The sequence below is a fragment of the Balearica regulorum genome, chromosome 1, assembly GCF_011004875.1.
Source record: "Balearica regulorum gibbericeps isolate bBalReg1 chromosome 1, bBalReg1.pri, whole genome shotgun sequence".
NCBI lineage: Eukaryota > Metazoa > Chordata > Aves > Gruiformes > Gruidae > Balearica > Balearica regulorum.
The window spans coordinates 173,011,988-173,300,345 of NC_046184.1; the positions used below are offsets into that span (position 1 = coordinate 173,011,988).

A 288,358-nucleotide genomic window follows, 5' to 3' on the forward strand; every position below is an offset into this window, starting at 1 on the left:
AGAAAACAGACTCTTCTTGTTAGTGGACTCTCCAGGTGACATGTTTTAGACAGACACTCCGACTTTTTCTTTAGAGTGCAAAAGATGCTCTTAAGTGATAAGACTCCCAGGTCTCTTTCTTTTCTATAAAGGAGGAAAACTCAGCCAAATTGCTTCTGGCATAACCCCATTCATTTCTCCTGCAATGACAATTGAGAGAGAATGAAAGCACCCTCTGAGACACAGAGGGTTCACTTTCCTTTGACAGCGGTCTTGATTGGAAGCAAACCGGAATTATTTCACTTCAAAGCAACAGAGTATTTTTCTAGAATGTCAAAACCACACACATTAACCAAAACTAACCTTCACAAGAATCCTAAAGCATAAGATTGCTTAGCCAAAAAAACCAAACCACCCCAACCCCCAATACGACCAAGTTGTTACTAATTCAAGTGTAGAAGTTGGTCAACAGTACCTTAAGGTCCAGTGAGTGGGGTGGGAAGGATGGCACAGGGGAAGGGTATCACATAGCATTCAGTAATGCCACCTGACAAACTTACAATAGTTACTCCTAAAGGGAAAAAAAAAAAAAAATGACCGTCATGGCTATCTTAAAATCTGTAGTCTGGTCCTGTTCTTGTTACACAAAACTTCATTACAGCAATCATTACTTTTCTATCATTTATTTCAGTTAGGTGAGATACTTCACATTGCTGTGTTCACTGGTGTGTTCCCTCCACAGTCCTACTGTTTGAACTAGCATTAATTACTAGTGTGGCTTTTCTGGGGCAAAAATCCATGTTGTTTTCCCACATATACAAATAGCAAACACTGGTTTAACTAAAGCTTTTTGACAATTTATTAACATTATTATGCTTGCGAAACAAAAGTAAGTTTTATGCAAAAGGTAAAGATTAACATAATTTTAAAATGTTAGTGCTCACCAAGTAAGAAGAAACAGTCCTTTTTCTGTCTTTTTTTCCCCCATATATTTATTTATAAATAATGCACTTTGTCTTTCGAGTCACCTGCAAAAGTTCTTATAATATTCTTGTATCACTATAATTAAAAGATGGAGATAGCCTCATATTTCAAAATTTTTATCCACTAACATACCACATCACTCAAAACATTATCTGTGAATGATACAAATGTTAATCCTGCTCTGAACTAACTCACCATTATTATGATGAAATATCACAGACAGTAATTTCCAAAACTTTTAAAGGGGTGGAAAGGAAAAAACCCACCACGTAGTAAGTCTTGCACAAAATGCATGCGTGTATATAATACCCAAAGTTGCTTTAGGAACAAGCAGGAAGATATCGCAAGGACAAATGCAAAGTTTATTCCATGTATGCTACAATTAATCAACATGTTAGGGAAGTATCAAAATTTGTATTATTAACATATGGCAACAGTTTTATTGTTACAATACATTGCAATAGATTAACCCCACTGGAAAAGGCTTTTAAGCTGCAGACAGTGCAATTGCATTAAATCTTAATTCTTCTGGGTCACGTTCCATGAATTTCTTGCAAACTTCTATTGCATCCTAGGGAAAAAAGTAAAAAAACAAACAAAAAAAACAAAACGAAAAACACTATAAATCATACTTATTTAAAAAACCACAACTGAAATATGAAGATATGCTTTATACGAACTATGCTCAAAATGGATTTTTCCATAAAGGATTACTAAATAGTGTGACATATCTATGTTAACTGTATTTCTGATCTGAGTTACCACTATTCAAGACTATTTACAGTGCTCATAAGGCAACATAAGAGCGCAAAAGTTGTATGTAGAACCTTAGCAACAATGAATTTGTGACTGAATACTACTTTGTGCAACAGATGTGTTGCTTGTGTGACTTTCTAAATGCATCTCTGAAGTTTGCCTTTACTAGTACTGCTGTATTCAGAAATTTTTCCTTTGTCTCAAGATGACTAAGCTGTGTGGGGTAAGTGAAAGATTACAAGTAATTCCTTCATCTAGCTTCAGGGAGCAATCTGGAGAACACATGTTATCAGTAAAACAGAAAAAAGCCACATATGAAAAAAGGAAAGCTTTATCCAACTTCTCCCCCTGCCCAAACAAGCACAAATTGTATGCAGTCTTTACAGACATTAGTCTATGCTACTAAAGCATAAAAGGTTTTTGTCTGGTTGGGTTTTAGTTTCTCTGGTTTCCTCCATTTGTAAAGCTAATCCAGTCTGGATACCATAAAAGTCAGATCTATGTATTGCTCTCTCTCAGCTTTAACTTCACACCATTCTGTGGGGATAAGAGTTTATCCTCTCAATTCAGTGTATTCCTTTCCAATTCATTTCTCAGCTCAAACAGTCCTGACACAAAGCAGCACCCAAAACAAGCCACAGAACTGGAGAAGAATGATATGCAGCAAGTGTCAGAAAGGAAATGAACTTCTGTCTAGCATGGCACCTATCAAACTATAACTAAACCAAAGGAAAGAGAATGAAAAATTATCCCAAGTTTTCAATCCAATGACTTCATCTCATATACAATTTGAAAGGAGCGGAGGTATATGAAAATCTCAGCACAGAAGAAAAGTCAGTCTGATCTTCTGTTATCGTCAACCCTTCTGACATTTCTTGTTATCATGTTATGATATTCTGTCATCAAGATTCACAATACGAGCGTTCTGAAATACCAGTTTTAAAACTGAGTAAACCTAATTTTGTCCGACCATCCCACTCACCCTATTCCTCATCCAGCCATAAATACAGCAAGACTTTTGTATACATATTTTTACAAATATTTTTTTATAGATTTTATGGAAATATAGCAAGAATTTTGTATAACACCATTTAAGAAGGTTTTCTGTTCCTACCTCTAAAAAAGAATCGTCACTAGTTTCCCCATGGTTTATTGGAAATGGCTTGCGCCCATCTGTAGAAACACAAAGCAGGATTGAACACCACATTTATAATAGTGGAAAAGCTTCATTTTTCCAGTTAAAACTATATAAATGGATTTTTTTTCTCTTCACTTACAAAAATACTACCTCATTTTTCATAAACGAATCACACATGCAGCTAGCTATTCCCTGGTCTCTCCTCTACTACTGACTGCTTCAACAGCTATCATTATGTACAGTCTGTTACATTAAAAAAAAAAAAGAATCCAATGAAAACAATGAAATGCTTTTTAATATTTTATTTGAACACTTTAAGGCTACAAGTTGCGATTGCTTTAGTGCTGGTATAGTACATCAGTTTTTCAAGTAGAGAAGAACAATTTCAACTACACTTAATGGATTTACTCAGACAGACAGCTGTACATCTGTGGTCTCTGACAGCTGCGATCAGGGACTCCACGACAGAACAGAATACCAAACCCACCAGTTTAAAGAGTCTGGCATAACTGAAATGTTACTCTCATCGAAAATAAATAAGCAAACAAACCAAATAACTTTAAGCATTGAGTACTTTCATAGCATTTAAAAATGGCTGCTATAGCTATTTTTTTCTTCCCATTTGCAATATAATAATGCTATCATTCTCAGCATTTTAAAAAATAATTTCATTCATAGAAATATGTTTCAGGTTACTTGTGAAGAGTTAACAGTATGAGAACATATGTCAGGATATCCTAAGTATTTGCTAGGCCAAATTCCCTTTTGGCTCTGCCCTCCCTTTTGAAGACTTTTCCCTCCCTAAAGATTCCATCGAAGTTGACAATACTTCCAAACTACATTTTCTACTAAAAATAGATTCGACGTTAAGCGAACTTTTGGATTTACATGAGCAAGAGGTTGTTCATTATTGTAACAACCACGATTGAAGATATAACAATGCAAAAACCTCAGAAGGTGCCAGTGAAACAGAACTGAACAGTACTGCAAGCTAAGTTTGATTCAATTTTTTTATTTTTTTTTTACATACATCTTGGCAGAACAGCATTTTAATTCCATGTGCCTATAAATAACTTGTTTTCTATGGCAAAAACATCATAAGCATTTAATATCCATGTGCAGGCATTTTCTGCCTGCCAAAGCCCACATGCTGGCCACCATGACTGAAGCCAGGGAATCAATTGAAAAACCTTCTCCCATCTTCCTACTTTTAAGTATTTTTTGCTTTCTTCCGCTGGTACAGAGAGAAGTTATTTTAAGAACAAAGGAAAGAGTAGTATTGGCATTCCATTCCACTATACAGTGGAGCTAAATGCCTCTTTCTTTTTTTATTTTAAATTTAAGAAAGAATTCAAGTGGGTTTTATCTTGCATCATACTTATGGAAAATAGCTAAACATAGTAATCATGGTCTGTGGTGTGCTTTTTAAATGCGCAATTAAAAGGTAACACGGCAATAGTAGCACACAACTAAAAGAAGAGTGAGCCATCCATCATGCCTTTAAATTTAGAGTCATTAAATATTTATATTGCATCCTACAGTAGTTGCCTCACTATTTGATCTAGTTCACTGACAGACATACAGTATCATTAAAAATACAGATATGCGTGCCTATTGTTCATGACTTACCACTGATAACAGTCCTTAGATCACCTTAACATAAGCACTTCTTATATAGCGCTTATGCCCCAGGTTATGCTTAGTTGTCACCTGTTAAAGGCATTGCTTAATTACATGTTGATTTTCAAAAGATGAAAATGTTCTCACCATAAAATACTGCAAAAATGTTAGGAAAGACCAGTGACTTGCAGTTTTTAAATCCTGATCTACTTGCTAGTTTTCTGAAGCACCTGCAGCAAAACCTAGTTGCCCAGCAACATGTTTAAGATTGGAGTCATTAGAGACTATCTGAGCAGAACTTGGTGCTACACAATCTGAAGAGGGAAAAAAAATAGCTGTAGTTCAGAAAATAGAGATGACTGTTTTACAGTTAACTGTCCCTTGACCACAAAAAGGTAGAAGAAAAAATAACTAGCCTATAACAAATGAGTTGCAGAATATTAGTATCTGCTAGTATCCTGACTACATAATTTCAGTTTAAACTGTATCACACTATTTAATAATATAGCTAACACTTCTAAAGTGGAAAATAGTTCATTTATTAATTCCACAAGCAATTCAAGGACATAACAGTACTTTCCCCTCTGAAATTTTCATTGTTCATCAATTCTTTCTTGCTTCCTGTCCTTGTAAATCATAAAGGAAGTTTAGAGGCAGTCTAGTATTCTGTACCATTTTATCTTAATAGAAGGTAGTTGAGGGAAGGAGAATTAAAAAAAAAAAAGGGAAGAAGGCTGCAATTGTTTGACAGACATCCCCCCCAGACCTTATGATGCAGTTGAAAACAATCTAAGCCCTACATTACATCAAGTAATTTCTCTCAAACTTTTATAGTTAACGTTATTACTTCTATTTGTTGCAAACAAATGGAGAGAGTGGATAAAAAGCATTCTTACCCAATTCATAGAGGTGACCACCTACATTAACTAATGCAATAAAGTGAAGATCTACTTTTTCATCTATACTTGGTGCCTGCAAGACAAAACAAAACAAAAAGAAATCGTGTTCACTAAAACACTTATCACAATATAATTAATGAGAACATATCATCATAATATGCAAAACACCTGGCCAAGGGAAATCACAAGTGAGAAGCACATTCTGGATCTATACAGAATGGCAGAAGTCACACTGCAGAACATTTTGGTATACAAAGAAGCTTTCTGCAATGTACAGATTGGTAAGAATCGTTTCAGTAAATTATATGGAAGTACTTCCAATCATAGCTCTTCATAAAAGCTTTATTTTTCATTACTGAGTTAGAGGTAGTATCAGCTCAAATACATTAACATTAAAAATAGATATTCATATGAATAGCAACTCCTTCACTAACCCTTGTCCCATAACAAAGTGATGCAGGGCTGAACTCTGAACCTGTCGTATTTTAAAACCAAAAATATTCACTTGGTCAAAGTAATTTTTTCCTTTTAAGCCACGCATAGTACAGTTAACCTGTTCCCTCTTCACAGGCAGTGGAAAGAAACAGTTCACCCATCTCAGGTGGGGAGGAAGGAAAATAACTGGAGGTGCCCAGACTGCAATTTCAAAGTGGCATCAAACCAAGAAAAGGATTGAAGTGCAGTGACAGCATCAAGTGATATGACATAAAAAGTGGTTACAGCTGGTAAAGATTTATCTTGCTCAGTTCTGTGTTGCCAACTACAGCAAGCAAAAGATATTTCAGAAGAAAACAGGGGATGCAGAGCATGGTACTCTGCCAGCACACATTCCAATCATCCACTAAGCAGTGGGTTTTGAACTTCGGAGCCAAAAGGTGCATCATCACTGTTGTGTTCAATAGCAATTGATGGTCTTATGTCCTCATCAATCTGTCCAGTCCGCGTCTGAGCCTCAATCCACAATTTAAGAAGATATTGCGTAAGGGAATGGGGAAAAGCACTTCAGTTTTTCCTAAATTAGCAAGAATCTGACTTCTGTGAAAATATATTTCATGCAATTTTCTTCCATTTTGTAATTACTGTTAGCCTTACGTGAAGTTCTTGAAACACCCCAAAAATCCAAGAATTTGCCAGAAACAGATTAGAGCATAAAACAAGCTGTAGAACCTTACAGTCGCATCCTGTTTTCAAGACTGGGTTAAAAGTTTCCTTCTTCCTGATGGTCATGAAAAAAGACTTTAAAAGATGATTTAAATTGAAGAAATGTAGCAAACAACCAGAATAATAAAGCAAAGGACTAGAAGTCAGCATAAGTCCTTCAATACATCGAGAATGCCAAAGAACACAGCATTACAGGGGAACTGCCAACAGCTTACAGAAATTCTAGGTAGCAAGCTCAAAAATGAGAGAGAGAAAAATAAAACAAAAAGCCACACAACCTCCCCTCACCCTCATTTGAGATTCATCTCCATGACCAGTTAAAGTATGAAAGGCATGAATAACCTGTTTCATCTGTTTCAGAGGGCCTAGAATGGAGAAAGAGCACATCTGCTGCTGAAGATGAGGCAGCTATCAGAGGGACGTAAGGACTTTTCCACCAGTCTTTTTTCCCTATGGCATAAGTGAATTGCCTTTGAGAATTTTGCTTTACACAAGGCCAAACAGAGCCAAGGCTTAGGAAACAAAACCCAAAAGAAACAAACAAACTCCCCCTCAAAAAAAAAAAACCCAAAACCAAATCCCAAGCAAAACAAGCAGCCTCTAGAGTTTGGCTACCCCAATTGTAAACTTCTGAGGACCACAGGTTTACCATAACTTCCTGAAAACCAGTAGCTGACAAGCAACGGGAATAACGATGTGCCATCGATCACCCAACAGTTTAGAGGCATCTAAACTGTGCTGCTACAAAAGTGTGCAGGCAGGCAAGGCTGAGAGTCCTTGCCAAATCCCACACTGCCACCTCATCCCCATGTAGAGACAGAACTTCATGGCTGTTCACTTACCAATTAAAGCTACCAACTGGGAAATCTGGGCTTAAGGAATTTCACGGTTAAGGGAAAGACTACTGCCAGTTAGTCGCACTTTAGGAAGGAAAGCATTTAAAACCTTGCATCTGAACATGTGCTACCTGGGCTCAAATTGACATTAACAAGAAGAGCTCAAAGTATCACTATTTCAGAGGACTTTGAGATGTTCAAGATTTGCTTTTGATCACATTTAGAACAAAAAACAGTGCTCCTTTTGACCATTTTGAGGGTTGTGTTCTTTGCCAGCTTCTAATAAACACCTTTTCTATAGAGGGACACTTGTCATGCTTGGAATGCTGAGCTAGAAGATGGATAGGGAAGCCATCAAAAAAGCATAATTAACTTTTCATCGAGTTTACTTGAAGACAGCGCTGCTCCTATAGAATCCTGCTGAGATTTTGTACATGCCTAATCTAAATAATGTGCTGCCATTAAGCGCTATTGCCACAACCCGTGAGAAACGTTGGTTTTACATTAATTCTACAACCTCATAGAAAGAATGTAAGTGCCACACCATTATTAAAGTTTCTACCACGTTTTCTAATGTAGACAGTCTCCTTCCTTTGTGATTTCTCTTCATCTAATGTAGATAGTAGTAAATTTACTACCAAGTAGATTTATTACATTTCTTGAAAAATTAGGATTTCAATCATTTTTGACAGGCAATCATTTGTATAGTCATAAACACAGAGAAACAACAGGATCTGAGTAGTCAAGATCACCTAAAACTTTCTATTATAAAAATCTGTTGCTTATGCCTTAGGCAAACAAGTAATTGGATTAAACTCTCCCAATGTGATGAATCTGATTCAAAATCCCCCCACCCCACCTTAGGGACAAAAAAAAAGACGTCTGTTGTATATGCGTGCATACATGTGCACACACAGACACACACACAAAAAGAAGCCCAGTCAGGCCAATTTCTACTTCACTGGGAAGCTCTAGAAATTCTAACTCTTGAACCAGAAGATTTTAAATTTCAAAGGAATGGAAAGAAGAAGGAATGTCAGCTTCAGGGAGATGTCTTTTGTGGTCTCCTTGAAAAGCTACACCTTTGGCCAAGTTTTCAGCTTTTGATGAACAATCTGTGTGAATGATTAAAAGAACAAGAGAACCTAGTTCTAAGGAGGCTGCCTGCATATTCATCACTAGGGAAAGTTTTCAGAGCAATTACAGAGGATTTTCTCTTGATTACTCTTCTTGTCAAAGACCACTGTAACATCAACATCAGTCAAAAGTGTTGGGATGACCTGTTCCTTAGATTATTTTTTTCCCCCACTTAGAAGCCCACTCAGTGTGCAAAAGGAGACAGCAAATTCAAATGACTTTATGAATGAACCACAAAGAAGGAGAAAGACACAAGAGTCTAAACAAGATGACTGTCTAACCACGATTTGGAACTAACCTCTGGGACTCAAGATTGATTTTTCAAGTTTTCCAAAGAGTTGTAGCATTCAGTGAAAGAAAATTTGTATTTCTTTCACATCCAGAAAAGACAAAAAGACGACGAATATCAGTATCTTGGGTCACTTAGCATAAGCTTATGCTATGGTTTCAACCTTAGTATAAGAAATAAGTTTCGGTAGCATGGGTTAGTGGAAATCACTTTTCCAATTTATCTCTTCAAAAGAAAACAAAAAAAACAACCCCAACAACAGAAAAATAATGACCAGTGGACTTGAAACTGATTTGAAGAGGAAAAACGCAGTAAGTTCAGCACTCAAAGTGATGGCTCTGAGAACATCTTCTCAGCTGTAATTTGTTCTCAAGGTATTGAGATAATGCTCAATGATAATATAGCATGTCTTCATGAATACCCAGTGTCATATACAAAAGTGACAGTCAAGGTTGTCGTGCCCTCTAACCTTGGATACCACATTAAAAGCACCTAGATAGAATCATAGAATCATTTAGGTTGGAAAAGACCTTTAAGATCATTGAGTCCTGATTTTTCAGAGGATTTGACTGCCTTCTCTGCTAACGTAGACATTCAAATTAAATAATAAACAATTGCTGACTGCAATAATAAACAGCTGACTGCTGTGAGAAGTCAATTTTAATTGACTTCTCTCAGTCCGACACCCATTAGTTCGTGTTATTGAAACAGCACCTCTACATTTCTTCTATGCTTCACTAGCAGATTTCCAATCAGTAATTTTTAAAATAGCACTTCTGAAAGTTTTTATTGTACACACGGTAACCCTTACGACTCCCTCTTGTTGTACTGAGAAATTCCTTGATTATACTTTTCAGCACTGCATGCTGCCCTCTCCTCATGAACTACAGTCTTCTTTGTTGCACTAGCCTTCAGAAACTCAGTCGTACACCCCTATATCACTGTTTGCCCAATCATATCAGCTAGTCTAATAAAGTATATTTCATCACCTACACAATTTATCTTGCTAATGCACTTAGGCCATTATCCCAATCTAAAAGTCAGTACTCAAATTTCATGCCTTTGAAATCTTTTGATCTTCAAGTGTTGCTAACTTAGAACAAAACTGTTCATCAAATTTGATGTGCAATTGGTTTCTTTTCCCCGAAACTGCACTTCTAGGAGAAACACACAATTGGGGGAGGGGAAAAAAAAAAGTCTCTGTCTCATGGACATACTGAACAAGTCCTTACCTTATCCTGCTTTAAATTTATTAAATGCATTATAAAAACAGGTTCAATGTTACATGACAGATTTCAGGCAACTCCTTCCAACTAAAATTGTATTTTTATTATTTCCTTACACTTGCTCTTGAGAGAATGGAGTGAAGCAAGAAGTCTCACAAACCAGTTTAGTAAATGCTTTTGCATTACAGGTAGTGACTGGGAAAGAAAATAAAACACCACTTGTGTTAAGTCAAGAGATTGGCATCAAGAGTCTATCAGGTTCTGGAATGAGAGCGGTAAAGACTGATAAAGAAGAGACAATGTTGCAGAACCTTGAGGAATAAAAAAGTTTCAGATGCATCCAACTGAAAGATCATGACAGCAGTACCTGAAGTCTAAGAGAAGAAAAAAAAAAAACAAACCAAAAACTTAGGGGTTTAACCATACAATTTCAGTCACAAGGAGTCACAAGAAATCAAAGAAAAACATATTAAAAATGAAGTTACACAACAGAACATTAGGTATGGTTTGGATTCAGTAAATTTTGAAGTAAAGGGGAAAAAGTGATGCAATTGCTATTGGGTAGATTAGGCGCCTGTAATTTCCATTTCGAAGCATGGAACATGCTTGGGCAAACGTACTGTGTAGGCCTGTAAAAAGCATTTGAATCCTGGTTAAAATACTGCAATTAAAACAAAGACCACTGGAATGATGATCACAAGTTTCAGCAAGATAATTTCTGCCTCATTCTCACAGAACAGTGACATCTGTATTCATGTTCAATATCCTGCAGGGTGTTTACGGTATTTGAAATGCTCTGGAGTTTCATAGTTGAACATATATAGCTAGTTTAGATTAAGGTATCCCTTGTCCAGAAAAATGAAGAAGAATTTCTATAAGAAAGATGCTGAGGCACTATCTAGAGTGCTGACCCAAGAACAGACAAGAAGTTCCTTTGTTAAGCACTGCCTTATGTATTTTTTTACCATGCTGTCATGGTAGAGAAGCTGTCTCAAGCTTATTAACAATATGTCCCCAACTATAGCTAGAACATGCACACGTCAGGTGAGGTGCAATTCCAAGCTGTAGGACAGCAGCATCTGATTTTGAACAGGAGAATGTTGAGCAAAAAAGTGAAATTCAGAGACAGGCTCTATCAATGACCAGAGTATCTGGATAAAGAATGTTTATACAAACAACAAGTCTCCCTTTAGATCCACAAACAAGAGGGATTATTCAGCAGTATGCTGCTCTAAATAGGTATTTCTTGCTTTTTTTAAAGAACGAGAACTTTAGTCTGACACAGAAAGTAAATGGAAGAAAAAAAAAAAAGAACATGTTTTCCAACTTGAGAAGTGTAGGAAAGAAAAAAAGAATTAGGAGATTAGTTTGATATATAAAAGGCAGCAAAATGATCCTAAGGCAAAGAGAGACACTAAACTGAAAGAACAGATGAGCTGGAAGAATAAGAGAATCGTTACAAGGGTCGAAGAAAAGTCAACATGACTAATGAAGCATGTTGTTACCTATAGCTTAAAAATTTGCCACATCTGCTGCAATTTATCAGGTTTGCATAGAACATTTCAGGACAATATTTTCAATTATTTTTTTCTATTATATGTTCTTAACTCATCTGGAGTTTCCTTATCTAAAAAGTCAAGGAAAACTTTCAAGTAGGGAAAGTGGTTTTATTTAAGGAGCACAAATACAGTCTCCCATCATTAAGACTTTTGCTCTTAATTTTGAAACAATCTATTTTCTGTCAATGTTTAAGTAGTAGAAATGTACTTACAACTACAAGAAAGTTCAACTGTATTTTAAACACAATATACAGGATGTTTCCTTCCCTCCCTTAAATTTAAGTGCATAGGTTTCTTAACAAAAGCAATACTAGAACATTTTCATACAATGCTGAGACTAATTCAGCCTCTTTCTACATCTAGCAGAATGATCAGAGCTACACTTATTGAAGGGCATTGACAGGACAAAACTTAAAGAACAAGGTAGTATTTATTATCAAGGCAACTGAGGCAGCTTCAATCCCCAAATGCTGTTTTTTTGCATATTAAACTAATTTACATATAGTTTGCATGTTCTTGAATCTTCTTGGAAAGGTATGTTATACAAAAGTGTACAGACAAGAACAGCATTTTAGTGATCAATAAATAATAGACTAAATCATATTCAGTGATAAGTCTTTGCATGTAGGACTCAATTTATTTTCTTTAATTTTAATCTGTCAGATGGAGACAGTCAGGATCTCAGTAGAGTTAATGAGTAAAATTTTAAAACTATTTTTAGTGGCAAGCTTCTGTTTTGCCAGATACAGTTGTGTTGAAGGCCACATTTTTTGAATGAAGTTTTTGAACATTTTCAAAGCAAATGCTCACTGCTAATGGATGAGAAGTTGGTTTTAGAAATTTTCTGAAGTAAACAAGATTCTCAACTTGCCAACAGCAGTTTTCTAGTATAATCACAACAGATTACAATGTAATGTCCATCCTTGGATAAGTCATGGTTTATTTAGTGTTGAAGTAAACTCATGGTCAATTAATGTTTTTGTTCTAGGCAGGCACACTCAAGCTCAAGTCTTCCTCAGTAAGTCTTTTGTTAACAACAAGCTTATATAGGTCAAATTCATACAAGATCCCAGTTTCAAATTACAGAAATATGATGTAGAATTTTCCAAGTTTTCCTAAACAAACAAAAAAGTCCCCAGGTAAAATGTCAAAGGTTTGCCAATGTTAATAGCATAAATGTTAAAAGGGGGGAGGAAGCATGAATTGGGGAGAATATAACTCTGTGCTTAACTCCATGCCTCCTCAAATCCCAAGGTATTTAACTCGCTCCAAATGCAAACATCAAGAATGTTCCGTAGTTCTGAAGATTACAAGAGAGTTAGATATTTAAAAACAGCAGTTATTATTCACATAAAGAGAAAGGAGTCTGGAAAAAGGTCTCATTTTGAGATTCTTATCAGGATAAGAATATAAAGTTGTAAAGAAATGGAAGCATTCTGACACTAATTTTTAATAGCAATAATACATTAAGAAGGATTTCCACATCTGGAAAGACAGATCTGTGTGAAAAAGAAAATATTTGGACCAGAGTCAGAATACTTATTTCACCTCAGTAAAAAATCCACATACCTCAAATAAGAATTTCTAGTAACATAGATGAAACATGGTCATTACCAAAGAATGATAGAAACAAAATCACTGTCCCAATTTTGCTTTTAAGATCATTCACTTCTACATATTAAGATTTTTTTCATGTGTACTAAAAGCGTGATCATTCCTTAAAAGCAAGATGAAATGCCACTAAACCATTCTTTCAGTTTAGTGTTTCTGATGGTGGTCATAGCACAGGTTAGAAATACTAGCTATTCTGTGCATGTAATTTTTTTCTACATTTTCAAGATATGTTTGTGCCCTGTGAGTGAAGAAGGAAAAAAGTGTAAGTATGGTATTTGATGACAAGCTTTTACGTATTAGAATGTCTTCACCTTCAATGAGAATGTCTACAAACAGGATAAAGAAACAGATGTCAAGTGCGAAAGGAAGCCAGCCCCTTAGGATTACTGGAAACATTTCATCTTTACTGAAATACCCAGGGACCATTAAGCAAGACTTGGAATGAAAGAGAAGGAGACTAGGTTAAGGATATGAGAACATAAACCAGGTCTCAAACACAGAAGAAATAATATAATGTGACAAAGAATTAGAAACCCCTTGGTTTAGCACATCCAAATGAAAGATCGTGAAGATGAGGTGAAAAGAAGAGGCTGGATGTGGAGCCTATGGCAAAAACAAAAGCCACTTTGTGAAGGGCAAACTTCATCTATGCTTTGGAAATGATTTCACATGTGTATTGAATCAAAAATACCTGGACAGCAAAGCATGGAGTGATGTACTTTAGCTGTCCGACATGGGAGGAAAAAAAAAAGAAAAAATAAAAACACAAAAAAAGGAAGAAAGAAATCCTAAGAATGGTTGAGAAAAGGCCCCAACAAAAAATGATGCCTTGAAGACTGGAGTTACATGGCAGAAGGCCAGTCATGTCAGAGTAAGAAAAGACTGAAGATGGACTACACTTACAACAGAATGAAGCCCAACAGATGGAAGGCGTATCAAGGGCCGCCAACGACGAAGACGGATTGACGGACTGGTAGCCTTTGCAGGACCTACATGATTACGTTTGGCCCAGGAGAGGGATGCAGAGTGACACAATGGTGAAGCCTTCGTTCTGCTGTGGCTAACCTGAGGCTGCGATGAGGATGGTGGTGAAGACAGCGAGGACGATGACGACTACATAAACATTAAAAAAGAACATACTTAGCCCACTTAAACTTGAAGTAACATACCTAAAAAGGCAACTGCAAAGATGTTCACTATTTATTATACTGTCCTTTAACTGATCAAATCTACACAGGTAATAATCAAGAACACGTTGAGTTTGAATGAGAAGACAAAAGAACAATGAAAATAAGCAAAGACAAGGTCCAAATTTGAAGTTTATCACCAGATAAGCTAGAGGTTATTCACACCCAGTGAACTTCATAATATGAACACAAGTTAACTGACTCATTCAAGAGACAGACTGTTGGAAAGTGAGGAGTGAGAGGATTTAAGTATTGTCTCATGGAAGAAATTGCTGAGAACAGAAAGTGATCAGTTTTGTCTACAGCTACAAAAACTGTAAGCAACAGTTCTTTGGTAATTTGGGAAAGCTAGGTTGTGCTACTCTGGGATTTAAAATTAATCAAGTAACTACTGTAACAGAACCCAGAGGTTTTTTTTACTGTTCCATGTCTAACATAAAAGGAAAGCAAAGAAAAAGGGAAGCTTACCGTGGTGAGGTATGCAACTTCCTAAGTTTTTCACCTATTCTTCTAAAATAGCAGGCCAGTGGCAGTATTGCCATTAACACTCAGGATCCCTTTAGTATCCGTGGAAGCAGTAGGACTATGTTAAACCATTCAAATTGTTACTATTAGAAGAAAGACCACAGAAGTATTAAAAATGACTCTCAGCTGCAACTGACAAAGTTACAGTAAATATATTAAGACCAGAAAGGACCATTGTGATGATTTAGTTTTGATCTTCTGTCCCACACAGGCCACAGGACCAATCAAGTTCATGTTTTGTTTGGATCAGAACATGTTCACAAAACAATACCAAACTGTGAAGCTTAATAATTGTTTTTACTACTGAAATAAATCAGAACAAGTTATATATAGCTACAGAGACAGTAAGTAACATTTTCAGATGGTTTACTAAATACATTAGTGCTTAATGAAAAGGCCACCTTTCTTCTCCCATTTATTGACGATATGAACATGGAATAATGGATTACATTAGTTCATGTGGCCATGACGTCAAACCGGGGGCTCACCTTCAGCTTACATCCACCGTTACTTTTCCCTCTCAGCTCATATAAAAATCTCCAATGTCATCTTCAGTCTTTCAGAGAATCCCTCACCTTCTGCCAGGAAATAAAGTTTATCTTTTGTGCTAATTACATAGCTTTTATTTGGCCTCAGAAAAATACTCTTCTGTCTGAAGCTAACCTAAAGGACAATCCAGATTGTCCTGTGTTGATGTCTTGTGCTTTACTCTCTCTTGATTTTACACTGCCTGTAGTTTTTGAGGTGTATTTTTATGTTGTCTTCCACGTCACTGATAGAAATTTTTTTAACATTACAGGTCTTAGAACCAAACCGTGCAGAGTCCCACTAGCAAACAAAACTTACTCATCGATAATACCCCACTTAGCTGCACTGAGACTTGCCAGCTGCTTGTGAATCCATTAAAGTTTTGCAAGCAGAATAGAAACTGCAGTTCCTTAAGATACGTCCCAAATTATGCACTCAATGGAACAATTCTAGTAGACTTCAAAACCTGAGCATTGGATAGCTTCTCTGAAAAAAAATGATATTAACTCTTTTTCATCAATGCATAAGTGCCATTCAAAACCATTTACTTTCTTTGTATTATTTTTGAAGCAATTATTCTTCTTTCCCATTGAATTTTATTTTTTTTCCTTTTCCTACCAAGAGTGGGACAATGAATTGGTTCTTTCTGCTCCCATATTGCTGACCTTAAAGAACAAAGACAGGGATAGGATTTCTTCATGAAGAAAAAGCATCAAGTACAGTAGAAACTGTAGAGTTCAGAGATAAGCATGGAGTGTTAATCAAGTCTCATAACTGATCCAGAGAATAGAGTTTTCCACAGTTTTGTCACAAATGTTTGTGGTTGGTTTTTTTAATTAACTTCTGTTTTTCAAGCATTCTGATGCACCCCTAGATCTCAGCCGCTCCACACAAGAGGACAAAACCAGAAAACCTCCAGCCCAAAAAATGTAACTGTATGAAGAAAGAGGAATTTAGCAACGACAATACTTCTACGAGTCAGAGAAGCTTACAGGAGTTTAATGGCTATTATAGTTTATCTGTACTAAACAAATTCTTCCTTGAAGAACTGATTTTAAATGAGACATTTTACATTTAGATAATATATCAGATATCTTTAAAAACAATTTATTCTCAGCTTGCCTAAAACAATTCTAAAAGACAACTGATAAAACACTGCTCCTAGATGTCCTCACAGTCCACAGACCTCCTTAGGGAGGGAGGAGCCTGTAAGATTAGAACCTGCTGTGGGGCAGAAATTTAAGAGCTTTGCTGACTAGACAGTTCACGATAAAAGGCAAGACACATTACAGAATGTTTTACAATTTTGTAAGCTGCTGCTATCAAAACAGACAAGATTGTTTGTCTTCCTGGAATCTGCAATATAGTAACTGTTTACTTAGAAATAGTTAAAAAAAAACCCAACAAACTGAAAAACTTGTTGAGAGTAGGAATTTACTCTGGCTTCGATACATTCCATTGACTGGAAGCTGTTACACTGTATACTTTTGCTCTGGAAAAAACCCTCTATCTTTTAACACTCCTAGAGTAATTACTATGAAATCATTAATAAGACTTTGAACAATACCAAATTTAAGAGTTGTTTAACAGTACAGGGATGGCCAGAATGTTGAAAGACGTTATAAAGCCTATTTTACTGTTGTTACCATTTTTACAATTCCTCACTTTTACCATTCTTAATAATTGCACTTATTTCTTTGTTTTCTGGCTAATATTGCTAAAATAATGAGAATATATTAAAAACACCCCTCGCCTGAATGTAATAAGACCAGAAAAGACTTTTAAGTTCTCAAAACTGAATTTATAACCTGGAATGCAGTTTAAGGCATTAATATTTCAAGCTCAGTATTTGTCTTCATTTTAAATTCCACTCACTGAATTTTTTCATCCTTTATTTCCTGTACTAATGGGTCCCATAGTGAGATCAACTGAGATAAAGAAAAACTTCCTCCCCACTGAAAATATACTTTTGCATTTGTAAGAGTGAAATTTTGACACAGAGTGTATAGGAATTTTGGAAAAGCAAAGGTAATACTGGATTATGTCTAATTAACAAGGCTGCAATAGCCATAAACTTCCATGTATTTCTTTAATAATAAGTACAGATTAAGCTGTGTCAACTGAAGTTGTTTGCAACTGAATATAAAAAATAGAATTACATGTCAATATTAATACGAAATTAATGTTAAATACACATCTCCAAATAAAGGATACAAAATCATACATTTCACATTTAATTTAAAATGAGCAAGACAAATCATAACTTGAGAAATTCTATTCAAACAAGACTTATTAACAGCTAGAAACTGCAAAGAAGAGAGAATTAGACTAACTTCACAAGGTGAAAAGATCACAGGCGCATATTTCTGTACTGAAAATTATAGCAGGTCAAATATCTGAAGTGGCAAAATAAAACCCCTGAAATAGAATTGAATGTTATTATCATATAAACTAGTAAGTACATTAGGCTTATGGTTTGTAACGCAAAAAATATATTATAAGCTAGTTAAAAGCTTCATGGAATAGATCCAAAAAAACCACCAAGAACACTCGACACGTTCAGGCAATTATCGTCTGCCCCAATCCAAAACTTGTTCCTATATATAGCTGTTAGTAAAGCCCAGAGCCATTTAAATCTAAGAGCTAAAGGAAACGCCTATAAAGTTTGTCAGGCACCAAGAGCTGTGCTTTTGCACATACCTAAAAGTGCAGAGGTTTGATAGCATTGACGCCCAAACCTGTCAGGTTCTAGAAACAGGGATGTGTCTGCTCATCTTGTTTGGGGAACCCAATCCAGCAAAGTGTCTCATCCCACATCTAACGCATTGAAGACCTGACAGGACAAAGCTGCATCTGGTATTGCATGACGATTTCTAAGAAGAAATATTTATTACTGATTAATTTGCTAGATGAATTTTTGTAACCACTATCTGGAAGCTCAGGTTCAGGGCATCCTCTCAGCGGAAAGTTCAAGCCCATGCCACCTTCCTCTAAGGGGCTTCCCTGTCTATCAGCTGACAAATTACAGGGGGACCAGGGCCGCCGCCTTTCCTCCATTTTGAGGTTGTGTCACTGAGTAGAAAGAAATGCTAATTGCACTGGGACAGAGATGAAACGAGCTTTAACTGCATACCAACATCACTGGAAACTTGGGAAGCAGAAGGAGATATAATACTTATAGTCCTGGTCTTTGTTTCATATGCACAACTCTGGCATCAGAGGCCCTGCCACATGTTCTGCATCTGCTCAGTTGAGTCGGTCCATGAGCGTGCAGTAACTCCTCCCAACAGTTTGTGGCCTCCTTACACAGTTCCCGTACAGTAAGCCCTGTAGTAGAGATGGGGGAAGGTTGAAGTGACAATAAAAAGTGCAACTTTTCCAGCCAAAGGGGCAATAGAAGAGTCATTATAGTTTTAATACCATATTCAGAGAGGACGTACTTAATATCTATAATTTTTCCCCACCACCTTTTGAGGCTTTTTTCATTTTGCTTAAGTAATTGCTCATTATTGAATTAAACTCAATGTTTTAAAGGATCTGTATTACAGTTTGAAGCATAATAGTGTTTTTCTTCCTTAGAAGTCATTATCCTTAGTGGGTTTTTTACATGCAAATTAAATCTATGCATCACACTGTCTGAAAAAATCCTCTTCCCCCTCCTTCCTTCACAAGTGTTTTTAATCTTTTAACAGCATTTCTAGCCTGTTTTGGTGGTGGTGGTGGTGAAATCTTGAGAGACATTAAGTTCCTTCAAGCTTTTAAGATAAGCAGCCACACAGAGAAGAGGAGCCTGACAAAGGAAGTATTCCACAGAGGCAGAAGCTGCTTCATGAGCTCATCTCCAACAGCGCACCACAGAATTCACACGAACAAGAGACATTATGAATATTTCAACTGCAAGAAAAGCCTCGTTCCTAACTAGAACTTCCTTACATGCAACAAAAGCTTATACAACATGCAAATTTTTAGGAAGTCAAGTTTCATAAACTCCACTCCTCATAGACCCACTTGTTTTGTCAACATTACGATGATCAGCATCACGATGTATCGAAACTGAGACTACCGTTTATAAACTGAATTGGGCTACACCTGCTAGCTGATCAACTTCTGCACCAGTAAGTTTAATTGGTGTTTCTGCAGCTGTTTAAAAGAAAAACTTTACAGTATTCTTCATGTCAGTTTAATCATGATTAAGAATGGAAAGTATCCCAAGAGTATTACTTTGCTAGACATATGGGTAAAGACAGAGCTTAAAGACGAGAATAATGGTGAGATCAGAGCACCCAGAAAAATCTTTCCAAAATTAGTGATAATTTATCTCTCTCTGAAGACCTAAATTTAAGTTCTATGGCCTATGTTAGGCAAAAGTCAAGCTAGATTATCACAATGGTGGCTTCTGTGATCAAAAATTAGTGGGATTACAAAAAAAAAAAAGATTCCAAAGGTTAGGGAGCTCTGCAAAACCTAAACAAACTAGATTTTTTCCAATAGTTTTTTCCTCCATAAGATTTTATTTCTTAAATAAATTGAACAGCATTGTTGCACACCCAATTATCATATTTTTAGAGGGCTTCCTTGAGCAAAGTCGGCTGATGAAACATCAATTCTCTGAGTAGTTTTAGCCCACTGTCTAGCTTCAGCCATATTGGTAAAATCTTGGCAGTCTTAAGGATTGTAAGTTCTGAGAATTTTTTTCCCCCAAATTAGTGGTTGGATAAAGAAAAAATAAAAATAAAAAAAGAGCGATAAATTGGTTTCTGTTCTGCCTGAGGGAAAGAGGTTGAGTGTGAACTCAACCATCACCTGTCATGATCAGCCTGCTAAAATGCCAGTGAGCAAACACATGGCTAGAGCCTGCTGCTTACTGTCTCTTACACAGATAGTGCAAGAACAGCACTGGAAGCATTATGGATTGGAGAGATGCAAAAGAAAAAAAAAACAAAACACTCACCCCCCAAAAAAACCCACCCCAAAAACCAAACACAAAAAAACTTAATGGCAGTTGGTAGATGTTGGATGCAAAACCGTAGAAACATTTTGTTACTTTCACTTGTTATTTATTTCTTATATACTTGTTAATTAAATTCACGGGCTGCTTTATGGGTGCGAATATCCTCTATGTTTCATCCTATGAATCAGAGTTCCTTTGTACAGATTTTTATGGTTAAGCATAAGACCCAGAATAACAACTCAGAGCAATGCTGTATTAATACCATATTAGTTATTTGCTCAGTAGGGTATAGAAATCAGATTGATGCATGTTCCAAATACTGACACATTAAATAACAGGGCAACGCAATGAGTCAAAAGACTAACCAAGTATAATTTCCAAAACATTTCACATGATTCTAGTAAGCTGATTTTTTGCTTTTTACTGCATAGGCTGTAAAAGAGAAAAACCTATAGCTAACATTTTTAGGCAACTTCGTTGCCTTTAGAGGAGAGCTTACGTGCTTCTGTAATGCTAAGCTAAACAAAAATCATCTTAGAAACAGTTATATAATTGATTTTATATTCTCCCGAGATGCAAATGTTTCTTTACAAGACTAAGGATTATCCAGAAGAAACACAGAGGAATATGGGCTATTTAAGAAAAAAAAATCTCACCATATGTTCTTGGCAGGAGCAAAAGGGAAGCTCCTTTATGTTTCTTCTCTAACAATAAATTGTAATGCCCCAGGGAGCCCGAGATCTTTGAAAGTTCAAGTTTTATAGCAGTTGAGAACAGAGTGCATTGACTCTACTTAGTTCTTGCCAATGTTAACGACTGTTACTGTGATCAAAGTCTAACTTAGCGCATTCCAAGCAAGATTATAGTTCTCGAGGCACACTAAACAAGTTTACAGACTACAGTTTGCAGTTATGGTTTGAGTTAAGGAAGAAATCAAGCTGTGGTAGCTTTTTTAGTGGCTGCCAACTTCAATCCTTGTTAAAAATATTCCTGATTCTACTTGTGAACAAAAAGTATATCTAAGTATACATTCTGATGTGCACAAGTATTTCAGCTTTTTGTGAATATCCGAGATCAGTGTTTGTGACTTTTATACAGATAGAGTCAAACACCAATTTTGATTTTCAAAGGCTAATTTTTCCACCATCAATATTTTTAATAGAGGCCTAATGAGGTGCAAGAATGTTGTTTTCATTTGAAGTGGCAGCTCAGATGCAGCACCTCAGTCTGCTCAGTTCTGAGCCTCATTTAGCCCAACATATAGTTCTAGTAGGTAAATAGATGTATGAAGCTTACCAAAAAAAACCCCAACCAAACAACAAACAGGACAAGTTACAGAACCAAAGACAGTATTTTCGGTGCTCCCAGAAATAGTTGATACATTTTATACTTCAGTTCTGTTTTCTTCTCCCTTTCATAAAAACTAGTCCTGAAACACTAAGTTAAACTTAAGGAAGAGGACAGAAAAAAGGAATTTGAGAGCTCCTAATTTTCTCCTATGAATTTAGGCCATGAACAAAATCAAAAGCCCTTGTTATTCTCTAACCAATATCTAACACAGGTATTTCAAGTGGCCATTTCACTTGTATTTGATTGAAACATTATTTTGAACTATGCTGTAATAACATTTAAAGAAGTAAACTTCCCAAAGACCATAAATCACATTCTGCTAAGCAGTAATGCATAAACCATGCTAAAACTCCCCTCTCCAAAAAAATTTCAACCTCAAACACAGAAGTGGTTCCATATGCCACAAGTACCGCAGGACATACTAAAAAGTTCAGTCTATCATTTGAACCTTATAACAAAAAAAAGTGATATGGAAAGCCATGTGTCAGCAGTTAGCGATACCTTGATGTTGCACAAACAGCCTGCCAATTAACACCACAACTATTTCAGTATTTGCTGTCCACAGCAGCAAAAGCTCGTCTAAGCCTAGTCTGCTAAGCCTTCCCTCTCGTCCCAGGAGTGTGCTTCTAACACCTCTGTGCCAGCATTAGCTCCTACAAGGCTGTAAGGACAAGTTGTTTCAGGAAGCTGTTTGGGAAGCTGATGGAAGACAAAAAATATTGTAGGTAATCTGACAATCCAGAATGATTTCAGCAGCCACAGAAACACACAGATGGCTAAAACTTCAGATGCTATTACCAGAATAGTATTTGAACAAGAGTTAAGCATGTCAAAGCCTTTAGAAATGCAGAAATTGAATACAGATTATTCTCTGGACCTAATTCCTTGACTAAAGGCCAAATAATCTTTTTAAAACTACTTTATATGGTATAGCTTGCTATTTTCCTTACTGTAGAATTGAGGTGTAATGAAGCATAGTTGCAAATGAGGGATATGGATGTCGGTAACACGAGAGGAGGACAAAAATATCTTGCTACTCCCATTATTATATTCAAATATTTAAAAGGTCATTTATTTCAAGAATCAGTACAGATAATATTTTCTCCCTAGAATAACTTCCTTCAAGCTATCATAGCATATCACTGTTGAGTTAAACAATTTCTACTGGTTTATTTCTATAACGAGCATGCCTTTGCATTTTCCTCCTTTCCTACTCTCTCAGAAAACTATACAGTAACTTTTTTATTATTAATGGAAATTAGTAGGTAGCATACAAAATACATTTCTTCTCCAACTCCAAATTCAAAAGGGCTATTTGTTCTGCAAAAGACTGTAGACCTGGAAAGTCTTTCATGTAATGACATGTTTTCCAGTTTTCAAAAAACTCTCCCCTCAAATTCTCTGATCTGTTACTTGAAAATAGTTACTACGATTGTTTTGAAAGAAAGCAATCTAAAGTAGTAATACAAAAAAAGTCAGATATGAACCCAACCCTCATCAGTGCTATTAACTGCTACTTTTCCTCCGTCAGATTTTGCCATAACTTCCTCATTAATGATCACTGTAGATCAGACGGCTAACATGGATGCTCTAGCATCCACAAACTATATTGTCTTTTAAATATTTTTGAAGGTTTGTTTATGTCTTTTGCTGTGGTTTGTTTTTTGGTTTTTTTTGTTTGGTTGCTGGTTGTTTTTTTTTTTATAAGAGAGTATCAGAAATGTTAAAATGTGTGGTAGTACAGCGTATCAGCAGTTCATGAACTGCCAAAGGAGGCACAGGAAGAACAAAAAGAAAAAAAAATAGGCAAAACAAACTCAAACACTAAACGCTGCTCAGTACGAAGCAACAATATGAGAACCACCTTAAAAGCATGTGCAGTTCTGCAAAGAAGCAAGTTATACTATCTAGGATGTCTGAAGATGCGGAAAATATAAACAAAACTATATGCTTAGCAGAAGACTCATGAAAGAATAAAGAGTACCTAGCAACTGTTGTAGTCTCAGCAATAGCTGCCTTCCAGGAGCCATCACATAGAAAGGAGAGCGAGCTGAATCCATGGAGCTGTATCAAAAGGACCTAGATCTCTTTTTTGGCAGCTTTCTATATGAAATACCTGTCACTTAAAGCATAAGCTTCAGCAGCATAAAGTTTAACAGAAAGACTGTTACAAGAGTCTTTCTTACATTAATTGCCCTCATTATGGTACTAGAACACGGAACCAGAATCAAACCACCCTTGAAACCCCTGAAACCAACAACACACTTCTCCTGTGGAATTATTCCCAGATCTTACTGCTTGCTACTAAGATAATTTTAAACAGACCTACATTTTTTACACATAGGAATACCCATAGGACTGCTTTATCTATTTGCTCTACTGTAGCAAAAAAGTGACCCATGGAGCCACAGAATCTGGCAGTCTTAGCACAGAACTTGAATCAAACCCAGTCCAAAACATGGCCTGAAGGATAAGCTCAAATTTACAATCCTTTTAATTTGCAAACCTCAAATGAATTAGCGAAATGAAAACTGCTTAACTGTTCTTAACATTTAAACTCTTTGAAAGAGCAAAAAAACCTTCTCTATTTTTAAGTAAAATATTTAAGTCATTTAATAAAAATTCAGTAAACTTCATTAAAAACCTCACATTTTAATACAAAAAACCTCCCCAAAACACAGAGTTCTAATCCAGTCTATAGCTGGCCTGTAAAAGTTTTGAACGCAATACCAAAAGCTATATTAAACAGCTTGGAATACAGCTTTTTTTTTTTTTTTTTTTTGAAACTAGATGAATTAATCACCACTATCAAACTTGGGAAGCCTGTTAAAGCACCCATCAAGGCACAACACTCTCAGCTTCAATCCATTTGCTTAGCAATTCATCTTAATACTTCATCTAAATGAATCACACATGAATGATAAATCCCAGAAGCAAACTAACCACTGTAATTCTTCTCTTCCAGCAATCACGAACTGGAATGTAAAATCTAGCAGTCCACTAATATTAAAGTTATACAAGTAATATCTTGTCACATAGGGTTTTTTTTTTTTTTTTCCCCAAATACAACTTTTCTTAAAAACATAAGAAATTAAAAGTAATCTGATTATAGATTGTTCTAAACGAGAATTAAATCTTACCCACTGGACAAGTTGAATAGATGAAATAAATACACAGATACTAGAAATACAGCATTGCTTCACTCTATTACTGCTAATGTTTTATCTCTAGATAGACTTCCTTTATTTCAAGGTTTGAAATACCCACATAGAACAGAAACAAAAGCAGAAAATCCACTTGTGTATTGTAAAAATGAAGTAGCCACTGACATGGCTTAGCAAGACTGTCAAGGAGTGATCAAGAAATAAAGGCTTCATTTAGAAGCAGTAAAAGGTTGAATCCTCAAAGATCTGAGAAATCAGAGCTCAAAAAAAAAATATTATCAGAAGAAAACCTGTCTGTATTCTTTGTTATTTTTAAACCTGCCACATCTCAAGATTCCAGAAAATTTTACTTTTATGTCAGAATACTGATCTATGGTGTGGTGGTGTGTTTTGCTTGGGGGCGGGAAAGAACAGCATCTGAAAGCAGTTACATAGTTTCTTAACAAAATCAGCAAGGCCAACTTCCAAAAGTGGGAGGTATGGCAGTTATTCTCTCTAACAGACACAGTTGAGCTTGCACAACATTTTCAGAAGAATTTGAGTGGACAGTAGTATGCAATACCTACATACCCAAGGGATAAAACCTCCCACAGAGCAGGCTGTTCTTAGGAAGCACTCAATCCAAGTTAATCACCCTAAAATACTAGGCCTCCACGTTTTCTTAATCTTTAATTCTGCAGGAGATCTGGAAAGGTTGCAAAATTACAGCGCTTACTATAAATAAACAACTACATAAGCCATTTTTATTCAACGGAAACATTTCTGTGCAAAATGCCCTTGTTCTTCTATGGGGAGAAAGAACAAAAACCCAACAGAGACATAGGAAAGCAAACCTGTTCCTTTCCAGTGCTCCAGAAATTCTCAGGAAAGTAATCATAACAATACCAGATATGCAGGAGGAATGGGATTCTCTTCTGTCTTGCTCCAAGGTGCTAGAAACTATCAATTTTACCTGCAGGACAAGTCAACATCCTTGTATGACCTGCGTATGACTTCAGCATCTTCCAGGGCATGCTATTCATCAGCCCCTTCACCGCTACACGACGGGGTATACAGCAACATTTGAAATGTACCATTGGAAGGAAAAAGACTAGGAGATTGACTCGCTCCAACCCTCAATTGCGCTTCTCAGCATATTTGCATTTCGGATTTTAGTTTCTTTAAAAAGTATTGTACTTTAAAGCAATTCCTCCTGTACAGATGAAAGGTGAAGCCTTGCTGGCAACTTAACTATGCTATGGTAGGGCAGGATCTTCAGGCAATTAGTTTTTCCAGTATGATAACTTGTTTATTTCTTCCCTCTTTGGTTGATTGATCTGTACTATTCTGAAAAACGGCCCTAGGACATGTATTCAGCCATTGTACTAGTTCAACTTCAGAAAGAGGAGGACAGGAAAAAGTTACTTGACCAGTCTAAGGAATATCTAGATTGAATTACTTTTGGATTCAGTTATGCAAAATGGAATAATAAATATTTGGCAAGGAAACTACCTATTCAATATTTGTGTTTATACATGGTTGTTAAGACAATCTTGTAAATTTTTATTATGAAAAAACCCTCTTCATCTTTCCACACAATTTTTAATCTTTTGTATTGTGGTTATCTTGATCAGGAAACAAATTAATTTGTGGAAGTTCAAGAAGTTAACTGTCCCTTATTAGGAGATTCCATCATCGCTCAGACACTTCCTGAATCCTTACAAAGACTCTTGAGACCTGTACAGCCCTTGTTTTTGTATTCCATCACTTCTGACGGAAGAATGCATAGACAAACCATTCCCTGGATGAATGTCACAGTACATCAAAACAACTAAGAAATTTTTCTTGCACAAGGATCTTACGAAAAGATTCGGTCTTCAACAATTTGTGGAATTAATCTCCAATAGCCTCCCTCTTACTGAGCTTACCAGGAATACCTAGAAAAGGATACTCTCACTTGTAAAATAAGAGACCAGAATTTGTTTTGAGTCCCTCATTTAGAAAAGGAAAGGAAAGCTGAAGTTTTTACATGTTTCTTCTTGAAATATGGAACATTCCTTGATTAATTTACAGAAAGAGATAGGAAGAAAGAGTGTTGGGTTTGGTTTTTTTGTTGTTTTTTTTTTAAAAGAAGAAAACATCACAAAGGAAGTTGAATATCTAGAATAGAAATAGTTAAAACAGTTCTCAAGTTCCATCCACCCTTCACTTGAATAAGTAGAGTTCCCAGATGGTGGGGTGAGGGGGAAGCAGAAAGAATTGCTTTGGTTTCTCCTGCAGTGTGTAGAAGACTCTGCATACGCCATAATAAGAAAGAAAACCTTACCTACTGTACTTCAAAAACAAAAGAAAAAGAAAGTGGATGAGCCACTGGAATCCCAGCTAAACAAAGGAGGGTTCCTCTCTTGTCAAACAAAGCAGTGCTAGCAACAACGTAATCAATTTTGGTTTTGTGGAACAGATACTGAAATCTAAACTGGAAAGGTAGAAAGCTGCCTTAGAATGATTGAAGCAGAAAAATGTTGAATGTTAAGTTTATTTTATTTTAAGATTTTTTTGTTGGTTATGGTTTTGTGGTTGATTTTTTTATTACCCAATCTGTTGGGGGATAAAAGCTTATAAATATATGTATTAGTGAGAATTTATCTTAATTAGTATTTGTATACAAACAGCATATACACAATAGCAAATGAAGTATTGTACTATTTCTTTTCCTGAAGTAAAACTTTTCAGACTTTCATAAAATGTTTGTTCCACTTGTGTGATTACTATGGATCTTACAGTCTCAGCTACAAATCTGCAACATTAAAACCTCAACTTTTATTAAAAATATTATTACTGGCTCTTTTACTCTGAAATGAAGCTTGAAAAGTTCATCCATGTTATACAAAAGCTTAAAAAACAAAAACCAAGCAACCTAAAAAGCTTCAAGTTTGGTTCCCATCCCAACAATGCCACTTGATTTTGTGCCCTGATTTTTGACGAATGACACAATACTGCAAACCAAGCTGTAATCTCCATTTCACTATAAACCTTTTATAGATGATTGCTTTCATTTAAGTTATATTCAACTCAAAGTACTTATTAACAAAAATTTTTTTAAAAAAATGAATACCTCAGTCTGACCTTCATGCGCACTGGATTCATGAGTGACACGAATAGCCTAAAATTAAAACATATTTCAATCAGACTTTATATGAGACTTTCGGTGTTTTAAGAATTGCTGTACACACTTCATTTTAGCAATTGCCATAGCTATAGTTATTTTTTGCTCAGTGCTTGTAATAAATAAATAAATAAATAATAAACAAATAATCTCTACTTCCAAGTATCTTGGGAGACCAATATTTCAGTTTCATCACAGTCAATTCAAATGAAATACCTAACAGTTTGTAACACTTTTACACACAGAAAACACTATTGTCAGGTGTTTTTGTTATATATTGGTTCCTGAGCAGACAAAATACTTTAGATAGAAGCTCTGATCAGACATCTTGTGTCCAACTTTTCCACAGAAAATGTCATTGAACCTTCTTCTGTTTTTTACTACTTCCCTCATCACATATTAACACTCTTATTCCTGAGCATTTCACAATAAGCTTAAATTGAACTCAGACTTGGAAATCATCAAAACTTTCATTTTGAGAGAGGATCATCGTTACTATCAGGAGCAACAGCACTGTTATTCCCTTCCACTGGCCAGATATTTCTACCGCATCCTTTGAAACAGCACAGATGATCTGGCTAACCACACTATCAGCTAGCTCATCTAATTGTTCAGGGTAGTGGGGGAAAGGGATTACATTTCAGCTAAATCAGCTCTTTGTGTGCCCGGAAGTGCTAGCGCCAAAGAGAGATGACTAGAAGGCAGAAATGAAAGGAGGCAGCAGAAGGACCATCCGTTCAGCAATAGCCCCAGATCAGCTTAAATTGACCATTAAACTGCATCCTGAACCCTCCAAAAAGATTATGCATACATTTCTTATCCATTTCAAAGTAATTTTAAACTAAGCCAGTGAATTAATATGCATGAAGAACATTGACAAAATCCATTCTGCTGACTGAGCTATGGGCGGGCAGGAATACTTTAACAAAGCAGGTTTTTTTGTAGCAACTGGCTGATCACAAGCTCATATATAAAATCGAGTTAAGTGCTTCACTGGATCAAGTCCTAAGGACAGTATCTGCTCATGCAAATAATTCTTATACCATTTCAAATAAAAGTAAAAAGCCATGATACTAACTTCGTAAGTTTCTAGATATTTGGCCCTCTCTTCAGGAGTCATAGATAACGAATCTTCTAGGAACTTCTTCAGTGAAGAATTAGTTTCTTTAAAAAAAAAAAAAAAAGACATAACATTAACAAATTTTGAATCATGCTTTAACTCCAACACCATTCAAAGCTTACAGAATGCTTATAACCAACAAAAGATTTAAAGATATAATTACATTGTTATCTTTAAGACACTGAAGGCTGATACAAGAGGAATTGCCACCTGCTGCAGTTTGAATGTTTTGAGTGCTTTAGTTCTTGGATTACTATGAAATACTGTTTTTATAATTATAGATAGAAATGCTCTTTGAGTAGAGATTGTCCTTTATAAATGGTTATATTCACAGAAAATAGTACAAACCCTGTCCTTACAGAATCATAGAATAGTTTGGGTTGGCATGAGCAGGGCCATCTTCAACTAGACCAGATTGCTCAGAGCCCCATCCAACCTGACCCTTGAATGTTTCCAGGGCTGGGGCATCTACCACATCTCTGAGCAATCTGTTCCAGTGTTTCACAACCCTCATCACAAAAAAAATTCTTCCTTATATCTAGCCTAAATCTACCCTCTTTTAGTTTAAAACCATTACCCCTTGGCCTATTGCAACAGGCCCTACTAAAAAGTTTGTCCCCATCTTTCTTGTAAGCCCTCTTTAAGTATTGAAAGGCTGCAATAAGGTCTCCCCAGAGCCTTCTCTTCTCCAGGCTGAACAATCCCAGCTCTCTCAACCTGTCCTCATAGGAGAGGTGCTCCAGCCCTCTGATCATCTTTGTGGCCCTCCTCTGGACCCTCTCTAACAGGTCCATGTCTTTCTTACACTGAGGACCCCAAGGCTGGATACAGTACTCCCTCCAAGCCTTCCCACAGTTAAGGAAAAAAGGGAAAAGCCAACAAAAAAAACCCCAACCATCAAAAAAAACCCCAAACCCAAAACCACTTACCAAAGTTCATTTTATCTCTGTTGTTTGCAATAGCATGAATTAGCCCAATTGTTCCACAAGCATTGTTAATGGTCTGCTTCATGAAATAGACTGATGATTTGACATCTTGTCCCTTAGCTTTTATTCTCTCTTCTTCTTCTGTTCTGAAGGTTTCATACTAGAAGGAAAGTTACAGACATTTCACAAACAGTACAAATAGATACTGATTACATTATTCAAGCAAAAATAATTTTTAAAAGCAACAGCTTCCTAATAAAAACCAAAACACAACTTGTAATTGGAAACAACACATGTGGTCCAACGAGTATATATAAACTTACTCAACTGAATAGCTCTATCATTTCTTAAACCAATGCCTTTTCACTAGTCAAAAACCAGGCACACTTAAAACATGATTTTGAAATATGGGGTGTCTAACAGAATTTCAAAAATGTTCAAAATATTTCTTTGATCCAAGCACTGTCTCACTTCAACAAAAAGCTTTTAAGGACACAGATCTCAAAGCTCTATCAAGCAAACCATAGTACTTTAGGTGTTTAATCAGCATGAAGCATTCTTACAAGTTCCACGTTTACATTTCATCTTTTCCAGGAATATAAAATAAGATTTGTATAATGTTCACGGCCTCAAAACAGGCCCTTCAAAAGACATAAACTGAATATTTGTTCAAACTAAATTGTTTCTATTACTACAGAAAATAATCTAAAGTACTTTTTTGTAAAAATGATAATTGACTAAAATCTGGTACACTGTGCAACAGTGTGCTGGTTTTGTGGGTTTTGTTGGTTGTGGTTTCTTGGTTCTTTTGGGGTGAGGTTGTTTTTTGTTGGGTTTTTGTTTGTTTGCTTTTCTCTGAAGGATGAAAGAAAACTGCAAATGTTCCAGACAATGCTGTTCTTTCTTCCTCCTTTGCCTCTTTTACTAGGTACTTTTGCAGACAAAAAAAATATTGAAGTAGATGGGCTTTTTATACAAGTATGACAGAAGTAAAGTTTGAATGTAGAATGTTATCAAGGAACTCTTCCTGAAAACCGATGAGAAACTTCTCTCAGAGTTTATGTACCATTCGTGACAGAGAAACAAGAAATTTTTCCAGCATCATGATTCCACATTTGCAACTTCTCTGAATGTTCTGAATGTTCTAAGTAATAGCAAGAGCATTTATATAGCATTTTAATTTGACACAATATCTACAAGTTAACGAAAACAGCCTTAATTGAGAAAAAATTGTTAGAGAGCATATTGGACAAAAGTTCATATTAGAGAAGGTAAACAATATAGCTGCCATTCACTCCCTGCCAACCAAAATAAATGCTATGGCAAAAATAAATATATTAAGTGTTGAGAACACTGAATATGATTTTGAGCAAGGGTTAGAGTAGATCACCTCAAGAGGTCCCTCCAAACCTGAGCAATCCCATGATAGGCATTCATGGGGCCATGCCCAAAATGTCCAATGCTCCCAGTAGTCACTCTGTCTAGAGTCTACAATGCAGGCTAAGAAAGTCATTGACCTTTACACTGGACAATAACTCTCAGATTATCTATATGCAAACAAGAATATCTTGCCCTAAAAGCAAGTTCAAGCAAATCAATATATAGGAAACACAAAAGAAAGGAACTTCTAGACAGAAGCACAAAGACATGATAGAAAGCAGTTTACAAAGGCAGCAAAGTTGTTTAAGAGGTACACTTTCATAAACATAGATGCAGCCAAGAAACATAAATAAATAATAAATTAAATAAAAGCAGAATATAACAGGCAGTATTGAAAGGGAGACTGAGAAGAAGAAAAGTACTCTAGAAATACAAAATAATGCTCAAGAGTCTTGTGGAGTTCATGCTGAACAACAAAAGCTTCAGAACATTGGGACTTCACATGAAAAATTCAGCCTGCACACACTCAGGCTAAACAGTTAGTAGAAACAGGTGTGTCCCTTATATTACTGAAAGATTAACATGCTGGAGAAAACTGCAAATATTTGGCTGGTGGTCAAATTTGATTGATTGATGCAACAGAGCGTATGCTTTTTCTCTGGTTCTGTTTGTCATATGCTTCTTCAGGATGAAATAGGATATACCTAGAACAAGAAGAAGGTTGTTCTTTGTCATAGGATGACGCTCCCATAGCACAATCCAAGAAAGGAAGTTTGCACAGGCAGGAAGCAAAAGAAAGTGACAGTCATAGAAAGAGCCAGATCTGTAGCTCAAGCAGCCAGACAGAAACCACAGCATACAGAATACAATGCCGCAAAGGTGACGGAAAGGAAATTTTCTGAAGACAGGTGAAGACAGTTAAGAGTTTGCTTAAATTCAGAACTGTCAAGGTGGCTGAAATCAAGCCTGAAAAGGATTGCCTGCCTAGATGTTTTGGAAAAACTGAGAATGCAAAAGTTTAGAGGACCTAATGAGCAAGAGGACTGACCTAGTCACTCTTCTGTTTAAACAGGTTTTGTTTCAGAAGCTAAGCTTTAAGAACTAACTGTTTTGTCCTTATAAACCACATGTTCTTTTTGAGAAACACATTAAAAGGCAGAAGTTTGGGCAGATTCACCTGAAACTTTTTGGCTGACTATCACAATCACGTAAGATTTTCATAAATTGAAATATCAATATGAATCACACATTTCAACCTACATAACATTCGACTGAGAGATGCAAGATGATGTCTTCTCCATATAGAAGCATATGATGACACAAAATAAGCAGACTTGAAGATTTAACCAAATCAAGTATTTCGAAGTCTAACATGGAGGTAGAAGTAGGGGGAATTCTCTTTCATCTTAGAGATATGCCCCATCTGTTCAAGAAACAAAAGCCATATTGGTCCTGATGACTGAAAGTGGATTGAAGTTTGGTAAGTACAACAGTACAAAACCTCAAAAAGTAGTTGCATTTGATATAGTTCTACATCCAATCTCTTATTTTGCTTATGCTATTGTAGCTTTCTACTACAAGTAGCAAAACTGTGCCATTTCACAGTGCATATTTAAAAAATAAGCCTTAAATTGTCTGCAGTAGAAAAATGTGAGGTGCATTTCTCTGTGCTTCCACATAAGCTTTTCCTAAACTTGAAAAGAAATTGGAAATACACAAGTAAGGTTATCAAAAGAAGGTTCTGAAGGAAGCATTTTGTTGTTTATAATTAAGAAGTCTCTTTTGATTAGGAAGTCTCTTCAATAAGGGTTGAGTCTCATCTTGATTCTATTATGACACCAAAGTACAAGATTCGAACTGTTCATTCTCATTTCATTTACAACAAAAGTGATTTGCTGATCATTAAACAAACATTTACCTTTTCGGTTATTGGAAAGAGAAGTAGCACTGCACAGACAGGTCTTGGCACCATGCTAAGCAGTTCTGGTTCCATACCATAAACATCTACAAATTGCCAGTCAGGATGTATACCTAACTGTTTAAGAAACTGAAAAAGGAAAAAAAAAAAATAAATGAATATGCTCATATATCTATACTTTTAGATGCATAACAGAGTATTTACAGTGTGAAATACATTGCAAAAACCCATACTTACCAAAATTTAAGGAAAATAAAGGACATTCAAGTTTTGATAAATAAGGTGGAATAAATCATAGTGCTAACAAAGACACACAAAATCCCCATGTTTTATCTATTTAAATAGCTTTGTGAAAGGGAAGTGAAAACACTCCCAGCACTATTCACTAAAGCATTACAGAATTTCAGCCATTTTGAAAGTGTTTTGTCACAAAATAGAAAACCACTGAATATTCACTTTAACTAGAAATCATGGGTCAGAGCACACATGAATAAACTTATGATATTATTTGACTCCATGAGTACTTCAGAATACCTGACACCGGTGCTCGTATTGGAGCTGCTGGGTTTCAGCAACCCCAAAAAATAATGGGATCTTTGATGGCCTTTTGAGCAAAGAAACACAAAGAGTACATATTTTAGTAGGTGTACATTTTAAGGTGTTCTTTTACATGAAAAAATCTTTTCAAACTACAATAGAGTAACATATTTTGAAGCAGACAAAGATTAAGTGCCAGACAATAATCATTAATCTCCAAGTAATTCTCAGTTACTTCTTTAGAACTTTTGAGCAAAGTCTAAGCCAAAGGCTTTCTGATAATTTTTCCTATGCTACAGCTATGTGTCACAATACAAAAAGTAATTTTTACATCTTTTACCTAACATTAAGCCACTTAGGAAGGACAGAGAGACTGTAGCACTTACTAAGCTTTGATAACCTTAACCTACAATTGGGTGCTCACTTTTTAATCAGATATTCCTATTTTACTCTGGTAAGTTACCACAGCAACAATTGCAGGACTAATAACTCTACATGATCTAAAACAATTTTAAATGTTTGTGTTATCAGAGTCTAAAAGAACCTAACTGAATTCAGAAACTAGTGTTACTGTACACACACTGACCATTCATAGATATAAGAAAAAATTAACTGTACACTGTGGCATACACAGATCCTATTTTGAAACACCACTTCTGCTAGGAAAAGAAATACATTTTGGACAAAAATTTAAAGATATGGGAACCCCATGTATTTTCCAAAAAGTTAACATTTCACAATTTACTGTATTTCTGCTAGCAAAACCATATTCTATAGGAAAATCTTATCCAGTCACCTGGCGCTCTCGAGTTTAAAGTAAGGAAAGTCTGCTGATAAATAGCTGCAAAGTTAAATGCCTGAAAAAACATGCAGCAAATAATATTCCTCTACTCTCCCTAAAGAGAAAATGAACTCTTGAACAATGAACTCTTACAACATTTCGTTAGCCAGCTTTCAACAAAACTCAACTCTGCAGTTGCTAATACTGGTCCCAAAAGTGATACTGTAGAAGACCAGAGTAATTTGCCCATAATCTTTCTTAGAGGGGAAAGATTACTTTAAAAGCTTGATCGTACTTCCTGCCCAATGCTATTTGAGGAAATCTATTTATTGATACATTTGCAGTAAAGATGCTTAAGAATCACATAAGATAAGCCACAATGAAAGGCATAGATGACTCTCTCCTTTCCATAATCCACCTAGTGAGCAGGCTTACACATACGCACAAGAATTCAGTAATAGTTATGCCATATTTGAGTAGATTCATACCTACATAGATATAACTGTGAGAAATACCCAAAATGAATATTTTATTAAAACATAACACAAGAACATACAACAAAATACAAGTGTCTTTGTCTAACATGAGATCCCTTCAAATACCAGTTTCAACTTGTATTGAACAAGAGGCAAGGTGGTTGTCTCCCAGGAATTGTAGCCAAGGGGCTGAATCTCAATATTTAGAAATATAAAGGAGACAGCTTCTACAAATGCTGAATGTTTGGACAACAAGTGTTTATAAAAAGAGTAAGGAAGATTTTTATCAACAACACTTAGGAATATCTTCTACAAGGGGACAAAACAATAGCAAATATACATGCCCTTAAGCTTATTAAGAGAACGAAGCTGCAGTTTGCAGCCAGTGTTTTGAGGGAAAAAACAAAACCAAAAACCACTTCACCATTTTAAATGCATTATTCTCTTCCCATTTTACACTGCAAGACACGGAAACAAAACCAAGGGCAAGTAAAGGCGATTTAAGTTTGAAAAAAGTTTGAAGAGTATCTTGGAAAAATTAATATGGCTTACTATGTAGCTACACTAATAACCTATACAGTTCACAGAGCTATTTCAGTATTTGATTCCGGCTGCATTGCAAAATATGGAGATTTTCTTTTCATAAGACCATGTAAACACTTTTCCCCATGTTTCTCTTTTTTTCTTATACAACCTACTAATAATTAAAAACATGAATTGACCATAAATTCAAAGAGGAAAAGAGGGATGAAGGGGAAGATACAAGTTTCTTTATCAAGCATTTAATCAAATTTTGTTCTCTTATGTAGAGGTTTGTGGGACTGGGCACAAGTCTTAATTAAGGCTTTGTGGAACCTACCCTTTCTTACTAGTTTAAAAAACAAGGTAGTTTTGAAGCATAATAAGAAAATTCACTCAGAAGATTGCTTATGTAATACACCAAGCTCTTTTGGGTCTGTACCACCTTTAAATCTGGCCAAGATTGAGAAGGCCAAATTATTATCTTTTAATGAAAATGGGGAAAAGGAGAAGTGTTAAGTATTTACCAGCTAATGAAACAGAAGACAGTATATTTTGAACTCCTAGTCTAACCCTCTAGGTTGTAAGGATAATTACCACTTTGTGAACAACAAGGAAAAAAAAAATCTGAAGGGGAAGGGACTATGTGATTTGGTGCATTAAAATATTATTTGTACTTCTAGTACTTTTCTTATGAAGAAAATGATTAATCTTTCCATCATTTTTACTGCTGTTATTCAGAACTGTGGGGAAAGTAATGCAATTGAAAAAATACCAATTATTATTTTGCACAATTACATGAAATAAGGGTACAAAACCCCAACAAAATAAAAACATTTACCTAGAAAAAGACCCCACAACCAGAAGAGGCAATGCTAGACAGATCACATTAAGCTACTGGACAGGTTCTCCTGTCCAGTTTTTCCACCACTGTGGAAAAAGCCCCAAACACACACCCCCACCACCCCCCTCCAACCCCAAATCAATAAAATGCTCCCTAAATCCAGGAATAGCTACTCAAACTCCTGAATGAAATATTAGACATAATTAAAATTCCACAGATATAGGGTGCCTATGATGACTCACGTTACCATACTGTCTAAGAAATTACAGGTTTCAGTATAGAATGAGAGTGATGCCTCAAGGCAATGGTCAGCACTACAGAGAAACAGCAAAAGCATAAGCTTAGCATGACAGGAAGTGATCTTAACACACAGCCAGCCTAACAATCATTAAAAATAAAATTATAAAAAAATATTAAGGAGATGCAAAATAGGCAAATGAGATATCTCTGTGTATCAAGAGGCTTTCATTCAGGCCTGGGGGAAAATGACAGAGATATCCACCTGAAAATTTAGTAAGTAGATGATAAAAACTGGCGTCATGAGCCCCTGTGTAAGAGGGACTGCCAGATAGTTAACAGAGAAACAATAGATGGCATGATGAGAAGAACCCTTAAAGCAAATATATATAGCTTATTTTTAATTTGGAGACATGGGGGGGGGGGGGGGGGGCGGGAAGAGAGTTCAGTCAATGACACAGCCAGATAATCTTTTGCAACTGTGTTCTGAATAGATAAAAGCAAGGCAAGATTGTATTTAGCAAGGTCAGGGAGAAGAATTTTTTTACAGGAATAAAACCAAGTTGTTAGGAATCAGGGAAAGTTCTTTAGAGGGACAAAAATCCCTATCAGATATGACACGGGAAGATCAGAAAATAGATGTCACAAGCAACAGCTTCAATTTTGGCAAGTTACCCAAATACCTTAGTAATAACTAAATTAAACTTTTTTTTTTCCTCCCTCAGTCTTTTTCTAGCTCTTTCCCAGGCCAGACAAAGATGTTGGTACAAAAAGGAGTCACTTATTCACCAGGAGGTGAAGCAACCCCCTTCCTCACTGACAAAAGCATTCCTGGTTTAGGACAGCAGGCAGTTCTGTAAGCTTTTTAGATGGTGTCATTCATAGGGAGGGACCTCTGCTGATTTGCATTCCAATTATTTGGCAATTACCCAAGCAATTTTATTCCACAGATACCTACTGGATGGAGCAGTTACACTGCATCTGACAGCTCACTTTCAGCTGCTTATTGTCTCTTAGCTTATTGATACTACATGCTCAGGTTAACATAAACTAGCAGCTTTATATTTCTCTAGATCTGCACAAGACGTTATTAGATATTCTTTTTTAGTCACTGCTTGTCACATTGCTGACTATTCTTAATTTATATGTCTTCAAGCATTTACCTTAGAAAGGAAAAAAAAAAAAAGAGATACTTGGCTGCATTACAAAAGTCATACAGGGGCTCAGGAAGAACACCACCAGCAAGAACAAAACACACCACACATGCCTGTATCTAGTTTATTAACTTTTTCAGAACTTTATTTTTACTGATTGTTGTCATATTTGCAGTTTCCTCTTTTCCTGTTGTATTAAAATACCTTCCTGAAAAACACTTTTTGGTTTTTCACTAGTTCAACTAACCATTAGACAAAAAGTCACTTTTGAAATTACTTTGCTGTGGCAGGTTGACCCTGGCTGGAGGCCAGGTGCCCCCCAGAGCCGCTCTATCACTCCCCTCCTTCATTAGACAGGGGAGAAAAGGTATAAAGAAAAGCTTATGGGTCGAGATAAGGACAGGGAGAGATCACTCACTAATTATCATCACGAGCAAAACAGACTGAACTTACAGAGGGAATTCATCTAATTTATTACTAAGCAAAACAGAGTAGAGCAATGAGAAATAAAATCAAATCTTAAAAACACCTCCCCCCACCCCTCCCATCTTCCCGGGCTCAACTTCACTCCTGGCTTCAACCTCTGCCCCCCTCAGCGGCACAGGAGGACGGGGAATGGGGGTTACAGTCAGTTCATCGCATGGTGTTTCTGCTGCTTCTTCATCCTCAGGGGGAGGACTCCTCTCATCGTTCCCCTGCTCCAGTGTGGGGTCCCTCTCACGGGAGACAGTCCTTCACAAACTTCTCCAATGTGAGTCTCTCCCACGGGCTACAGTCCTTCACAAACTGCTCTAGCGTGGGTCTCTTCCATGGGGTGCAGACCTTCAGGAACAGACTGCTCCAGCATGGGTCCCCCACGGGGTCACAAGTCCTGCCAGCAAACCTGCTCTGGCGTGGGCTCCTCTCTCCACGGATCCACAGGTCCTGCCAGGAGCTTGCTCCAGCCTGGGCTTCCCACAGGCCACAGCCTCCTTCAGGTGCCTCCACCTGCTCCGGCATGGGGTCCTCCATGGGCTGCAGGTGGAATCTTCACACCCCCTCATCCTCCCTCCATGGGCTGCAGGGGGACAGCCTGCTTCACCATGGTCTTCACCACGGGCTGCAGGGGGATCTCTGCTCTGGTGCCTGGAGCACCTCCTGCCCCCTCCTCCTCCTGCACTGACCTTGGTGTCTGCAGATGTTCTTACATCTTCTCACTCCTCTCTCCAGCTGCAAGAGCTCTCTCTAACTGTTTTTCTCCTTCTTAAATATGTTATCACAGAGGCGCTGATTGGCTTGGCCTTGGCCAGCGGCGGGTCTGTCTTGGAGCCGGCTGGCATTGGCTCTGTCAGACACAGGGGAAGCTTCTAGCAGCTTCTCACAGAAGCCACCCCTGTAGCCCCCCCGGCTACCAAAACCTTGCCACGCAAACCCAACACATTTACAAACACCTACGCCTTATCAGCACTTCTCATGAATTTCTCCTTTTTTCTCCCAGTATTCCAGAAGGTGCTTCTTTCTCACTCGATTATTGCTGTTTTCAACTAGTTAAGAGAGAGTGCAGAGAAGATGGAGACAGCCTCATCTCAGCAATGCACAACAGAACAATGGGAAACAACAGACAGGAACACAGGAAATTTGAACTTGATAAGGGAAGCATTTAAAAATAAATTTAAAAAATAATGATCATGGTCAAACACTTGCACAGGCTGCCCAGGAGGCTGTAGAGTCTTCATCCTTTGAAAAATTCAGAACTTGACCAGTTCCCAAGCAACCTGTTTTGAACAGAACATGGTTGGACTACAGAACTCTAGAGGTCCCTTCCAGCCTACCTGATTCTATTCTAAATCACCACAAACTGTAAATCTGTATGTCTAAATATTAGTTAATAGCAAAGACATTACAATAAGCACATTTAGGCATGTTACCTATGTGGTATAACCTATGCTGTTTTCATTGTTGGTACCGCTACTTTAACCTGCTAACTGATAGGCACTGAAAGAAGCACACAGCAATTATCTTTAATACATGATTCTGCTCTGAGGCACACTGGCTACCTTTAAGGTCCATGAAATTTATTTAATTTAAAAAGTTCATGCTTATTTATTTATTTTTTAAAGAGCCTCGGAAGTAGAATGGAAACCCAGTGGACAAAGGAAACCTAGCAACATCTTGACCCAGGCAACTTGACTTCAGCAGTTTAAAATAGTACTTCTGCCAACACGGTTGTGCAGCTGGTACGAAGATTTGATTTACGGGGCTGATAGGTTGTGGAAAGGGTAGACTGGGGTAAGAAAAAGTAAGGGTGCAATTTATTTTAACAGAAAACTTCTGAAGTAGTTAATGCACAATTTAAATATTGTCTGAAGTAGCGATGCCCTTTCCCACTTTGTCACTTGCATGTATAAACAAAGTGAGGACAAACACTGAAACAAAATGGAGTTGAAATTTAGGTGCAATTAAAAGTTGGGCAGCATTTGCAAATATTTCAAGAACGCCACATTCTAAATACAAAGACATTATACTCAGGACTTTGAGTTTTCCACATTTTACTGTGGTATTTGTATACAAGTTCAAGCAATGAAGACAGAAAACTGGCAAAATGCACAAACATTTCCAGACACTCAGATGCAAAAGTCAAAAAGCTTTTGTGGGAAGAACCAACTGTTGTAATTCCCTTCTAAATGCAAACTAAGACACCAACAGAGTCTAGATTTTATTGTACTTCTGCTTAGTGGATTAAAGCATCGCTGTATCACAACAAAAAACACAGTTAAGACTTTCTTCTGCAAAAGCAAAACATGCCTATGGCTTTAGGAAACTGGAAGGACTACATCTAAATAAACCAAGTAAGACAATCAATATTTTGTAACTTTTTCATTCAAGCATAAGAATTTTTGACATTTTGTTAAATTGAAGCTAATCTTTTTCCCTAGAAAATAGTAAGACACTGCATAAAATATGCCCGATGGAATTATCACCAAGAAGACACAGAAAAACATTTACATAACAATTTCTATAAATCCACAAATAGATGGTTGTATTCAGCCCTTTAAGTATCGAATTCTTATTAAACTTATCCATATTACAAATATAGATGTGCAATATTTTGCTTTCAAATCTTTATACATAATTTCTAGAGGCATATTACAAAAAACTGTTTGTTTCACAAGTGAAATTCCTTTATAGAAATAAGGAAACCATTCAAACAATATTTTATTGTTTTGGCATTATAAGGATATCATAATGAAAGAATTAAGAAATATATTTATGAAATTAAAATGAAGGGATCATTTTTAATACATTGTAGAGAAGGCATCTTTCAGACCATTAATCAAAATGACTGATGTGACAAGATGGCAGCAGCTGCAGAAACTTTAGTTCTACACAGCAGGTCAAAAGGCATACCAGAAGCAAATATATGGCTGTATCCTACATGAGGTGCATTAATGTTCTTTACCAACCACTCCTCACTTAGAGTGGCCAGAATATGGTCTTGCTTGAACAAGACATGCTCCATTATAATAAACTTAGGAAATTCAAGATTTATTACAAATTCTTTAATATCTTCAAGTGCTGTATTTCAGGACCTCATAATAAAGTTCAAGGAATACACCCCATTTATCATCACAATTTTTTAATTTTTTTTTTTAATTTGCAGTGAAGGAGGAAAAAAGAAAAACAGAAAGAAAAAAAAAAGAAAAACACTTGCAACTTCATCAAAAATGTGAGATATTGTACACCCACAAAATTCTTAACCTTCCAATTGTGTTAGTTTCTTCAGGGTGTCCAAAAGAGCAGCGATGACTTACAGTTAGTGCTCCTGATCTTCACAATCAGAGGTATATATTTTTAACATACCCATCAAGCAGTTTCAAAACTTAATATTTAGTATGCCCAGGCACTGCCGTAAATATTGAACCAGGACATCACACAGGCAGCAATGCGAAGCACGCAGAAAGCCAGGCTAACCAGCTGGCCCAGGCTTCCTCCGAAACTGCTCCAGTGAACGAGAGCTTAAGAATGCTCGGAACAGAGTCCTGAGCTGCAGCTACTGAGCCATGGGTTCAAAACAGGGCACCACAATCTAAACAATTATTCATAATGGGCACAAGCCAGATCAATCCTCTCTTCCAAATACGTTGTTATACATGTTATTTTTTACAGTGTACTAAAACAATCGGATTCTACTGATTCTGCTGGTTCTTTAAGCCAAGGAAAAGTGGGAAGCGAGGAACAGCATCTTCAGTGCAACAAGATAACCCATCACATGAACCACTATCACTTGTTTTCCACTCTGTAGCACAACATTCACTTAAACAGTGTTTGAGACAGTAAGGGTTTCCTTGTTACAATGTTTAGTTTATACCATTGAAACAGAAATAAGAAACTAAGAAAAAAAAAAAAAAAAAGAGCACAATACAAGGTCAGAAGTGGCAAGTACAAATACGGGAATGAAATACATGGTTTCCTTAGCTTTCAATTACTGGATAACATACAAAGACAGGTCTAAGTCAATCTTTCAGCTATTCATATGAATAACGCTTTAAACCCCAAAACAAGTTGCAATTTTCCCTTTGTAATGTATCTACCTATTTAAACTCAATCAGAGGCCTATATAGCTTGAGATATTTTAAACTAGAAGCAGCCATTCAACAACTGATCTAGCAGTGGATGCCTACAATCCCTTCATATTCGTCCTTGGGCTTATTCTTTGGTATGCTGTGCCACAACTTCCCCTTTGTTGGCTCTGTGGTAGGCTTTCTGGGGTATTCTCTTTACAGAAAGACACAGAGTCCTGGTCTTCCACTTTCTGAGGCTACACTCATAGTATGTGTGCTTTGAAAATGGCCTGTTATTATCTCCCCTACCTCCACTTTCCTTACAACAGAAGAGTTAAACTCCACTCTCCCACCCCCCAACTGAAAAAAAGTAAGCTTAGCTAAGCATTTTCAGAAGGACATCTTTGTTTCTTCACATCCAACTTGCTTTCACTTCAACACAGTAGCTCATCTATGGTACTACCACCCAACACACTTCAGGAACTGTGGGCACTGCGTTTTTAATGACTTTGATCAGTAGGGTTTTCTTTCGTGAAAATTGTGTGATAGTGTTGCAGAGTTCATAAAATGGAAAGACCTTTCAGGAAGAGTAAAGCTTGTTTCCTTGAGATAATTAATCTCTGCATTTGCCTGACACTTGTGTTTCATAATTGTGTGAAGACTAGTTGTATCCAGTTTCTGCCATTTGTTCTGTTTTGTGATTTTCATTGCCCTTGTGACTTTAAAGCCACAGCTGTCAAGGGCATCCCTGGACTAAAATTATTATTTTTTTTTTTTTTTTTACATAGCTGATTCTCAGTACCTTAATGGCTTTAAAAAAAAAAAAAAAAAAAGAAAAGTAGGATCAAAGGCCTGAAAATAACGCTGGAAGGTAACTAAGAACCAGTAAGTAAGCCCTATATGACAAAAGAAACCCAAGCCACAGCCAACTCTCAATAGCTTAACTCTGAACTACCTGAAGCCACTGCTTGAGCTTCATAATCAGATGCAGTCAATTACCCTCATCTGGATATAAGGAAGGCATGAGTTGACATGATACCTCATCTAGGAAGTAAGGATATTTCTTATAAATGCGTGAGATGAAGAAAGGTAAGAGAGATCAAAATATCCACCAATATTGCTTTTTTTGTTTATCTATGCTTGCTAGAGAATCAATCATGGGTTGCAAGCCAGACTGAAGCGATGTCATGATGAACAATCGGCGTGTGTCCAATCTTTTCACTCCAAAAATTTGTATGCAGTCTGACTTTTTTATCGTGGTGGAAGAAATTGAGAACAAGATACACAGCCACACATCATCTGGTAAACAGTGGGCAGATAAACCCCATTTTCTCACTTTCTCTCTCTCATTAGTGGGGAAAGTCTTCTAAGAGATTCAGGAAAAAGGGTAGCACTGGTCACATCAGCCCCCTGAGCTGAAGGTCAAGGAGAAGAAACCATCTCCTGTCACCACTGTACACAAAGAAACCATCTCCTGTCACCACTGTACACAAAGTGGAGCTTTGTAAATGCTGAATCATCAACTCTTTCTGTATCAGAGGTGGACTAACAATTCATTCTTTCAGACTGTAGAAGGGGGGGGACGACCCTATTGTGACAATTAAATCAGCACTGTATGGTACATTTAACTACACTGACTTCTCTCTTAAAAAGATCACCACAGGTATGTGGCTGTGGTATTCCAAGTGAGTCACTGCGATTGGAAATTAAGAAAAAATATTCCTGTTCGTCCTCATCAGCCCGTTTCTGAACTTTAAATAATTCTAACACATACGCATAGAGATCCTATATACACTAAGGATTTAGAAACGCCAAGACTTGTATTATAACATAAATGCTTTCGGATAGAGAAAAACTTCCAAGATATTCCAAACATTTCACATACCCACAACTGAGAAATATCAGTTCTTCTCCATTATCGTCTGAATTTCTACCACAAAGATTGAAAGAGTCTCAAATTTGCAACTTACATTTCAAAACTAGAGAGCACACAGTACGGTAAGATAACATTAAAAGCAAATGAACCTGCATTCAGTGCATTTCCTTTCTAATTGCTATTAAAAAAGGGAATGAAATGATTGGTACAGCAATCAAGATAGGTTAAATTGTAATAACAGTTCTGACTACAACCTAATACTTAAGCATCCATGCATCTTACATGTGACTGGAATTTTTCAGGGTTTTAAGAGTTTACTACCACACCTAGCAATAACATTAATACTAACGGAAGTTGTATGTTCCAAGGATAATCTAACACTCAAGTAAAAAAAAAAAAAACTAAAAAAGTAAAAAAAACCACCAAGAAACACATGGCTAGATGTCTGCGTCAAGAAATACATGTATTCAACTACTACGAGACATGTATATTACAGCTATGAAGAGCACATCATTGGTTTTTGTTTGGTGGGTTTTTTAAATCCTGAAGAATTCTAGAATATTTCACAGAGCACAGCACAGAGCGCCACATAAAGAGTCTGTCATTGCAATTAACAGGATTTTTTAAAAAATGTTGTCACAGCTTGACTTGAATCTCAAATTACTATTATTGTTTTAAGCAGGATATGAATAACTGGTGACTAACAGCCCTGTTGTACCTGTTGTAATACAGTTGTACCTGTTGTAATACACCAGTGCACTGATGAAATTAGAAGAACAATGACTAATAATGCAAGATGTATTCACATTCAACACTGAATACTGACCATTCCCCCCCGCTTTTTTTTTTAATATACGCCTCTAAGTCTAGATAACAACAATCACTGTTCAGTTAAGACTGGCAAAATATAGTGAAGGAGGCATTCTAACTGGTCTAAAGTGGCCTTTTCTGTACAGAAATATTAACAAGAAAATTCTTTCAGAGTGAAGGTTCCTATAATCCACGATCACCCACAATTCACAGATATCATCTATCATCAACACAAAGCCAGTGGGCAAGAGGCAGGTTTTGAACACACTTAGAATTGTTCATCTAATGTTCTTCTAGGATTTTCTCCATATAATATAAACATGCAGTGATGTAAGATAATTAAAATATCTGGAAAAAGTCACTGGTTTTCCTCCCCAATTTCTACTTTACTACTGACAGGACTTTATTCATACCATAACAAACCCATCTCAACATCTGGAAAGTGATAAGAAGTTGGAAAATTTGAAATTCTGCTAGTCATTTATTCACATTTATTTTCTTCCAAACTGCAACTTAGTCTCTAAATTTCAAAAATTTAAAAAAATAAATTTAAAACATGAGGAAATTATAGCATATATTCAAGAAAAGCTCCCAGGAAATGTTGTTAAATTTTAACTCAGGAGTGGGATTAAAAACTTCTCAAACTGCTCCACAACACCAGTACTGTAAGAACTGTAAAATTATTTGTCCTAGGAAACTATAAAGTCACATACAAAATGACCCAGTATGAAATAACCCTTCAGTCTCCTGCAGACTCAGTATATTATAGCAACAACAAAAATAATACATTCTTTGCACACAAAAATTCCTAATTTCCAAAATATTTCAACAAAATAGTTTTAAGAATATCATCTTGCTGCTGGAAGCTTCAGAGTCTTTTGGCTTAAACAGCATCCTTAACATTCTCAATAGGCCCAATGGGATCAACATCTGACCTCTAATGCTTGCTAAAGGTACTCGAATTATCACTGAGAACATGATGCAGGGTTGGAGTATGTGTGATTTCCTTTCACCTAGTTTATCTAGTGCTTACACTGTTTTGTGGATTAGAACAAGCTTCCTTTCTCAATTGTGCATTCCACTACACTAACAACAACAGATCGTGCAGATACTATCATCAAAAAGCAGTAAAGTGCAAATATGATAAAATGACATTATTTCTTATGGTCAGCCAAGGAAGAAAAATACTGTGACACAGTGATGTAAGTTGATCTATACAAGTGCACAAGCCATCATGTACAGGTCCAGAACTAGCACACATTATACATAAATATATAATAATGTTTTAATCCTTAATTAATGAATTTAAACCCACCTTGAAACACATCAATACCCAGACCACATCTACTCTCTTTTCCTTTACTGCTTTTTTTCTTTCATATAGTATCTTTACATGACACTATGTACTCGGAGGTTTCAGGAGGCGACGGTAAGGTCCAATATTAGAAGACACAGCGCAGACACCCGTGGGAGAGAAGGGGTTACTCCCATTGGAGAAGCAGGTGTCTTTACTACATGAAAATGACATGAAATGGGCCTAAAGCTACAGAGAAACTAAAGGTTACCTCAAATAAAAGCTGCTTACCTGGTTCGTGACCTGAAAAGCAAGCAGAAAACAGAGGAGAGTTAAGACCCCTGTTAGATCCGCAGGTTAAGACCTCCCCCGCTCCCTGCCCCCACTAGCCATCCCTCAGCCCGCGATGCTGAGCCCGGAGCGGCCCCAAGCCCTCTCCTCTCCGCCATCCTTCCTCTCCCTGCCTCCTTCCCTCCCTCCCTCCAGCAGCCGGCAGCCCGCCCGCCCGCGCACCCGGCGGCTCTCCACCCACCCCCCGAGCCGGGCACTCACGTCGGGGTTGGCCTCCAGAGGCAGCCAGCGATGGGGCTCCATGGCGATGGCGGTGGGGCGGCTCCCGGTTACCGGCACTGGGCTGAACCTCGCAGCACGGCACTGACAGTACCTCACACCGCCTCGCCTTAGACCTGACCCGGAACCGCACCACCGAGCTGTGCGGGAAAGGGGGGAACAGCGACGAAGAAGCCAACCCTCCCGCGCCCCCACGCACAGCTCTGCCCCGCTCCGGAGCGGCCGGCCGAGGCGACGTACGTAGCGATGAACGCCTCCCCCCCCGACTGCTGGAGGCAACGACGGCCCGAAGACTTCCCGCTTTCTACCCTCTTGGCTCCCCCCGGCAATGGACTCTCCCAGCGGGGCAAGGGGTGGTGCCTCGGCCGCCCCGCCCCGGGCTTGCTCCCAACCGCCGTGGTGCACAGGAGCCGCCAGGGGGCGCCCCCCTCCCCCCCGGCCGTTCGTTCGCGGGGAACACCGGAGCCCGGGGCAACCGGAGGTGGATGGGAGGCAGGGACCAACCGCTTCCAGAGCCGGACCCCTCCCAAACGGCCGGAACCATAGCCCTTCACCGACGGTGAGGTACAGATTGCGTTCAGGAAAATACACCCGTGGGAACGGGACAGACCACGGAGCGAGACGGGACCAAGGGATTCAGACGGAACCGTAAAGCAGGGGCAGTGAGCCACCTCCGTATCGCCCGGGAAGACTTCAGTGCGTGTAGCAGTAAGGACACAGGTGGTGGGGTCCCCTTATGATCTGCTGAAAATTACTGCAAAATGTGTTAAACCCGATTAAAAAAAAACGTATTTCTCTTCTAAAGCCTCAAATCCCCTCGTGCTTTCCCATCTCAGGAGCACAAACGTACCATTTCTTGGCCTTTTGGCTGAGAACAAGCACAGCATAATATATCCATATCCCATACAGTGTAATACACATTTTATATCTATACATACCAGATTTAGCATTAAGCCTTCTTTCAAGCTAACTCAGAAAGGCTAAAAATGAAGGAACGCACCCTTGGCCCCAACCCTCCCCTCGCCTGGGGCCTTGTGTTTTTCAGAAGTAGACATTTGGACAAGGTCTTTTGGTGGAAGCCCATGAGCTTGACCTTCAGGCCTGGCCAGAAAGACCTTGGGCAGTAGGAAGCAGGTGGCTGGACACTTGTGTAAAGTCTAGGGTGAGCAGAGGCTGCAGGGAAGATTGTATCAGTTCACAGGCAAATCAGAGTGCAGTGAGACAGGCAAGCAGTATAATATGAGCAAATAGTCTTTCTAGGTGCTGTAAAGACGGGAGTATGGAAGTGCCAGGCAGCCAGAAAGGCAGGGTGTTGGGGATGCTGCTCAGCTCGGGGCACAGGCACTGGACACACCCAGTTAACCTACATACTTTCTCCTAAATTCTTTTTGAAGAACTTGGTGAAGTTCCTTGGAGTGTTGATGCAAATTACACCCTGTTCTGTAAATGTTAAGTTTGTGAAATGGAGTAAATTACCAAATTATGTTTTTATTTTATTTTACCCCCTGTAATCACTTAGCAGGACTACGGTGATGCTACATGCCTGTGCCTGAAGCTTCTGTATTGACCTATTGACAATACTGCAGCGTATCTCTTCAGCGATCCAGTCTACTTGTAGCTCATGAGATTTGTCTTCAAGTTTCTATACCACGTGTCTCCTCACATTAAGTTCTCGGTCCTTGTCTAGCTAAAAGATGAGCCTGTGCTGTCAGATCACCATCACAGTCTGTATCTATCATCCCCTGCCATGAAAAGCTTCACAGAGCACACTTAGAGAAGGCAGAATTTTCTAAAGATACACAGTTTAATTCTGTGGATGGGCAGACAAGCCAAAATCGTGACATACTTCACCACCCTCTATTCCAGATTCAAAGAACTAAGAGCATGTTTACCCGTTGATGAAAATAACCCGAAAATAACTCCAAATTTCAGCAAATGATTCTGTAATTACCAAACCGACGAGATATTCAACTTCCAATCTATCTCCGCATCTTGGAGAAAGAATGAAAAGTAACATAACAAATATTAGTCATAGTGCTAAAGGCATTACTAAGAGACTTGATGAAATTGTAATATAAAATAATATGTAAAGTTCTCTAGATAACAAAGTATGTAATCGTTACCTAAGTTAAGAACAAAGAGATTGTTAAGTCAAGTCCTTGCTATCACAGACAGATCTTACCAGTACGTACATTGCTAGTGTTTTGACAATCATGAGGTCATAAAAACACATACTACTCAAAAACATTTGCACACTTAATTAGATACTTTAAAAGGGAGAGGCCAGGATCAGACAGACCATAAATGTATAAAGCTCATAAACACACACCATGTTCCATAATAATACTCTTTTCCTGAAATATCTTCTGAATTCTTTCATTAACATTTACTGAAATACATAATTTTAAACTAGCAAGCCCTACTGCGTGCAAGTTATGTTTTACCATTCTGTCAGAGTCTTACAATAGATCTACTGAGATTTTAGTGTTACAATATAGAAAAAAAGCTAAAAGCAAATGTAAAACTGTTTACTAAAGAAATCTGAGAATAGTTGCTATTTTTAAAAGTTGAAACTGGTGAAGGATTAGTATTGGTTTAGGGCTCCAGACACACCCCAAACAGTTCAGTATGCAAAGCTTACTGAACATGATTTTAGCTGTGGTTTTACAATAAATGGCCATTTTCCCATTAAACTGAATACACAGTTTATCTACACAAATCATTCATGAATTGCAAAGTTTATTCCAGGTGTACAGACCGATTCCACAATACACCTGTACAAAATACTGTCTGTGTATCTGTACTAAGTTCAGTACTCCACACGTGCTGCAGGCACACAGAACAGTGCATGATTTACGTACCTAAGACTGTACAAAGAGCACCAAGAAAACCCTGACACCAGTTAACAATAAACCGAACCAAGTAAACAACTTGTTGCGCAAACCAGGTGTGACTTGAACTGGCATTTCCAAAGCACTCCCCAAATTATTCTCACACCAACACGATTTCCCAAGCCATCGCTAGCGTAAGCACCAGCACAGGCCGGCAGTGGGAGAGCAGGGCCGGCCTGAGGCGAAGCACGGGTAGGCCACAGCCTGCAATGCCCTGAGCCATCATCCCCTGGTGACCTTTTCCGCCTGCTGCCTGCAGACTCAAAAGTCTCATAAAACACAGTCTCAGTTTTACTTGCAACTATTTAAGAAACGAGTTACTTGGAGAAATCGCCCCGGCGAGACTCACACCCGCTCAACGTCCAGGCAGGATAAACGAGGTGGAGGACGGACGCCCGCGCGCAGGCAGGCTCCGCCCTCCCCGGGGACAATTGCGCATGCGCCCTGCCGGCAGCCAATAAGCGCGAGGCCGCTGGCTCTGCCTCGCTCTGGTATTGCATGGAGCCAATCAGGGCAGCGAGGGTTGTGTGGCGGAAGTTGGGCCTCGACGGGTGCGCGGCGCCATGGCCTCCGGTTCGGCTATGGTGCTTGCGCGGGCGCTGGAGGCGCTGGGTGAGGCGGCGGGGAGGGGATCCCGGTGTGGGGGCGGAGGGGGAGAGATCCCGGGGAGGGGAGGGGATCCCGGTGTGGGGGCGGAGGGGGAGAGATCCCGGGGAGGGGAGGGGATCCCTGTGTGGGGGCGGAGGGGGAGAGATCCCGGGGAGGGGAGGGGATCCCGGTGTGGGGGCGGAGGGGCGTTGAGGGGGAGCTGGGCCCACCCAGGCCCGCAGGGTAGGGTGTGGAAGGGTGCGCGGCCGGCCGCGGGTGTTCCCCTCTCCTGAGGGCTTAGCCAGGGGGCCGCCCCGCGCAGCCACTTCACACAGGGCCCGGGGGGGGCCGTTCCCGCTAGGTCTTAGCGACGGCTTCTGGTGGGCCAGCGGGGGCCTTCCCGGGCTGTCCGCGGGTCGCCTGGGGCCGCTGGGAGGCCTGGATGTAGCAGCGTGGCCTTAGGAAGAGGAGCGGTCCTGTGGTGCCGGTGCCAGGGGACAGCCCTGGGTATGCCCGGCTTCCCGGTGAGCTGAGGGCCTTGGTGCGGATACTGCCCTTCGGGGTCGGGGGGCAGTTATTCGGGGCTGTCAAACTGCAGTTGCATAGACTCAGTCTGGGGTTCTGAGGCCTTGTGGAATCCCTTCTATTAGAGTCGGGATGCTGAGCAGGTTATGTTAATGCAATTCAGGACAAACTCCTTTAAAGAAAGCCTTGTTTTTAAGGTAAATGCATGATGACCTGGGAATTATTCAGAGAGAGATTAGATTTATTACTATGACACTTTAAGGATTTGCTTCTGATCACTGCTGCTTGTGTTTTGCAGATGCTGGTGGTGCAGCAGATAAGATTAATTTAATACCTCAAGACTTTTTTGCAGAACTTGTAAGTAGGGCAATAAATGGGATGTGGAAGGGTTTCTGGCACTCTTTGATTCTAGGAAACCTTTTTGTTCAAGCTCTTTGGTTTTTGTCTGTTGCAAGGGGAATCTTATATATGTGGTAGCTTAGATTTACATGACTGATAAAATGGATCAATCTTGCTAAGAGCAATGGGATTGCTTTAAATTTCTGTTTTTATAACGGAAGATTTTTAAAAGCTTTTTTTTTTTGCCTTTCATCTAAATGAGACATCAAGCTAGCTTGTCTAGAAAACATTCAGCTTGTTTGCTTAGTGTGAACTAAAACAGGATGACTGTTCAGTTAGTATGAAAATGATGTGTTAAATAGGAATAGCTAGTGAGGTAGTAACTACAAGTCTTGAGTGAGTTTATTTGCTTTTCTTGGATTTTATGTAATTTTAAAAACCATCATTTCAATGACTTTATTTTTCAATCTGTATTTAAAGCATCTTCCTGTTGTCCATTTCTGCATTAACTATTTTTTTGGTTTGTAATCTCCAACTACTCAAATTAGCTTTGTCTTGCATAGTAAAATACACATTAAGAATGTCTTCAAATTTACTTTCTTCACAGTGTGAACAAATAATTCAACATCTGAACCATAAGATCCCAGGTGTAGATACAGCTGAACTATGTCAGGTAGGTTTGGATACTAGCAGTTAAAAGCAAGTATATTAGCTGTATATGCTGTACAGGATGGATTCCCCAAGTCAATTTTTTTGAATGTGTATATATACAAAGAGGTTTTTACTGATGCATAATTTATTATTATTTGTAACTGTTTGAACATTCTGTTTCCAGAGAATTCAAACATCTGGGATTGAGATTAATGTTGGTGACCTGGCAAAAATAGCTGATGTTGTTTCCTTTCTGTTTAGGTAAGCCCAAAATAATTTACTTTACCTCATGCCTTTTTTTCCCTCTACCCCAACTTAATAGTGGTATTAAAAAGTGACATCAAATGTGGGTATAAAATGAGCTGATGTGGGAAAAGGGCGAAAGTTTTTAACTCTTAGTACACAAAAAAGAACTTTTGGGTTTAGTTCATGTTTTTAAATGTGTTTTGTTACCTCATATATAGACTTACTTCTTGTAATTAAAAAAAATGAGAAGAGGAAATTGTTCTAAGATTCTGTCTGCAAGCTTTAGAACTACTGGAAAAATAAAAGAGGAAGCTAAGTCAGCTAGACTGTTGTCTGAAAAAAGCATGTTCTAAAAATCTTCTTGTTTCTTAGAGATTAGAAACAGGCATTTGTGCCTGTTTGAAGGGCACAGTTTCATAATGTTGAAGTCTGCTGTGGAAAAGGCAGAGTTTTTAGGTAGTATGTTCAGCTGTTGTTTTGCTGTAAGTTTTTCTATTTTCAGAAAGATAAAATTTTCAAGATCTTGGTTGTTCTCTTAATATCTGGTATTTAAACAATTTATGTAACATTAATATGACTGAAGAAAACATACCAGTAGAAATTTAACATTCTACTCTTTCATCTATAAAATACAAAGCCTTAAATTATATTAGACCATGCTACTTGGAGGACCAATTCTTTTTCTCTTTTATTAATGGCTCTTTAAGAGGAGTGGATCTGCATGAACAAACCTAGGGTGGGAATTTTTTTTTACCTATTTCTGTAGAGGAAATGGAGTGGCAATTTTCCTCTAGACTTGCTGCCTTTTCATTTGAGGGTTTATTGCATCATTTGACTCCTGTTAGTACCAATTATAACATTACCTAGAGGTCCTTACTTGCCTTTTGGTGATGCTTAAATTACCTCTCCTAAATGTTTAATTGAACAACTGCCTTGTTTCTAAAGTAATAATATTAACTGCTCTATGCACACATATTTCACTGAATTAAGCCTTTTTTCAGTTGCAACAGCACTTGGAGGCTGTGATTATTTTTGTTTTAATTTAATTGTTGTGCAAAGCTTGGTCTCTGCCTATTAAGACACATTAAAAGTCAAGTCATGTTGGTTTTTGCATGTGGATACAAAAGATCAGTAAAATATTCTGGAAAAAAAATCACAGGCTGCCTGGTTATTGTAAAGTATATAGACACATAAAGCAGAAATAAAAAATTGCCTATTTGGGGTGAAGTAAGAAATTTTATTAAATTCATGGAGAATGAAATTTATGTGGTGTTCTTTGGATATACCTATAGCACAGCAGCCAGAAACAGTCTCTCTACGGAAGAACTCGTCACCACCTTGGGCAATGCAGTCACTGCACTGCCAAAGCATGCAGTTCAAGTTATTCGTCATGTATGGAATGAGCATGGTAAATCCATTAGTGTGTCAGAAGATGCAAGAAATATGGCCACACTGGGGCAGGTAACTAAATGAGAAGGTGCAGTTGAGCTAACTATTAACTCTTGAGAAATGTCAGTGCTTCACTGTGTATGTTGTATTGTCAAGCGCATGGTGGTTTCTTGACTGCTGAAAGCTTTCCTACACACATATATATGTTGCCAAATGTCCAACCAGATAAAGAAGCATATACAATAAAGGTTGTCTAAATGCTGAACAGTTTTCTAATATTATTGTTTGGATGATAAAGTCACATTTTATACCTTCAAAAAATTTAGTGCTGCATAGTACTATTAGGGAAGGTGAGTGGCAGTCAGCGTGGCAGATAATTGTATTAGCTGTTTATGTAAATCTGTTTTAAATGTAATTTGAATTGTTCTTTAGAGTTGATAACACCAGCAATTGATTGTTTTATTCTTTGTCTCCCTTATCCTTAAAAAAAAGTTCAAACTTTCTGTCAATTTTCATCATTTGTTTTTTTGGTTTTTGAAAAAATAACACAGAGCATATTTGCATTTTAAGTTTTTTTTTTTTCCTAACAGTTTAAAAGAATATAGAATTAGAAAAAAACATCTTTGAGGCTGGATAGTAAGCTTCTACAGGCTCTCTTCACTTTATTCAACAGTTCTGTCTATCATAAAAGGTTAAAAATAACTTACCTGTCTGAAATGTATTTATGATATACTCTGATTTAGCTGTAATACAGTTATGAAATGCCTTAATTTTATTGCCATTATTGCTATTATAAAATTTTTGTGCAGTCTGAGGTTTTTCTCATGTTTCCACTTGATTTAGAAACTTCTAAAAAAGAAAAGAAAACAAACAAACAAAACCCACATAACAAAAGCATGAATGATACACCAGCCAGGTGAACTCTGTGACTCAGGCCCCTCTTACTAGAGCTTTAAATAGACTGTACTTGACTATTTGCAGTACTTGAATAAGGAAAACAGATTAAGTGAAGTAACTTACTAAATTGCTTATTTTTTCACTATTAAAAGGTGATTTTGTATTCACAGTAACATCTGAATGCGTATGTTTGTTTTCCATTTGGAGCTCTAGATGTCTTACGTTGTCCGTAAAACATCCATCAAAGAGAATAGCAGTGGTATTCTAGATCTTTCTTTAACACCGTTTCCAATTATTTTCTTCTTTGTAGTTTGTAGATATTAAATGGAAACTGGGAGTTGCGATGAGCTCTGACACCTGCAGATCTCTGAAGTATCCTTATGTTACAGTGATGTTAAAAGTGGCAGATCCTTCAGGACAAATAACAGACAAATCTTTTGAAATGACGATCCCACAGTTCAAGGTCTGTAATCCATGTTACTTGATTCAGTCTCTTTAAAACAACAGTGACATTGTTGTGAAGGAGCAACTGTATACCTTGATGCATACGTTTGTGTTGCTTATTTACTAACAGAGTCATTCAGAGATGAAGCATTAAATAAGTATTTAGTGTCAGTGTTTTAAATCATTATTTCATAGCATTTAGTTCTATATCACTCATCTGAAATTGTTAATTTAGCAGTAATTAATCTGTTCTCTTACAAATAAGCTAACAACTGAAGACGTAAAGACTTCTGGATCTTATCAACTGTCACTCTGCCTTATTAAAAATGGATAGAATATTCTAAATCTATGGAATGGGTCCCCAGCCTCAAAATGTGAAACTTGGGTTAAGCCTCACATTTCCTAATGATTAGTAATGGAGGTCAGTCTGCTTTGTCACCACTGGCTCTTAGATGCTATGCCTTAATCAATGAACTTACATAACTTTGTTTAATTTTGCATAAATGTGGCACTTGCGTTGGCTTTCCTATTTAAAGTGGGAATACAACACTTAGAGTATCATACAAGCTTACAAATAAATCCTTGGAGTTGGACTAGCAGGAATTTGAGAAGAATATTCGGAATCCTTAGGTGTTGTGAAATGTTGTATTAATTCTAACTGAAATCTATTTAATAATTTGCTGTTCAACTACTGTAAGAAATGGATGCTATACTTGAGAAGCCTGGATTGTTTCAGTTGGGAATAGAAACATTTGTGTGAGAAGGTTTTTGGGGGGTTTTTGTGAGAGCTACTTTGTATTTTTCTTTCAGAGCATCTTCTATTAATAGGCAAACCCATGCAAATAAGGCATCACCTCTGTAGATTTAATAGTGAATATGCCCAAATGCCAACCAGTCCACAGAAGGAAAAGCAGAAACTTTCAGTTCTGGAGGAAGGAGGGAATGTGAGAAACATGGGTTGTGATTTTTGTCTAATGTGCTAGTCTGAACTACAGTTCGAGCTTTTCTTCAAGCAACTGAAATTTATCTTAACTCTTGCTTTTTAGAACTTCTTCAGACAGTTCAAGGAAATGGCGGCTGTTCTTGAAACAGTTTGAAGAGAACTCTTTTATTTACAGTGAAATTTTGGACAGACTTAGATCAAGTAAATTTCCCAGTTCTACACAGGGAATAAAATGCCATTTTTCAGCAAGGTATGTATCCTTGTCTTTTTGACAGGTATTTGTCATCATCATCCTTGCATTGCTGTGAAGATTTCTTCGCTTTTGAATACTTGAAGCCAACTCTGCAGTGCTTGTGAAAATGTATTCAGCTTTGTTCATCCTGGTAGACAAAAGATCAGGATGTGTATGGAGAAGCATCACTGTAGACTTTCTAATATCCAAGAGTGAGAAACTACATGTAAGAAACTACACATTTAACTCTGGGATGCAGAAAGACACCTGAAAATGTTGGCTGGGAAGATACCAAGGGAAGTGTAAATCCCACGTTAACACTTTTGTCTGTAAAATTGAGATGCGCTTGGACTTAACAATACTACTAAGTATAAGGAGTACGTGAAGTTACACATAACAAGTACACAGTTATTCTTGAAGAATAGCAATGCCAAGTAATTAGTTGCAGGTATTTGCAGACCTGGCTTCCAGTCTTTTAATAACTGGACAATGTACTTGTCCTAACAGCTTGTTTATTTCAAATAGTTACTTCCCACCACCTAGGCTTATAAAATCTGAGTTAACGCATTAAGCTTTTCTGGCGACCCAAAATTTATTCTCTGAAATGAAGCCCAGAGGCTAATTTTAAATAAAGCATTTAATTTAAAAGCATTCTAATATATTTTTGCCTTTGCATTTAATCCAAGTCTAATCTGTGGCACTCTGATGTTTTGATCAGCAGTCTGCTTTCTAATTGAATTAGAATATTGGTTAGTTGCCTGTCTCCAAGCTCTGAACTAGACAAGTCAAGAGGAAACTTGAAAATTCAGGCTGGAGTGTTAGCCAAGCACATCAGAGAAAGAACCACAATAAAAGTACAAGCAGCAAAGAAATCTTGCTGATTGTGTGGTAGGAGTCCACTGGACTGTGTTGCGCACGCTCGCTCCTGGAGAATGTCCTAACCAGCAAAATTTTGACTTTGATTCTGAAGAAAATGGTGGTGGGGGGTGGCATTTCCAAATGAGGAGTGGTAAATCCAGTGTGCTTGCCTTGCTCTCTTCTTGGTTTTGTTTTAGTTTTTTTCTTGTTTTCCATAACCAAAACACAAACTGCAAATATAGTGGGATGTAATAAAAATACTGTTGCATTTCAAGATCTGCTGGTGGTAAATCTGAAGAGAAATTCATACTGATAAGCAGACTGAAGTTTATGCTGCGACTTCAGAATGGTAGAGACTGAGAACCAGTTTTACTGGGGCAGAACCTCAAGTGATTTTTAGGCCCTCGTAAGTGAGAAAAATCTACCTTTCTAATACACTTACATTTTTTAATTAACTTTTTTAGAAGCTGGCTGAAAGTCATTGATACAGGTTGTGCTTGCCTTTTTGTGTCATGAAAATAAGCTGCAGCACACTGCACGTGCTGCATACTGCAATCCTTTCAATAGAGATACACCCCCAGTATTTGGGCATTATGCATGGTGCATAAGAACAGTACTTGGAGTTGCTTAGAAGCCCAAATAAGTGAAACAGCATTGGCTTTAACAAAAGATAGTAAAAGTTTTGGGCCGTGGCCATTGATCTGGATCTTTGTGCTGCTGAAGTCCGAGGTGTTTGCTTTGTGGCTGGGGAGAGCAGTTTGCTCTTTTCTGGGACCCTCTCAATGGAATGTCACAAAATGATCTCGGGACCAGACTCCCTGTTTGCTTTTTCCCTTGTCTGTCTGCAAGGGCTTGGGGCTGAACATAGTGCAAAAAACCCCGCAAACCTCTCTGTGTGTGGAAAAGTGATAGGAGCAGCTGACTTTATTATTCTTTTTTAAATTTGCAGAAGTTGAAGTGTAAGGGCTGCTATAACTGGAAAACATTACCATGCTTTGGCCTAGTGAATTAATTGGTTTACATCAAAGCAAGAGTTCCAGGAAAGGAATACTTTTTTAGTAAAGCTGGAGCCTTACAAATACTTCCCATTTATTCTAATGCACTTAAGTTCTTCATATAGCTGGAAATAGTTGTGCCTTCTTTGGAACTGGATGGAAAAGAAAATGTAATCGTGTCTTAAATTCTAGAAACAGTAATTTAGTAGATGCTAGAAGGTAATGAAAACTTTCAGTTGCCATTTTTGCTTGGTCCATCACGAAGAGGAGAAAGTTGGCAGCCTTTGAAAAGTATAACTTATGTTTTGTCAAGTCAAATATTCTAGAAATATTCATATTTTTTAAATGTCCTTGAACTCCAGCATGTTATAATTCTAGCTGGAAGATGCCTAGACATGTGTGCTGTACCAGTTTACTGTCTGAGAATTTTCAGAGGTGTTCATGGACATCTAGGAGATGTGATTAAAAGTTGGCTATGTACTCAAACTTCTGAGATTTGTCCTGATCACTATCAGTATGAATTCCTATACTGAGTAATGGAAGAATCAAGTACTTCATTAAAAAAAACCCAACAAACTGAAAACCTATGCAGGGTAGCAATGTTAACATGTTCAAACAAGCTGTTGAATTGTTTGTCTTTATGTGCAGAAACCAGATCTTTTCAAAAAGAATCAGGAGTCCTTGTGGGTTCCTAATTCTACTTGTTGATTGATATGAAATTGTATAACATGAATATTTTTGTAAGCCCACAGTCATTAAACATATAGGTAACAAAGATGAAGATGGTTTGTATTTTGTTTTAAGTCTACCACATGAAAGTCTCTCATAAGTACTTTAATGGGTAAAGTTCAGGACTAGACTATGACTAAACTTCTTTCCTTATTAAATTAGGATGGGGTTCAGACTTTCTCTGTGGTGGGGTACCAAGCAGCTGAGGGATAACTGCAGTCTGCAAGGAATCTTTGTATTAATTACTTACAGCTAGACAAAATGTTGTATTGCACCAGGAGAAGACAGAGGACAATAGAGATGAGTGAAATTTTGCAACAAATTGCACTCAAGTGGTTTTCTTTCCTTAACTGTATCTAGGAGACAAGTAAACAATTTTTCTTGTCAACATTTGCCTGGACAGAGCAAGGGGAAGGAATGGGAGGGGGGGAAAGGGTCTTACAAGGTAAGCAATCCCAAGGGAGGGAATAATGAAGGAGTCTCCTGGCAATGACTGTCTGTGAGCTTCATCACATTACTTTTTTTTTTTTGTATTACTTTCAAACACACCAGCCCACTAGCAAAAAGCTATTTTGTAGAAAAATGGAGAAAGGCCCACAGAAGCAGTGCACAAATGGCTCTAGTCATGTCTGTGCAGTCGTGTTACCTATCTAGCTTCTGCGCAGTCTGGCCTAGTCGTGGCCAATGTAAAAGCATGTCTCTGCTCCTGCTTCCACAAAATTGTACTGTGTTTCTTTAACCATGTTTTAAAGGTATATAACCTTGTTGCTCACTGTGAGCCCATTGCCCTTTAATTTTTACCTTCCCATTTTCAAGCCTTTGCTCTCTCTTTGAACACCTGAAGATACATTAGCTTGGACTAATTAAAAAACAAAGGTAGGTAGATGATAAATTTGGGGGAGAGGAAGAATGTTGTTTCTTCTTCCTGCTTACCTTCTTACCTATCGTATTTGAATGTTTTATTACCCTCTTAATTGTGGGTATAATGAGAGGGTAATTTCCAGTCCTTTGCAGAGGCATGCAGGGCTCTTCTGTTTAGCCCTCAGCACAAAAGTGCCTGAGTCATTTAATCTACCTGCAGCAAAAAAAACCTGCTCCATTTCTGAAGAATCTTTGCAACAAGAGGAGGAACTTAAAATTCAGCAGCCTCTATTTTCTCCAGTACCCTGCGGTTGATGATCAGAGTGCTTGTTTCCCAGACAGATGTTTAGTAAAATGTAATATGACTGTTGTTTGGACTGGTAGCTTACTGGGCATTCACTCGATGAGGAAGTTGGATCTGTGCAGATCAGTACGTGACATGAGTGCCTTGACCTGGGTTGAGTTTGCATGGTATGCTGCTGCAGTCCTCCCTTCCTGAGGCTCGGTCACATCACAGCAAGTGGATGTGCTTGTCACTGTGCAATTTTGGCCAAATGTTTCCTTTACTTTTACTTCTACGTGTTGTCTATACGTACTCATCTAGTTCCACTTCCAGTCCTGGATGCTTTGAAAGACTTCCTGACTCGTTTTCGAGGCTTTACTGAGGGAAGGTGGAGAAATGACCCACCATTTGCACAGAGTTACTGGGATATGTCTGTTAATTATTTATGACTTTGTGTCATTGAGAAAGTAAGGAAGCTGAGATTGATCTTCTCTGTGAAGGCTAATGTTAGCGTTTCTGGGTTTCCCCCTCCCTATACTGCATTCTTCTCCTCTGGCTAATTACAGTCTAGCTTGAGAACCATTTCTGTTCAAAATATGTAGGTGCCATAGTTTCCACACACACTGTTAGTATTTACATTACAAATACTGTGATATTTATAAATTCAAAATTTCAGCATTTGTTTTGTACTCCACATATCGGGCTTTGGAACAGTAAGCTTTAATATGCATATTAAAAAAGGAAAATTCTATTATTTCATACAATAAATTTCTGTGCTGTATAGTATTTTAAGAGGAATTTGTCATAGCATTGGTCACCAGGTGGCACTGCTACATATTGTCTTGGTACATGGTAATCCTCTGAGAGCATGTCTGATGATGGAATAAGGACTTCTGGGTTTCTCCCCTGTGCAGTTTAAATCTGGAACTGCACACCGTCATGTCGCCATAACTTCCATCCTACTTATTACATTGTAGGAAAATACTCTAACTTCTCTGGTAATTATTGAAAAGATGAGTGTAAAGATTTCCAGTGACATAACATTCAGCATTGTAATGATAACAGAATATATATACCCTGCATTGTGTATTTGCAGTAACTTAAACCAGTAACTATACTAACACTTTTGCATTATGACTTGCTCTTTAAATAGTATCATGTTACATTTCTACTGATGCCTATTCTCATTTTACATTTTTTTCCCTGTTTATACATCTCTCAAATAGATTTTTTTTTTTTTCTAGATCTTGTTCATAGAATAAGCATTTCCATTTCTCTACCCAAGGTTTTCATGCAGCTTAACCACTGTAAAATCCTTCTTCCATATTTTGTTACACAGCCTAGTTTTCAGTGTCTGTGCCACACTTAGGAATACACCTCTCCGCCACTGAAAGTGGCCCTGTTGCTTAACTCCCCTGAGAACTACATCTGAATCTGAAAAATAATGTTCCGATGTTCTTGGTGCTACTGAAGCTCCAAAGAATTCTTCTGTTCCCCATTAATGGGGTGAGAATGTCGTCACTACTGTGTCTTAGGCAGGTTACAGGTGTTTTTCAAAGAAATATCATCTGAGAGCTTTGCCAAATTAAAGCAAGACGGGCTTCCTTCCCAGTGCTGCTTCTGAACCAGCAAGTACTAGATGCTGCAAGCATGCATGAAGCTTGGGAGGGGTGTTAAAGTGTACATTTAACGTGAGTAGAGGAACATCAGTGTGTGTCTTGCGTGAATCACGGGTGTGCTGTGAAGCGCTGCTTCTCGCAGTTGGGAACGTGGGCAGATGAGAGGTGCTCAGCAGTTGAGAGAGTCAAGACAACAGATGTCGATTTACCTAGGAGAGAGTCAAGGACGATGAGAAAGAGGATTAAGAGGTTCCCATCTGTTTGTTGGTTCCTTTTTTTTTTTTTTTTTTTGGCAGCTATGCTGGCACCGTTCTTGGTATTCTGTTGGGACTACTAGTGCCCTCTTGTTCAAGGTAAGATGTACCTTCCCTTACCAGGCATACAGTACTGACTTGTGAAGTTGCAATAACATTTTTAATAATGATACACTGTTGAAGTCTTAATAGTATTTACATTTTCTTCTTGAAGAGACAGAATTTGTGACATTTGAAGTACTTTTGCCTTCAAAATGCATCTCTATTCCATGTTGTTTCTGCACTCTACTATAGATCTGCTAACCTTTCTAGCCTGTGGGTTATCCTTTGTAATAATTTATTTGTGGAATAATATAAAGATGTTCCTTTTAGCTTTGGCAATGGCAAGAAATCCTGTCTTAGTTTCCATTTCTGGAGAGCTGGAGGGGACCAGGATCCCTTCCAAATCACAAAATGAGGTAGTGGGCACTGTCAGGTAGAGAAGTAGACTCCAGCAGCTGCAGTGCTCTCTCCTTCCTAATTTTTTATTCTTCTTTGTACATTACTGCAGTGGTCGGGGAATAGTAGGGAAGTAAATGTCTCCTTTATATAAAAGCAGAAATAATTAGGAATGTGGAAGTTCTTGTTGCAGAAGTTGCTCTATCTCCTGTAATAACCAGCTTTGCAACCAGCCTGAGCTGCTAACGGCCACCAAATTTTGTTTTACCTCAACAACAGGGATTTTAGTAAGCTGATCTGATACCCTTTTTTTTGGGGGGGGGGGAAACCTTAAAAAAAAAAAATTAAAAATGCAGATATCACCTGGAAAGATGCTATGATCACATCTAAGTACACAGGACTTGAGATTAAAATTTAGTTTTAAACAAAAAGCATTGTTGTTCACTGGATTCAAAGTCTGCTGTGCCAGAAAGTTTCATGGGATGACTGTTACATGAAAAAGTGATAAAAGCAAGAATTTGCTCCACAGTCAAATGCTTCTTTGAATAGAAATATAATAATTCAATGCATTGTCTCTCTTAATCAGTGCTCCATTAAACTGAATAACGATACACTGAACACAGACATAAAATGTGGTGGGTCACCTTAAGTTCTGGAGATGTTTATGAAATTTCTAGCTAGGGATTATTCTCTTACGAACTTTGCTCATTTCAGTTCCTCTAAATCTGTTTTGGAGTGGTTCTTATTGGCAGAACAAATTATAATCTGTCATTACTATCAAAAAAGATTAGTGTCATTTGAGAAGGAGGGAAAAAAACCACCCAACCCCCTATCAGATCAATTTTTCATCATTTTTATTGTGTACAAATTGCAGTGAGTATCTCCTGCTACTGACATGTCTCTACAAGACTGATATGTCTTATTCAAACCTTTGGCGTTACATTTTAAGTTATAGTAACCTCTACCTCCTGCAAAATACACAATTTTTATTATTTCTAGCGATGTTTTTACACACTTAATAGAGGAGGTGCCAGAGTTTCCCTAGCAGCTAAAGTTTAAAGTCTTGGTAATACGCCCAGTCTACTGAACTTTTTAATACTTCAATTATATTTCCAAAAGTTAATTCATTAGAGTCTTCAAATAAGACTGGGTAGTTTAAATCAATAAAATATTTTCTAAAGTACAAATGTCTATATCTCAGATCTTACTAAAAGGTGATCTGAGAGTAAAATAAAATTTGACTAGTTAAAAATAATGCAAATACAGTAGTGGACCTTGAAATCCCAGAGAGTTAAGTGACAGTGTTCTTAGAAGAGCAACAGGATGAGAAGCAAGTCCAGCTACAGGGCATATTACTGAAATAAAATACTCTAGTCCAAGGTGGTTTAAGTTATGCATAAATTATGGAATTGTAAAGTCAAGTCTACAGCTCCTCTAATAACTTAGTATTTTTTTCTGCAATTAAAATTGTAGCTAGAAGGCTTAAGGGGATGGATAATTACTAGCAATTAACAGTCTGATCATGTGAGACGCTGAGGTTTTTCTGCTCCTGAAGAAATTACTGAGAACTGTGGTTGCTTACCATTTTGCAGGTTTAAATTCTTTAACACTGAAGATGAACTGATGATCCAGATGTGATACATGAAATGGCTGCTGTGGTGTCATACGCAGAAACAGTATACATTATCTAGGTATTGTCTTAATGAACAAAACATGCTTCCTTTAATAAACAGAAGGAGAATATATTTACCCATTTTATTTGGAAAAATAATCTTTACATGTAGTGCTCCACTGACAGGCATATTGAATCCAAAATGTTCAGAGGCAGTTATTTACATTTAGTTTACTGTATCCATGGTCCCTTCAATAGCATACCTTATTTTGAAAGATTTTTGTATCTAATGTCTGTTTAGTCAACAGAAATCAATGGCAGGTTACCAACAATTCAAGAAAGTCGACTGGGTATGTGGTCAGTTTATATTTGACCAACTGAACATGTATTTGCAGCACATGATATGGCAATTGAGCATAGTACTTTATGTACTTTAGATCTTCCGATCTAATTTTTACTTTGAATTTTACAATTTGTTTCAAGAAAATTGGCAAATAATAATAATTAAAAAATTGTGGCCTCTCATCAGAGGCTTTGTCTGTCATGTCTCTGCATAGGTGCTGCATTTACACTTCTTTCCCTTTGGGTGACCTGGAGAAAGCTGCTCTTTCATCAAGAACAGACATGTATTTTCAAAGCTCTGTGGGTAAAGGCTATGGAAAGTTGCTTTCTTCTCTATCCCAAAGTTTCTGATGCCCATTAACTGAGCTATAAGGATTATATAGTTTAGGCTAATTCCTAACTATATTGTGCAAAGAATTACAGGATGATGCTTTTGTTGCCATTATAGTTTATTTATATTTTTGTTGCCATTATAGTTTTTGATTATAGTTTTAAATGCTAGGGGAGAAATTACATGAGAAGCATGTCCAAAGTCATTGGCAAAAGAATACTGTGCTCAATATGAGAGAAATTAGGAAGTTTTAACTAAAAGGTGCATGAAATCTTACAGTCAAAAAGAAATGAGAAAAGGGGATCAACATCAAGAAGAAAAGTTGTGTAACTAAGGGACTGAGTTTCTAATGAAACACTATTAATGAGATGGGGGGATATAAAGTGGTAGGCAGATTAAAGGATAAGAAAGAAATTATGAAGTAAATGGATAAAGGTAATGGACAGCTAAGAGGGATTACTATGAAGAATCGATTCAGAGACATAAAAAGCTGAAGCGAGAAGAAAGCATGAAAACTTTGGATTAACATCTGAGAATTTGATTTCGAAGGTAGTTAAAATATTAGTGGTAGAGTCTATATAGATTAGTTTTGTCTTAAAAGGGATTGGTATAAAAAATTCAATAATAAAAATTAGGTCAAAATAACCAGTTCTTGTATCATATTAATCAAATCACCCAACTGGAGGAGAAACCAAACAGCTTTATGTAACTGGCGCAATGGTGACAATTTAAGAATTTCAGATTAATTTTCCACATTTCATTCCTCACAGTTCTACCTGATGATTTGTACAAACTGAAGTATGTTTGTACTGAACTGTCCTTAGCAGCTGAAACCCCAGCTCTGTAGCGTCTTCAAGTGAAGGCTTCTTGTTCCTTTTGAACAATGTGAGAGCATCAATGGATCTGTGATTGCTTAAAAGAATTTCAGCCTCTTTTTGCTGGTTTTTTTAATGTATTCACATGATTGTCTTCACATTTCCTGATTATTATTAATAATTTGTATCACCCAGCACCTAAAAGCCTAGGTCATTGTCTCAAACCTGGTTTTGGTAGGTTGTATGGAAATATAATACAAAGGGATCTAATCGCCTTGGAGACGGTGTTTGTAAGCAGCTTGTAAGCAAGTTTGTAAGCATTCAGTATGTTGTAGCCTCCCCCTTAGGTTGCTTCATTAGAGCCATTTCATGATTATCCCATCTAAAATCATTGCAACAGAATGCATGAGGGGGTTTTGCCACTCTTTTAGTGCAAACCAAGCGTTCAGTTCACTACACCTGGTAATTTACATCAGTCTTTGCGCTCAAGTGACTGAATTGCCACTTCACGCTCCGGATGAATCATCTAACCAACCGTTCCCCAAAGGACTGAGTAGTCTTACTGCCCTCTTCACCCCCCCAGCAGCTATTCCCGCTTCCTTTGTGCCAACAGCGGCGTCTGTATGAGCGCTGTCACTTAAATTAGAGGTGGCTGACAGAACTGAACTGGCAGAAAACGAGCAGTTCATCGCAGCATCAAACCAGTGCCAGTGCTGCTGCCAGGAAGTGAATGGGTCTTCTCCCAGGTGCGCCGTTAGAGGATCCCAGCCGCTCCCAAACTGTCATCCCGCAATGCTGGAGCATAAAATCTCAAGTGGCATAAAATCTCAAGTAATGTTCTCAGTTTAATGCTAACGAGATTTTTTTTTTTTGGATGGGGGGGTTTGTGATCCAAAAAATTTGGCCATTATTATTCTAATGCAGTTCAGATGTTAACGTGCGTGAAAATAGCTTGGGAAAGCAATTCCATTCTGGCTTTGACTTGTACCATTACAGCAAATATTAAAGCTGGTGTCCAGCCTACATAAGAAATTTTGTATTAGCTGCCTTGTTCTAAGGAAAGCTCATTTTAGGATGCTGTGGGAGGAGGTATATTTGAGGTCTTTCCAAGTCAGAATGTTACAACTGAAAATTACAACCGATAAACCAAAATGCATAAACCAGATGATTAAATGACAAAAAGAAGAGCAAAATACTTTGCTCAGGAAATGAGCGAAGTAGCTTGTAAGGCTATTAAAATATTGCTAATGTGACAGTTTTTGTGTCGGTTCAGACTGTTGTGACCTGCTGTGCTGCATGACCCCTCTCTGCCCAAGTAATCTACCCCCAAGCCTCAAATTACACAGAGTAAGTAGCTCTTCAGCTCAAGCTACAGAATTATTTTTCCTAGACAGGGTTAAAACGGTTTTCATAATAGCATGTTACTGGAATTATCGCCGCTGTTGCTACAGATGTAAACACAAGGACAGTGACTACAATTGACAATTACAAAATGGATACGGATGCTGTATGACTGGAAAAGCTTTGTCCAGCTACTTTCTCAGGTAGAGGAGACTAGTTACTAACATTTACAGTAGGTGGCAGATATTTCGTTGACAAAAGATATGTTATCGCGATAGCGAGGGGAAAAAAAAAACCAACCCACAACTAAAAGCTCAAGCAGGAAAAAGAAACCTAGAAAACATATTTGAGAATCAGCCTTAATTAAAGTCTGACTTGACAGTGACTCGGCAGGGAGACACTGCTGTAATACAGCCGTGGAAGTACCTCCGCACGCTTGCGACAAGGCTGATTTTCCCTGCGTGGGGGAGAAGCCGGAGGGGAAGCAGCGGTGGGAGCAGAGCCGCTGCGGCGCCTGGCCGGGGGTGCCCCGGGCCCCCGCTGGCTCTGGGGAGGCTTCTCCCCCTGCCGCCCCCCCCCGGCTCGCCAAAAGCAAAACCAACTCGGAAGAAAGCTTCGGAGCTTCTGCTAAACGGGGCGGGGGACGGCCCCGGCGGCCTGCCCGGCTCCTTCCCTCCGCCGCTCGGCCACCTTCCTCCCGTTGCGCTCCTCCTCCTCCCGCGCCCGGTCACGTTGCGGGGCCGCAGGGAGAGGCCGGTACCCCCCGGGAGCGGCGGGGGCGGGCAGCACCTGGCGAGGCGGGACGCGGTGCGGAGGCCACGTTGTATTATTGTTTGGAGGCCGGGCCGCGCAGCCCGCTCGGGGCGTAGCTTCTCCGCTCCTCCCCGGGGCGTTGAGGAGGAGGAGGAGGAGGAGGGTGACTCGGCCGTCCTTCGCGTCCCCGCGGGCTGACCCCGCGCGGGTAGAGAGGGAGGCGCCGCGGCTCCGCAGACGCGCCCGGGGGGATGTGCGCTTAGCGGCGGCCCCGGCCAAGCGCAGGCCCCGCCGGCTGCACCTGGCGCCGGGGGGAAGCGGCCGCGGAGCGCCGCGCTCTCCGCCCGGGCACTCGCCATGGAGAAGCGAGGGGAGGGCGAGCCGTTCTCCCATCCCTTGGAGCCGGAGCCCGAGCCCGAGCCGCAGCCGGCGCCGCCAGGAGAGAAGCGCTTCAGGCTGTGGTATGTGGGCTCGTCGTGCCTGGACAGGCGGACCACGCTGCCCATGCTGCCATGGCTGATGGCTGAGATCCGCCGCCGCGGGCAGCGGCAGGAGCCCGGCGGCGCCCTGGGCAGCGGGGTGCCGGCCCGCGAGGTGCTGCTGCTGCTGGGCTCGCCCACGCTGCGCTGCGTGCCCGCCGGACCCGCCAGCCCCGGACGTCCCGCCGGACCCGGTACCGCGCCCGCCGCCGGCCCCGGCCGCCCCGCCAGCCCCGCGCCCGCCGTCTTCATCTTCGAGCACAAGGCGCAGCACATCGCCCGCTTCATCCACAACAGCCACGACCTCACCTACTTCGCCTACCTGATCAAGGCGCAGCCCGACAACCCCGACTCCCCCATGGCCTGCCACGTCTTCCGGGCCACCGACCCCAACCAGGCGAGTGGCGGCGGGGGCAGAGGGAGGGGGCGCTGCCCGGGACCCCCCCGCTTTGCTTCTCTTCCCCCCCTCGCCTGACGGGACCCCAGGCGCTGCTCTCCGCAACCGCGGAGGGGATCGATGTGCTCGGACGGGGCGGGGCAGCGCTTGCAGGGCGCTGCGAGACCTTAATCCCTCCACATACCCACCCGCGGAGAGGGGGAAGCCTGCCCGGGGCCGGCCGTGCCCGCTGGGCCCTCACCCGGCAGCAGCCATCCCGGGGCTGCACCTGCGCTGCACCGCGCCGAGGTGCTGGGGCTGCAGCGCCCTCGGGGGCCGCGGAAGGGGAGGGGCGGGGCGCACAGTCCCGCGTGGCCGTGGGGTGCTGTGCCACCCCTGCACGGCGCACCCGCCTACCGGGCCGGGGGTGCCACCCTCTGCAAAACGCGGGTGTGCTGGGAGATGGAGCCCCTTCCTTTCTCCCCGGTCCCTCTTCTGTGGGGCCGCCTTCTGTCCCGCAGGAGCTCGGTGGCAAGTGCACGATTTGCTCTGTGAGCAAAACGCAGAATTGGCGTTAAACCGTCCTTACGGTGGCGTAAGCGTTGGAATCGAGTAGCCGGGATGGCGCTTTCAGGGTGCGGACCCCCAGTGGTGTGGAAACCATCCTTTACGACCAGTGGGCCCCGTTTTGCTCACGGGTCACGGTAAGGACACCTGGCCGTGCTCAGCCACACTCAGTAGTGCTACAAACAACCCTAGGTTTGGGTGGAGACATTGTTGATAAAGTGCCAAATGGAAAAAAAGACCTAACAGTAAGACTGTATTTTCCTGACTCTTTAACAGGCTTTGGCACCCTCATCAAATGTGCGGCAGACTTCTTTCTCCTCCCTGTTCAGGGTATGTGGGGGATGGCGATTTGATGAGTAGGTTTAATCATTGATTTAGCGTGGTGACAGCAAGAAAAAGGCCTTTCAATAAGAATCCTTTGGTTGAGTAAGTGAAGACACCACTGCACGAGTTTTCACAGACATGTACGGAGGAAAAACACATGCGATTAGAAATGCTGAATTTTACTGAAACCGCTTAGCTGACTTACTAGATCTGCTGAGCAATTGCTTGGGTTTCTTTTGGTTTTGGGTTTTGGTTTTGTTTTGTGGTTGTTTTTTTAAGTGAAGAAGGTAGGAAGTATTAAGAAACAACTGAAAAGTTCTCAGTATATTACTTTTTATTTGAGCCAACATACTCCCAGAGATTATAACATTGGAGGGATTTAGATTGCGTACATAGCTGTGGCTTGAGCCATCATCAAAGATAGGACAGGAGGCATCCCAAATGGAGGTAACTACGCTTAATTTGTTGGCAACTGCTGCCACCGTTGTGCTCTGCCAGGAGAAGGGAATTCAGGGTGAGGAGAGAGCACGCAGAAGGAGCGTGAAATGGAGGGGATCATGTCTGGCAAGGAAGGAGCCAAAATGTCCTTTTAGGAGTCTGCCCACGTGGACTGAAGGGAACCAAGGTTCCTGCTGTTGGCAGAAGATGCTGAATCAGATTGATTTCTGGGGTAGGTCTGCTCTGGTACCGTGACTTGTAGGACAACCTCATGCTGTAAGATAGTAGATCCCTGTTACTCTTGTGAACGTGCAAAATACTACGTACATTTACATTTGGGAGGCTGTTTCTGACTAAACGTTTTATCCCTATGTCTTCCCTTCTTCCGTCTTGGAGGAGAATGTCCTTATGTGCATGGAATTGAATTGATACTATAGGTAAAGCCCTCCTATTGAAAGAAGTTAGTAGTATGAACAAGTTCTCTTTTATAAACTCCTGACTTGTTCTGACAATATAGTCTAAATTTTATCTGGCAAGATTTTTTTTTTTTTGCCTTGTTATCATTAATAAAGAATAAGTCCCTCACATGAGGGTTACTCAGCATGTGATTTCCAAAGAACTACAATAAGGGTAGTAGATGCACAGCCAGCCATGTGATTCACAACTATCTGACTAACAGGCACGTTTTTTTAAGGTATCAAAAGGAAGAGAAGGTGGAATTTTTTTTCCCCTCCTGAGTTTTGTTACTAATCGTTGAGGCTTGGTTGTCTAAGCCTGTGCAGGTCTCTAGCTGTTGATCTGTGCTTAAGCCTAGTCCTGAGCAGATGAAATCAGGCTGCAGGTTGCTAGTTCTGAAAAATCTTCTTTTGAAGCTCTTAATTGTGTATTATAAATAGATGTTGTTCTTGCACGTTTTCAGGATCTTTAAGTACGTGCTTCTGTTTCATATTGGTTATGTGAGCTTTCTGGTGCGTATTAGCTTAGAAAGTATTTTTCACAGCGGTTATTTTAAGACGACCTCATTTTCTATCTTAGTTCATAGTTACTTCTAGCCAATGTAAGGTGGCACCACTACTGACAGAAGCGATGCTGACCTCTTCAAGCTTCCACCCCTCACTCCTTCCTCTTGGCTTTGTCCTCATGGCCGCACAACTGTTTGTGCAGCTGCACGGCGAACGGGACCAGGGAATTAACTGGCGTTAAACTTGCTTTTCCTTCACCTTTGTTGGATTAGTTCTAAACCGCTTCCCTTGTTTGCTTTACTATGCAACCCCAATACTGTTTATGTCAAGACAGGTAGGTTGGAGGCACAAGGTAGCAATGAGTGGCCAATAAAAGAAAGGGTGGGATAGCCTTTTCAGCGGTTATACTGACTTCAGGCTAGCAGGAGATGACCACAAAGCCATGGTGTTTATCCATCTTGGCGTCATTACGTTCAGCAGCACGCTAAGTCACTCTGGAATGGAGGAAGGGTGCGGAAGATGTCGTGTCATCTTTCAGTTAGAAGACAGCTAGCTGTACTTTTTCATGGTGTGTGTAAATGAGGAAAGTGAGAGGATAATGATGCACTCCCAAGAGATCAGTGCTAGTGCAGTGGTTCAAAAAACAATGTAGTTGAGAATGACAATTTTGGCTTCTAGCCCATTGCTTTGTCCACCAGTGGTATTGCACAGTGTCTAGGATGCACGTGCATTCACTGTGACCATAGAAAGGACTGTTATTCGCAGGAAAAAAAGCAATACTTTTTGCCAGTCCCTCCAAATTTCTTTAGCACATGACCAATAAAAAGCCAATGTAATATATGCTCCAGTAATATCAGGTGGGGAGATAACAACTTCTAATGTTATTTGCCATGATGAAGAAAAATGAGAGTGTGAGGTGATATGAAACATCTTTACATTTTATTTGAAGGCCTGCAAATTGTAGGCAGAGCTGAAAAGTAGGAGCTGGTGGGTCGACTCCTGTTCTGGAGTAGTTCTTTGGCACAGTGTCCAACCCAGAGCTCAGCTGTCGGTATGGGGCTGGATGCTCAGATGCTTTTATTAGAGGGGTCTCTTTCTTTTGCCCTTTAATTACAAGAGGAGGGAATACTTGTGGAGCCATCTGACTGCTGAGGATGAGAACAGAAGTTTTTGACTTCTTTTTTTTCCCTCAGAATTATTATGGTGTTTGCCACTCCTCATAACTTTTCAAAGCAGCAGCCAGCTGAAGCGGATGCGGGTAGCTGTCTGTTTTAGTGCTGGCTAGTAGCTTCTGAATAGCAGCCAGAGATTTATTAGTCTTGTATTGCTGTCATTTGAGAATTATCTAGGATGCATGGAGCCTGTCTGTACACACATTAGATGACAGCATTGTCTCATTTTATATTTGGCAGATTTTCTTTACAACCCCAGAAACAGATTATTTTTTATTTTTTTTTAAACCAAAAGTTAGAGTTTATAAATATAGCAGGCATACCCTTTATCCAAGCCACCAAGAAAAGCCCTTTTGATAAGTGTTTTCAAGCTCAACTTCAACACATTTTTACCATGAAATACTGATTTTATTCTATAAACCAGATTTTAATTGTGTGAAACGAATCAATGCTGTTTGACAATTGCCTTGAGTTCCCTGTTCTCTAGGGGAAAGGCTTATGGTCTGATCTCTTTCTGCATTTTTTTTTTAATTACTATGCTGATCTAGAGTGTGCATTTTCTTCTTGAAACATGAATAAGTCTGGGGTTTGGGATTTTTTTTTTTTTTTTCCTGAACAGGCATCCTAAATCTAATGATACTGTAATTGATTCTTATTATTTGAATATAGTTGTCTCCTCCAGTTAAGCAAGAACTTACTTGATGCTTTTTATATTTCTTTTAGAAACCTTATAAGCAATGATCCAAATATATTGTTACGGGGTTTCAGAACTAATCCAAGCTGGCTGTGAAAGAAAAATGTTCTGGTGCACAGACCTCAGTAGGGTTTATCTCTTTTGTATATAATCTGTAGCTGCGGCGTTCTGCTGTAACCATGTGTTAGGGGGAACTAGCCTGTCTCAAGGCGAAGCAAAAATAATGGAGCGTTTTGCTAACGAAGTAAAGCTGCGATAAGAGCTGGAGAGGTTGAGGGCCAGAGATGAGAGCTGGAGGCAGCTTGCTTGTAACCCAGATCCCTGCTCTGTCATCGCTGCACGGGCTAAAAGTCAAAAATGTTTGTCTGTTCCAAGAGTGTGTTAATTGTCAGTTAGATAATGTGTTTCAGTAAAGCAAGGCCGTTAGTTTATTCTGAAAAACAAGGCATCAGTACAAAGTCTTTCATTTTGGCTATTCAAAGGAGGCTTTTGTGCTGTACTAATACAACGTTCTGTAAGGCTGTTTATTGAAGAATGTAAGTTAGAAACGTTTGAGGAGGAAAGTTCATGAACTTTACATTCATATTTCTTTTGTGCTTTGATTTTTTTTTTTTTATGTGGCATAGGAGCATGGTCTCAATGGTAGGAAATTCTTGGCATATTAAGTACGTACGTACAGCATTGTTGCAGTTCATATTCAAACATTGCACAGTTTGAGCCATCTGATAAGCTATGTTTTGCATGGGTATAAGGGACATGATAAAAAAGATGGGCTCTGGGTTTGGAGGATTCTGCAGGAAATGGGAGAGATGCAGAGTTTGGTTGCTAGGTCGACTCGAGGGCACTTTGACTGCAGAGGAAAGAGGTAATGCTGCTTTCCATGAGGAAGCTAGGTTGTCCCGGTTTTATCAAGAAAACAAGTCTTAGAGAGACCAAAAAAAAATCTTCCCTAAGTTTGTGTGGGCCAGAATTTCATTCATGGAGTGAGAAACCGAAAAGCGATGACTCAAAACAAAGTGCGGATGCTAAAGGCTTGCAATGAATGCAGAATTGTTTGGTGAGCGGCCTCATTATCTCCAGCCTACAGCCTCAAATGAAAAAGTCTTGTGCTCCCTTTTTTGGGGGTTTGGTTTTGTTTTGTTTAAACAGTGTCTAACTTAAGATTTGGGAAGTGGAGCTGTAAGTTGAGAGCTCAGGGTTTCATTTTTGTTTTCCTTAATGATAGATTCGGCACTTTTTTCCTGAAAATGAGAGTGCTTCTCGTTCTAGGCTTGTAAAGCTATCTTCTTAAGTTCCAGTTTTGATCATCTTGTCCATGATAATTTTCTGCCACGTTCCAAACAGAAGAAATAATAAAAACATTAAAATTTTAAATTGTTTCTAAATGCTGATATGTAGCCTTTTTATCCCAGATTAATGTTTAGGAGAGAGGAAAGAGGGAATGGTTTTAAATACTATCGTATCTGCTGTGTTTGTAGAAAGAATTAATTAATTTTTCCTTTTGTAGTTCCTGAAAACCAGCCCATTATTTGGGCAGTAGAGGTGACGTTACGGAGGATTGTATTTTCAGAAAGTCAAAATGAAATATAGAATGATAAATACATGAAATGATGTGAGCTCACTGAGAGTGGCTGTAGGTAATACAGTGGCCAGGTAATAAGGCTATTATATTTAAAGAAAGGAGCTTGTATGCAACTGTGCACACCAAATCAAGGCTCCTCTTCTGAACTATCTGTTTCTATGTTTTTCTGTCCTGTTTTTCAACTGTAGAGGCAGTTCCTTTTAAAAATAATTAAATAAAATAAATAGAAAACTGACTAGCCAAAAGGTTTGGCTAGCTTCTGTATGTCTTGGCAACAGGGAGAGTCTGATTTTTAGGGATGGTAAAAAATCTCAGACCAAAATGCTCGAAATTAGTGTTTATAAAAAAGAATGCTAAAAAAAATTTCAATTTAAATGGTCATTGCAGAATAGTAGCATGACTTACTCGTACCCATCTCTACTCTTTGCTAGAGTTTGGTATAACATTTGATGTGCACAGCTCATCTTTCCTTCTGTCTCTTCCATTCGTCTTCCCCATTTGACTGGAACTCCCTGAGCGTCTTGAGTTTCTCTGAAGTATCGTGGTGAAAACTGTGATGAATTTTGGAGGCTGATCAGAGATTGCTATCTAGGCTGTAGGTCGTGCAGAATTTTCAGCAGCATTGGCACGGTCCCCTCATGGCACCAGCTGTCCTCTGTCACCTGGTTCTGTTTCCTTTGTGGTTTCAGATACTATTTCAAGTTCAGAGACAAGAGAAAGAATTTATTTCTGTGTAGCTTTTATCATTTGTCCCATGTGTAAGTTGTGGTATCGTCTACCTTCACGTTCTGCACTGTTCTGAGGCACCTTTAGAGACCACAGGGAGACGACTGGGTTAAAAGAGTAGACCTACTGGAAGTTTTGTATAGGTCATTAAATAATGTGGTGTTTGAGGGCAGCTGGTAAGCAAACGTAAGGCAGCAAAGTGACTCAATTCGTAAACAGGATCTGTGCTTTTCTATTCTGTATAGACTGTAATAGAATATCTATCACCTCATCTTCTGACACAAATAGGTACATCAAGGCCATGTGGAATAACGTGGATTCCAAAATAAATTGGAGCATCGATAATGGAGGATAGTGTGTGATCATGTTGTGAACAACTATAACCGCCCTGAAGAAGTCTTCAAAGCGTAAAAAGACAATACTGAATGTCAGAGGGCAGGGTGAAAGCACCAAGTGTGGAAGTGCTTACCCCAGGGAAGCATGAAGTATATGTCCTCCCATTTATGTGATCTGTTTTGGGTACCAGAGAACGTGCATCAGTTTTGGAAATGCGTGTTTTTATCGATGAACATGGTGGGTTTTGGTTTTGTTTGGTGAGGTGTTTTTTTCCCTTTCCAGGTGTATTAGGTGACAACTGGTAGATCAGTGAGGTGGGCAAAATAGACATCCTTGGCAGCCCTGTAGATCTGAAAGGGCTCTGATAATTCAATCTTCCTCTCAGCGTTGGTCAGAGGTAAGCCTGTTTGTGCTGTAGGGGATTAGTTCTAGTAGTCTATTTAGGACTACAGGGAAAAGGATGTAAAAAACCCAGCCAAGCAAACAAAAACACATGCGTTCGCCCCAAAGGGCTCATTGTAGCCCATATTAGAGTCTTAAATTTAATATTTTTAAGAAGGTTAACTGTATACCTTGAAAAATCCAGTCAGTCTTCATTTCAAGCACAGCCGTACTTCACCAGCACAAAACCTACCATCACCTGAAGCTGTGCTCCCTCGCCTCTGCCTCTCTGCGGCAGCCATACCGCTTCAAACAAACATTACGTCCCGCTGTTCCAAGTGATACTAGCTTATAGCCATCCCTCTCCTAACTGAAGTCGGCTGCTTAGTTCTCCCCCTCCCTGCTGCAGGGAATTAGGACTTCCAATGAGAAGTTAATTACTTGGTCCTCTTCTGGAGAGGATGGTGCTGATGGGATTTCCGCCGCTTCCCGAGCAGACCCTGTCTGTGCAAAAAAAAAAAGAATAACCATGGCAGCGGCGAGGCCTCTAGGTATCGTTTCATCTTCCTGAGGTGAAATGTTGTGTGTTGGCTTCAGCTGCAGTGCTTAGCCATGGCTTTTCTGTCCTTCTACGTGGTTTTAGTTACTTAAGTCAACCGAACAAAAACCTGGGCAGTGCACTTCAAAGGCTGTCATACCATGAAGACTGTTCAGGCAGGATAGATGGCATCTAGTAAGTACATGTATAACTTGTCTTAAATTTTATTTTTCTGTTCAGAGCCTCTAAAAAAATGTCATGAACTAATAAGCAGTTACCTAGATGCATCATGATTCTCTTCAGTTTGGATCATTTGTAAGAGAAGCAAAATACTTCAGTTGAACCACTGCAAAAACTTCTTTATATTTTTTTAAATGGGCTCCCAATACCATTTAGAAACTCTGCTTAGTACTTTGGAGGAGTTGTATCCACTAAACGATGTTTCCTGACTTTCTAAGTTACCTGTAATAGTGCGTTGTCTTCATCTCCGCTTAAATCTGCTTGCTTTCTCATATAATACATAATTTCTTTTTTTTATCGTTTTATCTCGTCAGAATTAGATAGGCCTTTAAAAATGATCTTTTTTGGAAATTTGGAAGGGAAATATGGTAAGTTTTTTCTTGTTCTGCATCTCTGAAACCACTGAAGATAAGTAGGATTCTACAGTATTGGGCACATGGCACTTTTCTGAAGAATTAAATTAATTTAAAATGCAAACATGAGAGAGATCCTTGTTCAAAGCCTGTGTGAAAGACTTGTAAGGGCTATTAGATAAGATAAAACCAATACCATAGAAGCGTGACATTTTCCTAACTCTACTGTCTCTGGTTTTGTGGTTTTCCCCTTCCCATTACGACTTTATTTAAAGTGTATTTCAGTCATGCAGCTCATTTCTGCACGTTGATAAACCTTAACAAGCAGCTTGCTCCATTAAAATGACTGAGGTTATGTTTTATTTCATTAGTCCTTTTGGCAAGAACGTGTAGATCTGCACAGTGCTGTTTAGAGTTCCTTGATGCATCGAAAAACATGTTGTAGGAAGTCAGAATATTATCCTCTGGGGCATAGCAATGACTGCCTTCCAGACTGTTCAGTTTTGTTTTTCCTAGCAAGATTAAGAAATATTTATTTTTTAGGATGCTAATGTTAAATGTATTTCATGTACTATGTGACGCCGATATGGGTTTCCTGTTATGTTCATTTAAAAAAAAAAAGAAAAAGAGCAATGTCCCAGGAACTTTGGGAGCAGTCAGTGGTCTGTGGGTTCTTGAGTATTTCTGAAGTCGAGTAAATATTCAGTAACAGAGCAATGACTCGGGCTAGGGCATGCAATGCTAACTTGTTGAAATGTATTTTTATATACCTTCTCGTATTTTCTTGCTTTGGCATGATAATTCTTAACAACTTGGTCTCAAGTCACAGTAGGATTTCTAAATAAAAATAGAAGTATGGTAGTATGTATTTAACAGAGCCGTATTTGCCAGAGAGGAACCAGTTGCTGTCTTATGACCGCTGGAAGTGCAGAAACGAAGCAGCACATAAACTCCAGCTAAACCCTGCGTTGAAAGCTGATGTATGACCTTTGGGTTGATGTCCACGGCGGACTGCAGTACACACGCAAAACTCTGTGACTCCTGCCTGCCCCAGCTCTGTCACAGCGTGCAAAATTATGGCTTCCATAGTCTGAGGTGAAAAAAATTAATTCCTGCTAGTCTGCGGATTAGAAAGGGAAGGGGTACAACCTGCTGCCATACTTGGCAATGGAAATAAATAGCAGATTGCCCTCAGTGTCGTGGTACTTTTGTGGCCATCTAAGCAGTTTAGGATACAAAGTCCCAAACAAGCTATTGTAACTATATTTAAAAAAAAATAATCAGAAAAACATAATTTAAGATGCTGAAGTGTTGCTCTAATGTGCAGATCCTGAGGATCTGGTAGGAGAACTTTCTGTGGAAAATATACTCCTTTTCCTGTAACATTTGGTTTAGGCTTGTGTACAAGACTGTTTTTTTATTGGGAAAGATTTTTAAACAAGTGTCCCTTTTGTGGAGAATACTTCTGGCCTGACTTTGTGGTCATACTCAATGAGAATCCCTTAATTTTCTGTGCAGCAGGACTGCAAGCTTGAACAGTACAAAACAGTTTGTAGAAGATCCACTTTTTTTGTAAACCAGCTACATTATAAATAGAGGCAAGATGTTGGCTGTTCTTCAGCAGCACGTTTTTGGGCGAACCTTGCCAAAAGGGAAAATCAAGCGAGCCTTTCAGTAAGAGTAGCACATCGTACTTTTATCTGAATTATTCATGAAGAAACACACCCAGATTATCCATGGCATATGTGTGCATGTATTCAGATTTAGCCTTGAGGAAATTTGCTGACCTAAACATGGGAGAGGAGCGGGAGCAACATGATTAAAGCCAGCTTGGGAGGAGTGGGTTTACATCCTGGCACTGCGCCTCGGATTCCCTGTCTGCTTAGTGCTCGGGAGAACTAAAAATAATATCTGCAGTTCAGTGGCGTGGCGTGGAGTTTACAAAGCAAATACGTTTCCTCCATAGTGACCTTCTGTCTGCAAAATCACCACAGAAGAAGGCAATGTAAAAGAATTACATAGAACACATCAATTGATCTGTATGAATGCTGGGTTGTTTTGTTTTTGTTTTTGTTTTTTTTTTTCTTTGCTCAATATGCAGGTTGTCCTTAAAATATACAGCATCACAGTTAAGGAGTGCGAGAAATGTGGAGACCAGCTCAGACTACTAGATTAATGAGCTTGATGTTTCTTTATGTAACCAAATGTTTTGTTTCGCCCTGTGTTCTGCACTTCATCTGTTATACTTAGTATCATACGCTTGCTCGTTGTTATTGTTCTATAGGAATTTGAAAAGGAACTTTTATTTTAGTGAAAATTACAAGTTAAAACTTCAGCAATTCCTTTCAACCATACCATCAATAGTAAGCTGATCAGAAGCTTATCCATAATGCCTTTTTATTTCTTAGATAAGTCTAAATTTTTCAGATTTGACAACCTGTTTGATATGCTTCTGCTCTGAGTTCTCACATGACCACCATAAAAAGGTCTGATTTTGAGAAGACAATTAATACTTGATTTCTGCAGCACAACGGTGATGCTTCAGCTGAATTCTGTTACTTCTGGAAACATCAGCTGCAGGCAAGCCAGGGATGTATACGTGTAAGTTTCTGTTTATTACCTATCAGATAATGCATCACTTTATAAACTGGAATATCATTAGCATAATAGGAAAGTTTAACTTGAAGTTTCATTCTGATACTTTTCTTCAACATGGCAGTGCTAATTCTTTCTTTGCCAATCCAGCCTATAATATTGGATGTCTTTTAGCTATTTAGTCTTGCTGTTATGCTTTGCAATTGTACTATTAGCTTCTATACACATAGTATACCACCACCTGAAAAAACTCCCACAGAGTTCCACTGGCTTTCACGCTCATTTTGCAGATTTTAAAATTCTTGCTGTAGCTCTGTGGGAAGCTCAAAATACTCTGCGGAGTCCCACGGATTGTTGCCATCCTTGTAGAAGCACAGCACCCAGCTCGTGCATGCCTACACAGCTATGTACATAATAGTTAACACCTAATGAGATAAAAACATACTGATAAAATGCTCAAGTCTGCTATATATTTTAGCTTTTTATGTAATTATTTGAAACACGGTCTCATCTATATCGTGCTTTTGAGTGGGATTACTGATTTCACGTAATACTAGGTAAGTTGTAATGTTTAAACTCAGGATCTCCTGAGTTTCTTTACAGAAAGTTCAGGCTTTATTTCTGTGTCATATTGTTCTTTCCATCAGTTATAAAGTATTTTAAGTCTGTTACCCATGTAACACACAGAAAATGCTTCCTTTCAACCCTGTACTAGGCCAGTTTGTTGGGAGTAAAGAGCAGGCTTTGCGGTATCCTGCGGCAGAGGTCAACTCATTCACTTGAGCACGCTGGTGCCACGTGGGCTCCCCAGCCACGTTAGAGCGAGCGGCGTACATAAATTGTAATGGATCACTGCTCCTGGAAGGGCTCTTGTTATGTACCCACAAGAGCCCTGCGTGAAACTATGCAGGTCTGCTTCGTGCTTTCATCCCTGGTTTAATTGCTTTGGGTTGCTTTGGAGGACTCTTCAGTGAACAGCTTAAAACTCTGTCCAGAGAGCCCTGCTCTTAGATAAGAACCAAGTCACACAAGTCGTTCTGCCCAAATTGCATAATGTTTTCCTATAGGATCACCAGCTGCTAGGAGGTCGTACTGCTTTACTGGTCTGTAGCATGTTTTGGTTTTTATACTGCTTTAAGAATCATCCTACCATCAAATATAGCAGTCTCTTCCTATTACTATGTCATAAAAATAATAGTCTTGAAGTTTCTTGTTTCTACTACTACTGTTCCTATTAAAATGTCAAAATATCGTTCAGCTCGATTGAATAAGCAGGTGGATAAGGATGTGGCAGGTTTCTAATTCAGATTCAGTACATGGTGCTACTGTCATTTGGAGCCTTGCAGAGACCTAAGAACACATAACAATTTTTGTTGGCACATAGATTTGCTGTCCTTGTTGTATGCACTGGGAGCGTTCATCTAGAGGAACACATTTCTTAAAGGGACGTTTTATCTAGTTGATGCCAGTGAATGACCCCAATGAAGTCAGGATTAGGAACGGTGACATGCAGATAATGGGGAATCTGGTACAGAAATCAGAGCTGCCCACAAACCAGTAAAGAACACAGATTACTGCGAGATCCCTTACTGCTTGTCCACAGATGCATTAGTTTTCAAATTTGCAGGCTTTTCTAGTCTTTTTACCATATGTGTTTACAAGGCTACTGCTTATTATTTTCTCGTGTCATGTCTCTTGCTCTTCCATTTTTCTCAGCTCCTTGAAATTTCTCAGCATTATAATCTGTTTTTTTGCAGGAGTTGTCTGTACTGCATGCAGTACTGTTGGCCATGAAAAAGTGGTGATTCTGACCATAGGAGAAAAAAAAAAAATTCCCTTTTCCCCCCACTGTTTCCCACAAACCTGCTATCCCCAAATTAAAACTTGAAAGAAAAAAAGCCATTCATTCTTTTGATTGCATGTTGCCAGGAGCTCAGTTTTTCAGATATAGCTATCAGGATTATAAACACTTTATTTCTTTTCATATTGCTAGTTCCAAGTTTCACATTTTAGAAATATCACCAAGACTAACTCCTATATATATATATATTTCCCATTAACTTTTTATATTTTTTTAATATATGTTCTGGTAAAAGCTGTTTATTGAATAAAAACTTGAACAAAAAAATTTATGTAAAAATAAGCATGCATGACAATAATTTCAATTTTAATAGAGCTATTCTAATGTTTTTACTTTCTCAGAGTTCCTTTGCCCTTAAAGTTTGTTTTCACCTTCACGCCCTTTTTTAAAACACACGACCTGGCACATGTTTATTTTTAAGTCAAGACTGCGTATGGCCGACGGGAAGTGAAAGTTAGCTTCCTTGGTGATCCAGGCAGTCATATCATCTTTTAGAAAGAAGATATAAGTAATAAAAAAAACCCAAACAACCAAACAAAAAAAACCCCCAACCCCTTCTACAGAGGGAAAGGATGCTGTGCTGCATGGTAAAAGGTTGTATTATTAGCAAAGTAACTCCTGGAGCATGACATGAAGAGCTGAGTCATTTATAGCCGGTACTGAGATAAATTGCTGCTGAAGGATTCTTGTTACTGCATGGCTGCTGCTACAGCTGGTAGATTGCCTGGTTAAGAGCAAAGTAAACCTAAGCCTCGTAAGGACTGCTGTGAAAAGTACACTTCAGATAAGCGTACTTTAATCTCTGGAACATTTAATTGGTTCAGCAGCATTTTCTAGTGCCTGAAGTTTTCAAACATGCAAATGTGTTCAGGGCATTGCTATAATCACCAATTTCTAGTTTATTCTTCTGCATGAATCCACTAGAAACGGTAGCAGAGGACACTTTCTGTTTTACTACTAATACAGGTATAGTTCATGTATCAAATTATAAAGCTAATATCCATCCTCGAAGTTGTCCTGACTTACTTCTCTGCATCTTAATGTAGTACGAGGCTGCTGTTGTAGGTCTGATCTTGTATGTATCTAATGAGGTTTGAATGTGTTTAATAGGGGACTCAGAATATGGTGTCTCTGCAACTATGTGAAATTAATCCTTTCAAAAATTTATATTCAGTTTGTGGTCTTTGAAAACTATTGGAAAATTGTTTTGACAGATTAGTTGTGGATAATAGATTTTTTTTTTTTAAAAGTATGTTTAACTCCTTATGATAGACATTCTGGTAATTATCAATCACATATTTTCATATATAAGATACTGTTTGAAGTTTGATTTGAAGACGAAGAGGGCTTCTACCTTCCTTAGTAATGCCTTTGCCTCCCTGCTCCCAAATGCATTTTTCTGAGCAAGCAGACTCAAAACTGAGCATCGAGAATAACTCGCAAGCCCCTGCCCTGGCGAGGGTGGGAAGGTAGAATTTCTAACGAGCCCTCGGTTCTTTCACTGGCCTTAACGAAGTTGGGAAGTTCACGGGGACTTGAAACCATATATCACAAAAATTCAGAGCGCCGTTTCTGAGATGATATGGCATCGTACATTAAAGTTAAGAGGAAAAGAGGGAGCAATTCCCCTTCTCCACTAGGGAATTGTAACAGTTCCATGGGAGTGCTTGCAGTGTGCTGGAGGAACGATTAATGGCAGCGTGGAGGAAAGGGACGCTTCTAGTGTACTGCATAATAATCAGGCTCCTGAGTAATTAACCAGCGACTCTGACAAATATATTCCTTCCACTTCTTGAATCACATTATTTGTGACACCAAGCATGGTTAGTTGCCAGTTTGCTTACAGATGTGGCACTACAACTTTACAGGCTAAATACCCTATCTCAATCCTTCTTGGGTGTTATACCCCCCCCCCCCCATTAGCCATGTAACCTCTTGTCTCTTTTCCTTTTGGTGCTTTTTTTCCTCTTGGCTCGGTTTTTTTATCCGTCTCAGATGGCAGTTGATCAGAAGGGTTTAATGTCATGGTTATCCCTTTGTTTGTCTGCTTTACTGAAATCTGCATAGTTTGAATATAGTAACATGAAGGAAAGAAAAACCCAACACACAGTAGTAATTTATTCAAGTAAATTACTTCTAGGCCCTCATGAATTCAAGTACCATAGAGAACCAGACCCTCGTCCATGTCTGTTAACCAGGGAGCTCAGAATGCTATGATGGGTCTTCATCAACCATTTCATCCAGTTGCTTCTTTCTGTCAACCTGGATGGTCTCAGTCTGTCGCAGCAGCATATATGACAGTATATATCAGTGCATACCTCTTGCTCCAGCCCATGGAGTATAAACTAACAGATGGCACCAGCTAAGGAAAGAGAAGATAGTAACTACATTAAAAAAAAAAAAAAGTTAAGGGTGCTGTTGCATGAAAATATGTTTGAATTGCTCAAGCATGGAGATTCCATTCATAAAACTATTATTTCTCTGTGCCACTGTGGGGTTTTTTTGGGTTTTTTTTTGTAGGTTGGAAATAAATTTATGTAATTAGACTAGATACAATCTTTTAGAGATGAGTAAATTTAAAAGAAAGTACTGATTGTGTGGGGGTTTTTGACTTTATGTGCAGAATGCTTATTAGGACTGTAACAAAAGATCAAATATCTTCAGGAATAGATTGAGTCACTAGCAATGTTTAATAGTCCAGATTAACAAAAATGCCTCTTTCAAGTCTTTGGGGAGTTCTAATGCTTGTGTATTTCTCCAGCTTTTCTGTGAAGGATGATTTTTCTCTCGGCAAAATTTCCCTGCAGCTTCTACCATTGCTACGTTTTCTCAAGCATGAGTGACTTTCACTTTGCTATTTCAGATTCTGAATATCTAACGTTTATATACGAGAATTGCCTCTTTCGCTGTGTGCACCTGAAGAATTCCCCAACTCAGTGATATAAAACAGAAACATCCATGCCACACAAAAACTACATGGGAACATCTAGACCTTGTAAAGTAATTTGGAGGTGATCAAGCATAACTGAATTTTTCTAGCTAGTTCTGCAGTTTCACATAAAGGAATCTGCAAATATGATACTCATGGCTGCTTTGAACATGAGCCTTGTTTCAACAAATGTCGACCTCCTGTTTGTGGGACTGATCCTCTTAAAATTTCCAGCTCTCTATATATTATATATATAATTTCCTTTCCTTCTAGATCCCTTGCTAAGAACATGCAGCAGGGATCATGTATATAACTTCTAATAACGTGCCTTACTTCAGGTAATTTCCCAGCTTGCAAACAACGTTTTCTTATGACCTTGCAGTCATGCTGCCTTCTTGGAAGCTGCAGTTCCTGGTTGAACTCGGGACACCATTGCCCAGTGTTACAGCCGGGCTGGCACAAACACACACCACTTATTGCACAGAACTACATTATTCTGCTAATATCTATGTGCTTAAATACTTAGAAGTGATGATTCTTTCCAAGCTTATTTCTAAAAATCTTTCAGGGGTTTTTTGGACAAGTCTAGCTGACTTCAGGGAGTTGGCTCACATGTATGAATTTTCCAGAGATTGGCTGCAAGCCCAAAATTTGACTGGGAGGGTTAATCTGAAGAGCACCGTAGTTGGGGCTTGTTTCCACGTTCACTGAAGGCTTTTTGTAAAATCTGATTTTTACCAAGACCTTTACCAATGTTATTTTAGTTATTTGTTAGCTGCTTTGAAATGTGCTTTAATAGCAATGTATCTAGGATGTCACTTATCCTTTTCCAGCAGGCCTACTTCACTTTACTATCAAGTATCAGCTTTAGAATATTTTGTAATTATTTAAAAAGAAGCTTTTACTTCATTTACCACAAACTCAGTAATCTGCTATTGAATCTTTCTTCCAAGTACTTTTTTCAGTAAATTGCAATTTTATGTGACAGCTTATAAGTGAAGCAAGTGGACTGTTTCCCACTGCAGTCCTGGTTCTTTCCAAGATCTTGTCCATTTTTTGATGTGTATGAGCTGGAGGTCTTGCGGTGAAAAAAGCATCAGTCTTGAACCACTGATCGCAATTATAATCTGTATACACGAAGTCCACAACAGTTGCACAATCACTGCTGCGTCTTGAATGTTGACTTTGTAAGCTGGGTAGTTCTACAGTGTTTTTACATGCATTGCCAGCCTCTCAGGAAAAGCAAATTAGAAAAAAAGCATCATAAGAGAAAAAGCTGATACCCACAAAAATTGTAAAAAAACCTCACTACATCCACTGCCCTTTTGAGCTAATTGGAGAACTGACAGCAGTGGAAGACTCTCATTCCCCCATTGCTAACGACAAGAAAAAGGCATTGTTAATTTTTCCCAGACCTGAGAGAAAACATTTCAGATGCTGGAGTGAGAATTGTAATGGGTACTAAATTCTGCGTTCTGCTTCCAGCTCATCTTTGCTTAATCCCGTCGCTTTGCCATCCCAGCTCCTCCCCAGTTCGCCGCCTGCTGCCGCTGCGCTCCTTTGCACTCAGCGTGACTCTGACTTCTTGGGTCTTTTTCTGAGCTCTGTGGTTTTGTCAGTCCTTTTCTATTGGCGGTCCCGGGTCTGACACAGGTCCTCACCAATCTCTTTTGCTTGCTTTTACCTTGTTCCTTCTGTCGTGTGTTTGGCTGCAGTCCGTTACTCTTTCAGTTCCCCCCTGCAGTTCTCTTTCTTCACTTGTTCCTCTCTGGTCCCTGTCTTTCCTTCTTTCCGCTCCCTAGCTTGTTAGCCAAACTCAGTCTTTCCTTCCCACTCCTGAATTTGTGGACTCAGGCATATTGCAAACCCACTGTGAGCTGTATTTGCAGGCAGAAATTGCTAAAGGTTGGATGAAAGCACTGTCAGGGTCTGGTTAGCATCCAGGGAATGTGACTGCTTATATATATTTATTATGGAAAACCTGTTAGCCAACATTTTGCAGAGATTTATAATTCGGATAGATTTTGGTGGAGACAACAATTGCATGTTATACACAAAGACCAAACAGAAGAGTTTGCGTGTTCAAATGCCTTGGAAGAGTTGCTTGCGATGATTTTTTTGTTTGTTTGTTTGTTTTTGTAAATAGGAGCAAAAACCCAAGGAAAAGTATATTTCTTTCATAGCAGTGACCGAACTACTTTGAAGATGTCAGTCCAGAAAGCTTGGCAAAGTTGTGATCTAAAACCAGAGCCCGGTAGCATGCACTACTGGCTCACCTGAGCATCTTTTCATTCCAGGAGCCACATGTAATTCTTATTTTAAAACTATTGATTGGTGAAAAACAATCCAAGATGATGCTCTTCCATGGAGGAATGGACGTTATTGCAAATTGTTGAATGTGTTGTTGAGTTTTTCCATACAGATTTTCTGGGGTAGGGGTGTCTCTTTCTGTAAGACATTTTCAGCTCAAAAGTGATGAGAATTTTACCAGAAATGTGGGGAAAAAAGGAATGAAGCTGAAAGTGTTATGAATTTAAATTAATCTCAGACATGGGTATGCGGAAATGAGCAATTGTGTATGTTAAAAACACATTCAGATTTAACATAATGAATGTTTTCATTTTGTGCTTGAGGTTATAACAGAAGAGACAACATTTTGAAAGGGATTAGGAGAAATTAAAGGCCTACTAGTTCCTGTTATTACTTTGAACTTTAGGTGAAAATTTCCATCTCTAACACCAAACTTGTACTCACTAGTAAAGCGCCCCATCTTTCCCTGGCTGGTGCTTACAAGTCTTTATTATAGAACGATAAATCAGTATTTGAAATTCTGCTGATCAGTAAAATCAGTTGAAAGCTCGACCGCCTTCACAGAAGAACGTCCATCCCACGGACACGAGTTAAATCGGGTCAGAATTTCACCTCATTCTAAAATACGAATGCTAGATGTGAAGTGGGGTCTCCAGAAAGAGTTGAACAGATGAGAAGATGGGTAAGTTGCCTTTTTGGCCTCTCGTCGGAGCTTAGGTTTCTGATGCTGGCTCTCTGAGTACAGCAGCAGCTTACCCTCATCCACACCAAGATGAGGTATGTTTTCTCAGATGTGGGAAAGAAGCACGCACTCACACCTTATTGACTGTTGCTAGATATGGCAGGGTTACTCTGTGTGAAAAGAAAGGGGTGGAAAATCCACTACCCTGCTTTTTTTTTTCTTCACTTAAAAGACAATTTTTTTTAATACTGAAATGCACAGATGCCTTTTGTATTTTGAAAATACAAACCACACAAGTTATTCTTAAATGCAGTGGAGAGAGGACCTTGTCCTTTGAACTCACCAGGGCATCGGACCTTTGTGACCTAACAGCCGCAAATTTGGTGGGCAGCCGGTTTTGCTGTGGGAGTGTTAGCGCCTGACTTCTCAAACACTCAGTTTTCTGCAAGCAGCACAGTTCTACTGCTGCTGAAATTCGCCTGTTCAGAAGAATTGTTTCTGTTCATGTTTTACCAGAATGTTGTGTTTTCTGATGTATTTTAAGTGCCGGAGCACTGTAGTTTCCCTCCAGATGGACTGACAGACCAGCAAGAGGAGCTAGAGAGGAACCATAGTCTTTGGGGGTAGGAGAGGCTCTAAAAATGGAGATTTCTTTTTGAGATCATCTTCAGGAAGGTCTGAAGATGGTGATGCTATTATCCAATCCTTTTCCTGCTGTCTCCTGTTCTTATTTCTGAACAAACACCAGGGGACAGAGTATCTTTCTGGCATAGCAGTATTAGGATTATGAAGAAGTAAACCTCAGCAGACCTCTTGGTCATCCCTTGTAACTTAAGAGTAGACAGTAAAGGCAGCGTCGAGCCTGCTGCCGAAACAAGAGAGCCCTAAAGAGATGCTGTTCAGGCCAGAGTAAAACTAGGAGGTAATTGCACAGCTTAGCCATAAGCATCTCAAGCCAGGAGCGTGATATATGCTCCCCTGATATTATGGAAAAGGTCGATGAAAATACAATCTATTTCCATAATATTTCAGAACAGCAAACCTGGTAAATTAGAGGTGCTAGGAAACACTAGAGTTAATGAATCCCTTCCACAGTTCAGTAAAAGTAATTTCATTTTAAAGAGAAAGGCCTTCCAATAGCATTAAAAGTAATTTCACAGCTTAAATGAATTCAGTCATGCCTCTGTAGTAAAGAGCGCGTTACCCTTTTAATGCCGTCTATGAAAATTGCTCTTAGACACGATGGTTAGACTGGTCTGTGCGTAGTTGAAAGCGCCTGATGTCATTTTTGAGAAGATATTTCCTAATAATTCCATTTGATAAACAGATGTATTTTCAGAAGGGAAATGATTACTCATTTACTGAATTTAAATATAAAGGGCAGCTTTTTACAGCCTAACTTTTAGTATTCGCTCTAAACATACAGCAGCTATTTTTTAGAATATGTTAACGTGTTAAGGGCAGATATGACTTTCTTTGAGAGGAAGAAGACTGTCAGCTGTTAAAAGATCTCAGTTTATCTAAAACTCAATGTAAAATTCCCTGATATCACTTTGAGACAGAAATTGAATATTTTAAAAGAAATTTTTATCATTTCTTGATGTTTTCAGTGGTTGTAGCAGCTAGATGACCTGTAAAGACCGGTAACCTGTCTGCACATACTTCAGTTTCCCTTTGAAGTTTCCAGCTGTATTTATTGGTAATAGCTGCTTGGTGTCTTTTCATTCTCATTATAGAGTAGACAAACTAACAGGTTTTAACCACTATCAGGTATTTCTGAGTTTGAAACAGTTTGGAGAGGCTGAATTTGAGGCAGAAGCAAATTTGGTGCCCTGTATCCACTCACTAGTCAAACTAGTTTAATAGGTTTAACATAGAGCCCGCAGAGCAGGAGGAGAGCTGCACTGCACCCCAGAAGACGCCTCAGTCTGAAGACCAAGTCTACCTCATTGTTGAAAGGGCATCATGGAACAAACACACCTAACACTGCCATATTGGAGCCGTTTGTTGCCAGCTACGGAAAAAGGGTCAGAATCTGTCTTTGGAACCCAGGCATACCAAAATAAATCCCTTTTTCTCCGAAATTAGAATTGCTTTCTTATCAGAAGATTTTTTTTTTCTTCTGCTTTCTGCCTGTTTTTGAAAACAGATGTTTGGCAACCAGCTGCTCCCAGATTCTCAGCGTGGAAAGATCCAAGCTACATCCCAGATCTGTTGGTTAGCTGGAGCTGACGCTGGTCCCCCAAGCACTGGTCCTGTCCTCTGAGCAATGAGTCAGAACATCAGAATTCCTGACGTGCGTTTCCTTAGGCTATCACTCATGTTACAACTGATTTTAGGAAAAAGTTACATATATTCTCAATTTACAGTTGTTCAAGGTTGACTGTGCAGCACCTTCTGTTTTAGGGTTCCTAATCTAAATACGGTACTTTAAGCCTTTATTGGGAACACCAGAATACTTTAACGGAACATAACCTCCAGGCACCATGGGCAAGTTTTGTGTTATGCAAGAGCTATTTCTAATGTATTAAAGATTAAGGTTTATGTAGAAAGTTAATCAAGAATAAGCATCCTGTGCTGGTAAGATAAAAATCATTCTCCATTTAATAATCACTCCTATTTTTAAGAGTTCCCAAATTAGATCTAAAGCATAGTTTTTTAGCCAGACATTGGTCCATGGAGTAGTTAGTCAGGAATATAATTATTTTTTTTAAAGAATTGTGTTGTTTACAGTCACCGACCTTTTTCCTTTGACTTTTCATCTTCATTATTAAATAAAAAAGGTAGATCTTTTACTTTACTTTTCCATCATTGCACTTTTAGTTGTAAGCACAAGTAATTATTCAGGCTGATGAAAACACTGATTAATCTCAAAAAATATTAAGTTAATTGAACTTGCAAATATTTATTAAAGGAAGCATAAATTTGCCTCAGATCTCCTTGTTAAAAAACAGTTACTGATGCTTTTAGTTTTGAAGTCAATGCCTTGAAGTATGAGCTGTGCACCCCTGTGGTTTTTTAACGTATATAGCATACTTTATTTTAGGTTAGACATTTATTTTAAGCTAAAGCACAAGTTTAGATAATAAGTTTCAATACAAACACAGGTAACTCACTATGATAGTAACTGTAGTAATAATGGTCTAGAATAAAAAAAAACTCAGAAGATTACATATACAGAGTAGTTTGTTCTATCAGTAACGTCAAAAAAGGTGACATTGGTGCTTGGACTGTGAAAATGTCAATTTTTTTCAAAAATTGAAAAAGATTAAATGGAGAAAAATTGGACTAAGAAAAAAAATAAATAGTAGTATATTACACCCAATTATTACAGAGAAAAGAACCCAGAATCTAAGGAAGCACTGACTGTAATAAATGTTCTTTGACATCTGTAGCATGTGTGTAGGCTGAGAAACAAAGTCATTATTCATTTTGGAACATTAATTTTCATTTTGCAGTTCCAACTAATTTGGGTTCCTAACTGAAGTTTACATTTGACTTAAAATACAATAAAAGCTCGTAAACCAATAAGGAAATGATGAGGAGGTGAATAAGAATGCCAGTGATGCATTCAGAAGGGTTTTCTGTAAACACAACTTGAAAGCTTGATCATAAAATTTCCATATGTTTTTGCAAGTGTCAAAGCTCTGAGATTCCCCACAGTTCATAACCAAAAGAGAAAGGTCACATATAATTAGGAGAAGCATGGTGCAAGACAGCTTGAGTCTGCTGAACCTTTCTTGGACCGGGCCTAGCATTTGACAGTACAGAAGTAATAGGTTGTGCTTATTTCTCGAGCATCTTGGCTTTATGATGAGCTATTTCAAGTTCTCTCATAGTCAAAATAAGCTTCTAACTCTCAGAAGTGGAATAGGAGATTGTCAGTTGTACTCCTGAGGTGTCCTGGAAGAAATTAAACGTAACCCTGCTCCTTAGCGTACGTTAGAGAGGCTTTAGCATTGGACCAGAAGGGTAGGACTTGCTTTCTGTTCTGTGCTTGTGTTACGTTGCTTACTACCCCCACCTATATCTAAATCTTTTCCTGTCACGAGCCACATGCTGCTTCTCCTTTGGAGGCGCTTGAAGTGTTGGTAAGGATTTTATGAGGAAAATGCCTTTGGAGAGGCGCTACATCTTCGCTGGGGGAAGGGGAAGAAAAGGGTCAAATGTGGCATCGTTGGACTCGCCTCCCTTCAGTGTCTTGTGCCGTGCAAAGGCAGTCTGCAAGGCTGCCCTTCTGTTTTGAATTTGCTCGTATTTCTAGCGGTCAGCACACTGCTGGTTGGGGTGTCTCGGTTTGTGTGTGATTTAAGCTATCGCTTTGATTGAATGGGAAGGATGTAAATTATCTAAGATTTTTAAGGTTTTCAGAAATTAAACCTGCTTTAACAGTCATGTTAACGGCACAGGTAAAACACTGCACCTCAGCAAAAGCCTTAGCTAGTTATTTTGGATATATTTCTTGGACAATTTCTCTCAGCTGCTTAACTCTTATTTTACTTGTTCAAGGGCTGTCAGAAAGGTTCCCAAACTGGCTGAAGACATCACATCAGCTAAATACATTGGAAGGTGGCTTGAAATTTTTAAAACTGAAATCCTACAAGATGGAGATAAATGGTGAAGATATTTCTGCTGCAGTCATTCAGTTGGAGTTATTTATACTTCATCTGCTTCTATATTTAATTATGTCGCAATTTAAGTTCCAGTTGGAATACAGCTACAAGATGACATATAATGCTTTTAAGCAATAACATTGTGCTGCTCTTTCCTGGAAAAATTAGTGTATTGGGTAAATTATGCCATAGTTGACAGGCAGGATTAATTTTGACAGTAAACCACATTAAAGCAATGTGGTTGGAAAAAAAATTAGCAGATGTGCATGTTTGCTGAAGAATCTGGATTTGCAGCTTATTACATGTGTTATGAATTGCAAATTAAGACTACTTGAAAGCTTCTCCACCTCCCATGCCTGCAACTGTGTTCCTAGTCTCCATGATCTGAAAAGCTTTTCTTCTACTAGATTAGGAAATGCTAAAGGAGTAACACTCAGCTTGGTTAGCTAGTTGTTTTGTAATGCAGTTCAATAGCCATAGCTGAATAATGGCAGACTATGAAAGCATGAATTTTACTAGTTACCATTAAAGAAAAAAAAAAAAAAAAGGCAAGAAAACGTATCTGTGGGAAAAGGAGAAAATTGTAAGTTTTTCTGATGTCTCTTATAATGCTTTTACTTTAAAATAAACTTGACTGTTTCTTGGGAGGAGACTGAAGTGTAGGGAGAAGCAGCACATGCTGCAGAAGAGCTACATGAACCTTACCAGGAACTGCCAGAAACAACTTGAGAACGGCTGAAGAAGGGAAACGAGTTCAAGGGCTGTTCACATCTAAGTTTGGGCATCCAGTGACCAATTTCACTGTGACTCTCCACAAGAAAGCTACAAAGAGAAATCCGGATCTCTGTTTACAAGAGATGCTGACATTCCCTAACTTTAACCGTAAGCTTTTAAGGTGGTTTATAGCTTGCTATATTTTACCACATTATTTCACATGTTCTTGTATGTCTGCAGGATATCATAGAACCACAGAATGGTTGGGGTTGGAAGGACCTTAAAGACCATCTAGTTCCAACCCCCCTGCCATGGGTAGGGACACCCTCCGCCAGACCATGTTGCCCAAAGCCCCATCCAACCTGGCCTTGAACACTTCCAGGGAGAGGACATCCACAACCTCTCTGGGCAACCTGTTCCAGTGCCTCACCACCCTCACAGGGAAGAATTTCTTCCTAACATCTAATCTAAATCTACCCTCTTTCAGTTCAAACCCATTACTGTTTGTCCTATCACTCCATGCCCTTGTAAACAGTCCCTCTCCAGATTTCCTGTAGGCCCCCTTTGGTACTGGAAGGCTGCTATAAAGTTTCCCTGGAGCCTTCTCTAGGCTAAACAACCCCATACATAATTTGTAAAAAACTGTTAAATGGTTAAGCACCTTCCATGCAAGCTTATGGTTTCTGAATGGGTCATCATTTTAACAGGTCTGCAGTCTCTTTTTTTGTGTTGTAACTACAACAGTGCTTTATCTCAACACAAGTTAAAAAGATCGTATCAGACAGGTCTGGAGTAGCAGGTCAAAAAATAATCAAACAGTGTAATTTAAATTAACTAAGGGCTTCACCTCACAGTTGCTGAATATGTGAAAAGGCTAATTAGCATTTTCATTAGATAATGGAAACTTTAGCATAGGTTTTTCCTTGGGAGGCAGTGACTGAGAAAGTTAACACCTTCATCAGCCGCCTTGTTCCTCATGCACGGTCAAAGCCCTGGTATGTTTTGCTATTAACGAGGCATGTTCGTGTTTCTTATTGAGTTGTCAGCGCAGAGCAGGTGGCCCATGGACCTGTTCTGCCTCTCAGTTGAGCAAGGTTAGCTGCATTCAACCTGCAGGCTCTGCCCTCAGTTACCCTAATGAAACTCAACAAAATTTGCAGCCATAGGAAAACACGGTACAATTGAAGGCAGAAGTTTATTGTTAGATTCTATTTGTCAGCGAAAAAGTACACCCCCCCCAAAAAAAACCCCACAACCAAAATCCAGTGCAGCTTGATTTTCAAATTTTAGGCTGAATTAACAAAACCACCAATGGAACCAAAACCGGTTAGATTAAAAAAGGCAGGTTGTCACTGAAATACCAGAAAGTAAACTCTCTCTGCCGTTTTTACACAGGCTTCGTTTGGATTATCAGGGTGTTTTATTTCCTCCTTTCCTCTTTGCCTCCCTTCCTCGTGTTAAGGAAAATCAGCTGAGGCTTGAGGTATACAATCTGGCAGGACAGACATCTGCTAATGTAAAGATGGAACAGTTGTATACGGATCCTACACATAGTTGATGCAGTGGCTGAAAAGTGGCAAAATCCTTGCCAAGGAAATAATCTGTAAGCTGAATGGTCATAGTTGATCATTAAAAGTCCAGAGCATATTTGGGATAGCTTTTAAAGACACTGTTCAAAACAAGACATCTCATGGTTAGGTATGGCATTATAAAGTGAAACAATATGTAGGACAAACAGAAATAATTGTAGGGTAAGGGCCTAAAATGCAAAATGTTTTGCAGTTGGATACTTCTTGATATAATGAAGCAATCAAACACTACTCCTGCCTCTACACAGGAGAGACAATTTTGAAGCTAATCAAATTAGAAACAAGCATTTTAAGCAATCACAGTATTTTTAATTGTGCATCCAAATCTGAAGTTTGTTTTCTAGAAAAGCAGGATAGAACAAAAGTTACTTTTGTTAAATGTTATTATAAAGTAATGACATCCGAACTGTCTCTCATCCATTTAACTTTCTGTCATGTCAGTACAGAAAGTTAATTTTTTCAGTGTAAATTTCCTTTCCCCCAACTCTCCCAGTTATTCATCCTCAATTTTAAGTCTTTCTACGTGAAGCTCCAGATAGCAAGACTTGGATCACCTACAATCTCTTGCTTAACAGTGTTAGAATTAGCCTAAGAAGACAATGTTAATTTTTATAGGATTGTGAGAGTTTTTTCTGTTGTGACCCATAAATTTGTTACAGTTGCTAAATTTCAGAAGTTGGCACTAATTTGGGGGTTTTCTTTATAGAAACAGGTCCTGTCAAATCATCATTTGTTGATCCGTACCTAGCAAATAAAGATATACTACTTGTGTTTTAAAATTAATCATATTTTCTAAGCTAGAATTTTCTGTACATTCTATCTGTGAAATTATGAACAAGTATGTAGTAGCTCAGCCTTAAATGTTTCTCCAGGTCTGCTATACCTAAATAGGGCTACTAATGTATCTGTCCTATAGTAGCACAGATCAGTGGTCACAAAGTCGAGAAATAAATAATGGGACAAGAGCCTATTGATACAAGATTGTATACCGCTTAGTGGGAAAACTTTAAGCACCCATATATGAGTTTACAAGAGTTAAATTTTGTGGAGTAGAGAGAAATTAAATTTTCCTAACAAGTGTGGCACAGCGACTTTTGCTGGTAATTGAATAGAAATATTCTAGCTTGCTAGGCAGATTTTTAGAAAGCGTTGAGATCTGGGCATTGTAATTCTTGAGGTTTTGTAGCACATTAGCTGCATGTATCAAACAGGGCTGCAGGAGTTTCAGAAAAAATTTTTTTTTAAGCAAGTGAACACCAGGAGTACCTCTAGGAAGAAATTCTTCAGACACCTTCAAGTATAAGTAAATTTGTATCTTACTGTTTAGAATCACATAGAAGCTCAAAAGACCAACTAATTTAAGGAGATCTTAGTAATACACATATATGGCATATAATATTCTAAGAATATAAGAAGACCAGTTAAGCAAACTTATCACCCTGGAAGAAAATTGAGGTTCATTAGCATCACTGAACAACTAAGGCGCAATAGTTCTTACATCATTACTATACTAGGAAGACACAATTGGAAACGACAGTATAGAATAAGAAGACCCATGACATTATAGTGTAAAAATCAGTATTTAAAAACATGCAAAATATTCAGATTTAAACTTCTATTCTTAAACTATAAAGTGGTAGTATATTTAATTTCATGATGACATCAACCAGATTCTGGTTATTATGTTAAATTTATTCTTGCTTCAATTTAGGAATGTAACAGTACATCTTAATAAATTTTGAGACAAACTTCAGGAGCATCACTTTATGGGTAGTTTGTAACCACCAAACATTGAAAGTAATTTCACTTAAAAAAATGAATAGTTATATTTTGTATAGCTGGTATATGCTTTCATAATTAATTGTGGTACCTAAAAATCTAAATAAAAGTCCTCTATTTAAGAGGAAAATAATGGCATAACTTCTTGAAGTACTACCCTAAACAAACATCACCTGTAGTAAGTATTTTATATAAGCCTTTGAATGTGGTATCAGGTGTTTTCTATGGAAAATCTTGGCCTCACCTTAGTGCTCAGTTGTTAGTGTTCTTGAGAAGAAATAGAGTATGTAGCATAAGTATGCTTCTAGGAAAAGGAGCTCATCCATGTTAATTTCTTACGTGTGTTTTAATGGAAATTTGTGGTGTCCTTTGGTATATTAATAGATACACAAGAACAGCCTTTGTAAAAGTAAGTTTTTTGTATTTGATTTTCTTTTATGTGGCAGTTAAGCATAGGTTTTACAAAGCTGTGAAAGACAATGAAGGGAATCAAAGAAACTACTTGGGTTTAGTAGCTGTTTAAATTGTGTAAGTGTCCTATTTTAAGGTTTTTAATAGTTTATTAGAATGTCTCCAGAGCTGATTTGTATGATGCCTTGTTTCATTCTCTTGCCCTGCTTCCCCCCAAAGTTCTTTTATGATTGACAATATGTTGGTGTTGTATGTCTCTTATTCCCCTTATCTGCGTAATGTTTTCTTTTATGCAAACTGATTATTTTTTCCCTTGTGAATAAGTAGCTAAGTCCTGATTTTTGTTTTCTATTAATTGCAAAAAAACTTGTGTAGAATAAATCCACAAATACTAGTGCTTTTGTATTTAGGATTTACATCTAAATCATTATTACTGCAATGAGGGACTGAGACTACAAAAAGTGCCTGTCCTAAAGCCACGGGGATGATTTGTATCTGCTGCATTGGAGCTGCTATTTCCCCATGCAAAATCTGTACTCTAGCCATAGATTTATCACTCCTTGTTTTTCTTTACCTGCCATTGTTTTTCTACTTACGTTGTTAGGAGATTTCTGTGGTGTTGCCTTGATAGTAAAGCTGTTCAGGATAATGATGGCAGGATAAGCTCTTTGGAACAGCTTGCCATGCGGCTTGGGCTTACAATGTATTCTGGAATAGTCCCTTTGGAGAGCAGTTCTAAAATAGCTTATTCTTCAGTAGGAAACTGACTAGAATAGCTATGCTGTTGGGACATCCATTATTTTTGGTTGGATTTTGTACTGGATAGAAGTTGGGGTGGGAGTGAAGAAAAAACAAAGGAGGAGCACAAAAGTCATACCGTATGTATCTTTATAGATTTACAAGTTGCTTAAATACAGAGGTTGATAGGTGTTTGTGCAGACTGTAGTGTTTAGTACAGCCAAGACATCAGTGTTGTGGAACTAATACTTCAGATGTCTATGAAGATAGAGGAGATAAAGGAGGATCGCTTTGGGCAGTGGGACCTATTCCCCAAATATTTTGGCTAAGGCAGAGTCTAATTTTGATGCTCTTCTAGTCACAGGAGAAGACAAAAGCTGAAGCCAGGAATAAAACCCCACTGTAATACAGAGATACAAGCTTTAATGCACCAAGTTATGCATCAGGCTGCTACCCTCTTATATCTAAAGAGCAGTTACCTGGTACCTTCACTCGTCATAGCTGAAAGTTCAAACTGAGGTGTGTGTGGGAGAAAACAGTGAAAATCCTGTGACTGTGCATTGTATTTCACAAAGCACTACCTTTTTGAAACGATGCCTCCATCAGGTGTGCACCTGTTCACCAAAACAGCATTTCAGTGTTCAGATAGGAGCAGGACTTAGATCTGTTATGAACCCGCTCCCGTTAAATTCAGTGTGTTACTGTGGAGTCCTGTCATTCTTGGAAAACAAAACTGCCAGAACAGTAAGTGTTAAAATACTGATACTGAGAAGCATAAGAAGGCACCACGAGTTGTAACGTTCTTGGAGAATAATGACATTGTGAACAGTATGTGCCTTGCTGGATGTTGTAGTGTTTTGTGTGAAGTACAGTTTTGAGTGGCAGATTTAATCTAATTATGGTGGAGCTGATAGCATTAACAGTCGCGGTCTCTCTTGCACAGCTGAACAGCTAGAGTCAGCGCTGCATTGCAGTGGGAGCTGTGCAAGCATAAATAAAGACATGATCTTGTCCTTGAAGAGCTTCCCGTTTGAATTGACGTGCATCCCGCTAAAGGCATCTGCTCTGGGAAGTGGTTCTTGACTCCAGCACCGAACAGATGGGACTCTTGTTTGAGCTTGCCCAGCTACCTCCCCCTCTCTGGAGGATACTGGCTGTGTCCACGCTGCCTGGCATCTGCTTCGGGTTTTACCCAGGTCTCTTGAGGACCGGTCACAGGGTGTCTGAGGATAGGTAGGCACTCTGTGTGGTTCAGAGTGCCTCAAAGATGAGGTTGGAGTTGGCAACCACAGGAGTGACATGATGACATGGTGTTGAATCGATCGTATCGTGTCCTGGGAGTTGGCTGAAGGGAGGGTAAGGGGGTGATTGAGGGTGAAAAGCAGCACTTGGGTTAGTGTTGGAGGTACAAGGGGGGGAAAAGGGTCAAATTTGATGCAGTCTCACTGTTTTCCCTTATTTTAAGGGTGCCCTGCAGCAGATAATACTTGGTTAATGCTTCATGTTTGAGCAAACCAACTGGGTAAGGTAATGAAAGCCAACAGGATGCTTGAGAGTGAGTTTGTATGCACAGTGTGGGTGAGCAGGGATGAGGCTTTGGACTGAAAGTGGAAGCAAGTGGCAGGCTGAAAGGCATCAAGCTGTTTTCAAGGGATTTTATTTTGATGGCCTTAAGAGCACCAGTGAAAATACTTGGCCAGCTACTTAACCACAGTGAGCAAGAGAAAGCTGCTAAATGATTTTGTATGAAGAAGTAAACTGCTGAGGACTTTTTTTTTTTTTTTGTTAAGGAAAGTAGATGTAAGACTTTTTTGACTGACTGCTGCATTTCTCTAGAGGAACTTAAAGGCAGTTGTAGCCACTCAGACTGGTAGTATGAGAAGCAAATGATTGAATTAATTGCAGAAGAGTTTCTGGGTGTGTAGGGAGAGCTTCAGGTGAAGTTAGTTGTTGGGAAGCTGGTCACATCTAACAGCAACTGTGTCTGCTTGCCTATGTAAATGAAATAGCCTCACTAATGAAGAGACAGTTTCCTCCTTGAAGAGGGAGCTCCTGCAGAGAACAAATGGGTGAAGCTGGACCATCTTTCCTCAGTCTGATGAATGTGGGAGTTTCAGCATCCGTTTTTATGGCTCATTTCCTTTCTGTTTACGCATGAAGTAGGACATTAAAAATTGTTGATTTTATTGACGCAAAATGGCACATTTTTGAATCATTGTTTATATTTAGCAGAATGCATCTTTAAGTAAAATGATTTGGCTATTCCTAAAGAAAACTTATGTATCCATTAATAAAGTTATAACATTTGTCATACTCTGCATAATACTGGAAATAAGTTATGTGCTGTAAATTACTTGGATTATTCTTTGTGTCAAATAAGGAGTTTGCCAATGCTTCTCTTAATTCATGATTGAACACTTATACAGTACTTGGGTTTCACTGCCTTTGCATTTAATTAATGAGAAAAACCTGGACTCTGAATTTCAGAGCCAGAACTACTTCCCTAATAGTATCAGGAAATGTTTCCACAATGGGGTTGTCAAATTGCCCACTGATTAAAAGCGGCATGATGAAAAAAAAACCATGGTAATCTTTTCTGCCAGGATCTGTGAAATTTCACATTGCAGTTTAATATTGCTAATGAAATAACATCTATGCCAGACTAAAAAGAAGTCTCAAACCATAAGTCACAACCTATGCTTGGGTATGATTACAGGATTTGGTTGCTGACAGTGCTGATATTCTCCTGTTCTGTATAGTTGCTGAGTATGTAGTGAAGCTTTTTTTATTTTTTTTTTAAACTATTAGTCTTTGACTTGGAAAAAAGCTCGTTGTCCAACAGTAGCACACAGTAGGCATGTGCTGCGATGCCAGGCACTTCTCTCCTGGGTTGTCTGGTGCATGTTTCTCCTAGCCCATAGGAAGGAAGGAATGCATGCATCACTGATAATGAGATTACAGCAAATGCAAAATACTGATGTCAGATCTTCAAATCATTAGAACTAAATTGTTCTCTGTAGCACCTGATTGGTAGTTAAAATGTTTTTAAGGGATTTTTCTGTTGTGCTATCTTGATAAGCCAGAGAAGTTACAGTTATCAAAGCACATAGGTAAGTGCAGCTTAAGGTGCTGCGGGAAAAACAAGGTCAAGTATTGAATCCAAGCTGCGGCTTAAGAATCTGTTAGGCAAATATTGATGTAAAACACTCTTGCTTATGAGCTATAGACATATAAGGGGGGAAGAATCCAATAAAATAGGCATTATTCCTTAGAACATCTACAATATAGGTGTCTCTGTCTCTTTTGCTTTGTTGCAGTTATAAATGACATGTCTAGCCCTGTTGCTTATTTTTTTTCCACTTGATCACACTGAAGACCAAAGGTGGTTCACACCACTTCGGTGGTTAAGAGCACGCATAATGTTTGCAGAAACACAAACTTCCTGGACACATGCTTCTGCTATCCATGATCTGGTACGCCACTACTACAGCCACCAGCCTCCTAAGGAGTGGGTATTTTAACCGAAGCTGTATCTATTTCATTGACTGCACTGATCAACTCGTTTCACTCTTCCAGCAATTTCTGTTTAAAGAAATGTAAATAGAAGAATTTAATTCACAGGCTTAGGGTTTAAGAGGTCCAGCAGCAAAACTCATGATAAGGTGCTTGCACTACATGCCTTAGAACAATGCTAGAGGAGATAAGGGGGAGAGAAGGATTATTATTGCAGGAAGAGTTGAAATAGTCTGGGGAAAAAAAAAATCTTGTGTGTGTCTGCATCAGTGTGTTTAAAGGATGATCTCTGCATTCTTCTATGCTGTTTCTACAATCTTGAAGCTATATTATAAAACCTTACCAAAAAACCAAGTCTTACTCCTTCCTTTCTCATAATCCTGTTTCAATTCACTGTGTGCAAGGATTCTATCTCCAGTAAGACAGGAGATTGCTTTTTTTTTTTGTATTTTCATTTAAAACAGTTTTATGTCTGTTCCTTTGTAATGTTCAGAGTTCCTTAAGCAATGTGCATATGAAGTGGGTGCCAAACTTTCATGTGTTCCCTTTTTAGTGCTAAAGTTTAAAAAAGCACTGAAATCGTGTGCAGTCATGTACAGGTAAATGCTTTAGATATAACTTGGCTACTGTAACACGTTTTACAGAATGGTGAAAACTGAAGGGTTTCAGCCCCCAATTATAGAATCCCAGGATGGTTTGGGTTGGAAGGGACCTTAAAGATCATCTAGTTCCAACCCCCCTGCCATGGGCAGGGACACCCTCCACTAGACCAGGTTGCCCAAAGCCCCATCCAACCTGGTCTTAAACACTTCCAGGGATGGAGCATCCACAGCTTCTCTGGGCAACCTGTTCCAGTGCCTTACCACCCTCACAGGGAAGGATTTCTTCCTAATTGACCCTCCTTCAGCTTAAACCCATTACCCCTTGTCCTATCATTACACACCCTTGTAAACAGCCCCCTTCTATCTTTCCTGTAGGCCCCTTCAGGTACTGGAAGGCTGCAATTAGATCTCCCCAGAGCCTTCAGGCTGAACAACCCCAACTCTCTCAGCCTGTCCTCATAGGAGAGGTGCTCCAGCCCTCTGATCATCATTATGCCGTTTCATTTATCAAAAATGATAAAACCTTAGTTGAAACACATTCTGTACTTGTGCACCTCACATTCTGTATCCACTTTTGAGAAGCTGCATGTATTTAGTATTTCATTACTCAAGTGTTTGCATTTATCATTAATGTGTTATACATTTACATAGCTATGTCACTTATGTAGAAAAATGTTAGTTCTTTCCTGCCTTCCCCCCTTTCCCACCTTACTCCTGAGCATCTTCCTAAAGCAGAGCTCCAATCCTGTGTCCTCCTGCTGCACCATCCTTGTGGCATCTCTTCTGTAAGGTGCGTCCTGTCCTCGCCATCTGTCTGTGTCCGGAGCTGGATGTGCGAGGCCCAGGCTGGCAAGACGCTTCCCGTGCCGTATGAAAGAGGTGCCTGAAGCAGCTGCTCACAGAGGCGAGCTGTGGCTGGGTATCTGCTTGAGTAGCCACTTTCAAAAAGTGAAGCTTTGAAGTGCTTCAAAGAACGCAGTGGTATGTGTACCTTTTGATAAAAAGGATGTTTAGTACAAATAGGAGAATATACTGAAATATTAAGATAAGCAAATTTTGTGGTCGTGAACAATGATTCCTAGGGGAGGGCTGATGGTGACCAAAGTGTACCTAAGCAAAACCGTACTTTCACCCAGTTTGTAGTGGCTGAATAAACAAACAACTTTGATTAAAAAGAAAGTACACCAAAGCATGGTAGTGACTGTTGGTGTTACTGTCCTATAGTAGAAGAGACAAGTTACGGGTGAAGCTGAGGTCTTCATGCTACTGAATTTTCCTAAATGTCGGATGAAATGTGTCTGGGTTTGGCTTTATAGATTTTACTGCCAGTACGTAACAAATAATGGGACTAGCAATATCTTTTGGGGTGGATAACCTTTCTAAAAATGTTTCTACTTACGTTGAGGTTTTGTTTTCTACTTTGGAAAAATGAGGTTAGGGTTTTGGCAGAGGGGAGCTGTCTGTAACATAACAGAACTTAGTTCATCTCATGCCAAACACCAGCACTTGATATCAATAATCTTTGACTCAGATATTGCTCTTGGGTACATTTATCATTCCCATTGTTCCATAACACAGCGGGAAAAACAGACTTTAACAATTGCTAGCAGAGAAAATCTGCACACAGTGGGAGCTGAAACAGTTCTTGCAGTTGTGTAACAAAACCCCAAAATGTTGGCAACGCTCTGGACCTGGGAGGGGATTTTTGTCAGTGAATGCTAGCAGTGGTTTCAGGCTGGTGTGCGTTGTCCTTTTCCCTCTGTGTGGTATTCAGTTACATTGCACATACAAAATGTCATCCTTAAAGCATGTGTTTTTTCTCCTCCTTGCCCCAAAGGGAGTAACTTGTGGGGAACATATGACTGGTAAATTGTGACAGTGTGAATTTGAATTTCCCTACTGAATGACTGGCCAAATAAACCTGGGTGATATATTTGTACTGTGTAGTCAGATTAGGCTTTTCTAGCGTTCCGTGGTGCTAGTCTCTGCTTTGGAGCATGTGTACATTTTAAAGGAAAAGAAGATACAGGATATATCCCTTCAGTTTCTTCCTAGTAAGAATGACTGAAGCACAGAGTATTTTTGTCCCTCCTGTACCCCTCTCCCAATTGTTTTAACCACAAGCCATGCTTAGAAACAGCAACGTTACTTCCTAAGACAAATAGCGTTAAACTGCAGGTGAAGATCCTTCTGACTTTAAAGGATGAGATCATTTGAGAAACTAAGGTATTTCTGAGGAAAGCACAGGATGATGTCTCCCCTGCTCCCCGTGAAAGCAACATTTAGGAAGGTAAACTGAAGCTGTTCTCAGCTTAGGTACGTTGTTGTCTTGATGCTGTATGAAAGTGGAAGATGATGAGATTTTCATATCTTGAGGAAGACATGAAAGTGCACTTCCCTTATTTCCCCCTCTGTGCGTACTCTGTCCTCCCAGTCCTCCGTGGAGGAGACCTGCTGGTGGCAGCCCTATTGCTGGCTGAGCATTGGTGAGTGCCTAGGATCCTCAGACCTAGTAAATTGGTTCAACGCGGCCTTTGAGTACGCTTCTGCTAAACCCAAGCTCTAGTGCATTAGACTGCAGCGCTGGTGTGGAAAGCCTTCAGGCCAGCCCTGAGACTGTTAGAAGTGCAGATCAGAGCATGAGATGTATTCCAGATCCTGTTCAGACCTGTCTGCTTTGCAGAAAAGATGCAGGGAAAAGAGCTGAAGTGCTGGTAGCTCCGCAGTAGCTCTGCATAGCAGTGCTTTACTCAGAGTAGTAATACAGCAAGCCTGCAGCACCTCTCTCCCAGCCCCAGCTAGGACAAAGCATGTCAGCACAGCCAGCCGTGGGAGATGCCATACAGAAAGAGAATGGCTAAGCTCATTGTGGAGCTTTTCTTGGTGAGATTGATGTGGTTGCTCATCAGCTGCAAAGATGGCAGTTGCCTGATAACTGTGCAGTGAGGACGCATGCTCTGACTTCTGGTTGATTATTGAGACACTTAAAATTTCTAAGTCTCCCTTCCATTAACTTTGGTAATACAGTTTGATTCAAAGGGGCAGGAGACAGGGTTAGAGAGGGATTTCTTTCGGAATTGAACCATAGCAAAACTCACCCAATAGATGCATAAGCTTTCTAATGTGATCTCTTGGGTGTCTCAAGCATTTATTTCAAGTTAATAAATTATTACAGAAATTATGTCCATTCCTCTAGAGTGTCTGCATGCTTCCTTTCAGGTATTTGTTTCCATGTGTGGGTCATTTCAAATGATTTTAAAAGGACCCACTCAGTGGTGACATATTGCTCTGAATTTATTGTTCCAAATATTAGGATTTAGGTCAGTTGTTAGCCTGAGTCTTACACCTGAGAATAAATGCTCCACCCACAAAAATAAACTTGCCTAGTCTCAGTCTAGCTGAAAATGCTTTTTGTTCTAGGTGCGTTCAGCTAGTTTGCATTTTGTAATGGGAGCAACTGTGTTAAATACCTTTATCAGCATGTCTACCTGGTGCACAAGACCTCTTCTGTTTATGTTGATGTTTTTGGAGAGACTGCCAGACTGAATCACTGATGTAGCAATCATATTTTCTAATACTATTTTCAAGAACAAAGTCTAAGTAGGGAGTTACGCACTGCCAAGTAGTGTCTGCCTGCACATTGGAAGCAGTGATGCTGTTCTTCTAGCAGACCTATAGTGTGGGGGAGAAAAATCATGACATCTTTTGGAATATTTAATGGCATGATAGTTGGCACTTGTGACTAAAATAAAGGGATTTTCTGTTGTAGGAAGTATGGCTGACAAGGTATATTCTTAGTCTGGTTTTTTGGTCCTTTTAGGTAGGAGTTGTAAAGAGCAACTTCTGCCCGCTTAGCATGAGAATGGGCTCTCAGTAAAGAACAGATCTTACTACTGCTTGTACAGCTTTCTGAAAGAGGTGGAAAAATGCTAGCTGCTGCTCTTCTTCCTCTGTTGCTGAGAATATAATCTCTTACTAATTTTGGCAGGCTTCATAAAAGTGTATTTTGACTCCTGCCATAATATTTAACGAAAGGCTGTCATGTGAAAGGTCTTAATCTATGTAAGATTTAACACCAAAAATATTCTTTGTATTTAAAACTAAAGTTAGTTCTTCGCTGTTATCCAGCTGTTTCTTCTTTGCAACTGAGCTGTCTCCATACCTGTAGTAATTTCAGGGATAATATCTTTCAGTTCATAGATGGGGAAAGGAGAAAAAAAAGCTGGAGGGGAGAACAGTTGAAGTTAGTACAGGTGGTGTTACACTTGAAATAATTTGATAATGGCACTTATGGGCAAAGAACCAACTGACACCCTCTATCTTAGTTTTGTGGGACTTTAGCAATGTCTTGTTTCGCAGGGGATGGCATTGGAACATGTTCAGATTGTCTTCACAATCCCATGCAACTTCCAGCAAACGGGTTCTTTCCTACAGGTTACTTCATTGTCATCATTTGCAGATGACCATCTCTGACCTCATTAATTTTCTGTTGCCAGAAGTCAAATTGCCAAAGATGATCTTTCCTACAAGCTAAATAAAACCAAGTCTTTTGTACAATTTGAACCTACATACAGATTTTTTTTTTAATTTTCTCCTCCCAGTTTAAATAAAAAGAACAACTTTCCTTACTCTAGTAGTTCAGACAGAATCAGTTGGAAGAAAGGTTACATGCAATTGTCAAGTGTTTATCTTTCACAGAACTCCTGAATATCTGTATTTGGGGGTCTCTTTTCAGATCTGGTACCCTTTGTTTTGTCTAAAAAGGAAAAAAAAAAAACCAAAAAACAACGCACCCAGAATTGCTGAAATAATAGAATTAAGATTCTTTCTTTAATAGAATTAAGATTCTATCCCCACTTGTCTTCCTCAAGTGGGGATACTAAATTAGAGAAATTGTCTTTGGGGTGCCAAACCAGCTTCTTTGTAGGCATAACTTCATCATCACAATTAATTGAATTGAAAAGTTGACTGTACAAATTCATAGGATGGTAGAAGAAGGGTAAACGAGAATTTACTGGTACAACTGACAACTGTGTAGACAGATTTATTTTTTTCTTCAACTCGCAAACTAATTACTTGTATGGTAGACTGTACTGTTTTCTGAAAGTTCACATGCTTTTGCAGAAAACTGTCAATGCAAGGCACAATTTTGGTGAAGCTGGCCTGCTAATTAGGATCTGTCATAAAGAAACTTTGGCAGACTCCTTTTTTTTTTCTTTTTTCTTAATCAGTATTGTTGCCCAAAGTTAACTATTTGGACATAGCAGGACTACCTTCCACACAAAGGGAGTCTGTACCTCAGACTGATTTTAAAATCAGTGTTTAGTTGCTTTCTGTGATCAAGAAAACATTGATTAATATCTAAAACTTGAGCAAGGATTTCTTGGAAGCCAGAGACTCCTTCCTATAAGGGAAGGGCTGAAAGGGTTTTCTGCAGCTCCCAGAGCTGTCAAAGTGCGATAAATTGTTCGGTAAATGCATGAGCTGATGCTGTAGCGACTTGTTTGAGCTTTGTGGTGGGACTCCCAGAGGATCCCAGGCTTGCTAGACACAACTCAGCTCCAGCCTCCTTAGGATTTATCCTGCTAACCATAAACTTGGATCGGAAAGGATCCAGAGCTGGTAGCAGGGAAATAGATTGCTCCCTCTGAAATCAATGCCTCTTTCCAGGCTTACGCAGTAAGAAGTAAACTAGCTCTTAATGACCACACGAGAGTGAGGTGGAGGTGGTAGGGCAGAAAGTTGTTCTGCTTACTGTGGTAAAGATATGTGACCTTCTTTCTGTTAGAGTATACTTAGTACCAGAGACTGAAGTGGAAGCTTTTGAAATGCCTCTGTCGGGTAATGTTGAATGTGATAGGAAATGTCCTGCTTTTCCGGATGTGTATGCTTTGGATGATAACAAGTAATACCACTGGTAAATAAGCAGCTCAGATGGCAGTTGCTCATTTTAGCAATGCTAGAGGGTTAAAGAACCTTTTAGATAATAGTGTAATATAAATGGAAGATATGAAGACTTTTCTCTTTTTTCTTTTTTTTTTTTTTTTAAATGCAAACTGTTTTCCCTGGAGAAGGTGGTTAAATTCTGAATAGAAGCCAAAATTGAAGTACATGAGTTCTCATAATTATGTAGTTGGATATTAAGAAATGCCCCTGTTGTCTTAATGCATTTTTTAAAAAATGGTATAATTGAGGAGTTTATGAAGGATTTGCTTCAGGAGGAATAAGTTTCTTAAAAGTAGGAATTAATTTTTGACTTACACAAGGCAGTGAGAGAAAAGTAATAGGAAATAACTAGGAAGAGAATGGTAAGTAAATAACCAAGATGAAGTCAAAAAAGCTTTAATCTATTCAGTATCAGTTGAAATAACAAAGTGGGTTCAGTAAACTTGGTTCTGATGTGGTGGTCATTAAAAAATGGGTCCTTCTGATGACTTCAGTGGAAGCCAGACTAGATTTTTTTTTTTCCTTATTGTTATTTAAATAAACTGGAAAATGGAAAGCAACAGAAGAAGATAAGCTGTGTGTGCTTGTCTTCAAAGGGACTCTTGCCTAGTTTGGGATACTTAGTAACCTTGGGGTTGTGTATGGAGAGATGATAAAAAAATTGAGCTCTATGTTAGTGGATTCTCACTCTGTTGCTGTTTCACGGTGTTGAGTTTATTCACCCATAAGCACTTACACCTGGGCTTAACAGAGATGTTCAAAATGCAATTACAGTTGGTGATGGTCTAGTAAATTCAGTGTATGGAGTCTAGAGTGCTAGTGCTTGACCAGATGTTGGTGAGATGAAAGGCATTCTGTGATCTAATGGCATTTCTGCTGTCTGCAGTGGGAATTCAGATTCTTCAGTTGGACTCATTTCAGGGGGGAAAAAGGGGAAAGCTGTTTGGGGATGGGACAGGGTAGAATGGGATTCAGCTACAGGTTGAAGTTCCATCTCCTACATCAGATGGCTACTGTACCTCATTCATGTGAAGTAATAAAATTCTTCTCCATCTTTTACTCACCACTCACTAAATTATTAATCCAGTCTGTTTAGTCATAATAAATAGTCTTGTCTAAAGCATGAGAGTTGTGTTTTGATCAACAGTCACAGAAAAACTGCATGCATTAATTGCTCTAGCTCATTGTGTGGGGAAAAAAAAACCAAAACAGCATAAGACCCAGACTAACTATTTAAATATTATGTAGCTATCTAGGATTTGATGATCCCTGACTAGCCAAGCACAGTACTTCTACATCAGCGTCTTACGTACTATTTGTAGTCCATCTTTCTCTTGAAAACAAGTATGCCAAAAACTCAACTTTACTAAGTTTTTTAATATTGAACTTGATTGTAGCTTAAGTAACTGTGACGTTGTCTTACAGGATAGCGATATCCTTGCTGTCTCTGCCAAGGTTTAAGAATTGTTTCTGTTCGTGAGAGTTGTGTAACACTCCTTGAATTCAACCACTTAATCATTTCAGTCCTTGAAGACACCCAACAGATATTCTAGCTTGGTAGTGTAACACCCTTGAAAATATCTGTAGAAGGAGGTGAGGGATAGTTTTTACGTGTTTGGAAAATGTGAAGACTTTACATCTAGAAGCTGTGGACGTGCACTGTGAGCCAAGCTAACGGAGATGTGTTAGGCTCACTGCTGTCCTGCTGGGCGTACAGCTCCATCTTGTTGCTCTGGCAAAGTCCAACTCTTAAGTCTCCTGTTTGGCTTCAGAGGCAGTATCTAAGCTAGGGAAATGTTGTCCAGTGATTTCAGTATTCTTAAATAGCGGCTGGTGTTGAATGACATCCTGCAAAGTGTAAATATGAAGAGGTCAAGCTTAAACACAGTGAATTGGTAAAGCATTGGTGGCAATGAATAATGTAGTCTTTGTATGGTCATATCAGCTGTTTGAATCATTTGACTTAATGCTTTAGAGAGCTATGACTGTAACCGATGAAATTGTGCAACGTGTGCGTGGCTAAGAGGGAGTAGGAAGGAGGTATTGAACTTGTAAAGCAAAGTGATCTTCAGTGTACCTGAAACGACTAACGCTGTTAGCGTTCATGTAAAAGTGTAATACAACTTCTCATTCAGTAACGGGAAAAGTCCAGATTGCTGCAGAACAAACATTCCTGCCGTTTCATGAGTTACAGACTTTCTCGTTTTGATCCACTTCCTTCTGTTTAAAAGAGATAAGAAAGTTGTATTGTAATCTGCTGGATAGCTCAGAAGGTTCTGCTAGACTTTCAGTATTCCCTGGAAAATTAATATGAAATTGTCCAGTGAGATGAAGCAGGAACAAGAGGGAAGGGAAGACAGACAAATAAAATGCACAATAAGAGTTTCTTTCATATAAAGCAATTTATCAAGTTCGGGGTTGGTTTTTTTTAAACACTCTGTTAGTTTTCCAGCTTATCCTATGTTCTCAGCTAGTTGCTGGGCAAGAAACAGTGTGTTATGCCAGCTGCAGCTGATGTTTGCTGTGCACACACTTATGTGTGTATTGGCCAGCTGAGTGGAACAGATGCCTTCAGTACATGCTTGACAGTTCTCTGTGTGGGCGTCTCTGCTTTACACAGCCACTTGCTCACTTTCTCTTCCCCACTCCCCCCTCGCCCTTCCCCAAGAAAGGTCACTCTTAAGGTAGTTAAATTCGGTGGAAGACATGGGCCCTAGATACATATGAGAATGGGGGAGACAAGGAGGAACTGATGATGTAATTTCAGAAACTGGGTTTTTTAGGCAGGAAATGAGGGTTCCAAGGTGCCTGTAGATGGTCCTTGCTGTTTCACGTGGACCTGTGATTATTCCTTGCAGTCCCATGGCCTGGGCATGCAGCTCTTCTATTGAGAGAAGATCCCATACAAAGGCAGATGGGGCACCTCCAAGGTAGCTGTGGAGATCCCAATAAAGTCTTCCACTCTGTTTTCTAAATAAGTAGGTGTTTCCTTCCAAACATTCTCTCCTTTTGGTGTCTAGGAACTGGGCAGCTCTATTTTTCCCTGAGACGATCAAATATCTGAAGCGAGGAATGAAGTTTAAACACTGCACGTGGGGTAGCTTCTAACAAAAGGCGGCCACTGAACATATGTTCTTTCTGTCTGTGCTTGAGGATGTCATTTCTCAGTATTATCCTTCCATTCCTCATGTCACTGGGGATGGGACACAATTGCTCGTGTGTGAGCAGCGTTCTGTATATTCCTGACTGTCTCCCAGAAAACTACTTCAGACGCTACCTGTTAGCAGTACCTGAGACAAACAGTTACCTCTGTGAGTGACAGGGCTTGTCTAAGACCAGAACTAAGTCAATGTGGAATTCCAGTCCAAATTCTGTTCCCAAACAGTAGTTTTATGCAAAAAGGAAAAAAATTAGCATCGTTAACATTCTGTTACGCTGCACCTTTATTTTAGTAGTTTCATTCTGTGAAATGGTAGTGCTTTGTAAACAGAAATGGGCTGTGTTTCCTGCCCTGGAATTTAATAGGAACCTAAAGATGTACAAAAAATAAATGTATCGAGTCCTAATTGTTGCTACAAGCACTTGTTTACCAGAACAGAAGCAGTAGGAACACTGCTGTGAATGGTTAAGTTGGCTATGCTTTCAGCAAAAGTCAAGATGTGCAGATGCAGCTTACTGTGTTGCCTGCTTTTTGAATCCTCAGAACGAGCTTTTGAGCACAACTGAATCTCTTCCCAGCCCTATTGAGTTGGACTGAAGAGCCATAGTTAGGCAAATAACTTCCTTCCTAACAGATGATGCTCCTTTTTTTTTTTTTTTGAGTTCCTCAAGAGCCTGTTATTAAACAGGAGCTGTGGAGAATTTGTTTTGGCTTTGCAAAAGCATTGGAGAAAGGTTTTGTCTTGGCTTTTTGTGAGATGAGATGAGCAGGCTTTCTTGGCAGTCTGTATTTATGAGGCTGTTCCATTAAGTGGTAGCATGTATAAATGGGCTAATGTCCTGTCTGTTGTTCGTCAGCCACCACAGATCAGATTGCGCTCTTCATGCTACTTATATAGCTATGCAATATAAATCAACTTTACTAGGGAATGAAGGATCTGAAATCTCATTTTTTTGAAGTATGAAGAAACAGAACTTGATGCTTAAAAAGGAACTTGGATATAAATTGAGTCTGACTTCAGAAACTTGGAGCTTTAAAATTTTTTTTTTATGCGATTCTCACCAACCTTCTGATAGTGCTTGCAAGTGCTTTCAAATGTTTCCAGGCATAATTCACTTTAAAGCACTTGTATTGGGTTTGTGTGGCAAGATTTTGGTAGCAGGGGGGGACCACAGGGGTGGCTTCTGCAAGAAGCTGCTAGAAGCTTCCCCTGTGTCTGACAGAGCCAATGCCAGCCGGCTCCAAGACGGACCCACCGCTGGCCAAGGCTGAGCCTGGTAGTGCCTCTGGGATAACAGAGTTAAGAAGGAAAGAAAACACAACCTCAGAAGAGCTTTTGCAGCCAGAGTGAGAAGATGTGAGAAACTTTGCAGACACCCAGGTCACTGAAGAAGGAGGGGCAGGAGGTGCTCCAGGCACCGGAGCAGAGATCCCTCTGCAGCCCGTGGTGAAGACCATGGTGAGGCAGGTTGTTGCCCTGCCATCCGTGGAGGATGGTGGGGAGCAGAGATTCCACCTGCAGCCCATGGAGGACCCCACGCTGGAGCAGGTGGAGGCACCTGAAGGAAGCTGTGACCCCGTGGGAAGCCCACACTGGAGCAAGCTCCTGGCAGGACCTGTGGCCCCATGGAGAGAGGAGCCCACGCCAGAGCAGGTTCGCTGGCAGGACTTGTGACCCCGTGGGGGACCCACGCTGGAGCAGTTCGTGAAGAACTGCAGCCTGTGGGAAGGACAGGTCAACCCACCCCAGTATCTTAGGTGCTTTATAATGTTTCCTTCAAGTTGCATGGTTGCAATGTTTTCAATTCCTTGGTGCATAAAGGCTCCGTACTGTATTAAAAAAAAATAAGTGCTAGTATTTGATGCTGGCTTTTCCCTGTTGCTGAAATTTGAGGGGGTGGCATCTTCCAAACCATGTCGGATTCCTTGAATGTGTAGGAAAATTATGGCAGTATGAGCAACTTCAGAAAGATTAACAAAGATACTAAGTGGACACTGCTGGTTCACCTTGTGTGAACTATTGTAGGTTGGCTACAACCTGTCTGCTTTGGCAAATGTCAGCATTCGGTTGAATGAATGAATGACAGGGGTGAAGTGGAAGGAAAGCTTTATCCTCTGTCTTCCTCTTGGGAAAGATGGACTTTGTTATTTGTTTCAAGTTTTGGGAAGAGAGAGTTTCCCCTCCTCCCCTCACTGGGGAGAGTGGGAGAATCCAGCATTTGGGCAAACCTGTTTCTGTTTGCTTCTCCCCTCCTAGCAAGTAAAATGAAGAGCATTTCTTCTCTAGCTTCCTAGTCAAACATATAGGATGGAAGACCAAGAAAAAGGTAATCTTTCCAAAGAACAGATGAGCTACTTCAGCTGTCAGGGGTCAGGTGAGAAGTAGTAACTGACATAAAAGCAGAAAACAAACACTCACACCCCCCCTTGCCCCCTGCCAAAAAAAGAACAAACTCCCCCCAAAACAAGCAAAAAATCCCCAAACAAAAAAAACCCCAAACCCTTTTGACCTTATAGCTAAGCTACTGTTGTTTAAACGTTCTGATACAGAAGAAGCTTTAACACAAGCAGTACTATTTCTCATTGAATTTTTTTTCTTTTTCTACTGCATAGCCTTTGCAATTACTTTATAGAAATCTTACCACATACATCAGATCAGATGAACCTTTGTAGGCATTTAAAACTTTGATTTTCCAGGTGGATTTGAGAGGAAGACCCTCTGTCCTTTCACAGAGATCTGCTGACTAGAAATGGTTGATCAGTCTATCTGGAGTCCTCTGGTCATGGCCTTGAAAGGACTTAGATTAAAGCCTGCAACTTTACAATAATGGAGAAACTGCTGGGGCAAGGGAGTGTTTACTGCCAGAAAGAGCAGAGGTCTCAATTTTTCATCTTATTCTTGAGTGTCACAGAAAAGCAAGTTCTTCTTTTTCCCCCCCAAGCAGTTAGACTCTAACGAATTCAATATTGTAACCTTAACCTTTTACTGGCAAACTCACTTGAGACATCTGCCAAAGAAATGAAATTGCACTTGTAAATATAATGAACACTGTAGTAAACGCATTCTTTTCTTTTTTCTTTTCAGAATAAAACGAGGAATACTTTAGTAACTTCTGCTTTTAAAATTAAAAGCACTTGCAGAGGGTCTTCACTGAACCCTGAAAATAGAGCAAAACAAAGGCCTGAGGATGGGCGTTGTAGCCTCTTGGCCGCACTTCTATTCATTCCTTTGCCAAGTGCTCTAAAGCCCACTGTGCATGTTGCAAGATTTATTTACTGCACCTTTGCATGTGGGTGTTTCTTGGCCCCTTCCTTGATGACTTCAGGACCTCATTTAAAAAAAACCAGTCTTGCTGTCTGATTTCTGGTTGTCTAAATAAGAAGCTCTTAGCCAAGACAGCTGAATGTGGCTGTTGATGTAAAAATGTAAAGGTTAAGATGCAAAAATCTCAAGTTAGAATAAAAATAAAGCAGTGGCGTGCACCTTGAGGCGTGGAACTGCGACAGTGCTCTAAGCAGCAGGTATGGAAGCAGCATTAGTGGTTGCCAGGTGTTAATTTTCTGCATTAATGTTTGAAGTCTGCCCCCTCAGCGTGTCTGTCAGTTGGCCACCAGTCGTAAAGGCACGCGGTAGGGCCTGTATTGGCTTTTCGGTTCAGTGACTGGTACCGCATTGGTCATCCACGCTATGCTGTATAACAGTCTGAAAAATCCAGGTGTAAAACCAGGCTGTGTTTGAAGGAAAACAAACAAAGTTTAATTGGCAGCATGTGGATAGTAATGAAAGTTGTAAGTGTCTCTGGTTTTTAACTGTCTGTGCTAGGTTGACCTTGGCCAGCAGCCAGACACCCACCCAGCCGCTCGCTTGCACCCCTACCCCAACCGAATGGAGGCGAAAATAGGATGGAAAACCTTGTGGATTGCGGCAAAGACAAGGAGATTGCTTAACAATTACCATCACAGGCAAAACAGACTTGCCTTGGGGGAGATTAATTTAATCTATTGCCAATGAAAGTATATTTGAATGTTGAGAAACAGACAAAAAATAAACCACTACGCCCCAAGCCCCTTTTCCAGGGTTCAGCTTCACTCCCTCATTCCCAGCTCCTCTGCCTCCCCCTCCCAGAGCACTGCAGGGGGATGGGGAATGGGGGTTGGGGTCAGTCTGTAGCAGCTCCTCTCTGCCCCTCCTTCCTGCTCACACTGTTCCCCTGCTCCAGTGTGGGTCCCCCATGGGTGGCAGTTCCCGTCAGGAGAGCCTGCTCCTCTGTGGTCTCCTCTGGGGGTTGCAGGGGAATCTGCTCCACCATGGAGCACCTCCTCCCCTCCTTCCTTTCACCTTGGTGTCTACAGGGCTGTTTCCCACACTTTCTTTCTTGCTCTGCCTGTGTGGCATTTTTTTTACCCTTACTTAAGTGCAGTTTCCTTGGGATACCACTGCTTGTCTGTGGGGCTGAGCCGTGCCCTGCGGTGGGTGGGTTGGAGCTGGCTGGAACAGGCTGTGTCTGGCATGGGGCAGCCCCAGCCTCTCCTCACAGAGGCTGCCCTGCTCCCAAAACCTCACCACCGACACCCAGTACACCATCAAATTTTTACATAGCTGAGAGAGGCTTGCAAGGCTCCTAAACCTCAGTGTGGCTTTTTGGAGAGGGAGGAGTAGAAGTATCTACTTTGAAAGGTAAACTTGAGGTCTTAATTGTTTTGATGTGTCCCTTTTCCCTGCATGCAGGATTTCTTTTAGCCCTATAGACTAATTTTGTAGGTCCTCTGATGACCCTAGTTGACCACAGCTGGCACAAGGTTGCAACAGTGGAAAGTATTAAAGTTGAGGAAATTTAACTCTTCAGGAGAAAACATGAAGGGTGTGCACTCATTCTGCAATTTTCATTCAGAAAAGGGAGAAGAAAAAACCCAACAAAAAAACCCCCCAAAACCTCAGTCAGGTGTTGGATCCCTCATTTCTTCATGGGCTGTCTCTGCCATTATCAAGTCTGTTTTGACCTCCCTTGTCATCTTAGGCTATCAAAGTAAATGCAGGACTTAAACATGGTAATAATTTAATTAATTTTGTATTAATATGCTATGCAAGCAGCAACCATCTAAAGACATTTGGCTTCTCAGCTAGCGGTCTTTCAGACTTCTGGGTGTGTGGAGGCTTTACAGAGTGGCTGCTGATTAAATCCAAGGTGAGTACAAAAACTTGGTATTGGTTATTTCCAGGGTGCTTGTAACAGGTCTCGGGACATGTGTTCATGTCCTGGTAGAAAAGTAAGGCTGCCTTAGCATGGGGTGTTTTATCATGAAAGCTCAGTGTGTGTTTTGGTAGATAGTGCAGGGTGGTGTTCAGATAAATGGTGAAATAATACAAATACAGCTTGGTTCTTGATGTGATGAAGGCACCTGTTGTATTATACAGAGCAGCTCCCTGCCCTTTTCAGTCTGTTAGATATTTTTAAATTGTCTGACTTAAGAGCTCTTAAACTCCATTTTAGGCAGTTTATGAGCAGCTGCTGAGTAGAGTCTCATAGTGGTAGTTCTTAGTCTGTATTTGGGGAAAGCCTGTTCACAAAGCCTGTGAAAGTGCTGGGTAATGCTGGGGTGGCAAAACTTGATTTTTGTAAATGAGTATGTGGAAGTACATTTTTACCTTCTGTGGGTGTAAGCATCCAAACAAGCCTTGTAGAAACATAACAATGTCCACAGTCTTATTTGTGTCCTGCTACAACAGTAATTAGGAGTAAACATTTTTAGTGTGGTATCTTGAGAAAATACTGGGGAGGTGGTGGGGGGAAGCTCTTCAGCATCTCAACATCCAGGTGCATCTCCCTTCCCAGCTGCATGCAGGAACCCTTCTAAGCACTAGTCATCTAGGGGGGTCCCCTTCTGGCAGGAGTTTCATTTGCCCTCTGGTCTCCACTTAGGTAATTCTTCTTGTAAATGTGAAGCTTTATAATCATGGTGCGTATACTTCTGGGATAAGAAACGCTTACGCTGTTTTGTCCACTGCAGTTTTGATAGATGCTTGGGAGTTTTGGGGTTGACAACAAGTATGAATGTGCTTTTAGCAGCTGGAGTTGCTCTTTCATCTCTTTCCCAAACTAATTTAATGCCTTAAAATATCAGGCCTTGCTCTGAAGTCAAAACTCTGCTTGGTTTGCCAAGGTACTGTATCAGTAATTACGTGCTTTTCCTGCTTACGCCTATATTACTGAGCTGTTAGCTGCATGAACCGTGATTTCAGCTTCGAAATACGTTCCTTCTGAGAACTGCAGAATCCGAAGTGCTGTATTTTTCCACATTTTAATGCCATAAGTGATTTGTAAAAGTTTAACTGGCATATACTCTGTTCTTACCAGAATATCAGGTCTCAGTATTTGTCACCTACTATAGCTGCAGCTCCTTTCTTTCCCCCTGAAAAGCATGGTAAATAAAACCCTGAAAAAAATAATTCAGAAGAATATGAATAAAAAGCAGTGAGGAATTACTTCTTCCATCAAGTATCTCCTTCTGTTGCCCACAGCTTTTTTCATGCAAAGAATCTTGTGAGTCCTGAAGCGGATGCATCATAACTATAAAGCAAATAAAGGTGCTCTCTTTAAATCCTTCTGTACTACACAAATATTCTTCCAACTATCTGTATGGCTTTTTTGCAAGATGAAACTGTAGAGTATTGCATAAACTGGGTAAAATTATGCAAATATTTTTTTTTCTTAGAAGAGTAAATGACAGCTCTTACTGTAAATTTCTAGACTATGAAATAAGACGTAATTGATTGTTTTGGGGGAATCCTAATTTCTGAGTAGCAAGTGTGCATCCCTCAAGTTTTACTGAGGTAGGGCTATTTGTGGAGCTTGTGCATCATGAACAATTCTTAACTGGAAATCTATAGCAAGCAATCGGTGTAGCTATATATCAATAATACAGGACTCTTGGAAAAGTTGCCTGCAAAGATGAGTCTACTTTGTTTATTTCTGGTAAAATAGTTATTATAGTCAACATGTATTACAGCAGCATGACCTCAATTTGATCTTAATTTCCTGCCTATATTGATAGGTACAGAACAACCAAATAAAATAGTAGTACTGCCTATTGTTCTTTGCCAGTAACTGAGTCTTTCAGTATTCAGATACTTGCTCTTGGAAATAAGCCTTCCGTGTCTTAATCCTATATTTCACCTTCATGTCACTTAAGAACACTTGGTATAATACCAGGATGTTATGTGATGTGTGTCTGTTATTACCTAACATGTCTCTTTGAAATGCTGCCTTAAAATTAGCCTCCTACTTACCTATTTATTCACTTAAACTTGTGACTGATATCCAGAAGTGATGAGCACTCAGCTTTGAATAACTTTTTTTTTTTTTAACTTGAAAGACTATCATTCCTTGGTTGTACTAAAAATTTCAGACCTGTTAATCCAGCAACTTATAACAGGCTTTGTTCTGTGTCCCCATAATTAACTGAATTTGTAGGTAACAGGTGGGTTTTTTTGGTTAGCTCTTATTTCACTATGTCCTTAATGTGGATTGATTTCTAATGGGTGTTCGAAGTGCTTTTCTCTTACGTTCTTAATACAAAAAGAGGCCATGTGTTTTAAATTTGCTGTTCGGTAGCAATTTTTACTGTACATATAAAAATGCTGTTGAGCCTTATAATTTTCCTTGCAGCAATTCTTTGTGTCCTAGAATCCCTGTCCACTATGGTCAGCTTCTGAGCAGGCATCATCTAAATAAATTAGTCTAACAACCATCATGAAGCTGCTACTAATGGGACGTAATACAGTTTCTCAAATGTCACATGTTGGTGAGCAATTCCAAATTGTTTAATTCAAAGACTGGTGTTTATATGCGATCTTTGAAGCAGTCAGACAGGCTGAACAAGGACTGTGATAAGCATGAGGACCTTAGCATAAAATGGGTCCTCTCATACTTCCTTGCTGCTTGAGGAGAAGAAACATGTTGAAAAAATAAGAACAGAAATTCAGAAAAAAATGGAAATCTCCACTCTACACAGTGTGAAATGCAGGTTAGCTGTCTTATGTAGTAGAGTCAGAAGTTCCTTTTACATCACTTCATAGACTCTTCTGAAGTGCAGTACTTTTAGTATGCTATTAAATTGAACATCCAAGTCTGAGCCAGTTATTCCCAGTGTTTCCATGAAAGGCTATAGGATGTAAAAATCTCTTATGGGATGTAGGTTCAAGCGTCCATGGAGAGCAGCCTCAGCTAGGCAGGTTGCAACACTGCAGAAAGCTGCTCGATATGACACTTTGAAATTATTTATGTACCAAGTACTGGATTTGGATCTAACATGTTCTTATGTTTTTCTACTGCTTTCACTTTCAATTTTGTCATTGTTTGCTTCAATGCATTATAACCCTCTTATAGTGGTCCTCCTGCTTAAAACAAAACAAACAACAAAAAAACAAAGCACCAACAAAAAAGATTATTACTTGGGTCATCTGGGCTCCTGTTCATCTAAAAATATGGAAATGTTAATATATTAAGTTTTACTCACTTTTGTTCATGTAAATACCTATGAACTAAACTCTGTATTGGTCTATGAATTTAATTGAACTTCTCGAATTTATGCAAGATGTTAAGTTTTTCGGAGACCAAAACCACGGAAATGTGCCAACTTGTATCCTACGCTAGCTTCAGCTCCCTGAGAGCTTGTGAACAGGCACTACAGCACCTGGGACTATGCCAAGTGGTTTAAAAACTCCCTAGAGAATAATAAATCTAACTAGTGCTGTATATTTCTGTTATATTTGGGATAACCTGTGAAGTTAGGATTTCTGTTGTGCCTCCATGAAGTATACTGGTGTCTACCATATAGAAATGTATGGAATTGTTTTGGAAGAAGCCCTTGTGGGTGTCACAGCTGAAATTGGAGGGCATGCTTGCGAATCCCACCGTACAAAAGACTGAGGCTTGGGGAGTAAGACATATCTTGCCTTTCTAGATACCATGCTGGGAAGCACAGAACAGATACATTATGAAAAGTGCTTGCTGTTATGATACAACTGGCATGTTTCCTCTCTGGCTTTGCAAAACAAGTTTCAGCCTTGACTTCAGTGAGAACAGGACATCCAGACATGACCAAGAATAAATTCCTAATGTAGATAATTCCCAGATAGGCTAAGCTCCCTCAGGGCAGGGAGGGTTGATGGGAGGAATGAATTTTACTCCTCAGGGGAGCTTATTTTCCGATTTCCATTAATAGTTATGTGTTCACTGCTAACTCTCATCTGCAAACTGACTTTCAGTTGCAGAGAGAAATATTTCATAATCTGGGCTATTGTAAGTAAAAGAATTAGCTTCAGCTGTAGCACGATGAAATTATGGATAAATTGAGTTTTAAGTTCATCAGTCCAGAGAAAGCTATCTTTTATGAAAGAAGAACTCACATACTTATTTCTGAAACTTTACGTTACTTGAAGCCGTATCTTGCTTTGATTGCAGCTGAGCATGACAAGTAATACCTTAGCTGAAATAGTTTAAGAAACTCCTGTGGTAATCTGAAATGAATGGTATTTATATGATCCTTCAAAATAACTTATTTAAATAGCATGACCATGCTGTTGTGTCAGTGGCAAAACCACTCTTCCTTTCTCATCCCTCCCCCTATCAGCCCAGAAATGGGAGTCTAGTTTCCAGGCCAGACAGGAGCCACATGATGGGGATTGCTATGTTGTATCTAAGCACACTTTTGCCAAGGCTTAGAAGCTGGGGCTGTGCTGCCCTTCTCTAGATGGAGGGAACATATCTTAATTTATAGATACCCAAGGAAGATGTGCTAATAGCACTAGTAAGATGAAAATGCTGCAGCAGAAGGTGAAGCAGTGTGGGCTTTGCTGTGCTTTAATGAACTTAAATTCTAGAAATCCTGGGTATATTTGTGATCAGATTGCTAGGACATGCTAACTCTTCCTTTGAAAGTTGTTAGCAACGTTAGTTCTAGTTAGTTAGTGCAACCTCCCTATTCTGCTTACCTTACTCAAGCCAATTCCAAAAGCTGGCTCCCTAAATCTTACAGTTTATGCTTTCAGGCAGTGCTGTGTACCTACTGGCTCAGAAATATCTCATGTACCAGGCATACTAAATTGAGAAAATAAAGGTTAGCAATGCTGAAACAAGAAGTACCTATGAGTAGCATTTAGTAAAGCACTGCAAAAGTTATTTTACCTGTGGTATATGAAAATGTTGCCTAAAAACCAAACATAAACTACTTATGTACCCTCAGAAACAACTCCTTCCCATCAGTCTTGATTCTCTGTGTTCATCATCTATTGTGTTTTCTTCCTTACACAATAACTGAATGTGTTTATGCTTCTTTTTTCCCTACAGTTTTATAGAACCCAGAGTCATAACTAAAACAAAACATTCTCTCACAAGCTTTTTGGGAATATATGCAAATGGTCCCATGGCTCTTTATCAAACCCTTAAATTATTCATCATGTGTATCACTATTGGCGCAAGAGTCTTGCTTTATGAAGCTGTTCCTCTGAAAGGACTTTACTGTCTTTTACTTCATGGACTCATTTGTCTCAAAGCTTTCTGGGAAAGCATTTCCTTTTCTGTTGCCCTTGGGTCTTGTGGGTTGGTTTTTTATTATTAATAGTAACTCTGTAGCTCTTCTGGAATTCCTCTGCATGAAAAAGTAAAACAGCCACGTGCTTAATTACTTTCAGCTATTAAATCTGAAATACCCATTCGACTATGGCTGTGCAGATTTACTTTTGAACATCATAACTATCTAACTGTATTTAATTCTTTTCACTGCTAATATAAGCAGCTGATGAAACCTTAGTATTTTTAACAGTTAGTGAGTGACAAGATTAGACTGTTGTGACTCCCAGTGAGAGTAGTTCTGGGTGTTTTGTGGTGTGCTAGCTCTGCCTTCAGGCATAGTGTTCATTATTCCTCTGTCTCTGTTAGGTGAAGTGGGGATTCAAGACTTCAGTGCTGGAGGAACTCTCATTAGGTGGAAGCTCCCTGCTCTGCCTGGCACTTGGTTTCAAAGCACTTGGAGATTCAGCATCTGGATCAATATGGCTTTGAAATCTTCTTTCGCTGTGTTTGTGCTATGCTAGGGTTGTTTGCTGGTTGTTATCTGGGAAGAGTTAATTGTACTACTGGTTGCTTAAGCATTTGATACTGTCGCAAGATAATGCAGTTGCTCTTCTGAACTGTGAGATTACCAGACAAGTAGGAACTTGTACAGGTGTGTATTTCCAAAGTACTAGAAAACTGATGAATGTTATTCCACAGGGGTAGAGAAGCTGTTGAAAAGCTATTAGGTTGCAGTCCATTTTTTATTTTTGTTTTACTGCTTGCACACTGTCTGATGAATCATGTGCGTTTTGTCTTCCACAGTTCATTAGTGAATGTCCTTTTGAGAGTGGAGTCTTGAACCTGGTAGTAACTTTTTTGACTCTGCTGTTATCTGCTGCTTGACACTGTTTTTGATGCCCACCTTTCTATAAGCAGAGCCTTTTTTTGTAGTTTGTAGTCTGTTTGTAGTCTGAAACCTTTCAATACTGCAGTCAAAACAGTAAAAGACCTGTAACCTGTAACTCCCTGGTTACACATCATTGAGGAACTTCTAGACCCCTTAATGAGGCTAGAAGTTATTGCAGTGCCTGACTTTTTCTGGACCAAATATGTAGGCACCTACTTGATCTCTTGGACTGAACAGAGTCTGTAATTTTTCCTGTCTCCCAGAGTGAGTGCTGAATTACTAACTGCTTACCATCTCCTTCACCAACAGAAGGTGTTTTTTTACAGCAAATAAGTTTTAAAGGTGGTGGCATCTATGGAAATCAGATGCAAGTGGTCTTCAACTGAATATGGGCTGATACACACTTTAGGAGTTGCCATGGTCTGTCTGTCACCTCCGCCCCCCCTCAGCGGCACAGGGGGACAGGGAATGGGGGTTACGGTCAGTTCATCACACGGTGTTTCTGCCACTTCTTCATCCTCAGGGGGAGGACTCCTCTCATCGTTCCCCTGCTCCAGGGTGGGGTCCTTCTTATGGGAGACAGTCCTTCACGAACTCCCACCATGTGAGTCTCTGCCATGGGCTACAGTCCTTCAGGAACTGCTCCAGCGTGGTCTCTTCCACAGGGTGCAGACCTTCAGGAGCAAACTGCTCCAGCGTGGGTCCCCCACGGGGTCACAAGTCCTGCCAGCGAACCTGCTCTGGCGGGGGCTCCTCTCTCCACGGATCCACAGGTCCTGCCAGGAGCTTGCTCCAGCGTGGGCTTCCCACAGGCCACAGCCTCCTTCAGGTGCCTCCACCTGCTCCGGCGTGGGGTCCTCCACGGGCTGCAGGTGGAATCTCTACACCCCCTCATCCTTCCTCCATGGGCTGCAGGGGGACAGCCTGCCTCACCATGGTCTTCACCATGGGCTGCAGGGGGATCTCTGCTCTGGTGCCTGGAGCACCTCCTGCCCCACTTCTGCACTGACCTTGGTGTCTGCAGATGTTCTTACATCTTCTCACTCTTGTCTCCAGCTGCAAAAGCTCTAACTGTTTTTCTCTTTCTTAGATATGTTATCATATCTAAGGCGCCGATGGGCTTGGCCTTGGCCAGCGGGGGGTCTGTCTTGGAGCCGGCTGGCATTGGCTCTGTCAGACACAGGGGAAGCTTCTAGCAGCTTCTCACAGAAGCCACCCCTGTAGACCTCCCCCCCCCCCCCCCCCAGCTACCAAAACCTTGCCACGCAAACCCAACACACAAGGGAGGGTCTTCCTTTCTCCAGACTTTCTTTCCTACCTCCAGGGTTTGGGATTCCTGAGGGTCGGCCTTAGCAGTAAAGACTGAAGCAAAGAAGGCATTCAGTAACTCTGCCTTCTCTGTATCCTCCGTCACCAGGGCACTCACCTCATTCAGCAGCAGACCCACATTTTTCCTAGTCTTCCTTTTGTTGCTGATGTACTTGAAAAAGCCCTTCTTCTTGTTCTTGACATCCCTTGCCAGATTTAGTTCCAAGTGGGCCTTAGCCTACCTTGTTGCATCCCTGCATACTCTGACAACGATCCTATATTCCTCCCAAGTGGCCAGTCCCTTTTTCCACATACTCTAAACTTCCTTCTTCCCTTTGAGTTTTTCCAGGAGTTCCTTGCTCATCCATGCAGGTCTCCTGCCTCCATTGCTTGATTTCTTACTCTTAGAGATGCACCAACCTTGAGCTTGGAGAAAGCAATGCTTGAATATTAACCAGCTCTCTTGGTCCCCACTACTTTCTAGGAGTCCTGAAACCTTGATCTTCTGACTAGAGAAAAACAGACTTTCCAAGGTGTGTTCTTTGTGAATCAACATGTTAGTTCATATTTTTAAATTGAAGTCTTGAGAGCTTCTATCTAAAACTATGAATTAAAAAACTCTGCCGCTTTCTTAAACTTTGTGCATGAAGCACTTCACTTGCACTTTAGATCTGCTAAAATGAAGTTCATTATCTTCTGATCTGTATTTGAGAAGTGGATAGTGACCATAAATGGGCAAACCACTTCAATGAGCTCTCCAACTGTAGCTTTTTTTTTCCTTTCCCAAGAGGAAATGAATGCAGAAAATGTATTAATTGTTTAGGACTGTCCATGCGACAGTCTGATCTTCTCAGGCAAGCCCTTGTAAAAATACAGTATGTGTTAAATACAATGGAGTTTGTAAAAACATCATCTTCTTAATAAATCTCTTACTAGAAATTGAGTTAAAAATGCAGAGGTTTTAGGAGGAAATTCCTAGTTAATATCTGGATTTGTGTTTTCATAGTTTGCAAAACTGTGAGTTTAAAGAAGTTGGAAAGTTTAAGATGAACTGATGTTACAAGGAAGCTGTACTTTGCTAAATCTTTCACTGGGAACTATCTCCCAAACTTGGAAAAAAGCCTTGAGAGTACTTGCATATGCTCAAAGTATATAACTGGTAGGTGAATTGCGACGTACTATTGTACATATTCATAGGGATTGTCGTAAGAGCTCTGTACTGACGCTTCTATGGGTTGCAAAGTAGTCAAGCAGCGTGAGTGTCAGCTGTATCATAAAGGTGGAAAAGAATCAGTCTGTCCTAAACATAGAAACGAAACACTGAATGCAAGAACCTTCCTTGCTTAGAGCAATGTTCCTGTTGCGCTATGCTTTCACTGCTATCGTTGAAGTTCTTTGATATACCACTGTAGAGAGCTTGCATGCAAGTATAAAAAAAGGCATCTGTTGTCTGCCCAGGCATCCAAACAATCTTGTAACTCTTACACATTCTTTCCTGTTAAGTAACTTGATCCACCTTCTATCATTATACTGCTTATTTAAATTTGGATACTTGGCAGAGCAGCATCTTGCGTGTGTGTGTAGCACGCAGAACATGTTAGGTGATCCACAAGTTTCCAGTAGCAAATTAGGTAGTGTGGTGGGTTCTCTAAGTGTAAGCTGTGCAACTGCGGTAGTTTTTTCTGCCCAGTGACTGTATCAAAACTAAACAGCACAAGTAATTCCTGAATCGATCTCAAGTAAGAATTATTTTGAAAACTGAATATTTTATTTTACCTATCTAAAACCTCTCTCTTTAGGCTGGTTCAGTGGTAGTCTTCAGCTTTGCCTTAAGCGGGAGTATGTGATCTCCTTGGTACAGGGCATGAAGTTGAATGTCAGAGTAAAATAAGTGCATTGCTCTATAGTAGTTCTTCAGAAACAAACCTAATTGGGTCCTGACCAGTAACCTGGGAAAAAAAGTACAGGTCAGGCAAATAGGAAGAAGACTGTCTCTTGAAAGCACAACATTACTATATGCAATTCTTTAATGGGTTTTTTGGCTTGTTCCTCATGTGTTTTCTGTTGCTGTAAGCTTTGGCTATGCTCATAAACTTGGAGGGAACAACAGAAACATGAAAGCACTGGCTGCCAGGGGTGACTGTCAGCTTGAAGCTCCAAAAGCTGCTTTCACTGGGTCTTTCTTTGCCAGCCCCTATGTTCCAGCTTTCCTGTTACTGGGCTTGTGCTGTGTTAGCCCAGACTTGAAGCAGAATGAATCAGAGCTGATGGTAGATGCTTTTTACTGCCTGCTGAGAACCTGACTTTGTGTTTTCTAAACTGTATTTTTAGAAGTACACAAAGTGCAGGTGGGTTATAGAAATGCTTAGCAATTTGACTGTTACTCTTTTCCCGTTGTGGTAGCATTTCTCTTGGCTACAGATCCTCCTAATTTCTTTAAAAGCTAAGATGGTCAGTATTCCTTCAGTCCTAAGTCAGCCGATGGAGACAAATTCTTCTGTTCTAGTTTCTAAATATCTTTAGCATAAACAAAGTCAACAAATTGCTTGTTTGATAAATTGAATCATTCTGAGATAGTCTTTTATCTCTTCATCAGAAAGATGCAATTTTTAATGGTGAAAACTTCGCCAGTGTATGAAGCAGCAGACTGCTGTAGATTTAAAAGTACAAAAGGTCTGGATGATCAGTGCTGTACGAACTGGATGGGAGTAAAAACATTTATAGCAGTTAAAACAACTTTTTTCCATCTCCCACCCTTCTTTCTGGTTGAGAATAGTTATTCATATCTGCTCTTTGGCTGGCATTTGGTTGTGTTTTTGTGTAAGATAAGAACTTTGCCTCTGCGTCAAATGCCTGATACACAGTAGGCTGTGATGTGTGGCTTATTTTGTCTCTGTACATGTCTCTGCTGTGGCTGGATTCTCCTATCCTGTGGCTATGCAACTTAACGCTAACTGACAGAGGAGTCATGTCCTGTTGCTCCTAATTTTCTCTCACATTGCGCTGGTTTCTAATTGATAGATGTCAAACTTTTTCAGTAATTGATAAAACCCAGGGCGTTGATTTCTGGACTGTATCCTGTTTCTCTTTTGCTTGTTTTTGAGTATACGCAGCTACATCATGAGCAGGACTCGTTATTCAAATCTGAGGCAGCACGGGTGCTTCCAGCCCGAAGTCAGGAAATGCTTGGCTTTTGAAGCATAGCGGTTGTTGCACGGAGCTTCGGGTGTGCTGTGATATCACAAACTGAGCCTGAGGAAATGCTGTGGCTGCACTGCTAGCCCTTTGTGAGAAGGGGATCTTTCTGCACTCACTTATCCCAGGAATCCGTTCTTGAGTCCTCGTGTTTGTGACACCAAAGTTCGGTGGCAATTTTGCGTTGATGTGCCTGTCCTGCTGAACTGGAGCCCACACCAGAACGTACTGACTGCTCCTAATGTGTGAAGTTCATTCATCTCATGTCTCTTTGTATGGTGGAAGGGATCTGACACTGCAGCTCACGTGGCGATGGAGTGAGAGGGGCCAAGCTTCTTTCTTGCTTTGAAAATAATTGCCTTGCTAGAACTGCTGCCATTAAGTAGCCAGATTTGTTAGGCATGTTTGTTAGATTAGTACTTCACAGTCATGCTAATGTTTATAAGCCTTATGGTATGAAGAGAGGCTCTGCTTTGTTAATAAATTCCAGATTGAAATTTTCCATGTAGAAGCTAGAAGCAGACTAACAAGAGCTGCAGCTTCTTTGCACAGTGAAATTCTGTCCAGCTGTTGAAATAATGATATACAGCAAGTGAATTTTGTTCTTTGCAATATCCGTAGCATTCAAGTTTTGGACTAAAATTGAAAGCACTGCTCAGTAATTACTGCGGGATGCATTTGAGTGTTATGCCTCCAGCTAAAAGGTGAGCTTCACCTTTGTTCACTGGAGGCTGTTGAAAATTCAAAGGGAGTATGTTGGGTTTTTTTAATACTTCGACTTCTGTCGCCACTATGCAAGAAAGTGTGCGGTATCACCATGGAGATACTCCTGCCTGTTCCAGAGTTGTGACAAACTGTTCTAGTGTTATGCTGCAGCATGCTTGATTTAACAGGCTTAATAGCCTCTCTGTTGTACAACTTCAAGATATTGGTGATAAACACCTCATAACTGAAGTTCTTTTAGGGGGTTTTAAGGCAGGGTTGATAGAATTAATTTTAACAAAAACCTAGTTGCATGACATGAGAAGACGTGCAAAGAAAGCTTTAATTTGATGTTAATTATTTTCCTGTAGTCCACCCTTTGGTTTTAATCAAGTCTGGTGAAAGAGCTTGCATTAGTTACATCAGTTAAACTGATGTTTTCAACATGAAAAATACATTTCTGTGTTGAACACAGTGACGTTTCTTGATGTATAGTAGAATAGTTCTTGGCAGTACTATCCACATGCATTTTGAACAGTGTTCTACTTAGGTGCGAGGAAGGTGTTTGCTCTCCATTATGTATTGACCTTGTTGTAGGTCTAGTCACAAGGGACAGAACTGCAGAGCTGGAATTAGAAGATCTCAGGTATTAACATATCTGTCTTCTAGCCAGGGCTAAGTGCTGTAGCTTTATTCTACCCTGGCCAACTGGATGATGTTACTGCAGTAGCTCATAAGGGCTGTAACCAAGGTCGTGGGGCGAAGGGGGTGTGAGGTGCAAATGGAATAGATCGGGGGACCATTTGGCTAAAATTGATGCTGTCATTAGTTTCAGCTTACCAAAACTCTACTGTCTGTAGCAGAGTTTGTGCCAGTATGATACCTATCATGCTTTACTTCTTACATTGTATATTCGGAGGTGAGTCTTACTGTAGGTGATGCAGAACTCAGCCAGTGCCATCTGTTCTGAGTATAGCTAACTTTGCTTATTGAATCGCCATGTATTGAATCAGAGGTAATTGGGTGAAGAGTAATTCATACAATCTTAGGCTACTCAAATATGAATAATAACAAATTTAATTTGTTTTCCTGAGAGTTGGTTGTTGGATGTGGGGTTTTTTGGTGGTTTTTTTTTGTTTGTTTGGTTGGTTGGTTTTGGTTTTTTTTCCCCTTAGTTGGATTTACTAGATCAATCATGTTTCGCTGGAGTGAAATATTGCCTCTTATTGTTGTTATGGAACTCTTCTTACTTGTCTCTTAACTCAGTCTTGTTTGATTTTGGTGGTTTAGTTTTTTGTTGTGTTTTTTTTTTTTTCTCCTCAACTGAGTCTTGGAATGTTCCTCACACTGAGGAGCAGAACTAATATCACAGGTCTAGTCTTGTATTTATGATGTCCACTGTCCGTCCTTGTCTTTTTGGCCTCTTGCATTTGTGGGGGGTTTGGTACAGGCCCTGAGTTCTCTTGGCTCTATTCAGAGATTTAGGATTTACTATGAGCAGTGTTCCAAGTGTCTTAAAGTTCACATGCCACTGTTTTTCCTGACAGGCATGTGCAGCTTTTGACGTCCTGGAGGGGAGGAAAGCTTATCTGAAGCTCTTGCATCCATTTTGTTTGGTATCAATTTATTAATAACACAGTTCAGAGTGCTTGTAACTGTTTAAGCATGAGGTCACTGTTGTATTAGAGAAAGCTTTCCGTGCAACGTATTTGAGTAAGTGTGGTGTGTAGTCCATTCACGTAGATAATATACCTTATCTATCTAGTTCTTCGTGAAGCTTGTCAGGATTTTTCTGTTTTTCTGACAACTTTTCATTTTTTTGCGTGGTGATGTGCATGCTCCTGGGTTTTAGCTGTTAAGGACATTACAGCTTCTGTTTTGGGAGCTCATCCTCTTCTTTTCTTACACATTTAAACTGAGAAGTTAATAGACTTTTTACATTCTGTGGTCAATAAATACAATATATTGGACAATTAACATTTAGAATGTTAGTTTAAGATGCTTACAATGTTAATTTGTATAGACTGGGAATATATCTGTCTCTAACAAGCTTGTATTTCCCTATCACTGTACTTTTTAATTTTTTTTTTCTTCCCTCCCTAACTGCCTTGTTCTGCTTCATGTAATAGCCTGCTACTCCTCAACAGTTTAGGGAAACTTAATGAATAATACCTATAGGCATGGCCTGCATTATGCTTCTGCATTCTCATTCCGGTTTGAGAACTGCTGTCCTGGCACAGCACCATTGGCTCCTACCTTTCTGCATGAGAAGCCCTCTGCAACCCCTTTAGGGACGTAATCATTTTCTCCTCCTCTACCCAGCAGTTTTTGGCCCCTAGACTATGGGACTTGGGAGAGACAAAGCATGGGAGAATTAAGTCTTCTTGCGTTGTTCCAGCAGTAGCACCACTGACTTTGGGCTGGAAGTGTGCTTCTCTCACCTGCAAACACACTGCCTATTGCCCTCTACTCCAGTCTCCCTCTTTGACACAACTGTCTTCAAGGCTTAACAACAATTCTGAGTATGTTAAATATGTAAGTAATTAATCTAGTTTAAGGATTTATTTTCTTTGTATACAGATGAATGCTGAAAAACTATTTATGTGATAACTTGCTTATGCTACCAGCTGTTACACAAAAAGTTATGTCCAGCAAGATCTGCAATGGCCCTGTGGGTTTCAGGAGTAAGAATCCCACTTCTCCCCTTTGGCTTCTTAATTTCATGAGGCTGGTGCAGGGAAATACTAGAACTTGGATCCACAATAATAAGTTTTGAATGTTTCGGGAGTCTGTCTTCTTAGTATTACTATGCTGATTTCTAGAAATAGTTTAGCAGTTTCATCCTGTTAATTCAGTATTTTAAAATCTCCATTCTGCTTACTATCTTGTCTAACTTTGCCCTGCGATTTCAACATTAGCAGCTAGTAAGCTAATATCCAAATCCACAATGTTACACAACTTTGGTGAAACTTTTGTTACTGAGGCTTCTTGATATACAGAGGAACAAAATGTCAAAAAAACAATGATATATGCCAAAAAAATCTGTAAAAAGCTACGTTGGGGTGGTTGGCATACTTGATAATTGTGTAACTTTTCCTGTATCTTGCATTTAAGGAAAATATAGATGCAAACTCTTGTTTAGACTCCACTTGATCCCAGTTATGGTTTTTGCCCAAAGTCAAGACGTGAAATGAAAGTATTGTAATCTGATCACGTATGTCTCAGATGGCAGCAGCACTTGGTTCTTGATAGGGTAGTATCACTCTGGAAGTGAAGAGGGTCAGGTCTAATAGTACCAGCTGGCATATTGTCAATCGTTGGGCACATTGTCATCAGTATACAGTTACTCCTGTACACTAAAGACCAATAAAATTCATATGTATGACTAATTGCATAGCAATATTAGTATCTGTCTCGCATCTTGTACTGGAAGCCATTTTTCACACCATGCTGTCTAGAGAATCCATGAAACAGCCAGCAAGCATCTGAAACTGATTCTGGACCATCTGACAGATATTTCTTATCCATTGTGATATCCCTGTATTACATTGTTTTCCTCTTCATCTGTATATAAGAAAAGTATTCATAACTATGGAGATAAAGTGGGTCGCAATTTTTCACCTTGATTTATCACTTTAATTCTGTGGATAGGAAGAAAAATAGGAAAAAAGTGAATACTGATGAGGATGCACTCTAAAAAAAAAAATAACATAGCTTGTTTAAAAAAAAAAAAGAAAGTAGGGAATAAGGATTGTTTGGGCATTATGAGCTGAAACCTCTGCTCTACTGCTAGGATCCCTCTATGCTAAAAGGAAAATACTATAGCAATATAGGTCGTAGGTAGAAGCAAAAGCTATATAGGGAGCAGGGACTGTGAAATAGTAATTGTGATTCGAATACTAGTCACTGAAGAGTATCAATGATCTAGAAAAGATGGAAATAAACCCAAGTGATAAATAGCAGGATGGTAGGGTGTTTGTTTTTAAATGGAATGGCAATTACTTAAAGCTCTGTATGTATGCTTGTGGGGGAGATGTCTGAGAGAGGAGGAGGTGGATGGGGAATCCTATTGTGGTAGAGTTGGTAGTGGCTTATCCCCAGCTTGTTTGGACATTCGCTGGCAAGGGAGGGAGGAATAGGATGTGTTAGGAGGCTATTGGGTATTATTAGAAAGACTTCAGAATTTCTTCTTCAGTCTTTTATCTTGGAAGAGATGAGCAAGCAGCAGAACCTAGTTATTGGAGTGGAAGTGATTTTTTTGAAAAATCCAAATTGCTGATTAAACAGCTGACATGGTTTATTCTAGTTGATTGCATGTAGAATTTATGCATTTTGAATGGAATTATCATTTGTCACTGTTATTTGAATAGAAGTATAAGTGAATTGTCCTGTAACAGGTTCAGGATTCTAAAAAGGGAAATGTTATTGTAAAGACGGCTAGCTTGTGAATTTTGCTAAAATAGAGAACTAAGGGATTTAAACCCTAGAGCTTCTATAAGCACAGACCATAGAAAGATTAATAGGACTGATCAGTGGAAAAAGAGCCGCATCTTGGAATATGGACCAGCATGTTATAACGTGAGAATTGTCCATGTCCAGCTGTGCTGGCCTGGCTGGGAGGAAGCTCACCTTGGGCGATGGTAAAGCAGCCTGGTAGTGGGAATGAGTGAAGATTAAATATACTCTAGTATCTGTGTCACATCAAGAGTGACTTTTTGCCTCCCTGAAAACTGAGATGATGATGACAGCTATAGGGTTGAAAGCCAAACGGTCAGTAGATCTTAGGGTAATTGAACTTCATTTTGCAATAAATGAACTGGAAGCAAATTTGAGTTGAATGCCCAGTGAAGGAGGAGTGTGTAATAGGAGACAGAGATTAAGACGAGGTAATTTTCCACTGTGACTTGCAAAAGTATTGGCATATAGGATTATTGCCTCCTTAGCAAGTTTCAACTGGTATGCCATGACTGAAAGAAAGAGATTGCTGTAGGGAGCATGGATTATTTACTAAGATGTGACTTCAGAGTTAACTTTTTTAATAGAAAAAAATACTTTGAAACAAATGATCAAATATTACAGATATAGTGAGAATGAAATACAAAAGCTGTGATTGATTGCGTTGGATTAGGTCAGCGTTGAGAACCAATTTCTCTTGTGAAGAAAATCATATAGATATCCTCTCCTGTCATTAGTAACTTCCCCAATGCATGTAACATGATGCCATTCATTATCCTTCCAGAGATGATGAGACCTGGTGAGAAAGAGGTTTGGTTAAGCAGAGGTAAGTACTGTCGGAAGAGCAGCTAGGACCACTCTGGTCTGCAGTCAGTAGAGTTGGACAAGTCCTTGTTGTCTTTGGTGAAGGCAAAATGAAAAAGCAGCTTGCATACTAAATATGCTGATACTGAAGGCAGATATCTTCCCAAAGTGATTGGGATAAAATGGAGGAAGAACCAGGTGGCCTTAAAAGACTGGGTGATGTGGGGCTGAAATCGAGAGTTTCTACTGGAGATGTGTGGTTTGGCCTTACAGGATATAGCAGAAATCTGTAGGTAAAAGTGACGAAGGAGAAGAGAGATTTGGGTGTGCTTCCTCATTGCATGATGACTGAGGCAGCAGGGAAGTGTGCCCTTAAAGTAAGCTATGTCATCGGATGAATGGGGTAAGGTTTTTGTAGTAGATAATAAAGGAGAGCTAATGCAATTGTACATGGTACTACAGTAAAACTTCTCTGTGCTTGCTGCCTATATTCCAAAACCATCAGCTGAAACTGACAGGGATTGCCGGTCTCTTTTTCATTCACAAAAATGTTTTCACAACTGTCCTAAGCGTGGAATATCTGGCTCTGCAAAACAAAAACAAAGAAACAGTGATGGCCCTATGAAAAAATATATCAGCAAGAGACACTGATGTGAGAAGAGGGCTACGGAGAAGAGAAGGCAGTCTCAGAAAAAAAAAGCGCGAAGATTTGTCAGTAGACCTTCTGGTAATTTAAAACCTTATGTTCAGAAACAAGTTCCAGTAAAAAAACTAGAAATTATTTGCTTTGCTTTCACTGTTGTCCTGGTTCTGGCAAGGATAGAGTTAATTTCCCAAGGAGCCAGGACAGGTGAGCCAAACTGGCGGGGGGCTATTCCATGCCATGTGACGTCATGCTCACCACGAAAGGGCACTAGTCGGGCAGGGACAGGCTCGCTGTGGCTCCGGGACAGGCTGAGCTCCGGTCTGGTCGGTCGGTCGTGGGATCGGTAAAATCGTTCTCTGTTATCACCATTGTTACTATCTGTTATCAGCACTGTTGTTGATTGTTCTCCCTCTCCCTTGCTGTCCCAGTAAACTGCCCTTATCCCAACCCTCGAGGCTTTGCCGTTGTTTTTCCGTTCTCCTCCCCATCCCGCCGGGGGAGGGGTGAGCGAGCGGCGTGTGGCACTTAGCTACCGGCTGGGGCTAAACCACATCACCTGTATAAATTGTCTATACATAATTTAGAACTTACTATTTTTATGCTTTCAACCAAGAAGCTAGTGACACTGTGCTGAAGAAATAATTTGTGTAAATACTTACATTAACAAATGTTTGACGTATCACTGTCTGTGCTGTCTCATTGGTGGCTACTAAACAGACCTTTCAAACTATCCCTTAGGTTCCTGATGTCATCAGCAGCATAAGACAGGTCTCCAAAGCAGCACTGAAAGAAGATGCCAAACCAAGTAAGGACAGTGAAGATGCCTTCTATGACTCTCAAAAATTTGAGGTCTTGTACTGTGGAAAGGTGACCGTGGCTCACAAGAAAGCTCCCTCCACATTAATTGACGATTGCATTGAGAAATTCAGCCTTCATGAGCGCCAGCGCCTGAAACTATTAAATGAACAGCGGAATAATGAGTCAAGCTTGGACTTACCCCTGTGTGAAGGAAATGCACCAGCTTCTCCATTGGATAGCCCATTTGAGGAGCTGGACAGCCCAAATAATGCCACAGGACATGCTGCGATGTTTACAATTGGCAGCCAGACCAACCTGACCAACCTGGCCAGCACTCGTGGCTCCTTTCCAGAGCGAATTTTAGAGGACTCTGGGTTTGATGAGCAGCAAGAGTTTCGCTCCCGGTGCAGCAGTGTCACTGCAGTTATGCAAAGAAGGGTTCATGACACAAACCTGAAAATACAGCCACGCAGAAGACATGCAAGTGCACCCAGTCATGTTCAGCCTTCCGATTCTGAGAAGAACAGGACAATGTTGTTCCAGGTGTGTACTAGGATGAGCAATTTTCATGTTGGTTTTGCACTGTATCTTTTCCTGTGCAGTTTGAAGCTGAGACAAGTTTCGAAACTTTAGTAGTATGGATCCAGTATGGTTTCATGATTTGTCATATTTATGTATCTGTTCATAAAGAATTGGAACACAAGTAGCTGAACTTTCTCAAGTCACCTCAACTTGTGAACTCACGAAAATTTTAAGAAAAAGGAATTGCCTATTGAGTAATTACTTACAGGAGCAGAGCTTCTAGGGAAATAATTATTTTATGTGCCATTCTGGTTTGTTTGTATTGGTGAGACCTAGGACCTAGCTGAAAAAAGTGGTAGTCTTTCAGAAAGAGAATCGATGAAGACTTCCATGTGAACATATCCTCTTTTTTGTGCAATTAAAAAGCTCAAAACTTCACAGAAGGCTTTCACAGCCTTATGTTTGGGCCAGCCCGTTTATGATAATTTATGTTAATGTTCAGCTTGTCTTTCCCAGATGAGAACTCAAACATCTCTGCACTGAAGGCTTCTTCCTTCAGACCTCAGTGTTATTTCTTCTCTTGCCTCAAGTGCATTTGAGGTCTTCAGAGCTTGTATTGAGAAAACAAAAGGGCACTTAAAGGAGGTGACCCATAAAAAGAAAGATCTTTGGACCTTAAAATAACAGGGGGCTAAATGCCTGGGTTTTGTCTTTCCCTTTGCTTTAAAGATCATTCTTGCCTTTTATTCTCTTGGGGAAATGCTAACTGAAGTGAGAATGCATTGCACTTTAGAAAGCTACAGCTATCACTAGTACTGAAAAGGATTTAGCTGAAAAACTCCCTGAGGTCTATGGAATTAGTTCTATACGGTTTAGAAGCAGTTTGGGAAAGCTGAAAGATAGCTTGCTGCAGGACCTGCTCTTTCTCATCCAAAATTATTACAAAACCAAAAAGTATCACCTTAAGAGCAACATAGTGTCTCAGCTGATCTACAGTATAGGTTGTGGTCTGTTGTTTTTTGGTTTTGGTGTTGGGTTTTTTTTAAAAAAAAGCTGACATTGTGGTGGTTTTTTATTGCAGCTTTTAATTTAGCCACATTGTTTAGTGAAGGTTTTGGTATTGTCTGTCAAACACGTGATCTTTGGACCAAAATAACTCGAAAAGAAAAGGGGTGGGAGGAAGCTGCCTTCTTTCCAAGTCTTTTTCCTATTCAACCGTTTGTATTGTTCTTGCTGAAATATTCTTGCTCAACATAGGATGAATTATGGCACCCTCGTTCCTGCTGAGTAAGCTGTTGTGCTGAAGGTACTCTGTGTGAACAAGAAAGGGCTAGATTGTGACATTTTTGTTGCTTTTAACGTTGTGCCTCCAAGACAGTCATAAACTAGACTTATTTTTCTTTCCCATCTGTACTGCCCCTCAGGTTGGAAGGTTTGAAGTTAACCTTATCAGTCCGGACACCAAATCTGTTGTGCTTGAAAAGAATTTTAAAGATATCTCCTCATGTTCTCAGGTAAGCATTAATAAGAAGCCACATGCGGATCATCAGGAGAAAAGGAATTTATTTGTTCTTCAACTGGGTTGCCTTGCTGGTCTATGGGGAGCAGAAAAAAAGAAATGTAGATATTTTTTTTTTTTTTAGCATTTTGTGCTGTTTTCCCTTATTCAGTCTCAAAGGCCATTTTTAAACAGTTTCTCCTATCTAAATTACCCTGAATGAAAGTAAATTGCTGTTTTACCCCATTGGCTCCTTAATTAAAAAAAAGAAAAAAAAAAAATGGAGGGAGGGACGTTGAGCGATTGTGACTAACGTGTATATATATATCCTGCACAAAGTTTGATGCATCAACTTCTTTGGGGAGTACAGCTGAAGAAATTGGATATTAAACTGTGATTGCTTCATGAACGCTTGCAGCAGACATGAAGTATTGATTTGCTTTTACGAGAGTGAGAGCTGTTGTTCAAATTGGGGCTTTCACTCATCTGGTAGCAGTTTCAAGTAGATACTGCACAAAAATAGTGCAGTGTCATTCCCAAAGGGCTTAAGTTCAGAAAAAATAAGTGCAAAATAACCAGTCTGAACTGTTGTAATGGCAACGTTGATCATTGGTCAGAAAACAAAGTATAAACTGTTCTGCTTTGGGAGAGCATTGGATATAATTTTGGAAATAGCATCGTCTCCATTTCGGATGCTCTTAAGTGTGCTGTTTCTGAGCAGCTAAGCTCCTGAAAGCCTCTGGAACGAAATGAGGAGAGCATCAGATCAGCCTTCCAGAAAAACAGCAGTTTACCTGCCTTATTTCTTCTGGAGAATATGGCAGTAGGTGAACCTAGCGATGTCCAGCAATTAAATAAATAAATAAGTGTGTCAAAGTTAAATGCCAGGGCTGAGGGATTCACCTTTCTATCTTGCTGTTGTTCAGCACGTGTTACTTCTGGCACTTTCTGTTTTGAGGTCTTATTTTATTACCTTCTTTCATTTGCTATGCATGTGCATCACTTCAGGCCTCCTTAAACTTTATTATTCCTGTTTAAAGTATACTTCCTGGCATGCTGTAAACCTGTATTTCACCCACAAGTGCTTTCATTTTAATGCTCATAAATCTGCTCTTGCATGACTGTGCTACCAGTGCTAATATAAATTAAGAACTGGTCAGTACTTGTAACTCAAGTGGAGTCTTGAGCTACCAACTATAAGGCCCTTAAGTCAACTCTGCTGCTAAACAACTACAATTTGTATTGCTCTTGGTAGAGAAGAAAGGCCAGTGCAAATATAGAATGGGACAGTATAATCAAACAATGATGTATTAATAGCTTTATAATAAATATAGACCAAAGAAATTCTTAAAGCAGTGGTATGGAAAGCAAAATTTGCAGACGGCTTGAGTTTTCTCCCGCTCTGTGGGTGTACTGAGCTGAGTAAAAGTGACACTTCACCTTTATGTACTGGGCTCCTGAATTGCATGTACATACTGATAATAGTCAAACAAAACAGTCCTTAAGTGGGGACAACCTTTGTTCTGTTGACTTTAAAGCGTGGTGGAGACCAGCAAGACCATGGCAGACCTTCGAAGCCTAGCTTTCTTCAGTAAAATAACTGTGTACAGTAAATACTGTTAGGTAATGCTGTGTGTTGGACTTGGGAGGTGAAGTGAAAAACTCCACCTCTTCGCTTTCATTTGGAGCAAAGCTTTTGTTATTTTGCATGCTTGAATAAATCAAATGGGTATTATCAGTACTGTGGGGGTTTTGTTGTTGTGGGGTTTTTTAATGCAAAACAGCTACTTTAGAGAAGTCTGGGGTTTTTTCTCTATGTTCAATAGAAATGAAACATTAATTTGTTCAAGACTAAGGATTTGGTTGCATAAACCTCATCAGTACTTCTTTAAGAACTCCATGCTAGCCACAGGGCTTCTTTGTTGTGGATTTATAGGGCAGTGATTTACTGAGTATTGTGAGACTGCAGCTTCAGAACGTTTGTTCTTCTAAGCTTTATAAACGGTAAAAAGGAGATGTTCTCTTCAGCTTGCATTCTGGATTCTTTTAGTCTGGTCTAGTAAAGGTATTTTTATTCTGTAGCTTAAGTATGGTTGATCTGCTGCATTCAATTCATTATCCGCACTCCATATAATTGTCAAAGCAGCAAATATAATTGATGATAAACCCCTGTGTGCTGTCTAAGCTTAGGTGTCAGACAGCTGTAGAAGTTTTCTTGGTGCAGCCTTGCTGACTTTGTTTTGGGTTCCCTCAACAAAAAGCTGTGCTCTTCTGGCATTACAAGTCTAGATACCCTCTTAAATGTGATGGAGGTACTGTTAATTGAGGAACGTACTGTGCTATTTACGCTTCAGTGGTGCAAGTGTCATGTCCATCTCCCCCACAGATGTTCTCCTGTGGAGACTGAGCAATGAGACAGCAGTGGACTTGTTCAGGCACTGTCAGCAGTGAGGGAACTGGCATCTCACTGAACCACCTTGAGTAAATACAGTTTCCTTGCAAAACAGAGGGCAATACTTCACTGTTACATAGATCAACATATGTGTATACATCTGTTCTTTTTCCTTTTATGCCTTTGAAGACTTCATGTGTCACAGGAAAATGGATTCAATTAAGTCAGGATTAGTGTGGACTACAGTAAATTAATGCCACTTCTGCCATCTTATATGCCCTCTGTACCTTTGTTAAGACTTGTTTCAGTAGCACAACTGCAACTTTTAGAATTTTGTTTTTAAAAACTACATTGTGTAGTGACAATATGTTCAGTCTGTCACGTAGTACGTTACCAATTTTGTCTAGAGTGTTTTCTGTAGCGACAAGCAAGTTGTTTTGCCTCCTCCCCTATTTTATGATATAGGTGTTTTCTTTGGAGATGGATCCAAGCAACTGAGTTCTGCTTTCTGTTTTGTTTGAACTTGAGGGATTAGGCTTTCTTTTGGAGAAAATCTGCTATTACCATACTCAGATGATAAAAACATTGGCAAAAGCTTTAACAATAGTGAGTCATGTTCTATGAATTGAGACTGGGAATGTAGTGTTTCTTAGGAAGCAGCACTCTTTGATCTTCTCCCTGCTGTTTTTAGCAAGGCAATGTTCCCTGTCAAGCAGTTAGACTAGGGTCTTTGAAAGAAACTTCAGTAGTAATCTGTAGTAAGTCTTGAAACTTGTGATATGTAACTCAATCTCAAAGAATTTATGGAAGATTTTGGTTGGAATTCTGCATGTCACCACTCATTCCTTGCTCTTTTTAGTGTAGTTCTAACTTGTATTACAGGAAAGCAAAGATCTGTTGCTACTTTGATGCTACTCCAGTCCCATGTTTTGGTGTGGACTTACTACATGAAGTTTTCACTGCAGAGGCAATTCCAAATACAACCTAGGACTCCCTGCCCCTCCTTCCCTGAAAATCCAGATTTCTTAATGGAAGAAATTCATGTCCAGGTCTATTGCTGTATAACATTTGTTTTGTGTAAAAAGCTTTATGTAACTTTTAAATGCAAAAAGCAATTTAAAAGATAACTATTTTAGTTGTACAATAGATTATTAGAAGTATGCATTTATAGTTTCTCAAATTTTTGCGTTGGAGTCTGGTAACTGTTTTTAGGATTACTTTGGAAGTGAAACCTATTTATAAAACAGTCCATTAATGCTGTTTTTAAACTCTTTTAGGGTATAAAACATGTTGATCACTTTGGCTTCATTTGCCGGGAATCTGTGGAACCTGGGTTAAGCCAGTATGTTTGCTATGTGTTCCAGTGTGCAAGTGAGTCTCTGGTGAGTATTTGTTAATGATCCTAACCTTTCAGTCGGAGGATATCTGAGGCATTTCCTACACAATGGGAGTCTGTGTTATTCTGCTGTGTCAGCTCACCTCAGTGGTTACATTTTCTCAGGTGTGAGACCTCAGTTGTGAATATGAAAATATGCAATAGGAAATGCATACATTCTGTTGATATAAAGCCTATATCCTAGTACTCTGCACATATCAATAACAAATAGCATAAATCCAGATGGATGACTTTACACATGCAGACTGTGAGCATATTTGGGCTCTATATTTGATTGTAACTCTTGCATTTCTAATTGTTGAGACACTTGGTTCCCCCATTAAATGTGCAATTACACGTATTGAATCAGTAACAAAGCTGATGATAAAACCTGAACATACTTTTCAGGGTAGAATTTAAACTACTGGCCTGATCCTGCATGTGGCTTTAGTATTTTCCCTGTAGTCTGTTTTCTTCCTCAGGAGACGAAAATAGCAGCATCTGATCAGAGAAGAAAACCATAATATGTGTGGATGTGTGTAACTAAAAAACAGTCCATTGGACATTTAATAAAGTATGTGTCAATTGAAGTTCCAGGTGACAGTGATTTAATTGATACAGGTAGCTTAATAATAAGATGCATACAGGAAATCATTTTGGCTACTACCTTTTTATCTTAAAGGTCTGATGCTTTAAAAGAAGTTGGTTTCTGTTCTCAAACATGTTTGTTCCTGATGGCTGTGCTAATAGCTGCTAGCCTTTTTCAGCTAACCTTAAAAATCAGTCTTCTAACTAGCTGAAAATGTAATTTGTTAATCCATTGTCTAGCTTGAGAGTGAATAGATTTACATCAGTAAAACTTCAAACGGCTAACAGCCTTACACAATGCGTAGTCCAAGAGTGAGCAAAAGAGACTTTAGGGCCTTGGGACAGTTCCTGAGGGAATCTGGTGCACAGGTTTGTTTTTTTTCTCTCTCCTTCCTGTTGCAGTCAGTGACACTGGGAGAAACAGACAGACCCAGTCTGCCAGTACATGGCTCCATGGCTGGTGTCACCACCACAGTTTTGGGTTTTTCAATAATGGGATGGCCTACATGGCAGAAGACTTCCTGGCATCAAATGAGATTCACCTTTCTCAAAGGTCTTTGCCCAGGAGCTTGCAGGGCTCATTGACAGAGCTTTAAACATGGCTTGAAGGGGGAGGGGGATAATACCAGGCTTGCCTGCAACAAACTGTGGGATGACACACCAAGGTTAGAGGGACGGGGTGCCAGTCAAGGGCCCTCAGCCTGTTGCTCAGAGATGTGCTGGATACACTGCAGCATGCTTGAAGTCTTATGGAGATGAGCTAGGGGCGCCTGAGGTAACAGCAACCAACAGGGAAACACTGGTGAAATATCTCAAAGGAACTCCAGCCAGTAAGTCACCTTCATTGGGAGCCCAACTTAAATGCCTCTGTGCATCACGGGGAATAAAGAGGAGTTAGATGCATGTGCACATCTGCAGGGCTGTGATCTCATTGGCATCATGGAGACACAGTGGGATGGCTCCTATGACTGGAGTGTTGGAATGGAAGGATGCAGGCTTTTTAGGAAGGACAGGCACCGGAGTCAAGGAGGGGGTGTTCCCCTCTATGTCAATGACCAGCTGGAGTGCATGGAGCTCCACCTGCAGATGGATGAGGAGCTGACCAAGAACTTATGGGTCAGGATTAAAGGCAGGGCGGGGACAGGGGACATTATAGCGGGGGTCTCCTATAGGGCAGCTAACCAGGAATACTGAGCAGATGAGGCCCTCTATAGGCAGGTAAGAGCAGCCTCATGTTCACAAGCCCTGGTCCTTATAGGGAACTTCAGCCACCCTGATATCTGTTGGAGGGACAACACAGCAGGGCATAAGCAATCCAAGAAGTTCCTGGAATGCATTGATGATAACTTTCTCCTCCAAGTGATAGAGGAGCCAACAAGCAGAGGTGCCATGCTAGACCTAGTTCTCACCAACATGGAGGGGCTAGTAGGGAACATGAAGCTCAAGGGCAGCCTTGGCTGCCGTGACTATGAAAATGGTGGAGTTCAAGGTTCTCAGGGTAGCAAGGAGCACGCACAGCAATCTCACTACCCTGGACTTCAGGAGACTTTGGCCTCTTCAGGGTCTTGCTTGGTAGAGCACCATGGGACAAAGTCCTGGAGGGAAGAGGGGCCCAAGACAGCTGGCTAATATTCAAGGGTCACCTCCTCCAAGCTCAGGAGCGATGCATCCCAACAAAGAGGAAGTCAGGGAAAAACACTAGGAGGCCTGCATGGATGAACAAGGAGCTCGTGGACAAACTCAAACACAAAAAGGAGGAAGCCTACAGAGGCTGGAAGCAAGGGCAAGTAGCCCAGGAGGAATACAGAGAAATTGTCTGAGCAGCCAGGGATCAGGTTGGGAAAGCTAAAGCCCTGATAGAATTAAATCTGGCCAGGGATATCAAGGGCAACAAGAAAAGCTTCTATAGGTACGTCAGTGATAAAAGGATGACTAGGGAAAATTTGGGCCCCCTCCAGAGTGAAATGGGAGACCTCGTTACCTGAGATATGGAGAAGGCTGAGGTACTCAACAACTCTTTTGCCTCAGTCTTCACCAGCAAGGACTCCAGCCACACCGCCCAAGTCACAGAAGGCAAAAGCAGGGACTAGGAGAATGAAGAACTGCCCACTGTAGGAGAAGATCGGGTTTGAGAATATCTAAGGAAGCTGAAGTCCATGTACAAGTCCATGGGACCTGATGAGATACATCCGTGGGTCCTGGGGTACTCTCAATCATATTTGAGAAGTCGTGGCAGTCCAGTGAAGTTTCCACCGACTGGAAAAGGGGAAACATAACCCCCATTTTTTGAAAGAGAATAAAGGAGGACCCAGGGAACTATAGACGGGTCAGTCTCACCTCTGTGCCTGGCAAGATTATGGAGCAGATCCTCCTGGGAGCTATGCTCAGGCACATGGAAAATAAGGTGGTGATTGGTGACAGCCTATTGGCTTCACTAAGGGCAAATCGTGCCTGACAAATTTGGTGGCCTTCTGAGACTGGGTTACAGCACTGATGGATAAGGGAGGAGTGACAGACATCATCTACCTGGACTTGTGCAAAGCATTTGACACTGTCACACACAACATCCTTGTCTCTAAATTGGAGAGACATGGATTTGACAGATGGACTGCTCGGTGGATAAGAAATTGACTGGATGGTCGCACTCAAAGAGTTATGGTCAATGGCTCGATGTCCAAGTGGAGATCAACGATGAGTGGCATTCCTCAAGGGTCAGTACTGGGACTGGCGCTGTTTAACATCTTTGTCAGCGACATGGACAGTGGGATCGTGTGCACCCTCAGCAAGTTTGCTGATGACACCAAGCTGCGTGGTGCGGTCAACACGCTGGAGGGAAGGGATGCCACCCAGAGGGACCTTGACAGGCTGGAGAGGTGGGCCCATGTGAACCGCATGAAGTTCAGCAAGGCCAAGTGGAAGGTCCTGCACGTTGGTCAGTGCAATCCCAAGCACAACTATAGGCTGGGTGGGGAATAGATTGAGAGCAGCCCTGAGGAGAAAGGATTGGGGGTCTTGGGGGATGAGAAGCTCAGCGTGACCCAGCAATGTGAGCTTGCAGCCCTGGAAGGCAACCGTGTCCTGGGTTGCATCAAAAGAAGCAGGTCAAAGGATGTCATCCTCCACCTCTACTCTGTTCTCAAGACCCCACCTGAAGTACTGCATCCAGTTCTTGGGGCCCCCAACGTAAGGACATGGAGCTGTTGGAGAGAGTCCAGAGGAGGGCCACAAAGCTGATTAGAGGGCTGGAGCACCTTTCCTGTGAGGACAGGCTGAGAGAGTTGGGATTGTTCAGCCTGGAGAAGAGAAGGCTCCAGGGAGACCTTAGAGCAACCTTCCAGTACCTGAAGGGGGCCTGCAGGAAAGATGGAGGGGGGCTGTTTACAAGGGTGTGTAATGATAGGATAAGGGGTAATGGGTTTAAGCTGAAGGAGGGTTGATTTAGATTAGATATTAGGAAGAAATTCTTCCCTGTGAGGGTGGTGAGGCACTGGAACAGGTTGCCCAGAGAAGCTGTGGCTGCCCCTGGCTCCCTGGAAGTGTTCAAGGACAGGTTGGATGGGGCTTTGGGCAACCTGGTCTGGTGGAGGGTGTCCCTGCCCATGGCAGGGGGGTTGGAACTAGATGATCTTTGAGGTCCTCTGCCAACTGAAACCATTCTGTGATTCTGTGTACAATGGTAGCTGAGGCTGCACTTTAATCAAAATAGGAGCTTGTTATGAAATCAGCTGTCTTTGTACTAACAGAAAATGTTACATCTGACCTGTTGATGAATTTGACCGTGCATAATTCAAAGACTTAAGATGTGGTATATAAAGAAACCACGTATTTATGAACCTCTTTACGTATTCTAGTACTGATATGTGTGGGTATGCCCATGTTGCAATGTGAAATGAGCGTTCCTGAGCTACTTTCAGGTGCAATCACTTGGACCTCAGTGACAGTTTGACTGTGGCAGGGCAAAGCTGTAAAACCTACTGCTTTCTGGATTCTGTGCTGCCCGGGAGGCTATGTTGCTAGTCTTGTGTATATTTGCTCCAAACCTAGCTACAGACTGTGCTACAATTCTCATGATTTTAGTGTAGTCATAATCCTTATGCTTAGCACTCTTCTGTGGATCTTCCATTTGAGAGGCATTGTTACCAACTTGTAAAAATTATCAGTCTGTTTTGCAAGATGTATATTCACTGTTCAATGTCCTGCTTTATTACTAAGAAGAGAGAGCACTCAGAAATTCCTGTTAGTGCTTAAAACGGTAGGGTTTAAAAAAAATTAAATAAATAAACCCTAAACTTATTGGGACACAAACTAATTCAAATTTTCCCATCCAGATGCCCTTTTTAAATTTCATTTTGTTTTTGTTTTCCAAGTGACAGACTCTCAAAAAAGTCTGTGTGTTTTCAGTGTTAGACTGCGTGATTTTGATCTCAAATATTTCAGCTTGGAGCTTCTTGCTTACTAAAAAAGAGAAAAAAAGCAAAGGTAAGAGCAGGGACCTGATTCTGAAGTAGAATAGTGATTTCTTTCCTAAGATTGTCTTCAAGCTGCTGTTGTCTTCTTTCCATGCTAATGCAAAGACTCAATTAAACAGCTTTTATAAAGCATTGTATTCCCCTAAAATACAGACAGGGGAACTGCAAATGCTTTGTATGTAAAGTGTGGGAGTGTATTTGAATGAGCGCAGAGAAACGCTGTCACCTCTGACCTTTCTTGCGTCCAAGTTGAGATTTTCCGGTGCTGATGTGTGGGAACATAGCACTGCTGTATTTGTGGTAGTGGCGGAGGAAAGATCAGGGCAGGCTGGCAGTACTTAGAGATAAGTTGATGGCTACAATGAAGCTGGTAGCCAGTCTAGTAGGCTGGAGAAAAGTGAATGACTATGAGAAGCTCCTGTCTGCCAGCAAGATGGGTCTGTGGGGTTTTGTGCTAAAATGGTACATTTTTGTTTATATATCGTCTTTTCCCTCCCTCCCCTTTAGGTTGATGAGGTAATGCTTACCCTGAAACAAGCCTTTAGCACTGCTGCAGCTCTGCAAAATGCCAAGACGCAGATTAAACTGTGTGAGGCCTGTCCTATGCATTCATTGCACAAACTTTGTGAAAGAATTGAAGGTAGCAGCTGAGTTTATTTTCTAATTCTGTTTTTCTGATTATTCTAGAAGAATTTTACTATATCTGTTAATTTTAATTATGTCAACTATGTGCTTTCAATTTAAACAGTGTAAGAGCAGAGGGAAAAGTATCCCAATAAGCAATTCTTACCATCACTTTGCACTCTCTGTAATCACACGTGGGTGATAGCAGTAATGATATTGTAACTGAATATAGTAGAGCTTGTGTTATAAATAACATACTCTTCCGTTGTCGTACCTCTCTTAAATGTTAAGCAGAGTAGAAAAACCTGCCAGTTAATCTTCTTTTTCTTTTTCTTTTTTTTTTTTTTCTGAAGATGCATGCTTTCAAAGTGGATCAAAATGTCAAAAGACAGTTGTGGTCAAAAAGGGTCTTGCTTTTTCATGTGTGTGTTCTTTCTTGATGGGGTCATTTTTTTCCTTCTTTGTTTTTATTCTCTTGCACACTTCAAAATCTAGTTCTATTATGGGAAATAAATGATTAAGTTAGGAGATTAGTATCTAATATAAAAGTGAAGGCAGCTGCCTGGCTTCAAATATGAATACACAAACCTTTGTAGTTTTTCTGGAACTAAGGTATGCCAGAACACATGCAAGAAAATCTTACAAGTTAAATCTTTAAAAAAGTTAGTAGCAGGATCCTATTTTTATAGTTATTCCACTATTTTTTCTTGCAAAGTGTTGTATGTAAAAAACCCAAATATGTTACACTAGTATCTTCTGGTGATGATGGTGCTGATAATTGCCAGTTCTCCTCTTCGTTAAAAGTTACTTGCTACTTATCTCCCTCTGGTGGATGAAAAGCAAAGTGTGAAATCTTAGTGGAGTGAAATTCTGTTAGGTCGTGACTTGTATTTTCCAGGTTTACAACTGATAGTCAGAAGTGATAAAGCTTAATTGGGAAAGTCTTCTGTCAATGAAAAACTATAGAGGCTGCTGTATAAGGCAATGTAAGTATCTTGAATATAGGTACTTGCAAGCCTGGAATGAGTATCCAGGATCAAAATAAAATCTCTTCTAGGGTAACAACTTGAATACCGTAGTAGTATTTTCATAAACTTTTTACTTAGTGACTGAAAGACTTATTTTAGTGTCCCTTTCTTTTTATCCATCTGCTTTGTTTAGTCTGGAAGTTTATGACAATCAGACCCGGGGCTTTGTGACTTTGGGAAATATTGATCTGTTCTGATTGCAATTCTCTACGAATTATACCTACCTTGGATGAAAAAAAACCCATATATCTTCATCTGATTCAGGGGATTTGTTTTGCCCACAGTTTTTTTCCTAGAACAAGCTCTGTGAGCAAACTTACACTTTATCGAACATCAGAAATTCTCTTCTTTATTCTTACGGCTTTTATGCTGCTCTTGCTTTTAAGTGTCTTCAATTCTCTGGTCTGACCTATAACCCTACCCTTTTGTTGTATGGAAATGCATCTAAACTTTTCAATTAAAAGCATCTGAAAACTTCTGAGCATCTTGTGCATTGAGTATCTTTCTAGTTATATCCCTGATCTGTTCCTCTCTTCCTCCTATCCCATACAGTTGTCAGGCTTCCATCTTAGTGATCTCATGCTACTAGGACAGAAGACATCAGTGGGGTGGAGAGTGTAACCTGTTACACAGGAGCCAGCCACTTAACTGCTGCTAGTTCTGTTTTTCTGCTAAAGAAAGGAGACAAACCCATGTGGTTTAGCAAAACCTGAAGTATTTTGTATCAGGTATACTGTACATATACAACTGTCATACAATAAACTTGTACAAATGCAAATGCAGGCTTATATCTTCTACTACCATTTTTTCAAAAGTTTTTTGAGAGATCATTTGAGAATCTAGAAGCTTTAACATTCCTTTCGTTTCTCAGGACTCTATCCACCGAGAGCCAAACTTGTAATTCAGAGACATCTGTCGTCACTAACTGATAATGAGCAAGCGGACATTTTTGAGCGTGTTCAGGTAATACGTTAGATGCTGTTGTGTCAAATTTGAAAAAGACTGTGATAACAAAACAATCAAAAGAAAAACATCTAGTCCATTTTATGTAGTTGATCTAGAATTTATTATTGTTCCACCAAATATCATACTGAAATAGCATGCTCCAATTGAACCTCCTGTGTGATATACTGCTTCTGGAAAAGTTTTGGTTCCCAAGTCTGCCGAGATGTTCTGCGTTCATACACAGAGTATTTTTTTTCTGAGCTTAGTTCTTCATCTGTAAATGCATTTCCCTACTTGAAAGTGATGTGGGGATGAGTTGAGAGTGGGTGAGATATGCAGGTATCAGAGGTGGTTGGTGTTTGCAGCTCTCTGACTTATTCTGAGGCAAGAAGTGTATGCAATTGTACTCAAGCAGATGAAGTGTACAGTAATTTAGGCTTCCAAAGGCTGTGCTCCTCGCTAGCTTCCTGAAGAAGGGAATGCCTGTTTGGTGTTTTGTGGGTTCCTTATTCCATTTATAAGGATATACAAAGACAGAAAACCTTAGGGAACAAAATGTGGGGCATAAAGCTCCCTCCTCTCCACAGCCTGTAACATTCTCCATATGGAAAGCTTTGGTCTGTTTTGTTTAGGAACATGAAGGCACGCAAATTGTAGTGCAATTTGACACGCTGATGGTGCACTCTGGCATCTGGCATATCAATACATTAACTTCAAAGAATATATACATATGGCAGGGAAAATAAGCAAATCATGACTTGAAAGACAACTTTTTTTCTGTTTGCTGTTACTGACAGAAAATGAAGCCTGACAATGACCAGGAAGAAAATGAACTTGTGATCTTACATCTACGCCAACTCTGTGAAACTAAGCAGAAAACACACGTTCACATTGGTGAAGCACCATCGGTAAAGCTTATTTTTGTACTATTTCTCTTCTTCCTCCTACCCTATTCAAATACAACCTTGAATAGTATCAGGGTCATTGCTACAGTTCATCAGGGGTAGCTGAAGCTTGGTATTGTAATTAAAAGAGGACTGTGAAAGAGAAGTAATTTGATTTGATTTACAGTGATATGCTTGGAGTTTTTTAAGTTTGGGGGGGGCAGGAAGGGAGGGAAGACACAACCAATTATTTTTAGATCTAGATTTCCTTACAGTGTAAGGATACCTTGTCTGTCCTTACTCCCAAACAGTCGTTTCAGGGGGAGTAGGAATTAAGAGGGTATTGGTTTCAGTTTAAACTACAAACTTATCTAGCAAAGGAAATGAGTAGCAGTATTGTTAAATTAGTATGTTTTTACAAGATAGTCTTTAGGGATTAAATAAGTCTTTAACTGTGGGGGTTTTTTTTGGGGGGGGTTGGGGTTTTTTTGGGGGTGTGGCTGTTTTGTTTTTGGGGGGGAGTGTCGCTTGTTTTTATTTTTTTAAAGGCCGAGGGTATGTTGTTTGTTATGTAACTTGATTCCACTCTAGTCTTTGGAGGTCTGCAATTGCAAAAAGAATTGCCAAAGCTGAATTGTGTCCTTGCTTATTTCAACAGACCATTTCTAACAGTGCGATTCCAGAAAGCACTACTAGTGGTGGCAGGTTTAAACTTGACATTCTGAAAAACAAGGCCAAGAAATCCTTGACTAGCTCTCTGGAAAATATCTTCTCAAGGGTAAGATCAACTCATTGTCAGCAGCTCTCCCAAGTATCCTTGACAGTAAAGACCTATCAGACATTTATTTTTTTCTTTGTTTTTTCTCCTCAGTCTGATAAATACTTAATGAAGCGATATCCCTGTTGTGAAATCTGAGGGTTATAGCTGGGTTGATTGTGACTTAACTGTACTAGAAAGTTTATGGTAACGCCACACATACAGAGGGGAAAAAAAGGCAACTTCTGAATAATGAATGCTGATTGAAGGTAGCAAATGAGTTAGCTGAGCATTATCAAATGTGTTGCTTCAGTATAAAAAAAATCATCAGGATGGTTGCATGATCCCATAAAGAGGCATGTTATCTTTTTTGAAAGTGTGACTAAGTATGCCTGCATAAACTGGAAATCATTCTGTTCTGAGACGTAATGCCTTATCTCTCATAGCTAAAATTACTCATATTGGTCACTAAGAATCTTTAGAAAGTAGTAACAAAGTTGTCCTTTTACAGGAGGAAAAAATAAAGGCAATAGTTTTTTTAAAAGTGAGTTGTTCATTTCAGTCTTACTAGCCAGGTATGATGTGGAATTGCAGATAATTACTGGAACTCTCTTATATTAAATAGCCTTTTAAAGGAGAAGTGTGAATTGCAAGTTTTGCTTAGTGTCCCCTGCTCAACAGGGAGAGTCCTGAAAGCAGAGAAGAGGCATATAGAGGAGTAACTGAAGAAGGCTGGGTGCCTGCGATACAGTATGTCGTTACAGAGAAAGTGTGGTGAGCTGTGAATATTGGATGGCGAGGTCTAAATATAATTTGGAGCAGTGAAATTAAGTTTCTTCTGCTTGTAATTTTAAAAGTACCATGCTAAATCAAGGCCTAAATTGCACTTGTCCTGCGGCTTATATGGGTATGGTATAAAGTAACCTGCAAATGTAGGATGCCACAGATGTTCCCTATAAAGGAGGCAAAATACTGTTTACCAGGGAGAATCCTTAGAACTGTTTGTACTTAAGGTTAGATGTGAATTTGACCTAGGACTAAAGCTAGCGTTAAAACTCTCTTGGTCAAATCTGGCCTATGTTGTGTAGCAAGTTTTACACACTAGGGACTTGATCTGAATAGAGGGAGAGTGAGTGCTCAAAAGAGCGATGACAGTCAGAAGATCTGGATAATTTCAGCAGTCTGGAGTATCATCAAATGGTGACAGCTACAGTCATGCATCTGCTGAGTCTGATTTCTTTTCCACATCTAAAAGACATGTGACTGGAAAGTGATCTAGCTCTGACGGTGGGTCACTAACCTTGCGGTACATCACTGGAAATAACACAGTAAAGCAGCCCTGCCATATGCGGACATACTAGCACACTGATCATGTCAAGGAAAAATCATTTAGATGAAATACCCTGCTTAAGTTGAAGAGTCTCCAAAGGGAAATTGCTAATGTATTGTTGGTTTTGATATAATATGGTCCTTCTCACCAGGGCCACTGTGACACACTGCGTGTTACAGTATAAAGATCTACGCAGTCCATGATTGAGTTCAAGTGGACACCTGAATCTGGATTAGGGCCATTTTAAGTTTGCTATTTATGAAGCAGACTTGCTGTTGTGAGGAAGGTTGGCTCATCTTTAACTTCAAACTGCAAGAGATCAGCAACAGCAGTATGTTGTAGTGAATCATGATACAAACAGGGCTTCATCCTTGCAGATCCATTTAAAGGTTACACAATGCAAGACCGAGAGAAATAATTTACAGTGCAGCTCAACCACTAATTATTTTGTTAAAGCAGATATACATGACGAGCGTCTCTCTGCCTGTATACTGTTACATGCATATGTGTGTTCTACAATGAGTGTTTCAATAGTTATTATTCTTCATCAGGCTATTACAACAAGCCTAATGGATTGTGGCTAATTCCTAAAGGTATTTAGGTACCAAATACCTATTGGCGTGGTGGGTTTTCCCCTCCTTAAGCCAGCTGCAAATTACATGGTATTGATGTAATGGGATGCTAATTATTGCACGACTTAATCATCTTTATTTTAAAGTATATTTAGTAACAAAGAAAGTGGGAAGAAATTCAGGGTTTTTTTTTAAAGTTGACATTCAGCATCTTTTTGTAGATAAAAAAAAAATAAGTAAAAAAAAGTGAAAGTCAGTATATGTGGGGGAGATACTTACACATCCTCAATTTTAGCAAAATTAGAAATAAGTAAGTAGTAACCACGTATCCAGGATCATTTTAAGTGGATGGCTTCTTAGCTAGATAAATAGCATCAAGTGACATCTTAAGCTACTTGAAGGAGTAGCTGCTCACTAATCACCATAGGGAAACATGCTGGGTTCTGTGCTCTGGCTTCCCTTAGTCCCAGAGGAATGTCACTTTTTCACTTGTTTGTGTTGCTGGACTGATCTTATTTTTGTCAGGTTTGAACTGAAAACAGGCTGTGGCTTCCTAATGAGGTACCTCAGAAAAATAAATATAACCTCTGTTTGACCTTATGAACAGATTTCTTCCAGTCCATGCTGCACTAACCTCTTCTGTTGTTGTTTTTTTCTGAACCAAAAAGCCATTCTTACAGTGCCAAACGTGTGTGCTCTAAAGCTAGTGAGAAACTTCCATGTTATCCTTTGCTTTTGTTTTGTTGTGAGGTCATTGAAGAGATGCTTCAGGCAGAGTATTCATTGGTAACGAGCTTAAATGGGGTAATGTACTTAAAGGGAACTCTAAGTCTTGAAAATAAACCTTATCAGGAAAAAAATAGGCTAAATAAATACTGCTGATGTTGACAAAACTTCCCCTGTAGTTGCAAGCATACCAAGAGGAGTTCTGCCTATAGTTTTCCTAAAACCTAGGCTATTTTTCACCTGATACAGTACTGAAAGCAACTTATTTCAGCAGTTGGAAGTGGCCAACAGCATACATCACCCATGTTTCATGGGAGTTAGTTAGGAGTGGAAGGTAATCGGAAGTATTGCGGCTCTGTCACTTCTTCTTGTGAAACCAGATGACCATCAACCATTTCAGCAAGGATCTGCTAATGCTAATATCTAGCAAATTTTCCTCAGGGTTATCTGCATTATAATTGAAAAGGCTTGTTTGTATCTGGTGCTATTTGGCTGGATTTGCAGCCAGAGAGTGTTTTTTCCCAGTTTTAGTGCTTTCATTACTTTTTCTGAGGTGGAATTAATTTGTCTGAAACATCTAGATATGGAGTAAACTCTCTGTGGAGATCATAGTATGTCAGACACGTCTGTTAGCTGCAGTGCATGTGCAGTAGTGAAGTCGGGAGCTTTTTGAACTCTGCTGTTTAAGCCTACTCAGCTGTTTGCCTCAGATGGATCAAGAAATACTCATTTGCTTCAGACAACAGAGCTGCAGGTTTAAAACTCCTGGGAGCAAGTGGGGAGAAGATATGATTTTGCCAGCTAAAGATGTCACTGCTTGTGGAATCCAGTGCTTGGCCCACAATCTGCGATCTTAGGTCAAATGTGTCATGTGCCTGAACTGTCCTGTGTTCACCTGCACAGCTGTTGCCATCTTTGCTTAACCTTCAGAAAAAGAGAAAAAAGACTAGATTACATTACTCATCTTTTTTCTTGCAGGGAGCCAACAGAATGCGAGGCCGCCTGGGAAGCATGGACAGCTTTGAGCGCTGCAACAGCCTTGCTTCTGACAAAGTACGTAAGGAGCTTAGTTAAAATTGGCACGTCGTCACGCATGGGTGTTAAACATAAATATGGCACTCTGCTTCAATTTGAAGGAAGTAGCACAAAGCACATCAATTTAGAAAACTCAAATAAGAGTTTCCACTGGGAGGCAGAGGGTGTAAGAAACCTGGCATATATGTTGACTTGAAGCTTCAGCTTTAATCTGTTGTTGGATTGCCAGTCCTTTTTTTCTGTACTTCCCTTGTTTTTACAAAAAGCAGGGAATTTCTGGTCAGCTTCTGCCTTGTTTTGCTGAAGTAATTAAAAAAAGGTCATATCTCAACGAGAGGAAATGCTCTGAAGGTGAAGAATCCTTTCTGTAAGTAATAGTTGCTTTAGGGAAGTAAGAATTTTTGACCTAAACCCAGCTGTTGGGGATGCTGTATGGGGGCGAGCGGGCGGAACTCTGTTCACTTTCTTTTTATTTCCTGTTTTTAATGTTTTACCTCATGTGGGGATTGGTTGCTAGTTTTCCCAAGAGGTGAAGATTCTGTTATGGTTTTCCTGCTACAGTTACTCATAAGCTGGCTGTGTAATAACAGTCTCTCTTCCAGGATATCGCTATGACGGTACCGGAAGTATGCTCACGATATGTCGAGGAAACTAGCTAAAAGCAGTTTCCCTAGTCTTTTCAATTCCTGTATTTTCCTGAAAGAGCCAGAAGTCCGGTAGCTGGAATGCCAGTCCCTGTGAGAGGATGCCTAGAGTAATTAGTGTGTTGTTTGCATTGTATATATATTTTTATTCCTCCCTCCTCTTTTTTCTTTTTTTCTTTTTTTTAAAGAAGGACGCTGCTGGTTCAGAGTAAATTATCAAAGGATGTCTGGTTTTGGTGATAATTAGCATACAATAGGCCATGACCAAGAAGGGGGAGAGGCTTTGGTGCCCCGATGCGGCGCACGACCCGTGGGGTTAGGCGAGAGCTTTCGCAGGGCACAGGGCGGCAGGCCTCACTCCGCCGGCACTTCCTTTCAGGACTTTTCACCGGGTGATTCCCCACCAGCTACTCCTCCGGCGTCCCCCGTGTCCTCGGCCTGGCAGCCTTTTCCCGAGGAAGACTCTGACTCCCCCCAGTTCAGGAGGCGTGCGCACACCTTCAGCCACCCCCCCTCCAGCGCCAGGAGGAGGATAACCTTCCAGAACGGGAGATCCCAGAGCATCCGGTCCCCACTGCTGCGGCAGAGCTGCGTCGAGGCGACAAGGTGAGCCGGGGCACGCCATGCCATGCGCCTGCTGTCTCCTGCAATTTCAGTACATGAGCTTCACCCGTGTTCCTTCTTAGGAAGCTGTTTCTGCACCGCTCGGGGTTTTATTTATTTATTTATTTGCAGTCTGTCTTCTCTGCCTCCAAGTAGTTTGGTGCTTTGCAGTAACTCGCTAATCCCTGAATTAGTGATTCAGGGGAAGCAACAATCCAACAAATTGATTGTTGGGCTGGATGCCAGTGCCGATCTATTTATTTACTTATTTGTCACCTCCGAGCTGAGTCTTTTTGACAGTGTTGATAGTCAGGCCCTTTGGAGAAGAGGTCCTCGCCACTTTTAATTGCCGAGACGGTAGTGTGACGATTTTATGCCAGGATTAAAAAGGCACCGACAACTTCAAGTGTCTGTTGGTGTGTTAGCCAAAGCTTCCAGAGAGTATGTCCAGAATTAAAATCAATGAGAAGTCTTACAAAAGGACTGAAGGTTTAAACATCTCCACCGAATTTCCGTGTTTGCCGTGCTCCAGAGCTTCCCTCCGTAACTTCTTTCCCCTTCCTTTTTGGAGACTCTCCAGTTATTAACATGTGGAGCACTGTTCCTTCAGGAGTTCCTTCACTCAGTCAGAAGAGGTCCCCACAGTTCCTTGCAAGCCTCTTTGGTTGTACTTTCTTTCTCTGCCTCCATCCTGGCTATCTGTAGTAAGTGGCCATGCAAACTCCAAAACCTTTGCAAGATTCAGGCCCAGATGAGCTGATTTTTTTAATTATTTTTTTTCTGTTGGAGGAGCACTTTCTCCAAACTGCTTGTCTATTTCAGTGCTTGGCTGCAATTATGCTTTTTCTGGGCTCTTTCTAAAAATTGCTTTAAATAATAATTTCTCACCCATTTGTCTAGATTAAAATATCAGTGTGAGTGCAGCACCACCTTGTAGAGAAAGGCAAAAAACTTTATTCTGTTTAAGAGAATGGAAGGGGTGAAGGGTAAGAAACTAGCCTTGAAGTAGCTTTGTTACATTGTGTTTCTGAAGAGATAAATAATGTGGTTTTTACTGAGATAAACTTTGGTTATTTTTTTTTTTTCCCCCCACTGACCATGTTGTATGCAAACAGGAAACCCTGACAGTTCAAACTGAAGGACTTGCTGACTTAACTTCTTTGTAATAATTTTTAAGAAGTTGCTGATTAAGTGGCATCATCAGCAGATTTTCAATCAAAACAGTTTGTAACAACTTGGTTCTAGAATGGGATTTTTCCTTCTCTCCTTTTGAGGGTTAGTAAAAAATCTTAAGTAAAAGAAACTGAATTAAATTTATGTCCTCCCGAACACTTGTTGCTATTATTAAGTAATGTTTAACTGTGTAGGACTATCTGTCTTGATTTAACCACTTCAAAACAATGTATCCAAAAAATATGGCATTTAAATAATCTATTCTTTATAATGTGTTCTAGCAATACACATTATTTACAAAATACAGAAAACTGAAGGGAAGAAACAAGGTGGTTCATGTTATTGGAAGCAAGTTTTTAGGCTATTTTCTGAATGTTTCAGAGATTCTGATTTTGCTTTGAGAATAAATAAGGCTAAAGAAATAAGGTGGTCTACCTGTTCTGCAATGGCATTGAAATCTTTCTTAAAAGAAATCAGCTGTAACAGGAAAATCGATATCATCAGGGAAACTGCCCAGTAGTGCATTGGTACATTTTATCTTCTGGGAAACAAAGTTACCGTAAGCCAAGACGAAGTACTTGGCCACTACCTTTAATCTGGATGTTTTGTCGTATCTGAATCCAATGCTGACCCATCTGCTATGTTGTCTTGTTGCCCGCACAGTCCTATTGTCGGGGTTCAGCGTGCTCTCAATGAGAGTGAATCTGCATCATCTGGTCTCCCCTCCTCTGTCTCTGCCCCTTCTTTCCTGAAAAGCTTTTACCAGGGCACAGGAAGGTTGCTCCAGCCCTCAGAAAGTGACCTCTCCAAGAGGTGAGAGTGTTCTGCCTAGTTCTTCAGTGCCACCAGCTTAATATCAGGATTCCCAATGCAATGCAGCGCATAGGATCACTCCCACTCTGCCTTGTGCTCCTGCTTTTCTAACAGACTTCCTAAGTACTTGGTGCAAATGGGCGAACAGGCTTTTGGCCAAAAAAGCCTGCTAAAAACAGAGAGTTGTCTGCTGACATCTAGTAGCTGTGACCTATTTTTGCTGCAGTGTTGCAAATCTGCTGCATTGGTTTGTCACTTGAAATGCAATGGTTTTTAGCAGTGTCACGTCAATTTAATGCTTTCTCTGTTGAATGCAAACCAGCATGTTTTGCTGTGATCACTGGCATGTGAAAATAAGAGCAACGTGAAGAGTGTACAATACTAACATGGGATGTCTGTGCATGAGGAAGGGAAAATGCCAGGTTAGCTGGGTGGTACCAGCTGTGAGATGTTTAGAGAGAATTAGCAAATAACTTCCAATTGAAGAGGAGTGGGGAAGCAGCGAAGAGACAAGAAGGGCTTTCTGACATCAATGTGAAAGACTGAGTATCTGAATGGAAGTCACACTTCTTTTTACTCTAAGAATAGGCTCCCCTTCAGGAGGGTGCTTGAGGAAACTGCGTATGCGTTATGTTTCTGAAGTAGGCCTGTAGTGAGTAAGGTGGAGCCATAGTTTTGAGCTTCATAATGTTTTTTTTTGTCAGTTGCTGGCCTTTTCATTTCTCTTCTGTCAATGACAACTCCTTTTTCCTTTGTCAGTCTGTCCTTGTTCACTGAACTGTACTTGTGATTCTGGTACTCTTCATCTCTGAGTGTGGCTCTCTCCTAATTGTTCCCAACAGAAACCTGTGGAGTTGTAGAAGGTTCTTTTGTGACTGTTTCTCCCTGGAAAAATAGCAGCAGATTGCATTGTTAACAAAACCAAGTGTTGATGAGATCTGAATTCTGGGTGTGTGAGGACTAATACATGGGGATTTCAGTTCTATGAGATGGGTGTGGAAGTTTTTAGGGGTGTCTAAAGATATTTTTTCATCTCTTGGAATGCAGTTTCATTAAACACAGATTAGTTTGTCATCTCCATTTAGGGCAGACTGTAAGAAATTGTGTAAATATACAAACTAATGTGAGGGGCAATTGACCTGAAGGTGGCTTTAAGGTTCAATTTGGGTTAGTAATCTCTAGTAATATATAGGTTAGAATACAAAGTCTGTATCATCTTAAGCACACTGTATCCTGCCTTGATTTCACTGACATTTAAAGTGTCTCTGGCCTCTAATCTGTAATTGGTGTACAGCATGCAGCCAAAACCTGTAATATAGACACAAATACAAAATACCTAGAGTGAAATTTCTACAGTTTAGTCCTTCCAGCAGAACAAACTTGTGTATAAGTGGAATAAGGTGAGATGTCGTTACAGGAACGTGACTGCAGAGCCTTAGTGGCAGGACCCCTGCTTTAATATTGCCTGTTCTAAACCTTGTGTCCAGTAATAGTTACTATATACGTGAATTGGATGCCTAGATTTTCAATTCCCTACTACACTTACTACACTGCAGTACCACTAGACTACATAGCAGTTGAATTATTAAACTTGAAATTAAAGAAATGAATGAGTGCACACCAGGGTGTGCAGAGAAATGGCAAAAAAATAACCTGTCTCTTGCAGACTATCTCTTATTTGGGTTCTAGTCCAATTTTTTTTCTGTGTTCCCTCCAGTTAGCAGACTTGGTCCAAGCTGAACCAGTGCCCTGATCGGTTTGTACAGGCAGCTGGATCCCATTAAACCTAGCTTTCTGGATTTGAGGAATGTAGGTATTGAGTATTGTACTAAAACTGTACTTTAATGCCAGCTAATTCCAAGCTGAAATTTCTGAGATATTACTCTTTCTGAATTGGTTATGCACACTAGTCGAGATACCACGTTTCATTATAATGGAGGTTTGAACTGTAAGGTAGGGAGATCTTCAAATTTGGAATAATTCCCAGAAGATCACCCTGTTTCTACTTAGGTTTTATAGTATACAGGTTTCTGATACCATTTAATCTTGAATTTGTGAGAAAACTCCTGTGAAAATGGGATCTCATTAGGTATAGATCTTGCTGGGAGCAACTAGGCCTGAGCTGTCATGGGAAGGAAATTGCAGTAGCAAGAGTAAAGTGTTGGCATCTAGTTGGGTTCATGAAGTGATACAACAAATATAGTCAGAAAGAAGTGCCAAATGAATAATGTTGATGTGATAGAGTGACTGAGGTAATCTGTCACTTGAACTGGCTAATGGAGAATGAAATATATTGTCCAGCTGATGATGGCTGAACTTCTTTAAGCTTTCCCTGATTTAGCTTGCAAATGTGAGTTGTGCCATCAGGTTTATGAATGAGAGGAAGTTCAAATTTTTTACAGCGTGGTTTTTCTTGTGGGTTGGTTTGTTGGTTTGTGTGTGTTTGTTTGCTTTTGGGTGGGGTGTGTCGTGTCCCCCCCCCCCCTTGGCTGTTTTTCAGAGAAGACCATCTTCTATCCCAGTAGGCTCAATGCAAAGTGTTCTTAGCATTCTCGTGTGAGTGTATGTGAAGTTGAAATTGAGCACAGTGTGGCAGTCCTTTACAATCTGAAGACTATAGCTGTTTAACTATTAAGAACCCTAATTAAACCTTCAGTGCGTTTTCCTCTCTAAGAGTAATCATGGTTACTGTGCATTCATGAAGTGTATCCTAGCCACATTGCACTTGAGAAAAATTCTTTATCATCTGACTTTCCATGTCATGTAGCTTTGAGATTACACATGATGCAGTAGGCAGCTTTTCTTGGTGTTCTGCTGAACTCTGATGTGCAGGAACCAGAGCCAGTTTCAGTTGGAATTAATTTTAGAAAGGTGTTTGCTTTGTAGCAGTCAGATGGGCCTATGCAAATAACACCAAGCCAGAGTCAGCTGTGGAGCTGGGTGTTAAAAAGCAGTTCTGCTTATTATATATGTGTCTTTATGTAATAACCACTGTATAGAAGATGATTCTGATCCATGTTTACGTCACATTTGGCATATGGTCACAGACTCAAACTGATACGAGGATGTTGGAGATACAGGGTACAGTGGCTCTCACCTACTGTAGTCATCTCATCTAATCAATGGAGTGAAGTTGGTGTTTTGGCAGCACAGTTGCTCTCATCCTAATGTGATTGTCTTTAATATTCTGACATTTACAGAGCTGATCCTATTTATCAACCTTCCTTCCTGAACACTAATATAGCCAGTTGTGCCTGTCACTGGGAACATCTTCATTTAGAAAACATTAATCATGTCCTAAAAGTGTCTTGACCTTCATTTAAAAAGGAAGGCTCAGTTGACTTGCTAGGATTTAAATGGTTGTGTTGGAGAAAACTAAAGCCAGGAGATAAAAATTATTCTCCAGATTAGTTCACTGTGGTGAAAGACATATCTTTTTTTCTAATGTTTGTGGGGAGGCTGAGCTTTTTGGGTTTAATTCTAATGATCACTACTGTGATGCTTTATGTGGAAGAGACAAAACACTGATATGTTTTTTTCTTTAAGGAATGAACAGTATAGTAAAGTTGGGCATCAACACAGTATTAATAGGTGCCTTCAGAATGTTTTTACTGCATTGTTGATTTGTTTGTCTAGAGAGAAGTCTAGGGTAGAAATTATCCACATAATCTTGATTTTTGACAAGTGTGTGAACATAAGGAGTAAAAAAAAAATAATCTTGCCAATATAGAGGTAAACAAACAGGAATCTGAGAGCATAATCTGTTTTTAGACTTTCATTTCTGTGACTTCTGGAATTTCTGGCTTTTATTCAACAGCTACTCCTGAAAGCTAGACTATTGGAAGAATCCGTTTGGTTTTTTAATATAAAAATAAAAGCAACATTTTTAAAAATGGGACAACCTTCAGCATAGGTTTGACTAGCCCGCACCGTCTCTGTTCATTGCATTGTTATGCAAGGATAATTTAAGCTGACTTATCACCGCTTGAATTCGAACAGATTGCTTTTTTAAAATAGCTTCATTTCTCATGAAGAAAGTAAAATACTTGAGAATGTTCTTTAAAAAAATATAGCAGAAAGTAATTATTCAGAATGGAAATATATGACAGGACTGAGAACCAATAGAGAGATGTAAACTGATCAGAACTAGTTTTTCTTCCTCCCAGGGGGGAGGAATACTTCATGTATTAGGCTTACATATAGGCTTCTGCCAGTTTAAATCCTGGGAGTTGACATATTAGCTTTCTGTACTTGATCCTGGGGGATTTTGTACCATCTCGGCCTCCAAATTTCAAAGTAGGTCGAGTTGATTCAATTGCTACTTAGACCAATCAAGAGAAGAAGTTGAAATGAAAGTGAACTGGGGAAGAATGCAAACCTTGGCATGAGCAGCAACAGTGTTTATTCTCAAGTCAGTTGGCTTTTGTGGACTTAAGTGCAAAATAATTCAGATAAGTATTGTGTAAAGAGATCGCAAGAAATGGGATAGCTTTGTGGGGTTTTTTGTGGTTTTTTGACTATCTGTGGTTTTTTGACTGTCTCTGGGAGCATTTTAAAGAACAGTTTGGGGAAGAGATTTAGGTAATTGAAACCAAGCAATAAGCATGTTTGTAATTTGAATAAGTTTTTTGGGTTTCTTCTTTTTTTTTTTTTTTTTTAAATTTTTACATTAAACTAGCTGTCTCATCTTCATACTGTTCATTATCGGATAGAATAGTGAATGGGATGATGCTTTGGTGAAACTGACTTGCAGTTACCTGAGATAAAAAGATTAGATGATCAGTACCCTGTACTCTTGAGTACTTGGGTTATTGCTTGTAACAGATTAAGAATGAAAGTACAGACTGAAATAGCTCAGGCATTATATTGGATTTATAGCTTTTCACTTTTTATTGTACACGAGCTGATGAATGCATTTTGGTTTCATGTTGTGTCAGGAGCATAGGCTAAGTAGTGTTATGGAGAACCATTATTCTTCAAACTGAACTGTGATTTGTCTTAAATATAGTGTGTTACATTGTTACCATTTTCCAGAGCTGCATGGAAGGTATGTTAAGTGATTAAAACAGGAACAGTAAGTAAAATAAATTGGAAATACTCCATTTTATGGAATTTCTCTATTGAACTCTTTGGCTTTGCCCTTTCCTATGTCTGTTTCACCAAGCTGAAATATTCTGACATAGAAGCTGTACCATAATCTAGTTGTCATTTTCTTAAAATAAATTAAAAAAAAAAAAAAAAATCAGTTCTTGCGATCGTGTCCTAGTTTGCAGTTAAGTTCTTAAATCTCTCTTCTGTAGTTCAGTAAGATTTTATATACTGCTATCTTGTAATTTGTCGCACATTGACTCTGGTGCATTTAATTTTGCTCAATTGTTGGTAGGTTGCAGCAGGACAGGAACTTCTAGAAAGTAGTTGGTTTTTTTCCTTCTTGGAGGCTATGTCACTGTATAACCCAAGAAATAGTCATCCTCTGCCTTGCCCCAGTGTCTAGGCTTTATGAGCAGTTATAAATTTCTTGAATTCAAGGTAGCAACTTCTTTCTTAATGTGGAAAACATAATTAAAAACTGTAATTAATGATTGGACTATTTCTGCTAGTTGACCTTCCAATATGTTTCCCTTGTAGATGTTTAAGCCTGTGCGTTGTCAGAACAAGGTCTTTTCTTAAGAATTTTAAAGAATTTTTCCCTGTGTGTGAGGTTCAGTATTAGCGTCCTGACAGGAAAGTTGTGAAAGTCTCTGTTTCCCTGGGTTGGGAGGTGGTGAAAACTCTGCTCTGCTTTTCAGTAGCAATGACTGAAACGAAGGTACTGTTGTTGTTTCAGAGTTGCTTCTGCTCTTACTCTCTCTGCTCATATTTAATTAACCTCTCCATTTTGCAGGGAACTGATAGCTGATGGTCAGATATACTTTTCCTTTTCTTTACCCCTGCCTGTTTAGAGGAACTGTATGAGGTGCTGCTGGCCTGTCTGAGCAGAGCACCAACCTGCCTATTAAAATCCACAGCTACCTTAAAACCTTAAGTAATCTTGCAAATATGACCAAGAGCGAAGCCAGACAGTTAAGTTTAGGTATGACAGATGGTAAAGTCTAGAGAAGAAGTATTGTGCAACTCCTGATTCAAGGTGGGAAATACGTGATTAACTCATCTGTTTTCTGCACCAACCTTCTGAACCTTTTTATCACAGGATATGAGACACTACCATTTTACTCTGACTTCTTCCTGCTTTTACTCTCTAGAGTACTGTTTCACACCTTCAGATCTGATGTTAAGCTACGACTTGTCTGTCTGCCTTGAGATGAGGAAACTTTCTTTGCTCCCTTTCTAGCCTCCCTTTCCTAAATCTCGGTGTTTTCACAGGTGCGCTTGCCTTCCACTGAATATGGCAAGATGTGTGCATGAGACTTTCAAAAGTTTTCTTCATTCATCAGGCAGCTCTTTGAAAGAGGAGGTGATTGATGTTAGTTGCTTAAAATGCCAGGGGAATTTTGGAAGGGAGGGTTTAACCACAGCAATACAGGTCCTCAGAACTGTATGATTTGCACACTTCACGAGGTAGCACATGTGACTAATCCATCCCACTGTAAACGGCGACTCAAATGACATTAACAGCTTTGTTTCATACCCTGAAATAACCACCCTCTTATTCTGACTTTCCTGTAAACTTTACTACTGTTAATTGAACACTTTCAAGGGGGAGCTTTCATTCCCTTGTTATGTAGCTTCTATTTAGTAAGCCCTGGAATGACTCACTTTTTGTATTCTAACATGTGATATGTAAGACTTGAAATAGTGAGAAGTATTTTCGCCACTGTTATTTATAGAAACTTGAGTTACAATGATTAATATATCCAAACTCAATACCTTATTTCCAAGAGTTATTAAACTGAAATACTCTGGAAAACAGCACCTCTAGATTCAAAATTAGTTTTGTAGGCTATGCCTAGCTAGCACTAGCAGTGGTTACCCCATCACCAAAGACTGTGTAAGAGTTAGCCAAATAAGATTGTCACAGTTTTTTTTGTTGCTATTTTGGTTAGTGCAACATGGGGCTCTGCTGAGGATGTGTAGGGAACTGAGGCACTGTAGAAACTAAATAGGGAGCAGAGAATAATTCAGTCTGTGTTATCCAGGGCTCCCAGCCCATAGTGCTGTTCTTAGAGGGTAGCAGGGATGGTGCCTAATGCTGGGTAGGTGAACTTGAAGACACAATTATTTCTCTGCCATGGAAGCAGGATCTGATGCCTGTGTATGACAGTGAGTCTAGTTTGCTCACTGAGGCTTACAGATGTCAGGGAGTTGTTGTAGATCATTAGTATAAGGACAGCTTTGGTCACCAAAAAGGCCAATTCTACCTTGGTGGATTATCACTCAACACAGAGCATTTGATATGAACAGTGCTGATTGAGATGCGTAGCTGGTAGACTGGTGTAGCTGAAACTTCCTAGTCTGCCCCCCTTGCAGATCTCTCCTTTTGTGCCAGCTAAATGTGGGGAGACAGACCGCAGCTGGCCAACTGCGATCATCTGCAAGTGACTTACCACTAAAAACATAGTGAACACCTGACATGCTGGGCTTTCCTTTCATCTAACTCTCTTTAGGGACTTTGCACTGTAGCATGGAAATTCTTCACAGGATGAAGGTTTGAGTGTAGCTACTGCTGTGTTGATATAGCAGTTTTCCCTGTGCTGAAGATGAAGCTGCAGACACAGCTCCCTGTATTTGATCCTGTCTTCCCAAGAAGCCTGTAGTTGTGCGTCACGCTGTTGATGTTGCATGGAAGCACTTGTGGCAGATAATCAGTGTACCAATTCCTGTACAAAGTCTATGCACCTACTTTACTACCACAAATGTAAAATGCTGAAATATTTCTGAAAGTGGCTCAAGTACTTATGAAAGCTAAATGCCCTTTCCTCTGGCAATAGTCGGTAGAGAGGTGTACTTGGTGTCCTCTTAAAATGACCTCCCAGCAAAGCTTCCCTGTATCTTCTCCTTGCTTCTTCCAGCAACATAAGCTACCATTAAAATTACTGTGTAAATGCATTTCTATATGGCAAGTAGGGAGATGAGCTCCTTTTAAGTCCTTGTGGTAGGAACTGAAGCTGCCTTCTGTTTGCAAAAGCTCTGTCCCATCAGCTGGAGATGCTGATGAAACATGAGGACATCTGGCCCCATTTGTGCAAGTGAAGTGTCCACTTCTTGAAGCATAGGAAAGTGGCTGCATGAGAAGGCCAGAACATTGCCTCCAGTGAAATATTCACCTGTGAGCTCATCATGCCATTTAAAATGGCACTAAATGGAGTGTTGTGCTCTGCTAAAGCAACATCTGTGCTTTTTAGGGGTATTACATCAGTTTGCCTCTCTAAGACTAATGTATGGCAAACAAAACCCATTGCTATCTATTTTAAAGGCTAAACATTACCATGTTTACCTCTTAGCTTTTCAGAAAGTTTTTAGCTTTTATTCTGAGCTTCCAGCTGAGCACTGTACGAATGCTGTGAATTCTTCCTGGTGGAATATGGTGCAAACTTCACAGCACTGTGTCACAAGAAAACAATTGGGCACTTGTGTATTCAAGGTGAAGCTCTCACACAGCATGCGTTTTCTTCTAAAGCTTCCCAGCAAATGCTCCTGCAGGTTTGGTTGTACATTAGGCAGACTTAATAAAGATTTTTTTAATTTATTTTTATTTCCCCTCGAAAGATGACTGACTTTGATCACCCCATATGCTTTTTCTTTCCTTCAGTGATGGGGAGGGAAAGAAAAGAACATCAACTGTCTGCAGCAGTGAATCTCTAAATGCTGTGGGGGCCACGCTCACACCTCGCCGCATCTCCTGGCGGCGGAGAATATTCCTGCAGGTAGCTTCACCTATGAATAAATCTCCTTCCAAGATGCAGCATCCAGGTCTGTGTGTGCTTTTAAAGACAATAAACAAGCAGTTGTTACTGAATAGTTATTACTATAGTGAACTGCAACATAGGAAAATATGAAAGGGAGAAGGGAGTCAGCTTGATACAATATTCTTGCTAGAGCCTTGCTAGAGGTCACTTGTGCTCAGTTGGCTTTAAGTCTTTGTCGCTTTGAACAGAGGATTCTGTCATCAAAATCAAATGAATCGCAATCTGCCATGGCTGCAATGATAGCAAGGAAATGAAGAACTGCCTCTTGCTGACAAAGATATCCTTTTTAATGGTTAGCAGATTTTTACCCTAGACTGCTTATGTGATAGCAATGTTTGCAGAAAACGGCAAATTTTCTGCTTTGTCCTTGCACTGCATATAGCACCTGTTGAAGTGTATTAATAATTCTTATAGCTTTAGGTCATTTAAGATAGAAACCTCTGAAATATCTGAAATCCTGCTATGTTGATAAAGTCACGTTGGCGGAATTGACAACCATGGGTAAATGACAAACTCTATTTAGTGACCATCAAGTGCTATAGCACTGCCTGCAGCTTAGCACATGGAGAAAGTTTCTTTTAGTATAGAGCCTGTGGTAAATCACAGCAGTAAACAAGTTCAGCTGTAAAGGCGACTTTAGGGATAAATGTCCCTTGGTAACTCTAGAAGGAGCTAGCAGGGCAAAGGGTTGAAGTACTGGGTGACCTTTTATATAGCTTTATTTTGTTTAAATATAACTTTAATTTAAATTAAACACTTTATTTAACAATAATTATTTACTGTTGAACTGCATTTTCTCTATCTTTGGAATCGGCACCTTGCTGCTGAATGTGGAAGACAACTACTTTTGTTCTGCTGTGACTTAGATTTTTGTGATATGTCAAACAATCCAAGTTTCCTGTAATAGCTCTCTGATTCTTTGCAGATGGTCATGATGGAAGTGAATTGTTACCATTATCCCCTCTTGCTCCACCCCTGGAGGAGGACCCTCTTGTTCTAGTATTGCAAAATGAGGATGGTCCAGATAAAACTGGAGAGAGGAAAAACTCAGAAGAACTACAAAGTCTGTGGAGAAAAGCCATCCATCAACAAATTCTGTTACTTCGAATGGAAAAAGAAAACCAGAAGCTGGAAGGTTAGCTATTTAGAAAATAACCCTAAAAACTATAACAAATTCTGCTGCCTAAGCTGAAAATTGTACTGATGTTGGGCATCTCAGAGATATGCTTCTGTAACTTTTTGCTTAACAGTGCTAGGAAAAAATGTGTTCGCCCAGTCCTATCTCACAGTCTTTCAGGTTCTCTGTCTACTTACCAACACTTTAACTAAGGTGACTCATTACAAAGAAAGTGATAACTTTTCTTTTTTTAGTGCATGTTAAACAAAGGTTGCTACAGTCTGTGTTCTAGCTGACTAAGTCTAGGAATTCTAATGTGGAGTCAGGAGGTGATGCCGTGTGAACACTTAGGTATGGCAAACCTTACCCTCTGTATCTTGTTTCAGTCCTTTGTAGTGCATGGTGTTTCTGTCCAGGCTTTCTGTCCTTCATCAACCACATCACAGTGGCAATTTATAAATATTTGAATCCAAATATGATTTTTGAACAACTGGCTCTTGAGGATGTCATTAAGTTCTTTTTTCGGAAGATAAGCACTGTACACTGAAAATTGAGAGCTGTTACTGAGGGATCTGAAGTTGGCCATGCTGACTTGTCAGCTGCCAGAGCTTCTGGCTAAGATACTTTATTATGACTGGTGAAGACTTACACAAATGAAAGATAGGATGCAATGTCTGTCCTAGCATATACAAGTTCTTCAGTATAATAGACTAATAGTTTTTGGGCAAGTTGAAAATGTCAAATGTCCTCTCTGCAGTTGCTGCCCTCATCTTCTGTGTGGTGTATAACCTCATTATATGGTAGTCTGATTCTTCAAACAAAACATAATGATCTTGTTAAGGTCAATTAACTCTTTTTCCTTCTTTAATGGTGCTTACTGAGAAGGCAGGGAGAGGAAAATAAAACAGCAGGATAGAAATGTTTCCACGTCCCTACAAGTATACATCCTTGAATATATTTCCTACAAATGTAGCGTATTTCTCTGCACTCTCTCTATAGTTTGTCTCCCTGTTGACACACACTTCTGTGGAAACCCCTAGATTCGTAGGGAACATCTACAGAGAAGTGTGTTTTAACTTCAGCCAAAATCTTCATTTATTGTTTTAGCAAATGGTTAGTCTACTGTTGTGGGGTGGTGAAGCTGGACGTCTGCTGCAGTAACTAATTTCATGTTTTTCCCTCTGGTAGTATGAGCTGCTGAGGGACAAACGCTTTTCTGTACCCACCCTGTGTGGCTGGAGGTACTGAAAACTGTTAAATCAGTCCAGTTCCTTAAGACTCAGTTATAAGTTATTTCCATTTTGTAGCAGATATGCAGAAAATAAATTCTGCCTGCCTGTTCATTTGTGGCGAAAACAGGAGTGTCGGCCGTGGAGACTCCAAACTGGCACTCATCTGCAGCCCACATCTTGGTTTGTGCTCCAAGGAGCATGTCTCCTGTGTGCAGGTTCCTAAGTACTGCTAGTGAAAATGGTGCTCTAGCTAGTTAGAATTCATCACCTTATTTTCAAAGGGTAAAAAGTGAACTGTCTTAACACCTATCTCTAGGCTTCCTGTGGGCTGCTGTAACATGGGCCATTTTACAGACACAACGTGCAGAACTGATACATTCCAAACAAGTGCTGGTGCAGGCAGTGGTTGGCATCCTAGCCTACAATTAAATGTAGATCTCAGGAATGGGAAATGTAATAACTGAAATGCAGCCATTTCTCCACTTGAAGCCAGGTTCCTAGCTGTGAATTTATTCAGCTGTATATGACTGGTTTAAGACAGGAATTGCTGTGGAATTGTTTTTAGTGGTTTTCTGTTAATGTTTTGTCAATTTTTATTTACAAAATATTAATAGAATCTCTTTTCCTATTCCTTTTGCTGTCGAGGAGACTTGAATACTGTTAGCTCTTTGTTTTACAGAAGGTAAGTTCTGTGAATTGCACAAACTTGCTTTTATTTTTGCTTTTTTTTTGCTTTCCCTGAGAAGCTGTTTTTTCCAGTAGATCACCTAGAAATATAAAAACTACAAAAAGTAGCAGGCCACCTAGCAATGATTAGGAAGAATGTTAACAAGGATGGTTGCAAGCAGCCAAGGTTGGCAGAGTAGGTAGAGCAAGTACAATCAACAGGCAAGCTTGCTGGCTTTCACTAGGGTTAATTGCAGAGCCAAAGTACTATTCAGTGAACGATAACCTGTGTGCTTAATCCTGGAGTTCGCTGTCACGCTGAAATATGTTATGCTGTCTTGAATCTGTTCCATATCGCTTATGTGAGCATTCTCAGATGAAATTGTACAGTAATAGGGTATCATTTAAAATTGCCCCAGTTGGACTGCAAATTCTTGTACTGAGGTTATGTTCCCATTTTTATGGAAGTGTACTGTACCTTGCATAATAGTTGCTTCTACAAGGCCCCCTGTAGTCTTGAATAGACATGGTCTCCGAGGTGTAACACACAGCTTTTGGAAGTAATTTGTCACCTACATTTTTGGAGTGGGCTAGGCAATGATTCTACGGATTCATCCAATATTGGCTGTATCCAAAGTGAGATGATTAGGCGAAGGAACTGATTGTCTTGTTTTGCAGGTTGTATAAAAGCACGAGTGAGACTTTGCTTTTACCTAGAGATGATAGGAGGGAGGAAGGCTACATCTGTAAGAGGAAAGAGTCTTCTGCAAGGAGCAAGTTCTGCACGCAGATCAAGGCAAATTTGGGATAAATTCAATTGCGGCTTTCAGAGGTCATGTTGCAAAATGTACAATTCAGTCCAATGATAACTAAACCTATCTCTGTAAATTAAGACACATTCAGGTCTGGATTCCATTTTTTTTATACCAGTAGTACGAGGAATTGGAGTGGTTTTGTACATGCATATCATGTATAATAAAATAACCACAGTTAATTTCTCCATAATGGAAATGAAAGCTGTTCCTCCATGAAATTCCAGAGTAACAATGCAGCTTTATTTCAGAAATAGTGAGGTCTCTGGAATAAATATTGTGTGCCAGGAAGTCCGGTGCAGCAAATCTTTTAAGTTTACAGCAACATGAGTTCTGTGCTTCAGCATAGATGTACCTTTCTGGGTATGGTTTATGTTGGTTCATTCTATTTACTTCTAGTCAGCCTGATGATGCCAGGTAGCAGTGCCAAGAGCTCTTACCACTCTCTTAAGGGACATGTAAAAACTGGAACCAGGGTGACAGACTTCAGTTTAGAAGACTTGCCTAGCTTGCTTGCCTAAATCTCTAATATAAACATTCATATGTCTGGGACTTTCCATACTAAAACAATTGTAATGTTCAATATAAACAAGAGAAAAATGATCAAAGGTGGTTTTGCAGTTGAAAGAAGCAGCAGATGTGGTGAAGTTGACTCTGAGTGTGTTTTTCTTCTTGCTCCAAGCCTTAAAAAATGTTTTCGTGTACTTCATGAATTACTAATGTTCATGGCCCAGTACTAAAGTTAAATTGTTACCTGCAGCATCTTATGACAAAAGACTGGCCCCATTTCAGCTATTAGCTGATGGATTGTAGAAGGTGTATTTATCTCTTGTCAGATAATCAGGTAGATATATCTAAATTGAATGGGTTTTGCGTATTTGGTGTCATATAACTTTCTGATGTTCTGGTTTTCTCAGTGCTCTTCCTTTGTGTTCTCTGTTCTAGCAAGCAGAGATGAGCTCCTATCAAGAAAAGTAAAACTGGATTATGATGAAGTTGGTACATGTCAGAAAGATGTCATAAATGTTTGGGATAAGAAGTTACTGAACTGCAGAGCCAAAATCCGCTGTGACATGGAAGATATTCATTCTACTTTGAAAGAAGGTATTTATGTAGGATGGCTTTTAACTATAAAGTCTGAAGATTTATTTTTTGTTGCCATTTGATGCCAAAGGAAATCTGCCAGCAATACACTTTTTCCAGTATCACAAAATCATGAAAAAATTGCCTTCTTTTTGCAAATGTACCCACATCCCGCTGTCAAAGAGAAAATGGGTTCTGCTGTGTCTACAGCTTACAATGACAGTGATGCAGAAACGTGTATAGTCATAGTCCTGAAAGTAGCATCTTGTGCCCAGTATTATTACAGTGAAGATTGGAACATGGAGCTTCTGCAGCTAACACTGTGACCTTCTGGTTTCTAGTTTGTGGCTCTTATCCAATTGACTCTGAATTTCAAACGCTCTGGCTTTACTTGCTTACTGAGAAGGCAGGACCATAATGCCTTTTGTGGACTGTGCCCAAAACCCAGGGAAAGCTCACAAGCGAACTTCAGAGAGTCAGAAGGACTACATCTTGTGGAGTCTGGACTATGGTCTCTTAGTATTTTGTTTCCTTGAGTGAAAGGCTGGGGATTTTGGCTTGAAATAGGTCTTCCTGTGGCTTAGCCATAGGCCAGAAGGGGAGCCAGAGGGCCTTGTTAGTATAATGCAGATGTAGAGTCTGATTGCACTGTTGTGCCCTCCTCCATGTAATCTCACGTCTGTATTACAGATGCTGAAAAGTTATAGTTCAGTGTAATCTGGCTGTGGTATAGAAGAGAAATTTAATTTGCTACCAAAGAAAATTGTGGTAGAAATAAGGTGGTTCCTGTTAGTGACCTGCCAAAGACTGCCAACAAACGTCTTTCCTTCCTAACCTAGTTACTGTTGCTGGACTGCAGTTCAGAGTTTGGAACAAGGATATGCTTTTTCTAATTTGTATTCTTGCTAAATAATTATTTGCCTGGAAAGTATTAGCAGAGTTGACAATTTATTTTGATTTTCAAAGGTTGGTTTACAGAGTCAGGGGGATGTATGTGAAAGTCTGAAAGTAGTATTTTAATTTAGTTTGTGCTTTCATAGGTGCTTGACTGACTTGAGAGAAATGCAGTCTTTCAATATGAGTGGGTCTGTGTCCTTCACAGAACGGTAGGGGTTGGAAGGGACCCCTGGAGATCATCCAATCCAACCTCCCTGCTACAGCAGGATCACCTAGAGCAGGTTGCACAGGATTGCATCCAGGAGGGTTTTGAATATCTCCAGAGAAGGAGACTCCACAACCTCTTTGGGCAGCCTGTTCCAGTGCTCAGTCACCCTCAGAGTGAAGAAGTTTTTCCTCATATTCAGGTAGAACCTCCTGTGTTCCAGTTTGTGCCCATTGCCCCTTATCCTGTCACTGGGCACCACTGAGAAAAGCGTGGCCCCATCCTCTTGACATCTGCCCTTTAGATATGTATAAGCATTGATTAGATCCCCTCTCAGTCTTCTCTTCTCCAGGCTAAACAGACCCAGCTTTCTCAGCCTTTCCTTATACAAGAGTTGCTCCAGTCCCCTAATCATCCTTGTAGCCCTCTGCTGGACTCTCTCCAGTAGATCCTTGTCTTTCTTGACCTGGGGTGCCCAGAACTGGACAGAATATTCCAGATGTGGCCTCACTAGGGCAGAGTAGAGGGGGAGGATAACCTCTCTGGACCTGCTGGCCACGCTCTTCTGAATGCACCCCAGGATACCATTGGCCTTCTTGGCTGCAAAAAGGCACATTGCTGGCTTGTGGAGAGCTTGTGGTGCACCTGGACTCCCAGGGCCTTCTCTGCAGAGCTGCTTCCCAGCAGGTCAACCCCTAGCCTGTATTGTGATGCCTGGGGGTTATTTCTCCCTAGGTGGAGGACCCTACACTTGCCCTTGTTGAATTTCATAAGGTTCCTCTCCCCCCAGCTCTTTAGCCTGTCCAGATCTCGCTGAATGGCAGCGCAGCCTTCTGGTGTATCAGCCACTCCTCCCAGTTTAGTGTCATCAGCGAACTTGCTGAGGGTACACTCTGTCCCCTCATCCAAGTCCTTGATGAATATGTTGAACAAGACCGGACCCAGCACTGACCCTTGGGGCGCACCGCTAGCTAAAGGCCTCCAACTAGACTCTGCGCCGCTTATCACAACCCTCTGAGCCCTGCCATTCATCCAGTTCTCAACCCACCTCACTGTCTAACTCATCCAACCCGCAGTTCCTAAGCTTGCCTATGAGGATGTTATAGGAGACTGTGTCAAAAGGCTTGCCAGAGTCAAGGTAGACAACATCCACTGTGCTCTCCTTGTCCACCCAGCCAGTCATGCCATCACAGAAGGCTGTCAGATTGGTCAGGCATCATTTCCCCTTGGTGACCACTCCGGATAACCACCTTCTCCTCCACGTGCTTAGAGATGACCCCCAGAATGAGCTGTTCCCTCACCTTTCCAGGGATGGAGGTGAGGCTGACTGGCCTGTAGTTTCCTGGGTGGTCCTCCTTGCCCTTGTTGAAGGCCAGAGTGACACTGGCTTTCCTCCAGTCCTCAGGCACCTCTCCTGTTCTCCATGATCTTTCAAAGATGATCAAGAGTGCCTTAGCAATAACATCTGCCAGCTCCCTTCCTTTGGTATGCAGCAGTAATGCTTTTAGGTATAAACTGACCATTTTGTAATCTGTACGTCTTTCTCCAAGCCTATGGACTGACGTGAGCAGCCCTTTGGGAAGCGGAAGAGGAGATGGACCTCTTTGTATTTTGTACCTCTGGATTTAGTTCAGCCTTTCTAAACAGGATGGTCTGCATTCTACATGTGGTCATGCATCTTTTCCTGCTGGAGACTAACAGCTCAGAGATGGCAAAACAAGTGATGTCTGTACCTCAGTTGCCCAGTTTACTGCTCAGAGTAATTACCTGAAGTGTGTAGTTAATGTTTAGTTAGTGGGACTGAACTGTGGTTACTGAGGGAATACACTGCAGAGTGGACAACTTCTGAAGCTGACTGTTTGAAAGGGATCCTCCACAGTGGTTTGGCTAAGATTATGACAGGCAAGGTTATGACAATAAATTTGCAAATTCTTCTGTTGTAGCGTAAAAATATGCCCCTGCTTAGGCCTCTTGTTTTTTGACTGACCTGCAGGTGTACCAAAAAGTCGTCGGGGAGAAATTTGGCAGTTTTTGGCTGTGCAACATCGAGTCAGACACAGACTGCCAAACAAGCAGCAGCCTCCTGACATCTCTTACAAAGAACTCCTGAAACAACTGACTGCTCAACAGCACGCCATCCTTGTAGATCTAGGTACGTGTGTTTGTACCTGGGAGATTACTGTTGACTCATTTCATGTGTCCAAGTGGAAACACACCATTCTTAATGGAAGCTGTTGCTGGAGATTGATGCTGCTGTATCAGCACCACTTTCTATGTCATCAGGACACATTTTGTATATGCCACTTAATGTCCTCTAAGCAGATGATTTCATAGGTTATGCTGTTTGTATTTATGCTCTTCTACATCTGTCTGAAAAGAGAAATCAAGCAGTTGCTTCTGCAAGTTCTATGTAGATGAGAATATGAAAGGAGTTCAATGGATACGGTCTAAAATCAGGTAAATTACAGATTGATCTGACTAAAATCAACCTGCATATGAAAGCAAAGAGAAAAGGTCTATGGGAAGAGAGAAGTGCTGCTTGTCAGATGGATCTGTTGGTTTTTTGTTTGGTTGGTTTTTTTAATGAGAAGAATTTAATATCAACTACTCTTCTCTCTTTACATCAGGACGGACATTTCCTACGCATCCTTACTTTTCTGCCCACCTGGGAGCAGGACAGCTATCACTCTTTAATCTCCTGAAAGCATATTCTTTGCTGGACAAAGAAGTAGGTTACTGTCAAGGTATAAGCTTTGTAGCTGGAGTGCTGCTTCTACATATGAGTGAGGAACAGGCCTTTGAAATGCTGAAATTCCTCATGTATGACCTTGGCTTCCGTAAGCAGTACAGACCAGACATGATGTCGCTACAGGTAAGTCATTCTTTCTCCTAAATCAAACCAGAGTTTTAAATAAGTTTTGAGGTCTCAGAGATTGCTTATATTTTCCAGGGTCTTATGAAGCTTCTTGTGTTGTTTTGGTGGTTGTGAGGTACATGAAAATGTTACTGTCAAACCCTCTCCAACTCTGAATTTGCAAACAGAGAAGTTCAGAACTTGCAGGCTTTTCCTGTCACACGTCCCCATCATCTCCTGTTTGGAAACTCTGCTTTCTCTGCTATTTTGCTGTTCCTTTTCTTTTCCTTACTTCTTTCTCTTCCTTATGCCAAAACACTGGTATGCATATATCTGTACAGCTAGAGTTTAAATTTGATTTTGTTTTTCTTCAGCCCATAAGCCTTTAGATGTAGATTTTTCTCTTGTATGTCAAATCAATTGTGACACCCAGCGGCCACTTGATGCATTCCACAGGCATTTGTACTCAAAGCTGCTCTGTCTTGCCTCATTATTTCCACCTCTTTTCTCTCCATGTTAAGGGTGGTGGGTAGAGGATGATGAGAGAAAACAGATGAATTTTTAATCATTTAGTTTGCTTATGAAACGATGCATGCTCTGCAATATTAGTCTTTTTAACACCTAGCTATAGATACTAAAGGCTGCTTAGGAAAGAGACAGAAAATCATTATCTGTGTAAACTTCAAGGTTTAAAGTTTGAGAAATCTTTCACCTTGAGATACAACAGTACGCTGACTTAAATAACTATATGCTGTAAGCCCCTAATATTATAAAGGGATATATCACTGTTGAGTTAAAGCTTGAAATCCACAGTGGAGAAGGAGAAAACTAAGAGGCAGATACAAAAAAAAACTTTTTTTTTTTTTTTTTTCATGCTCCCTGCATAGCAAACATTTATAATTAAGTAAAACTTGAGGGGGAGTTTCAGTCCACTTTTCATGACCAGTCACTTCAAGTGCTTATTTGGCAAATGTCCAGAACAATAGAATAGATTGTAGTTAAAGAAATTGTATGTGCTTATTCCAAAAATTATAGAGGGGGGTGTTTTATTGTGGATGAAAGTATGCTATAACAAGTTTGTTGTGATGAATTAAGGGTGAACAGTCATGAAGAGCATCGTTCTGCCTCTTCCCTATCCCATCCCCCACCCCCCAATATGTTTAGAACCAGTGTGTGGGGGGGTGTCTAAGTGTGATAAATGCATGGTTGTGGCACTTTTTTTCCCCCAGAAGATGCTCTTTTAGTGTTTGTATGTTATACTGCAGTTGTAGACTTTCAATAACATCTGATGGTTTGAGAGCAGTCAATTTTCCAGGATTTCACCTTTTGATTTAAATAAGTCTGAAACTTTCACTGTCAGAAGCTCTTAGGAAGAATACTTCAAGTTTGAGAAGGTTTACCGCCTGTAGTACTGTTTGCCCTTTAAATGAAATGATCTCTCTTTACCCACAGTTTGCTCCTAGGTGGTTGTCCTGTTCTAGACAAAAGTACAAGTTTTGTCTGCTCGAGGCAAGGTAGACTATGGAAGATGACTTAGAGGATCTCGCTAAAGCCTAACCCTTTGGTTTGGTTTTTAACAGGAGTAGAGCACTTGCAAATTCTTTTGCATTTACAGTACTGAAACACAAGTAAGCCTATATGCAGAATTAGCTTCTGTCCTGTAGAAGAAAAATGTTGGATGTTTCTTTAGGATAATGAAAACTTATTTGACTTACGTTTTAATTTTGTCAGGAAAAAGTAGTTATCTAGCTCCTTAGTTCATAATGAACTCACCCAAGTGGTTTACTGTCTCTGTGATACTATTCTAATTTCACACGTAAATGTATTTTGTATTGACACGGTCCAAACTGTGCTTAATTAGTATCTTTGGCAGTTAAAACAAGGACTCGAACCCATGCACAAATTCAGCTAATTTGCCTGAATGAGACGTGATCTGTCTTCTTGAGGACACTGCTGACTGATAGTTTCAAGTGCAGTCAGTTTTTGGTAGGGAAGAATCATGACCACTAAAAGTAGGAACGTAGCTGGATCCAGTAAGTCATTTTCTTATTGAGGGATGGATTCACCTTAAGCGTAAGGCACTGCTGACAGCAAAATTGGACCTGAGAGCTAATCAATATATTTCTGTTTCTCATCTTCTGCTTTCTGAGAGAAGCATTACTCTGTGCTGTAACTAACTGTGGAGTATAAACTATCAAAATTGCAAGGAAATAATTTGCCACAGAGCGGTATTTTTAGCAATGAATAGCAACTTTTAACCATTTTGCTTTGCAACCTTTTACAGATTGCATAGAAGCACTTTTTGTATTAGTATCTTAAATGTCTATGGACCACTGGCATATGGGAGGTGCGCTGGGAAATACGTATGTGGTACACCTCTACTGACGCACTGTGTCTAATGTACTCTGTGGGTCAGAGTACAAAGTGATGACTGTAGCATAGGAGTTCTAAATGCAGCAAAAATATGGCCAAGATTCAAAGGGTAAAAGCTGAAATGTGTAAATTTAGCCAGAAATAGTTCAGCTCTGTAATGTAGAGTTGTGGCATCTTGGAAGAGGTACTTCTGCTTTCATTGCTGCAAGACTGAAAGTTCTGGTTTCTTGATAAAGTTAGATCAATATATTCTCCTCTTACCTTAAGCCTGTGAATCTAAAATGATACTTCATTAATAATCAGGTTCAAACTGTTCTTTGTTATTGACTACTATGTTGGTTTTAACTCATTAGGGGTGGGTTGTTTATACACAAGTAGATACACTTGAGGCCCTAGGCAACAATTAAGCTTCATTTTACAGTACCATCTGTACTGGAGGTAATTTCCCTTCGATGAAATGTGAATGGTTTGGAAAACTAAGTAAAGCTGAATTTTTTTTTCTCTACTTTCTCCCCCCTCATGCACTGTAGATTCAGATGTATCAGCTCTCAAGGCTTCTTCATGATTATCACAGAGACCTGTATAATCATCTTGAAGAAAATGAAATCAGTCCCAGTCTTTATGCTGCACCGTGGTTTCTTACACTGTTCGCATCTCAGTTTCCGTTAGGATTCGTAGCCAGGGTATTTGGTAAGAAAGTTTATTCTATTGCAATAATAAACAGAACAATGTTGGCCATTGTGTTTTGAAACTCTCAGGGAGTAGTGTTCTACATACTAGGGACATTTGGGGTGACTGTTGTGGGTGGCAAGTAGGAATGCTCTTCGTGGTGGGATGTCAGTTCCTTTTCAAAGAGGAAAACAGAAATGTATTCTTTGAAACATCAGACTTGAGCAATTAAGTGTGTCTGCTGTTATTAGCCAAGAGACTTCAGAAGTGTGAACAGCAGGAAGTTTATTGTTGCAAATGTATTTTATGCATCAAGCGTTCAGTTTATGTCTATAGAAAAGTTCATCTTGTTGAACTTGCGATTTGAAAAAGGAGAATGCATTGGTTTTCTAGAAAATGTTTCTGAATAACTGATTCTAAGTGCTTTCTAATAAAAATTCAAATAAGTTTGAACTTAAAGGCTGTTTTCAGGTATTCATGTATATATTGAACAGTTTTCTATCTAAGCATGCCTCTTACTCCATTTAGATATTTTTTTCATTATATGCTCCTCTTCAGATAACATCTAGTACAGAAGCTTAAATAGTGATTATGCCTTGTAGTGTTTACAGTATCAACATGTCAAGTACGTGGTTTTGTATTCTTTTAGTGTCAGTAAGAACTTGCAGGTTAATCAAATTTCTAGTAATGCAGGGTTTTTTGGTTTTGGGTTTTAATTTACTTATTAATGTAAAACTCGCTGTGCTCAGATATGCACCAAGAAGCTAGGAGCATATGTCATGTACTTCCTCTTAAATCAGAGGTTTTTTCCATTTGATTTTTCTGTTTTCATACAGCACCTTTTGTCTTTTAATAAGACAAAAGCTAGGTTGAATTTCTTCAGTTCTATTACTGGAGTGTGTTAGGTTTTTAATTTGTCTGGTGTGGTGGTTTGTGGGGGGGGAAGAGGACTTTGGTTTTGGTTTTCTTTTTTCTTTCCTTTTTTTCTTTTTTTATTTTGACTGGTGATTTCTCCATTACAGAGGGTTTTTTTCTTTTACAGCAAACTTTTCCTGACTGCTCTTTGGGTGAACAAATTATTGGTATATCTGTTTTTCAGTGGTATTCACATGATTCACATTCTCTTTCCAAGTGGGATTATTGAATTTCAGGATACTTAAGCATTTAGGGTTTTTCTTTTTGATTTGTTTTTCAAGACTAAAGTGTTCTGTTCTTTTTTTTTTTGCTTGTTTCTGGTAGGCTTTGAATTTGGAAAATGAATTTTTTAAGGGTGGGGAGGGTCAGTGTTCATTTCTCTGAGAGCTGAGCAAGGCACGTTCTCATTTTAAAACTCAAAAGTCACTATGTTATTTTTCTTCCTAATGCTGTGAATTCCTGCATCTTCAGTGTCTTATGGGCCATTGTCACATACCAGGAACAGACGGTTAATGTCTACCCATCATTAATTACATATTTATGCTGCTTGAATGTACATCATAGACTTGAGAAGGGAGACTTTTAGGAGCTGTGTTTGAGATGACTGCCTCCCCAGTGTCCTTGGTGCTACCCTGTGATACTGGTTTAGGGCCAGGGGTGACCTCTCAGTATTGGGATCAGAAGTTTGAGTTTGTTCAATTGCATAGCCCTGCCCTTGGCATTGTGACAGAGCCAACAGCGCAGGAGGCTGATTTGAACTGCTCATGTGCTGCATTCATCTTAGTAACTGCAAGTCCACCACTGCTACCGAGACCAGGTTTCTAGTTACTGTGATCAAGTGTCCAGTTTTGGCGCAGTCTGTGTCTACTGACTTCTGCAGAGCCCGGATTTTGCTCTCACATCCATGTAATTATACCTCAAAGTAAGGGTTTGGGGCATAAATTATAGCTAATGTGATCACTACTATAGGTTTTGAAAATAATATGGTTGGTTATGGAATCGACGTGATCATTTTTTAAGGACTAGCTTCTGCCTGTAGAAAACAGTAAAACATCAGTACGTTGTGTTGTGATCTGCTTTCCAATTGCTTTTCAGTCATAGATGCACTTAAAAGCAGTTAGCATTTAGTTAATAGTCTATAGTCTACAGTAGACAGTAATGAAATCCTTATTGCAGATAGCAATTACAGACATAACAAGCATGTGATATTTTCTTTAATGTTCTCTCACATCTGTAAGATGACAGAAAATGTTTTTATATGCTTTAACCTCATGTTGAAATAAGACAGATTGCCCTTCTGAACTGAATAAATCTGCAGTATGATTGATTAAAAAGAAAAATATCCCAGCAAATACATGTATTTATCCAATGACATTAGCTCTCGTTTTCAAGACATTTTAATGATTTTCTTTTTTAGACATTATTTTTCTTCAAGGAACGGAAGTCATATTTAAAGTAGCACTGAGCCTACTTAGCAGTCAAGAAACGTCTATAATGGGATGTGAGAGTTTTGAGAACATTGTTGATTTTCTTAAAACCACTATTCCAGATATGACTCAACCTCAAATGGAAAAAATTATTACCCAGGTAAGGTTGTTTTTCTCTTTACATTTTTTCCCCACCATTTAGTTTACTTTAAAAGAATTATGCCTAAAGTATATGTAAAAGTCTTCTCAGTACGTTCCTTTTGGTTTGAAATGCAAAGGAGTCATCTTCCCAGTAACTTGTATAGAAATAGGATATGAGCTAATTTCAATGGGTTTTGAACTGCAATTTTAGCAAGACTTTAGTTGCTCAAGGTTTACTACAAAGGTTCTTTTATGCCCCAGCTACTGGGAAAACGTGACTCTGCTTATAAATTTCATGTCACTATCAGACAGGTAAAAGTAGCCTATTTTCCAAACCTAAACCCAGCTGTTGCTCCCTGCTAGTGGGTGAGCAGTCCAACAGTTTGTGACAGGAGTCACAGCTTGCCATGGTGGGAAGAGGCAGCATCACAGCAGCTTCTCCTCCTGATCCTTCAAACTTTTGGCTGCACAGGCCTGGGTACCCCTGTAGAAATTTTTCTGACACCTCCAACTTAAAATCCTACAGGCTGGGAGGTTGGTGAGACTCTATTTCAATGTTCTGTATTAAAATCAAGGTTAAGCAAGCTTTTGTTGTTGTGTTGCGTGGACAGCTTCTGTTCTTCTAGGGATCACTTTTAGGGTGCCCTTGTGCAACTTCTGCCCCCCCCCCCCCCCTTGGAGGGATCATGTTTGGCAGGTGCTTGGTGCCAGACATAAAAACCCCTCAGGATTGATCTCTGCCTGCCTTGGGTAAGGGAAAGGAGGACTGGAGTAGTGTTATTTCATCAGTATCATTGCAACTTCGTGACAAAGGTCAAGAATAGAAGAGAAATAAAGAATTACTGATGCTGATACAGGAAAAGCTTCTTGTGAAATACTGTCAGTGGCTGGGATCTTCATCTCTCTACATCCTCTGCATTGAAGCTGCAAATTGAAAATAAGCCTCAGTCTAGTACCTTAATTGTGAACGTGTGAGCTGTTTTCCCCCTTCAGGTGGCAGTTTGGAGATAACAGAAGAGCTCTAGAAAACCATCTCTGTGTGCAGGAGTGCAGTTAACTCTGATGCATTCCTATGGCTTGGTTAACACTAGAATGTTTCAGGTTCTGTCAGTTAAGAATTAATTTTTAGTCAATGTGTAAATCTTCATTTCCTCATTGCACTGATTGTGATTGTCGTGCTAAACCTGTGTCGGGTGCTTTAGTGACTGTCTTCACAACTCACTGATTCTGGCAATGATAGAGATGGTAGTTCGGTATTTCTGATACTATTAGAAATTAAATGTGTCCTGTGGTCTGCATGGGTTGCAAAGCAATCATGCTGTGGTGAGCATCTTAGTGGCTTTGTGCAAAGCCAGGTCTGAGTAAACAATGGGTTGTATAGCCTGAGTGGAGGTGGATGTGGTTATACGCAGGTCAGCTCAGCTCTGAGAGGAAGGTCGCCTGCTTGCCTGTGGTGTGCTTTCATGCTGAGCAGCCTTCTGGATCTGAATGCACGTGTAGACTGCTGCCTATATCGTATTGCTCCTACCTAGGCTGGCTGCAGGTGGAGTTGTTTGGCTGTCTCAGCGTTGGCATTCCCAGGATCATCATTTTACAGTGGATAATGAAAGAAAATGTAGACAGCATGCAGGACTCTCATACACAGATGAACAATTGACCAAGTAGCTACATATAGGAAAATGGCACTTGCCCAGTTTGCACACCATATGTAATTTAAAGTTTTACCTTACTGGAATTACCTGAAGAACAGTGAATGTAATGCAGAACTTGTTTTGCTGGAGTATCTGTGTCTTTTATTGGTGTAATGTTTGTGATCTCTGGAATAAGGAACAGAATTAATGTCACTGTAGACATCCTTTCCTTCTAGTCTAAGCTATTTGATAACTTTTGGGAGATGGGAGGCTGTGTCTAGATGTATAAACAGATAAAGATCATGTGGCCCCATCACTGCTAGGTGCTCAGTTCCATAGTCTTCATAACGCTTTGTAACCAAAGCATCCCAGGAAGAAAGTAGTGTATCTTCATGCAGAGACAGCACAGGGAAACTGTAATCATGAAGATTGTTCTTATAGAGGTCTATAAATGGGCGCTTGGAGTCACAAGATCTAGTTTTGAGGGTGGGGATCTGATGACTCCTGGATTATTCTTCCTCATTGTGTGATCCTGTTCCCATCACAAGCTGGTGAGACTTGAATTTAAAAGTTTCTTCTTGAACTTAATATTCCTGAGCAAGAGATAATAGCACTTGGTCATATTATAAAATTATTGGATTAAATAACACTTTTTTTGCTGGTACATCTGATAGTAAGAGGTGGTATTTATAATTGTAAAAGTGATGATCCAATTTATTCTAAAGTCTATGATTCATTATGGCTACAATAAGAACTCTAGATGCTGAAATGCTCTTACTGTAGACTTCCCCTTAAAATAGTGTTGTGGGAGGAACAGGAAAAAACATGAAGTTAATCAACCAAAGTTGCCTCTTAGCCAAACATTCGTGGGGAATAAATGTTCTCTGTTGTAATTTGTAATTGCTTTTTTTCTCTCATGGCAGGTGTTTGAGATGGATATTTCAAAACAGCTCCATGCCTACGAAGTAGAGTACCACGTTCTACAGGATGAACTGCAGGAAAATGTGAATCCCTGTGATGAAGGTGAACCCCTGGAGAAGCTGGAGAGGGCAAACAGTCATCTGAAGAGACAGAACATGGATTTGTTGGAGAAGCTACAGGTAAATGACTTAAGATCACAAACTCATGGAGAGGTCACTTCAGTTATTCAGCCAATAGAGAAGTGTCTTTTTTTTTAAATGTACCTAAGAAATCTCTTAACTGCAAGACCTTATACAGTTGAGCAGTTCTCTCATTTACAGTGATTTACTTCTGTTAGACATATTTTTAAGTCCTTTGTCATTCCTTGGAGTATTCCTTCTTGATTTAGATTGATTTTTCTCAAAATATCGCTACCTTTATCTCCCATAAAAAAAGTTATTCAGAACGTCTCAATTTATAATAAAGATAATGTTATTGTTTTACAGGTTGCTCATGCTAAAATTCAGAGTCTGGAATCCAGCCTGGAGACTATTTTGACTCGAGAGAACAAAATGAAGAGCGTAATTCAGTCCCTGGAACAGGAGAAGATAACATATCAAAAGACTCTTGAACAGATAATGAAGTATTTGCCAGCAGAAGCATTGTCTGACTGTGAACTGCTCCTGAAGGAAGTAAACTACAATCCAAATAATAAAATAAAATGAGTAAGCCATAAACCAGGGTTTTTTTGGCAGCATTTCTTCAAAAAAAGGGAAAGAAAAGATGAGTATGCTGCTTTCAAAGGACTTAGCAATAGGCAATGGTATTATCCAAAACGCTAGTGCTGGGACACTCATAGCTACAGATGGGCCTTCAAATGTCAGTATGCAAATTCAGGCTATTAATTTTTTTATGATTGTGTAAATAAATCACAAGGGGGAAATAAAGGATTCTCACATGTAATTATGATGAGTAGATGTATATTTAGATTTGACCTAAAGGAAAAGAGAAATTTCAGTAATCAAAGTGAAGATAATGGTGATCTACAAATTCACTCTGGATATGCTTGTCTTATAGTGAAATGAGGATAGCGTGTCTTTATATATATGTATGTTGAATAATACTTGAAGAAAAAAAAGAATGTAATTTTCCCTCCAAAGAGCAGCATGTTTCACATCTTCTGTGGAAAAATCTGTGTGAACTCATGCGTGCCTCTTTTTTTTAATTCTACTGACATTGTGTGCACAGACCAATAAGCAGAATAAGTATCGTGACTTGGTTTGTACAGAAAGAGCTCTAGTGCCATCCACTGTCTGGGCTGTACCAGTCAGCAATGTAATTCCACATGCATGTTGGAACTGGAAACCAAAAGCATCACGTCATAGCTCCGCCTCTGTAACTCAGAGCTAAGAAATAGTTATCTAGACACGCTCACAGAACTTGTAAAGGCAAGAGCTAACGGTGACTACTACTTCCTTCCCGGCCTGTTTGCTTCCACCTCTCCTGGGTTGGTCATGATGACAGGAGGAAGGAACCAAGGCTGTAGGGTGGTATTTATTCGGATGTTAATTTTCTGCAGGAGACTTGCTGTCATAAGAGTTAGGCATGTAAGAGGTTCTCATTTAACCAAAGAAATACTGCAAGAAGACTTGTCTTACCATAGTGGGAGCCAGAAAGCTACTCTTAAATTTTATTTGAAGAGAAAATTGTGGCAGGTTGCAGGAAGTTGAGCATAAGTGCACGGGAGAGGACCAAGGAAGTTTCAAATATTATATACCTTTCAGTTTTCACATAGACAGTGGATATACATTTGAAAGGGGATTCTGAAGTACAGGTGCAGTTATAATACTGGCTTTCCAGGTTATTCCTGTTTTAATACTGCTTTGTGGTCTTTTTTTTAAAACAAGTCATGAATTTGTGTGTTCCAGGCAGAAGGTGAGGTAAGCTCAGATCATTTCAAGGGAGAAAATATGTTTATAAAGGTATAAAAAGATGCGTATAGATTTGAAAATGTTTTTGAGTGGAATTTTTGAAAAGGCTTAGGCAAATGTGTAATAGACACGTATTTTGGAGTGCATGTCTGAACCGTTAATTGAGTGTTACAGTGGCTCATGTTATCTCTTACCATTTATACTGTATTTCAGGAAGCACTTACTCTTTTTAGTAAGAAAAGCAATTAAGCAAAGTGCCAAATCCAGCAGTGTCTTTATGCATAAGATTGTCCAATTTAGAAAGCAAGGACTGAGTATCACTACTTTCTAAGTATTATGCTTTATGTTAACATAAAAGTGAGGAACAACAATGCTGATTTGCTGCACGCTGCTGTGGAACTTAGGGGCTTGGGGTCTCCTGGGTTTTTTTTGTTGTTGTTTTTTACTTCCATGGTGTTTTATTTGATTAAAGATATTGATTTACTTAACAGTCTTTCTTTTTACAGTTGGAGTGAAAGGTCTTAACACTGCGTATAAAATTATGTGGAATCTGTCTATTTCAAGAATATTGTATTGTACTAGGTGGGAAAATGCCAAGTGAAAAGGTGGTTCTTTGCAGTTTTGTTCAGAGTAAGTTTTAGCTGATGTGTACATACAAAACCAATCCCAGGAACTGCAGTAGTGTGTATTACAAAGAATCAAAGTTATTCAGATACATCTTTTTTTTTTTTTTTTTTTTTAAGATGCACTGAATGTGCTTTATCCTCTGTTTCACTTAAACAAATTTTCATGTAATGCCTGGAGAAATTCCAATAAATGTCATTGCTGCATTTCCCATGGCCTCTGGTTACTTTTATTTTTCTACATTTCAAGTACGAATCTCATTCTCAATAGTACCGTTTACAGGAAGGATGAAAAGAATCTGGTTTTAGTTTCTAGTTGCGCGGAAGAAAAACCTACAAGATTCGTAGAAGGACACAGGGAAGATAGAAATTCTTATCGAGGAAAATAGTCTTGCATTGTTCTTAACTGAAGATGAAATGATTAAAAGGTATTTTTCTTCTGTAGTAGTTCATTTAGTACATATGCATGTTGAGAATAGTAATTTGATGAACTATGTGCTGTGCATCTAGCTTGGGAGGAGGAGGAAGATGCCGTATCAAGTAAGAATAAGCTACAGAAGTAAAACCACAATGAGGTAAGCGCCTCCTGACATTAGGACATTTGTGATAGCATTTGTATTCTGCACACAAGCGTGCCTTGTAACTGGGTATCTCTAGGGTGCCTAGCTTGAAGTCTGCACTTGAGCAGGTATGCTCCAGACCATTTTCAGATGAATAACCAGCAACATTATCTAGAAGACTGTGAACGACATGTGTGTTTGTGTCCATCTGTTTGTCTCTCCCTGTCTATCTGTTCTGGTTGTGCAACTGTGAAGAGGGAAGTGTCTAAGGTACAGCGAGACAGAGCTGCAAGGATATTTGCTCGGGAGAAGGGATAGTTCCTGGGTTTGGACAAGTTGCTCGTTTATTCCTATATCTTGTTTTTTTCTCTTTGGAAGAACAGTTTTCAGAATAAAGCTATTGTTCTGTCTGAGCTAAGTACAACAGCCCTCTCAGTTTTTGCAGTCCACCTGTGGAGAACTAACTCAGGAGGAAAAAGTATCTGCTGTTTTCAGGAACAACTAACTTTAGACTGGTTTCTGCTGGCAGAGGGCCTTTTTAGAAGCCTGGGAAGAGATCCATCCTTTTAGCTAGCAAACTAGCTTGTAAATTAAGAGTACTACTTGCCAGGAACACAGTTTAAATAGGTCAGTCTGGTAAGAAGGACTAACGTAGGGAGCTCTGGTATTCGTATCTTTCATGGATGAAAAACTTGGCCAGAAATTTGTGGGTGGGTTTTTTTTTTTTGTGGGTTTTTTTTTAATCCTAAAAAGGAGAGTCTGTATTTCTCTCCTTAAAAGAGGAATATTTAGGGTGCCTTTAAGTTGCATTTTCTTCACTTTTCTCTAAAAAAAAAAATAATTAGCTATTACTGAAAAATCAGTCTCCTGATAAATGTCATGTTCCAGATGAAGACCTGACTTGAAATCACAAATCTAGCTAATCTTAAGTGGTTTGATTATTCCCTCTTCAACCTGACACTGCTTTAGTCTTAATATCGGTACAAGAAGGATGAACAATTTCTAACATAGGAAAGAATTTCAGCGGTTTGGTCCGAGATTTTGATATTACTAGCATGATCCAGAGGGTCTACATTTGGACACTTAATCTGAACCTAAAAGCACATAGGTATTGGTGTGAATAGCCTTTTGTGTGTTGAGGTGAATAACCCCAGGCACTGCTAATAGTGATTATCCGCTCTGTCTTTGTAGTCATAGATGGGTGTTGACAGGCATGTGCAGGCCGTAACATTTCAAGCTTTATGCCAGGCTTACACCATCCATTTGAAGAATTGTAATTGATTCTGTATTTCTGTAGTTCAGCTTTTACTGTCAGTGTTAGCTATTGAATGCATTTAATGTATGCTTTGCCTTCCTCAGTCTTTCTAGTGACTAGAAAGAACAAAATTTAACTTTCTTTTCCAAAAAGACATACTGAATGCTTAGCTCTGTCCTTCCCCCAGACATCTGGTGTGCAAGGGATAGAGTTTATATGCTTAAAGTTTACTATGTTAGCGCACTCTGAAAGCATATTAAACTCGGCAGTGACAGTAAAAAGCTGGGGAGTAAAGCAGAGATTACTGCATGCCTTGAGCAGCTAATGGGTTGTGTGCTGACTGGCTTGCAATGAAGTGGAATCTGGGCAGATTGGTTCTTGGTGTCTTGTTTGGTTTTATTTTACTGCTGACCTTTAATTCTGGACCGAAGGAAGGAGCTGGCAGTGCTCCTTTACGAAAATGTTGTGTTGTGTTTTCATTTGAGTTGAAAAGGTTTTCCACTCCTTTACTATTCTCTTCAGAACACTTGCTCAGCAAACACTTTTTAACAAGAGAATTGGGAATTGTCGTTGGTAGTCTTACCATCAGAAGAACTTCTCTTGGAGCTTATCCAAACTGTTCCTGTACTCAAATTACAACCTATTCAAGTTTTCACTCTGATAAAAGAAAGTTAGAAGGTTTTAATATATTGGTTTCATTTTTGGTTAGAGTGTGTGCTGAGAGACAACATGTCCTGCCAGAACATATGGGGGAGAAGTATTTGAGTGAGATTGTGCTTGTAAAACAGCTGGACTGAGACGTCACTTCCTAGTGTGGAAAATAGGTCTATATCTGACTACAAAACAGAGACCTAGTTGCTCTGGCTGTGTGTACTCTATGCTGTTACGTGTCCAAATGATTTCTTCAATCACCTGCATACACTTACTGTTTGGAGTTGCAGATATTTAGATGTATACGGCCATTTTTGTCTAAAAAGTTTAAACTGTCTGTACCATCCAATTTTCAGCGTGAATGAGGCATTCTGTATAGTATAAGCATTCTCTTCACATCCAGAGTAGCCATCCAGCTGAAAACCTTGTTCCAGAACAGAAGAAACACACAATGAAGAAAGGGCTGGTTTAAGCCTATAGTTACTTTTCCCTTGGCTGGGCAAATGGGCTACCCAAAATAGAACTGTGGAATATCTCAAGTTGGAAGGGACCCATAAGGATCATCAGGTCCAACTCCCTGCTTCTCGCAGGACTACCTGAAACTAAACCATATGACAAAGAGCATTGTCCAGACATGTCTTGAACTCTGACAGGCTTGATGCCGTGACCACTGCCCTGAGGAGCCTGTTCCACTGACCAACCACCCTCTCAGTGAAAAGCCTTTTCCTAATGTCCAATCTGAACTTCCCCTGATGCACCTTCATTGCATTTCCTTGTGTCCTGTTGCTGGTCACCAGAGAGAAGAGATCAGCACCTCCCCCTCCACTGTCCTCCTTGAGGAAGTTGTAGGCTGCAATGAGGTCACCCCTCAGCCTTTTCTTCTCCAAGCTGAACAAACTAAATGACCTCAGCTGCTCCTAATAAGTCTTGCACTCAAGGCCTTTTGCCCTCTTGGTCGCCCTCCTCCGGGCACACTGTAATAGTTTAATCTCCTTCTCCTACTGAGGTGCCCAAAACTGCACACAGTACTCGAGGTGGGGCTGCACCAGTGCAGTCCAGAGCGGGACAATCACCTCCCTTAAGCGGCTAGTGATGCTGTGCTTGGTGCACCCCAGGCATTGGCCCTTTTGGCTGCCAGGGCACACTGTTGACTCATATTCAACTTGCCATCAACCCAAACTCCCAGATCTCTTTCTGTGGGGCCGCTCTCCAGGCTCTCATCCCCCAGTTTGCACACATAACTGGCACTTGCTCTTGTTAAATTTCCTACTGTTGGTGATTGCCCAGCTCTCTATAATCTATCCAGATCTCTCTCTAAGGCCTCTCTACCCTCAAGGGAGTCCACAGCTCCTCCTAATTTAGTATCATCGACAGTCCTGGGGAGTAGAGATACTCAGGGCCACAGTGTGAAGAGTAGATCCTGGCTAGCTGGAGCCTGGAAGCAGCCGCAATAATACCGTGCAAAGCCTGGCTTGCTAAACATCCAGGAATGCAGCTGGGCCTGTGCTTGGCTCTCGGAGGGCTGGACATCGCTGCTGTGCTGCTTCTCAGGGCTCCTTCCTTCAGACGAGGTCAAGTCTGGTCCTGTGGACTGAATGGCTATTTGTCCCGTGCAGTTTGTACTCCTGAAAGATCTCTTCCAGTTTAGTTTTATGTGCTGCAACAGCGCTATGATGCAAACCAAATCAGAGTAAGTGGGCACGAGTGGGAGATTTCCTTCAATGTGTATGTCTGATGCTAACTAAAACCCTGCCTGAGGCCCCCAAAGCCAGTCAGCATCCCATCAGCACTTCCCCAGGAGTTCACAAGACGAGTTTTGTATGAAGCTGCTGGGCTGTCTGCACTGTCCTCTCCAGCACTCAGTAAAGGGTGATTTTTTTTTTTTTTCCAGTGCTACAAAAAACATTTCCCTTAATTTTTTTAGTACTAAGTCTGCTGAAGTTGATGCTCCAGAAGAAACTGTAGTCATTAAATATTACCCACGAGGTGTCACTGTTGCTTTTGAACGTGCAGCTCGTGCGAGTGTGAGGGATGTCCCGCTTGCACGGCTCCTGTGCCACGCACAGCGTGCGAGCAGCACACTATGGTTCTTATTTCAGAGAGAATTAACTTATTCTCCTGCCTGATGAAGCATGATGCTTCATTTCCACACTATTTGTAATAAAATATGATGTTTGTGGTCAAAGAATTTATCCGAAGGAGAGGACTTATTAAATGATAGATACAGCCTTTTCAGAACCAGATGCCTCAGTTGCAGTGTTTCGCCTCTGTTCTTGTCTGAGAGAACTATGGAAGCAATTTTACACCCTACAACAGGTATATTGTCCCCAGCAATCTGATCCTGGGTATCTCCTTTTGTACCATTCTGGTTGAGCAGGATTTAGTTTTATGTTTCTCAAAACCAGCATTGGACTGATCTGGTCTAACTGCAGTCCCATTCTGCACTTACTCATTTTTAGTTTTTTTAAAACAAGGCTTCCTTGCAATAAGCTTCCCTATCCCCATTAATTCTCAAAGAACGAGTCCTTTTTCCCATGTTTTCTTTTAATCAATCTTACTGGGTTTTCAGTGATCAGAACAAAAATTAAGAATTTGCTCCTTTTTTTTCCAGAGCTACAGAGAAAACATGATTTGCTACTTCCATTTTCCAGTTAACACTTCCCCCCCGCCCCCCAACTGCATTGCTTTCAGATGTCACGATTACTCTGAATCACGGAGGACACACTGAAGATCGCACGCTGTTCCAGCCACCGAGACAGCTGTTCTCAAATACGTCTGGACGACAAGCGTGAGGTATGTTTACCTCCCGACCGGAGCCTAATGTTCAAACCATACTCAGGTAATTATGGCATCAACGTTTCCCTGGGGACTTCTGGGCATAAACAAAGAGACCACATCTCTTCTACAATGCGTTTGCATTTCTAAAAGCACCAAATTATAGATGGGCCTAATGGGTTGAAGGTGCTTAAAGCAGGGCCAGTGCACTTCATGTGCAATATACCATCATTTGAAAAGCTATCACGTTGTGGAAACATCATTCAAGTGCTAATTTAAATAATACTGAATACTACCATCTAAAATGAAGGCATGCTCTGACATTTATAGGTTTAATGTCTATTTCTGCACTCTACCGAAATACATGGGCTGTGGGTGGATCTATGATTATTGCTCTGCATTAGCAAGACAAAAATTGTGTAGGCAGCTGGTATTATGCCTGGGTAAATATAGATGAAGGAGAATCTACAGAATAATTTTTTGATGTCACACGTTTATTTAAGAAACAATTAGAAACTTCAGTTAACAGTTAACTTCAGTTAATAGTTAACTTCAGAGGTGCTTAAGGTTTTGGAGAGGGAGAGAGAGATCTTAAAAATTTGGTGATCAGGCACGTCTTCATCCTGCATAGCCAATGGTCCCAGTAGCAGGGATGGGGTTGGGCAGCCCAGGGAGCAGTGATTCCCTGCCATCCGTTGCCTGCTGAGCAATCACCGTTGTTGGGGCTGGATGCACTGCCAAGCCATCATCCCAACCGAAATTTGTGATACTCTTATCCTCTGCCCTTGTGGTAATCCTGAAAACTTCAGAGGGCTCTGATGGGCTGGCATGGTTATTTTTTCCACTGACTCCTGGTATTGCTTATTGTGGAAGGAGCAAAGGTAGCATTCTTTTTGGAAGAACATCAAATTATCACTTTCTTGCTGAAACAAGGAAAAGCTACGTGGTTCTTCCTACTCCAAACGGACCAGTGAAGGGAAGCGAGGTATGCCGAACCACTAAATTGCTTACAGCGGCATAACTGCTTTCACGGTAACATGTGCTTGTGCATAAGTGTAATAATATGTCAAATGGAGGGTAACTTCTAACAGTTTTCTAATAGAGACTGATAGGTAAAGTTCTCCACAAAGCTTTTGGTTCCTCTTTTCCATAAAAGAATAAGCTTGACATAGTGCTGCGGTAAACTTCTGCTTTGTAGGGAAGGGTTGGGTGATTTGATTTTGTCAATGCATGGAGGGAAACGTAAGAGCTCAGTGGAGGGTAGCTGAGTTCTGACGGTTGGTACCAACTCTCTTCACAGCCTGACCTGAGCAGGTCCCCATTGACTTTCTCCTCAGAACAAAATGTGCAAACTAGTGTTAAACTCTCTGTGTGTGTCCTTTTTTCCTCACGTTTTTCCAACTTTTATCCTCTGCAGGAGGACGGGATCCTGCTGCCTATCTTGTTTTTTCTTTCAGGCCAGCTGGTCCCCTCTTGTTTAGTCTTTCCCCTCCTGCTCATATTCTTCACAAAGGGTGAGATCACTGACCGTTTCCTTGGTTTGTGGGCAATGTTCTCACCATCTCCAGCCTGCTGGAGAAATGTAGCATCAAAGCTCTGTGTTTTTCCAAGAAATGCATTTCTATCAGCCCGATGGGCAGTAGCATTGCTGCTCATCTCCTATGAAAAGGCAGAGTGCCTTGTCTGGCAGTTCCCTGGGGTTAATTCACACGTTCCTGCGCAGGTTATGCACAAGCAATGCAAGAAGATGCTTTGTAAGCCTGGCATAGCTGGCTTCTTGTTAAAAGTCCAGGATCTGGATGATTCTAACACCCCTAGAACATGAAGGTGTCGGGGGTTTTTTAACTGTCTCTCAGTGGAAGTAAGCCTGATGCAGTTAAACAGCCCTGGAGAAAACTTCAGTTTAGTTTAGTTGGGGGGCTGGGGACGTGTAAAGTGGTTGTGTGGGGGGGTCGGCAGGAAGAAATGGAATTACGGCAGGAAATCATACAGTAGATTTGACAAACAGTTGTGCTCTTACAGTATCTTATTTATACCAAAGCACATGATAACATGCCAATTTTTGAGGATTTCTGGCTTCTTGACATTTGTCCTACCTATTCCTTACAATAAGTATGTATTTTTCCTAGCACCACCTGAAATGATCATAGCATCCTAGAGAGCCAAAACACTAAAATGATGCAAAGTTGCTAAGTGGAGAACCCTGCATTTTGGAAACAATATTTATTTGTGATATAACAGGGCCTGTAGAGATGCCACAACATAAATGTGATAAGACAGCAAAAGATGTACAGCGTCCCAACAAATTTACAATTAAATCAAAGAGGTAGGAAGAAAGATGAGAGTAAGTTGGTAAGAGCAGCAGGGTGGGCCTAGGGCAGTTATGATCAGTTTAGGTAGATGTACATACAACTATATTGTAGATGCCCGCTCTTAGGAGCAGAAAGGTTTGATTTAGTCTTTATCAAGCTTTCTGGCTCAGCACTGACTCTATAGAGATACCTCCAAAGATTAAAACTCATTTGTCTAATTTTGATATCCACCTTTCTCTGGCTGTGGTGGATCCTAAAACATTTGCCTATTCCTTTCTTCTGTCCCACCTACCCCAAATACCAGCAAGAAGAGCAGAGGTGTGGCATGTCCTTTTTCTCCCTCTATATAATAACCTAATGGCTAGCACAATTGTTAAGGAAGCTAAAGGCCTGGTCAGAAATGCACCCTGAAAAAAATGCAAGTGGAAATACATAACACAGCCTCCACAGCCTGTTTGTTTATTCTTATACTTAGAGATTCAAATAATGAGCGTGATTAGACCCTCAAAGGATCTCAATTACTGACTCTCCCATTTATGGCATGCTTTGAGGGAAATTATAATGAACGTGCTATTAAACTAAACATGAACCCTCAGGCTATCTGTGCTACAGCAGATCCTCTGCTCCTTGGAGTATGCACAAGCCTCCCTCCTTGCTCCCCTGTGTGAGCCAGGATCCTAAAAGGACTTTCTGACCCTTCCTTGCTCCTGCACCCCAGAGTCGGGGTCTCTGGCCACCATGTCTGGGAGGGCAGGAAAGGGAGAAGAGGGGAGTGTGGTGCTTTCGCTGTCCCTCCACGTATGCCAAGACCTGAGGCACTGCTGTTCTCAAACGCGGTGTCATCCAAGCTAGTAGTCTTTTTTATTATTTTTTTTTTCTTTCTTCCTTTTCTTTCCCCTCATCCCAGGGGAGTTAGAGTCTGAAGAGAGTCTCAGCGTAAACCTCTGAACACAGAAAATTAACTGTAGTCCATCCTGTGCGCGATAGGAAAATGAATAGCAAAGAAACGTTGCCTGGAGCTGCAGGGAAAGGTGGAGGAGAAGGATTTGCTGTTGCAGATGCCTTAAGTAGATAGAGTGTGGTGGAGTTTAGGGCCTGGTTCAATATATCATAAAATAAATATGCGCTCTACCACCATCTGTAATGTGTGCGCAGCAGCAAACCACTCCAGACACAGCTAGAAGTGTAATGGCCCAAACGCAGGGAAGGAAAAGGAGAAACATAAAGGGAAGGAGGAAACACATATTGCAGGAGAGAACAAGGAGTGGGGTTGCATTGGGCGTGCGAGGAGAAACCTGTGCCACCGTTCTGGAGGTGCCTGTCACCATGGGTCACAAATCAGGGTGGTGATACCTCTCTTGGGCTCTGCCAACAACCTCTCTCTAAGCTGTAAACGTTTCAAGATATAATGGTTCCCTCCCTTTCACTGTAACAAAGTAGGGAGGAAAAAGCACCTACAAACAAATTTTTGGTAGCCCCAGAAACAGCCTGACAGCCCCCACAATCACAGCTCCCCACAGACAGGGTTCCTTTTCCCACGTGAAACAAGCCACGTGCTAGGTTTGAAACAAGCCACATACTAGGTTTTACCGCAAAACCAAAGACACTGCAGCACTGAAGCGAGAAAACTTTACCCCCTTCCCCAAAGCAAGTTCAGCACCACTTAAACTTCTGCAATCCAGGAAAGAAAGAGGTGAACTTTTGAGTGAAGATCTGGTACACAAACCCCCTGCATCTATTGGACTTGGCCTCTGAACTGCGGGTGAAGAGGAACTCATTTTCAGAAAAATCCAAATTCCAAGCCAGGCAGTTAGAGCATGCAGCCTCTTTGGGGTTAGCTTTTTGTAACCCTCCAAATGCAAGAGCATCAATCTGGTCTGTTGTTTGGTGGGATTTTTTTAATGTTAAAATGTTAAATGTTAAAAATATACGTTGCTCTGTGAATGTAAATGATAAATACAATTTCAGTACAGAGGGCTCAAGGGCATGTAGCATATTTCTTTGATTTTGCAGGGCCAATAAAACTTGTGTACCAAGTTCCTGTGGGCATCTTTTTACAGAAGCTTTTAATACTTCCTTTCCCTCCACATGAAAAGCCACACACAGTCATGGCTATTATACCATGTAGGATTAAGCATTGAGCTTGCAAAGGTTTGGGGTTTTGAGCTTTCTGCACAGTCTGCTACCTAAGTGTTTAAGCACTCTTCTCATTTACATAATCTAATTGTTACATTTGTTAACAGTTATTCTCTCTTCTAAATCCTACATCTCATCTCCACTAGACAAATGTTGTCAGAGCAATTAAATAGAAAAGCGTTAGATGTAGACGGGAAGAAAAAGAAAGCGAAAAGATGATCACCAGTTTCTCAGCAGGGTTTGTGACCCTTTAACCACAGTTCAGAGCTGATGTGGTTGCTGATTCTACCTCCTTATTCAATTTTGTTCCTCATAGCCAGGGAAAGAAAGAAATGTCAGTAAAAGTAACCGTTTCACTCAGTTCCTTTCTGACCGCAGCCTGCACTAAAAGCTTTGTTATTTGCTCTGCACGTTGGAGGGAAAGGAGGGAGAAAGCAAGGTGCCTCACGGGGGGCAAGGATCACTCCAGGTGTGGCAGGGAGGGGTAGAGCAGCAGGGCACCAGGCTGAGATGGTGACACGGGCAACTGAGAAGTGATGTAATCTTCAGAGAAAACAAGACCATCTCAGTGTGCCCTCCCTGCCCGTCTCCTACCCCTGCTCCTCATGCTTCAGCCCAGAAACCTAAAGTGAAGGGGCAGATGCAGGTGGTGGTAGAGCAAACCAGCAGCAGCAGAGCGAGCTCCACGGAGGAGTGCGGACAGCAAAGGCGAGGTGGACTCTTTGGGGGCTGAGGAGTGGTCTTCCTTTGGTTTTTTTCACCAACCTCTTAGCAAACCCCCAGTGAAGGCTGAGATAGGGCTGGGAAGCAGGAGCGGGTGGCTCTAAGCAAAAAGGAGCATAGGGACTATGAGGGCTGAGGGAGGAGAAGACTTGGGGAGGGCAGTTGTCATCAGTGTGGAAAATAGGCAGGAGGCAGTTGGGGACATAAAGCTCTGAGAAAGGAGAACAACTTTTCTTTTAAAAAAAATGGGTGGAGGAGGCAAAAAATAGAATTGGGGAAGTGTACGTGTGGGTTGCAGAGGTGGTGTCAAACAGGACATCATCAGTCTTTCCCAGATGAAGGCTGTGCAATGATGCCCTGGCTGGAGTGTGAGGTTCAGCAGGCTATACTAATAATAAAAATTTCAAAAAAAAAAGAAAGAAAAAGATGGTCATATCTGACAGCCACCAGTAGTGTCAGGCTGTGAATAGGAGTACTTGAAGGTGGTGATTAAAATGTCTCCTGCTCTTTTTTGCAAAATGCTCAACTGTGAGGGAACTTGGTAGAAACAGTCAGAACTGTTAGTCATTCTCTATTTTGTTTCTATCTCCCAAATAGAAAAATAGCACCCAAAAAATTAAATCCGCAGAATTTTATTCATTCCTCTAACAGAGAGAGTTATGGGTACTTGCTGCTAGGTTTTGGGAGACTGAAAAGACTAATGAATCTGTAAATTTGCAAAACATATACAATGATAAGCTTTTATAGAACTTTTTTTTAAATCTTTGAAACTAGTTTAATCACAGTGCTGTTGGTTGTAGGGTCTAATTGTTATCATCTTGATTTCCAGATAAATTCTTTCTGGAGACTCCCACTGAATGGAGATACTCACACAAACCTGGATTTGTCCTACATACTCGTGAGCTGTCACCTCAGTAGTGCCACTGAGGTTATTTACTAGAAACTGATGACTGGGAGCTAACATTCATAAGGATTATTTGAGTATTGAGTCATGACTCAACTTTTTTAAATCCAAAGGAGCCTGGGTGTACGTAAAGAATGATTGCTGCTAGAAACAGGATTGAAAGAGAAGTACTGTATTAAATATATACTTAAATGTTTCACAAAATGCTTAATAGAATATATACTTATACTTACTAAAATATATACTGGAAGAGGATAATCTCCTTCTGGAATAGTTAGGTAGGGCTAGAAATCTTGGCTGTGTCTTGGATGCCCTTCAAAGCACTGCAAAAGAGAAAGTCTCATCTCAAATCTAAGGGAAGGTGGTGGGTTGGAGGACAGTTATTGCCCAGCTTTACCCCACATCGTGAGGCACTTATTTGAGTGTTGCTATGCGCTGTGCAGGAGGGGGAGGAGTGGGAGACCTCCAGAGGATAATCCAGACCTTATGCTAATTTTCAAGTAATTTAGTCTGTCTGAGACTGGAATTACTCTCTGGGGGGGTCCTCTCTTGTTTCACTGACTTTTGAGGAAGTGTTAAATTAATTGGCTGTGCCTAACTTAGTTGGGTAAACCTAGGCCTAAATGATGGGATTTCCCTTTTGTTGAAATGGTGCTATCGTTGCGTGCCGTGTCCTGGCTGGTGAACACCTTGTGTGTCACATAGTACGCCAAAGGGTAAAATGTCTGCCTGTAACCCACCTTACTTGGACCTACTAGCAGAGCACAGGCATGTGGCGGAGGTGTTAGGCCAGAGACCTCCTGCTTCTCAGGGCAGAGCCTGAATGTGGAGGCCCTTGCTTGTTCAAGGGACTATCACTAAAATGGCCAGATGTGTAGGACCAAGTTGCAGCCAGCCCAGCACTAGCGTTGCAGGTTGTTTCAGTGTCAAGTCCTACTGCAGATGAGAAGATCCAACCCCAGCCAGGACTGACGCTGGTAACGTGGTTGCACTGGGAAATGGTGATGAAACACCTTTGTGCTCTTGCCATGCATCAGCAGCAGATGACAGCAAGAGATCTACTGTACCTGCTCAGTGGTGGTTACCTTGACGTAGGTTTTCTGTACATATGGATGCTAGTGGGTCAAATTTGCTGATAGTTTTACAAGTGCCCCTAAACCTTGGCTGTGCATGACTCCTCCGTGTTGAAAGTCTTCTCAAGCTCTTGGCTCTCAGTTCTCATCGCTGATGGCGGGGTTTGGTTCTGCATAGTTTTACCCCAGAGCAAATTACTAATTCCCACCAAACTTCTCCTTGGGTAACTAAATGAAAGGATATGAGTGCAAGAAGCATTAGCAAAATCCCACCCATGGGAGTTAAATCTCTGCTTCTGTCACCGAATTTCTGTTGGCTCTGAATAGTGGCATTTACCTGTGCTGTTCAACACAGCTGGAGACAACAGAGGAAATACTGCAATAAGGAGGAATGCAAATATATTACACATACATTTTTTTAAAGGTATCTGCTGTATTACTATAGGTTATTTAAATGAGATTTTCTTGTTCTGGAGCCTGAAAACAGCATAACAAAATGTTAATGTTGGGGGGCTTTTTACTTTTTTTTTTTTTTTTGTAACTTTAATTATCTTTCTGTATTTCAGGGCTGGAATGTAATCATAAAAGTTAACATGGCTCTTCAAATTGTTCTTCTTTCTGTAAGCATGGCTTCATAATGGAGATTTAGTGGGCTGTAAACAGGATGTCGTATGGTGCTCTCTGTCAAAAATTAATGATGGCAATGAAGATTAAATTATTCTTCCATGAAAATACAGCACATACACAGGGAGATGTTTGCAAGCAGGCTTAAAATAGGCCATTCCCTGAGGACAGCCTGGGGAGTTTACTGCTTGCCCCTTGTGCCTGGTGAGAGCCTGGGTCTGCCACAAAGGGGAGCTGTGTTTAATTCCTGCAAAACCCTGGGACACAAAGGGAGGCTTTTGTTTCTTTTCCTTCCAGGTGGAATCTGTGGGCTGTGGTGCCTGGATAATCTGATATTCAGCTACCTGCAGGGTACTCCCATTGCTCCAATTTGCACTGCTGGCCTCCTTTCGCTGCCCTTCGTTGTCGGAGCTCAGAGCGTTTCAGTCTGCGGGGATTCATTGTGAATTAGACTGTGCATGTTGAGGGGGGTGGAGGGAGAGGGAGAAGGGATTTCCACAAATGGAAGCCGAAAACCTGCAGCATATCTATATGGAAAAGGCTTCCACTCCATCATCTGCTTCTGATTTTTTTTTCCCCTAGATGCAGCACGAACATGTCAGTGGGAGAAAAAATATTATGTTTCCTGAGACAGGTTTGTCCTGATGCTGGCTAGTATGGATTGCCTGGTGTGCCAAGCAAAGCTGTTTCATGTGAGGCATGGTTTCTGTAATGCAGCTCTCTGGAAGCCTGCATGGCTGCTTTCTATTTCATTTTTTGGCAGTAGGTGGCTGTCTGCCTCTGCAGAGGCTCAGCCCAGGCCAGAGTATTCCCCAAGCTGCCTGCTTCTACATTCCCCAAACCTGTTTTCCATATTACCGCGCGGTAAAGATGTAAATATTAAGCAGAAGATTTCACGCCTTCCACAAGGGCACAGATTTCTCAGTGAATTCATTCCTGGTACGGCGGAGAAAATTAGGAAACTACATCTTGGAGGGAAGACGTCATTGTGGTCTTTTATTCTCCTTGTGGAAGAAGTACTACCAATATTCCAGCTCAGTGATCTTTATCTTCTCACAGCTTCAGCAGTTACTGGTCAGGATCCTGAGAAGCATCAGGTTTAGGGATTTTTACATTTTTTAATGCCTTCTTTTTTTCTTAGGACCGTGAGCTTTAGTTTTTGGTGGGTTTTTTTAATTATTCCCCCCATCATATCGTCTGTGTCTCCTCATGTGAATCCCCTTCTGGGTAGATCTTTGTAGCTGTATAATCCTTTAAGCCATCCAGACCTGGAAAAACCACATATTTCCCCTTGTTTTTGAAGCCTGTTTTCTAAGAAGACAACGCGTTTGTGTATGCTTAGAATATATGAGCTGATGATAGAAGCAAAAAGGGAAAAAGAGATGACGACGCTACCAACTCTGCCCCCTTGCATGGGGAGCCACGGTCCTTTGTGGTGGAAAGCAGCTCATTTCAAACAGGTACTGTGCTGGACCTCTGGCACATGCGGATGTGTAAACTGAAGCACACCTGACATTTTAACTCTCCTTTGAAGCTCCATCATGATAGTGAAGCTAAAATGTATTTGATACATAAAAAAACAACTCTTCATGTCTCTTGGAAAAGATCTCTGGTCCTTCAATTACTTGCGTATTTCATGGGGAAAATTACTACCCTGATAGAGTTAGTCTCTCAGTGAGCAGTGAATTTCGTTGTTGTTGTTGCTCAGAAATTGGCTGAATAACATAAATTATTCTGGTAATGTTAACCCAACTGGTATACCAGGCATGTCTTTCTGTTCCGACCTGTCAGTTGAACATTCCCAGCAGTGGCTCATGCTTTGGGGTAGAGATGACCTCTCCTGCCGTACACAAGGGAACCTGGCAGGGCTTCTCAGGTTTGCCTGTCAAATATGCCCTCTGTATCTGGGTAGGTGCATGGCATTTTTGATGTTGCTGTTCTTTGATATGAGGAATGGTGTCTTTAATGAGATTTTTTTGTTTGTTTTTTTTTTTTTCTCAGAAAAGTAGCTTTTACTTTACATGCTAAACACATGATTGCTGCTCTTCCAGTTGTATCGGGGAGAACTGCTAACTGGGAAGCAGCCACCTAGCACGGACCATCTTGAAGACAGAGTTGAGGACAAAATAACCCCCTGTGCCTCCATGACTATTGCTCAGTACACTGCATACTCCTGTGCTATGTGATGGGCAGTTGCCTGCACTAATTTTCACCCTCTGCCACATACATACTTTCACATTTTCCTATTCTAGTCACTGTATCGAGATCTCTGCCATGCCTCCAAAGTATGCATTTTGCATCTCTGGATTCAGCACAGCGGGTCTGATTAAGTCCTCTAAGCTGTGTTGCCACTTCTATCTCTGCAGGATGAACGCAGGTAAGGTCTAAAGCACCTTAAAAATAACCTCTCAGCCCTGGCACAGATCAGGGATTTGCCACCTGCTCTGTATATCCAAGCAATTTGCAGCTGCTGTTGCAGCCCAGGGATGAGTATCTGTGGGCCTGGGACAGAGACCAGACTTGTGGGCAGCCTGTGGAGAGAGGATGGCAACGTGCGCCACATGGCAGAGCGAGCTGGAGGAGTCTGCCATGTGTTTCCGCAAGGCTGCCTCCGAATGTTGTTTCAGTCTGGTGGGGGAAAAGGGATGAGGAAAGGTGTCATTTGTGGATCACACCTACTTATCCAGGCCCTTTGTTTCCAGCCGTGGTATATCTTATTTTTTTAAAAAAAAAACCACCTACAATTTGTGTAGAGGGATGCCTGCGGGAGGACCCTTTGGTTTAAATCCCACCGATGTATAAATGCCGATCCAAACATCCCTTCACTGTAGCTGGCTACTTCTGAATAAAAAATCCAAACTGCATGGACTGTTTGAGCAAGGTATTGACACTTTTTGTAATGCTTGTCACTCACGTTAAGTGCAGATAGTAACAGTGATAGACAGGGAACACTTCTGCATTTTCCAATAACTCATCTGTATTTCTTCACCCATCTGCTGAATTGACTTGAGTTGGGGGTTCTTGCCACCAAATCACCAAGAATGGTCTTTAAGCCTCAAAGTACAAGACCAGGTGAAGTTTTATAAATACTTGCTAGTTTTTCCTCTACCTGCAAACTGTTCAAGAAGCACAATTTAGGGGTAGTATAGCTACTGCTCACACTGGCCTCAGGATGCGGGTGTTCATATTAACTCCTGGATTTTCCAGATCATCAATGGAGAAGTCAGTTCTGAAACATGATTAAGCCAAATAACATTTTATTTAATAAATCATCTTCCTTCTGACATAAGTTAATTAAGTGGTCATGTCTAGACTTGTAATGAAATCTCTCCGGAATTTGGCCAAGGAAAGGCATTAGCCATACTGAAAGGCAAAGACTTTGCACCTAAGCAATGTGCAGCTCAGCTGAATCTACAAACATGGAGTTGTGGACTCCTTAACAAGAAAAGGTATTATTTTCAGATATGTTCTTTTCATTTCTTGGACATGGTTATCAGTGAAATAGAATGCTAACTACTGCTTCAAACCTGACCTACCCTGAAGGGAGAGTAGCAGAAAATATGAAATTAATTGCTTGTAACTTAACGAAGGGGCGACTGCTGTCCTTCACCTACCATGTGGTAAAACAGAGGTGAAAACACTCAAGAGTGAATGGCTTTCATTACATTTCTGTTTAAAAAAAAAAAAAAAGTGCTCTGTAATGGTAGCAATGAGCATAAATAAGGATGTCTCTCTGCAGAGAGTCTGCCTAGACATGACAACAAGAGTGAGTCTTGAAATTGTTGGGGGGTTTGTGTATATTTCAGGAATTTTTCAGATATTATAGTGTGTATTTATTTCAAATAAGCCAGAAAAAAATATGGATGTTTATTTGAATAAAACACCCAACGTTTGTCTTCTGTTCATCATTAGTATTTGATTTTTCTAGCCCCATCATGCTGAACATCAGAGGTTATCTCAAGGTCTAGAAGAAAGTAGTTGAAAGGAGATACTTTATTTCTGAACTGATCATTATCTCTGAGGAAAACACCATGAATAATTTTACAAGCTTCTAATACATTGGACTGCCAAGACATATACAGAGGAAAACATCTTGATGCTGTTGTATATTTTCAAATATATATTTTTTGAAAGTTCTTAATTGAATAAAAGCCAAAATATCTCTTGCTTTAATCCAATCTCTTTCCCCATTTCGGTGAAGAAAATCTTTATCTGGGCTCCTGTGTTCAGTAGTGTAATCCTAGTCAATAAATTCAACTCCATGTATTCAGCTGCACCATAGAAAGGCTAATACAGCTGGGACATCACTCCTAATAACCTCTACTCTTTGTATCTGTTGTGGTCTTAAAGGAGTACAAAGGGTGATAAATATATCTCATCTCATCAGTACAGGCTATATTTGGAAGATCTCATGTGATGTAGATTTCCATTCTTAAACCATTGCAGGGAAAAAAACCACAACAAAAGCCACCAAAAAACATTCCAAGCTCTCAATCCCTGCAACGTCGATGGAAAGTCATGGTGTCCCACTGCGGTCTGTGGGTCAATGTGTTGTTCAGGAAATTACAGGTACCTTTGTGCAACACTGGCAACACCACTGAGAAGGTAAATGAGGGCTCCCTTTCACATTTGAGTTACTCTTGAACCTCAATGAACCTGATATAATAAGCGGGTCTACATACAGGGCAGAACAGGCTGTCAAACGAACTAGCAAATACATGCTGCAATAATGGAAAATGTGTAACTGAAAATGTCAAAGGGAAACGGACCATAAGAATGGTGCCTCGAACGTAACTGGCTGGTCTTGCTTGGTCCATTTCTCAGGTTTTACTGCAGAAATGAAAGTTGTGAGCTTTTTTTCAATGAAGCTTGTTCATAAAAGGGCCATCTCCTCATAGTGGAGTGTGGTGGGTTGACCTTGGCTGAGGGCCAGGTGCCCACCAGAGCCGCTCTATCACTCCCCTCTTTCATTAGACAGGGGAGAAAAGGTACAATGGAAAAAAAAACTTACGGGTCGAGATAAGGACAGGGAGAGATCATTCTCTAATTATCATCACGAGCAAAACAGACCGAACTTAGAGAGGGAATTCATCTTATTTATTACTAAGCAAAACAGAGTAGAGGAATGAGAAATAAAACCAAATCTTAAAACACCTCCCCCCACCCCTCCCATCTTCCCGGGCTCAACTTCACTCCCGGCTTCAACCTCCGCCCCCCTCAGCGGCACAGGGGGACGGGGAGTGGGGGTTACGGTCAGTTCAGCACACATTGTTTCTGCCGCTTCTTCATCCTCAGGGGGAGGACTCATTGTTCCCCCGCTCCAGCGTGGGGTCCCTCTCACGGGAGACAGTCCTTCACGGCCTTCTCCAACGTGGGTCTCTCCCACGGGGTGCAGACCTTCAGGAGCAAACTGCTCCAGCGTGGGTCCCCCACGGGGTCACAAGTCCTGCCAGCAAACCTGCTCTGGCGTGGGCTCCTCTCTCCACGGGTCCACAGGTCCTGCCAGGAGCTTGCTCCAGCGCAGGCTTCCCACGGGGCCACAGCCTCCTTCAGGTGTCTCCACCTGCTCCGGCGTGGGGTCCTCCACGGGCTGCAGGTGGAATCGCTACACCCCCTCATCCTTCCTCCATGGGCTGCAGGGGGACAGCCTGCTTCACCATGGTCTTCACCACGGGCTGCAGGGGAATCTTGCTCTGGTGCCTGGAGCACCTCCTCCCCCTCCTTCTTCACTGACCTTGGTGTCTGCAGGTGTTCTTACATCTTCTCACTCCTCTCTCTGGCTGCAAAAGCGCTCTCTAACTGTTTTTTTCTCTTTCTTAAATATGTTATCACAGAGGCGCTGATTGGCTTGGCCTTGGCCAGCGGCGGGTCCGTCTTGGAGCCGGCTGGCATTGGCTCTATCAGACACAGGGGAAGCTTCTAGCAGCTTCTCACAGAAGCCACCCCTGTAGCCCCCCCACTACCAAAACCTTGCCACGCAAAACCAACACATGGAGATTCTCTAAAATCTCCTTCTCTTTATTCTGGAGCTGACAGGCAGCACAGCTGGTGTGTCTGGGTCTTTGTTCTTTCTTTAAAATGCTGCAGTTTCATTCACTGCTTCTTCCCCTGCAAAGACCTAGATAAAGTGTGATTGATCACCTGCTTACATCTACAGAAAATTATCTCATTTAAAATGTTAATTTGGACCCATTCATGCTCAGGTGAGAGAGTACAATTTAAAAGGCTTTTTTAAAAGCCTCTTTCAGCTTCTAAGTTCATTATGAGCATTGAGGGACTTTAATAAACTTGAGGGTTTTCCCCAAGCATCATATCGTCCCACCTTGTCAGGTCTATAAGATACATCACAGGTGGCTGTGACAAGGACAATCATCTGAAAGACACGTTCATACTTGTATAAGACCCGGTGTGGATGTGCCACTATGGCTCACCATGGACCTTATCCAATGTCCACAGAACTCCACGTCACTGTTAGTCCTGAATTTGACTTTTTGTTGAAGTTCAACTCGTGGAAGAAGAGCACAGCGACAAACAACATCTCACTGGAAAAACAGGTATCACCTTAACAGGTGGCCTTGCTTTTTTTAGGGGTCACAAGTAAGACTTCTATTTATTACTGAGTCATCAGTATACAGAAAATAAGCCTGGACAAGCTGGCTCCATTACGTATTTCTTTGAGTGTTTCACTTCATAGGTTAAGTTTTCAATTCCTGACAATTCAACAGTTTCTTCAAAAGGTGATTCTAAATGTAGTTCATTATTCAGGATTGCATTTACATTTGGTGATTGGATTGAGTCCCATAAATGTTGCACACAAACACGAAAGAGAATGTTAACTTCTAAACCAACTATAGGAATAACCATAGGGTTGGTATGAAAGAGTTAAAATATTTTCAGCATCTGAATTTGAACAAATTAATCCCACCCTAGTGATGTGATTGCCAATCATTATAATAACATCCAGATTTTTGTGGACTGGGAAGCTCTTTATAGAGGAGGTCGGTATTGTTAGCCCTGTTTAAGCTGAGGAAACTGGGGTATAGCAAAGTAACTGGCCCAGCATCACTCAGCCAGTGATGGAAGTGACAAGAACAGAGTCCAGATCCCCTTCATCCCGACCCAGTGAACTTTAAATAGGTCACTAAACATCACTATCCTCATTTTGTGAGGAGCAAAAACTGACCCTAAGCAGAATGGAAAGGCATGGGACCTGTGTCCTAGCTGGCATCCCAAACTTGGGTCTCTCACTTGGGGCATCACCACCTCAGCTCCATTCCTCGTATTGTTACTCCTCCTGAATTCTACATTGCCTTTTCTGGCATTTGTAGAAGAAAGAAAAAAAAAAAAAAACAACCAGCCCCGCTTGGTTTTTCTTTTCTGAATTCCAACCAGACCATTATGCTGAGCTGAGCATTTCTGAATTGAAGCAAATCCAACTGCAGTGGCCTTGCCATAGGCACACCCTAATTAACAGCAAAAAATTCCATATGTTCCACCCTTCACGCAGGCACGACTGTTCTGTGACCTAAATGCTCTGCTTTGTCTTGTGGAGGAGAGTTTTCACACTGGGGGCAACTTTGACTTGTGTCATTGCCTACATCTGCTTACGTTTCAGGTGCTTTGTCTTCTTTTTCCCTTGAGCTACTTTTCAAAGGCCTTTGTTTGCTTCACCAGGTATTTTTAACCCCACAAGCCTGTTTTCTCTTTCTTCATCCCACAGTAAAGTTAAAACGCTGAATTTATGACATGGCAATTATTTTCATGGCAACAGACTGTGGCATCATAAAACAGGATTATGATGACTTCACTGCAGGATCAAGCAGAAGCAGCCAGGCTCTGCATAGGGAAAGCTCTTTTTTTTAACAAAACATTAATATCCTCAGAAACAATAGGAGGAAAATTGTTGTTAAGTCAAATTGCTAGTTGTATAAACAAGCTTTGTTATCTTTCTCCTGGTGAGCAAAGCCTTCCAGTGATGCACAGTAAATCTTTGAGAAATTCTCAAATTCTGGAAACTCTTTTAGTGCTCATTTGTAGTTTACTCTGATGTATTTAGACTTTTTTTTTTTTTTTTTTAACTGAGTAGGGATGGGTCTTGAAATCTCCAAAGAGGAAATTTTCACAAGAGCCTTTCATTGCTGCTATTATAACTATTAATATTCTACTGCATATATGGGGCAAGAGGTATGCATGGTACTTTACAGATAAAGAACATGACGAGTCTTTGCCTACGGCTGCCATGAACCATCTAAACAAAGGAGAAAGTGAAGCTTGGGTTAGGCTGGAAGTAAACTCTCCTGTGGTCGTTCTGTACTTTGAACTTCTAAATGCAGGCAGTTAATGATTTTTACTATTTGCTCCGGGTTTTTAACCAGTTTCTCAAAACACTCATGCTCTTTTTTTAAGGCTTGTCAAATTTCAGGCAACTCCTGATGTGAATCCTACTCTTACCAGAATTGATTATTTAATCTTTTCTGCATTTCTTCTCTTTGGAAGTCATTTCTAGGCAGTTATTACAGCTTCGTCAGGGCAATCGATGCATTCAGATGGGTTGAGCCTGGTGCTCCAGAGCACTGGAGCTAAGACCACAAGCACAGGCTGGAGCAGGCGGTGAGCCAGTGCAGGCAGTGGGGAGCCAGAGCGGGGCTGAAGCAAAGGCATCAGCCTGAATGAGGGGGGGTTGAAATATTGTAAGCCATTTCGATTCAGTAAAAAACTTCTTTCGACCGAGGCATGACATGCCTTACTCTAGCACGGGAGCAGCCCAGGGCAGGGGTGGTGGGAGCTTGGCAAAGCTCCTCTTCCCCCTTTCTTTCATGCGGGAATCGTACACATCTCTGAGATGCCCAGGCTTTTGACAAGATGTGACACGTAGAGTATCATAAAGAAATAACCAACAGGAAAGAATAAAGCCTGATAATGTTGTTTTTGTGAACATATGAACATGCAGTGAACAAATCACACAAAAAATGGAGGATTCTTGTAGCTGGACTTCTAGTGCAGAAATTCATCACTTCTATAGCCCTTGTATTCCTGACCGATAATGGCTGTTCCTGTGTAGGAGAAAATTGCTATGATATCTCTATCTATCTCCATCTCCCCTTCCAGGTTCTAGTGATAGCTGCGTCTTACGTACTTGAGGATGGTATTAGTGTATGCTGACACTGCGTCGTATCTTCTTGGAGTCAGTTGGAAATGCTGTGGGCTTCCAAGCCAGGCTGCTCTTTTTTAATGGGGGTACTGTTTCTGTGCAAAGGATCTACCGTAGCTGTGGGGTGCATAATGCAATCTGTCAGGGTTTAATGGGGTGTTTCATGGGACTCAAGCTAGCGCTCTGCACGGGGCTGAATTTCACTCTGATCTCGTTTTTGTTAAACCCTATGCAAATACTGCATTCAACATTTTCCTCCTCCCGGCTCCACACCACCTATCTTTATTTTTCGCTAACTCCCCAAAGCCCTAATTTGCAGTGCTAGTATGAAAAATCTGACAGGAACATATGACAGCTCTGGCCAATCTCTCCCCTTAGATGTAAGTAAGACAGTTAATAACCTTTTTAGAAGGATGAGGCAGAAAGCCTGTATATATCATCTCTCTGTATTAATAGGCTACATATGTGGCCCATCCACCACATCTGTCTGGGGAAAACACAGGTTTCTGATGTTGCTATAGGTTGCTATTTTCACAGCACGGCTGAAGAAGATGTCAGTGCCGTCTTAGCTGGTTATGTCAATCAGTCACCTGAAGCATCTCTGCGACCCACGCCATTCAGCCATCCCAGCTAGCAGGAACTCGCTTGCTACAGTCTTCAGAATTTGGATTTAAAACAGAGGGTATAAAGATGTTCTTCAGATTGCAGATGTTCTTAATTTTCTGTGTATTTGGGGGGGAAAGACAACCCGTAGTATTTAAAATAGTTATAATGGCCTTTTTTCTTAAAAATTAAATTTACCACAGATGTTTCACAAGTATATTCTAATGTGTTTTAATGGTCTCTGTATTCAATGACTAACCCTGAAAGGCCTTCCTAAGACTGCAGAGCTGTACAGGGTTTTGTGCGCACCGGCCAAAGAAAGGCAGATTCTTGGGAATGTAAATCCAGAGGAGTTTGACACCGGTCTCTCCCTGGCCAAACTAAGGTAAAAGACACCTGTCTTTCAGCCTCCCTTAGGATAAAGCAGGAGTCAGGGGCAACCAGGATGCAGCACAGAGGTTTAACATCAGCCTCTGAACTGCTGCAACCTCGGTGAGGCAGAATGCTGCGTGATGCTACGGTCTCGTCAAACTCCGCTGTCTTCCTTCCAAGGATCTGGCAAGGAGTGCCACAGAGTGAAACAAAAAGTGTTTCATTCAAGGAACACAAAGCCAAACTGCAACTCAGATTTAGCTGGAGAGCAAAAAAATATTAGCTCACAAATGAGGATGGAAACAGTCTCCCAACAGAGTTCAAAATTCTTTGGCAGCCCTGCTCAGTCCAGGGTTGCCGATACCACAAATTAACAGAAATCAGTGCAAAGGCTTGTATCTGTGCGTGCTTGCTGGCTGTCAACCAAACGGGCCGCAACCGACAGGTTTGCTGCAAATCCACCGAGGTCTCAGCTGCCGTACCGCGGGGCCACGGTGTGCAAATTAACTGCTGGGGCTCCGCCGGCAAGCAGAGAGGATGCGATGTGCAATCTGTTATCCTGTCTCAATATCTGTGGTATCAACAACCACTTTATAATTATTACAGTTATGCGATTCCCCCGATTTAATTGTGTTATATGAATCTATTTCTTACGTGGCCGCCTGGTTTCTGAGGGCAGTGCAACAAAAGACTTGGCATGGCCTCTGTGGTTGTCAATAATTTGCAAGGCTTGCCGACCGAGTGCTAATTTCGGTAGGGTGTGAGAGGACTGCCAGCAGACAGTATCTTTGTTAAGTGAGCAACATCAGTAGTGTGAGGGTGCTTGCGGTGAGCGTGCTGGCTCAAAAGAAGGGAACAAAGGGAGGCAGACATGCACATCCTAATCCGAGGGAGCCGGGGAAACTGTTCGGCTGCCCATTAGCCGCGCATGATGGAGGCAGGAGCGGAAGGGAGACTTTAAATCCGGCTCGGCTGCCTCCTCCTGGGGCTGGAGACCGGTTGCCATGGATATCTGCTGATGGGAGGGCACTGGCAGCACCGCTGGGGACTGTCTGGGGCGAAGGAGGAAGTGGAGGATGCCCGTGGGTGGGGTGGGCAGCAGCGGGGATGTTTCCAATGGTGGAGAAGCCAAATGGATTTTTGGGGCTGGGCGAGGCTTTGCCAAGAGTGGGGCATCCCCCCCACGGGGGTGATGGCGGGGTGACTGTCACAGCACCTAGCCTTGGGGTGAATTAGTTGTGCCCCAAGAGTTCAGAGCGTCATTTCTGAGCCATACCTTTAACATTTCTCTCTGTGTGTGTGTGCGCGCGCACACACAAAATTTGGCTGGGTTGTGCTTTGAAACCTCTGGTTCTGCTCTCCAGCTGTGAGGCAGATGCAGAGCCAGCAGTGGCAATAAAACTGGCATTGCAGAAGTGTGTGTCTGCATGTGTGTGTGTGCTCAGTGCCATGCTGGAGGTTACGGTGTGTGGGATTGTTGTTGTTGGCTTTTTTCTCTCTTAAACAAAGAACCCAGTTCTACAACTTTATTTTTGAGACCTTGGCCGCTGATTTCAACAGAGTCTGTTTGGGTGGATACAACTATTTCTTGTACAAGTGAAAACATTGTGATTGCCTGAACCTGTGTATTTCTTGCTCTGCTGCTCACGTGCTGCAGTCCCAATGCTCTCCTGTTTTACTGATCCTCTGAAGTGGTAAATGCCCGTGTGAAGAATAATAAACTGCAGTTATTCTTCTGTTTTGCTGAATTAGCAGGAATGAACTCTAAGTATGCTCTTCTGCAACGATATTTAATAATGATATGTGACTAATGTTTTTTTACAGCCTTGATCCTTTCAAACCCTGTACTCATTGGGTTGACTGCTGCCACAGTGGTTTAATTCAAACTTCCCTGTTTAAGCTCCATCCCACTATGACCCTATAAACATAGGATGGAATTTACCCTAAATACATAAAATGCATAGATTGGAACTTGTAATCATGTCGTCCACTAAGTAAGTAAGTCCTGACAAGGTGCTGTTAAAGGCTGTATTTTCTGTGGGTAGAAACCAGCATGGGACATGGAAGAGAGGTCTGAGGAGGCAGGGCTGGCCTTAACTGACTTGTGACTCATTTAGCTGTGATGTACTGGTGATAAACTAGTCTTGCTGAGGACACAGGCTGGATTTATTTTCATTAAAAGAAAAGAAATACATACATCATTGATTCTTTATGCACTGTGCATGGAAGCACATCAATGAAAATTTATTCCCAGAGGTATACTCATCTCTAGGCAATGTTCCTGCTTCAAGATGCTTAGGAGCTAAGGAGTGATCCAGTGGACATGAATATGCTTAACCTTAGAAGCTTGAGTAATAGCCACATTCAAGTGTCATCGAAGTCAAGCATTTGCAGAATCAGGGACTTAAAGGGTGCAGTCTTGTAGAAACACTCCACGCATTCTGCTTTTGATGAATAGAAGTATTTGCAAATGGCAATATCTTGTGGCTAAGGACATTTTATGATATAAAACACTAGTGAAGCTAGTATGTAAAATACTGAAGGCAGCAACTGCCCTGAGTATAATTTTTGTTGTTTTCTACAGAGGTGATTATGGGTACTGGTGGATTTTCACTGAAAAACTTTGAGCTAGTCAAAGATGTGATTGTCAGGTTACATTAATGGGTACCCACATATAACCTTGGTGAGGGCAACATGTGCCTTAAATGTCACAAGACAAGTTAATCTCTGGTGTAATATTGTTAATTGGTAGGCTTGTGTGAACAATTAGTCCATTATGAATCACTATAAATCCATTCTAGCAATTGGACAGATTTTCTTGTTTATAGGAATAAAAGGAAGCAGCAATCATGCTTCCAATCTGCTTTCATGGTCTAATAAGGTAAGTACTGAATCCTGATTTTCTGAATTTAATAGGAAAGGGTTCTATACAAAGGCCAAGAAAAAGGGAGATAATCCATCTAATATGCTAATTTCCTAAAACTAAGGACACCAGAGTTATCATTAGAACAATTTGAACCCACAAGTAGCTACAAACACATTCAAGTGAGTGTTAAGAGTGGGAAACTACGTATTTTGCGAGAGTAACATATTTACATTGACATAACTGAACAGAATTCAGGTTATTAACTGCAATGTCCCTACTGAAGAGAAAATTCTGTCATGAATGCACAGCTAGTCTAACTACTTAAAAAATGTTTCAGCTGTTAGAAAGCAAGGAATTCTGGGTAACATGTAAGATTAAAGGGTTTTAAAGGTAAAATGTGGGTTCTCAGCAGGCTGCATCCCAATATAACTTGTCAGGATGGGAAGGGGCCCGGCTTTGAGAAAAAGAGGAGGTCCACAGCTAAGATCTGCTGAACAATGGAACCCACCTCATATCTGGAGTCTCTTTCATGTGTTAATGTGCTACCTGTGATTACACATGGAAAAGCAGATAACAGTCACGGGAAAACTGATTATCTTACACCGTAATTCACTAAAATAAACTTATCAGTGTTTTGGGAAATGTCCTTAATCTGATCTGTAGACACTTGTCTGTAGGAAAATGACATATTCATCATGAGGTGTAGATTGGATATTAGGAAAAATTTCTTCACCAAAAGGGTTGTCAATCATTGGAACAGGCTGCCTGGGAAGTGGTTGAGTCACCATCCCTGAAGGTATTTAAAAGATGTGTAGAGGTGGTGCTTAGGGACATGGTTTAGTGGTGGGACTTGGCAGTGTTAGGCTAAGGGTTGGTCTTGATCTTAAAGGTCTTTTACAACCTAAACGATTCCATGATTCTATGATTCTATGACTGTTTGCAGTGAAACTTTCCTCAGTGTCTCTTACTTTCCAAATAGGTCCACAGCCTCTTGCCCTGCTGCATTGCTCATTACTATGTTATTATCCTGCCTACTTTTGCCATATTCTAGCTCTTTGTTCTGCCTATCTGCCATTTGCAGTATTATATCTTATACCCACAGGCCAGCACACACAAAACAGTTTTAAGCATTTTACATAATTCTTAATCTGCAAGGAAATTTAATATTGAGTGTGGACAAAATGTAGATGAAGCCATGCTAATCTCTTTGGCATTCTTCATCAGCTGAAGTGGACATTTAACTCATAAGCAGTAGTGTCCTTTCTCAACAGCAAGGACAAGTTAATGAGCCAAAGAAGCAAATCATTTAGGCCTTCATTGCAGAAGCATAGTTTAAGAAGCATAACACTCCTTGTCCAAGACAATAGACCTATCTAATACAGAAATCAAGGGAGACAGTGCTAGCTGATAAGTAATCCTCCAATCTACAAAAGATATAAGACAATCAAAGTACTGAAATCACATTGATGTTTCTCTGTATTTTGACCAGATAATGTTGAAAGATGTGGAAAGCAATTGAACAGAATGACTCAATCTCTCCTCACAGTGCCTACAGAACAGACTCTGGCAGTGTTTGCTCTGTGCACTGTCCTGCCATATCCATCGAGCCAACTTTTGGAGTAAAGGGAGTGTTCAATCATTAGCTGTGTGCTGAGATGACCAGGAGTGTTGTCTGGGGTGATTTTTGAAATGGAGGCTAGCCCACTTTGGTCTGGACTCAGATTGTTGGGTCATTGCACTGGAGAATGAATTCCTCTTGAGCTGGATGAAGGGGAAAATTTTCCCTCTCTCCCAGTGCCATTGCATGAGTGTGACACTGAAGGCAAGAAAGCTGCAGACAAAAAACACCATCTGTGTAATGTTTGGAAGTGCACCCAAGGGCTCTTTCCTCAGTTCTGGTGTCTACGATGAGGCTGGTTTTGAGAAAGTAAGTCCTGTGCTTTGTTGGGGAAATGTGGCTGCCATGAATTTTACTGTAGAAAACACCAGCATGACATAATAGCATTACTTTCCTATTTTCTCATTGCATTTCATGGTGGCATGCTGTTGCACGCTATGATGTGAATATTGTGACACTATGGTGCAGGTAGCTGCGAAGTCATACAGAGATGCGTCTCACAAGACAACTACACGGCAGTCAATGCCTTACTAGAGACTTGCACATGAAAGGTATAGATTTGATAAGCTGAACGCTCACATGCATAATTAAGCAGCTACATGGTGTTGTGTGTTGTACCAATTTGATGATCAAGATGAAGTGCAATAATTTTCAAAAGTAATAAGGAAAATATAAAGCAGCAATAATATAACCATGTACAGCAGGAACAAGACAGGACTGGCATTAGTCTTTGTTAGAACAAGGGAATGTCTTTGTAGATCCACAAACAATATGATCTCAATAATTTCTGAACTTGAAAACAGATGTACAGTATATTCCCTCCAGCAGTAAGATTTTGATTTTCAGCTCATCTGGCAGAGAAATTACAAACAATGAGAAAGTGGGTGGGAAGGGAAGGAAATTAAGAAATCCCCATATCTCCAAGTGTCTTGCTGTGGCAGTACGTTTTCAAAAGCCACATTAGCTGAGTCACTCAGTACTCTGAGACATTTCCCATTAAAACAAAGCAAACCAAAAATCTTTCCTTGTATCGTAACTGTTTTAATACCGAAAGCTACATAGAATATATAAGAAATTTAAGCAGAAGAAGGTATTGGGAACCTATTCTATGTCCACTTTTAGGGAATCCTTTATTACAACCAATAAAACAGTCCTCTACTTGACAAGACAAACTTGCAATTCATTGCGGGGTAGCTTTTCAGGCCTTACTATCAACTACTGAGCACTGTTAAATATCTGGCCCATGGTAGACTTTAAACTGGTGAAGAATGACATGCCAAGTGCATGGGGAGTGTAGCACAGTGTATTACTTCTGTCACTGAAGTGGCAGAAGAGAAAGAAAGAGAGAGAGACATGCCAGTAGACTGGGCTCCTGCATCTTCTGAAACCTGAAGGATGGAAAGCTGCAGGAAAATCGTCTGGAAATTCCTGACATACATACAGGCACAGATGGTGCTGTTCAAAAGCTAAACTTCCTCTTTTCAGAAAGACAGAGAGTCCTTCTTTATAGCAGCAGTTCACTACCATCAGGAGCGAGGGAACGTCCTTGAGGCAGGAAATCTATAGTCCTCTTGTCTTTAGGTTTAATCCTCATGACAGGCACACGTATGCTGCAAAGTGTAGCTACGCACGATGAATAGCTCTGTTGCAGATGGCAGGGTCTCAGGAAAGTGGGCAGAGTGTGTGTGGTGCTCTGCGTTGCAAACCCTGGTCCTTTCCCTGGAGAAACCCCTGGCCGAGGCAGGAACTGTGCAGAGAATGGCCAGCATGTCTCTATTTCAGTCACTTGAAGAAGGTCCAAGGTCAGCTTGCCAAATACTGTTCAGACTTATGTTTCTATATGGCTCTTGCTGGTGGGTTTTTCATGTTTCCTCCTAAACCAGAGGAAGCTGCATTTATCTGCTCATCCATAAAATGTGGATAAAGACTTGAAGACCATTGTTGAAATACATTTAAATATGTTGAAATATGAAATACCTTTCATATTTCCAGACACCTGGCAGAGTAGGGACACATCACGAAGCTCTTGTAGCCACTTTCAGCCAGCCAGCTCCTCTGCTTTGACTCGGCCCATTTCTCTCCCCTTGTTGGAGTGCTAGTGTTGGCCATAAGACATCCAGACCCTTCAGACAGAGAGGACGTACGTCAGGAGGAGTGTGCTGGTGCTAAAAGATTTCAGATTATTGTCTGTGGAATACCTGCAATGTGTCTTGCCACAGGTGAAGCTGTTTCCCATGTGCACACCAAGTTTTCCTCCAGGTGAGACTGGCAGGGACCACTGGATGGTATTTTTGATCATAGCATAGGAGCTAGGACAACTTTTTAAGAATTTCTGTATGCTCTTTTATTGTAGGAATCTTGACCACTGCTGATGTTTGTGAGCTGTCCTGCTTTTTTTCCATGGCTCATTATAGCTGTGGTTTTAGTCTTTTACTGGAGACTGAAAGCTTGGTAACAGATATTAAAGATATTCTGTGATATGAGAGGGAACTTGGAGAAGAGTTTCTATGAACTCTTATGTATTTATCTGCCCTAAGCTGGGCATCTGACATAGCGCCAAAAGCCTGAGCTAGTCCCTCCATAGTTCATTTAGGAGTAGGACTCCTCAGAGGATGATTCATCTCACTCTAATGCAGCTGTCTAGCTAGGCTAGATGTAATGCCTGTGCTCTCCGCTATGTATAAAATGACCTTATGGGATCTGGGCAAACTGAGATGGCCAGTGAATCCTATCCTAAATGGCTATGACCTGATTTTCTATGAATGTGGTTGTGGCAGCTATTTCCATCTGTACGTCCCACTTTTAAGCAGTTGCCAGGTTGTCCTAAGTGAAGATATTTTAGTGGACATTTGACCGTGGCTGTTTCGTGCACCGCTTGCACCACAGGCGGCAGGGGAAGGAAAAGAAGGCAGTGGTAGTTGTGAGGTGCGGACACAGGATCCAGCTGCAGTACAGGGGGAGAGTCTCCTTTTCACTTGTCACAATGAGGAATGAAAATGGATGAGGTCGTCTAGTTCACGAAGAGATAAAATGTCAGGAGATACTCAGAGTGGATGAAGGAAGGTGTTTATCTTCTTATTTAGAGATTTTTTCTTCCTGTTGCATAGTGAATATTTATCTTGTGCCTTACAGGGCTTGCTGCTCCACCTTCCTTTTCAATATTTTGCATTACCAAGAAGGACAAGGGAAATCAATTTTACTGACTTTGAAACACTATTGCATTTGGGGTTTCCAAATACTGCAGCTATTGTTTCTGACCCACAGTGCTCAGGAACAGGAATGACTGAAATGAGGAAATTTTTCCCACTCGCAAATCCTAGTTTTTACTTTCTCTGAAGTTTGTGGAAAGAGACAAGCAAAGGTGTACTTCAGTTTAAAGGAGGACATTAACAAGCAGCACAGGCATTCACCCTTCTGTGTTTGAAAATTTGTTTCCCATGGGCTAGAACTTTCTTGTGGTTAAAGATGTTGCTGGATTCCTGATTCCCTTCTCTGCCTGAAAATGCAGCACATCAAGTGCTGACAGTGAGCTGTACCGATGCTGATATTCAGTGGATAAACCCTGAAAGCTGGCCAGAAGTGTTTCAGCCATGTGTGCCTCCCTTTCTACAGTTTCATTCTGAATAGTGTGTCAAAGCAGTTCTGGGTCTGATTGGGAGATACGTCCACCTCGCATGGTGTAGGCTATTAGTGTTTATTAGCATTCTCTTAACACAAGTCTAGTCTATCAAACATGCCTTTCCTATTAAAAAAAAATGTACTATGACATACCAATCATAATAATTCAGCACTTGATGGGCTAGTCTAAGGCTACACATCATGTTTAGCAAGCTCTTTTTCTGTCTCTCATTTGGGTTTTTGGGTTTTGTTTTGTTTTGTTTTTAATATCAGTCAGGGAATGTGAGGCAATTGAAAAGAACTTGGAGCTTTATGATTTTGTCCAGCGCTTGTCTTTAAATAATGCAGTACTGTGTCCAAGGAATGGGTAGATGTGTAGAGTCATAAAAGCAAAAAACCTGATTACCTAGTATTTATAGCCTTTTGCTCCTTCATATAATAACGTGTTATGCTTTCTTCCATTGTGCGTATCTGTGCCCCTGACAGACACTCTGGCAAATCTTTTATCTACTTCAACTTCCCTGTCTTCAGCTACTACAAAGAGGAACATTTTCCTTCACTCCATCACCTTGAACGTGATGCCCATGTAAGGAATTGTAAAATGGTTTAAGTCAGAGATAAAAAAAAATACCTCTTACCTCACCTGATCTGTCATACTATCTAAGTATTTTTCCAATGAATTTCCGTTCTAATTTTAAGCAGTAGAAACTTCAAATACGGTTTAAAATACCCACTGATTTCTCAAACAACCAGCCTCAACTATATGGAAATAATTCTCTACCCACTTTTGATGGTGATCAGCTTTTGTAAAAACGGCCCTATCCTCATGGCTGCAAGTACTGCTGTCTCGCCCGGAGCCCCGTACCTGTGAAGGCACATCTCAGCCATCTTTAAGACATATGGGGAGTGCACTAATAACTAAGCAAGGTCTTTCTTCTCTGAACTCCAAGCCAGCATCAGGGATTGTACTTCAGAGTCATGTTATTGCAGCAGCAGATGATCTATTGCCAACTACCTAACTAGGAAGAAAACTTGCTACAGCTAGGAAGTGCCCACTAGAGACCAACGCTTCCCTGCAGCACTTCATCTTTTTTAAACAAGGGATAAATACATTTCTTTAAGTTCTCACTCATCGACTTTCCTTTTCATAATTCTCCCAGTGGGAAATGGCTCCTGCTAAAAAAAAATTGTCTGGGGATTCAGGTCCCAGAACGCTTGTGTTCTCCAAGACGTGGTGAAGGTCGTAGGCAACCTTGCAGGGGCTCTTTGCATCCAAACTGCAGCTCGTGCTCCTTCTGCTGCCTTCACTAGCCATTGCTTTCAGCGTAGCCCACCCTGGCACAGGGGGTCACAATGCAAGGGGACACGAGCTATTGCTAACATTGCTTCAGAGCTAGAGATAGATTGCAAGCAATTTTCTTGTCTGGAAGAGAATCTGTGAGGCTTTTCCTAGCCTTTAACAGGATGAAAGGATGAAAACCTGGGTGGGGAAAGGGATCAACCTGAAAGAAAAGAAAAAATCCCACATAAATTGGACAAGGCCATTTGGAAATTTTTGTTCAAGGTCTTTAGGCTTTGTTACTATAAATGAACTTTAAAGAACAGTTATTTTGATCTCCAAAAAGCAGCTATATCTACTATAAAAAAATAGGTAAAACCTGGCATGTATTAATAATTAAAACCTCACCATTTCAAATCATAGAGAACAGTCCCATATTCAGCAAACTAACACTTTCCAAGGAAAAAAAAAAAAATCAGAGAAAAATTCTCAATTAAAAATACTCAGTAGTGCTGCGCAAAGATTTCCAAGCCCATCGTTTCACAAATATGCCTGCTGGTGTAACTAAGAGAGCCCCTGGGAGAAGCAGCCCCTCTCTCCCATCCCCACCTCCTCACTCCTGCCCTGCGCCCATCCTTTCTGCTGGGCCCGCGTCACGTAGGTGAGGAGGAGGATGCTCCAGAGTAAGGTTAAGGAGCGTGTGTGGTAGCTGGGTGCAATGTGCGGTTAATTATTGGTGTGCTGATGAACTGCACTGCCAGGTGCTGCCGCAGGGAGAGATCTTGCTTTTTCCCACCTTCCCATCCCACTGCTCCCTTGCACCGGCACAGAAAGCTTTGCTGATCTTGTGGTGTGCCGGTTCAGGGAATTCACCTGTCAGCAAAGCAACTACTAAAATAGCAAGAGGAATATTTTCCTGCTGGTTTAGGTCCCTTCACCTAGACACCTGCCGGCCCAGCAGAGGAGGATGGATGATGTGCTTTGGATGAGGGAGAGTCCGGGCTAGCCTTGCAGCAGCCACCTGGGTCAGCTCAGCTGTGTCCCAAAATCACACTTTGAATTTGGTCAGGATCGGTTCCCCCCTCTGATTCATTTTTTGGCCACAGAGATATTTGTGCTGGGCTCAGGGGAGCCAGTGCAGCTGTGGGAATTAGGGGTCAGGGCATGGAGAGGAGGATGGAAGGGGTTGGGGTGAGTTCCCCAGCAATGCTGGTGTGAGCAGCCGGTGAAACTGCAACCGGCTCAGCTGCTGGAGAAGCACTGAGCTCACAGGGGCACCAGAGCTTTAACTTGCTTATTGAAACCATCGTTAGGGCTCAGATGTGGTGACAAGAGCTCCCACAGCTTCGGCTACATCAAAACCTTGTCCTTGCTGGCACATCCCACCGCTCAGCACCAGCAGTGTCTCTCCTGAGCACTTCTAGCTCAGGATGCAGAAGCAGCACTGTGGTGGGAACAGGTAGAGTCATGTGTCTAGGCAAAGGGACATAAACCAGGTAGAGGGTATAACTCTTTGATGGATGTGGGCAGGGAGCTGAGAAGATTGCTTGGAGAGACATGAATAAATATGTGTTACGGGGAGGAGGGGGTGGTCAAGAGTTTCAGCTCACTGGAAGTTTCTACCTCCTCTTTTAGAGGAGGTAGAAATAAGGGGACGGAGACATTTTTCCTTTAAAAGAGAGAAATGGGAAGAACCTCCTCTCCTGCCTACTTCATGCTCTTCCTCCCTAGCTCTCAGGTCCCCAGGCAACACGGTGTGCATGTCTGCTGAGCCCCGCACCCTCCAGCAGGAGCCCAGCCTGGCTGTGTGGGGAGGTTGGGTCCTGGTCCTGCACCAGCACTGACCCATCATCCCTGTCCTGCCAAGGTGCAGGTTTGCACCTTAAATGCTCCATGGAGAGAGGCAGGAATGAACCCTTGAAGGACTGCTTGTGAGAGAATGGAGAGGAAGGAGCAGGCTAAAGTCGAGCACCTGTGTCGGCTGGATGGAGCCTGTAGGATGAAAGTGCAGAGGTTTTCTTAAAGTCTTTGTTGCCTAAGGTCCAGCTAAAAACCTGGTGTTTTCACTCACCTTCACAGAAGTGAGAAATCAGAGCTGATGCTAAATATAGGGGAAACAAAGACAGTGGAGAATAACAGTACTTTCTTTAGCTTCCTGAACTAAGATGTGTGATAGCATCTTGTACCACTCTGTCATATAATATGTGGGTTTTTTCTATTATAACATGAAGTAGGTATAATTCATCATGTGCTATGGCCCACAATGTGCTTTTACTGTGAGAAGCAATAGTATGAATAGCACTAGAGCGATCCATGGTTTTGTCTCATTAGTTTTCAAGGCAAATGTGTTTCTTTGGGTTTCCCAGCTGCCCAAATTACAATTTCAGCCTGAGATTTGAAAGATAGACTGTACTCTTTTTTATTTGCATATCAGCACTGATCTTTTTCCTCTAAGTAACAGGCAAATTTTTCCACCGGTGACATTTGTCCAGCCTGGTTGTCTTCAGTGGATTCTCACAAAATGGAGGTATTTCATAAATGTTTTTTCAAATACTTCACAAATTAGGCTACTGGGGAAACTAAGTAATGAAGAGATGATATGATGTGTTTCACAAGCACACAGCAGATGAGTAGAAGAGGTCTCTCTGGTGTCCTACCTTGGTATTCTCTCAGCCAGGCGATACTACCAAATGTTGGGGGTTTTTTTGGAAGGTGATGAATAATTATTTTGATAACCAATAAAAAGCAGGTTCAACCCTTTCTCCCTCGGATAAATTCACTACAGAAGAAAAAAAAAAAAAAAAGGCAGTTATCACCAGAAGGAAAAAAATGTTTCTACAGAGTCAGCAGATTTACTAATCTTGTACCTTCTTTATGATAACACCTTTGCAAAATGGAGCCCAACTTCATCGAAGCAAAAATGAAATAAAAAATTAAATGCTAGAAGATGCATTTAGCAGCTCTTGCTCACTTCATGTTCTAGTTGGTTTTGTAGCTGTCTGCCTTAATTTGTCCAATTAAAAAAAAAAAAATTCTAAGAACATTCATATAAGAGTTGACCCTAGTTTATATTGATTTAAAAACAGTTTAGTTTAAATGATACAATCCTGAACTGCTGAACAATCTGAGAAATAATCACTTTCACTGTTTCTTGGAAGGAAAAAAATCACCACCTTCTTTCATTTTGTTTAGTGTCCTCTTTGTTCCCCTCCCTTCTGTTGAATGCGCATCCCCAAGCATGAAAAAAAACCCATTCTGGCAAGAATTTTAATAGCTGTTGTTAGCAGTTCTGGCACTAATTAATAATTTCAAAGGCTTCTCTGCTTCCCTGTCAGTGGCTGAGCAAGGAGTGGAAGCAGCTGCTTCTTTCTGCAGCCCCACTGGAGAGAGAGGATACAGCAGTCCTGGGCTGCGTCTGCGTGGACCAGAGCAGACAGATACCGGCTTGTTCTGTCCAAACTGAAGCTCAACCCCAGCTCCAGCCCAGGAGCTATACATCCCGTGGTGCAAAACACTATCCTATCTGCTCCCATATGCAGTACTAAACCATCTGTGGTGCTTTGGGATTGCAGCCAGTACTTTCTGCATGTTGATGCTGCATTGCAACAGTATAGATATACTACTAAATTTATTAGTGCGGTGGGAAAAAGGAGGTACTGAGACTGGCTGTACCTACGCTGCTTCCCTAAAAACCAGGGCCGGGCAGTGAGCTAAAACCTGGCATTTTCCCTGACTCTTGCATGCCTACACGCTCTGCCGCTCGGCTGCTCCCGGTGCCTGTGCGTCGGGCAGTGCAGGTACCCTTCTGGAAGGAGACCCACGAGGATGTGATCTTGCTGGCCGGCACGCGGCTGGCTGATGAGAGATGCTACGCTCAGCCTGTTGCCAGTGCGAGTAGCTCCGTGTCTGAGCTAGTGCAAAGGTGTAGCACAAGGCTGAGTTTTCTCATGCTGGCACAGGATTTGAAGGGAAATCTGAACCTGAGGCTGGTCTTGGACCTTTGCTTGAAATACACTGCAGATGTACCTACTGAGACAAAAAGAGTCAATCACTGTGACCAAAGCCTAACTCCCCAGAGGAAAATTGGCAAAAATGATTACTAGAAAGTTGTGATAAAGAGTGTAAGCTTATAAACTATGATAAACATTGGATATCTCCTTATTTGTAATGTAGAAGAGGATAAAACAAGATTATTTGTCTGTCAAAAGGCATAACCTACTAGGAAGAAGTCAATGAATAAAAAAATTAATTTTCTGTCTTAATATGGATTGAAGCTTAAACAAGACACGATGGAGTACTATCCCTCAGTCTCACTCGTGGAGACATGTTCCAGGTTTGACATATTTGCCACAATCATTTTGCTCTGTAGGATCCTGTGATCAACTGTTTGTGGCTTTAACATTACTTAGGGCAGCAGGAAGAAAATGACACTGTAGCCTTTTGTTTTGAGAGTCCAGGAAACAAAGTCTTAGGAAAATAGAGTTATTGCTGATGCTAAGGATTAATTTACTTTAGCTGAAAATCTATTATACAAATAATATTTGATTTAAATTAAATTGGCCTTCTTTCCCTTCCCCGTTCCTACAGTTTTTCCAACATTAGGCTTTCAGTTATCTTATTACACCATGCTTAAAACTTTATCGACCATACTGTGTAAGCTAAAAAGATAACCAGCTCTGCCTGCATACAGAGAGAACAAACAGAATCATATCAAACAAACTTTTCTGTGTAAAACATTTAAAATGTAGACCTTTTTATTATTTTAAGCTAGTTTGGATCAAAAGAAATCTTAAGACCATATTTTTATGTATATAATGTGTATGTATATATGATACATATGAATTTATTAAATTAGATATAAATTCACCTCTTCCCTGTGTTCTCTGTTATCTGCAAACTTTTGTGTAATAACATTAAGCCTAATCTCCCAAAACTGAAAGGAGAGCTATATATTTAGGTACACATACTTATATACAACTTGAGAACCTAAAGACACCTATATCGTGCTACCCACCTCATGCTTCACCTCACTTTAGGTGGAGTCAATACACTTGTCTTCAGCATTGACAGACTGACTAGCGCTATGTGTCACCGAGGTAGAGGTGGTAGATACTTACAGGTTTACCAGTCTCAGCTCTGTACCATCCATGGCCTCCTCACCCCTGGCTCTTCCTCTAAACTTCCGAGTAGCTTCAGACTGTAATCTGCCATTACAACTAAAACAAAATAAATGAGCCTACCGCAAGTACATTTCATTCATCCATCTAAATACAGACAAATATTGACTGGGGATGCAGGCTGGGCAAAATTCAGCTTTTGATCAGTGGTTGATTTCCATTTGCAGTCTCAATAAAGCTAAAATAGGAGCTTTATCCCACTGGAAAGGATAATTGCTGAGCCCTCCTGTGGACTTCAGAGAGCTACAGAAGTGCTGCATAAAAGAAAGCTCTATGAATATAAAACTGTTGCGCATCAAACCAAACAGTATAATTTCACTAAAATTATTTAAATTACTGAAATCAAGAACTTCATAGTTAGGAAATGCCAATTGTCTTGTTTATAATTGATTAGTCTCCGTTAATTACGTAGCTGTCTGCAGGAGAAGTAGAAGCTATTCATATAATTTGGATTACGTACTTAGGTGTGCTTCAGTATTTACGGGTTCTCTCAGCTCGCTCCAGGCTCGGGGCAGAGCTTTATCACATGGACAGGCAGTGCGAGCTCAAGCCAATGTGACAGGTGAGGCATGACATAACAAACTATTTATCTGACAGAGATGGGCCCTGAACCAGTGATTCATCACTCTCCATCACATCTTCTAGCCATTGGATGAGCTGTTAGATTAACCATTAATTTATATTTCATTACTCCTACAAGTGGAAATACAACACGCTTTACAGAAAGACAAATTTTAAGCACTTTGATGCTAAGTGAACTTTTTTCAAACCATAAGGTAGAGACATGAACTTTTGACTGAGTAGCAACACTTCGGCCCTAGGTCAGTCTGATTCAACCTGTTATACTGATATAAATCAGAAGAAACTTTGCTAGTGCTAAAAAACCTGTGCTAGCATAAACTTGTCTGAGAGCAGACCTGGACCTGGTGGGACTGGGATGGTGGTGAGTGCTTTTGATGGGCTATTCAATAGGTTGCCCAGATCATCTCTGAGATATATAGGAATAATTGAACTGGTTGAATCTGGACGTGAGAAGGAAACTTCACAGATTTCAGCTTTCTTTGCGTGGGTTGAAAGCGATTCTCCAGGGTGCATCCACTGCTTATAACTGCTCAGCTGTAAATCTGAATGAAGGCTGGAGAAACAAAAACTGCCTGTGTAGACAAACCACTTGGCTCAATGCCCTCTTCAGTGTTTACCCAGGCTGCAGACTGTTTTAGCAAAAGACATCAAAGAATAAATATGCTCTAAGGTCTAAAGATTCTCTCAACTATGTAAAATCCAAAATAGGGGCTGGGAAGGGCAGCTGCTCATTTGCATTCCTGGCATCCGGTGCTAATGACTGGAAGAAACTGTAAGAAATTCTGGTTTTGAGATGCATTAATATTTAAAGGAAAACCACACCTAACAGAACAGCATCCTTTTTTTTTTTTTTTTTGCATTTTTGCACTTTCCGTGCTCTTTAGACGCATAGTTGAGATGCCCTCATACCAGACATTTTTTTATATAGCGTGTGTGTTTGTTTTTGTTACTATGCTGACCTCTCCAGAGACTTTTCTAGACTGAGTTCTGCTTTCCCACTTGTCCCACCGCAGCTTCCTTGAGACGTCTCTTCTGCAAGGCTGGCTCTTCCTTTGGCCCAGGGTTTTCCTCTCTGAGCAGTTTCCCAAGGTGACTTGCTCTGGAGACTGTAATGGAAATAATACCTTTAAATTGTTGCAGCCCATGATGTGAGTTGCATGTTATAGGGTTTACTATAGCAGGAACCACCTGAACCAATGGAGGCTGCCTTACAAGAAGCAGCGCAAGCGCAGCAGTGACCCGACCTGAGCTGGCTTTGGTGCCCAGTAACTCCACGCAACACACCACCTCTCCTGTCCTGAGTGACCACCATGACAGATAGAGCCCAAAGTCATGGGCTAAATGAACTCAGTGGACATTTGTGGGCATTTTAGAAGGGTGGTCCGTAGACTAAAGGAATGATATCTGTATATTTTATCAAAGGATGAGAAGGGCTGGGGTGTATTGGATAGTGTAGGACCTGAGCATGACATAAATGGTATGCAATAAGGGGTCGAGAATGTCCTGGTTTCAGCTGAGATAGATAGAGTTAATTTTCTTCATAGTAGCTAGTATGGGGCTATGTTTTGGATTTGTGCTGAAAATAGTGTTGATAATATAGATGATATTGATAATGTAGAGATGCTTTTGTTATTGCTGAGCAGTGCTTACACAGAGCCAAGGCCTTTTCTAGTTCTCACACCACTCCACTAGAGAACAGGCTGGGGGTGCACAAGGAGTTGGAAGGGTCGTTTGTCTTCCCAAGTCACCGTTACACGTGATGGAGCCCTGCTTTCCTGGAGATGGCTGAACACCTGCCTGCCCATGGGAAGTGGGTAATAAATTCCTTGTTTTGCTTTGCTTGTGTGTGTGGCTTTTGCTTTACCTATTAAACTGTCCTTATCTCAACCCACGAGTTTTCTCACTTTCAGTCTTCTGATTCTCTCCCCCATCCTGCCAGGGGGGAGTGAGTGAGCAGCTGTGTGGTGTTTAGCTGCTGGCCGGGGCTAAACCATGACACCCTCTCATTTTATTTCCCAGTTTATGATGATTATTCCTCTCTCCTTTCTTTCTTAAAATTGGAAAAAAAAAGTAAATTACAAAGGTCTCCTTGGAGTAAAACATATCTGTTGAACTATCTACCACAGCAATTTTACTTTTCAGATTTGAAAAGCTTCTGAACAAATCTGGGCTGTAAACCTCAGTACTTGGAGACCATTCGTGTTTACTAGAGGAAGTTTGGTTTGGGGAATTGAGCACAGAACTGGAAGTATGAGTTTCTAAGCTTCCCCCATCTCTGCTTGTGGTGATTTCTAAACATATTTTGCCCTAACAGGACTTGCTAATGTTTATAATATCTTCCAGCATTCAAATGGGTGGAAGACAATGGTATGCAGCTCATCTCTTTTGGATGAGTCCCCAGTTAGATCACTGGAAAAAAAATGGAAAGATGAACAGCCTTTTGGCTATGTTGGCAAAGGAGAGCCCGTGTCACATTTACACAAATGGCTTTGCTCTAACAACTGGTCCACACCGCCAAGTACCATCCTTCCTGTACACCTCACTACGGCAACAAGATGGAAATTCCCTTTCTCTGCTACTTTAGTGGAAAGCAAGAGTCTTGTATTACAAAATCATTCCTCTTGTTTTCTATACTGAGGTGCTTTTGAGATATAATGAAAAACTCAGAACAAAAATTGTGCTTTTATTTTCCCCACAATTTGTGCACCCGTTGTCATCACCTCAACCTATATAGAATAGGTGTTTGAGTTATCACCTGATGCAGCTGTGTGTACGTATAGTTCGTATTGTTTTTGTGGTGGCATTTCTCTGGCCCCATTTCCTCCAGCAAGCCTCTGTCTCTGGTAGCAAGGCCGAGAAGATGAAATCCCAGCCCACTTGAAGTTAATGGCAAAACAGTCATTGCCTTTAACAAGGCCATAATTTCAGCACCTAACACCATAAAGCAGCTTTCGGTACAACTGATTTCCTGAATTGCACTCACTGAATATAAGGTTTATTCTAAGGGTTTCCAAATGTTGCTTGTTCAGAAAGTACCCACAGCGGCTTCTGGCTTCTCTTTTCTTTCCTCTGTAATAAAAAAATTTCATTATTAGAATTTAACAAAATAATTTAAGGATTTACCTGAATAAAGGATGGGATAATAATCTGTCTAAACTCACAATGGCACAAAATCACCAGTACTAAGATCGCATAGGATTCTCCACACGTTAGCAGCTGAAATTTCACAATCATTAAAAAAACGACCCCACGTCCCAAAAGCAGGGCACAGAACTGTCTTCCTTAGTAGAAGTGGGTTTTAGGATCAAGGAGCTGAGTCAACACCAAGCTAAAAACCCTTACCAACTGCTTCAGGCATCAGGACTGACCCTGAACCTGAGCTTTTTTTTCTGAAGTTTCATTAAACTTGAACTGGAATTGAATCAGGACAAGCTCAGCCTCAGCTGGCCCCACCTCTGAACTGAGTAACAAATTTTGCTGGTTTGATTCCCTCCATGAAAATCGGATAGATGCATCTCAAGATATTTTATCAGCAATGCCTCAAGCTGGAGATTCTGTGGTTAGTGTGAAGACAGGAAGCTGATTTATGGTTAGAGTGAAGGGGGATAGAGAAAATTAAGACTTCTTTAGAATAAGAGTAGAAGAGAGCATTTCTACATGTAGTGAGTGGGAAGGATGGCACAGGGAGATGAGCAACATGAGGCAGAGGTGGCGTGACCATGGTGTTCAGGAGCACATAGTAAGTGACTGGGACTAAGCTGCACCAAAATGAATTTCCAGCTACAGTTATGACCCTCCAGATCCTGCCCCTTACCCAAAAACCTAGAACACTTTATCTAATACCACTGGCTTTTGTAGCAGTCTCAGAATGGTAAATATTTAGCATGTTATTGCATAATTACATATCACAACATGGAATTACATGTTGCAATATTATCATGGTTTAACCCTAGCTGGTGACTGAGGACCATGCAGCCACTTGCTCACCCTTCCCACCCCTTAAGGGGATGGGGAGAAGAATGGAAAAAAACATCGTAGGTTGAGATAAAGACAGTTTAATAGGATAACAAAGGAAGATGATGATAATAATAACAACAACGATGACAATGATAATGATAATGATAACAAACCAAACGATGCCCAAATGCAATTGCACATCATACGCGGAAAGAAAAAAAACCCAACAATATGATGCCCAGTCTGTTTCCGAGCAGCGAAACTGCCTCCTGGCTAGCTTCCCCAGTTATATATGGAGCATGACGTCATACGGTAGAGAACGTCATTTTGGCCAGTCCGGGTCAGCTGTCCTGGCTGTGCTCTCCCAATTTCTTGTGCACCTGGCAGGGCGTGAGACGCTGAAAAGTCCTTGACTTAGTGTGGACACTACAACTACCTAGCAACAACTAAAACCATCAGTGTGTTATCAACATTATTCTCATACTAAATCCAAAACACAGCAGGCTACTAGAAAGAAAATTAACTCTATCTCAGCCCAAACCAGGACAAACATGTGATGCTGCATATTACATAGGATGCATTTATCCTGTGTGGTGTATAATTCATCTAGGTAGCAAGAAAATGTGTTTAAGAGTCAATAATTTCTATGTGGAATGTAAATTCATCTAATATGAATCAGTAGTAAAATCAGCATGACTTATATTCAGAGGAAAATGGGTTTGACAAACAAGGTCAATAAATTTTTTTATCTGTAAATCACCCAGAGTAGAACCAATATTGTTGTTTGTGTCTGTATAGTCAAAGGAGGAATCAGAAAATGAACTGAGTAAGCAATGAAAATCAATTAGCATCTTGGCTGAAAGTACTAATGGAGTAATTTTCTTCAGAATCGTAAAAATATGCAAAAGATAAACGTCTCACCTGATGTCCACAAAGCTGTCTAGACATGAAATGTAATGTTGCTGTTAGTAAATGCATATACCCCTTAATCAAACTACTGCAGGTAGAAGCCCAAAATTTTGTAAGAAAACATCAAATAAAATTACAGTGCAGTTTATCAACAGGCATTCTCTGTGTATCTTTGATTATATTTATTGCAGGCTTATTCTGCTGAGATGAATCCCACTTAATAACATTAGGGGAAATATCTCTTTGCTTGATTTGTGATAGTAGTCATTTTTATTTGACTTCCACCTTCTTGATGGCAGCTGAAGCTTTATTCAATGCAACCTAATAAGAGCACAGGAAGGGACCTCTTCCCTGCCTGACAGCACATTGTAGTTTTTGTCTCACGATGTGCATCACAGGTATGTACAGACAGGGTGGCGTATGCTGATGGATTTGGTGGCTTATGTGTATTAGAGACAAGGTTTTATAATGTTGCGCTTTCAATTCCAGACAGTGGCCAGCTTTCTAGAAAGCAAATTGGAAGTCAGCTGTGCTCTGAGCCAAGCTACACGAGGTTTCACATGGACAGGTTAGGAGCTTGTGCCAGATCTAAAGCTGCTAGCTGATTTATCCATCTTGGTAGTAGGCTATTAGAAGAGAACATATGTTTATTAGACCCCTGGCTGAGCTAAACACGGTAATTTCTGGAATATATGATGCGGTTATTCTTGAAAGAACCAAATTAAATGAAATTAGCTGAACTGCAATTAATTTGGTTTCTTCTGGTCTTACTTCATAGCATGTGAAACAAGGTGAAAAAGAAGAGGCAGTTGCAGAGAGCTCATGACCCGGTCTCAGCTCTGGCGATCAGTCAAGCATTTCCATATGATTGATATATGGCGAGTGTTTCCTGAAGTTTTAATGAAGCACACCCATGGCTAAGGTGGCATTTACATGGAGAATCGGTGCGGCCACTAAAACCATCCCTGGACCCGCACTTCTCCAAGCCTAGCCTTGGCAGCAGCTCACCCTTGGCACGAGGGCATGGGGCTCTGCCGACCTGGTGGCTGTGCTGAGCGGAGATGGCACATCCAGCTCTTGAAATGGCCCTGGTGCAGGCTGCTAAGCTGCGAGATGTTTATAGTCTGGGGGAGCTTTATGATGATGTGTTTGTAATTTATGAGGGTTTTTTCTTTTTTTTTTCCTCTCTCTCTCTTTTTTTTTTTTTTTTCCATCCACCAGCTACATTTTAAATCATTGATGTGATTCTCAGTCACTCTTGTTCGAGGATATAAATCACTCACCTCCCAACAGCTATTCATGTGTCTGCAGCAAAGTGCTTTCTGTGCGGTAATTTGAAAGGCAATGAGGGAAAACTGGTACAGATCAATAATGCAGGATTTTTGGGGTGTTTAGTGCAGAAAATGGAATTAAGGATATTCTTTGAGGATAAAACATCTGTTACAGCCCATTACAAATAGGAGAACTGGGATTTAATGGTAAGCCTGGCACGTGGCACTGTTATTGTCCTAACCAAATAAAGAATATGTGTTTACAAGGAATACTTTAATACTTGATGAGGCATGGATAGCACCATAAAATATCAGTTGTTTCATGTATTTATGAGGTGAACAGTGACTATTACTGATTTTGTAGAAAAGTCTATCTTGCATTAAAAGGCTCGTGATGAGGAATTTTATAGCCACAAACACCAATGACATTAAAGAAGGCAGAGCTAGATGCTGCAGAGTGCATAAGGAAATGTGTTGTCTGAAAAAAATGCTCTTATTTCTGTGCTGGGCTTTGAACTTTTTATTTCCCCTCCATGGGGTTGAGTTGAGGTGAGCAGACATAAATTTGGCCTCCCCAGGAGGGCTGAGCAGCAGCGCTCTCTCCTTCGCCGCAGCGGTGACCCTTTCTATCTCTGAACCCTGCGATCTGTCCCCTTGCAACCCAAGCCGCAGTACCCCTCCTGCCACCACCATAGTTACAACCCACCAAAATCTTCCTGGTTCCCTTCCGCAAGAGGTGACCCCTGAGATGCCTCCTGGGAGCGCTACGGGAAAAGGTAGTGCGGTTTACAGGATGCTTTTAGAAGAAATAACCCACATTCAGAATATCTATTAGCTAGTGTAAAGGTTGTTTCTGCTTTTAGGGTGCAATGGTGTTAAGTTTTTAAAAAGAGCTAAGTAGAAAGCTTTCTTACTTATGACAACATTTCTTAAATGGGCTATCAGGAAACATCAGATTGCATCTTCACCTGACCTACAAAGGGAAGCCCTTTATGCAATTACATCTATTTTTTTGTGTTTTCTGAGGCGGACAGGGATGTGGAGGTGTTAGCAGCAGAAGATGGATTTTGAAAAGAATAATTTTGGCAGTTTTGTGCTTTCCGTTTCCACAACAGTCTAAGAGCAGAGTGCCCTGCGTTTGCTTTTTTTTTGTGGAAGTATGGTGTATTGTTGTAACCCTTTTCTTACTCTAAGAAATAGGTCCCCTAAGCTGGCATGGCATGTAGTTTCTAGAAGACTGTTGAAGAAGGGATACAAAAAATTTTACTTGACACTTCATATTGCTCCTGATTGCCAGCTTGAAAATTACACCAGCAGTGACAAAAGCTGAAAGAGCCGTTCTGCCGGCCTGATTCGTAGGAAAACAATATATTTTTGTGCAAGCTGTCACAGCGAAATCTCCTTGAAACGTTACTCAACATGACTAGATTGCAGAGTCAGGTCCTCTTTGAATAAAAGTCTTTAACTTTCAGAAGAACTGAAGGAGTATGGTTTCATCATTATAGCAAAAATAGATGCCAATGAAGAAAAGATTAATTTTCCCATCTCTTGCTGAATCCTTGAAGACTTTTATATGATTCAGTGTGTTTTATGAGCTGCGTTTCCAGGAATGCTGGCAAGAAAACAGGGTAATCGCTATTTCACCATCATGTCAGCTTTATTTTAACCGGCCTCCACTGACTTTTGGAAAAACGAGGAGCAATAGGAGCCATCAACCAGCTAGTTCTGTTTGTGTACACCTCTGTCTGGTTACCCCTCCTCGCCAGCCCGCCTGCTTTATCGAATTTACAGCACACACGGGCCCCGTGAAATTAGTCTGTCAGGGAAGAGCAGGGCAAAGCGTGGAACGACTTAGTCCTCCGAATGAAGCAGGAGCCCTCCCATCAGCCTGGCCAGCAAAACGAGCTGTTCCCAAATCCCCAGCTTGCTGTGTTTTCTGGCAAGCTGGGGTGTGGTATCGCCGCAAAGCCAGCTGTCTGGATTGTAAACTGGGAGTGAAAACCTGCCCCTTCCTCTCCCTCCCCTCCTGCACCTGCCCTGTTTTATATGCTTTTATAGGATGGTGAGATAAAATATAATTTTTTTTTTAGGCTGGCCAAGCTGGAATCTGCTATCCAGCTCATCCCAAAGGAGTGCTGCATGTGTGTACTCTTTGCATATGTATCCCGTGTTCTTTGGGAGTGATGCAGGTGCACAAATATAAATCTCCAGTGCCCTCTTAAATGCCTTATACAGCCAAGCTGTCCCCAGGGGGCTGGCAGAAAGGACCAAGAGATTAAAAGAAGCCTCTGCCCTCCAGAGTGGTTGCTGGTTTATTCTTCCCTCTGTGTTCAGTCACTTTACAGCAAAATAATCTCACCAGTGTTCAAGAGAATATACATTCTGAGTCAAACACTGCTGTGTGGGTCAGTCTAGAAATCTCTCCTGCTGTCTCTAATCACGACCTGTGGCGGATGCTGAGGAGAAGGGTGAGAGGAGAAGGATGTGTAGAGAGTGCCCTTGAATTTGCTGTACTCCTCAGGTCCCAGAAATCAGCTGCTTGGGAGTTTTGGAGGTGAGGGTTGCAGGCAGGTGATCATGCTGAGGTGGTACCTCTTCGCTGCTCACTCAGTCAATCACTTTCTAAACTCTTCTTCCTGCGGGTGCCTCTCACCACAGGCTGTCAGTGAGTACTGTGATACTATTACCGTGATACCATGATACTACTCCATGCCATGTATAAAAAAGGACTTACATCTGCTTACTTTTAAAATTGCTCTGGATAAATTCACTGGGAACCCTTTAATTCTTATATTATGAGAAATAATAAGAATCATGACCCATTTCATCTGCTCGATAGTACTTAGGATCTTACAGATCTTTGTCATATCCTCCTGGATATGCTTCTCTCCAGGCTAAAGAGTCAATAGTCTACAGGGGTGACCCTTAATATGGGAGCTACTTCATCCTCCCGATGATCCCTATTGCCCTTCTCCTTACCTTTCACAGCTCTGTTAGGTTGATCTGGAAGTGGGGTGACAAGAGCTGCATGTGGTATCTGAAGGGTGATTGTCCTGTGAAATTACACAGCGGCATAATGATGTTTTTCCGTGCTCTTCTCTTTTTGACCACTGCCGAATGTTGCAATGCAGACTATGTATCTGAGCAGACTTGCTTAGTACCAGTTATCCAGCCAAACAGGTTTCAAAGACGTTCTAGTAATTATTTAAATTACGCTAGTTTTTTAATATTCTTTAGCTTATACCTAATATATAGCACTGGGAAGAGGAAGAAAAAAAAAAAATTTAGATCCTTTCTAATTGTGATTCCTGGTTTTCTAATGGGACAGAGCTTACATTTGCAGCCTGGATGAGTTGTACTGTGTTGGATTTTATACCTGCAACTGTTCCAGAACTAAATATTACTCATCTCAGACCTCAGGAAAGTGTAATTATATGGAATAAAGCCCACATTTGAAGGGGGAGCTGGAAAATGTGCTCTTAAACCATTTGTTGAAAGCTGGGTAGAGTTTGAAACGTTAAGAGGTAATCCCAGGGAAGATGGATTAGTAACCAGAAATCAAGAAAAGCAGTCAGATGTGTATAATAAATTGCATTTGTTACAAGACTCTGGTTTCTCACTTGGGCACTTACATGGTACATATAAAAATATACATATGAGGTATAGTTTCCAGACCCTTTTTCTTTACTTTTTGTAACTTTATGTTACAGGCAGAATGAATGTCATGTGTTTTGTCCACCTGAGCACATCTGTATATTACAGCGCAGCTCCGAGTGTCATGGACAATGTATATTGTAATATTTATAGCCAATATGCAAAACACTAATGCAATGGCCATCGACCCTGATGGGGCCCATGGGCAGCAATGCTGAGCAAGTAACCACACTGCCAGTGACATTACACTTCGCTCTGCCTGTCAGTCTGGACAGTAGCATGGCGAATCAATGTTTTACTTTTTGAATTGTTCGTTGCCAGGAGCAACATCACAGGGGCATTGCTGCCTGCAGGCTGGCACAGGGACCATAAGTCAGGGAGCTATAGTCTTTGTGCTTATGAATAATAAGGTGTGTGCCTGCACACTGAAAAAGATCACATTTGCAAATTATGTTTTTCTTTCCTTTTCCATGCCACCAAGGACTAAAGGGATACATTGCAGTGGTCCCAGGAATGAAGTTTTGGAAACTGTATATGATCCACCTGTTTCAGGTGGATGGATTCTGGGGTCTTGCTGCTTAGAAAGAGTATCAGGAGGCAGGCCTGCCCCTGGGACGTGTACTTTTGGGATCCAGAGATAAGACAACAGCTCCAGACCTAGAAAGTTTGAAAATATGTGGGATTTGAAAATTAGATGCAAAGCAACAGCAATTCAAACAAACTACTTGAAATTTTTTTTATTTTTCTGTGAAAATTATAGGCTTCTTTCAGCACACAATTGTTATTGGATAAAACTTTAATGAAAATTTCCACTTCACGTGGAAAACATTGATATTTTATTTTAAAGACCCTCCTGTGCCTGAAATTCATGGTTTTGGGGAAGAGAACAGTATTTTTAAAAGGTTTTCCAAAGAAAGATGAAAACAATCCAACAACCTATCCAGTTTTCTGACCAGCACTAACCCACGCATTTGGATGGCACTGGTGGGCTCTTTGAGAATACCCCACATATTTCCTCCTGTTTTCTCTGTTGCTCTTATGTAGGATGAGGACTATTTTGTTTGAACTCTCCCCTTGTACTAGGTGACATTTCTTTATGTATCCTCAATGTGAATTCAAGCAAACAGAGACCAAAGCTCCGAAAGCTTTTCCACTTCATGGTGTCCTGTGTGCTCATGAATAGATGCGTTTTCCTCTCTCTCTCATCACATTTCTGTGTCAGTGGCAGTTACTACAACAGGGTCAAAAGGCATGGTAAATCTAGGTCATACAACTAGTAGAAATTGTGTCATGTGACCTACCCAATTTTTTTTTTTTTTTTTGTTAGCTGTTACGTTACTGCAGTCTTCTGCAAGCCTGCAGGCTCGAACTCTATGTGCTTGCCAGCATTTCCATTCCCTTACTTGGCCCATTCTATGCTACTCTCCAGAGTTCTGGGCTTATTCTCGTCTCCTCAGAGCCAAGTCCAGCGTAGGTAAAATAGCAATCCTCTCTGCAGGCTCCCTGAGGTCATTCTTTGTCCACCTTAAAATGGAAAAAACTGATATTAAACTCAAAGATGTCTCTACATAGCTTCCACAACCACTTAGCAGTGCAAAGACCCAAGCATCTCCAGGAATTGACTGGCTGTGTGTGCCACTGCAGTGTAAGGATCTTTCTTACAAACTTGACCTCACATAAATATTTTTGTGTGTATATCTGCAGTGCCTACAGATAGGCACTTCGCAGAAGACATGTCCCTTTCCTCAGGGATCCTCTTAATCTTTGGTTCATCAAGGATAACTCACCATAAATACATGAAGGACATGTGTTGCTGGGGGACAGAAAAAATCATTACATGGTTTAGGCAAGTTCCTGTCATATAGTCATCCCTATCGCTACACAGTTTGAAGCTGGTTGACTGCAAATTGAATATAGAGAAACTCGATTAATAATTATATTACAGTATATAAGATTATAAAGTATGGTTTGTTATACTGGTCATATACTGCTAGTTGTGCTGTTCAGGCTCAGAGGTGTGAAGGTGGATAACATGAATAAATTTCTTCTTAACAATATAAATCATAAAATAGATTAGCTAGGAATAACATCTGCCAACCATTGAGCCAGGCTCTCAGGTGAAGGTGGCCTTGCCTTTTAGTCCAGCCATACACAAGTCATATTCTGATATGAAATTTAAGGTATTTCAGGCTAGATCACTATGGTTTCGTAATCAGTACAGATAGCAATTCTTTGTTGATTTCAGCTGTTCTAACACAAGGTTTGACAGAAAATTCTGCAGATTATCTTTATCTTATGTTCCTGAGGATATTTCTGTTCACCTTGGTTGAAGATAGACCACTGCAATTTCTGTAGCTATGTCGCTATAGAGCTCATCACTGAATATACCATTGCTTTTTGTAAGACTTTGATGTTTTGCATAAAGTATCCTAATATTTTGGCCATTCTGTTTCTTTCTGTTTCCCTTCCCTCTGGATAGGACTAAAATATGACAGATAGATAAAAAGTTGTAAAGACAACACTAAAGAATTGTGTATTGATTAAGAGAGAAAATGGGGTCTGTCTTTCTGATTTCCTTACTTAAACAATATCTACATCTCTCTTCCCAAATGCCATAAAATGTTAATAATGCCAAAAGTCTTGCTGTGATAACTTGATTTGAAATCGCTCTATATTTTGGCCCTGGCTGTGATCTGAAGCTCTGAAGTCTTTAGATTAGTAAAATCCAGAGGTGGAGCGCATGTGGAGATAACATCTGTTGCAACCAATATCGTCTTTTAAAGGGTAATCTTTTATGCATGGAGCTGAGTGGGGCTGTATTTCACTGCATCCCTTGCTGTGATTGCTGATCATGTGGACATACCTCAAGCTAACTTTAAATGTCTCATTTGGGTAGGGATACCAGCAAAACAGAATCACAGAATCATAGAATGGGTTGGGTTGGAAGGGACCTCAAAGATCATCTAGTTCCAACCCCCCTGCCATGGGCAGGGACACCCTCCACTAGACCAGGTTGCCCAAAGCCTCATCCAACCTGGCCTTGAACACTGCCAAGGAGGGGACCTCCACAGCTTCTCTGGGCAACCTGTTCCAGTGCCTCACCACCCTCACAGCAAAGAATTTCTTTCTAACATCTGATCTAAATCGACCCTCCTTCAGCTTAAACCCATTACCCCTTGTCCTGTCACTAGACTCCCTCATAAACAGTCCCTCACCATCTTTCCTGTAGGCCCCTGGTAAGCCGCAATTAGATCTCCCCGGAGCCGCCTTTTCTCCAGGCTGAACAATCCCAACTCTCTCAGCCTGTCCTCATAGGAGAGGTGCTCCAGCCCTCTGATCAGCTTCATGGCCCTCCTCTGGACTCTCTCCAACAGCTCCATGTCTCTCCTGTACTGGGGCCCCCAGAGCTGGACGCAGTACTCCAGGTGGGGTCTCACAAGAGCAGAGTAGAGGGGCAGGATCACCTCCCTCGACCTGCTGGTCACACCTCTCGATGCAGCCCAGGACACGGTTGGCTTTCTGGGCTGCAAGCACACACTGCCAGCTCATGCTGAGCTTTTCATCAATCAATACCCCCTAGTCCTTCTCCTCGGGGCTACTTTCAATCCACTCCTCGCCCAGCTTGTAGTCATGCTTGGGATTGCACCGACCCACGTGCAGGACCTTGCATTTGACCTTGTTGAACTTCATGTGGTTCGCACGGGCCCACCTCTCCAGCCTGTCAAGGTCCCTCTGGATGGCATCCCTTCCCTCCAGCGTGTCGACCACACCACACAGCTTGGTGTCGTCAGCAAACTTGCTGAGGGTGCACTCGATTCCACTGTCCACAAGAAGATGCTTGGGGTTCAGCACAGGGAACTACCTGAACATTTTATTCGGTGTCTGGGTGGATTTTGTTACCAGACAAAGTTGAGCATGTCTGTATGTGTTTCAGTCATGGCTTTGACCACTGCAAATATGGATCCTGACTAGCACAAAAGTAAATTAAGAAACTCTGTAAATATAAAACTTGTCTTTATACATGCTCTTGTAGAAATACTATATTACTACACTGATGTCCAAAATACCAATTTTACTACCTGTCTCCCAGCAGTACATTAACGACCTGATTCTTCATTCCTGTATACCGCTTAGTGGAGTTGCTCATGATTTATTTTTGCATACAGGAGGTAAGAACCAGGCATCAGCCCTCTTGGCTTGTGGCTGCATAGGGTGCCCCAGGATGCCATCCTTTACTAACTGCTCTTTTCCAACTGACCTTGAAAGAAAGCTCATTTTAATGAGTGTAGCAAAATACATATGTCAGAGCTGAGTGGCTTTTCTTGACAAATTTGTCGCCTGTAATTTCACCAGCTGAAAAATAGTATTTTGTTCCTCTTTTTTTTTTTTTTTTTTTTTTTTCTCCAGAATGATCTTTAACCAAAAATGCTTTCTGAGAAGCCAGGAAAGCTTCATGCCTTTTTACAGGCTTTGAGGCCATATTTCTTTTGCTGCTTATAGTGCCTTCTCTGGAGCCAGTTGTTTCAGGACTGCCTCCTTCTTTTTCCACATTATCTTTGCAGAAAAATGAAGGGGCAACTTCTATCTTGCTGCCCTCTCAATGCTCTTGCCAGAACTTGTGTTTACCAATTCTCCTTCCTGCCTACAGGTCCAGCATTGTAGGGGAGAGGAAATAAGCTGAGGGGAAGATTGCGTCTCCTTTCCTCCCATATGCAGGGGTAGCTCTGCATGCATGGGTTCTCTCTCCATCTTTGGCTTCATATAGCAGAATCACAGAAAAAAATGAAAAAAAAAAAGGAGAAAAAAACCTCATGTTGGAAGGGACATCCACCTCTAGTCCAGCCTTTTGCTCAAAGCAGGGCCAACTTCAAAGACCACCTTCAAAGATCTCTGTACTTTCCCATGAGGTAGTTCCAGACAGCAACGATCTCTTTTTCTTAAAGCTAGTCTCAAGTCTCACAGTCTCTCCTTGCACACGATGTGCTCCAGCCCTCAGCCAGGCTGGTGGCCGCCTCTATGCTCACTCTAGTGTGTCCTTGTCTCCCTTGAAGTAGGCAGCCCAGAACTAGACCCAGCACTCCAGATGTTTCTCACCTGAGCTGAGTAGAGAGGAAGGATCACCTCCTGAGACATGCTGGCTAATGCTCCCACTAATGTAGCCCAAGATGATGCTGGACTTCTTTGCCACAAGAGCGGATTAGTGGCCCATGAACAACATGGTGTGCAAAAAGATCCCTTATCCTTCTCTGCAAATTGTTTTCCAGCTGGTGGCTCCCCAATGTATACTAGTGCATGGGGTTATTCCTCCCCAATGTACAGCTTTGCTTTTCCCTCTGTTGAATTTAATGAGGTTCCTGCCTGACTACTTTTCCAACTTGCTGAGATCCCTCTGACTGGTAGTCTTGCCTCACGGTATACTCACCACTTCCCCAGGTCCCCAACTTTGGTGTCATCTGTAAACTCCTGACTTTTCCTTTGGGATTATGATGATGATGATGATGATGATGATTCAAATACTTTGGCCATATCTACACTACTAAAGTAGACATGGCCTTTACTGTTCTAAAGCATGGTGGTCAGCTGGCACAGAAAGGGCTCCTAAAAAGGGTGATTGCATTTGTCTACAGTAGTCATCCTTGGACCAGATTACACCTTAAGCTATGCCTGGGAATTGTATAGGAGTATTTTACCTGGCCTGGCCCAAAGTCACACCAAGGACAACTCCAACAATTTAGCAGCGTAGGTGACTGAGCTGGAGTGCCCAGAGACACTGCCTGGAGATGTTTAGTTCACTAAGTGTCCAAGTTCAGTCACATTTATCAACTGGACAGTCTTCTTGTGTTAGCAAGAACAGAAGCTTGTCATCTTGGAAGCTAATTAGCTGTAAAGTGGCAAAAAATTAATAATTTAGATGCATCCTCATCTGAGTGCAGCAAGGTCAGATGAAGAGTTTAGTGTTTTCAGGCCTGTTGTTAGGGCCATGAAAGAGAAGGTTTTGTGTGTTAATTCTCCCCACTTGTAGGCAAAGTATGGAACAGTGAGTACTTGGTGATATGCAGTAGTTATGGGTGGTCTAGACTTAGTTTTTGATGAACCAGCCAACTGAGCTTGATACATGCTAAATCTGAAGGCTTACTTCACTAAGAACCAATTGCTGCTGTAGATTTTATCTCCATTCTGACTTTCTTCTCTTTCCCATCCTTTCCTTTTCCCTCCCAAATGGCCTGGGAACTCCTCCCAACAACACACACCCCAGGTCCATACTCGCTCACAACACATATGCAAAGTCCTACTGTAGGTGACTTAGGACATCCTAAATTTTCCCCAGAGATGACTCCTAGCTTTACAGCCTTAATCTCTTCTTTGTTACTCTTGCTTTAGTTTATGGTCCGTCTCACGTTTTGCAGTATAGATGTATGTGATATCTTTCTAGCGTTAGCCAAAATAAGCCAATTTCCTTCCAGAAAAACTGGCACAGTATTTCTCTTGGAACCTGGCATCGATTTGATGGAAACAGTTAAGGAAGTAATAAGGAAAGTAGATCTGTAGCCAGATAGGAGGGAGCAGTCACTCTTGATTGGTGTGTATGGGAAGAGGAAATAGCCAGGAAAACAGAGGAAGAGGGGTTGGGAGTAGTAACCTCTTTGGCTGGCAAATCTCTAGGAGAAGGGTTTGTGGGTCTTTGTCTACAGTCTCATTAGTTCTGTGTTTGCATCACAGCTCTGAGGCAAACAAGAGGCATCCCCCAGTTCTATCACTCTCCCAGTACCTACTGTCCTGCTTCCATTCAGTAAAAGTGAGCTTCTTTATCCTCATGTGTTGCACTTCCAAATTTTTCAGCTCTTTGTCCACAGCAAGTGCTAAATGAAATTAAAAATAAAACAGAATCATAAGCTAAACTGCACCCTGTTGCATTACAACCGTGTGTCCTATAACCACAATAAAATATTACTGTGATAAATCTTTAAGTAGGGGTCAATAAAGCAACAATACTGTACAGTGGAAACTGATCATTTAACATAACGACATTAACTTGTCCTTAGCTTTGTCTTAGGGCAGTTTACTAAGTGAGTGCTTGTTAACTACTGTAATAAACTGTTTCTTGGGGAAAATACTTGAATAAGAGTCTGTAAGTTATTGACAGATGTAAGATCTGTCCTTCAGTCTACCAGAATAGGGAAGTCCATAGCGCAAAAGAAAAACATGTATAATTTGATCATTTTCTATCATTATGGTATCAAAGACAACATTCAAATGTATGAAAGTAAATACAATGAGTAAATAATAGGCTATAGTAACCAATGTTAAAAAAAAATTAAGCCTTTGGGAGATGAATTATTTTTGTTTTGTTTACCTGCAGCAGGTAGGAAGTTAGTATGGTGGCAAAATCCTGGCAGACAATGCCTTGGCCAGTGGAGACCTGTCATGGCACTTCTGATTGTGTCACTGCAGACGTGTCGCAGGAGGGTAGAGGATGGGGCATGTCAAGGGTGATAAGAACTCAAAATCTTTATGAATATGATTGTAGTAGTGGAGGAGCACAGGGCTCAGAGACCCAGTAGCTGCTGTCCCAGAGTCCCATACTTTCCTCTGGGTGGTCTGGAGGAACCAGACCCTGAATCTTGCTCTCTCCAGCTAAAAAGTGGTCCCTTCACCAGTACCTATCCTGTCTTTGTCACTGACATTGGAGCACTTCAAAATGTTCTTTGGCTGAAGAAGTGTGGGCTACCACATACTCAGGACTGGACATAGACCTCGGGGTGGATTTTCCTGCACTGAGATGAGCTTACCAAGACAACTGTGTATTTGCTCCAGAGTGGAGTCTTGGTGAACTAACACATGTGCAGTAGAGACGGGACCTTAGTGTGGACCCATGGGCTGACATATACGCAAGGGAATCAAATGTGTTTGTGACAGTTTTCTGACATGGAGGCCAGCTGGCGTGGAACGGTCTTTGACCGTGCGATTAAACCTTTTAGCTTACAAACCAGGTGTCAGCATTCAAACTGAGCGTGGTCCCTGGCTTGTGCTCAGGAGAGAACTATTTTGGGAGAGTGCTATTTTGTGTTGAAACCATGCCAGAGGTCTGCTCCAACAGTACTGGGAGATGATCGAATTCTATTGCCCTGAAACATTTCCTGACACAAACTAATTTATTTTATGTATGTGGTTTTAGAGATTTAGAGGGCTGAGGCAAGTTATCTGGGATCTGTACAACCATTGTGATACTTTTATTTCATGCTAGTGTAGCTCCACTGACTTCAGTGAGGTTACTTTAGATTCACCCTGGTGTGATCAAGATAAAAAATTTTCTCCCATGGTTTTGGAAGTAAAAACGTCCACTTTCTCCTGCTTATAACTCTGTCTTCTACACTTTAATGCATGGATAAAGCCCAGCTTGCTAATAAGCTGGTTAAATGATGAACATATCCCTACATAGGAGAATTATCTATAATTTGGATGTCAGCAGAAATGGGCTGGTTACAGAGAAAGTTTGTTAGTAGTGATACAGAAATCAGCAAAGATGAATATGGGAGATGAAATATCAAAAGGAGTAAGAGAATAAGTATCTCGCAAGAGAGATGTATGTGGAGAGGTAGGAAAGAGCAGAAACGTGGAACAGGAAACAGTGATACTGGAAGAAGAAATGCACATGGAAAGAGTAGAGATCGAGCAGAAATACAACAAAGATTGAGACAGCATAGATGTTCTTACAGGAGGTAGATAGGAGACCTGGAAATAAAGATATGTTAATGGACAGGGAGATAAAGTAAGTGAGCATATAAGGGAGAAGCTGGGGTGCTAGGAGAAGGAATGAAGTGTGTGCGCAGTTTGGAGCAGGCACTCGAGGCTTGGGAGTGGGGAGATAGAGAACAAATCTGGATCCAGTGAGGGGAATGGAGAGGCTGAATTGTGGGGCTCAGATGAGGAACTGGAGGGGTCAGAGTGCTTGGGAAACTCGAAAGAAAGGGAAAGAGACCTTGACACTGGAGAAAAGGTTGCCAGAAAACAGCCTGGCATGAGGATAATGGAGCATTGATGGAAGTTCTGCTGTATGCATGAGTCAGCCATGTTGGGGGGGAGAAGAAGACGGATCATCTGCCATTGCAGACTGCATGAGAGGGTGCTCTGAAATGACGAGAGAGGGGAAGGCAGCAGGTAGGCTCTGCTGGAGGGGAGAAGGAGAGGAAACTTAAACAAAGTCCCAGTTGGATGCAATGAAGGGTGTGATGCACTAGGCTTTAAAACCCTTATAAATCAGTGTCAGGAACAAGTCTGCCAACAAATGCAGGATGAGCGAAATAGAAAGTGAAAACCTCACTATCATCCTGGGAAAAAACACATTTTTAAATGCTGCCTGCCTCCTACATGAAGCTGAAAACATCTGAGAATATCCCCTAATTTGCATACAAATAGCTACATAAATTGGACTTGATCTTGCTTTTGCTTGTAAACAGAGGCATGGGAACAGGAGGCAGCACAGTGCAGTAAACGTTGTGCTGGACTCTGCAGCTCTGCTCCAGCTTCACTTTCTGACCTTGGGTGGGAGGCCCTTTGGACAGAAAATGGTGGAAGGAATCTTTTATGTTCAAGAGGAGTGTCGGAGCAGCTAATGGGGATGGGGAGACCATATGCTTGAGAGCTGAGTTTTTCTGGGATCTTTAGAGTAGGGCTGTCTTCCTCAGTTTTGGATATTGAAAAGTTACGCTCCTAAGTCTGAGAAAATTACCTTAGGCTTGATTGATACTGAATGGAGGAAAATAGGTAGAAAGCTATTCTTCTGACCTATTATAAATGCCTGTCTTAGCATAAGATGAATTACCCTTGGGAGATAGGATCCATCAACATTTATAAAAGCAACATAGTGCAAGTGCATTGGATTCAAATGTCCAAATGGTAGGCAGCCGAATTACAGCAGATGACTCCAACCTAAATTGTCTTTCATTCAGGAATTTGTCTGAAAATACTTACTGGCAATACTGAACAGTCCCTGTAAATGTTTTTGAGAGCTTGAAATGTGACATGTAAACATGCATACTATTATTGTAAGAATATCCCCAAATTTCACATTTTTAGCACTTGTGAAAGATCAGATTTTGTGATAATAAAACATTGAAATATCAATATTTCAAAGTGTTTTTCTCACTCCTCCTCCAACTTTAATAATTGAAAACAAAAATATTTATGTGTAACTTCTATGCAGGCCAAATCACACTGCATGCCGTTGATGAAGTTTTCTTCTAGGAATATTAAGTCTATTATTAGAAAGTAGCTTCTTTGGCACAGTTATTCAAAATCTCAAATAGAAATAAAATCTCTTTATAAATATAAGCTCTCACATATACTGGAAATGAACATTTTTTGGATTAAGTTATTTCCCAGCCACCACTTGGAAATCGTTTTACTGAAAGATGACATCATGTGTGGGATTCATGTCAGTTTTGTTTATCCATCTACAATTTCTTGGCTAAATCTAAAATGTTTGGTTCCCTCTACGGCTGATAGTGAAGTGTCTCTGAAAAGGCAATTCATCCCATACTAAAATGGGCACCCAAGACAGATGAGATGATAAATTATTCTTTGTCAGTGTATCTTTTCCCCACTGACTACTGAGCGAGCACAGTTTAGACCAAAAGGATATTTGTATGTCTACAGTGAAGACAAACGTCTCATGCAGCGTGCTCTACTTGAAAAATCATTGCCATTGATTTCAAAAGATATTAGGATCACAAGTGTTACGCCTGCCTCCACAGCATCTTCTCCAGGAATTTGGAAGTAGACTGCTGTCATCACTGATTCCGCTCCTGCATCACAAGCAGTGATGACAAAAAACTATGTCTTCAGACCCTTTCATAAACTCAGCCAGGCTCTGTATCTCGTCATTCCTGTAGTATACTCCTCCTTTTGGGAGGCTGTTCAATAACATCAGTTTCAGTTGGTTTTAATTTTGCCAGTGTTGCTTGTTCTGGCATGAAGAATGATTGGCAGATCTTTGCCGTTCCTTCCCTGGTCCTTTCCTGCTTGAGGCCCACATTACATACCTGTCCTCTTGGGAGACTGCACAGCCCCCTCTGCTCTGGATGTGCTCAGGTGACAAACCTTAGCAAGAGCCTACAATCATGTTCAGAATCTTTTTTTTTTTTCTGATACTGATATGCATGTGTTGTCCTTTCTATTCCTTTCTGCCTTTTGGCTGTACATCTCTCTATCTTCTGTTCTGATGCTGAATAGTCTGCATTTCGGTTCATTTTCTTCTTCAGTTTCTGGTTCTCAAATATCTCAATCATCTCCCATTGCTTTACCACAGCACTAGTTTCTCTCATACTCATTGTCAGCTCACCTCCTTTTTTTTGTCCCTATTTATCCTTTGTATTCTCCAGTGTAGCGAACCTGTCCTTCAGCACTATATCTCTGTATAGCGTGGTCCTTTTTCTGATTTGTTAATATGCTTATGCTCCCATTTGTGGGCAAACACCTTCATGTAAATTATGCCTGCGTCTTTGTGTCCTCCTGTGCTTTTCCTGCTTCTCAAACAGATACTTCCACTAAAACATGTCTAAAAGCCTCTTTCCCTAGACAAATATCTGAATAACCTGTTAGTGCAGTGTTTGTGAGGAGGTCTCAGATGTCTGAGTAGAACAGTTCCATAAAGTACCATAACAGTTTCTTAAGTTATCTCCATTGAAGGGTGGTTGTTACACCTGTCAGTTTCCAGGAGGTCCAGCCCTATCCATAACAACAAATATTTCCCTTGCTAGAACTCATATGTTGTCATTCCTTTGTTAGAGCTGAGCTGTATCAAAACCACAGGAAGTCAAAGCCTTTTAACCATGCTCAACATTAAACTGTTGCAGGTGGTTACATGTTTTGCCCGGATAGTGTTATAGACTTGGAATCAGCTATCACAAATACAACCCTGTCATCAGCTGTAGACACAGAGAGCAAGGCCACTTCCATGCCTTTGATGTTCATATCATAATGCATGTAGATATTCATGTCACAGTTCAAAAAACAGGAACAAACCAGGAAGCACACAGGAAAGCCCACGCTGAAAAAAAAATCAAGGAGAAATACCTAAAGGAGGTGGGCAGAAACCATTCTTGCTAAGTTCATTTGAAAGCATTGGATCTTTCCTACAGGACCTCTCTGATGGGCTGGATGTTGTGCTGCCCCTTTCCCTGGCAGCAGACACTGACTCTGAGGATTGCCTCAGCCTCGTGGAGATTTCTTAGGATCATAGAATCACAGAATGGTTTGGGTTGGAAGGGACCTCAAAGATCATCTAGTTCCAACCCCCCTGCCATGGGCAGGGACACCCTCCACTAGACCAGGTTGCCCAAAGCCCCATCCAACCTGGCCTTGAACACTGCCAGGGAGGGGGGCATCCACAGCTTCTCTGGGCAACCTGTTCCAGTGCCTCACCACTCTAACAGTAAAGAATTTCTTCCTAACATCTGATCTAAATCTTTCCTCCTTCATTTTAAAGCCATTACTCATTGTTCTATCACTACATGCCCTTGTAAAAAGTCCTTCTCCATCTTTCTTCTGATATCACAGAGCCTGCAGGGCTGTGGCAGCAGAACAACCTTCTTTTTGCTCACTTTGTGAGATGGTGTCAGGTTGAGAGTTAAGGGAGTTTGCACACAAGGGGTTCAAGACTACGTGTGAAAGCTTTTACAGAACTTCATGGCAAATTTGCCAAAAGGTTAGCAGCTTTAGACTAAATTAATTTTCCTTAACCTCCCATGGTGAGATGAAATCAACTTTCTGATAGTGGCATCCACTGAAAGATGATGCAGGCCTGTGGCTCTAGCAGAGTAGTAGGAGATTGGTAAGGAGAGTAAATGAGCAGGGGGTGTTTGGGCTGAGAGGCAGAGGTACTGTGAGATCAGTGCTGACTGCAGCTAGCTACTTTATTTTTCTAGCAAGCTACTTATGACTTGAAAACATTCAAGTTGAAACTAGTGGCAAATTCAGGTCAAATTGAAAGAACAACTCTGGCTGAAGAAAAGCAATCAAAGAAAAAAAAAAGAACAAAAAAGTGTTGGCAATGTCAAAAAAGATTAGTTTCAGCATTTTCCAAAACACAGTGCTGCTTTTTTTTTTTTTTTTTAAGTTGGATTCAGAAAGAGCATATGCTGAAGGAATTCCAGATCTCATAATCCTTGTGATTAGGGCACTAGCCCAACATGCTGAAGACCCCAAAGCCCATTCCTATCTGATTCTGAAAGGAAACTGGATATCTACTTTCTCCTTCTAAGGAGACCTTTCCCACTGAGCAATCAAGTATTGCATCTTTACTTATTCTTTCTCTCTGTTGGACCTGTTCCACTTTGAAATCAAATTGTTATAAACAAATATTCACTGGGAAGAAGAGAGTCTCCATCAGCTGGGAGTCTAGAGGAGGGAAACCTGAGCTCAACTCTTTCTTCCAAGTTGCTCAGCAGGGGGGAGTTGGACCCAGATGAGCGCTTTAATCATCTCACTCTGGAGAGGCAACAAATGCTGCTGCATCCTTTTCGTGGTTTTTTGAATAGCTCCACAGACTAGCTTTTCATGCACACTATTTTTTTTTTTTTTAAATGCTACAATATCTGGAAATGAAAAGAAACCTATTCTTTCCAGCTAAATGAAATTTTTCATGTTTTGTTCAATCCAAACATTGCTTTATTCATTTCGTGACACTTTTTTTTCCTCCAGATTTTCATTTTGCTTCCTCAACTTTTCAGTTCGCATGCTGAATCAAATTATAAGTCATTCTTGTGGCATTTAATCACCTTCCTACTGGACTTCCAATCCAGTGGAAATTTATAAAGACGAAACATATATTTTCTTTTCTCTGTAGGAGTGGGTGACTGAATCTTCCATTTAGTTAGGTCCTTGTTTAATAGCACTCCACTGATTTTGTAAAATCATCATTTCTGCTTCAGAAATAATGACCTCATGGTCTGGCCCATTAAAAATAGCTCATGAAAGACACAAACTCCACAGATTATATTACTTTCCCATTATTTCATTTTTCTGGGAACTTTTTCTTTCTGTCATGCTTTATTGTACAAGACAGAGAATAAAAGAGTTTTGCAATCATTTCTAGGCTGTTTTGCATAGTGTGCTGTGCGTCATTTTTTAATGTTTCAAATCCCTTAATCCTTCAAGTAAGAAACATATCCTAACTTTACAGCATTGGCCATCCAGGAACTTGTGGGAATGAAGGATTTAGAAAGTCTATGGTAAAGGGATTACTACACATTACTGTTGCTTAATGACTATTACTGTGTGCAAATTCAGATGCCAGTGTGAAATCAACACATTCAGCAAGTAGTAGGGGAGATATAATACAGAAGAGAAATTAGGGTCAGTATTTTTTTTAACTAGGAGCTGAGCTATTTGCAGGAGGATATAACTTCTTTTATTAACATGGGCAACTCAGATCTCGGGCATGTCGAATCTTCAGGCTGCACCAAACTCTTTGCTGACCATTAAGGGGCGGGGGGGGGAGGGAAGAGCAACGTGGGTACTTAATTCACTAAATATGGACCAGATTGCCTATTATCTGTTATCTGCATGCTTGGTCTGGAGAAGATGTCCAGCAAAGAGGGCTGGGCATGCCCTACTGCTTATTTAGGACCTTCCTTATTGCCATGGTGGTCCTCACTAGTGGACTAAGGTACAGGGGCCTGGGGACTGAGGCAGAGTTTTCCATGTGGCTGTACACAGTGTCTCTAGCTTTCGGGCAGCTGACAATTGTGATGCAGCACCACAGGTCAAAATAGAGGAATAACGATGCAGATGAGCAGGTGGGGCTCTTGAGCTCTGGCTTGCTGAATGCTCTCACTTTCCCATATTTCACATTTTCTCATCTATTAAAATAAAGATGATGGTAATTAACTGCCTACCTTGCATAGGTGGTGTGAAGTTTAATTAGCACATGTACTATTCAGTTGCAAGATAGCTTAGCGCTGTACTGCTGTAGTGCCACTTTTTAATCTTGTGTGAGAAACAAGACACATTACTCAGAAGCTGCTTGTACCTGAAAAGTGGGAGGGGCAGAGAAGGGTGAAGAAAGGGAGCTCTTGCTGGCATGGCTTTCAGTGTGTTGATAGTAATGGTCTGGAATGAAAAGGCTAATCAGTAAAACCATCCTTGTTAAATCTGTCCATTAGGAATAAAATAATTTTGAACCATTACCAAATGTACACAGATATACTTGCATGTCTAGTGACCTATTGGATGTAATACAGCAAGAGTACCTCAATAGCAATAACATTTTTGACAAGAAATGTAATTCTAAAATTTTCTGCTCTTGGTGTAAACAGTGCATTTATAGTCTGCTTGGCAGTGAAGGTAATTATCTCCTAACGAACAGAGAATTGCGGTTAGGGAAAAATCATGACAGAGGAAGAGAAGTAACTAATTTTTTTAATGGAATTATACATGTCTTGCTCTTATTATCATAATTAACTTTTCTCCTGTTATGCTTTGTTTCTATATTCCAGTCGACTATTAAATCAATAACAGTCTCTACAGTGTCTGAAAAAAAGTTCAAGGCAAATGAACTTTCCCATATGGATGTAATATTTGCAGCCATAAATAAATTCTTAAGGCTTTTGTCAGGCTTTTCACACACCCACAGATTCTGGTATCAGCCAGTAAATCTTTGTTTAAGACACTATAAGATCAGATTTCCCTGGATGAAGTGTTGTCCAAAATGAGGAGAAAATAACATTGCAGAGAAATTAGTATTTCCAAGTTCTACCTTCCCTTGCACCCCAAGCATAGTATTCTCTTTCTCTCTGCTTTTCTTCAGGGTTTCCTACCATGCTGTCTACTTGGAGTTTGGAAGAAGCAGCCGATAGTGTCCTCGGTGTCCATGTTTTCTCATAGGAGAAAAGCTCTTACTGTTGGACAAATGGAATTTGAAAAGTCAGAAGTGCAGCAGGTCATCTGGAATCGTTGCTGTCTTTTCCTCTTCGAGCGGGACATCTGTTCAGTTAGCTCGGTTTCATAGTTTAGTCCCGGTGCAATAGTATAAAAAAAGCCTCCATGATTTCTCCAGCAATATTTAAGAGTACCTCTTGAGATTCCTCTGCAGCATACACAGGGGTCCCACGAATGCTTTCAAAAAAGATTTGCTTGCAGCTATCCAGATAATACTTCACATAATACTGTACTGTCCTACAGACCATAGCTCTTCATCTCTAAAAACTCTCCCTGGGAGTCAGATATGCAAACACTAAAGCAGTGTGACTGCAGAGAATACCATGGTCTCATCAGAGACTCCGTTGGACAAAATAAAATGGTATCCTTTTTATCAAAGAGAGGAAAAGTATGAAGTATAGAACCTCATCATCTTCCTGGAAGTCAGAGTCATGCTCTGTATGGTGTTTAATCCTGAATAACCCATTTATTTTTGCATATAGGGATGTTAGTAATTTCTGATTTTTGGGAGATTGCTTCTTTTCCACAAAATACTTCCTTTAACCTTCTTTCCTTTTGAAGCCATGGCAACTGTAGTCATGGCATTTACCACCTATAAGAATTATTAATGCTCCATAGTTGAGCTGGCTTTAGTAATTAACAGATGAAAGGCAATGGCTCAATAATAATAATAATAATACTTCTAATCAGCAGGGTGTATCCTATATGTGCACTGGACTTTTATACATAAGAAGAATCTGATGATGTCAGCTACCAATTAGTTCCTACACTCACAGCAGAATAAATACCACTGAGGGAGTCTGTAAAGCCCAAACTCATCCTCCTGCCTTGAAGCGGGATAAGTTACAGGATTAGTTATCGCTCTGCTGACATCCTGACTGAATTTTGCACAACCTGTTCTTACAATGTTCCTGTGATGGACATTCCCCCACCTACCTAGGCAGGTTTGACACTCTCATTCCAGTGCTCTGTTATCCTCACTGTTTACCCATTTCATCCTGATGTTCAACTGGAGTCGCACTGGAGTTTGCACCCCTGACTTCTTGCCCTGTCCAACACAGACATGGAGAACAGCTTCAACACCCTTTCCTTAAGACAGTCTTCTATGAAATTGAATGTTGCGGGAAAACAGCAAAAATGAGAGGCACATGCCTGCAAACCATCTTTCATATGAATGATTTATTAGCTTCAATGAGCCAACTTATGTGATTCAAGGTCTTGCTCACAAGTAGAGTTTTGCAGCTTGAGTAGCATGGCTAGCTAAATCTCTAGCTGGTGGTTTCTATACGCAGCTAATTGCAATAATGCGTGGTGGAATGAAGAAGCACCAAGTGGTACACAGGATTCAACTCCTACACCAAACACTGATGGGACTTTTACCTTACCTGAATAAAGATAAATCATGGTAGGCCTATTTCCAGATGAAATCTTATATGGACTGTTTTTCAGTGATTTTAAAATAAATCTTCTAATGCATCTTTAGCAGCCGTTCATAACACTTAGGAATAGGGGCATTATTGAAATTTACCTTTGAAATTTACTTTAATTGAATAAAATATGCCAGTAAGTCTGGAAATAGATGGGATAAATATATTTACTGAATGCCCTTCTGCTCACCTTTTGATCATCATGCTTAGTCTTGATAGAATCACACTGAGTGAATCACTCACAGTGGAGGGATGGACTTTTACCTCTCTGACCTTTCATGTGATGCTCACTAAATTGTTAATAAAAAACTCCCCCCCTCCCCTAAAAATGTGTTTGCTTTTGAATTCTCAAAACTTAAACCAAATCAATTCAAATTTCAATAACTGCTAAACTTATTTACATACAAGATATTTGTGTGAGTGTATGAATAACCCCAAAAGACTGATTAATCACGCTTAAAAGCTCATAAAAAGGAATTCAGATTCAGGAGATGTGAGATTTCCACCAGGAGCATGTAATCACCCCAAATTCAGTGACTCACATTAAAGTACTTTTAGTCGTAACACCTAGGCAGGATTCATCATTTTACTCAGGAGAAAACTACGTCTCTTGAAGTTTAAGCAATTTATGCATGGGAGTGCATCAAGTTCCTTTCAGAACTAGGATTCAAGACACCAGGCCTGTATATTCAACACGGGGTAAATTAATAATTGTCTCAGATATGGTTTTATACATCTGAGCTCATCATCTAACCCCTTGTTCTGCATTTATACAATAGACAGTAGGGCCTAAATTCTATCCCTCCTTTACCAGTTACATGATATTCAGGACTTGACACTTTCCAAGGTAGCAATGGCTGGAGACATCTGGTATCCCTGTTTATGTTCAGATTTTGCCTTTGAAAAGCATCATGACAGATTTGAAAACAGAGACAATATAACTGGGCATTACCTAGATAATGTGCCAGATGTGCAATTAAGTTTGATGCAATATTAAACTCCCTATTCGTTAATTAACAAATTTGGATATCTCAGCTATATCCTGCTGAAGAATTAGCCAATCAATGCCCCAAAGTGCAGTGCATTGCATGTTTTGAAACTGTCTATTAGCAAAAGCCATTAACAGACAGACATACTTTAAAAGATCTGTCACGGGACTGAGCATCCAAATAGCTCTCACAGTCCTATCATATTTTGGATAAGGCTGTATCTACAAAGCAGAATTAAGACAGGATTAGAGCCTGAGCTGGAGTACCTGTGCTAATGTAATTTCAACAGCTTCAGTAACAACCAAGACAAGTGTCAATGTTGTCAAGTTTGTACTGTGGCGTAGCCATAAAAGTGTGTAACGCTGCATCTTGCTACTGGTTTTTATCTGTTCTAGCAAAATCAAGGTGGGACAGATGTTCCAGCTTCTGCTGCAAACACACATCCACTCAACTGTGAGGCATGCACTGAAACACTGATTGCAATGCTGAAAAAAAGCCGTGGGCTGGAGTAAGCTGTGCAATCCAGGAAGAGGAAAGAGGCCAGTTGGCAACTAATTTCCTGCTGCCTTTATTACTCTAAAAACTAAATAAATTTTTGTGTCTGGATGGGGTTGCTGAAAAGTGCAAAGTAGCTTTTTAAAAGCTACTTTTCTACCTTCTCCAAACTCATGAATCTGAACAAGTTCCACACACTTCTCTCTGGAAGCAGAGCTTCAGAAAAAACAAATGGATTGAAGTAGCCCAAGCCAGCATAAGAGTAAGAATTTCCATTTGGTGAATACTACTCAGATAAAAATAACTTATTTAATGGGGGAAAAAGTGGGAGGAAAATTATTCCTTAACAAGAAAACAGTCCATATACTTTATTTATTATTGATGGTGGAGCTTTGTAAGCAGAGCAGTACATTATATCTTTGCATTCTCTCTCTCTGAAAAACATGGAACCATGAAATAAATTATGTGTATTTGCCTCCTTGAACATCCTCCTTTGCCCACTAAACTGTGCTGGAATTACTTCTAATATTCCAAACCTCTGTCGAGATGTCAAATAGCCTCTTCTCCTGGTAGAAAAGAAAGAATTACCACAAAAAATTTTCCTTTTCTTCCTCCAAAAACATATTATTTGCATATGGGATTTGGAAATGACAGTTTACTCTGGTATTTATCTTTGACATGAGTGAGTTCTAGATTTACAGTATTTTTGAGATCCAGTAATTTGGGAAACAAAAGAACTAATTGAAATTGGTGCCTTGTTAAGATACAGATCTGACAGCTTCTTAAGCCAGGGATGTGGAATTGATTTTTTTAGCTGGAGAAAAAAAGCTTGTGCCTGTATAATTTTTACAGCATTTTTTTTCTGTGTTTTTGCCAAATGGGACTGGTGGCATGGAAAAACCCCCTCTCTCTGTATGTGTGTCTGTTGAGGCAAAGCAGAGTGGGTCTGTCATTAGATCCCTCAGTATTCCCACAGGAGATTCCTACAGCAGATTCCTGTAGGAACGGTGACCAGTCAGACCAATGGAAACCCTAACGGGCTTTTTTAAAGGAAGTGTCAGACTGTCAAGGAGAATTCCTTTGGCTACATGTAAATATGACATGGGGCAAACTATTTCTGTATCTAGTCACTGCAATAGGCATGTGAATGTGAGGTATGGTGTCCCAGGAGAACTATGTGCAGAAAGTCCTCCCACAGCATGGTGCTTCAGGCACCTAGACTTCCACCTCTTCTTTCTGTTAACCACATCAGGCATCCTAGAAAGAGCTCAAAGAAATGCTGCCTGTCACATCACCCTGCTGCAAAAGCTGGTGGGACGGATGAGGGTGCCTGGCCCAAGTGCAAGGGGTGTGCTAATAGGTGAAACCAAGCTGAGTTTTTCTCACTGGAAGTCAGGCCAGCTGGGCTGGCTCAGAGCTATCTGAAGCCTCTTGTACAGGGAAAGTGGTGTGCCTCAGTCATATACATGGTGGCTTTTCCACAACAGGGATGTTGCATCTGATAGGTCTAACTTTTCAGAGAATTTAATGGTCATCAAAAAAACCAACACAAAACAAACACACAAACTCCAGAAACAAACCCAGAAAAAGAAAAAAAGCTCAAAGAGAGAAGGAATATTTTAATAGAAATCAGTAAGCTGAAGACTAATTGACGCATGTAAGTTGTGGCAGCTTTTGAGAAGGAAAAAAAAAAAAAGAAACCACAAAGGAGCAACATTTTCTGTTGAAGATACCAGAAAGACCTGAGAAATAAGATGAGGCTAATTCAAGGACTCTGAGTCATTCAGAAGAATGCAAAGGTAACACTATACTATCCCTGTTCATGTAAAGGATAGCCTTTTATTGTAACTGTATGAAAGTGGTGGTTAAGATAAGAGTAACCATGAAAGTAGGTTAGTTTGTTGCTTTAATATGCCCCTTTTATCTCTTATGTCTAAGTGCTTACTTACAAATATGAAGTAAACTACACCTGGGTTTTGAAATACCATTGGTCATAGTATCTCTGGTTGCAGATTCTCAGAATGAAGCAATAAAGGCACTTGAAACCACTTGGATTTACCTGGTAAAACAAAGGAGGGATATTCTGCGTACAGCAGCCAGATCCCCGTCTCAGAGTAGCGTGAAGGGTTTGTGAAGGCTGTCACAAAGCAACCAGGGTGAGGAAGGAAGTACTGGAGCTCTGTAAAGGTGGCACAAACATGCTCCCATCTAGAAATAGCTAAGATACCTCACGCATTTTAAAGTATCATAGATCAAATGCCTTTTTTAACTTCTTCAGGCTTAAGGAGATTTACTGACGACTAAGTGTAAATCAGCCTTGCACAATCCCTATGGATGAAGGCAAGAAGCTTTTTTTGATGAGTACCATATTGGGATGAGCATGTGAATTATCTTTCACTTTTTTTTTTATAGTCCCCAGGACTCAGAGAAAGAGCTGAATAAATGAAATTTGCATAAGAATTTTGAAATGTTGCCCTATTGTTTTCTTAGAGGCTCACTTTAATGGAGAAAACATCTGCCTGCCTTTGAGTGCTCTCTGGATCATTTGGTTGTTTGAGAAATCCCATTTCACTCCTTCGTCCATTGCCTGGCTGGGAAGTGCTTGCTCTTGGTACCTGTCAGCCAAGAGAAAGAACCAACAGGGAAAAAAGAAAGAAAAAAAAAAAAAAAAAAGCTTTTTTATGGACTTATCAACATACTTTCCGCCCTCCCCCCGAGCATGGGAGGAACCACAACTTGGCACATTCTGCGTCAGAGCAGTCCTAAGTACTCACGACAGTATTCAAGGCCAAATGTAACAGAGATAATAATAGATACTAATTAGAGTCTTCAGAAAAACTATTTTGATTTCAATGGCGCTATTAGCAATATAAATAGTAGCATAGATCTGCCAGGCCTCATATTACGGATGGCATCCTTAGTTTGAACACTGTGGTTTGGAGCACGGCTCTTCCTCCCCAAAATTTTCTTCCCCTCTGAGGAACATATTCCTCTTTCTGTCTTCTAGTATTTAAATCTAACAGCCCTTTAGGGCTTACAGAATATGCACTAGTTTTATTTAACATTTGCTTAGCAGCTTTTGCATCATTACTTTTCTGTAATTAGAACACCTAGTGGCTATGATGATAGACACTACACAAATTAGTGATATAGACAAGTAATTTCCTTTTCACAGTACTAAAAGGACAATATCTTTGCTTTGCTGTTTTATACTGGCTGTCTTACTGTTACTCTGAACATACTTTCCCCCATACGTTGTTTTTTTAAAAAAAGGAAATATTTTTTCCTTATTCCATTACTTGGCTTTTTGTTATTCCCCAAAGGGTACACTTGAAACCAAGCTATTCTGCTTTCTATGGTGACATTTTCTCTTTTCTATATCTTTCACAAAGGTGTATAAGAAAAATGTTACTGCACTTCTCTAATTTTGTCTGACATTGCTAACTCAGACAAAACTTACTAAAAAAATATCTGAAACATGTAGAACCACTGAGAAAAAAACTTATAAGCAGCAGAAGAATATTCATATTTATTTGATTGTGTGGCAGAAGCTACACTTTCCTTCCAGAATTTTGCATAGGAAAAGGAAGCATTAGCAGCTTTCCTTCAGATTAAAAGGATGGGATTAAGTTACTTTGGAATCTAATGCTTTAAGATATTCAAGGTAGTCCTGCCTACCCAGACAGCTGCGAGTCTTCTGGGATTCCTGTGTCATGTCTTAGATAACTGACAGAATTTCAAATTGCATGACACATCTAAGCTTAGGTACATGAATCGCTTCCCACTAGTCCAGATCTGTGACTCATACCATTACTTTTCTATGATTATATCCTCTAGATCTCATGATAAGAGACACAACAAAGTGATTACCTCAACATAGGCATCTATTGCCATCTGGGGTGTCTAAGGCACCTGTTAGGTAGGTAGACATGACCAGGCTCTACAGGACACTGTGCCCTCCAGGGCTGGCAGCTGAAGACAAAGCTAGAGACCGTATGGTATTTAGAACACAACAGGCACCTGTATTTAGGCACTGTGTCCCACCCCTGATGTCTGGTTTGCTTCTTTACGGCCTGTCATAAATCCTGAAACTCTGTGGATGTGCTATGTGGCTGGAGGGGCTTTGTAGTATTTTTCCTACTTGATCTGATAATTTTAGATTGTCATATTTCTTGCAATGCCTTTTTTTCTCTCTCTCAGTTGTGTTTTTTTTTTTTTTTTTTTTCCTCCTCAGTAATTGCAAAACATTTCATGAGGGATTCCCCAAAGGGGAAAGGTGTTGAATTTTTGACATAGACTTTTTAATCTTTGTTTATTAGGCACTGAAATTAAATACGTGTTAATAAAGAATAAGTATTTGTTTAGAGTTTTATAAGTTTAAAATATTTTTATTTCTCTGTCAGCACTCTCTTTGCTCATTTCATGCTGTAATTCTAAACTTTTTTACAATCACAGATACACTTTTATAATAAGTATGGTCTTTCTTTTAATCTACCACATGTACTGTATGTTATAGAACACAAAGAAACACAGTGAAAAGGGGTCTGTTACAGTGACACAGCCCAGCCGAGCTACTTGATGTCTCCCACTGGGTCCATATGAGACTCCTTGGGCTTCCACTCTCCCCTGCTTGCTAGCTAATAAGCAAACACAGAGTTGAGGTTGAAGTACAGGGCTTTAACTCATCTTAAAAGATCTGAGTGCTGAGTGTTAAGACATATGCTGTTAAGGGTGTGAAGAGTGCTGCTTTCTTCTCTGCCATACGCTTCCCGTGTGACCTTGGGAAAGTCACTCACTTCTTTGAATTTCAGAAAAGGCTGTAGGAACTCAGGGTTCAGCCAGAAACGGGAAGTGGCAAAGCTCCTGCTGAACGGCCAGCAGCAAATGAATCCCTGAGATCCCAGATGCAGAAGGGGTCACTGACACTGCCAAATCTTCACGGCCTGTGTACCCAAGGTAGAACTAGCCAAGGTGAAGGAAATAATATCATAGAATCATAGAATCACAGAATGGTTTGGGTTGGAAGGGACCTCAAAGATCATCTAGTTCCAACCCCCCTGCCATGGGCGGGGACACCCTCCACTAGACCAGGTTGCCCAAAGCCCCATCCAGCCTGGCCTTGAACACTTCCAAGGAGGGGACCTCCACAGCTTCTCTGGGCAACCTGTTCCAGTGCCTCACCACTCTAACAGGGAAGAATTTCTTCCTAACATCTGATCTAAATCAACCCTCCTTCAGCTTACACCCATTACCCCTTGTCCTATCACTACACTACCTGATAAACAGTCCCTCACCATCTTTCCTGTAGGCGCCTGGTAAGCCGCAATTAGATCTCCCCGGAGCCGCCTTTTCTCCAGGCTGAACAATCCCAACTCTCTCAGCCTGTCCTCACAGGAGAGGTGCTCCAGCCCTCTGATCAGCTTCATGGCCTTCCTCTGGACTCTCTCCAACAGCTCCATGTCTTTCTTGTACTGGGGCCCCCAGAGCTGGATGCAGTACTCCAGGTGGGGTCTCACAAGAGCGGAATATAGAGGCCTATGTTTAATGGTGTCCTGTCTCCTCACGTTTGCTTGAGGCACTAGAGCCACTGGGACAATCTCTGTGGTAGGGTAGCACAAGAAATGGTATTCTGGCTTCCCAGGCTTGAGTTAGTCTTCATGGTGTGGTCTCCATGCCATCCGTACAAAAAAAGGGGCTGCTGGCAATGTGTCCTTGATGAATATTGTGCATTTTAGACCACTCAAATATCCAGAGATAAAAAGCCATTTTTATCTCTGAGCATAGCAAAGTTTTATCTAAATATTGCCAGAATTATATGGCATGATGTGGAAGGTAGTAATATATTTCTGGTTTCTGTTGTAAAGGACTATATATATTTTTATTCTTACAAATATTCACATTTCTTATATTATCTTAAACAAGTACTTTTCATTGTTGTTTTCTGGAACCTTGGTTAACACACAGTCCCAAAGGGTAAAATACAGACTAGCCTTTCACCCAGAAAACAACTTCCCTGGCTTGCAACTCAGGAGAAAATTCTTACCCAATTATTTTTCTAGTAAATTCAGGTTGCTCTCCTGTTTAGGTTTACTGCCCCATGTAAGAGCAACAGGAGTGTGGCCTGTTATCAAATTGGTACAAAATATATGGGAGTTGGACTAGATGACCTTTAAAGGTCCCTTCCAACCCAAACTATTCTATGATTCTATGTACAGCATAGAGAGAGACAGAATTTAATACGTTAGAAGGAGAAAGAGTGCTCTTTTCTACCTTTGTGCTGAAAAGTTTGGGTTTGTGCACTCTCATTTTAATAAACAACAAAAAGATCATCCAGTCAATGCTTTTATGTGGCCTTGGCAGCCTTCAGAAATGCACTGAGGGCCTGAGGAGAGCTGCATCCTTCAGAAGACACAAAGGGTCAGATGCCCAAAGGGACTGAAACGCTGCTGTCAGAGAAAGTTGACGGCACATGTCAACTAGCAGAACTCTTTTTTACATGTGTATTTGTCAATATCTTGGAAGTTGTGGGGATTTTTTTGCTAAAAATTGTAGGAGCTGTGGTTGTTATCATGAAATATTGGGGCCACAAGGCTTGGCCGCAGGTAGCAGCTCTAACTGATCTAACTGGCTGCCCTGGGGGCAGATGACTGGGAAGAAGAGGCACCTGAGACCTGTAGGAAAAGAAGGAAAGATATATCCTTTTTGCCATCCTTCTCATCTTCAGAGGTTTTATAAAGGCCCTGCTCATGCTGGGGTGAGACCTGCAGCCTGGTTGCTAGATGAGAGCAGTGAAGGTGGCCCAGGAGGTTGCACGCTTTGTTAATGCTGCTGGGCATCTGCCTCCTGCAAATGATGGGTGACAGCATTGCAGCTGAGCAGGGTGACCATCAAGATCAGCAGCAGCTGCACTGAAATCTCTTTACATGGCAGCCTAACCATAGCATAGTTTGCTGAGTCCCAGAAGCTTCATGCACCCCATAGGGACAACAAACTGTCCATGAAGTGCCACTGAAAAGGAAGACAGTGACAAGCTGTGCCAGCAGTCACTGGTAGTTAATAGCAGGAGGATTTGATTTAAACAATAGATTTGAGGCCAACTTATAACATGTATTGTATTGTCTTTTCCTTTCTCTCCCTTCCTTCACCCTCAGCAGTTCCTTTTGGTTAAACAATTTATTTAACTCTCGGCTTGTGAGCTGGGAAGTATTGCTTATGATTCAATTGAGTTTCCCAGATTTCAACCAGTGTCAGTGGATTTTTTTGCAAGTATTGTTCATGACTGAAACTAGGCTTGTTGCCTGGCAAAGAAGGTAGAGGCCTTTTTAGCAAGATGGGAATTAATAGGATGAATGATCCTCCTTCTTCTGGGATCTGGACATTTTGTATAGTGATTGAAATGAAAACTGTGAGCCTCAGTTGTGAAATGCATTGCTTTTACTGTGAAAAGTAATAATCTAATCTACACCCTGCTTGGTGTATATTCCAGTATATACTCTGGTGTTCATGCTGTTCTGCACATGACATGGGACATGCGCAAGCCTGTTGGGGGTGACGCATTCACATGGCATTCCCTGGATTCATCTAACTGCTTACCTTTCCAATCTTAATTACCAGCTAATATAATTATTATTCCTTCAGCTGGGCAATCAGTGATATTTTCTGTATTTTTCCTGTATTTTTCTGATTTTTGTGTATTTTCCAGTAGAAAAACATATAAAAAAGGGTGAACAGTTTTGAATTTAAAATCATTGTTGTCCTTCACGGAATGAGCTTGCATCTACGGTAGCAACTTTGTGCTTCTGTTGGAGAAGTTACTGGGGGAAGATCCAGTCTGCTGTCTAAATCACACCTTCACTTTAGGTGCTTGGTTAACCAGTCCACCTAAAATAAGATTCTTACAAAGCCAGTTAAGGAAGGCAAGTGTCTTTTGATGCCTCTGGGGAAAAATCCTGTCTGCGTAACATAGGTGCCTGAACTAGGTGCATGGGATTTCTGGAACACTGGAGGACTTTGAAGGCACCGGGATTAAGATTTATTAGACTAAATGTCAAATATATTAGAACTGAATGTATATTGTATGCATCAGAGACAAGTCCTCACATTTCCTATACAGTGAATGGAGAGAATTAAACATTCCTATAGCACAATTCTCCTGAAGGTATTTTAACATTATCTGATTTGTGTTATAGAGGTAACAGTTTCTTTTCATTTACTAGGGTAGGGGGACTAGTTTGGATTAAGTGTTCTGCACCCTGCCCGTATTATGGGAATAATTTTTTTTTTAATTTAACATATGAAAAATAATTTGAAAGGTTAAAAAAAAAGAGAGGAGATGAAAGAGAACATACCAACTCTGGACATTTTAAAGCACTTTTCTCAACCCCAGACAGATTTATTTTTATTCTTCGTATTTTTGCCATTTGATCTTTTCTTCAACCTCTCTTTAAAAAGCTAAATAAATGTTGAAAGTAAAATGTTTTGAAATAAAAAATCTTGGCACTCAGGGAACTAACTAGCCAGCCAGAAATAGGGTTGTTCCGTGATTTTGGTGTCTGTGGAGTTGAGGATTGCTGCAGAGTAGCTAGTTTCCAAATTGCTAGGCACATCACTGGATTTTCCATTCTGAAATCCTAATTTAGGCAAACTGGTTTTTGCTTTCAGTTCTAAGTGTTGGATTTTTCCAAACGTTGAATTTTGTTGGTTTCTCCTTTCATCAGCTTCTTTTACAATTTCCCCTGCCTTCTTACTCACTGAAAGAAGATTAAGATGAAAGAACAGAAAATACCCAACCTCCCCCCAATTATCTCTTCTTCATGCTCTTATTTTTTTTAGTACAAAATACTGCAAAAAGATAAAAAGTCAAACCATGTCATAGTGGGGGAACAGACACACACATCTTTAAGTTCTTCACAGTTGAAAAATAGTAGAAAATATTTAAAAAGAAACAGAAATTAGGCCTGTTGGTTCAAAGCTGTTTATTGAAACTTGTCCCTAGGAACGAATGTCCCCAGAAAAGAGACAGTTTTTAAACTGTGTCTATTGCTATTCCAACAAGAAACTAGATTTTTTTAAACAATATTTTACAAACACGGAGAAGGTCTAGAATCAATGCATGTATCATCCTCTGGAAGTAATTTAACAGACTTTACTCACCCAGCACTATGCTTTACAGGTGGCTGCTGTCTCACCTTAGGTAGCTCCGTACTTAGATTGCTATATGGTTAAGTTAATGCACTAGTTTTTGAACACAGTAATTTACATTAATGTGATGTTTTAGTCACTTTAAGTTGAGAGTGAAGGTCTCCATATTTCATTTTCCTGGCTCTTCAGAGGGTAAAATCTATACCTTGTTAGTACAATTTGCCAGCTCTAATGCCATCCCTTTCTACAATAACACAATGACTGCTTTTCAGCTTAAGTGTTATTTCACAGTGTGGTGACTCTTTATTGAGCTGGGCTTACCTGAGTATGGATAACTGGAGTTAACTCTGTTGTAAACACAGCCCAAGGTACAATAGACATGCTGCAGAATTAGCTCAAGGTTTCCTGTGTATGCCGTCTTTTCCTCAGAAAGTCAAAAACGAGGAGTTCCGTGAATGATTTTCAGGGGGAAAATGGCATTACGCTCAAAGGGAGTGGCAAGAGAAAACTGGGCCATGGAGTGTGTCCTGGTCATAGGAACAGTGCTTGGATCTGAGAGTGCCAGGAGTGGCTCCTTGAGCAGATCTAGGTGCACCCCCAAGCTACAGCACAGCTCCAAGAGTGGATGTGTAATTAATACATGGCAGCAAGTAAGCTTCAGCCCTGTATCTCTGCCCACACAGCCTCAGTTGTTAGCCCACTTTTAGTCCCTTTTCTTGGGCTAGTCCAACCAGGTCTCTCTAAGACAAGCCTATTGTAGAGAGACCAGTCCTCTGCAGTGGAGGCCTTATTCAGATAGTGACGCTTGGACTCAAGATACATGGACCATTGGACTCGAGACAGCCAGCGTGGCTTCACCAAGGGCAAGTCCTGCCTGACCAACCTAGTGGCTTTCTGTGATGGAGTGACTACATCAGTGGACAAGGGAAGAGCTATGAATGTCATCTGTCTGGACTTCTGTAAGGCCTTTGACATGATCCCACACAACGTTCTTCTCTCTAAATTGGACATATATGGATTTGATGGATCAACTGTTTGGTGGATGAGAAATTGGTTGGATGGTTGCATCCAGAGGGCAGTGGTCAACAGCTCAATGTCCAGATGGAGAACAGTCACAAGTGGTGTCCCTCAGGGGTCTGTATTGGGACTAGTACTTCATCAATGACATAGACAGTGGGACTGAGTGCACCCGCAGCAACTTTGCAGATGACACCAAGCTGAGTGGTGCAGTTGACACACCTAAGGGATGGGATGCCATCCAGAGGGACCTGGACAAGCTCGAGAAGTGGGCCCATGTGAATCTCATGAGGTTCAACAAGGCCAAGTGCAAGGTCCTGCAAGTGGGTCAGGGCAACCCCTGGTATCAATACAGGCTGGGGGATAAAGGAATTGAGAGCAGCCCTGCAGAGAAGGACTTGAGGGTACTGGTGAATGAAAAGCTGGACATGACCCAGCAATGTGTGTTTGCAGCCCAGAAAGCCAACTGTATGCTCGGCTGCAATAAAAGAAGCATGACCAGCAGGTTGGCGAAAGTGATCCTGCTCCTCTATGCTGCTCTCATGAGACCCCACCTGGAGTACTGCATCCAGCTCTGCAGTCCTCAGCACAGGAAAGACATGGACCTGTTGGAGTGAGTCCAGAGTAGGGCCACAAAGGTGATAAGAGGGCTGGAGCACCTCTCCTATGAAGACGGGCTGAGAAAGTTGGGGTTGTTCAGCCTGGAGGAGAGAAGGATCTGGGGAGACCTTATTGCAGCCTTTTAACACTTAAAGAGGGGTTGTAAGAAAGATGGGAACAAACTTTTTAGTAGGGTCTGTTGCGATAGGACAAGGGGTAATGGTTTGAAACTGAAAGAGGGTAGATTTAGTCTAGATATAAGGAAGAAATTTTTTGTAATGAGGGTGGTGAAACACTGGAACAGGTTGCCCAGAGATGTGGTAGATGCCCCATCCCTGGAAACATTCAGTATCAGGTTGGACAGAGCTCTGAGCAACCAGGTCTATTTGAAGATCTCAGTGCTCATTGCAAGGGGGATTGGACTAGATGACCTTTAAAGGTCCCTTCCAACCCAAAGTATTCCATGATTCTATGATTCTATGATAAGGCCAAGACTGGTCCCTGGCCTTTTTTCATTAGCATGAGACACACTTGGACAATCAAAAGATCAGGATTATAGAAATCTAACTACAATGAAGAAGACATAATGATGTCTGAATTTGCTTCCTTGCTAGTTCAGTTTCTCCCACAGCCAAAGACCCAGTCAACCCAGTGAGGCCCCATGTCACAACAGGTTTCACCCTGATCACTGACATATGCTAACACACTAAATTGCTTGTTTATGGCTCAAGGACCATAGTTTACCTGCTCATTTTGTTGGCAAGCAGAAAATGAAAAAACATCATGACCAAAAAAAATCAAAAAGGTAGTATTAGAAGACCAGACTCCATTGTGTCATAGCATGGCCAGGCAGTCAATAACGTCATGGAAACCTAGTATAATTCTACCTAATTTTAGATATGTAAGGGAAATGTTTACTTTAGGCAAGTCCTTGGTCTCCTTGTTTTTTTTATAGACAATGCAGGCAATACACAGAAAACTGTTGATGACTTAGATGTGCTGAATTACTCACTGCGAGTACCTTTCTCTCACCAACGAACCTACGTAGACGGTAAAGGAAAAGCACCGTTGATGGCCTCCTACAGCTTGGTAGGGTGAACTTAAGCTGCATGGTGCCAGGGTCAGAAGAACCGCAGCCCTGTGCTCTAGACTTGTCTGGTTTTGTCCTTGCATTTCTTGGAAGACAGGCTGCAGTGCCAGAGGCAGGATGTGAGAGAGGCCAGATGTGCCTCTTACCTTCCAGGTTACCCAGATAATGTGAAGGCCAGACTCCTGCAGTGGGAAGGAGCCATGGTTTAGGATTCACAAGCAGACAGCTGTGGATCAATACTGGTCTGTATCATTGTTGTCTCTTCTTAAATAGTATGACCAAAATCTTGTCTAGTTCACAATCAGGGAGGAAAATAGTGTAATAACAAGTTTTGGAGATAAAGAATAAAGGAGAAATTAAAGCCTTAGATGTAAGGGCAGAAAAAACCCAGATAAACGTGGCTCTGATTCCTTCTATCAGGGCATTTCTCCCTGGGGAGAGCTGAACCACTTGTAAGTGGATCCGTCTTTTACACCAGTGACTCTTCAGTTCATTGGGCTGCTGGCTTTGTAAGAAACAACTTTAATGATTTCTTAATATAGACATCCCTTCAGTGCTTTAAAATGAAGCAAAAAGACCCCATTTAATTCCAGCAGGCTTTTTGTGTCATGACCTTTGTGCAGTACTTGAGTTATACAGTAGGAAAAGGTGTCCCTTTCTTGCATTATAGATTCATGTATTTTTAAACTCACTGTATGGGGCAGCTGATGCAAGTAACAATGGAAAACTGGTATTCTGTCCAGTGGTGCATAAATCCCAAGAGAGTAGACAGGAAGCAGTAGGACCTGAAATGAAAGGTGCATCTCTGATGCTACAAAAAAAAAAAAAAAGCTGGAGAGAATCTTCCCTCTTTCTTACCCTTCCCTATTTCTTGTCTCACCACTTTTACCTCATCACCTTTGTGTATCTAAATATTGTTTGCGTCCAACAGAACTGACAGAAAGCACTTATGTTAATTAACAAAAACAAATTAGCATCAATGTGAATCTCTTCACTGATATGCCTCTAGCAGGGAAACATGTTGAAATATAAAACCATAAAAGCTGGGAACTCTGTTGCATCTTCAACAACAACCTTTTAAAAACATCTGCCAGAATTAATTTCTTAGGCTAGTTATAAACAAATAAAATCTCTTCAGTGACCAAAGTCTGGTAAACACATCTGTGTCTATACCAATTTTTTTCTTTTTAACTGAGAAGAGCAAGAAATCTGGACACTTCCCCTCATATTTGAAGGACTTCCTTTTGCCTACTTTGTACATCTTAATTGTGGGCTTGCATATATATATGAGGATTTTCCAACACTGGGTGGACACTGTTACCTTTCCTGCTTCTAACAGAGGCTTCATTTTGCTGAATCAAGCTATGAGCATCATTGTGAAGGACCACTGTGGAGCTGATGAAAAAGGTCTTAACATCAGAATACCTCTGTTGACTTCAGCTATCCCAGGGGCTGCAGTTAATTTCCCATTGCCTTTTTGAGATCAAGCTTGGCATCACCATGTCTAAATATGCTTTGTTTGATTACTGAAGGTAGTAATCTCTCCAGAGCTATAAACTTAAGCATAAAAGTTTGACAATTAATGAAATACATTAATGTTATGAATCTTTCTTACCTTTCAGTGATTTGTAATCCTGTGAGATTTATACTCTAATCATAAAAGAAAAGGATTCTAGAAAGGAAGTTGCCCGTTTGAAGTACCACAGTATTAATCAAGCCAGCAAAAAAGAATTTGGTAGTGTCAATTTTGTACAGCAATTAACAAAATTCATGTTTAGATTTTAGCTAAATTTTGAAAAATACTTTTTCATAGTTTTCTGATAAAAACCAATGATGAGAACCTGAAAAATACTTATTTTTTCTTTTTTTAAAATTTTACATAGAATGTTCAATTTACATTTTTTTCTCAGCAGAGTCCTTTTTCTGTTAGAAAGCAGTAACCTGAAAATGTGTGTTTGATAATGATATTTTTTTTCTGTAAAGATGTATACAGTGAATATACAGTAGACTATACGCAGAGAAGAGAGCTGAGGGGAAAAGTTTGCTGAAATTTTAACATGAGTTTATTTCATGGGAAATGAATGAAATGAAGTTGCATAATAGTAATATATTCTAGATTCAGTCAATATTTCAGTAGGAAACCACTTCAAATTTACTACTCCATTGACTCTTGAGTGGCTCTTTAAAACTATATGCTTTAGTAACATACCTAAGCTGAAGGAGTTGGAACTTGTATCAAGTGCCTTTCTGAAAAGAATTGTCAAGATTTACCTGACGATTTCAGTCCTTTGTAGACTTGGGAAGAAATGTTCTGCCATATTTGAAAGACAAGACTGTTAGAACTACTTCTTCAGGTAAACTTGCGCATTACCTAGAGTTTTCAAGCCTTCTTTGGCCATGTACAAAAGAAAGTACCACACATTGACAAGCTTGGACTTAAATTATGAAGAGAGGATGATAGAGATGGGATAGGTGGGATATTCATAGAATAATGGAATCATAGAATGGTTGGAAAGGACCTTAAAGATCATCTAGTTCCAACCCCCCTGCCATGGGCAGGGACACCCTCCACTAGACCATGTTGCCCAAAGCCCCATCCAACCTGGCCTTGAGCACTTCCAGGGATGGGGGCATCCGCAACCTCTCTGGGCAACTTGTTCCAGTGCCTCACCACCCTCACAATAAAGAATTTCTTCCTCATATCTAGTCTAAATCTACCCTTCTTCAGCTTAAAGCCATTACCCCTTGTCCTATCACTACATGCCCTTGTAAACAGTCCCTCTCCAGCTTTCTTGTAGGTGCCCTTCAGGATTGGAAGGCTGCTCTAAGGTCTCCCCAGAGCCTTCTCTTCTCCACGCTCAACAATCCCAACTATCTCAGCCTGTCTTCACAGCACAGGTGCTCCAGCCTTCTGATCATCTTTGTGGAGCTCCTCTGGATTCTCTCCAACAGGTTCATGTCTTTCTTTTACTGGGGGCCCTAGAGCTGGACACAGGACTCCAGGCGGGGTCTCATGAAAGCAGAGTAGAGGGGGAAGTTCACCTCCCTCGACCTACCTGGTCACACCTCTTTTGATGCAACCTGGGATACAGCTGGCTTTCTGGCCTGCAAGTGCATATTGCTGGGTCATGTTGAGCAACCTTTCCCTCCAGCATGTCAACCACACCACACAGCTTGGTGTCGTTGGCGAACTTGCTGAGGGTGCACTTGATCCCACTGGTCATGTCATTGACAAAGATATTAAAGAGTGCCGGTCCCAGTACTGACCCCTGAAAGTCATTCACCACTGGTCTCCATTTGAACATCGAGCCATTGACCACAGCTCTTTGAGTCCAGCCAATTCTTTATCCACTGAGTGGTCCATTTGTCAAATCTGTGTCTCTCCAATTTAGAGACAAGGATGTTGTGCGGGACAGTGTCAAATGCTGTATGGAGAGTTCTGCAGCTGCCAAACAGAGGTTCTGGTAATTCACAGTTACCATAGTTATATGGGAATCTTCTCCCACAAAATGTGCGTATAAGCATGCAGGAGACAAACCTTGCCCAATTATAGGTATAGGCTTCACTATACCATAACATTGCCTAAAATCAGAGCGTTCTTATTAAATGCTAGAGCTCCGATATTATTCTTACTTTAAGATGTTAGTGATTTGAGTGAAGGTTTGCCAATTAGATTCATTTTACAGTCCTGTTTGATTACAGTAACCTACTTGGAGGTCTTTAGCACTGAATTTTGAGGATTACTTGCAGTGATTACTTGTACCTTTTTAAGAGTTGTGGTTCAGGAAAGAATTTGTCATCTGATCTATATGAAAGTGCTAAACCTGATCAGCTGTTGTGTTTTCAAGTTCTGTGCAAAATGTCTTTATGCAGCCGAACACAGAGGGAGGGATGAGCTTACTGAGGTGTAACAGCCGTGGAGAATGTGGGAAGTGGGGATGAACAAGTTACTGATCTGCTTCCCCTTATGAAGGGAGAACAAGATTGCTTGGAGGTAGGTTGTCTCTTGGATGATGGAAGGACAGTTGGTGAGATGTATCTTGTGGGCACAGGATATCTTGAAGTCTCTGGAGTGTGCAGGAAAGTTGATTTGTGATATGTCTGGGATCATGCTGTTTGGATGTAAACTGAAATGTTTCCAATATTTACATGAGGAAAGATATAAAATAAACAACCAGGACTTTTTTCAGATCACAAAACACACCATAGCAGATAAGGGTGAATGCAACACCAGTCACGCTGGGGCAGCTTCACAGCTACAGGACCACAGGCATATCAGAGGCAAGATCCTGCACAGACCACCAAGGGCCACTGGGGAAGGCTGGTGTCCTCTTAACTTTCCATGGAAAATCAATGCTTGCTAGAGATCTTCTCAACAGATTACTAATGACCACGCTGCCTTAGTGTGAACAAATCATAAACAGAAAAGGTCTGACTTTGAAGGCAGTGGGGAAAGAAGTACCAATTCTGAAAAAGTCTTAAATATGACTAACTAACTGATTAATTTTTATTCTGAGATTAATCATGTTTATGGCCCTGATCCATTGTCCAATGCGGTCAATGAAAACACATTTATTTCTATGGATCTTCAATTAGGTAATCTATTCATGAAGTGTACTCTTTATTCAGCTTCTGTCATCACAAGATAGGCAAATGCCAGCTATTGTAGTGCAATGAACCAGGTCTATAATATAAATGTGTTAAAAGTCAGATAGTGTAGAACAGTAAAATTCTTGAAAACAGGGTTCTTTTGATAGTCTTGTATGTGGCATCCAAAATCAAAGCTTCCCATGTAGCTTCTCCCTTCTGCAATTGTGGGCAATATCCTCCAGATAATATGCTATCTTTTTCTTGTGATCCTCTCAGGTCAACACATTTGAAACAGTACAATGATACGTAGCAAGCATTTCCCCCAATGCACTGAACATTTGCTGAGGAAGTTTCAAAAACCTGCTGCTGCTCTTTGTTTGAAATGTGCCTAGTACAGTGTTGCCTAGCATGTGGGACATGCATAGTGGCATAAAGCTTACCTGAAAAATATCTAAAGATAAGCCTGAGAAGAATGTGTACTCATTTACATGTATAAGAAGTAGCAGCAGTTGCTGGTGTTCAGACACAATTATTTCTCATGAAAATGTTTGCAAATGGGTTTTTTTTCTTTTTTTTTTTTTTTTTCTTTTTTAGTGTAATCAGCCCAAGATACTGCATCTGGGAAAGGTCTGTTGCTATCAAAAGTAGGCACCAAAAGGGGCATAAGAAATACAGTTCTCTAAGTAGAAATCAGTTGTATTAATATGACTCTACCTACAGTTGAATGCATGCTGCCTCTGGTCCATCATGCTGAGAGGGCAACTGCTATACATGAATCCAGGTATTTGTTTTATTTTTTTATATATATATATATATATATATATATAAAATCTTGTCTCCCTAGGGACATCTGTGGAATTAAATGGTTGGATCTAGGTTTATTTCTACAGCCTAGTTAGTATTGTTCTCCGAGTAGATCTGTGAAAAATTCAAACTGTGCGCCATGCTGATTCATAGAAGAATCTACTATTCCGCCTAACTTGACTAAAAGATTTACTGAAAACCCCTGAAGGGATAGGAAAATCTTCAGAACACTCATTCATCCTCAGTCAATTATAGTAAAGGATCTGAGTATTGAAACACACTCTGCGCAGCCTTAGCATTGTAGGCTGGGACAGTCTCAGAGGCATTCACTCAGTTTAACATTAGTTGAGTTTCTATTAGCAGATAAAAGAGATTCAAACCAAATCCAACACTACTGAGATCTTTGCAAATACTATACATAAAGCTTTAATCTCTACAGTTTCAATCTTGATTTAAGCCTAAATGTACATGTAATATACCTGCGTTGTTGAAAGAGTATTTATAGCAGTAGAGAGCATTGCCTGGCCTGCTGAAAAGCTTGATCGCCTACCTTCACTGGTTTCACCATGAAATACAGTGTTTCTAAAATGATATGTGTGATTGAAGACATGCTGTCAGGTTTGGAATTGAGACCAGGCTGCAGTAGGGAGTGTGGAAGAACTCCAGCTTACACCTTTATTCTTAAACTGAGCTTTTCATTCTGAGCAAAGCAAAAAATCCTGATGTAAAGATGAAACTTATTTCATCTTCATTAAAGCTGAAGTGTGCTCAAGGTGGGGAAGATGCACACAGACTGCAGATGCAGCTTGGATCCTCTCAGCCCCCTCATGGGACCACGAAGAGGAGTCACAACACAGTCCCTTGTCTGCCTTTTCTGTGCATTACTGTTTTAATTCTAATGTTGGTTCCACCATCTCCTTTTGCCAAGTGTGTGATGCGTCAGGGCCATGAATATACGTGTGTAATATCCGTGCAGCCTGTCCTCTTGTCCTCCTCTGGCTTGCCTCCACTTTTCTTTCTCACCCCATTGCCTGCAGAGCTCCTTCCGATTTGGCAGGGTGTCCTTTGGTCTCTCTCTGCTCCAACCTCAGCAGATCCTAAGTGTTACAGTTGGAGAGAGATTTAAGCTGGCCTTCAGCTCTACAGCTAAATTTCTCAGGATGTGGTTACAAAAAGAAAGCACCCTGGAAAATATGAGAAGACAAACTTGACGACGTGCTTGGGTATGCCACCATCTGTAGCGTATGTTACGCAGGAGCAGCATGCAGTAAATTCTGTCACCTTGCTCTCCACCCCTTTTTGAGATCACTTCCGAATATGCAGAAGGCTTATTCATGAACTTATGAACTGGGAGTGCTTAATGAAGCAGTGTTACATGTTGTGAAACTAATATCAATTTCTGCCTTTTCAGTTTATTTCCATGTCTGAGACTGACCCTTACTTTGTTTGCAATTCTTTCCTGCAAAATCTGGAGGGAAAAAAAAAAAAAGAATAAAATAGAACTCAATACTTAATGTATTTGAGGAAAAGAGATTTTTTTTTCCCAAGAAATAATTACTCATTTCACTTTGTACCTTAAGCATTTTGATGTATTGGACTGGTCTAGTGATATAAGTAGAAATGTGCTTAAGTTTGTGAAACCTTTTTATTCTTACTCTCTCTGTGTTGCTTCATAGAGCACATCATGTGTTACAGATGTAGTTTTCTTTTTTTCTGGTGCAGCTGAAAAGTCACATAACCATCCTCTCTGACTTGGCTCAATGTTCTTCAGCATTACAGCAGTCCAAGTACTCGAAAAACCTGATTTGGAACATCTTGGAGACTTCATAGGATAATCACTTGTAGGAGCTCTGTTTTCAGACAATATGTCATCTAAAGGACTGATATTTAACAAGCAATTAAATCAGAACTGAGAGGGTTTTGGTTTTTACCACAACACCATGGGGATAATTTCATGTCTTCAGTCAAATAATTCAGATTCGTAGTTTGAGGTAGAAAATGATAGCAGCTTGTGAGAAGCAGGGCATTATTTACCCTTCTAATAATTAGTTTCTGGGTTTTTTTAAAATACAATGCTAATTCTTTTCTTATGTCAGTCATGATAAAACAAATACAAGCAACTCATTCATACACAACCCTTGTCTTGTTCATTTTGAGTCTATGTTTTGCAAGTGTCACTATAACTTTTTATGCTTATGTGAACAACATGGGCTTGGAAGTTCACCTAGTATTCAGCAGTTTTCAAATGTTGGCCTTAAATTCATTCTGATAGAAAAAAAAATTACTATTTAAAAATGAAAAAAAGATATATTTATTTACTTGTTTTTCATCAGGAAATGTTTCTCATCTCATGATGCAAACCTGTTGGAAAACCTATCTTGTTCCGCAAATACTTCTACTGTCATTAGAAATGCTGGTGGAATTTGTATAAGTCATAAAATGTTTAGGTAGTGCTCTGTGAAAGGGAAATCTGTAATATTCTTCAAGAGAAACCTTGCAAATGGTACTTGATTCAGTTCATCAGACTTCCAGTTTCTCTGAAAAATACCAGTTATAACAGCATAATCCCAGCTTTGATGCATTAGCTGTTAGAGGTGTTCTTATTTCTGATTGCAGGATGAGCTGTGTTATTTATATTCTTGAAAGGTTGGCTGTGGTGAGGAAAAGCAAGGGATTTTTATAATGATCTAAGTAGCTAAGGCCAAACTTTTTCTCAATTGGCACAGATTAACATTGTGTAGAAAAACAGCTGATATTGCAGAAAGCCATGATAAATGAAACTTTGGAGTATTCCACTGTGTGTGCAAGAAGTCCTGAAGAATTTCAAGCTGGGACTCCTACCTGCACCACATTTCGGTCTGTTAAACTCTTCTTTCTCGTCTTTTTTTTTTTTTTTTTTTCATTTTTAAGTCATCACAGTATATAATTTACTCAGACCACACTGACATACTATAACAGTTATTAAAGTTTAGCCACTGGTTTTATATTAGAAATGCCCTATTTTTAGAAGTTTCTAACTAGAATATAAAAATAACTTTGGACAGACTTGGAGTTAGAAAACCTCTACGCAGGCATTGTGCTAAAAAATGTAATTAAAAATAGCAGGCTGTGTTTGGAAACAAGTAAATGCAACTAATTTATGTAACAGCCCTCTAGTCACCCTCTGTGTACTGTGACTTCCCTATCAAAGCAGTATCTCAATAATATTTTGCTCTTACATTTATTACACTGCTTTACCAGCTTTATGCATGGTTCTTCTATATATCTGCTGTATTCCTAGCTTCTTTTTTTTTTAAATGTATGTTCCCATGTACCTTGATCCACACACAGCCCTCTTTACCCTGAAAGAACTCATTATTAAAGATGTGCAAATCAGGTGAGTGGTGGGTGATGCACACACAACCATGGAAGCTGGTGGCTTAGTCTTTCCAGTAGATAGTTGAAGGGGTTTTCCATTCCTCTTTACCTCTCCAGTTGCATTCATGAGTGTCTGCAGAAGACGTGAAGAAGTTGTGAGGCACAGTTGTGAAGGCTCTTTACCATCCCTTTCTTCTGCCAGAGGGATGTTGGCAGGAGGGATGGGGCTTGAGTGGAGTTGTGTCAGCACTTGTACACTGGGCAAAGATGAGAGCACCATTAGCCTTTACTAAACCAGTAAAATATCTGCAGAGTGTGGAGAGGAAAAGAGAGAAGAAAGTAGCCCTGTGACCTAAATTGTACATGTCTAAATAACTTTGAGTTGTGCTTGTGGGGCTTTTTATTTCTTTTAGAAGGAGGCTGTGGAGAGTGGGGGATGACCTGTGAGTGTCGTGTCTGTGGTTAGAAAGCTGCCAGCTCTGTTTTGGTTAGGTGGGGTTTTATTCTTTCTGCTGTCTTTGCTTGCATGTTGGCCTGATTCTTCACATCATGAAGGCACAGACAACAGAGGAATGGATGTGATTCCTGGATCACTGAAGCATAATTGCTTTAAGCAATGAGCTAGCTCCTGTTACTCAGATTTGGTACAATAGGTAGCAAGTCACTTAGGCAACAAAGTCACCTACCTAGGGTCTGTTTTTTCCAGATCAGCCTACAAAAGATGCCACCTGACAGATGAACCAGAAGGTTATAAAAAAGGATAACGGGCCATTTTTAGCAGCTCAAGCTGAAGAAGAGATATCTGCTCCAGGAACTCAGCAGGGTGGAAGGGAAACTGAATACAAACAGACCTGGAGAGAAGAACAAGATAAAATGAAGGGCAGTTTTCAGGTATTAGGGGTGGACAGGGTCAGCCCACCTGACTTAGGTGCTTAACTTTCTGGTGTCTATTGAAGCAGCCCTCACGGAGATGCTTTGGATCCCTCTCCAGTCACTGGGGGAGGCAGCTGCTAATGGAGATTTCCAGAGACAGATCACGTCTGTGTGAGGTGCTGCATGCTGGGTGGGTGAGATCCTACCCTTGGCAGATTAATAACCTTGAGTAACAACTTCTAATTTGTTCTTTAAGTAAAAGGAGCTGTGTTTTAATTCCTTGCAAAGCCTCTGTATACATGCTTACATGTCTGCTAAAGGGCTAACATGCAAGGATGGAAGGCTCTTATTCCTGGCATGCAAGAGGAATCTGAGAAGTTGGTACTTTGCCCTGGGACGTGCAAATGCATTTTGAGTTCTTGGTCCCAGAAGATTTGCAAGACAGAGAATGTGCTCTTTGGGAATATACATCAGGGATTTAGGGGCTCCTAGATGCAGCTTAGGCTCCAGAGGCTTGCAAGTGCTATGTATGCAAAGTTTGAGTTCCCAGTAGACCATCTGAGCTTTCAACAGAGGGTGTGTGATTAAGTTTTGTCCCTTGGGATGGTGAGAGTCTCCATTTCCTCCATGCATATTCAACATTTATGTTCTTTTAGGCTTGATTGCTGTTTTCTTTTTATATGGAGAAGAGAAATACAAGGTACTTGTTATTAACTTGAGTTTGAGAGTCTGAGAGTCTCTGGAATCTGGCTTTAAAATACATATTTTTCTATGTTCTTTACAATATTATTCTGTAGCATGTAAGGGTGTAGTTACATGAATATTTTCTTCAGCAGCAAAGCAAGTTTAAACTATACCCTCAGGCAAATAAAACATCTGTAATGTCACTGCTGGAAATTTCATAAACAATTTCAATTGCATATTTACAAGGAATACACTCACTTTAAGACGAAGAAGAGGTTAGTACTGAGTTATGTGTGGAAACATCTATTAATCAAAACAGCAATAGATGATCTCAAAGCAAAAGACTTTTTCAAACTTGCCAAAGAAAGCCTGGCAGACAAAACCAGCAGATCTGTTTGAACGTTTATGTTTCAGGCTGTTAATCACTTTGTCCCATTCTGAATTGAATGCTCTTTCAGATGAGAAGAATGCAGAAGTAATCAATGTTTAGGAGCGGGAAGGCATATTTCCAAGGTGTACTAGGACTATCATTCAGCTACATCCTAACGAAATGCCTGTATATTCTTCATTTACAGAATTCAATCTGCACTAACTGTGTTCATGAATTTCTTCCTCCCTTTTAAAAATTAACGGGCTTCTGCTTCTTACACTTGTGGACAGGTTTTAAATATATGAACCAAATGTAAACTCATACAACGTAGTTTTCCTGAGTTAGCTGGCAGTCTGAAATTATAAGATGTCCAATTTCTTTAATAAAGGGCTTGACTGAGAAACCCTGGAAACTGCTGAAATACCAACACAGACTCTTGCTGCAGAAATACATAGTTAATGTATGCCTTCTAGAATCCAAATATATATCTGTGCCTTGTGAGTTTCCAACAAAGCTTGAATGTACTCAGCTGCCAAGATCGTCATCTTCCTATTCCCCACCCTGTCCCACATTCTGCAGGCACAGGAGAATGGCAGGCTAGGTAAGAGTTGAAAATGTCTTCTCCATCCCAATAACGATCACGGAAAATGTACTCAGACTACCTCTGTTAGCAGGCTGGCTGACCTTTTTTTAAAAGACCTGTACTGCAGAGGATGAGTAATTTCCAGTGTAAAAAACCCCCAAAAACTCCTTAAAAAAAAAAAAAATCTGCTATGTCAGTGTAGGATCCTACTACTCTTACTGTAGCATTTAGCTGTGCTTATTAAGGACAAAATAGGGATGGGATTATGGTAATTCAGTTTTAACCCTTTAGTCTGCTCAGATAAAACTGTATTCTGACTTAGGAAGGCAGCTCCTGTGCTCCTTTATTGCTAATGTTTTAGTTATACTGCAACAAATCCATTCATTAATACTGTGTAACCACAGCAGAATTAGTCACGTGAATAAAGACAAGAGGCTTGGGTAAAATTAGAAACTAAGCAATGGAATGTATTTTTGTTGTGCTAGAAAAAGCCATGGGTCCACTTTAAAGTGTCACGGGAACTATAAAATTTTAGTTTGTTTAAGTTTGTTTCGGAAAAATCCAATTTCATGTTTGTCTATGAAACCAAACCACATAATATACTAATTTTTTTGGAGGGGAAGGGGGAAGAAAATAAAGAAGAAGACCCAGCCTGTCCAGATAATTTCTAAATTATATTCTGCAAGTGGGTTTAAATAAATTCAAGAGTTTCAGCACCGCCACTGCTCACGCTCTCAGCACCTGGGCTGTCCCTCAGCTGGCCAGGCAGGATGCTGCAAACACGGGGTGCAAACCAGGAGGCGATGGGGCTGGCAGGTACCCCCAGCCCCTCCCCAGCCCTGCCAGACACTACAGGGAGCACGTCTCTGAAGGCAGCCTGCAGGAATTTCTGATCACCTCCAATAATTAGTCCTGCACATTCGGCAGCAAAGAGATGAAAAAGTAATCGTACCATCTCAAAGTCATTTTCTGTTGCTAATGGTCTGGTTTTGGCACACGTGTAACGGGACTAGGAAGCAGCCTAGCTTTCTTATTAATTCACATGTCTTGAGCAGTTATGTTTTCCTTAGAGTTGAACCTTATTCAGCTTAATCTTTTTACACCAGTTTCCTGAATATTTATTGTGAATAATCTTTGAGTGTTTTAGTATAGTGCCTTATTTCTACCCTGGTGCACAACTCTAATGAATTTTTTTTATGATTTTTTAAACTGAATCCTTTTCTTTTTTTTCCAGCAAGACCCACAGATGGCCGAGAACTATCATCTTATAGCTTTTTTTTTTTTTTCTATTATGTAGTTTCAGAGTTGACAACTCCATCATAAAGTTAATTGAAAGGTTGATATCTACTTCTGGACAAACAAGGTGTCTGCATGGGAAGGGTTTCTTCCCCCCTCTGCCCCCAAGGCAGTTAGAAGCTAAACAAGTTTACATAAAGATCAAATTATATTTAAAAAGCATTAAGTCATGCAAAGAACATTACTGTTAACTTGGAAAGGACCACTGTAAAAATAGTGTAAATATCTAAAACTTATTGTCTTTATTTCTAGATCATTATACTTATGCTTTACTAGAACATATATCCTTTGCTTCCATCTAGTTTACTAGGAGATTCAGGTTGCTCTGTGTCTCTGACCTTTCCTCTTCATTATTTCTCAGTCCACCAATCTTTGTGTCATCTGCAAATTTGATCAGCAATGATTTTTGATTGGGTTTTTTTTCCTTCCAGGTTCTTGAAAGCACCAAAACACAATCTGTGCAGGACTCCATCAGCAACACTCCCATATAGTAGTGAGTGTCTATTTACAATTACATTTTGAAACCTATCAGTTAGCCAGCTCTTAATTCATTTAATATTGTGTCTGCTATATTGATTTTACATCATTTGAGCTTCCTGATCAAAATATTATGTGGTATTAAGTCAAATGCCTTACAGAAATCTAAGTATATTACATTATCACTATTACTTTTATGAATCAGATTTGTAACCTCATCAAAAAAGATAGGAAATTTTCTCTGACAAAGTCTATTTTCCATAAATCCAGGGTGATTGGCATTAATTGCATTATTGTCCTTTAATGCTGTATTAATCAAGTTCTCTCTCTTTTCCTGTTTCATTTTACCACAGACTGCAGTCCTGCTGACAGCCTTATTGTGGACTCAGGCCTCATTAATCCTTTTAAGATATTGCCACAGCATAATTTTTCCTTTCAGCCACCTGGAACTTTCCCAATATTCCAAGAATTACTGAAAATTAGCTTTAGCATACAGATGGATGTGGGGGAAAGGATGCATAAAACATTACTTTTATTCCTTTCTTTCTTGGAAAAGATACCAGGACCATTGCCATTTCCTTAAACCCGCTGTGTCCAGCATAAAGTCACAGGACAAGAGATGATACAAGGGCTTTTTTGTTTGTTTGCTTTTTTGTTGGTTTTTTTGTTGTTGTTGTTTTCCAGAAGAAATCATTTCTCTAGCAGCCTGCCCACTTCTCCTGGCCAGTGGGGTGAAAAGCAAGATGAAATCATATGTGCGCCTCTGCAGCACTCTCTGCAGCTATCCATGCCCACGGATCACAGTTGTTACTGGGATTGCCTGGGAGGAGTAGAGAGATTTTTTAGACCAGAAATAGGAGGTTTGGATTAGAAATGACAAAATATCTGAATTTGCACAGGTTTTATCCCATTTTTGAGGTGGCTTTGTATGATTTTTTGATTCAAGCTGAGCAGGTTGATTAAATAATATATTGACTTAAATAAAATGAAATGGCTGAAAAGAACGTCACTGTATCAGTGGATGTGACATGGGCTATGACTTCTTTTGGGAAAAAAGAATCAGATAGATAGCCAATTATCTGCACAGAGGCAGAAAAGAAAGCAAGTAGTCCCGGAGCACTTGGATTTTGTAAATCTTTGAGTTGAAAATTCCTTTTCGCCAGCTGAAATGTTATTTCTGGCAGTCCTTCCTGCAACAAAATGGAGTGAGCGGGAGCTGCAGAGCCCCGGAGCGTTGCACAGGCTGCTTGTGAACGGTAGCCTTAGCTACTGACGTGTGAACGGGAGGCTGCCGGGCAGCCAAAGGCTCCATAGTCCATGATGTGGGCAAACCGTTTTGCTGCCTTTCACGGGACTTGGGCTTTTCTAGATCAAAAATTACTGGATGAGAGAGGAAAACAGGTTATGTCAAAGTGCTGGGAAGCAAATGACAGCCATCCTGATGCACTGCTCAAAGGTCTGTATGGAAGAAGTGGAGAGCTGAAGCGACGTTAATATGGGAAAAGTTGTGCAAAGTGAACTTAATGGACTGTTTCCCATTTCCCTAGATTTCATTTCATACATTGAGATTCCCATCCCCACCCCATGTTTTCTGAGAGATTAGTAGTACATCAATACATTGTCCTAGAGCGTGGAAGAGTTCTGCGGAAGACACCCCAAATTGGATTTAAATGCTGGTTTTGGTCAAAGGCAAGCAAATTCAGGCCATACTCTGGAAGAGAGAAGTATAAATCACCTCTGAACTCCAGGCCATGGAGCACTAGTTAGACTGGTGCAGAGCCTGAATCAACAAAATTTACAGAGAGACGGTTTTGTCTCACTCTTGGATCTCTGTCACTGACAATTGAGTGGTTTATAAGGTGCATTTACCTTCAAAGCTATTGCAGCCATTATAAAGAATCAAGCCAAAGACTCTCTAGAGTGTTTTAATCAGATGAGTTCAAACTGGTTAACTTTTTAATGATGAAATGTAGCTTTCAGAATGTTGGACTATTCTGTTTTGTTAGTTTAAAGGGTGAAAATGAAAAAAAAAAAATTCTTTTGATTTAGCATAGTTTTACACAGAAAGGTTTGATCATGAAAAAATTGCAGTTTATTGAAAAAAACCCTGATGTGAACAGCAGATTTCAAATGCTCCAAAATGATTTTCTGTGCAAGCTTTCATAAGGCTTCTTTCTAATGATTCAAAGTGATTTTTTTTTGCCAGACCCACAAAATTTGTTCCTGTTTTCTTATCAGTCAAGTTGAAACATATTCTTATGGACATGTAATTTCTATGATCTTAGCAATAGTACACTTTTTGGGTACAGAGCAAACACTAGCCAAAAAGGTATGTTTCTGAAAGGAATGGCTAGGGTGTGACGCCGAAATACATGCATTACCCATTTTTCAAGGCTTACTTTGAAATTCACAAATACTATGAGGTTTCAACCCATGCTGAGTCTAAAAAAGAGAAAATTGTGATTGCTTCACATATCGTCCATCAAGATGCAAGACTGCAAAGTGAGAGACAATTCTCACTGACACTGAGGCCTTCCCATGGATTTCTTGGTATGTGGTCTTTACCATTTGGCGAAAAACCTAAGGTGAAAGCCAGCTGCATAACATTCATGCTGTGTAGTCCCTGAACAGAGACAATCAGTCATTACAGCAAAATTTGTGTAGAGAAATTATGCTTAAACAGAAGTCCTAGAAATCCAGCTTTTGAAATTGCTACACATTCAGAGAAAATTGACCAGCATGTTGTCATGAATGAAACAAAAAAAGCTTTCCAAAGTGCTGACTATGATTTTATACTGCTTGAGTAATCGTACTGAAGGAAAATCTAGAGAAATGTCTCCAATGCTGCCAATAGTTCAACTATTCCTTACTGCTTGTTACAATGTAGAGGAGTTAGGGTCAAATTCTAAAATTTTCATCTGGTTACTTTAACATAAATGTTTTTAGCTACTATTATTTCATAGCCAGGCTGTTGGGGTTGAATGGATATCTAAAACTGCAAGGACAATGCAAAGACCTGAGGTTCACTTTTCTTGCTGTGGAAGACATAATTGGCTCTCATTAGAGGCATCTTCCATGAAGGTAAACATTGTCATCCCTTTAGCAACACATCTAGAGAGGCCTTCTGTTAGTGAGGAATGCAGCCTTAGGGAAAACTGTTTCCATACTATACTGCCAATATCTACAAAGCTGTTTTTTTCTGGACTGTGCATCAGGTATTGGAAGGGACAGAGCTAAGGCATTCACCAGCATGTATCCATTAGTCATTTCTCCCACAGAAATGCTGAAAAATGAAGTTGAAAATGAAGCCTGAGATTCAAGTCAGTGCTCTGCTGCTTGGTGCATGTATTCCTGCTCCTAGTGTCCAAAGAGCTGCCTATTGCATAGTGTACTTGGTTAGTAGGCAGAAGAAGAGATTTGGAATATGGGGGTGGTGGTAAAAAATTTTTGTTATATTATTAGTAAGCAAATGCCATCACTTGAAATGCTCTTGCTATTTCTGATTTTTCTTTACTAGCTGCCTTTCTTCCCAAAAGATACTCCATGCTTTATTACCCAGACTCTGATTACATACCTGTAGGAAGTAGACCTGTGCATGAGTGAACTCCTACCCCCAATCTGAACAGTGTTCCGTGTTTGAAAAACCTGTAGTTAGCAATGCATTTGTGAGCACACTCATGGAATCACTAATATAAGTCAATAGCTGAAAGATCATTTATGTTTAATTCAAATAACAGGAGCTTTGATAACACATTTCTCCCCTTTTTGTGATACCATATTGTTTAGCCCTATTCAGAGAGGAAAAAGAAACCTGCTTGAATGCATTCAGAGTTCTGCTATAAGTAATTAAATAGATTCTGATCTTGAAATATTTTCTCATACCATACTGCCTTCCTTTTGACAATTTTGTGTGAAATTCCACCATTCACATGGGGTAGTAATTTGCATTTACTTCACATGGAATAAAATCACTCCTCAACGTGTAATGCCAGAGTGAGGCTGCAAAACTAGGAGAAACAGTGGTCAAGATCCACCATTAGTAGATCCAGTGCTAGTCGCTTCAGATAGTATGAGCCAACACGCCTGGTTGTCTTTTTGTTTAGTATCTTCTAGCATGGAGGGAAATTTTTGCATAAAATACTAGGACAATGGTTGAATCTCTTGGGAAAGCCATATAAATTCATTAAAAGTCATCATGCATCTACCAATCTTTTTTTTTTTTTTAAATTAAAAAAGTACAGAACATATAAACTCAAGTTTTTTTTCCTTTTTTTTTTTCTATTTTGCAACTTCCCCTCTCCCCCCGCTTTCTTTTACCTCCTCCTGCCCCAAGCCTAAGAAGAATGGAAATTCTTACTGAGATCAGTCCATTATAAGAAGATTGCACATAGGTTAAGAAACAGAGGATTTATGGAGGACCCAAATTTGTAGAAGATTGAGGACTCATTTAAGGGCATTTGGAAGCCTTTTATGGATTATATATACAAAACAGATGTTACATCTTAGAAAAACTTGTAATTCATTGTTATTTCCTACTTGACTATGGGGTGGGAGAAAGACTACATTTTATAGTATTGTGAACTAAGACAATTTTTTTTTTTTTTTTCCCAAACAATAGAGTTGCTTTGCTTCCTTTCCTTTTCTCTGTTGGGGTGTGTGTTCTCAATTACAGAATACAGCACCTCTTATGACAAATAATTGTTTTTTCACAAGGAGAACAATTGTTCAAAAGCCACCAAGACCAATAAAGAAGAACAGGAGTAGGAACACAATGCCTTGGTTCTAAAAAAAGCAACTTCTTATTTAAGTAGAAACCACAGAAATACTGATAGGAAACATGTTAACTCTCCTTTGGGAATAATCCATCGTTTGGCTGATATGATACAGGTTTGTGCCTTCTCTTTGTTGGACTAATTGGGGACCTCACTAGGTCTTCACTTAAGTCAGCTGCAAAATGACTTGTTTGTCGGAATAACGCCTGTGAACCTTAATCTTTTTGAGGATGCTCTCAGCATTGTTATTCTATATGGGGTCTTGGGTCTGCTGTCTCCAGAGATTCATCTATCCGTAACAATACTCTTCTGATCTGCTTTGTGAGCTTTTCTCTGAGATTACATGGTCTGTAGGGCCATGGGTGGGAGATCCCTCTGGGTTCCCACATTAAGCCCAGACCCATCATGGGAAAAACTTTTAATTGCAACAACCATTTCTCCTTCAAAGGCCTTGCTACCCCTCCGCTTTCCTTAAGGCATTTGTATATCCCAGGGAGCTGGCAGAAATCCTCAGACCCTTTGGAAGCCAAAGACTGTGTCTTGGGATGGTAGAACTAAAGCAAAGTTAATTTGCTGCTCAGATGCAGTGGAAGAAACAGTTCTTGAAATTTTTTTCTGTCTTTATACTTGCTTTTCCTGCCACTAGGTTTGCTCCAGGACTCTCTTTTTTTTATTTATTTATGCTTTTTAACCTAGCAATGATTGTTATTTGGCAGCTTGCCTTTTTTGGAGTGCTGCCATTTATTCCTCATATTTGCTGATCTCTGTTTAAGTATGTTAAACATTTAATTTGGAGGATCTGATTTTTATCTATGACTTTTACCAGCTGATTGCTTGTTGCTGGTGCATAGTGGCTAGCTGTCAGTAGCTAATTCCTGTGTTCCTAACACTTTTAGGTACAGAAATAATGGTCTTAAGAAAAACTTATTATGTGCAAGTTTTCCATTCATTTTTTAAAGGAGGACTTCTTTGACATATTTTTCTCAAGGTTAAATTCAGTCATAGTATATGCCAATAATAGTATGTGTTTTCTTTCCATGCCTTCAAATATTGTAAAATCTGAAGGGGGGAAGATGAAAAAGTGGTCTTGGAATTAGGACAAAGCAGTCTTGGAATTAGGACAGAAGAAGGAGAATCAAAAACTTCACATTCAATTTCTTTATCTAACATAGAATTGTTGTTTAACCAGTCCAAGACCAAAACCCTTCTGCCTTTGCACTTACATTTGTAAATGAGACTTCTTTTTAGTTTTTGTTATTTATTTAGTGGGGGGGTTTATTTCTTTGGTGAGATTACTATCTCTTATAAAACGTATATCAAGGGCAAAAGAGCATATGACTGTGCTGTGTATTATTTATTACATACTGAGACTTATGGATTTCCAACACAACTGAGCCACTGCATAAGTTCTCCAGGCATCTTTGGCATAGTCAAAATATGTTTCTAAACATGCCACTCTGCTCCTGTTAATGGCTGTTCTTATAACCATATTTTCATAATGTTTATGGGAAAGGAACCCTCACATATGGCTGAAAAAAACTCAGACTCTTCCAGAAAAAAGAGGGGAATTTGGTTGGACTCACGGAACTAATTAAGGGTTTCACTAGGGTTTTGTTGTTGCTTGCTTGTGGCCATTGTAAATAGCTGAGGTAGTTTATTTGCCCGAGTTGGAGAGTAGCCTAGATGTGGTAAAGAAAAATTTGGGGTTATTATAGCTTGATGGAGATATATCAGGACTGTGAGTCTGATAAAATATTTGAGGCAAGGGAGGGGGAGAACAGCAAAACCAGCCAGAAGATATTGTTTGCCAATTAACTGCTCCTGCTGCACAGGAATTCTAGCTGGAAAGAAGAAATACCCATGGCAATTCTTGCTCTGATGGATGGCCTGTCAGGATGGAAGGTTGCAGGCAGGCAGGGTGGGTTCCCTTAGCAAAAGAGAAGACTTCACTAAAACTGGGGCTGAAGAGATCCAGAAGCCTTCTTGAGTGTTTATTTGAGGTTTCCATGTTCTACTGGATGAGTGGATCATTAAAATAGCTCTTTATCTCACTAGGAAATCCTGTGCAATATGTTACACATGATTCATAAAGACAGCAGAAGAATTAAGATAGTCTTGAAACTATTGTTGAAGACTAATCAAACATGACTGATTTTAATCATAACAGCTTTTTGGCCAGCATCTGGGGCAAATATTGTTTTTCTAAATTAGGCTGTGTAAGACGTTATTGAGAAGTGCCTGCAGAAAGTTACTCCCAAATCCTTTTTATGTTCACTTGGGTATTCAAGTGCTGCTGTAAGTTTCTTCAGTAATACTTGTGATGAAATACATAACCTAGCCGAACTGGATCCCAAATCCAGACAGTATATCTGATATTGTAGTGATTTACAGGGCTAAATATGACATCAATTTGATATATAACCTGGTTCACCACACTGACAAAATACTAGAGGAGGGTGGAAAAAGGAGAATGTATAACCACCTTTGACATGTCAAAACTGTGCTGTCAGGTTACCCTGGTCCTGTGGCCATAGGAGCTGACAGACTGGCTTGCTCCATGGTCTGTATTGGCTGGAGAATTGACTCTCTGGGCTTCCTGGAAGTCCATCATTCTCAAAAGCAGGAGTGAGCTTAGGCTGATCTCTTCTGAAAATATTTGCTGAGCCTGAAGAGCAATTCTTCTTCTCAGCTGATGCTTCAAGACCGTTGCTCCCCTTTCCTTTTTTATCTGTCCCCACACCACCTCCTTGTATGTTGAATTGCTTCAGCACCACTGACATCACTATCAAAGCATTGTTTGGTTCAGCCCAACTTCAGCCACAGCAAACCACCAAGCTGACTGGTTTGGGAATCTGTCGCAAAACACATCAGATTCATTTCAGGTAAGCAAATGAAAATAGCTGATGTTGTGATACCACCTCAACTTGAGGAAAATCTGTGCAGTGGCAATGGCCCTTAAACTTGCTATGGTAGAGGACTTCTGCCAACCCCACATTACATACCCAGCTGTGTGTGCCAAGACCAAAATTTAAAGTGTATCTTTGAGGGAAGAAATGTTCCTATTCTTTGACAGAGAAAGAGTTCAATATCCACCATTTAAAAAGAGAGCAAACCTTCTCCTTATTAGCCAATTATTACTGATGACTTACGCGTAGACTTGCTGTGATCATAGCTACCTTAAGTGTGTTTATTGGGTAGTAAACCACTTCAGAGCAGGCAAAGCTAAGCTACCTATACAGACATATTGTGTGCATATTTTTAATGCTTTAATTCTTGAAAATGCAGACTTTACCAAAGAATTTTTCACACGGGTATTTTCAAAGGAGGTGAGTTTGAGGATGAAAGTTACTCTTGTCTGAGCCAAGAGCTTCTTCCAGAAGAGCACAGTGAAACATTAAAAGAGTGCCTCATTGTCACCTGGGCAGCTGAAACTCTCAAGTAGCATCTCCTGAGGATTCCACTGCTTATTCTGACTAGTACTGCCGTGATAAAAATGACTGCGGTGCTGTATTTATGGCCTGTCTCTGCTCCTGGACTACACAAGTAATTGCTGCGTTATCTCATGAAATCACAAGACTTATGGCTGTTGAAGAGTCTTTTGTTTCATGGAGAGGTGAACAGTGGTGAAGAGCATGGAGGAGTTTTACAATAGTATATAAGGATCTGCACTGTTTGCTTAAAGAATAATTAAGGTGCCAGGGATCAGCTAAAATTAGTCCCAGCTGAAAGATCTAAGTAGCCCCTCAGCTGCACTTTGATTTTCCCAGAGAAGTCTCATGTGTGAAAAAAGACTTAAAAGGACTAACAGAAGCAGCAGGCTTTGCTCTTTCCTGGCTCAGCCAAGGGTTAATTTTATTTTATTATTTGGAAATAAAGTAAATTTAAAGGACTGCCTGTCGAATAGGCTGTTGGCAGTTTATCTGAGCTGTTGAGCATGGAGCCTATGAGGTCCTAAACTAACTTATGGCTCTGTTAGTCAAAATCAACAACTTAAACTTTACCTGCAAGCTCACAAACACATAGTTTAGCTTGTGGAATGCTGAGTTAGTGTTTACAGTGGGGTATTCAACATCACAGTCAGCTTCATATGCTCTGAGCCAGCATTAGTTTCTATACGGATTGAAGCTGTAAATCTCTGAACACTTGTTTTAGGAGCATAACATCCACATAACTATGTCTGCCTCTGAAAGGACTGTCACTATGTCCTGCCTGTGCCTTGATAACCAAGCAGGGATGCTTACTCCTTAATCAACAGTGCATGGTCACAGGTTCCCTTTTTCTGCACTTGTACTATTATGACCATTTACAAAATGAGTGCTACTGAAAAAGCATAATTTTTGCGCATTTAGTTCTTCTAGGATTCATAATATGATCTCTGGGGTTTTTTGTACTTGTGATTGAATTATCAGGGTAACAGTATTCTTTATATCTTCCTTAAATTTAAAAAATACCACTTGTAAAAAGTAGTAACTTAGCTTCCCCTCACCCCAGTTCTCCTTCACCTATGAGTTTTGCTGGAATGGATGATGACATTAGCAAACCTTTTTGTTGGGTACGTAACTTGGGCATTTAGCACTTGCTTTCTACATGTTTGAGTAATCAATCTCTTTTAGCTTTACACATATCCATACTACTACTTATTGTAAAGGAAAACCATAATATTCTAATAAATCTATGAAAATAGTTTTTAACTTCAACTAGGTCTTACTAGGAGCTAAGCTCAGAAGAATAACTGTATTTTACTTGAGAACTTTGCAGGTAAGATTAAGATTGTTTAGATGTAGCTGTATAGAGGTTTCTTCTATAGCTGATGAACTTGGCCAGAAAGTAGTTCATTTCCTTCTAAGGTAGGGGCCCAGCTGTGTTAGATATTTGTCTGTCTCCATTGTTTAAAGAGGAAGTTCAGATTATGATCTCATAAACATACATATGATCAAATAACACAATTTTGCTCCTGGGTCTGGTCCTTGATTGCCTGCATAAAGAGTCACAGACCACAACGTATGACTAGTTTTGAAAAACGTGACAGAGACACACATGAGTATAGATTTCTGCATTAGGTACCATCTTTTAAAATCTTGTAGTGATGTTAACTGGAAAAATGAGTGACTAGAATCAATCAATTCTATTTAATTTAAAATTCAGTGTTTATAACGATAAGACTGATTCAAGTTTTGCATCTGGCAAGTATCTTTTCTTTAGTGACTATAAATTTTGGATGAAAGGTTACCTGATAAGAATGAAAAAATACTTTCAGATTAAAATGTAATAAACATGGTAAAACAATAAGGAAATGGAAATTTGCTGTTCCAGGCCTCTTGTTCTTAGAATTTGCCTCAAAGCATACACCTGTTGTTCACAATATTTTTCTATTATTTCTCTATAAAAATTGTTAGAACTAATTTTTGCATTATGTACAAAATAATTTGTGATTATTTTTCAAACTTAGAAACCTATCTTACAATTTATTTTTTTTAATGTACAAAGAGGAATTTCATACTTAAGGTGGACTTCTGCCATTTTTCTTGGTAAGATCACTTTACATTTAGTCAGTACTTCAGGCTACCTTTATAGTGCATTTATAGCAACTGAATAATGGAGATCAGTACACATCCTTGCTGAAAAGTGTCAAGATTTTTTCCAATGGAATACACCATCCCAGATGGTTTTGGCATTCACAGCACAGGCACCTTTATTAATATCTATGACAGCATCTTGTTAACTGCACCTCACTGTTTATTGTAAAGAATTGATAGTAAGGCCAAGGTGATTTCAAGAAAACAAATGAATATGAACTCAAGAGTTTCAGAAACTTTTAGTGAAATCTAAAATAATATTCTATTCATAGTCAAGTAGAACATTAAATGTAGTAAAACCAATGGCTTTGTGCACTTACCATGGGTTAAATCTCTCAATCATTTTGGGCAAAACGAGTTAGTTATTTTTTCTTTTTCCCTTTTTTTTTTTTTTTTTTTTTTTGAGTAGAATGCACCTTGGTTCTGTTTCTGGGTGACTGCACCAGAAGCAATGAAGATTCAGGATACCTGTGCCAGTCTGCAATAAAGATGCACAATTATCTTTTCATTGCTAGCTACATTTAAAAGTCAAATGAGAGCATGAGAGGAATATCACTTCTTCAGTCAAGGCAAAGTAACAAATCAAGCCTTAAGGCTGTCAAGGAAATCCAGTCAGGACCAGCAGAAGACAAGACTGGAGACTGGCCTTCCTACACCATAGCTCAGGGCAGGTGTGGATACCCAGACATGAACTCACGTGGAACTTCTGGGACACAGGCAGGGGGTGAGGACGGTCAGGGCTAGAGTTTAAGCCTTGGATCAAGTTAAGATGGTCAGGGCCGTTAAGACCTATTAGTGTACTCAGGACCCTGTCGGATACTACTTTCACCATAACTCTTTTTAACCCAGATTATAGAAGCAATGCTCCATTTCCTTCCTAAGTCCTTTTTAATACTCTTTCAAATTTTGTCCTCCACTATCTTCTTCCTCTGTTTGTTCTCCTGGATGGCTTCAAGAGTTCAAATTGTTTCTTGAGCAATTCCATTCCTTTGTGGGCTCTCCTGAACCCTCAGCTTTTGGTGAGTGTTTCTCAGGGATTTCTCTTCAGCTTGACCACCTTCATCTCATCTTCAAGCAGCAGAATCCACAAGTTCACATTCAGCTTCTCTTTCAGCCTTGATAATTCACAGATCTTATCCTATTCAGATTGCTTTTCCCCGCCTCATCTGAAACTCCAGCTTGTCTTTCTCACATCTCCTTGTGAATGTCTGTCTGTCAGCTCCAGCTCAACACAGCAAAAAAGGCCTTCAAGTCCTTTACTAAGGGGATGTCACTGCTGAAATAGCAGGAAATAGCAGGGAAACACCACTGTCTTGCCTGCCACTACATTCACAAAACCAGAGTATGGAGGAAATTTGCAGATTATTTCTCCATAATATTTCTAAAAAGTCTTTTCCTCTCCATCCACACAGCTAATATTAAAATCCAGATTTACTCTGACTCGTGTCAGTGTAATGATACTTTTCCAAGTGCTCTCAAATACAAACTTTCTAGAATGCAACTGATAAGATAATTTTCCTAGCTCAACACTTTGGCAAAATTACTCCCCTTTGTGATATCTCCCTTCTTGTCTTAAGGTGACTAACTCAACTGAAACCTACAGTTTCAGTTTAGAGCAACTACATAGTGGGCTTAGACAATACTTTGGCATTATTTTAGCAGCACTGGTCCTCATTGCAAGCCCAGGCATTTCAAAATTAAATATATCTTCACTGAAGTTAAAGAGACTCTGAGCCAATATGGCTATGCCTTTATTACTAAAGAAGTCGTCCAAGGGATAACCTCGGTATTTGTGTCCAGGTGTCACGGACCTGCCCACACCATACTGCTGAGCACTGCCCTCCTCTATAAGAGATTTGAATTGTAGGGAGAATAGTAAAAAACAAATTAAAGAATGACCTGGCAGTTAGGTAGCATGGTCAAGCAGAGGCCAGCTGGTCTTCTTTTATTTAGCAGTAATAGGTTGCACAATGGGATGATATCGCATTAGGTGCCATTAACATTATCCTAACTGAACAAATTATGTTATAAAGTACGTGGCAAATGAATTGGAAATTGGAAAAGAAATGCAGCTCAGTGTAGGTTAAACATTCTCACGGAGAAGAAAGGAAGGGGGGAATATGCTAAAAATACCGTGCAAAACTGTCTCATTTAACTACACTGAATAAAACCTTATCAGCCATATTTCCCCTTTCATTTGGATGGGTACTTAGCAAGCTAGATAAATATACACCTACACCTCTAGCTTGTTTTCGATTACATTGATATGCCACCAAAATTGTTTGCTGTGTTGCTAATAGTAACAGCGATGAGAATTTGAAGAAAACTCGGTTCAGGTTGCTGAAGCGATTTGCCTTAGAGACAGTTTCTGTCGTTACGGTTTTTGGTTAATATTCACATAAGAAATCAGTTTTGTACACCCAAAGTGCATGTCCTACTAAACATAAATTCATGTTTTCA

At 40.3% G+C, this 288,358-nt stretch overlaps 3 protein-coding genes across 6 annotated transcripts; 2 read left to right on the top strand and 1 right to left on the bottom strand.

Annotated features, from left to right (window-relative positions):
* Positions 1-1,304: 1,304 nt before the first annotated feature.
* Positions 1,305-47,171, bottom strand: UCHL3 (ubiquitin C-terminal hydrolase L3). Its single transcript, XM_075741681.1, has 9 exons — positions 47,014-47,171; positions 46,753-46,764; positions 33,393-33,521; positions 30,098-30,254; positions 29,127-29,212; positions 27,998-28,045; positions 5,374-5,449; positions 2,834-2,892; positions 1,305-1,534 (listed from the first exon to the last, which is right to left on the bottom strand). The coding sequence occupies exons 1-9, from the start codon at positions 47,053-47,055 to the stop codon at positions 1,451-1,453; spliced, it is 693 nt and encodes a 230-aa protein (XP_075597796.1). The 5' UTR covers positions 47,056-47,171; the 3' UTR covers positions 1,305-1,450.
* Positions 47,172-50,384: 3,213 nt separating this feature from the next.
* On the top strand, positions 50,385-58,806 carry COMMD6 (COMM domain containing 6). Of its 3 annotated transcripts, none has more exons than XM_075741684.1 (7): positions 50,385-50,534; positions 51,334-51,392; positions 51,982-52,047; positions 52,210-52,286; positions 53,564-53,732; positions 54,868-55,020; positions 56,048-58,806. In XM_075741684.1, the coding sequence occupies exons 1-7, from the start codon at positions 50,486-50,488 to the stop codon at positions 56,096-56,098; spliced, it is 624 nt and encodes a 207-aa protein (XP_075597799.1). In that variant the 5' UTR covers positions 50,385-50,485; the 3' UTR covers positions 56,099-58,806. The 3 variants fall into 3 exon arrangements, with proteins under 3 accessions (XP_075597799.1, XP_075597800.1, XP_075597801.1); XM_075741685.1 differs by lacking the exon at positions 50,385-50,534 and adding an exon at positions 50,761-51,034; XM_075741686.1 differs by lacking the exon at positions 50,385-50,534 and adding an exon at positions 51,214-51,232.
* An 8,747-nt stretch (positions 58,807-67,553) lies between these two features.
* TBC1D4 (TBC1 domain family member 4) lies at positions 67,554-183,955 on the top strand. Of its 2 annotated transcripts, none has more exons than XM_075741678.1 (20): positions 67,554-68,080; positions 68,118-68,283; positions 133,329-133,931; positions 135,335-135,424; positions 139,078-139,182; positions 144,740-144,872; positions 146,756-146,847; positions 147,627-147,737; positions 148,372-148,491; positions 152,077-152,151; positions 153,157-153,383; positions 164,116-164,276; positions 165,198-165,407; positions 169,045-169,203; positions 172,278-172,436; positions 172,912-173,156; positions 176,042-176,201; positions 178,513-178,682; positions 181,218-181,394; positions 181,701-183,955. In XM_075741678.1, the coding sequence occupies exons 2-20, from the start codon at positions 68,245-68,247 to the stop codon at positions 181,917-181,919; spliced, it is 3,255 nt and encodes a 1,084-aa protein (XP_075597793.1). In that variant the 5' UTR covers positions 67,554-68,080; positions 68,118-68,244; the 3' UTR covers positions 181,920-183,955. The 2 variants fall into 2 exon arrangements, with proteins under 2 accessions (XP_075597793.1, XP_075597792.1); XM_075741677.1 differs by adding an exon at positions 155,217-155,366 and having other exon boundaries at positions 67,581-68,283.
* The last annotated feature ends 104,403 nt before the right edge of the window (positions 183,956-288,358 follow it).

Excerpts from the sequence above, each read along its gene's own strand:
- COMMD6 (XM_075741684.1), top strand. The coding sequence starts at position 50,486 with ATGGCCTCCGGTTCGGCTATGGTGCTTGCGCGGGCGCTGGAGGCGCTG. Across the intron at positions 50,535-51,333 it reads GCGGGCGCTGGAGGCGCTGG|ATGCTGGTGGTGCAGCAGAT; the intron begins GTGAGGCGGCGG and ends TGTGTTTTGCAG. Across the intron at positions 52,048-52,209 it reads ATACAGCTGAACTATGTCAG|AGAATTCAAACATCTGGGAT; the intron begins GTAGGTTTGGAT and ends TTCTGTTTCCAG.
- UCHL3 (XM_075741681.1), bottom strand. The coding sequence starts at position 47,055 with ATGGAGCCCCATCGCTGGCTGCCTCTGGAGGCCAACCCCGAC. Across the intron at positions 29,213-30,097 it reads CAGAGATAAAATGAACTTTG|AAACTAATTCTTCACTGAAG; the intron begins GTAAGTGGTTTT and ends TTTTTTTTAAAG. Across the intron at positions 1,535-2,833 it reads GTGACGATTCTTTTTTAGAG|GATGCAATAGAAGTTTGCAA; the intron begins GTAGGAACAGAA and ends TTTTTTCCCTAG.
- TBC1D4 (XM_075741677.1), top strand. The coding sequence starts at position 67,765 with ATGGAGAAGCGAGGGGAGGGCGAGCCGTTCTCCCATCCCTTGGAGCCG. Across the intron at positions 153,384-155,216 it reads AGCTGCGTCGAGGCGACAAG|TCCTATTGTCGGGGTTCAGC; the intron begins GTGAGCCGGGGC and ends TTGCCCGCACAG. Across the intron at positions 155,367-164,115 it reads GAAAGTGACCTCTCCAAGAG|TGATGGGGAGGGAAAGAAAA; the intron begins GTGAGAGTGTTC and ends TCTTTCCTTCAG.